At 45.4% G+C, this 258,094-nt stretch overlaps 2 protein-coding genes, 2 long non-coding RNA genes and 2 pseudogenes across 12 annotated transcripts; 2 read left to right on the top strand and 4 right to left on the bottom strand.

The window, feature by feature from the left end:
• The first annotated feature begins 14,684 nt into the window (after window positions 1–14,684).
• RBM47 (RNA binding motif protein 47) lies at window positions 14,685–137,414 on the top strand. Of its 9 annotated transcripts, none has more exons than XM_083165124.1 (8): window positions 14,685–15,209; window positions 73,067–73,250; window positions 119,860–121,025; window positions 123,790–123,864; window positions 126,670–126,879; window positions 129,315–129,496; window positions 131,024–132,778; window positions 133,139–137,414. In XM_083165124.1, the coding sequence occupies exons 3-7, from the start codon at window positions 119,891–119,893 to the stop codon at window positions 131,258–131,260; spliced, it is 1,839 nt and encodes a 612-aa protein (XP_083021250.1). In that variant the 5' UTR covers window positions 14,685–15,209; window positions 73,067–73,250; window positions 119,860–119,890; the 3' UTR covers window positions 131,261–132,778; window positions 133,139–137,414. The 9 variants fall into 9 exon arrangements, with proteins under 9 accessions (XP_083021250.1, XP_083021190.1, XP_083021323.1 ...); XM_083165064.1 differs by having other exon boundaries at window positions 73,067–73,257; XM_083165197.1 differs by lacking the exons at window positions 14,685–15,209; window positions 73,067–73,250 and adding an exon at window positions 84,672–84,816.
• Window positions 137,415–165,807: 28,393 nt separating this feature from the next.
• On the bottom strand, window positions 165,808–165,925 carry LOC146040782 (5S ribosomal RNA; annotated as a pseudogene).
• Window positions 165,926–168,969: 3,044 nt separating this feature from the next.
• Window positions 168,970–169,087, top strand: LOC146040771 (5S ribosomal RNA; annotated as a pseudogene).
• A 13,362-nt stretch (window positions 169,088–182,449) lies between these two features.
• LOC146026072 (uncharacterized) lies at window positions 182,450–184,044 on the bottom strand. Its single transcript, XR_014454348.1, has 2 exons — window positions 183,845–184,044; window positions 182,450–183,771 (listed from the first exon to the last, which is right to left on the bottom strand). It is a non-coding gene; the product is annotated as an uncharacterized LOC146026072 (long non-coding RNA).
• A 12,655-nt stretch (window positions 184,045–196,699) lies between these two features.
• Window positions 196,700–198,329, bottom strand: LOC146026068 (uncharacterized). The gene is made up of 2 exons (XR_014454347.1): window positions 198,095–198,329; window positions 196,700–198,021 (listed from the first exon to the last, which is right to left on the bottom strand). It is a non-coding gene; the product is annotated as an uncharacterized LOC146026068 (long non-coding RNA).
• A 34,629-nt stretch (window positions 198,330–232,958) lies between these two features.
• Window positions 232,959–244,800, bottom strand: CHRNA9 (cholinergic receptor nicotinic alpha 9 subunit). Its single transcript, XM_083155312.1, has 6 exons — window positions 244,600–244,800; window positions 242,617–242,725; window positions 239,154–239,299; window positions 235,119–235,273; window positions 234,219–234,751; window positions 232,959–233,536 (listed from the first exon to the last, which is right to left on the bottom strand). Exons 1-6 carry the CDS (start codon window positions 244,798–244,800, stop codon window positions 232,959–232,961), a joined length of 1,722 nt encoding a protein of 573 aa, XP_083011438.1.
• Window positions 244,801–258,094: the final 13,294 nt, after the last annotated feature.

Raw genomic sequence — 258,094 nt, 5'->3', positions numbered from 1 at the left:
CACGGAAGCTCTTAACCAAGGTGGATCTTTGGAGTTGAGCCTCGTGCCTCGGGACGGCACTTCAGGTGGGTCAAAAAAGAAGAGCAAGCGGCGCAGGCGTAGGGACTCCCGCACCTCCTCCTCATCCTCCGGGCGGTCAGATTCCGCTACGTCCGGGGAGGAGGGAGGACGTAAATCGCGGAGACGTCGGCGTCGCCATGGGCGACGTCGCCGCCATTCAAGCTCCAGTGGCAGTTCAGGGTCCCCCCTGTACCCTAGAGGGCAGGTGGTGCAGTGTGAAAATACCGCGGTGCTTAGGGGCCTGAGACGCAGCGTACAGGAGCGAATTAGGGATGGAAAATATGTAAACTTCTTTAAAATGACGGCCCAAGATGAGAAGGATTACCGCGCAGCAACGCGAAAAGGGGGGATTGGGGAGGAGGCCTTTTGCACCTACCACCGGTGGCAAGCGGGCCTCTTCATGTTTGCCGCCTGTTACTTGGAAACTAGGCCCCAGGAACACATGAATGTGGTGCGTTACATGCACATGATTCATGCTATGTTTCTTACGGATGGGGACTCGACATGGCGATCCTATGACGAGAGTTTCAGAAGGAAACAGTCGGGTTTGGCAATCATGAACCTAGGTTGCAAAGATGTAGAGATCTGGATGGGCCCAAAACCTGCAGCTCCAACCACCGTTGCCCCCACCCCCCCTCCAAAGAAAACCACGGCGCCCTTTCGCGCAGGAGGGGGGGCCGGGGGACCTTCCGCCGGTCGCTGTTATGCATTCAACGGGGCGGGTTGTTCCCTGGGGGCGCGATGCAAGTACAAGCACTGCTGCTCTAAGTGTTGGGGCCCCCACACCGTTAAGGAATGCAAAAAGGAAAGCAGGGAGGCCCACCAGCCGCGCAAGCGGCAGGGGGACACCCTCACTAAGGCCCCTTCCCCAGTTAGGCTCGATCGCATGGCTAGTTGGCTGGCGGCATACCCCCAAAAGGAGGAGGCTTCCTTCTTGCGGTCGGGTTTCGACGTGGGTTTCCGCCTTCCCATTGACGGGGAGGTGTCGACCTCGTCACCCCGAAATTTAAAGTCCGCCATTCAGATGCCCGGGGTGGTCTTGGATAAGGTTGCTAAGGAGGTTTCACTGGGTAGGATGATAGGTCCTTTCCATTCCCCCCCAGTGGCCAATTTAGTGTTGTCACCAGTGGGAGTGGTTCCCAAGAAGGCCCCGGGAAAATATCTGTTCATTCAACACCTGTCCCATCCTGTGGGCAGTTCGGTGAATGACGCCATCCCCGAAGAATTGTGCCGGGTTCGGTACCAATCTTTCGAACAGGCCTTAACGATGGTTCGGGGTTTTGGCCCTGGTGCACTGCTGGCAAAGATTGACATCGAGTCGGCCTTTCGCCTCCTTCCCCTGCACCCGGAATCGTTTCGGTTCATGGGCTTTCGCCTCCCCACAGGTTTTTACGTGGACAGGTGCTTGCCCATGGGCTGCTCGATCTCATGTGCTTTTTTCGAACGCTTCAGTAGCTTCCTGCACTACAGGATCAGGGGAGTCCGGGGTGGCCCACTACCTGGATGATTTCCTGTGCGTGGGCCCCGCGGAATCATCGCGATGCGGAGCTTTGCTCGCATACATGCAGGGCCTGTTTCAACATCTGGGCGTACCAGTGGCAGCTGACAAGACGGAGGGGCCGGTTTCCTGCCTTTCCTTCTTGGGCATCGAGATCGACACCGTCGCCGGATGCTGCAGGCTGCCCCTGGACAAACTGGCCCGTTTGCGGGCGGCGATAGCCCTCGCGCTCTCCACAGGTAAGCTGCAGTTGCGCCAGATGCAATCCTTGTTGGGTCTGCTACATTTTGCGTGCAGGGTGATCCCCATGGGACGAGTTTTCTGTAGAAAACTTGAGAGATCCGTCTCTGGGGTCAGACATCCCTTACACTTCATTCGGCTCTCAGCCGAGCTGAAGAGGGACCTGCGCGTGTGGCTCTCCTTCTTGGAACAGTTTAATGGGGTCCTCATATGGCCTTCCCCCCCCTGCGACAATCACCAACTGCAGTTGTTCACTGATGCCGCGGGAGGGGTGGGTTTTGGAGCCTTTCTGGACGGATCATGGTGCGCCGCACCATGGCCTCCGGAGTGGGTCACAGAGGGCCTCACTAAAAACTTGCTGCTCCTCGAGCTGCTCCCCATAGTGGTTGCTTTGGAGATATGGGGCGATAGGCTTCGCAATGCTAGCATTGTCTTCTGGTACGATAACTTGGGAGTGGTGCACGCGATCAACCGCCAGGGTTCCGCCTCCCTTCCTGTGGTTCGCCTCTTAGCGCGGCTGGTTTTAAGATGTTTGCTGCTGAATGTACACTTCATGGCAAGACATATTCCCGGGGTGGAGAACTCCGTGGCGGACGCCCTGTCCAGGGCTGACTGGGCTAAGTTCCGGGCCCTGGCACCTCATGCTTCTCCCGTTGGTGAATGTTGTCCCTCTTATGTTTGGCAGATGATCAGGCCGGAATGGAGGGGCTAGCCATGCGGGCTATTGCGCCCACGACGCTGCAATGCTATCGGGCAGATTGGCAGGAGTGGGAGCAGTTTCGGCTGTCTGCCCCTCAAGCAGGTAAGACACCTAATGCGGCCATGGTGGCCTTCGTATGGAGCTTATACTCCTTAGGTCGTTCTGTCGCCTCCGTGCGCAGGATACTGGCAGGGGTGTTTTTCTTTTCTGCCTTGCAGGGTAGGGCGGACCCGTCCCGGTCGTTTTTGGTGTCGAGAGCATTACGTGGCTGGCGGAGGGCCTCGCCGGCGCCCCCAGACCGGAGACGCCCGATTGCTATGGCCTTGCTACCAGCTTTGCTGGACGCCCTAGGGGACATTTGTTGGCCTGCCTACGAGGTCCTTTTGTTCCGAACGGCGTTTGCAATGGCGTATCACGGGGCCTTCAGGGTTGGAGAGCTGGTGGCTCCGTCGAAGCGGGCTCCTTGTCACCTGCGACGATCCAAGACAGATCAGGCTGGTAGGGGGAGATGGCTGTCCCTGCTCCCATGTACGGTGGAGGGGGCGTGCCCTGTGGCGCTGGCCACGGCCTTGACGCAGGCACGCCCGAATCTGCCTGGTGCTTGGTTGATGCATGAGGACGGGTCGCCTCTCACCAAATACCAGTTTGGGCACGTCTTGGGACGGGCGCTGGAGGCCATAGGCCTTGATCCGAAGGAATTTGGGTCGCATTCCTTCCGGATTGGGGCTGCTACCTCGGCGGCTGCGGAGGGCCGCTCCGACGCAGAGATTCAATCTCTGGGTCGATGGCGCTCGGCAGCATTCCGAAGGTACATTCGGCCGTCTTTATCTATCACTGATCACTATGGTCGACTGGACGCATAAGCGCTCGCCAACTTCCAGTGGGGGCCTTGAGGTGTGTTTTCGCATTCGCCCGGGGGCACAATTTGGCTATAATTACAATCTGGCATGGCGTACTTGTTAGTTTACTCCGGGCGGTGTGTTTTGTGCCTCAAGAGCTGGTCGGCCACGGTTTTTCCTCCTCCCTATCTTCATAACCTGTTCAGCGTGTGAGTGCAACGATGAGTTTTCCTCCGACTAACTAACCTCTTGTATGCATATTTCAGATCGACGGGACGTTAAGTCCGTGTGGATGTTGGGCCATTCGTTTGTGTACTGGGCCTCGCAGGCGAAAATCGCCTCTGACGTATGCATGTTTCCGCAAGCTGGGGAGGTTAGGTGGTTAGGAGTGAGGGGCATGAGGTGGTGTTCACTGCAGGCCCAAATGATTAGTGCCGTGAAGCAGTTTGGGGTCCCGGAGGTCATTATATTCCACCTAGGCGGGAATGACCTTGGACGGGGATCCGTCCTGGAGCTGCGCTCCATGATTGTCCGGGACCTTCACATCATTGCCCAGGTGTTGCCGTCATGTATGTTGGTGTGGTCCTCCATGATATCCAGGATAGTATGGAGGACAGCGAGATCATGCACCAGCATAGAGCGTTCACGCAAGAAGGTGAACTCTATGGTGGCAAGATACCTGTTAGCTAATGGCGGGGGTGTCATTCGGCACAACGCCATCAGCTTCCAGCGCCCTGAGCTATACAGGAGCGACGGCGTGCATTTGAGCCCAGAGGGTATTCCTCTGTTTTTAGGCAACATTTTTGCCTGGTTAGCGACACGGTGCTGAGCGTTTTATTAGTGGTGGCGGTGGCTGCGGCCTAGGGCCTGGCTGTGGCGGTAAAGAACGGTCATGCTTTAAGAACTCTGTGTGTGTGTAGGTAGTGGGGTACACTCTCCCTCGACAACGATTGTCATGGGCCACGCTTCTGCCCGGGGTATGGCCGTCACCACCAGGCCTGGTGGCTGACCAGGGAGAGTGGTCATCCAGCGTTGTATGTATGATTTAGTGAACTTTAACCCCTCCTTCCTATAATGACCGTTCTTTGGCGCCGCCACCATTCATAGTCTTAGTTTAATTTGTCAAATAAATTTGACATTCTGTTTTTGAACGCCAGCACTTGTGTCGTGTCTTTATTTTAGGTTAAGTTTTTAGATAAGGTTATATAAGTTATATTTAAGTGTATCAACAGACAGGTGGGACCAAAGGGATACCCGATGGTGAGTTTAAGAAACACAGAAGGCTGATTAAGCCTGAAGTGACATAAACCACTAAGGGTTCTCACAGGGTACACTCTGCTGTTGGTCACATGACTATGATAATGAGGATGGGCATAAGGCCTATCAGAACAGGGGGGAGGGTCTAAGCAGGGTAGGAATGATCACGAGCTTAGAGTGATCTGCCCCTGTCCAAGAAGCCCCACCCACCCTTCCCTGTTTTTCTTTTCCTCTTCGGCGGCGGTAAAGAACGGTCATGCTTTAAGAACTCTGTGTGTGTGTAGGTAGTGGGGTACACTCTCCCTCGACAACGATTGTCATGGGCCACGCTTCTGCCCGGGGGATGGCCGTCACCACCAGGCCTGGTGGCTGACCAGGGAGAGTGGTCATTCAGCGTTGTATGTATGATTTAGTGAACTTTAACCCCTCCTTCCTATAATGACCGTTCTTTGGCGCCGCCACCATTCATAGTCTTAGTTTAATTTGTCAAATAAATTTGACATTCTGTTTTTGAAACGCCAGCACTTGTGTCGTGTCTTTATTTTAGGTTAAGTTTTTAGATAAGGTTATATAAGTTATATTTAAGTGTATCAACAGACAGGTGGGACCAAAGGGATACCCGATGGTGAGTTTATAGAGTAAACAATAAGAGTAAAATATAATGGGTTTAATAAGGCTATTGCAAACAGTGATAATGATGATATAAACGGTATATGGCAGGTATGCAAATATAAGGTCAATTGTCCAGAACGTTATTGCAATAGATGATGAAGCTTGGTACTTGAAGAATATTGTAATATAATTGAAGAGTGGAGTTTGAATATAAACTGTAATTAAATACTTGAAGGTTGTAGAAAGAATTGAAGATTTTATGGATTGAAGAACGAATGAAGATTGGGTTGCAGATTGGAAGATTGGATGATTGATTGAAGATTGGATGAATGATTGAAGATTGGATGATTGATTGAAGATTGGATGAATGATTGAAGATTGGATGAATGGATGATTGGAGAATTGGATGGTTACTTGAAGATTGGAGAATTGGATGATTGGTGGATTGGATGGTTGGTTGAAGATTGGAGGATTGAATGATTGAAGGATTGGATGGTTGGGTGAAGATTGGAGGATTGGATAATTGGAGGATTGGATGGTTGGTTGAAGATTGGAGGATTGGTTAATTGGAGGATTGGATGGTTGGTTGAAGATTTGAAGATTGAATGGTTAGTTGAAGATTTGGAGAATTGGATGATTGGAGGATTGGATGATTGTTTGAAGAATAATGATAAATGAAGAATAATGAGTGAAGAAGAGTTTGTCCTTTGCTGTATAAGACCGTGGCTGCTGCCAGAGGTAACCGTGGAAGTAACCATCGGGAATGTAGCAAGGTGAGACCCCTTGGAGAGCCTAACCTTGCATGGTCCACATTGGCGGTAAGCAGAGTCCAATGGTAAGTGAAGCAGTGAACGGTCAGCAGGATCTCTTCAGGGAGAAGCTCGGATCATAGTGGAGACTACAGAGCCAGGAGGGAGCGAATAAGCTCAGGAGCATAGCGAGTACTACAGAGCCAGATGAGAGCAATGATGCTGCGGGGTGGACATCATTGTACTGACTGCCGGACTAGTCTGAGCAGTCAGTACTTACCAGGTGAGCTGTGCCGGGATTGGTCAGGCAATCAGGGAGTGAGGCGGAGCCGTGCAGGAGTGGCTGGGGAAACCAAGAAGATGGCGCCCACCAGAGAGGGCGACAGATTCCAGCCGGCCCTGATGATACGCAGCTGCGCAAGCACCGGCCTTTACACAGACGCCGACCAGGCACAAACACACATGGCGGTATGCTACCCATATCCTGCATGACACTGGAGCACAACACGCCGGTGTCACCACACGGTGACAACGTGGCCACATGTAACCCTGTGAAGCCAGAGACATGAGCAGAGGTGAGCGCCATGGTTTCAGTGTACCCAGAGGGTCCAGGGCTGAGCACTACACAGGGGTTTAGGGAAAACGCCATGGTGGAAGTGACAGGCTGTAGATAGGTGTGTGCTTCTTCCTGGGAGAGACGGAGGGGGAAGTGGAGAGGGGTGTGGGGGGGGGGGGGGGGGGGGGTGGTGTCAGACCAGGGCCCCTCCAGCAAGCCGGCCATGCTTATTATCAGCAACATGTTGCAAATTTTACCAGCTCTGTATACACTTACATCAGCAAGCAATAAAGCAGCAGATGCTTCTATTACTACTGCAAGTACAGTATAAATAAGTAGAAGGTACATTGTGCAGAACCAGAGACGATATGTATCACTACTCATACATATAAAAGGCTAAACTCCTCACCTGAGGTGAAGTACCACCAGGGACCACTAGAGGCCACTTGACGGCCCAAATTACTCCTTAACGAAAGTGAAAGCAAAATTATCTTTTCAAACTTGCTGGATATGGACAGAGGGAGCTGTGAAGACAGAGATTGGAGGTAGGAGCAGATAGATTTTGACAGGCTTTTAACTAATATTTTTTTATAAATATAAAATTGCTGCAGAAATTCAAATGTGATCAGGTTTATGATCTATGCTACCTATTTTGAATTTCAGTTTATACTGATTGCATATGGCTAGTTGCGGTCACTGTAGCTGTCATTTTCACCTGGAGAGATGAATGCATTGGCAGCGCGCAAGCAGTTGCATCCATCTCTGAAATCAGACCCATAGTTTGTCAACTCTTTAATAGTTCACATTTTCACAATATTTTCTGACTACTGTTATCTTACTCATATTAATCATGAGACGGCAGTTTATGTATTGATCCAAGTCAGTGACTTTAGCCCTTGAACATTCCACAGTTATCATTCACTTTTCCATGCAGATGGGAAACATAGGCATGTTATTGGCCAGTTGCAGCAACTGTCCATTCACTGAGACTAAAGAGGCCCCACCCACCATTTCAAATTGTTGCCCTTGTTGTTACTGCCAGCATTTTGACCTGGTTACATTTTGTATTGTGTAATTAATTGGCTGGTGCCAAGTATATTGGGCAGTATTCAATGTAAAAAATTCGACGTGCATGGCGAGAGATTTTTTCTCTCGCCATGCACTCGCCGTGTTCCGGAGAGCTCGCTGCCTCTCCTGCTCGCTCTATTCAATGTGGTTAAGACTCGCCGCCACTCGCGGCAAGTCTTAACCCCTGCAGCGGACGAGCTTCCACGGCAGGGAGCTAGCAGGGAGCCGTGGGACGGTGGCAGCCAGGGAGATTTAAGTCTCTCTGGCTGCCCCAGAACATATGTGGAGGGGAGGTGGGCTCCCCGGGACCCAGGCAGCACAAGCTGCCCCCCTATAGCCAGCGGGGGACCCAGTATTCAATAAAAAAAAAATATTTTTTAAAATTAAATATATATTCATGTGCTATAAGCACATGAATAAAAATAACATGCCCCTTCACAGAAAAAAAATCCTGATTTTTTGACACCACAATTTAAAAAAAAAACCTTTTAGTTTAAAAGTTCACATTCCAGCTCTCCATGAAAAGATGGAGAATTGCTACACGGAGAGAGACGGCGAAAATCACTTAAAAAGACGGCGAATATTTCACATTGAATAGGCTTGCTCGCTTTTGGAGAGCAAAATGCTCCGTCCAAGGCGAAAAAAGCACAAATTCGCCATAAAACAGGGCGAATTTTTCTCATTGAATACTGCCCAATGTCCAGCCTACAAGATTGTGCTTTGGATGAATTATAATTTATATAAATGTGCTGAGATGAAGAAGTTGCCTCTATTGATGATGAAGAAGTTGCCTCTGCACTGCCCCAATTTCCTTGTCAGTTTTAATTGTTTTCCTTCTATGTTTAAATTGTCAATTGTTAATTATTTGTTCTGCTTTCCAACTTTTTCTTTGCAGAAGAGTTGTCCTGTAACTGGGCACCACAGTGGCCACAATGGAGCAAGAGGTAGTTGCAGGGCACTTTCACAAAGGTGAGTTGTCCCTGGCCTTTAAATCTACCTTGAGGTTCGGCCTATCAGCCAATTAACCATGGGTGGGTTCTTCGCATCTCAGGTTGTGTTGGGGATGGGCGCCCAGTTGTTCATTCTACTGAGCTGAACGTTGCAATGATACCTCTCCACTGTGCTAACATCATTATGATTAGGAGGACACCATGTATCTTTCTTAGTGGCATTGCCTTAAGATAGCTCCCTATGTCCATTAACCTGACCTTCTCTCCTACTCACTTTTTGTTTGTTCTAAACCTGAGATCTTGAAGCTCACTGTGTGAGTCTACTCATACATATACTCAGTGCAACTGAACCCCAAATTGTATTGCACTGGGAGAACCATAAACTGCCCTCCTTTAACGATCATCAAGAGGATATGGCAGGTTTATCATATGGAAGACATCACTAGTATTACCCATGGCATGCCTCATAAATGTTCATACCCCTGGATCCATGGGATTGATCACTAATAGGCCACCCCTCCATTATAAGACTGATTAGTTTATTTGTATCGATCACATGTTGGCAGTGATTCCTTCTCTCCCAACACTTCCTCATGTTTCCCTTTCTTTCCACCCTCACCACTATCATCTGTCCTCATACGTCAATAGCTCCCACACATCTGCTGTATGCCGTTTTTTATTTGTTCACATCTACAATATTGTATTGTCCATTCAGACTTCTTAAGTGTTTATGTGATCACTGCTTTTTTTCCTCTTCCTCTCTTCTTTTTTGTTATGTCCTTAATTGCCCTGTTTATAATTTGTTTTAAAACTAATCAACATACTTTTCTACAAGAAACACGTTCTCATCTACGTAGTAAATAGGTCATTTGTCTATTTATTCCATTTGATGGGTTGTTTAACCTTCTCAGTACCAAAGGCACCGTCTCCTTTATCCCATCACCTTCATTCAGAAAATGCTTAACAATAACAGTAATCAGTGCCCACATTCTGAATTGTTCTTTATGTTCTTTAATTACTATATTCGGAATTCTGGTAGTGTGTCCAACATAATGGAGGTGTGTGTGTGTGTGTGTGTGTGTGTGTGTGGGGGGGGGGGGGGATAAGGGAGGATGGTAGAAGAGAAGGAGACAGGACTCAAGAAGCAGATGGAATGAAGCAGGGTACAAGATTGGAAGTGGACAGGAGACCAGTAAAGAAGAGTCAAAAGATATACAGCTTAAAAGAAAAGAAACAAACCATGAGAAAGAGACAACAGGAACAGGTAAGAACAACAATAGTAAATACATAACCTGCTACACATCAATGCAAACAGGAAGAAACCTACCACTGATAGCTTAATAAACTAACAGTAAGCCCATTGCTTCACCTGTAACCCATCTCAAGCAGTATGTCCATCAAAATAAGAATTCCGGTTATCCACATGATAAATACACCATGAATTGCCACACCTCACCCATCAATTTAGCTGCTTATGTGCCATCATATTTAATCATCCCTCTATTATCTTTCATAGTCGTCTAATGGAGAGAGTCTATGGGTCATGTGTTATGATTTTTTTATATTCTAGATATTGTATACTATTTGTCATTCATTTTGGGAGAATGTTTTTTTTTTCTTTTAAGTATTAATGAAGTGAATTAAAAGGGTTAAAATTAGAGGCAGCAGTCTGCATTGTACATTCTGTTCGGATTGAAGTAAAATTGGTGCATTGGCTCCTAATTTCCAATTCCTGGATGAAGTCATGTGGTCGGTGTACAGTCCAATCTTGTGCATCATTTTGTGCATATACTGGACATATAACGCTGTGCATATTTATATGGCAATACTCACCAAATTTGTGTAATTTTAAATTAAAACGTACGGTAATAAAGATGATTTCGTTACTGGAAAAAAAGTTTGATTATTTATTCGGATTTTAAGATTTTATCTGAAAATTCAGTTCTATACTAAAGTGTCCCATGCTCATTATCCATTTGTTGATTCTGCTACCACAACATGGCGATTATTTCATTAAACAACGTGCCCAGGTCACACTGGTTGTCATACTTTTTTCAAATTTATGTAGATGTATTCAAATGTATGTAGATTCATCCCCAGAATGTTTTTAACTTGTAGTAAAATGTAGAAAATCTAGAGATGGGGTTGGTCTAGAAAGAAGTAAAAGGACTGGAGAAGGGGACAGTGGAGACGTGGCCGATAGAAACCAATCAGCTTCTACCTATTATTTTATCGAATATACTTCATTAATGCTACCTCAAAAGCTATGGTTGCTATGGGCAACTTCTCCGCTAGTCCATTTCTCTGCTCTTTTGTCTGCTTGATACATCAACCCCTTAATTCTGTAAGCTTATCAATTTTGTGTACACACACACATCTAATGAATGGTGATTCTATTTCTGACTTTTTATCAAGAATAAATTACGCAAGGTAACACAAGCTATTTTAAAAGCATTTTACAATTGGTTTATTGTGGGCTTTTCATAGGAAAACGCAAGGGGGGGGGGGGGTGTTTCTGGTTGCCCAGAGACCCCCCTCCTCTTGGCCAGTGACTAAAATTATGACATAGCACTGGTATATAATATGATCAATAGAGCTGCCACCACATCATGCAGTGTAAGGGACAGAGCTGCTGCACATGTCCAGTGTACCAGCTTCTTCTACCACATTTACTGTATTGTGGATCTGAGGCCTCAAACATCAATGGACCAGAGAGTAGCTGCCAGGAGGAAGAAACAGGAACCTTACCATGAAGTGGGAGATTGTGAGCTTAGAAAGTGCAGTACTGGTTCTATTATGTTTGTGTATTTATTTATTATAATATGTTTAACCTTTTCCTGACCACTTATCTTATTTAAATGTTTGAAACCGCCTATACTATAGACCATCTGTACTGTTAAATATTAATACTGTATTCCATATAGTATCCAGTGTATAAAAATACCAATTTTCAGGTCGTTTACCACTCCCCCAGACTCCCATATATATAATGCACTGCATAGTAGGAGATTTTGTATTACATTTGGAAACCCCCCTCTAAAAATCCTGTGTTTGCCACTGCTTTTGGGCTATGATCATTTGATAACAATAGAGGTGACAGTTGTGTAATGAATAGAGTTTATCACTGTGAAAAGGTGATTCTATTACCAGTGGAATTACCCTAAAGCATCTTCCCATATTTACTTGCTTTATAACCATATCTATTCTGTTTTAATGGGGTTTAAGAACTTGAAATAATTTTTTAGCTCGATTGCTGTATATACAGCGCAGTATTTTGTAGGTAGATTATATTTAACAAATTTACTTAAATCCTGGTCACCCAGTTTTGGAAATAACAATCACCTAACCCGTAAATCAGTGTATAAAATAAAGGACATTATTCTGGTTGATCCCTGGCGTAATGACACAGGGGAGCAATGTTTCGCGACTGCGCATGTGCATATACTTTTATGCACATATGCAGCCGCTTGGTGCGAGCAAGAGCTGAAAACTGCTTGTTAACCATCCCATTCGCACCTAGCAGTGTGGGCGGGGGGCGTCAGTGAAGGGACGCTGGGTGTTCCCATGCTAATGTACCGATGATGCAGTCGGGTGGAGAGCTAACGTCAGTGATTGACAGGTGCCATCATAACAACTTCTAAAACTAATCTGTAATATCAAAGGGCAATTACTGTACAAAATCTCTACCCATCTGTCATGTGATTAAGCTTTACGTGTATTATTGCTCTGTATGCCGCCATTGCCAGCCCCTGGGTTATCCATAGAAGTACTGTAACGTAATGCCTGAAATCAGGTAAATCTTAAGTGCCGCCAGTATTAATGACAAGTGCATATAAAATATTTTTAAAATAAATGCCTCCTTCATGTGTGCACAGTTTAGCTCGTGTAACTTGGGGCGGATTGGCCATAGACTCTACAAGGAAGATTCCCGGTTGGCCCGAGGGACCATTCAGGCCTCCTGCCAGCCATTGACTTTTGTTTTGGATGATGTAGCCCTATCCAAAGTAGTATACCCGTTCCCATCCTATTTCCCTTTTCCAGTTCATATAGCACCCAATGCTGCAAATTCTCATCTAAATCGGGCGCTCATCTTTATCCATTGTAACATTTGTTAAAGGGATACGAGTGGCTGCTATCCGGGGGGGGGGGGGGTGTAACAATTATTGGGGTGCTTCTGGGCTCCACTGGGGGAGTGGTGTGATATTGTTGATATTCAGGGGATTATGGTAATTAATTTTTTTCAGATTGATAGAGGATAATGGTGTCTCTGTTCAGTCTCAGTGGGTGGAGTTGGGGTATTATATGAAAGGTGGAGGTCTGTGGCTTGTCAATTCAATTTAAAGGTCTGGGGGGGCCACTAGACTGCCAAGCATATTGAAACCATCGGCTTCCACACAGGTGTAGTGTTGTATAAATCTAGCCTACTTTGATGTTGGCTCCACCTACATTTACTTTTGTGCCTCCCACATGAGGCCACTTCTAGAAACTTTTCTAGGGCCACTTTTTGTTCCCAATCTGGCCCTGCTAACTCTTAACATCAGTACAGTACATATAACTGTTCTAATCAGGGCCGGCTCCAGCACCCCGAGTGAAATATCTAAGCCCCCCCCCCCCCCCCTGCTGATTGACTCTCTCTCTCTCAGTCAATCAGCGGCCGGCCTATCTTTTGAATTTTCAAATTCTCCCGCTGCTGTCCGCAGTGTCCGCTCACTTAGTGCTCCCGAACACTGCGGACTGCCTGCTCTGCTGCTACACCCACAGACCCCGGGCGCTTCACGCAGCTCGGACCCCATGCTGCCCAGGTACCACCGTAACCATCCCTGACTGAGGCTGCCCTTAGGAGTCGGCGCCCAGTGCAGCCGCTCCTATGGAGCATCTCTCGAGCCGGCCCTGGTTCAAATGATTGACCTCACACTTACCTTTATGGAAAACTTCACTTGGTGAAGAAGAAACCACTTATTGAAATGTGCATTGTCTGTAAGCTCATATTATTAGCTTTTTTGTTTTTTTATCCTCTTACGCTTTATCCGCTTATTATGTCTATGTGGACAAACCTTATCGTTCTATGCAAGAAACCAAGGAGTGACCGAGAGCAGCATTAAGCTCAATGATACCCTGTAATCAGAATATTATCCTGCAAGTAGGTTTGTTTTAGGTGTCTTCTTGTGTGCTCACCCGCTATGTCACCCAATAACCGACAGTGTTTACTGTAAACTGTGTGTGTTCTACTTAAGTACACCATGAGATTTGTGACTTCATTAACCCGTGACAGATATCTGCATGCCTTTATTGTGTTGGTGAGGTGCGACGGGTGTACAGCACAGAACAGGGCAAGGTTAAAAAGAGGCTTGGCTGCAGCAAAACTGGTTTTGTCTACTGTTCTCTCTCTCTTCTCCTCTCCTCTCTCTCTCTCTCCTGCTCTCTTCACTTCTTTTTCTCTCTCGCTGTCTCTATTTCCTATCTTAATTAAAGTGCTACTATTACACGTGTTTCAAGGTGTTCTCAGTGCAACTGACATATATCAAAAGAAAATTGATCAAACCTTTTAAAAAAAGAAGCGGAGGCGTTGCTCATGGAAACCAATCAGATCCTAGCTACGGTTTATTTAGAACTCTCTATAAAGTGATAGTTAGCACGATTGATTGCTATTGACCGCTGATCTACGCTTGTCAATATTAGAAGGTTTAATCAATTCTGGCTGCACCACCTGTGTAAGCATTACTTAATATGACAGGCTTTCGCGGTCAAGTGTTTAGATGCCGTTTCAGCTCAGATGAACAGATTGTGGGTGTTTGATCGTTCCTGAGATTGGAGAAATGAAACAGGTGTCTGAAAAAAAAAAAAGGACAAAACAAACCTGTCTTTCCTATACGTAGAAGAATCTGCTCTCTCCCAGATTTTCCAAAGTGGGAGTGCCTCTCCCAGCTATTCTGTATCAGTAGTTAAGGAGAACCCAAATGAATACACCGTGCAAAAGACCAGTTTTTCCATTGTAGTAAAGGTATCTGGAGAGGAATGCTGTACTGGCCCATGGCCAGTAAGAGCTCACTGAGCAGGATAAAATTTCAGTTTGGTTGTGCGGGAAGTTGCTTGTGTTAGTTGGGAGTAAGATTCTGGTTTGGTGAGTTTAAGATCAGGGAGTATACCAGTTAGAGACAGGCTTTGCACTGTGAGTGAACAGAGTGAAACTGATAAGACAGCCCCAGTCAACCCTTTGTGCTACGCTGCGAATATTACTTTTTCCTTTATTTAACTTTAAGCAGCGTGGGTATTTGTGTGCCTTGGGAGGGCTCACATACCTTTAATGTTTTGTGTCTAGTCAGGCTTTGCATTAAAAGTATTATGCTTCTGATCCCTTATTTAAAATATTGGAATGTGCAGCTTTTGGGCAGTGAGCATTTGAGATTAGTGGGGACTTGCTAATTGTGACTTTCTCTGCTGTGCATATTTCCCAGTGCTCAGGGAGAAATAAGGGGAAGAGGGCAAAGACTGCAGTGCGAGTTGAGGCTGGGGAGTTCTGTTGCTACTAACGACAGGAGGTGCCCTGCGCTCCTCCTGAGAGTCTAAGGGAAAGTGGGAGATACAGTAGTTTTTGAGTCACACTGAAACGTCTCCTGGCAGTAGTTACACAGAGCGTTACAGGCAAACAGCTTGGGCTGGTGGAGAGAAACCAACAACAGGTACGTTTTGACCTTAAGTTCACTTAGTTATTACAAATTATACCAGTGACCATAATCAGTAACGTGCAGGATGGTGTTACTCTCTTGTCGCTCACTAGGTAGTTAAAATAATACTGGAAGTTAAATATTCTTTTTGGTATTGCCTTGTGACTGTTCAAAATTAACTTGAAGAAAATGTTTTAACTGCAAGGAGTCTAACTATTGATAGATGGTAATATTGTGACCCCCCCCCTACACACACACACACACACACACACACACACACACACACACACACACACACACACACGCACACACACACATGAGCCACAAAATGCCACTATATAATTTCCATATGTTTTGCACTTTTTAATAGCAATGTTCATTAATATTTACGCTGAATTGAAATTGAAATTGATTTTGTCTTTAGAAGAACTGGCATACATATGTTAGATTTTAATATGAGTTTCAGGAATTTTATTATCATACTTGTTTACTCGCCACCTGTTACAATTATTCTTTCGCTGGAAATGTTGGTCCCAGACTTGTCCCTACTTTTTAAGACGTGATCAATGATGAATTAAGACTTCTATTGTTCTGTATACATACTTGTGGGTTATATACAAACGATATAAGGTCATATTTATGTAACAACGCCATATTAAATCCCTGGCTTCATGATAACAGTTATCGCAAAGCATCTGAGCAACAGAACAGAGCTCAGGATACCTAAGCTGATGATTTCATCCCAGAATTAAATATAAAATTATTACCCAATCATGGGCCGGCTTGCTGCTGTCCAGTTCACCACCCGATACGCAATACATGTGCTGATGTCAGGATTCCTAGGCCCTTTAGAACCAACATATGTCCAGATTCTGAATAGTTTGTGGTCCTGCATTGATTCATCTGTCCATCAGCAGATCTGTGGACTGGACATTCCATTACTCTGTTCTTATACGTTATGCCTTTTTTGCTTTATACTCAATGCATCACATTCAGTTGTCACATGGTTATATTTCTAATGCTAGATAGTTTACATTTTGCCATCTGAAGCCTATTGAGGTCATTACAACCCTTCACTACTCATACTGTGTGTGTAGTATCTACCATCTGTTTCTACAACTGTACTCGGTGCACATACAGTATAAACTATACACATGCTTCATATCCGCTGTACAGCTCTGCCTGTAACACTTGCATCTGAGGGGCATTAAATGATGGGGAGATGGGCAGGACAGGTGCATATATTTCACTATGCAGAACAGACAGACGGGTCCTCTAAAGCACCTGTTACTATGCAAAAGAGTAACCTTGTTTGCTCAATGCTTTAAAGCAGGCTTGGGGAACCTTCGGCGCCTCCAGCTGTTTTTGAATTACACATCCCAGCATGCCCACAGTTTTGCTATTTGGCCATGCTAAATCTGTTGCAGGGCATGCTGGGATGTGTAGTCCAACAACTGCTGGAGGGCCAAAGGTTCCCCATGCCTGCTTTAAAGAATCTGTCAGTATGAATTATCAGAGATGAAACACCTCATTATATTATACCCAGTGCCGGTGTAAGGCCGGGGACTACGGCACATGCTCCAGTGCTCACCCGTCCCCCGGGCGCTGTAAGGGAGGGGGGTAATTGCGGAGCACGCTCCAGTGCTCACCCGCCCCCACAGTGTTCGGGGGGTGGGTTTGGGGTTGGCAGGGGGTTGTCGGGTCATTTCCCGGGGGGTGGGGGTGTCAGGTAATACCAGGGGCAGGGAGGCGGCCACAGGGAGGGGGGCAGTTGCGGTGCCACTCACCACTGGTGCCACTCACCTCCACGGGCACCTCTGCCTGCTGCAAACTGGCACCCTCCAGGGGCCGGCACCCTAGGCAAATGCCTAGAGCTGCCTAGTGGTGGCGCCGGCCCTGATTATACCTCATTATATAAATATGTGCTTTCCACATCATTCCTGTTCAAGGCATGTATTGTGACTGTACATGTACATACCTACCAAATGTACCAATTTTCATGGGACTTTCCTGCTTTTTGTTGTTAATTTTTTCAGTCAATATGTATTAAAGCATGGCCAAAATTTGGAGGCGTGGTCTCGCATTCAAGGGGACATGGTCTACAACTGCATCACTGCCATGAGGCCATGCCACATTTTAGCTTCTGTGAGCTGCTGGCCATGCCCCCAGCCCCTCTGTCTCCCTAAATAGACACTATGCACATGCGCACAGCGTCTGTTCACTGCCACTCTGCTCAGTAGCAGAGCAGCGTCGGGCAGGAGTACTTCCAACTGCTCCCCCACCGCGGGCAAATTGGGACATTTGAGAGGTATGACTTAAGTGGGGGTTTATAAAAGTGGAGGTGATGCCCATAGCAGCTACTCAAATTCTAGTTATTATCTTATCCTATTGTATATCATGCGAAACTTCTTCACTCCTGTAAACCTACACTTTAGTTAATGTACACCGTACTCTCTCATTTAAAAAATATTGGGGACTGTATGTGCTTTTATTAGCAATACACTGGATTTTTCAGCAATTCCCACCTATGTCCTGTATAATTCATTACCATGGGATATGGATCTTTATATAACACCTTCTCGTTGTTAGCGCAGTTACTTCCTATTTGTGTATTTGTGCACTGGGGGGGTGACGTCCCCTTTAGCTGTTACAATAGAGGGGAAATCGCCCCCTGCATCTTCTTCACCGGGCCCTGATTGGCTGCCCTAAGCAAGCCCCGGCTCCTGATTTGGAATGCGCTGCAGCGGTGCCAGTGCTCTAGGCATCTCTGGCAGCTGGGTATTTGCAGCCACTCGGGCCCTATTTCTATCTGGGCCCGGGACTCAAGTACCCCTATACCCCCCCTATCGGCGGCCCTGTGGAGGAGGAATGAGGCTAGGATCTTCATCAGAGGAGATCTCCTGGTCTCTTGCTTGGACCTATGGTGGCCAGTATACTTGAACTTCTGTGTCACACAGCCGAGCAATGATGTTACAAATGAACTGATTCTGGGTCCTACATGGGTCCTGCATAAGCCGCAAGCATGTCCAACCTATGGTCCTCCAGCTGTTATGAAACTACACATCCCAGCTTGCCTTGCCATATTTTTAGCATTCCCTAATAGCAAAACTGTGGCAAGGCATGATGGGACTTGTTGTTTCACAACAGCTGGAGGGCCGTAGTTTGGACATGCATGGCATAAGGAGTTGGACAGAGATAAAATACCAGCCAATCAGCTCCTAACTGTGATATCATAGTTGGTGTTTGCAGATTACAACTAGCGCCAATCATGTTGTGATTGGCGCTAACGATAATCTGGATGCATCAAGCAAATAAAGGCATGGGACATATTTTTAATAAAAACAGTTAAGCATGAAGCCCATTGTAAAGGGAACCCAATTATTTACGTGTACCGATACTAGCATAAATGCCTAGCACATCATCAATTTGCAGTTTAATGTACTTATCTCTAAGGTAAAGTAGGTACAGTAGCCTCCAAATAAGGGCTGGCTTAGGAACCACACCCAACTAGCCTTGACTAGAAGCAGCCATTATAACACTTTGAAACAAAACTGAAAGAAATGTACCCCCACACAGTTTTACCAGTACTGCATATGGTACCAGCTGCTTGGCAGTATTAATGCCATGTATGTATACAAAAAAAGTTTTGGTTATCAGCACTAACATTAAAATGAAATAACAAGGTGTTGCCTACACTTGCAGAATGCTCATGAGATTCTTGAATGTTATAAAAATGGCAAAACTAACATAGGTACTGATACTCAGGGACAGATTCATTAAGCCTGGTGAAGTGATAAAGTTGTTGGCAAGCCTGGGTTTGAAAATGACAGTTAGGGGCTGGTTGGCTGCGGCGTTATCACCGGCTACTTTATCACTTCACCAGCCTTAATAAATCTGCCCCTCTTTTTGCTGTGGGATACACAGCAAATGCCCTACCTCTTAATCTCCCTAAATCAGTTTAGTCATCCATTGGAGGCATCTTTTACTGATTTCAATCAATTACAGGGAGTTCTTCTGTTTCTCCTGGTAAGTGATCTAGCATAGTTCTTCAAGAATTATTGTCAGGATCAATACAATAGTATCCTGCTTGTGTTCCCACCCGTGAATGCAAGGCTTCATCATTCTTGGATTTCTATTTAAACAAAGAATGGCTTGAGTCCAAGATGAACGAAACTACAGCTTACTTGCCGAAGCAGAACCAAACGGTAGCAGAGCATGTACTGAGTATGTTTGCTCTGCGCATGCCCGTTGCCCATGGCAATGCAGAGCTGTACGCATGTAAAATGTAGGGCCACAACTAGGAGGGTGATCTACGGGGTTGCCTGCCCTGGGCCAGGGGCGGATTGGGTCTTTATTCTGGCCCAGGAACGGGGGGGCGGCCGTATGTAATGCGTGTGGGGATGTGTGTGTGTGTGGTGGCGGTATGTAACGCGCAGGGGGGTGTGGTAGTATGTAATGCACGCACGGGGGGCTCACCTGCTGCTTCTTTCTGGGAGGTGCTGTGCCGCTTGAAGGCCCTGTGAGGTGCTGTGCGCACATGCGCAGCAGCCTCCTGCAGCCATTTTGGAATTGGGCAAAGTGCTGCGGCCACTGCCCACGGCCCAGCCAGCCCAGGGGGGATCGCGGCTGTCCCCTTTTTAAAGAGTTTTGGGCCGGCCCACCGGGAAATGGCCCAGTTTCCCGGTGGGCCAATCCGCCACTGTCCTAGGCGCTGGATGTGATGCCCATACATCCATGCAAAGAGGGGAGGGAGATGGAGCAGAGACAAATTACTACTTTGTCCCGGGTGGTAAAAATCCTAGTTTCAGTCCTGTAAAGGGCAATATATCTGATACGGATTACTTCCAGATCAGCATCAGCCTTTTTGGGGTAGATTTAAGCTGGCCATACATCAGAAAGATCGATCTTAAGATCGATTGCGCTCATGATTGTGTACAATTTCCCTTGAAATCCCCGGCAGTCCTTGGTGGTTTTTGGACACACAATCTACACACAATCGATCATACAATCAATCATACAATCCATCTACTGCATGATTGTGTACACAAGATGTGCACACAATCTGCATACAATCCATCTTACAATCAGTCATACAATCCATCTGCTGATTGATTGTATGATTATGTACATAAGATGTGCACACAATCTGCATACAATCCATCTTACAATCAGTTGAGATTGTATGATTGGGTACAATATCTTTCTGATGTATGGCCACCTTTACTTTTGAGCTATTTGTCAAATCCCTTTGATCGATCATTTTAAAGCAGCAATAAATATGAATACTAAACCAGCGTGGTTTAGTATTTATATCAGTTGCTGTGTTAAAACTCAGTTAAAAATAGTAAATACTGACCATTGGCCGATGTGCCAAAAAAAACCCGCAGCAATTATACACCTGTGAGTTTTACGTCTGAACAGGCCATTTTACATAGATTCAAAGTCCCAGCGTTCCTAGCTCTCATTTCTAGCTTTGTTTCGCCAGTCTGGAGAGTGCCATTCAATTAGCATTTTGCAGATTTTATAGAATTACTATTATATTTATCCTTTTCTTATATGGCGCCACAAGGGATCCGCAGTGCTGTTACAGAGTACATAAACAAATAGGCAAAACAAAAAACACAATGACAATGTGGGACTAGTATAGGGTACATAAACTTATGCCGTGTACACATGGTACAATCCAGCATGAGATTTTGACTATATAGTCAAAATCGCATGCAGATCGCACAGGTTTTTTACCTTGCGATCCCGATGCACGCTCCCGTGACAGCATAAATCGAAACCCAGATAGACAGGGCAGCAATGACTATATAGTGCAAATCTAAAGCTGATTGTATGTAAAAAGTACAGAGATAGCAAAGATTGTATAGCAGTCAAATCTTAACTCTAATAGCAAGGGAATCTCACCGTGTGTACACATCATTAAGCTGGGTACAGACTGGAGCAGGGATGGGGAACCTTTGGCCCTCCAGCTGTTGTTGAACTAAGCATCTCAGCACGTCCTGCAACAGGTTTAGCAGGGTCAAAACTGTAGCAGGGCGGCATGCTGGAATGTGTAGTTCAACAACAGCTGGATGGCCAAAGGTTCCCTATCCCTGAACTAGATGGTATATCGTCGTCACAGACATCCTCCGTTGGCCCTGTATGCACATGACATGACATCAAAGCGTTATTTGTTGGAATTGACAAGTGTGTATGCACTTTGGTGCCGGCTCCCCCTGCAGCGGATATTGTGCTTGGTACATATCGTATAATGTGTACCAAGCTATAGCGACTTCAGCAAATGATACTGAAATAAGTGTCAGGGTGGCAGAAAATGGAGGGATTTGATGCAGTCAAAGGGAGTATGGAGTAGAGAATATTGGAGTAGGAAAAACACATTGAGGGAAAGCTAGTAATGGTCAGTTCAGTCTACAGCAGCCTGCTGTAGGGATGGCCTTCAGTGCAGTCACCATCGATCGTTACCATCTTTGGCAATGCTGCAACCAGCCATCGATAGTTACAAACTATGTGACGGATGACCGTTGATAGTTTTACCTATCAATGATCATCCATTTCCTTTTGACTGACTGGCCTGTGGGCCAATCAGAATGTGGGGGTAGGCAGTCTGGGGTGAAGCTTTGCTCCATGTCTCGGCACTGTGAAAAACAAAAAAAAAACAAAATATTGGTTTTGTAGTGCCATCGATGGAGGGAAACATCTGTTCTCCCCCATCGATGGCAAAAATATTCGACGGGGCAAAAATATTCGGTCATAAACCATCAATGATTTTGAAACATCGATGGTCAATGGCCATCCATAGCCTGCTGTCAGGGCTGCCGATAGGGGGGTGCTGTGGGTACAGCTGTCCTGGGCCCCGGCCTCTGGAAGGGCCTGTGCAGCTTATTTTGCCCACCGCAACCCCCCCCCCCCCAAACTGCCTCTGCTTTGCTCCTGCGCTGCGCTCGGTGCAGGTCCGCTTCTTCAATGCCGGACGCCGGCAACTAATTAAAATGCACTGGCTTTTGAGACAATCAGAGCTCGTATATCGTTAGCCAATCAGAGCGACTGCCAGTACACAAGCTCCGATTGGCTAACCAGCAAGTGCTGCATTTTAATTGGCTGCTGGCGTGGGGAGATGGGGAGGGGGGGCCTGGACTGGAAATCAGTCCCGGGACCCAAAATTCCTAGTGGCAGCCCTGCCTGCTGTTGTGATCGGAATGGTAACACACACAGTTCAAGTTGTAAGTGTGCCACATTTTCCAGCCAATAGTACTAATTTTTTAGTAATACAACTTTCCTCTGACAGTAAATGGCATTTTTGTATTTTAGAAGGGGGAAGGGGAAGCAGTGATTTAAGACTGTAACATCCTGCATGTACCAGGATGCACTTTGCTGAGTGCAGGTGAAAGACTCTCCTGACATAACCTGTATTGCAAGTACAAGAATACACCGAAATCTACATTGTAGATCTGAGACATTCCTAATTTAGCTTAAAGGTCAAATACTTTATTTTATGTCATTTTATTATTCTAACAATGGGTTTTCTAATGTTGTAAGATGCACTTTATCAAAGTGTGCAGACTCCGGAGGCAGCCATTGGCTGAACTAGTATTCATACAATTAACTATGTCCTTTCATGCTTGGTCACAAGGGCCCTTATTCTGATCGGTGCGGATATTCCCGAATTCTTACGGTGTGGTCCGCACGCCACGGTGTGCTGCCGCGTGCGGCCATCGTCCGTAGAAACGCCCACGTGTCCTCCGCATTCGGACGGACTCACTCTTTAAGAACAGGGCGTGTTTACGGACGAAATACAAACCATACGTGTGCGGGGGAAACACTCCGATTCTGCACGGTATTACAGAGTATGCACGGGAATCCCGCATCCAAACGGATGGCAAGCGGTGCTTCCGCACGGAAGCGGTGTATTTTTTTTTTTTCATTGCTTCACAGTTTCATTGTGTGTGAAATGTCTTTAAATAAATTTCTTTACTTTACCAAAATTGTGTGGTTTAATTAGTACATGTAGAATACACATGTGTATTGATAGGATTAATATTCAGTGATGTCCATTCTTAGCAGTTTAAAAGTGTGGGACAAGTACAGCATATGTGTGTGTTTAGTAAAGGTTCCTTGAAGCAGCAATGGTTTCAATTAAAGCACTGACAAGCGGCCTATTAGTGAGTAATGAGTAAAGGAGACGATTGTATTGGGTTCAGGTGTTAATGCTTGTAGTCATTAGGCGTTCCGTTCGGCTACCGCAAGACCGAGTGGTTTCCGCAAAGCAATACTTGACTTATGGACACCGCACATTTCTATCGGTTTTGGTCGCGTGCATTCGGAGTGCTATCCGAATGTACGCCCCCCAACATAAGTGTACTCCCCCGTGTCCGCCCATGTTTCCTCCCAGTTTTTCCCACTTTGAAACTACGCCCATGTCTCATTCCGCATGACGCCCATAATACGCCCATATTTCAAGAGTGATTGCGGGGCACAGTTTTGTACGGGATTTGCACGAACAGGTACGGAGTCAATGCGTGGCACATGCGCGTGGCGTTCTCCACGCATGCGCAGACGCCGTAAAGACGCTATCCGAAAGTATGCGGAAAAGTACGCATCAATCAGAATAAGGGCCAAGGTGCTCATGAATTACAAGGTTGCGTTCATGAATATTGCCTGAGCCTATACAACAGCCGCTTACTGTTTGTACAGACATCAGGTGCACTTTAATATATTTTTCAGTATAGGGAATCTTTATATTGAGACATTGGGGGTGATTCTGGTTGACACACAACGCTGCGAAGTTTGCAACGATACGTGTTTTTTTAAGCCTGTCCGCAGGGATGTCCGCCCCCCTCATACGCCACTATCCCCGCATGGCTGCGGATGGATGTTTTGCTTAGTCACCCATTCGCAACCTATGGGGCGACACCCATGGTTGCCGACCATTGAATGAAGTGGTGAGTGCAAGCAAAACTAAAATACTCTCAGGTGTCTTAGTTTTGTGGATGTCATGTGGAAGGATAGGACGGGCTGCTGACATTCTGTGATTTCAGCTGCCCGACCCCCACATCATCAGGCATTTGCATGAAAACGGCCAGTGTTCCCAAGGGAGAATTGTCAGGCCCACCGCCCCACGTTCCCCCGCACGGCCCACCGCCCCACGTTCCCCCGCTCGCACACAGCGTATGCACATGCACAGATTAAAAACATTGCGATCCCATGCAAATTCACATGGGAGCACATGAACCATATTCACCCCCATTGTTCAAAAGAAGGCATTGCTCCTTCATGAAGCATGCGTGGCCACACGCCCGGGGACTGCATTACTGCGCAGTACCAGGTTGCTGCTCTGCTAAGTAGAATATCAGTAAGAGTGACATACCTCCCAGCATTCCAGTCTGCAGGGCAGAGGTATTCCCTCAGTTCAGGGCTGTTTTTTCGAAGTCTGGGCAGTTGAAAGGGGCACTTTAAATAATGTACACACCATGACATATGGCTGATAAAGCCTTTAGCAGCACCTTACCTAAAAATATTAATATCCTTTTTTTATATGGCACCAAAATTTATCGTCAGCACCCAATTACAGAGTTCATAAATGAATAAGCAAAACAGGAAACAGTGCCATCGGAGATGGTTTATGAAAATAACTGACCTGACTTTTAGAACTGCCCCTGGTGCCGTGTTTATTACATGCAACATAGGAGAGTATGAAAACCACTGAACTGTATCCACAGAGATCCACCTTACCTCCCCAGGCCTGATCTAGGCTAAACATTATCGCTCAGCTGTCCTGATAACTTCTCGGCAACTTTTAATGATGATTATAACCATAACACATTAGCATAATTTCATGAATAGGTCTTACGGCTTCTTGTAGTGCCAGGCATATACAATACCCCTTTTACACCGATGCAAAAACCCGAGTCAGCAGCGGTGTAAATGGGCTAACTGAACAAAATGGCGGGGCAGTGTAAACGGGTATCCTGTGTCATCCTACCCGGGGTCCCTTTACACCAATGAGGGAGCCCAACCTCCCGGCCGCAGCGTTCTGAAGTCAGTATGGAGGTGGGCAGGAGGCGCACACAGCCTCCACTGCTGTCTGCTGTAATGTGCAGACAGCAGCGGAGCCAGGGAGGAGGTGAATGGATGCCTGTGTGCCGCATCCATTCACCTCGCGGATAGAGGTCTAGGAGTGCACGGAGGCTGTGGGCAGCTCAGCTGCTTACCTTCGTGCTGGGCTTGCCCCCAGTGTGGCGATCGGCGGTCCCGGTGCATCATTCGGTAGTCCTGGCGCTTGGAGATGATGTCATCTCCAAGTACCACCCTCTGCACCCATGGGCAGTGTAAACAGTGAAATATAACCGTGTTCCAAATACGTGGTCGGATCTGGGATTTTGGTGTAAAAATGGTATCCGCTATATACTGGAACAGGAATCTTATGCCTGGCAAATTTATAGTATATCAGGCTGTGGGGTATTTAAATAGAAATACTTCCCTATGCAAATCAATATTGAATTTGGGCATTTCCCAGCTTTAAGATTTTCCTCCTTGTATTTTGAAAAGCCGAATACTTTACCCTTCTGAGTTTGTCTCCATAAGGAACTGGTACGTTTTATAAATATTTCAGAACCTATGAAGAGAAATTCACGGAGAGTGGTTGCTGGTATCACGCAGAGCCTGGTATTGGAAGGAAAAAATAGACTGTCCTGTAGAAACACAGCAGATAAGGTCTTGCTGTGGATTTTGTCCAAATATAAAGAAAAAATATGTTAGTGTTAAACAAGAACAGCTCATGTTTTCCCTTCTTCGTGCACTACAGTATAGTGATGTATGGAAGATGTGGGGTGTAAGTATATGTTCACTAATGTCCTTTATTTACAGTAATAAATATTAAAGTGCATAAAAGAAAAATAGATGGTAAAAAAACAACCGATTTTCACTTTTCAATGCAGTTGCTAAATATAGGAAAAATAGAGACATCTCTAGGGCGAAATCATTAGAAATTGGAACCGCCCAATGTGCTGGCAACTGTCCAATTTTGTGTAATGATTTAGAATTATATATATTGGGCTTGTTTGTGTGATCAGGGAATTGTTTACATGGATTTTGTCCATTTTGCACATTATTCTGGTCCATTCGCTCCCCTGCGTGTTCGTGCAGGGAAGCGATGGTGTGCGTCTGAGCGCGCACATAAACCGTTATGCGCATGTGCATCCGCTTGGTGCAAGCGGCCACGGCGAATTGATTATTCGCCAGCTGCTCGCACACAGCACTGTGGCCGGGGGGGGGGGGCGGCAAGCGGTTGCACCCATGGGAACACCCAGCGGTTCATGGGCGTTGCCGTGAAAATGCTGGGCGCTCCCATGAAAATTCAGCGATGATGCAGGGGGTTTCGGCACAGGGCGCCCGCAGACCTAAGACGCCACAGAGGTGTTTTAGGTCTGTGAGCGCTGTAGAAATCATTCGATGGTTGGTGACCATCTAATGACGTCTTCCCCTCACACAAGCTGTGAATGGGTGTTTATGCAAAACATCCATTCACATGCCTGCAAGGGATTGCGGAGTGCGAGGGGTGGGGGTGGCGGCCGTGCGGGCAGCAGGTGACATTTTGTAGATTCACAAGGCTGCGAGTCAACCAGAATAAGGTCCTTTGTCTCTTTTTCTATGCCCATAAACATACTGGTAGGTTTATTTGTGTCTCAGTGGACTATAGAGGATTTGTGTCACACAGCACTTGCCCACTTTGCTGGGAGGCTCAAATATTTTTTGGCAACCATCTGATGAGTGGGGCACCCTCATACCTAGTGAAATGGGTGGTGCAATGCCACAATTATCTGCAAATTGCATCAACAAAGCCCCCTCCTGTGCTAAGCGCAACTACAAATTCTTTACCCCCTGGCAAAAATACTTTCTGGCACCCCCATAGTAGCTATTCGTTGTAAGGTGATCCCCCACCACTATTAAAAATGTCCCTCCCAAAATGGCCACCGCCTTCTCTAGCATGCTTAATAACTGTCTCCTCTGAGGTGTTGGACATTTTGAGAGAGATATCTCTCCCATGGTGCTGCTCCTCAGACTGACGGCTCCTCTCTGCTGAGTGGTGGTCCAGGACAGTTTTCCTGACAGTATTCCTAGCACTCACAAGCCCACCAGCACCTCCAAGCACCCAACTTGGGGTCTGCTTCTACACCACTGCTTCTGCATAATGCCATACATAGGATAGCGCATCACTTTGGACTTGATATCAATCTTATGCGATTTGGATGCTTTTCACATGATTTATCGCCGAAGTCGCATGAAAAATGACCAAATTGCATGTGAATCGCCTTAGTCTATGGGCACCCGCAAATTTTGGGGAGTTATTTTTTTTTTCTGTGCAGGGTAAATACTGCCCGCTTTATTTTTACACTGAAATTTAGATTTCAGTTTGATCACACCTCACCCAAATCTAAAGGTGCCCACATACGATGTGCTCCGTGCATTTTGAACTACAGATGGAGCCCCTCATGCTTTTCGGGGCTGGCGATAAAATCGACAGCCCCCGCCATCCATTGGAAGGGGGCGCGTGCGCATGAGATGTTCACGCGCCCCGTTACGATGGAGCTCCCTGTCGGTCCCCGACAATCGTCCCCACCTTCCCGCCCCCCCCAACCCTGCCCGCCTTCCTAAAACGGAGACAGGCAGGGTCCTGCCACCCAGCCTGCCGAGTGACTGGGATGCGTGTGCGTCAACTTTTTGTACTTTGCGATGTGATGTGCGTGGGAATGCGCATAGCAAGCCAAAACACACTCTGTCTCTGCCAGGGCCGTCTTTACAATACAGTGGGCCCCTGGGCAAAATAATTTGAGGGGACCACCTCACAACCCCCCCTCACAACCCCACCCCCCTCCTCACAGCCCCCCCTCACAACCCTGCCTCCACCCTCCTGCCTCCACCCACCTATGTGCACAGAAGCAGGGGGCTGGGGGTAGCGATCCAGGCTGCAGGGATCCGGGTAGCGGCGGGTGGCGGGGTCAGTCCAAGCTGTGGTGACTCAGACCTTGATATACCGCTATTTACTGCCGGGCGGGAGTGCTGCAGGTTTTGAAATAACTGGCCGGACAATGATTGGCTGAGCATCCGGCCAATCAGCGTCCGGCCAGTCTTTTCAAAATCAGCAGTGCTTCCCGCTCGGGAAATAGCGCTACATCAAGGTCTGAGCCTGGACGGACGAATGCCGCTGAGAGTCACCACATGGATCCCCTCAACATGCAGCCCGGATCCCCTCCACACGCCGCCCGGATCCCCTCCACACGCCGCCCGGATCCCCTCCACACACCTCCTGGATGTGGGGGACACGCCGCCCGGATCGCAGCATCAAGCTCCTGGCTCTCCCGCTGCCCTGATCCCTGCCGCCCACCGCTGTTCCCCAGGGCAGGGCCATCTTCCCAATGGGAAAAACGTCCCTGGTCTGGGCATATCTGCACTGTGACAGTTGCCCCACCTGCAGTGCAACATGGTTTTGCCCATTTAGAGAACAAATTTGTCCTGCGATCAGAATTAGGCCCATAGAGCAAACACCGTGCATTGTTATGTACTGTAATAATCTCTCTGTTTATACTGTTCACAATGTTTGACCTAGACATTCTCACAGAGCAGGCTGTTCATGTGGTGCCGGGTAATCATGTGACTCATGGTCATAATGTCTCTAGTAAACTGGAAGTACAAACCTCTATGGGGGAAATTTACTAAAGGAAATTTGTAAAAAAAAATAGGTGCATTTGTATCCAGAAATACACTTATTTTTGACATTTACTATCCCGAAAATATGGCAATTCGTAGTCGTATTGATGTGCTATCAATACGAATACGAATTGCCGTATTTTTGGGATAGTAAATGTCAAAAATAAGTGTATTTCTGGATACAAATGCACCTATTTTTTTTTACAAATTTCCTTTAGTAAATTTCCCCCTATGTCTTGTAGACATTTCATATTTGATATTTCAGTGCCCCTCGTTTCACCCCTTGTTTTCTGTATACAGTATATTATTTCCAATATTCTATACAATCTGCTACTATGACTGTCATTCAATTGATCTGAGGTCATTTTCTTGCCGTGGGTGTGCTGCAGTTTATCAGGGATTTTGTTTCATCAGGCGGAGCAAAATACCAGAAAACAGCCCCATTTTTGTACAAAAACTATGCTTTTTCTGACGAAAACCCACAGGTTTCATTGAAACTACTGTATATGTTTTTAGGCAAAGATTTTCTTTTTTTCAGGCGTCCAAATTGGATAGCCCTGAAAAAAAAAATCTGTGAACTGTCTTGAAAATTTGCACCGAATACTTTAGAGGCCAAATTTAATATACCGGCCCACATATTTGATTGGATGTGCCAATATGTTCTACACAAACCAAGAAGCTTCTATGCCATTATCTGTTTTATGACAAACCTGTAACGTGTGCGAGTACCATTGGCGACATATCATAAGAGCGCTGCTACTTGTGCGGATACCCTGAGTATTCCAGGTGCGAGTCTGACCTCTCTGTAATTCTAGCTTCCAATGCTGCTAGCAAGGAAAATAGAACATGAACAAAGACTGAGAGGGAGATTCTCTAACCTTTATCGCAGCTGTTAGCCATCTTTAATGGCACCGTTGTCTCTTCTCCATGGGGGAGATTCTCTAACCTTTATCGCATCGGTGAGCCGTCTTTAACGGCGCCGCTGTCTCATCTCCATATGTTCTGTCCCCCGGCGGTGTAGTGCGCTTCTCTGCACTTCCGCATTCCTGGTCTTTACGTCACAGCCGCGGCTCCCCATTGAACTGCATTGCTTTCCCTCCTATTTCCTATGTTCTAACACCCACGCCGAAGTAAAGTAGGCTGTTCAACTTCACAAGCTTGAGGTAGCGAATTTGAACAGCCTGCTTTACTACGGAGCGGGCGTTAGAGCACAGGGAATAAGCTAGCTCAGGTACATGTTAAAGGAACCATTAAGGGGTTCTTTTTTATGCCGGGAGGTGCACTTATGCCAATCGCCGGTGCACAGTGGATGCGCACACCAGAGCCTGCCAGACTGACGGACAGGCGAGCCCAACTGCACATGAGCATGAAACTTAAACAGCGGGTGCATGCGCACTGGAACCTAACCCGGGGATCGCTTAGGAGTGAAAAATATGGAGAAGTGCTGAACCCTAACGGCGCGCTAAAGTGCCGTAAAACTAGCGAAATAAAAGCAGAATCGCGGCGAATGTTAGAGAATCTCCCCCTGAGAACCTAACAGGCCATTCTGAAAGTGATTTACTGTATGGGAATTAGGCAGGTGTGGCTGCATTCAGAATAGTGGGGATTCCATACTATTTTTATGTACAGTAGTTTACACTTTCACAGATACAGAAATGTCCTTAGGTCACACAAACTCTAATGCATAAATGCGTCATAAGTCAGAGAAAACATAACTAAAATTCAGAATCCAGCTCTGCTCTTACCTGGTTCCAGAGCTCCCAAGAGGGCAGGTCAGCCCCAGATGTTGCCAGCCCCAGATGTTGCCCACTTACCCAGTGGTCCAGGGGATATAATACAAGGATAGTATACAGCAACACCCTCTGTAGTACAGTGCTGCTGATAATGACATTGAGGGTGATTCAGGTCCGGTCGAATGTTAATGCTGTAAACAATTGTGGCGGGCCAATACTGAGCATGTCACAGTAGGGTCCTGCATTGCGTGATGCGATATTGCTGCAAATGTTAGATGATTGACAGTAGTTTGGGGGCAGGGAGAGGGAGACGATGACCTCCGGTTTGTAAAATAGAGGAGGAAGCAGCAGTGACGCTAAATCCGTCCACATCTGAATGATCCTCATTGTGCAATGGGAGTGGGGACATTATGGCGCGTTCATATCACCAGGCCCCATGCACTTCCCAGCTGGTTTCTCTGCAATAATTCTGCTGGAGTGTAATTTATCAGTCTACGAGTTGGTGAAAAGTATCTTAAAGCTGCACCCAGGGCCGCCAAGAGAAATCCTGGGCCCCGGTACAACAACTTCCTGGGGCCCCACGGACGAAACTCCCCACGGACCCATTGTTACACCACTGCTTACAAGGTGGATACAGGGACAAAGATTAACACCGTAATGCCTATTACACATATCACACACCCATTACATATTATACCACATGCCATAATGCTCATTACACGTTATGCCACACACCGTAGTGGGAAGTACACATTATGCCATACATCGTAATACCTATTACATATTTTACCACATGCTATTATGCCCATTACATGTTATTCCACACACCGTAATGCTCCTTGCATATTAGGGGGTTAGCATTCTCGTTGCCATGGGATTAACCTGCTCTGCAAGGGGATCACATCCTCTGCCAGGGGTTAACATGCTCTTTGGCATGGGATTAACCTGCTCTGCCAGGAGGTACATGCTCTGCCAGGGGTTAACATGCTCGTTGCCATGGATTAACATGCTCTGCCATGGGCTACATGCTTTGCCAGGGGTTAACATGCTCGTTGTCATGGAGTTACAGTACATTCTCTGCCAGGGGTTACATGCTGACTTCCAGAGTTGGATCTCAGCCCCAGCAGCATGCAGGGAGGCAGCAGACACAGAGCAACCAGCCACCCACCTTCCATCTTGGAACACAGTGACCTGGACATTGGTGGCACCTGCTGCTGCTGGTGGCGGCTGGGATAGGAATGTGGGGAGTAGGGTGGGCTGCGATTCTGCGGAGTGGGTGGTACTACCATGGAAGGTGGCCTGTCTCTGACCCAGTTCCTCCCAGCACCCAGGGACTACCTACCCTAAGCATCCTCCTGTTGCGGAGCCACGGTAAACTCCTGTCACATGGCTGGCTCTCAGCAGGCCCTGGAGTGCCTCAAAAGGACCTCTGTGATGCTGCTGCCCCCATTCCGGCCCACGTCTGCCCACATCCGCAATCCCAATGCCGCCACTGAACAGCTGACTCTGGCACACTCGGACCCACCAAATAAAAAAAGAACTGTGTGTCCCGACCAGGGCCCCCCTGACAGGCCCGGGCCCGGGTAAAGTGTACCTGCTCCCCCCACCTCTCGGCACCCCTGGCTGCACCTATGGTATATTGTATATCATTGTCAGTGTATTTCCTTATGTGCGGTGCATTCTTCCTGGTGTGCATTATAGGCCAGTCTCCTCTAGAAGTAGAAGTCCTCTGTGTTAAGGTCACCTTGTCACGAACAATGCTTCTGGCAGCATCATTTATTATATTTGGTTTTGCAACATTCGTCCTCTGTCCCATTTTTTTTTTCCTAAGAAAAGTGATGTGTCATAAAAATGACACACAAAAACCATTGTTTTCTAGCTGAGAGGAGGACTTTTTATTTTATTATTAAACTGAGTGGGGAGAGGTGACGTGACAACTCAACGTATGTAGTTGTACTCACGTAGGGGTGGAGACCAGTTAAATATTGTTTTATAATAATGTATTAAAATGAAAGTAACACACATAAGCTAGGTACCCATTTGTACAATCACGCTTTCTATGCAATTTTACGTTAGATTTCACCTGTGTTTGGATGTCCCGATCGCAGTGCCTGATTAAGACGTGATCGCTGCTAATTTGCAGGTTTTTGCCACCTAGCCAGAGTAAAATCCCGCCCCGTGCCACTCTGCCAATTGGTGTGCATGGTTTGCGCAAATTTTGCAGCCGTGCGATCGGCAGCCAGTCCATACACAAGCTGCTCACCATCGAATGATCTGTTCACTGTGTGCAGTGTGTGTGTAGTCCAGGACTTAATCAGTGGCTGCGATAGAAACAGGCTGATCGGTGTCGGAGATGACATCACATGCCTTCCCCTCAAACTCCTGGGCATGCCTGTGTTTTCCCTGACACTCCCAGAAAACGGACAGTTACCACCCCCAAACCCCGGCTTCCTGTCAATCATCCTGCGAACAGCCAGCGTTTAAAAAAGGTAGCAGGATTTTGCTGCTGGATGCCATCCCTTGTGCACACTGTGGCCTAGGTGCATGTGCGGTCTATCGATAATCGCCTGGCCAGTGAATTTGCAGCCATACGATCAGTTATGTATTGTTAGGCGCAGCGGAACCCTTGTGGCGCCATATAAATAAACGATAATAATAATAATCAGGTCTGAATCAGGCTCACAGTGCTGATACACATGTACATACCTATACAATATATTAAATATTGGATGAAAAGATTGTATTACCGTACACCCTGTACAGGTTTCTGACGATGCAGATGCCATAATATTGGTCTGGAAAAGGGATGGACTTACAGGACATACAGTATACAAATATATTGTATGTGAAGAGAACGGAAGCATCACATCACCATTATCTACAGTAGTGCTGAGTGTACTGTAGAGTAGAATAGTGTGTCAGCTCCTTTATCAACAATTTGAACCGTAAAAAAATTCCAGTGCTGGTTGTGTTGTTGCTATGGTGACAGCACTGCAGGAGCAAGATAAGCAAAAAGCAATCAAGGTAGTATGTAGAGGTGAGACACCATTGCTACAGGAGATTCGTGCGAACAATCCAAATGACTTTTTACATATGGTATACATGACACGTGCCTATAAGCAGGTGTACGGAATCATGGGAGCAGCTTCCCGCAGCCTAACCCGCCCTTCTTGCAACCTATCCCTAAAGTTGTCGATGAGAGAAATAGTCTCAACATACAGTAGGTCAACTCAAGCCAGGTTAAGGGACAGATGTATCAAGCTTCAAAACGTGATCAAATGGGGAGTGATAAACAATCAGCCAATCAGCTCCTACCTGCCATGTTACAAGCCGAGTTTGAAAAAGGACAGGTAGGAGATGATTGGCTGGTTGTTTATCACTCTACATTTTTTCACTTTTTGAAACTTGATACATCCGGCCCAATGTGTCTGTTCCTATGCTTTATTGTCATCCCAAATCAGGGTACTATCCTTCAATCCGCTTCTCCCTCCACCTGCCCGCTCGATCCTATCCCCTCCAATATTATCCGTCGTCTCAGTCCATCAGTCTGCTCTCACCTGGCTCACCTCTTTAATCTTTCCCTATCCTCTGGGATCTTCCCTTCCTCCTTCAAACACGCTCTTGTCTCCCCAATTCTCAAAAAAACAAATCTGGACCCCAACTCTCCATCCAACTACAGGCCCATCTCCCTCCTCCCTTTTGCCTCCAAACTCCTAGAACGTCTGACCTATAATCGTCTCCTAAGCCACCTTACTGCTAACTCCATTCTAGAACCCCTCCAATCCGGGTTCCGCCCTTTACATTCCACTGAAAATGCCCTGACCAAAGTCACTAACGATCTACTATCGGCTAAATCCAAAGGCCTCTTCTCTATCCTCATCCAGCTTGATCTGTCGGCTGCCTTTGACACTGTTGACCACCCTCTCCTGCTCAACACCCTCCGCTCCTTTGGCATCACTGGCACGGTCTTCTCCTGGTTTACCTCATACCTCTCCGATCGCTCCTTCTCCGTCTCCACTCCGAGCTCCTCCTCTCCTACTACCCCCCAGCCAGTCGGTGTTCCCCAAGGGTCAGTCCTTGGCCCTCTCCTCTTCTCCCTCTACACCACCTCTCTGGGCACCCTCATCAGCTCCTATGGTTTTCATTACCACCTTTATGCTGATGATACCCTAATCTATCTCTCCTCCCCCGACTTATCCCCATCACTCCTGTCCAAGGTCTCCGAATGCCTCACGGCCATCTCAGCCTGGATGACCCAACGCTTCCTGAAACTAAACATGGCTAAAACTGAACTTCTAATCTTCCATCCCCCGAACATCCCCTCTTCTCCCACTATCTCCATCAGCATTGGTGAAACCGAGATCACGTCTACCGACCAAACGCGCTGCCTCTGTGTCATCATTGACTCCTCCTTCTCTTTCACCCCCCACATTCGTTCTCTCTCACAGTCTTGCCGCTTTCACCTACGCAACATCTCACGCATCAGACCATTCCTCTCCACTGACGCGACCAAAATTCTCATTCACTCTCTTGTCATCTCCCGCCTTGACTACTGCAACATCCTTCTCTCTGGGCTACCTCTCACCCGCCTCGCACCTCTCCAATCCATTCTTAACGCTGCTGCTAGGCTCATCTTCCTCTCCCGCCGCTCTACCTCCGCCTCCCCCCTCTGTTTATCTCTTCACTGGCTCCCCATTCCTTTCCGAGTTCTCTTTAAACTCCTCACCACCACCTACAAGGCTCTCTCCTCCTCCACAGCTCCCTACCTCTCTTCACTGATCTCTATCCACACTCCCTCCCGTCCTCTTCGCTCCATCGCTGACCGCCGACTGACCTCTCACCTAATCACCTCCTCCCACTCCCGTGTCCAAGATTTCTCTCGCGCTGCCCCCCTGCACTGGAACAACCTCCCGCCACCCATCAGGCTATCTGATTCCCTTACCTCCTTCAAGCGCTCCATCAAAACCCACTTTTTTCGACTAGCCTATCTCTCCTCCTAACCTCTTTTGATCCTCCTATCCTGCCTCCGTTCCCCTCCGTTCCTACTTATCCTATTGTATTTCGTTCGTCCACCCACCTATTTTTAGTATGTTAACTCTTATGAGCAGGGCCCTCCTTCCTCACGTACTCACCCTACCTCATTACCTCACCTGTGCTCCTGTCCTGTTCTTCCCTTCCTCTACTTCATCTTCAGTCTCCTTGACAATTTTGACACCTACTTCTGAACTGATGCTGATTTTAGTTCGACCAGCTATACCCCTATTTATACTGTATCTTTCAACACACCCTGTACGTTACCTTGTAATTTGTTTTTTTTTGTTTGCTATGTACGGCGCTGCGGACACTTTGCGGCGCCTTATAAATAAACGTACTACTACTACTACTACTTATGTAGTATCTGGGCTGCCAATTTTCTGATTGTATGCCTTACCTTAAGGCATACAAGCAGATGCGATTTGACGCGATTTTCGGCAAAATCGCATCGAATCGCATGCGATATCGCATGCGATGCAATGTGATTCGATGCGATTTTGTATAGGATTCAATGTTACAAGGTCCTGTTCATTTTCCCACTATCCAAGTGGGCATAGAGTTGATTTTATAAAGAGCCACCGAGCCCGAAGCGTGGCGAGCGGACGCAGATTTCTTAAAAAGTATTCTGTGTCCCCTCGCGGGGCTCGCTACGCTCGCCACGCTTCGGGCAGGTTTATATCCAACTCCATGCCCACTTGGATAGTGGGGAAAGGAAAAGGACCCCTTTTTGGCATGGAATTCTATGTTAAAATGGACTCAGACCATTTTAACATTGAATCCTATGGAAAAATCGGGACCATCGCATTGCATACGATTTGGTCGCATGCGATGCAATGCTACCGATCCGACCCGATTTCTAAATCGGACGCTCAGATACTACATAAGTACCCAAATCAGTAGCAACCTCTACATAGTACAAAATAAATTCCGCCGTTGTGATATATCTTTAACAGTTTAGGCAGCGTAGCCAAGAAAGCTCTCAGACGGCCATTTTTTTTTTCACTACTCAGCTCCCTTTTGTCATAGATATATATTTTTCACCAATAAACCCTCAAGAAAGACATGAATTGTGAAAACATCACTATTGGTTCTTGAGATCACCCTGAAGAAACAGACAACTGGCTACTGGGGACTTTATTTTATACTGTAGCATTAGAGATGTCGGTATGTTTTTACAAGCATACTTAGGAAGCCGTAAAGCAGATTTAACTATGCACACCCAAAAAGACTGTGCTGCTACCAGAATGGTCGAAAGTGCACATACTTTTTCTCCAATTATTCCGATATCTTCAGTTGAAACCTGTTTTCGTCCTTTAAAAAAAGGAGTGAAGGTGTGTTCCCACTATAAGATATCTCATGAATGGGTCAGGAATGAAAGAAGGTTCTGACAATTGTATAGGTGGGTACCCAGCTTAAGGCAAAGAAAGTCCAAAAAGTTGCACGGACATTTTCTCAGCAGACAGTATATTCAGGCTCTAGAAACCACTTATACAGCAGATGGCATGTCCATAAGAATGCGAGCATGTATGTGTATGTTGATTTAAATGTGTCAAATATTTCTTGTATGTAACACAAAAATTCTAAATATGGTATAGAATGATGCAAAAAATAAAAAAAAACAAATGGAAATAGAGCACTTTTAGACTAAAGACACATGATTAACAAACTGGCCTCAATGCCCTTTGTTGTTTTCATCTCAAAGTACAACATGTTCTCCATAATTATGTGATTGTGCCCCTTCCGTCACATGCTTATTTTTCCATGTATGTTCCCCCACCGTGCAGGAAGGCAGGTACTCTTCAGGATAATCACTGAAGCATAGTGAGGAGTAGCAGTAGTTTCAGGTGCAGGGAAACTTACGAGAAAAATCCCCTCAGAGCAGGAACACAGACGGGAGAGGTACGTTAATGCAAAGGGACAGAGGGATATGGAGACAATGGTGACATGGGAAATTAAAGCAAAATGCCGTTTACAATAGCCTAGAAATCCAGTGATATTCATAACACGCTGAAGAATATGACCAATCAGCCTCTTGTACTGTTTTACTTCTGTGGGGTTACTTTGTGCCTTTGGTAGCCCCCCCCCCCCAAGTCAACTTTTTAAATGAATAGTGTGGAACTTATCAGGATTATGGGTTCAAGACCGTGCAGTAGAAATGATTGCATCACTGAGAGACACACGGGGATATGTAACTGGATTTTAAGTTTTAATGTCCTCTTAACCAGTTGCTATGGTTAAGCCCAGAGGATTTGTATTACTTTGTAATGTTTGTTTTTTGGGAGGTGTTATAGACTCTGCTGTTCCTCTGCTGTGTTTGCTATTCACTACCAAACCGATTGTGAGACAGTTGCCATCTGTCCTTCCTTCCGTTCCACAATATTTTGCCTCTATGGCCATAATCTTTGTCCTGATTGTGCATTTCTTGGGGCTAGATTTTCAATTGGGAGTTTGTGGCTAGTGTTTTGTTTATAGGATTGTGTACGGTTATTTCTTGTATTGGTTTACTGACCTTTTGTTTATGAGTTTTTTTGTAACAGTAACAAAGCTGTACCTTAAGGTGTGTACACACAGGGGCGATATGGCTTCCGATGTTCCCGATATAGTGAACATGGAAGCCATATTGCATATTAATTGTCGGCTTTTTAGGGCTAACGAGCCCGATGCGCGGCCGATGCGCACTCCCGAGTGAGTGCAAATCGGCAGCGATATAGTGAGGGTAGGCAAGACTATATAGTGCAGATCTGCACTATATAGTCTAAATTGTCCCTCTGTAGCATGCCGCGCTATGTGAGTCCCAATACCATCTGATCGTATCGGGACTTGCATAGCACGGCATTTCTGCCGTGTGGACACACCATTATTTTATCTGTCTTTGGGTGGAATTCAATTAGGCATTATGTTTTCGATGCAATGGTCTACTGTGCATATATCAGCCAATTACGGTAGTGGTGACATCACAATTTTCCTTCACACACCTAATCGGTGATAGTAAAAACTTGAAATGTCAGCAGGATGTTGGATATTGAATCCCCACTTTGTGGCATATGGGTAGTGACAAGTAATAGTTTCACTTGTTGGATTCCATAGATAATGTACACTGCTCCCGTATACACAGTATTTATCATCGTGGAGCCAGCAAACTGACATAGTGTAGGGCCAGATGCACTAAGGTTCAAAAGTGATAAAATGGAGAGTGATAAATAACAACCAATCAGCTCCTGCCTGACATCTTTCAAACACAGTCTGTGACATGGTAGGTAGGAGCTGATTGGATGGCTGTTTATCACTCTCCATTTTATCATTTTTGAAGCTTAGTGCATCTGGCCCTAGGAGAGGGCAAAACAATTGTAGCATCATCCAACAACTGCCCAGTTTTGTACCTTTGTTTGTGGAATGAAAACATTTATACAATTTCTGTCTAAAATTTTAGTGTGATTTGGCAGAGATATTGTCAACATTTTCTAGAAAGTTTTCCAAATACGCACATGTTTCCCTTATGGGTGATAGCGATACCGGCAAGCCAATTTTGACTACACTGCACACACTATGGCCTATTGTCTAAGTCAAAATAGGTTAGTAGCCAAAATCGGCTTACTCAAAGTTGCCTAATCAAAACCACCCCAATGGAACTGTCTGTACACCCCTTAAGATCCCCTGGGAGAGTAGATAAAGCCTTCCCAAATTGGAAAACATTTCTCTGTTCTTTCTTCTTTATGAAGAGCCCCAAGTCAATCCATCGGGAATTTTTCTAAAGTTTTTTCTTTTTTTAAATCAGTGCAACTAATACATCAGCTACAATCATTCCTGACCAGCCAATCCGCAGATTGGATCCACTAATCGGCTGCCAGCGATGATCTGCATTCCATATTGGAATCAGGGAAATTTTAAATGTTAAAAATGGGCAGATCCCCAATCCTGACTGAATATGTTTGGGAATAGAAAAACAGGATTTGATATATTTCTGTTTATATCTCATAGGCAATATTTATTATATACTCCAGTAATAATGAGAAAGCAGCCAATAAAATTCACTAGGTTCTGGTGACATCATTGGTTCCTAGTGACATCACATACTGTACTGCATTCTAGCGAATTAGGCTTCTTCCATGTGTACGAGCACTGGGTTTAATCATAAGTGATTTCAGTACTTGTTTCCTAGTGGGCGATTCTGCGTAGGGAAATCGCATTGCATCGCATGGGCCATTTTAGTGCCGTGCGATGCGATGCAATTTTTTCATGTAATTTATACACTGCTGTGTTAGCCCCAGAGATCGCATCGCATGCGATTTAATAGGGTGCGATGCCATGCCATTAGCTATACACTTGTATGAAATACAATGAGGTTTTTTTGGCGAGCAGAGCGTATTGCATGTATTCCGCGTCCCCTCGAACTCTTCGGGCTCGGTGGCTCGCTGCACTCGCCACACTATATAAAATCAACTCCACACTGACATGTATAGTGGAGGTATGAAAAGGTCGGGAAGACGTGTTCCACCGCCCCTCGAGGGGCTCGCTGCGCTCGCCATGCTTCGGGGTGGCTTGGATAGTGGGGGGTCAATACAACTGTATAGATAATGGCATGGCATGGCACCCTATAAAATCGCATGCCATCGCATGCCATCGTATGTGATTTTGCGGGAGGTGAGATGCGATCCCCCGGGGCCAACACAGCAGTGAATAAATTACATTAAAAATCGCATTGTATCGCATCGCACGCCACTAAAATGGCCCATGCGATGCGATGCAATTTCACTACGCTAGCGTACGTAGGAAATCTGGGCGCCCTGCTAGGAAACAAGTACCGTGATTTCTAATAAAGGCTTTTTGGACGTTTAGGGAAATATTTCAAAAGCCAGATTTTTTGAGAAATGTAGTTATTTTTGCAGACATTGGGACTGTTTTTAGCTTCCCCTAATATAATTAAAGTGGGTCAAGCACGCACATGTCCTCAGACACCGGCACATCGAAGTGGCAAGTTTGCCGCTTTCGGACAATATCGCTGCTGTAATAACTCTCAGCTGACCCAACTACACTTTCTATATATTTTTTTAAAGCCACAGAATGAAGACATTAAGGGCCAGATGTATCAAGCTTCAAAAAGTGATAAATTGGAGAGTGATAAACAACCAACCAATCTGCTCCTACCTTTCATTTTTGAAACATTGCAGGTAGGAGCTAATTGGCTGGCTGTTTATCACTCTTCATTTTATTACTTTTTGAAGCTTGATACATCTGTCCCTCTGTCTAAATGATCTGGAAATAACACGGAGAACTGTAGCAAGACGAGGACTATAGGTACCTGGGTTCTGCTTAAGCAAAATTGTTTCACAGGTGTCATTTTTCTTTAAATGTGCGAGAGTCTAGTCATGGACTCCGCACAGTGAAACGTTTACTGTGGGAAAGCCCACTTGACAATTCTCAGGCGGTATGAATATCTTTTTGTTTTGGTATTTCTTTAATAGCTAGGTTCTGAGTACACCTAGACCTTGCCAAGATCAGGGGCATCTTCTCCGTATCCTACTCTGCACAATGAGAGCTTTGTGTTCTTAAGATAGGAGGGCTCAGTGACACAGCAGAGTCAATGGAGCGCTAAGATCTCCTTATTAACCCTTCACTTCACTACCTGACTTGTGCCCAGTTTCCAAGCAGTTGCCCATTTTCTCCGATTTCACATCCCCTCAACCCTAATGACCCCATTTAGTGTCACTGGGAGGAATGTGCATGCAGAGTTCAATGCCGAGTCATGAGCTCCCTTAACATTAAGTCATCCTGCAATCCTCAGGATGTGTAATACACAAAACAATGTGGATGGAGTGAATAAAATAAAATAAGCAATTAGCAGCTGTAGCTGTATTACCACTAAGCCACAACCTTGTGACTAAGGGGAACATGTAGGAAGCAATAAAAACAGTGGAAAAGTGGAAACCAATCAGCTTTGTAGTACCATTTATCAAGTGCATTCTATGAAATTATACATAGCAGCTGATTGGTTGCCACAGCAACTTCTCCACTGACTGACTTCTGCACTATTGTCACTGCTTTATACATACACCACTACATTACAAAACAAAAACACCTTCTTGTAAATTTTTATGGGGTGTGTTTCAAAATACAGGGTGTTCTTCTAGATCAACTATAAGTTCCAGCATGCCCTGCAATTCTGCTGCAGGTATTACCGGAGTTCTCCTACAATATCTGGTTACTTACCTGTGTGCCAATCACATGTATGGAAAATAATCTTGTTGGAAATGTAATTTATTTTCTATATTTTTGGCTAGCCGAAAAATCCAGACATGTCTATTTAATGAGGCCGTTTTCAGGGTTTTTTCCACTTATACAGATTCGACTTTAAAGTTGAATCTGCATCTGTGGAAAATAGTCGAAAACGCCCGTGTTATCGACAAAACACGTGGATCGGCAAGCAAGTCGCAGATCCACCTGGTTTCTGACAGTGCTAAATTTTCTGCAGTCCAAAAATTGAATATGTCGGAAACCTCGTAACAGATTGAATACCCCCCTCCCCCATGTTGGTTACAGCAACTTACTGGAATAACACCTGAAATCGGTTTGGGGTGAAAAACTGGAGAATATGCAGAGGGCATAAAATAAGAATGAGCGGGAGGCCACAGGCAACAGATCTGATGGCCACTTGTGGTACTGACATCGTACGGTATGAGTTCCTGGCTCTAGCTAACTGACATACTATGCTTTGCCATTTCAACTTTTGTCTTATATTAGATCCACGTATTGTATTGTCCTAACACAGTGATGGCAAACCTTGACACTCCAGCTGTTGTTGAACTACACATCCCAGCATGCCCTGCTATAGTTTTACTATTTGGCCATGCTAAAACTGATGCAGGGCGTGCTGGGATGTGTAGTTCAACAACAGCTGGAGTGTCACGGTTAGCCATCACTGTTCTAACATGTGGCATGTGTCCGCAGTACATAATAGTTGTGTTGCTTAAACACTCAGTGCCATTTTACATTTACAACAGTGATGCAAAAGGAATGATCTGTAAAATACCATCCATACTGTATCTTAAATATGTTTCTGTTTTTGGTTTAGATGACGTGTAGCACCATAGCTACGGTATTCTGATTTAATCGCTCTCCCGTGCGTTGGCACAGGGAACCGATTGTTTGCGACTGCGCATAGGTTTTTTATGCGCATGTGCAACCGCTGTGTGTGAGCTCCCACAGAGCTCACACACAGAAGTGCGGTCAGGGGGCGTGGAGGGGTATGGGGCGGCGGGCCGGACAATTTGCATACGGGAACGCCCTGTACGGAATTTGCAGCCTTGCGAGTCAACCAGAATATGTGTATACGGGAAGCGGTCATCTATTAGAATGAACTTAGGTCTACAGTCATTAGGTCGACCCCACTAGGTCGACTTGCAGGAAGGTAGACCTGACTTAAGGTCGACATGGGCCAATGTCGACATGACTTAAGGTCGAATTTGCATAAAGGTCGACATGAGGAAGCAGAGCCAGATTAAGGTCTAAATGGGCCTGGAGCTGAAAATGATAAAGGGCCTATTATGCGCAATAATAGGGGTTGCGGCCAGCACCTAATAATGTGGGGGCGTGACCAGTGTTCTGTATGGGTGGTCTGCTCATGGGTGTGTCTCTATTTGTGTAAATACTTTCAACTAATTATATATGCCTGGAAAAGGCAGGGGGCTGGCATAGGAAAAATGCAGGGAGATATATTGGCGGGTGCACTCCAAAGGTGCACCTGCAGTACCCCGATGTCCTAACATACTTGCGGGGTGAGGCGGCACTCCAGTCATAAAAAAAATACTGAAAGCCAAAACTTTGTAGACAACATTTTAGCACCTTTTATGTGGTCACCTAAATTTACCACACCATATACCCATTGTACAAATCATGCAACACAATAGTAACCACATGGAATGAGCCAAAATTCACACCGATTGAGCCAAAATTCACATTATGCCACACAGATTAAGGCAAAATTCACATTTTGCCACATGGATTGAGCCATAATACACACTATACCAGGCATTTCCAAACAGTGGCCCTCCAGCTGTTGTGAATCTACACGTCCCAGCATGCCTTGACATAGTTTTAGCACTCTCTAATAGCAAAACTGTGTAAATGCATGATGGGACTTGTAGTTTCACAACAGCTGGAGGGCCATAGTTTGGACCTGCCTGCACTATACCAAACAGATTGAGCAATAATACACAATATGCTTCATAAATAGGGGTGCCCATTACATGTTAAGCCACACACCATAATCTCCATTCGGTGTATACCAAACACCATAATGCCTATTAAAATGTATTCTACATAAGTGTTGCTTTCCTACATGTTCATTGTCAGGGGTTCCATGTTTATTGCCAGGGGTTACATGCTCATTGCCAGGGGTTCCATGCTCGTTGCCATGTGGAATTACATGCTCATTGCCAAGGGGGAATACATGTTCACGGTAACTGGGGGACAGCCACCGCCGGGCAGAAATGACAACCATTGACAACCAGGCAGAGAGCAGGGGGCTGCCCGGCTGTATTCAGAGCACGGCTATTTGAAATAATACCCCTTTCACACCAGAAAATGCAGGGACTTACCCGGGAATATGGTCCCAGGATCATGCAGGGACATTCCCGGACTGGCCCCTTTTACACCAGCCTAGTCTCTGCATTTTCTGGGGTGAGGGGGAGAGAAAACCACACCCGCCCCCTTTAAACAACCAGCTATATCTTCGGAACCAACTGACCCATTTACATGTAGGCTTTGAATGATTTTCATCCCGTGAAACTGGGCCGTTTGGTTCCAGAGAAATCTGTCCTCAAACAACATGAACAGCCATGAAATTACATTTCAGAAATGAAAAAAAAAAATGGTTTACCCGCAATATCTCAAGAACCAATGAACCCATATGGACCAGGTATCAGATTGAAGGCCCAGCGATTTGGGTTCGACTGAGATCAACCTCGAGCTTCTGTGATGCCGGAGGGGGAACTGGCAGCCATTGGAACCAGGTGGAGGTCAGAATTAGTGGGTCCCATGTTATCCTATGCTCCAGCTTTGCCTGGTGGTATCTCCGGTTCCTGGGGGGCTAGCGACGCAGGGCTGGGCTCGTTGGAAAGCCCTGGCCCTCAGCTACAAAATGGGCTTATTTGGAGAGTGGGCCTGGAGCTGTAGCTCCGTCAGGCCCATTGTTAATCCGGCCCTGTGAGGAAGGTCGACTGGTCATAAGGTCGACATGGGTTTTTCACTGTTTTTTGAGCCGACATGTGCCGACAGGCGGTATTTCATGCCCTACCATCCACTAGGGCGTGGTGGGAGAATAAAATAGTGTGCCGAGCGCAGCGAGGCACCGTGCCCGAAGCATCGCGAGCGAAGCGAGCGATGCGAGGGTCCGATTCTCATTGCCAACTGTGTCCATGTCGACTGTGTCGACATTCGGATAAAAAAACAGTGAAAAACCCATGTCGACCTTATGACCAGTCGACCTTCCTCATGTCGACCTTTATGCAAATTCGACCTTAAGTCATGTCGACCTTGGCCCATGTCGACCTTAAGTCAGGTCGACCTTCCTGCCAGTCGACCTAGTGGGGTCGACCTAATGACTGTAGACCTAAGTTCATTCTGACAGATGTACCGCTTCCGTGTATACACACTCAGTGGGGACAGTTATGCTTTTACCACAGTGCCACATCTGACATTTACAGACTACTCTATCCTGTTAGTAAGCAATATACATGTGCAGTATAACTGACACGTGTAATCCCCAGAACACCAGATTACATGGAAATGCCATGCAGGAGAGAACAGAAATTCCAGGACAGATTACCCTTTAAAGGTTTGATTGTTGATGTCACACAGTGTAACCAGACCACAGCCATCCTTGGGATATTTTACTATCCTTTATGTAGAAGGTAAAATATAGGAGTTACCTTGTCATTGTCCTCTTTGTGAGGTGAAATGTATATTCTAATGCCCCGTGAGAATATACGCAAATAATAAAAAAGGCCAATTTTCTGGATTGAGAATTGGTTTTATACAGTACTCTATCACTTTACAGCCACCCCTGCACAACCACACCAACACAACCGTAACACAGGGTTGCCGACCCTCCCGGAATTTGCGGGAGTCTCCCAAAAATCGGGTCCCCCCTCCCAGCCCCCGGAAGGGTGGGCAACCCTCCCAGAATCAGGGACACCCCCACTGAGCAGCCCCCCCGATCGCGGCACAATCGTGTCATTTTAGCCCCGCCCCCTCCATTGAGATCAGTTATTTTGGCTATTTGTCGTAATGGGGTTGGGGCTTAATGACGTCACCGGTAAGCCCCGCCCCCAAACTCGTAATGAAAGATTCCTCTCCGGGCGAGAGGATTATATGCAAGTCGGCAACCCTGCCGTAACATAAGAACTAAGGAATTAGTATATTTAGAACACTCGCCCTCCACGCTCCTAGAGAATGGTAGGGTATGAAATGCCGCCTGTTTTTGAAAGAAACAAAAATGCAAACTCATGTCAACCTTTTGCCTATCGACCTACTATACTGCAATGCTTGTGTCATCCTTGCAACCCTGTCCACCTAGTTCATGTGTCGATCCTAAGCCCTGTCGAACCAATGTATGTCGACCATTATACTGTTGACCTACCAACCGTATCTCCATTTAACCCATTGCAGTTTGGATGTACTTTTAGCACTATGTTCAGTTGCTATGTAATATGAGGATAAAGCAGTGAGTCACTGTAGCAGCAGGACCCCTGGGCAGAGAAAATGAAATGTGTTATGCAGAGGTTGACAAAGAGAGTGAAATGAAATGATTTTTAATCTTTTGATCCTTGTCACACCACTCCAGTGCTATGCAGTAATACACTAAGGAATTTCCTCAAAGTAAAGTTTAGGGACTTAACTTTTTCACTACCTGGGTGGTCCGCAGCTTATTTTAGCCTTTCCTTTATTCATAACCTTGTAGGCAAATTACAGGGTTATGCATTCATTGTGATTACTCACAGAGCCGGCCCATACCAATTTCATGCCCTAGGCAAGATTTTGGCTGGTGGCCGATAGTACCGTCAGTAGCTCCACCTCTGCCCCAGCACCCCTCTCCCAGCACAGCACCCATCACCCAGCAGCCCAGATCACAGCAGCAGTGCCCCAGAAAATGAAGGAGTTCCCCGTCCTGTGATGTCATCAGGGGCCTCCTTCTCCCCACAGCTATCCCAGCGCTGAGTAAGGCCTGGCTTACTCGCCGCTGCGAACAGACGGGAAAACCATTAGATCAGGGATGGGGAACCTTCGGCCCTCCGGCTGTTGTTGAACTACACATCCCAGCATGCCCTGCTACAGTTTTTCTATTTGGCCATGCTAAAACTGTTGCAGGGAATGCAGGGATGTGTAGTTCAACAACAGCTGGAGGGCCGAAGGTTCCCCATCCCTGCATTAGATGGTAAGTGATTGCGAATAGCTTTCCCATGTGCACTGCTGTGATCGAATTTTCAACCGTGCACATGGGCGGTAATTCGCTTGTGCAGGGCGGCATTTACCTGAAAACTCGCAGCCCAGCGATCAAGTCTGAATCAGGCCTTTTATAAAATTGAGCAGGCCATACCAGTAGGCGTAATTGGAGGTCTATGTACTAAGCCTTGGAGAGTGATAAGGTGGATGGAGATAAAGTACCAACCAACCATCTCCTGCCATCTTGCAAACGCAGCCAGTAGCATGACAGTTGATTGGTTCTTTATCACTGTTTATGTTATCTCTACCCAAAGCTTTAGTACATAGACCCCTCCGCAGTTGCCATAAGGAGCAACAGTGGCTGACATGAGGGATAACCAGTCTGTAGCCTCTTACTAGAAAAGTGGCCAGCTGATGTTCCTTCATGTCACTTTAGCGATGGACACCTTCAGCTCGTCATCAAATGCTGTGCAGACTTGGCATCAAACCAAATGATGCAATGGTTAGTTCCCATCACATCCAAATAGTAGAACCCATAGTAGAACCATCACGAGGAAACCTTCTGCACCATTAAAAGGCAGTGAGCATCGTAAATCCACCATCAAATGGCAAAGCACTAGCTTCGGAGATAACCGATGGTTGAGGACCATCGACTGTTCCGATGTCAGTGCTACACTGGGTGTGTTGACGGCTTTGGTAAGACAGCCAAGCGCCAAACTCCAAGTCTGAGGAGCCAAAGATGCTACACCTTCCTGCCTAGTAAAGAGTGGAGGCCCAAAGCTGAAGTGGGGGATTTCTAGGAAGGGGGGGAGTTAGGGAGCCATAGTTCTAAGTCATACAACATACACATGTATAGACAGTACCTAACAAGCCCTGAGGACGCAACAGACGATGTCCTTGTAGCTTGTTATGTATTGTCTACAAGTGTGTATGACTTGTAACTCTGTGCTGCAGTATTGTGACATCTTACAATTATGAGATGATAATGATCATGATGATGAGTTATTACCAGAAAGGGACAGATTATTCTTGTTTGTGAATGCAGGCGATGGGTCCATATACTGTATGTGAGCCTATGGTAATAGAGGAAGCTGTGGGTGTGCTCACGTGCACACTAATGGTCAGGATGCAGAGAAGGAGGGAGCAGGGAGAATGAGACAGACGCTGTAAAGACATGACGTTTACACAGCTGTAAGTATTGTATGTGGTGACATTGGACAATATAGGAGTTCTGGGGGAATACCGATCTATTCCGTAAAAGCAATAAACTGGACACCTTATGCGGTTGCGGAATTATCTTTTTTATTTAAATTGGGAAATAAAATGGGAAAGACCAAGGCAAATACAAGGGCTTTTCCGGGATGAATCAGAGTTTTAGAATTGTTTGCATACAGGCTACGTGTAACACAGTTCTCAAATTGGAACTTCTCTATTTTACTTACAGTGAGCCTACTTACCTATACCTACTAACCTATTCCTAATTATTTATACCTACTTACCAGTTCCTTACTACCTATCACTACTTACCTGTTTCCTCTCACCTATTCCTTATTACCTATAACTACTTACCTATTCTTACCTTTCTACTTACCTATAATTATTTACCTATTCCCACTTACCTATTACTACTTACTTATTCCCACTTACCTATTCCTATTTTCCTATTCTTAATTACCTATAACTACTTACCATTTCTTTCTTACCTATAAATACTTCCCTATTCCTACTTTCCTATACCAACTTACCTATTCCCAATTACCTCTTCCTACTTACCTATTCCCATTTATCTATTCCCACTTACCTATACCTATAACCTATACCCAATTACCTATTCCCCCTAATGAATTTCTATTTACCAATTCCTACTTACCAATTCCTACTTACCTATTCCTATTTACCTATTCCCACTTACATATACCTACTTACCTATTCCCACTAACCTTTACCTACTTACCTATAGATTATTACTTATTCCTACTTACCTATACTTACTTAGCTAACCCTACCTACATATTCCTACTTACCTATTCCCACTTACCTATTTCTGCTTACCTATTCCTACTTCCTATACTTGCTTACCTAATCCTGCTTAGCTATATTTATGAGATGGCGGCTAATAATTTATTACAAAAATGGCAAACTAAAAAAGGAGCCCTATGGCTGGCAAAAAGCTCTTGGATTTCTGTCAATGGTCGAAAAGGTCCATTTTATTATCCAGGTTAGTTACGTAGCACTTAGTTTGCACTTAAATGACAGCTTTATTTTGAAATGGCAATTTAGTGTCAGCTAGGACACGCCCCTCCCAACTCTTAATATGTCTGATCATTTTAAATCTACCTCACCGGCAGTACAGCATGGTTTTGCCAAGTTTCCGAGATGCATTATGTCTTTTTTTGCTTTTCTGAATCAGCCCCTATGCCTGTCACAAGGACAAGGTAGTAAAAGTCTGAATCAGTGCAAAGTTGAAGCAGTTTCAGCAAAAAAAAAAAAGTATAGGAGGGAGTGTATTTCAGTGAAAATGCTTCCATGCTTACAAAAGAAAACAGGTTTTTCAGAACGCTGGTGAGGTTTCAGTGTTTGCCAAGTGTATTATAAGTTACACAATGTCCATGCATACATAAGGACACGTTGCATTGGAACAACTTGCTTTTCTATTCATTAATGGAAAAAAGAAATGCAATTAAAAAATAAAATAACACCCAACAAATTATCACAGGGTGGGAAAAAAATAATAATAATTATATAATCTATATCTATCTATATATAAAATCTCAAATGCTCTAATATTTACATAAACACATTTATATATATGTACTGGATACAGGAACAGTGGGACTTACCTGTGCGCAACATTTCAATTAATCGGGATTGATAGATAGAGCTACATATGACACAATAAGCAACACTATGTAAGTATTATATCGATCTTATAGCACCCCAAATAGCAGGACAGGAGGTCTTCTGCACCGCATTGATAGTCTGTGATCTCATTGGGGCTGTGCGCATGATAACTGAGAATCACAGCGCTCCTTATATGTTTCAGTGGAATTGGTATGTCCCATGTAAACAGAGCTGATTATGATTTAGTTTGGTTCTCACTCATATCCCACCAACCATCGGTTCCAATAAGATTGGGTTTTGATCACATACTGTACAACAAGCACCCACATTTTGGGGCGCTTGTTGTATGATTTTGTAGTATGTTTTTGTGTAAAAAAAAATTCATTTGATGTTACCCTTATGATATGTTACCAATGCACATCTGAATAATGCACATACATGCAGAAATATTAGAAGTATAAATAATTAGGGATAGGGATAGAGGTGGGAGTAGGGAGGCAAATCCCTGGCCATTTTTTTCAATACTGGGATTCGGGATTGAAAAACTGTCGATTGGCCTCCTGACATAGCAAACTGCTTAGAAGCAGTCCTTCTCCGGGCGGACGTGGGGGAGCAGGTGGGCTGGGGCACCAGACAAAGCCGGGCAGAGGCAGCGCAGAAAGGCAGGGGCAGAGACAACGGAGTGCGCTGGCAGGTGGACGTGGCGGGGGGGGGGCACATGGTGGAGAGAGGGCATGGTTGACCGGCAGACATGGCAGTGGGGGCGGCCGGTGTGTGGCTGCACAGCGTGACAGCATGTTTTTCAGGCAGCACCTGAGCTGAGCGTTGCTCATGCTCAGCACTGCCCAGCAGTGAAGCTTGGGGAGAAGACTGTCACCAGCACTGATATAGACATCATCAAGCTAAATTATGCTATTTGCATATTTAGCCGATTTCCGGGACCCTCACAGCCAATCCAGGAGGGTAGGCAACCCTGATTAATATGATATATGAAACTTGTATATCTGAGTCTCTTGCAATATTAAGCAATATTCAATTACCATAGGTGTATTTGGTACTTGTGTATTATCAGGGCGCCCATTACGTAGTTTACATAGTGGTGTATTCAGAATACCAATACAGCACTATGCTGGCTATGTAAACTATGTAAAAATACACAATGCTTAATATCCCCACTATCCACGTCATACCCCCACTATCCACGTCGGTGTGGAGTTGATTTTATAAAGCGGATGCGCATCCCCTCATGGATCTCGCTGCGCTCGCCACGCTTCGGGCTCGTTGGCTCGCTGCGCTCGCCACAATTTATAAAATCAACTCCACTCCGACATGGATACTTGGGGTATGACGTGGATAGTGGGGGTATGACGTGGATAGTGGGGGTAAAATGGCTGGTCTATACATACCCTCCTCCAGCCCGGGCACCACATCGATCCCCGCTGATTCCCCGCTGACTCACGCTGGGATCCACGGTGACTCCCCGGCAGTCGCATTCAGTCCCCCTGCTCCGGCACTCACCCCGGCGCTGCGCGTAGTGCCGCAGGGGGAGCAGGGAAACCATGTGATGCGCTGCCAGCGGCACTATGCTGAATTACGTACAGCGTCCGCCGCGAGTGGCGGAGGAGGGGGACTGAACGCTGCCGCTGGGGAGTGACCATCGCTGCCTCCGGGGAGTAACTGTCGCTGCCGCCGGGGAGTCATCGGGGATCACCGCCCGGAGAAGAGTAAGTATAAACCACACCACCCTGCTCCCATCTGCAAGTTATTAAGGCTAATAAAAAAGATATCGGATTGCCACATTTAAGTGGCTAGGAGCAGGCCTGCACACTGATTGCACTTATTTTCTCCTACGATTTCAGAGAAAATTGATCGTTTTTAGAGAGAACCCCTATTTTTCAATGATATTTTGGGGGGTGCTGTACCCAACAGTCATAAGCTAAACATTTTATGCGAAGAAGAAAAGAAGGACTGTTCTATGGGACGCACATTAGTACATTTTCAATAAAACTTAACTTTTAATAAATTTATTCTCAAATTCCCTTTTAATATTCTAAGGGAAATAGCAGTGAAATAAAGAAGTTAAAATCACGGACACACACGAGAAACATATAACATACACACATGTATAGTGCTCGAAATGAGTAAAGAGGTGTATTTAAAACCACAACAATGTAGTACTGAAAAATATTGTGTCAATTATAGCACAACCTCTATAGAGTTACAGTTATTATTTGTAGCCTTAATTGGCTTGTATATATGGTGGCTTTTAAGTTAGGGAGATTACAGGAGGATTTATTGATGGACACCTTTCCAAACTTGAAATAAAAGTTTGTGCTTGAGCCGACACACTGGGATATTTTACCAGTATTGCTCTGGTTTCCCAGAGTCGACTCACTGAGAGCCGACACACTGGAATATTTTACCAGTACCGCTCTGGTTTCCCCTTTTGTTGGGGCTCAGCCTCCCACTTATTGAAATAAAAGTTTGTGCTTGAGCCGACACACTGGGATATTTTACCAGTATTGCTCTGGTTTCTCAGAGTCGACACACTGAGAGCCGACACACTGGAATATTTTAGCAGTATCGCTCTGGTTTCCCCTTTGTTGGTTTCTCTAATAAAATAGCCCTGCGGCAATACAATTACAAGCATCATCGCTAGAATGTTATTGGTTGCTATGGGCAACATCTCTCACTTCTAAAAACTCACACATTAGTTAATTTACCCCTCTTAATTTGTATACAAAGTGCTACAATGCAGCGGTCGCAGCTCTTTTCCATGGCTGTGCTTCATATACAGTCTCACACAGAACCGCTCTACAAGTCAAATATCAAACGAAATCAATCAAAGGCAATGCAAATCCGATGCATTTTCCAGCAAATGCGATGCCTAGCGGCATCTTGCGCAGTGTGCCGTATTGAGGCTAGATGTATGACTATGCATCTGTGAAACAGTATAGAACAGGTTTTAAAGCAAACAGACAATCTAATCAGCACCTTACTCGCTCTAGATTTGACTAGATGCTTTATGCCAGAGCTGGTGCAAAACTGCACTGCCACAGAGTAATGTGGACAGAGTGACAAGACAGCAGGCAGTCATCAAACAGTTAATCTGCTAACGCAATAGCCTCACATCCATTTTGGCCCTTATTTTGGTTCACTCTCAAAGGCAAATTCCTTATCAAATGGACAAAACCATGTGCACTGCAGGCGGTGTAGATGTTACTTGTGCAGAGAGAGTTAGATTTGGGTGGTGTTTTACTTCAAAGTGAGATCTATATTGTAGTGTAAAAATAAAGCAGTCAGTATTTTCCCTGCACAGAAACAAAATACTTCACCCAAATCCAAATCTCTCTGCACATTTTACATCTGCCCCCCTGCAGTGCACATGGTTTTGTCCATTTGAAAAGGAACAGGACCTTAAACAGTTGGCCGAGTTCTGTAACATAGCCTAACCTCCTAGTGCTCCTATATAAAAAGTAACCCACATAGGAATAACAGCTATATTAATCCGGCACTCCTTTGCGCTTTCACATGCAAGAGAATTATTTATTTCATATTTTTTATTTCACTTTATATAGAATTTAATTATTGAGAGGGTAATATGGTACACTTTGTAAATTAACATAATAAAATAATTAATTGGATATTAACGTAATTATTAATTACCTATTTAATTGCATAAGCATGTAATAAGAATTTAATATCTTTGAATGGCAGATAATTGGTTTGTTATGTTTATTTTATGAAATATTCACCTTTAGAACATGTGCGCCATTGAAGGTATGCTTAATTGTTGGGAATGTATTAATTAGGAATTTGCAAGTCACAGGTTCCACCACCGCCGCTCTCGGCACACCTTATCGTCCACGTGAATGGTAAATACTGAAAATGGCACAAAAAAATTAAGGAAAATATTTGGAAAAACTCATGTTGACCTTTTAATGTGTTGACTATTGCCATGTTGACCTATTACTTGTGTCAACCTTTTGACAATTTCAAATGATTGACTGTCGACCTAGACATTGTCTGTCATCCATCCAGATACAGGACTTTGTATTTTGAGATGTTGTTCCATGTTGTTGATAAATCAATTTGTTACATATTAAATTGGCAAGGCGACACTGTGTACTTCCATTATTTGCATTTTTATTTGTTACCCTGAAACCTATCCGGCTTGTAACTTTCTCAGACACATACGATATGTTATTTATGCAAACACATTCTAACACTGATATCAGTGGCGTAATTTGAATTTTTGTTCCCCCAAGCCAAAAAATGTCTCTAGCGCCCCCTCAATTTTTAAAAAAAATTAACATCATCTTTCCTACTTGCTCATTGCCAGGGGTTACATGCAGTTACCAGGGGTTATATGCAGTGCACCCAGCCCAGCCTCACACACCAAAACCCCAGCATTGCACCCTCCCAAACCCATACCCCAGCCCTTCACCCTCTCTCAATTTTAGTTTAGAGAATCTCCCCCTATAACTACCTGTAAAGAATACTTTTTTCCACTTAACATTGTGTAGCCACCTCATTCCCTACCACTAACCCTATTTTTCTAGTTAACTAATCCATTATGTCTATTAGCTTCTCCTTTCTTGCCCTCCATGTAGCCTTGTGTCAGAGCAATCCAAAAAGTGAACAGACACCATCCACATGTCTAATGTCAATACACATAGCTGTACGCTTAGAACATACCTCCCAACATGGCATTGTGTCCCTCCTGGAATGGGACATGTTGGGAGGTATGTTAAGGCCCCCATACACTAGGGCGACTTGTCCTTAGGACAAGTCGCCCCCGACTTCCCCCTGAGCTTCCCCGGCTGCTCCCCGGGGGAGCTTGATTAGATTGGCACTTGATGTGCCATTTTTTACATGTGATAAATCGTCTCGATTTATCACATGTAAAAAACCCGGGGAGCAGGGGGGGGGGGGGGGGGGGGGGGGCTACAGAACAGCAGAGGGAGCCGGGAACTTTCAGTGCTAGAAAAAAAAGCCTATACAATGAATGGGCAGCCTGTGATTGGCTGAGCGCTCTCTCAGCCAATTGCTGACTGGCTGAGAGAGCACTCAGCCAATCACAGGCCGCCCATTCATTGTATGGGCTTTTTTTTTTTATTCAGTACTGACAGCTCCCGGCTCCCCCTGCCCGGCTCTATGCCGCCTGTGTCCCCCGCAGCGTCTCCAGCCCCCCCTGCTCCCTCCACCGCCGCGCCGCCCCACTAGGTCCCAGGTCGGGTGGTCGGACGTGCAGCAGGTCCGACCACCCACACAGATCCGATGCGCACGGGACCTCGCATCGGATCTGAGGGGACATCAAAACTAGCCGATTTTGGTCCGATTTCGGCCAGATCCGACTGATCTGGCTGAAATCTGCCCAAAATCGGCTAGTGTATGGGGGCCTTTAGAGCACAAGTGCAGACCAGTCTATGTGTAATATGTATGCAAAATCCTCCTGTATAGTACCAATGCCGCTCTCCCTACCTGCTGCCTCACGTCCTTGACATCCCTGGCCCGCTCACTTCTTGCCTTCAGGCCTCCTTGCCTGCGCCTCATGTTTTTGACATCCCTGGCCCGCTCGCTTCTTGCATTCAGGCTTCCTTGCCTGCGCCTCATGTCATCTGTCTGTCTCCCCCTCCCTCTAGACTGTAAGTTCCTTGGAGCAGGGCCCTCTTCCATCCTATTCTTACAGCACTTTTCTTGCATTTCAATTACAGCTCTCTTACTCACATACCGTCTATACTCGCATCTGTTCTCACCTGTGTTTATTAATTTCCACCACTGACTACGTACCCCTGGTAACATGCAGACTGCTCCTCTGCTACCCTACATCCCAGCTGTATTGTGTACTAAGAATTGTGCTGCTATTGTCACCTGTGCTCTGCTTTAGTTCTTCAGTTACTGTTATGTTTAGTCTTTTGTACCCTGTATTGTTCTAATCTGTGCACGGCGCTGCCAACCACTTGTGCCGCCTTATAAATAAAATGTAATAATTATAATAATCCTGCTATATTCTCATTTGTTAATCATATGCCAGGTGGAATGTAATACCGCCCGAGTTTGGTGGTAGTCCAACTGGCATCCTGCACTGCCGCCGACCTTGGGCGGCATTACATTCCGCCCACCGCGTTAATATTTTCTTACTGTGTGTATACATAATGTTAAATACTCAAAAGCAATTTTACAAACCCAAATAGAGGTGTTATCTGTTGTAATAACTTTATATTATTTTTGATATGTCCTGAGATTTTTCAGTATTTAGCACAAATTCTCTGGTACGGTATACAGTATGTAGGGTATGAAGTGTCTGCACTGCACATTATATTAAACTCACCATCGGTAACCTTTATGCTTACACTTTATACAAACTTATTTAAACCTTAAACATAAACTTATCACTAAAATAACGAGACAGAAACAAGTGCTGGCGTTTCGAATAGAATGTCACATTTATTAATTGACAGCTACATCTGACTATAAATGGTGACGGCACTAAAGAACGGTCATAGAAAAGAGGGGTAAAGATCACACACACCATTCAAACATCGTTGGTGTTCAACTCTCCCATCGCAACCCACCTGGGCGGATGGTGTAGCCCATCCCCTGTCCAGGGGCATGGGCTAACGACATATCGATGTCGGGAGAGCACACCCCACTATCTACATACGATTTCCATATAGACAAGACCGTTCTTTACCGCCGCCTAGAAATAGAAAAATAGGGATTGAAGGGCGGGGAAAGCTGATCCAAAGAGGAAGTTCACCTGACTTCCTGCCTATTCCAAGCACACAATACTGTAGCTCCTCCCCTGATCCCTAATTGGCTATCCTATTCCTGTCAGAACACCCTAGCAACTTGCTACTTAAAGTGCCAGCAACTCAGATCCCTTCGGGGGTTTGTGTCACCTCTTGCTTAAACAGCCCTCGGTTTTCTAGCTGCTGATGAGATCTCCAACCACAAGATCGACCACCCCCAGTGTGATCATGTGGCGTGATTTGCATTGTATGTCCCTTATTGGTAGCTGACAGATTATGCAAGCTGTGATTTGGTAATCCTCTTACTTTATGCTTTTACAAACAATGGTTTGTTTGGGGAAGAACTTAATACAGTCACATGCAATAAGTCCTTAACAATCTTGCTTAACCACCTTATAGATTTGAGAACAAAGATGGCACAAATTGTTTGAATGCTGGCTTCAGTTCAGTACCAGCTGGGCACTGGCTTTATACAGTCTTCTGGGCACTGGCTTTATACAGTCTTCTGCTCCAGCGCTTTGTACTATGCTCCAACGCTATGTACTACTGTATACTCCAGCGCTATGTACTATGTTCCAACACTATGTACTATGCTCCAACGTCATGTACTATGCTCCAACGTCATGTACTATGCTCCAACGCTGTGTACTACTGTATACTCCAGCGCTATGTACTATGCTCCAACACTATGTACTATGCTCCAACGTCATGTACTATGCTCCAACGCTGTGTACTACTGTATACTCCAGCGCTATGTACTATGCTCCAACACTATGTACTATGCTCCAACATCATGTACTATGCTCCAACGCTGTGTACTATGCTCCAATGCTGTGTACTATGCTCCAATGCTGTGTACTATGCTCCAGCGCTATGTACTATGCTCCATATCTATGTACTATGAACCAACGCTATGTACTATGAAACAACACTATGTACTATGCTCCAACGTCATGTACTATGCTCCAACGTCATGTACTATGCTCCAACACTATGTACTATGCTCCAACGTCATGTACTATGCTCCAACGCTGTGTACTATGCTCCAACGCTGTGTACTATGCTCCAATGCTGTGTACTATGCTCCAGCGCTATGTACTATGCTCCATATCTATGTACTATGAACCAACGCTATGTACTATGAAACAACGCTATGTACTATGAACCAACGCTATGTACTACGGTATGAACCAACGCTATGTACTATGCTCCAATGCTATGTATTATGCTCCAATGCTATGTATTATGCTCCAACGCTATGTACTATGCTGCATATCTATGTATTATGAACCAACGCTATGTACTATGAACCAACGCTATGTACTATGCTCCAACGCTATGTATTATGCTCCAACGCTTAGTGTGAATGTCTTCTGCAGGTGGGAATTCAGTGTTGGCACAAACGTGCTTCAGTCATTAAGGAACACCTTTTACTGGAATGGCTGTCATGTACTAAAGGCCAATCTTATGATTACTTTATGACCTAAATTACAAGAAGGTACTGTAATTATAAGTGCCAATGCACACTTCAGTCGTGTCGTGCCACTATTGCTGTTGGTGTAATTGGCCACAAGGTGCAGGCATATGTACAGTGATTTTCACTTTTCAGCAATCTGGTCAAATGTATTTAATTGTGATTGTTCCAAAGACATTGTAGAAGTGGCGACTTTCAGCACTCATGATTTTGTATCATGTTACTGCTGCCAAATGCACTAAGTGGAACTGGCCGGAAGCCGCTGCTTGTACAATAGGTTATAGACTGCTTAACCTCAGCAGATGAAAGAGCCCCAATGGTGGTAAATCTATACAGTCTCTGCTAAAGGGGTAGCATTCTGCTTCCAGCAATACCTTTGGTTGTCCTACCAACCATATCTGCTCGGTTTGGCCTTCCATGCATGTGGTCAAATCCGCTATAAATCCAATTCATGTTTTTATGATCATATCATCAAATCATAGACTGTGTAGCAGGAAATACATTTTCCCCCATCAGAGCCACGTGTTACATTGTCATAAATATTATATCTTGTATTCAATAATCACAAGGCCACCTTTACATTTTAATTGACTGTAAACTGTGTTCATAAATGTATTTTCATACTATTTATTTGACATCATAACCCACATTTTATGTTTCAATACAATGGAAACAAAAGTATTCAGATTTGCAAGGAAACATTTCACATGAATAAGTTTATTAATGATCCAATAAAATGCATGTTAGAGCTGTAAAACTGGTTAATTATAAAGAATGAAGAAGAGGACAGTTAGAGATGTTGCTCAGCTGTATCAACCAATCAACTTCAAACTAGTATTTATCAAGTACACTCTATTAAATAGTAGGTAGAACGGTATAAGCTAATGGGCAACCTTGTGCTTACTTTAAAAGGCTTATTACATCTCCCCCAAAGTCTGTCACTGATGGTGTCATGTGACACGTGCCGAGGTTAACCAGCACTAGGGATGTCCATCAACTGTTCGTGAACATTGACGGGGGCACATTCATATTTTATGCATACAATGTTACTGGCCGCGTATGCGTAAATAAACTCGGCTGCACATGTGCAATACAGGAGGTGGCTTTTTAACATTGGGCCTTCCCCATGGATGGTAAAACTATCGACCAACAACAACTGTAAATGCAAATTATTTTGATTTCATTGACTTTCACGCAATGTATCACATACATTGGAGTAAGGTTGCTAGAAATATTTTACAGGTTACTACATCTGCCTTTATCATCTTGACCGCAATCTATATGTCGCCTCTTGCATTTTTCTGTACATAGAAGCTAACTGCATGACAAGGATTATCTTGCTGTAGTTTTTGCAGTAAAAGTATTGTTCCTTTCCCATGCTTTGCGCAGTCTGGCTAACTTTAATTACTGATGAGTTTTCTTAGCGTGTAGCCTTGTTCCAGTCAATGGATAGACACTGTCTAGTTAGACAGTCAAAAGATCGACCAGTTCAAAAGGATGACATGACAATGGTTGATACATGTTGGTTTTATTTATTTTTTACTTTTACTTGTTTTACCCAGTGGCGTAACTACGAATTGGGCGCCCCCCCCCCCCCCCCCGCAGTTAATGGGGGGCGCCCCCCACCGCACCCCCCGCCCGCAGCCTTACCTGTCTTGCTGGTCCCGTCCCGGCTCCCTTGCTGGCTTCATTCTTCTGCTAGTGAGACGGACCAACACAAAAGACAGCAGACAGTTTCAGAGAACAGTCTGCTATATGGGGCGGACATTTTATTGTGGTCCGTCTCACTAGCAGAAGAATGAAGCCAGCAAGGGAGCCGGGACGGGACCAGTGAAGTCAGGTAAGGCTGCGGGCGGCGGATTGGCGGGCGGCAGATGGGCGGACGGGAGGGGGCTAACTATAGCACCACAGCCCCCCGGCGCCCACACATGCACAGCGCCCCCCCCGCGGCCGCAGGGGCTGCGGTGCTATAGTTACGCCTCTGGTTTTACCATCCACCTGGGGGTACCGGATGGCCTCCCAACAGTCGGGATTCTGATAGTCAGTAGGCCGACATTGGAATCCCGACAGTTAAATGCTCCACAGTCAGGATCCTGACTGACATGGTCTATTCTCCCTCGTGGGGGTCCCATAGAGGGAGAATAGAACCTGTGGTGAGCACAGCGAGCCACGAGACAGCAAGGGACTTTTTCGCAATCACCCCCCTGTTGGGCTACCGTCAGTTGGGATTCTGATGTTGGACTATTGACCATCGGAATCCCGACTTTCGGAGCGATATACCTCACCCCCACCTGGACTACAATTGGGAATATTAACCTCGCCCACTAAGTGGCTAGCGAGCAGCCCGTGAGGGTACACGTTTACACTAATTGTGGCCACATATGATGAAGATACAGAATGATGCCCAAAAACTCCTTGAAAAATGTATATTTTGTGTCAACCATTTTCATGTTGACATTTTGCCCCGGTTGACCTTTTCTACCTATTGCATGTTGACCATATTGGGTCAAACTATTGATTATCTATCTAAAACCTGTAAATCTAGTATAGCACACCCCTTGTGAGTGTGGCTATGTCCTGTGTCCATATATACTGGTTAAAGTGGGGTCCTGCCCCGATGGCCATGATGTTCCTCTAGAACTATGATGTGATCACAGTTTTAAGTGATATGCACCATCTTGTGCATTTGTATTGCTATGTATCACATGGTATGCAGTCACTAGGTTGACAAGAGGAAGGTTAACATGCATCAAGGTCGACATGTCTGAAGGTTGGGATGGGATTGGGTTGACACGTGCATTAGATCGACATGGCTAGGTCGACAGTCAAAAGGTTGACATGGGGAATTGGATTGTTGTAGAGTAACTTTTTGTGTATGTAATCAGAGATTAATGACCTCTGCAAAAATGAAGTGTTGGAATTCTTCAGGTTCCTTCATTAAGATTATATTGGCAAACAATCATTAAAGGCTGGCATGTTCTAAAAGGCCTCATCATCATCTTCATACTTTCTGGTGTCAGCATGGGTAATCCCATTCACAGTAATTGTGGACAATCTTGTTCCATATTTCTATGAAATGGTTGAGACAAAATGATGATGGCAACTAATAACTAACCAATGAAGACTAATAACTAACCAATGATGACTAATAACTAACCAAGGGGCCTATTTATCAACGCATTGTGGATTATAAATCTAGTCGGGTTTGATAAATGGAGCTCAGCTACCAACTGTCATTTTTCAAACACATGACAGGAGCTGATTGGCTGAAGCACCATTTATCATACGCAATGAGTTTTATTATTCACAATGAGCTTTACCATTTTGTGATAAATGAGCATAAATAGTATAGGCATAAAGAGCCTGATTCTTAGCAGCAGTGCCCTTGTGGGCGTGTCCGCAGTGCCCGTGTGGGCGTGTCCGCAGTGCCTGTGTGTGCGTGTCCGCCAAGGATAAAATTAAGTATAGACTTACCTTTATCCACGAAGAGAGGAAAAATCATTTGATGGTGAGTGACAATCAAATGATATTTCCTCAGTGCACCCACATGCGAGCGTGCTATTGTGGCGATTCGCTCGGCGGGGGGGGGGGTGTTTGGCACAGCGGTGTCTTTCTCCAATGGATTTAGGGGCTAATTCAGCAGGGATTACTAAACAGAAAATTAGCCAACTGAAAGATTATCAAATGACTGAACACGCATTTCACATCGCGCATGCACGAGGGGAAATAGCGACTGGAAATGCACGTGGATTGTAAACGCAATGTGGCCACAGCTTGACTGACAGGGAGGAAATCTGCTGTTTTCCGGGTGTGTCTGAAAAAACGCAGACGTGCCCAGGGGTTTTTGAGGAAGGTCTATTGCGTCAGCGATGACAACTCCCAGCATGTCCTAGTCTCAGATCAGTGGAAGCCTCAGACCTACTCACAATTACACAGACAGGAAAATTAATTTGATGCTTCGGGAATTGGGCATGGATTTGCAAATGGATTGCGATTAGTGATCCATTCGCAATTCTTTTCAATTTAGCAAGGGGCAATTATTATTTTTGTCTGGGTGGTGGCTTTCTCTTAGCAGTCCACTGGGTATTCTATGATTAGCAATCAATGCTGAATTAGCCACTCCAGTGGCGTAACTACATTTAATGAGCACCCCTGCCGGGATTTTTGGGCACCCCGCCCCCATAAGTTAACACTCCCCACCCCACCCCAGAAAAGTTATCACCCTCCTTACCCAGTTGCCGCCGGACACGCAGATCTGTCGGGTCCCCGGCTCTCCCGGCTCCTAATAAAAAGTGGCACTCGGAAAATGGCTGCCCCCATAATGCAGACAGTTTTTGAGGATGCTAGAGGGAGGCGGCGGCCTCCTCTAGCAACCTTAAAAACTGTCTGCTGTATGGGGGCAGCCATTTTCCGAGTGTCACTTATTAGCAGCTGTAATCGGGAGAGCGCCTCCCCGCCACCTCGGGGGCTGCGGGACTATAGTTACGCCACTGAGCCCCTCATATTAGAGGTCTCAGGCCATGCTTACTGACAGTAACCAGAAAGGAATGCTCACTGACTGACTGCATCTTCAAGAGACCTCTAAGAACTGAATTCAGTTTATTTAGTACTGATGTGAACAGGTCACTGAGTACTAAGTACCAGAAAATATTTCCTCCCAGTTAAGACCGATGAACATGTAGATTTTAGTTGTGCAAAGTTCTGACTCTGTAAATCATTTTAGTTAACTATAGAACCGCACATATATAATAATTCATATATACATAAACATACATACAGTATATATAAACAAGCTGATACTCGCAGAGGTATCTGTCTAATCGAAAGTCCAAAGTGACCCAAAGTTATACAGCTTGGTGTAAGTCCGTGCCTTGACGTAACAAGACCTTGTATTACTCGCAGGGAATGCCAGATAAATGCCAGATAAATCACAGTCCGACCTTCATATCAGTACCATAAACTGTGATATGATATCATTTTATAGAGACCGCTACATTTCTTTCTTTATATAGCATGTTTACAGCCATAAATAGTTTTATGTGAGGAGGTTCTACAGTACCTACAACTTTTTTATATGCACCTATTAGTCATAAAATTAAAACAAAAAAACCTTCCTAATATAGAATAGGTCTCCTCATGTTGCAGAAACAACTATGACCCATCGAAGCATGGATTCCATATGACTTCTGAAGGTGTCCTGTTGTATCTGAAACCAAGAAGTTAACAACAATTAGTTGTGACTTAGACTTCTGTGGCACTGACTTGTCTTTCCAGCACATCTCACAGATACTTGTTTGGATTGAGAATCTGGAGGCCAGGTTAACACATTGGACTCTTTGCAGGCTTGCCTACCCTCCCGGAATTGCCGGGAGGCGCCTGGAAATTGGGTCCCCCTCCTGGCCCCCCCCTCCCCCCGGAAGGTCAGCAATCCTCATGCTTTTGCCTGACAGCCCCCGCACCCCCCTTTCTTACCGCACTAATTACCGTTTTTCACCGGTCCACGGCAAAGGGCGGGACTAAAATGAAGCAAATGGAGTCATTTCAGTCATCAGCCCGTCCCCGCCCCCTGACCTGAAGATCTGTCTGTCCTCTCCAGGCTTCTCCCGGAGAGGCTTCTCGAAAAGTTGGCAAGTATGACTCTTTGTCATGTTCCTCATACCATTTCTGAGCAAGATTCGCATGATTGGCATGGCCCATTATCTGTCTGAAAGTGGCCGCTGCCATCAGGAAATACTGTCGCCATGAAGGGATGTACTTCGTTTGACTGATTTTTTCTAAGTCCCAAATGCCGCTGATTATATAGCACACATATATATATATATATATATATATATATATATATATATATATGTATAACAGAATAAATGTGCACTGTATTCTATCACCACTGTGTGGCTATGTACATACAGTAACAAATAATAAGTAAAAACAAATTAGCATTTATTAGGAGTCCTCAAAGGGACTGATTGGAGGATCCTAATCTGGTGTGGAAATATTCCAATATTGATACAATTGATGGTAATTTCTGTATTGTATATTCTCAAAATGGAGTTTAAAATCCAACATGTTCCAAACTCAGTAGGAAAATATCATTGCAGGTTAAAACCAGTGAATAAAATCATGCTAGGTGTCTCCTCCAGGGCTTCCTGCCGCTGAAGAATAATGGCACTCCAGAGGCATGAATAGAAAAATCAGAAAAGGAGTGTACTGATATACATCAAGATTTCGGGTTGCAACCCCCTTTGTCAGCAAACAATTCCGACAGCAAAGGTGCATCGGTTACTCACCACCTGTGCGTCTAATCCCCTGGGTGGGTACCTGATGGTCCTCAGGATTGAAGAGGCTGAACGGGAACTGCAAGTTACTAATATAAAAATGATTATGTTTTAAGATGAGCACAGAACCGCTGAGTGAAGCCACTAATGCTAGTTGGCTTGTAAAACGGACGTATAAAAAAAAGATATCCTTAAGTTCTAAAGGAATAGAAGACGCACTGTCGACTCCAATTAAGCAGAGAATAAGGTCTATTGGTGGCTTATGCCTGTCGAGAAGCCCTGAACAAGGTGATCGATGCAGAAAACCCTGGCAGTCAAAATACACTTAAAAATGCAATCGCCAGCAATAGTCAAATATGACCAGCGATAGATACTTTGCCATTGGAGTCAGGTGAGATGCCTGAACCATCTTGTGTTCCTTTAGCTCAGGGGTGGGGAACCTCAGGCCCAGGGGCCATATGCGGCCCCCGTAGCCGGTCTGAGTGGCCCTCGCACCCACCTGGCGGCTTTGCCGAAAGTCAAGTACAGGGGAATTCTCGCGAGAGGTCGGTAGTTCTCACAAGATTCCTCTTAATCAACAGCACCCGGAGACAGTCAGTCCTATTCAGCGGCAGCCGCCGGAGCATGGGACAGCTGCAGAAGTACAATTTGTAAGAGACATTTTTACATTTGGCCCCCGAAGGATTTTTTCCCATACAAACGGCCCTTGGCACAAAAAGGTTCCCCACCCCTGATTTAGCTACTTTCAGCTTAAGAGGCCGGCCACCCGCATGGGTAAACAAAACAGGCGCTGTAAGGCGCAATCCACCGCGGAATCAGGGCCCCAAGAATCCCTGATCTTTAATCTATCAGACCGCACTCTCACTGTGAGAGCTCAGTCCTTAATAAAGGATTGACATTTGTGCCAACCAACACTTTTGATCAGTTCGGCTGGAGATGTGAGCATCAACGCTTTATGAGAAAACTTTGGTTGAAAGAATTCTCCTAACACCAGCCACCTTCTGGTTTGAGCAAGCTGTTACACAGCTTTGTAATATCGACCTCTGAGGCTAAATTTAATCCGGTCTCACTCAATGCTTCCTTAAAGACTTTTGGACGTTTGCTTGATGATTCCATTAACCAATGTTAATCGGTGAAATCTTGAAAAATCTACCATTTGATGAAACAAATTGGCTAGCTGAGGATATCATTATTAGGCCCACCGACAAAGGCTGTGATTCTCAATAAACATTACTTTGGGCACCAGGGCGAGTTGTTGCAGAAGATTTGTGGCTGCTGACTTGGGGAGGTATATATATATATATATATATATATATATATATATATATGTATATAGTGCAGACAAGAATCAGTTGGCGCACAGTTATATGCAATTACCTCTCAAATTGGGACAGTATATACTGTATATATATCAGAGATATATTGGGCAGCACTGATGGTGTAATGGTTAGCATTACTGCCTCACAGGACTGAGGTCATGGAGTTGATCCCACCATGGCCCTAACTGTGTCGAGTTTGTATATTCGCCCCGTGCTTGCGTCTGGCGTGCTTGCGTGGGTTTATCCCACCCTAAAAAAACATACTGGTAGGTTTATTGACTCCCAACAAAAATTAACCCTAGAATGTTTGTGTATGTGTGTCTAAGCCCAGACTATAAAGTTGCATACTAATTTCCCAGATTTGCCTGCTAAGCAATTGGGTCTGATTTGTGTGACATTACAATTTCAGTAAGATGAGTGAGAGCGGGTGCTATAATGGTAATGGGACACTGTAATGTGGCATGTTTTGAACTGGAGGGCACTATAATTTGGAACAACATGTACTGGAGGGCATCTGATCTGCTCATTGTAATGTGGGGTGCACCATAATGCTATATAATGTAATGTAATGTGGTACAATATGAACTGGGGACACTGTAGGTCATAATATGAATTGGGAATACTGTACTGGCAATGTCTACTGGCACGTCTGATATTGTGTTCTGGCAGCTCTACAATGTGATATCATGTAATCTAGGGCACTACTATGGTTCAGTGGTGCAGACTACGCCACTGGTTCATCAGTAACCAGTGCTCTCACACTCACCTGGTCTCACCAAGACTCTGCCTCTGGTCCATCAGTTAGAGTTGTTTTTAGGACTGGATTAAGGTTTGTAGGGTTCTCACATAAAGTCCTGTAAGACAAATCTTTAGTATGCATTCAGTCCTTTATAGTTACCTAAAACAAATCCCCCCCCCCCCCCCCCCCCAAAAAAAAAAACCTGTAGTTTACCAAAACAAGGGAATGGTTTATTATGGTGACCCCAAACAGTTTGTTCCACTTTTATACACCTTTGTAAGATAACTTCAAAATTTGCACCCCCCACTGCCAAAAAACATTCTGGTGCCCCATGGTACCTGCTCATTGTCTAGTGATGCCCCACTCCCACTCTGGCTGCCGCCACAGGTTTGCGGCCCAGATGGGGGCCACTGTTTGCGCCTGCTCCCTTCATTCTATTCAAAATGTCCCTCCCAAAATGGCTGCCACCTCCTCTATCATACTTAATAACTGTATGCTCTGAGGCAGCAGCCACACGGATGCTAGTTTAAGGCACTACTATGGGGAATAATAATAACTAAGGCACATCTTTGGTACATAAAATAAACTAGGGCACTATTATGGGGCAAAAACATCATTACTGCTGCGGAGAGACGTCTCTCAACAAGCATTGGGAGCAAGCCCCATTCGATATGTTGGCATGTGGCCCACAAAGTTCTGGTTATGCCCCTTATTACTTATACACCCAGGGCCGGCTCTACCACTAGGCAGCTTTAGGCAGCTGCCTAGAGTGCCAGGATCTGCGGGGCGCCACGAGTCTGAATGCTGGAATAGAGCCAGTTAACTATGTGAGTGCACCTCGATGCTCAAGTGGAAGAGCAGTGGTCACTCTCGGATCCCACTGTGAACCACACAGGTGCAGCTGTACATGCAGGTGCCCCTTCAGTGCTGTTAAGGTGCCCTTACACTGAGGCGATTTGGTCTGATTTCGGCCAATTGCGACCAATCGGGCCGTTAAATCAGACCAAATCGCCTCTCCCTGACAAACAGTCGGGTCCGATGCGTGGTCCCGTGCGTATAGGACCCGACAAGGCGGTTGGACCGGCTGGCCGTTCGACCACCTGTTCTGGGACCTCCCTCCAGGCGGTGAGGCGGGCGGGAAGCAGGGACGGATGCGATCCATCACAACGGATCACATGCGTCCCTGTCACCGGGAAGGTCCCGGCGGCTTGCAGGGTATCGGGTGTCTGAACACTGCTGCGAGACATCGCAGCAGTGTATGGGCACCTTTAGTCCGGAGGCTAGTGTCTCCATTGCCTCTGGGTGTTATGTGCCTGTGGTCACATCTTGTGCACATTGTATGTATTCCAGTTACAATGCACAGTTCCACGGGTTGTGAGGTTGGCCCCAAATCAGACGTGCTGCACATCTGATCCGACGGCTCTAATTGCGGTGATAAACAGATCATATGTGCTTTTTAATCACATACGATCACTCGTTCGACCACTCCAAGACCTGCATCGGATCAGGTTGTATGCAGGTCCTCCTGATGTATGGCCAGCTTTACACCAGCAATCATTAACTGAAGCCTGGCTTTCTCTTCAGTAATACCTTTGTCTACCACATGGAGTACCTGAGTCTAATTTATTGCATCCAGTTACCTGTATGTGCAATTCTGACTAACAACACTGGAAGGTAACAAAGAGGTTAATTGTAGATATGAAAAAAAATGCTTAAAAGGTGCATTTATTCTTGCGTTACTTCTTATTACATGTGATTATCAATGGCCTTACCAGCTTGCACAAAACAATCAAGTATTTTACGGATTTGATTATTCCAAACATCATTCTTGTTGTTTGACATTTTTGTAGTCTTGACAAAATGTAATCCACAAAAGGAAAGCACGCAGCATTTCACTGATAAAAGCCAGGAAAAAAAATTTGCGGATTCAGCAAACATATTATCAACGTGCTATTTTTACCAAAAGCCCTGCCGACCCAGCTGACTCATATCCATGAGTTCTTTGCGTTGCAATGTGACAAAGGAAAATCACGAATAAATATTTCCTCACTTTAAATAAACACAAAAAGGTAGCTGTGACACCAGCAAAACATCTCATTTACTGGTCTTCAGCCTCATCTCATGTGTACCACTCTTTAGTTTTACATGGTTTTTTAAAGGGGAAAGAGTTTATTTTCAGTTTACTATTCTGTTTATTCATAAAGTTCCTTTGCTTTTCTTTCTATGTATTTTACAGTAAGCAGCGAATTGCTTGGCCTGCTAACTGGAAAACATATCTTGCCTTACTGTAGTCGCGTACCCCGTCTTTATAGCAGTTTGCCGCTTCTTGTGCTGTAGGAGAGATCATGCAGCTACGGAACACCCACATGGGCGTTCCAGCTTTGGCAGTATAATCGCAAGAACGGCCAGCATATCGATCGAACATGCGTACACACTGCACTTTTGTTCCGATATGGGCCCGTCCTGTCGGATGAATATTAAAACGCACTGAACCTTCGACCGACCGAGTATGGACGGACAAGACCGTTTTTGCCCGTTTATCGATCGTACAGAGGGAATCGGGACAGCGTACACACCTATACAATTGAACGCCCGTTCGACCAAGAACGGAAGAACGGCCCAACGATTGTATATATGTGTACCCAGCTTTATCCTGCACACTTCGTAATAAAGTGGACAGATCGGTGGAGATAATTACCATGAATATACAGTCTGTTGGAGTGGACGGGCCTGATGACGCGGTTCTATTTTAATCACGTCATTTTGGCCTGCCCACTATTAACATTTGTGTAAATCGTGTTATTTTAACATGAGAGGGTGTGCCTATTTATATGACTTGTATTGCCCCGCCCCCATCACTGCCTGCAAGCTCCTCCTCTTCATGCGTTTTCTGGAGAAATTTCAAATGTTGGCTAGTACGGTATGTCTATTAACCAAGATATAGTTCCATCTATACCTGAGAGGGCACAAAGAGGCCCAGATAACTGTGACCCAGTTTTAGGTGTTCTTGGAAGGGTAGGATGTGCGCCAACATAATAGTGCAATGCATGCAAAGCTCTTGGAAAACACATTGAATCTCACAGTAGCCTACAGGCATTTTACCCATTTACCCAGGACGTTTGTGTCAAGGAGATCTGACATATTTTAACACTCTGGCCCATATGTAATAATAGTCTGTGGGCTAAAAGAAGCGGAGCAAATCCGCCAATTAAGGCCATAGATTTAAGTGGCAATTTGGCCTTTTTACCATTTACCATTTGGTCTATTACTGGGTCCAAAAAAACAACAGAAGAATGCAAACAAGAATGACAAATATAAACCAGTTTTACTGTTTGATTTTCAGGGCACAATACCTAGAATTCCAGTAATTAGGTCATGACCTATTTACTTTCGTAGTGTGGACTATTGTGTACAATTCACTATTGTGTCAGAAAAGGGTTCTTGGTACCAAATGATGCAGCACGAGGAGAAGGTGCCAACATAGAAGGTATTTACAAAGAGAGATGATGGTACTACTGCCCACTGCCCCACAGGCCAGCAGGAGTTCTAGAGCCTAGAGGGAAAATTTGCATTCTATTTTAAATACGTTTGTTGTTAACAATCTAGACGCTTATTCAGGATTGTGCAAATAGCTGGCCGTGTATGAATGTGTCATAGATGGAACTCTTTGCAACAATATAAATATACTGTTGGCTCTGTGACCTGGCAGCCAGGACAGTTGATATCAGTTTCCATCTCTGAGTGTTATGCTCTCCTTATGAGGCCTAATATTTGCCAACATTTGGGGGCATCCCTGAAAACTAACATTCCATATGGTTGCATATTGTGGTGACTTGGAATTTTTTTTTAGGATCGTGTTTTAAGGACAGGATTACGTAAATGGTGATGGGTGTGGATGAAGGCAGGATTGCATTTTAATGGATTGTCGACACAGGAAATTACATTTTATAGAAAGAAAGGAAGAAAAAAAAGATTTGAACTGGTATTTTGTAACTTGCACTACAGCAGCCCTTTTGCATACTTAAACTGACACAACACATTTAAGTGGGTTAAACGGCATAATCTCAACTTTACAATGATCTCTTATATTAAAGGACAGAATGGGTGTTATTCTGAGTGTGATGGGCTGCCGATGTTGGTCGCAGTTGAACGTTGTTATACACATTCCCGCGCAGCTGCGTTTTCTTCAGCCTACGGACTTGCTAGTTATTGCAAGTGATGCTACCACCCAGAAAAAATATAGACACCCACCAGAGCCATTGCAAAGTCCTCAGCATCTGTGTAGCACCGACGCAGTAACTGGGAACATTGACTCCCTGAGCGAGATTATGGTCATGCAGACTGCAAAACCGTTGCCATATTTCCCTGCGTATGTGATAGCTGCTGAAGGCAGGCACGCACCCCGAAAATGAGCGTGACATGTCTGGGTTCTTGCAGCCACTCCCAGTTACCGCTCTCAAGTGGTTCCTTTAGGGATGGCCATCAGCACATCCCCCATCGATGGTTGCCATCGATGGCTTCTAGAGCAGGAACCATCAATGGCTATAAACCATTCTATCTCACACCATCGATGGTTCCTGCCAACGCTTAGCAGCGCATGCGCAGAGCACCGGGAAGGGTCGCTGCGGGCGGCCTGCTCGGCCGGGATCCGCGCGCATGCGCAGAAGAAACTTTAGCCATCAATCCAGTTTACGTTTCTTTTGCGCATGCGCGCACCTTCCGGCGGGGTGGGCTGCCCGCAGCGATGCCGCTGGACGCATTGACGCTGCACACGCAGTGCGCATGCGCCCACAACTTTTACCATCGGAAGCCATCCATTGATGGCATAAAACTATTGGACCATCCACTATCGATGCCCAAAACATCGAGCACAAGGTCCCAACCATCGATGTTTTGGGAACATCGACAGTCGATGGCCATCCCTAGGTTCCTTCCTGTTAACCACTCTGGGGCAGATGTACAGTATTAAGCCTTAAAAAAGAGATAAACATGATGAAGAGTGATACATGTCCAGCCAATCAGCTCCCAAATGTCATTTTTCAAATAGTCTATAACATGTCACAGTTAGGATCTGATTGACTGGGCATTTATCTCTCTTCATCACCCTCATGTTTATCTTTTTTTAAGGCTAAATACATCTGGCCCACCCCTGTGTGTTTAAATTCTCACTGCAAGCAGTATAGTAAAGTACCTTTGCACGTATGCAGTGTGATCGCAGTGCTTATGCAGTCTACTAGACTACCAGGCTGGAATGCTAATCATATTGACAATTTCTTCAATGTTGACATGATGGGTGGCCACATGGTCAATGTCAATAAAAGATACCACACCACTGGAACTATGATTGATTAAAAAGAGAGGTTTTCTGGAGCATTCAAAGACTTGAAGGCTAAGTGGAATATAACTATAGTTTTACAATTTGATAGGTGGCTGGTAGCAGAACATTTTGAGAAGCTATTGGGCCTGTGTGCAAGGCCTACTGAGCTCCCTGCACCCATTTCCCATAACCAAACTACATAAATCAATATGAAATGAAAGAATATGATAATTACTTGTGCTGTCATTATAGACCTGCAGTCACTGGGTGTGTGACTGTGTTCTACTGCTTGTGCTAAAACTGATTAAGTCCTGCGCATCCAGGAGGCTAGTTACAGAATGGGAGGTCTGGCAAGATACGCCAATGCGGTGGTAACTATATGGAGTCATTTTCTCTGGCTGCGTCACTGCAGCCTTACTCTGCATTTCCCTGGCTGAAGGCAGCAGTGGAAAACAGTGGCTGCAGTGTAGGCGGCTCAGAGGACCATGTGCACTGCAAACCATGCAGCCATTAATATGCCACTAGCAAGCAGCATGGCTTGTACACGGTTCTGAATGGTGGTTACCAAGGATGGGGTCAGGAGTAGGTAAGAGGCAGATATAAAAGGGCAAGATTAAGTCTTTTTTGGTAGGACGTTCGGATGTATGAAGGGTTGGTGTCATTGTAAGTGTCTTAGTAAAAGCAGCCTTTCATTCCAATTCAGACTTGGGGTTAAATAACAGCCTGTTACTTGTAGACATCGGCAAGATCCCAGCAATTATGAGTGCGGCCGATGTTTTAAATTCATCATTGAAAAGGCGAAACCTGGTTGTTCTTGCCTTTTAAATGATTGCTACTTTAAAACATTGGCCAAACTCTCTGAAATCTCACCATTGCCTGCAAGTTATAAGCTAGTTATTACCTTTACCCCTCGGGTTTAAGGAGTACTGTGCCTTTTAAAACGTCTGTCTATATTCACAAAAAATTTTATGTATAGAATTGATAATAACAGTTCCGTCGTTGGCAAATACAGCGTGTCCAGCTCAACTGCAACCTGACATTGTAATTATGGATGTTAAATAGTGCAAAGAAGAAGTGAGGTGTTCCAGCGAGATGTTCCTCCTTTGCTGATCTTACAATTGGACATATTTTTAACCTAACAGAACTGTTTTCATTAGTGTCACTACTGCAAATACCCTGCAATATACAGTAGAGTGTATTATACTTCTAAGGAACGTTTATTTTATTTTTTTGTAGGCATCCCAGGTAGTACAAAGGTCTGTCAAGTAGAACTGTGTGGTGACAGCACCTCCTCAGTCAACGCTAAGCAAACACTGGAATCTGCCGATACCCTGGAGCTCTTGTACACTACAGTTCTGCAGCATTCAGAAAATCAGCAAGGAGCTACCATACCGCAGCCTTGAGTCGTGCTCTCCACCAGGTAACAGGTAGGCTGATCAGCAAATGTCTTCAATTAAGCAAAATGGACCTGTGAAATGTACCTGCTTGTCTTCCTCGTGCACTGGGTTCCTAGAATGTAACATTTGACCCACTTTACAGATTTCTCAGCTGCACAGTATAAAGAGTGGATCATTTATAAAGGCATTTAGTGGTTTAACAAATATCTTTCCAAAAGGCAAATTAGTGGTTTAACCTTTGGATGGTGCCTGTGTTTCTACTAGGTCACCTGAATGGGATTCTGTTTGTTTCATCCTGTAATGTATTTTTGAACTTTGTCAGATGTAGAGAAGTAATTGGAGAGGCTCGGTCACCTGCGAGTACTCTGTAGCTATTTCTAGTCTATCGTTGTGTAGGTGTAGGAATGTTACCGGCTCGTCATTCTAGGTGTAGGTCAGTTTCCAAATCATTATCCAATCCTCACAGTTGTTCTTTACTGACAGACACACCTTTTCTTTATCACCCAACAATAGCTCAAAACATGAATAACCTATTTCTGTATATACCATACAGTATTGCATTTCATGTTCTGTATAACAAGTGCTGCTAAAACATACAATACACTGGCTACTGTTCCTGACCTCCCTTCTGGGAGATGAGCTAGCAAGGTAGGAAGATCAGTGGGTGTGGCTTCATGAGGCATGCGTTTCATCATATGGGACAATAGTGTCATCATCAGGCGCCACTCACCTCAACGAGTGTCAGCGAATTGATGACTCAATTCATGATGACTCAATTTTTTGCCATGTCACCACTCACTTTGTGGCAGGTAAGAGATTTTCGGAGGAATTTCCTCTTTTATCAGTGTTTCTAATACATTCCTGAAGAGTATGCAACTACGAAATACTATTTGTTGAATCGTAGTAGCTAAATACTGTTTCTTAATGTAAGCTGCACCCCAAAAAATAGGTTATTACCATATTGTGTAATTGTGGTTCCCATATGCATCAAAAGTATTATTGATTACTTACAAAAAACTTCATATTTATTATTGTATGATGCTAATATTTGCAATTATGTAGTATATATGTAAAAAATGCATTTGAATAGCAGCCATAGGTAAAGAAATAATATCCTTAAACATTGGTTTATGAACTTTGTGTGACATATAGGGTTGATTTTCCTGGTTTGTTAGGAGACTCAATGACATCATTGTTCTTCGCTGCTGGGGATCTGGATCCTTCAGGTGGATCTGCCTGGTACCTGCTTGCCTCCACTCCCCTTCCTACAATATATATAAATATATTAAAAAGTAACTGTGGGCCACAAAAGCTGACTCTCCATGATTAAATTCAGGTTTGGGAGTGGATAGTGGGGTCATGCTTAGCATTTATCTAGTGCAATACATCCTTCCCCTTCTAGGCCATAGCATAGTTGGTGCACTTCTAAAATGTTAGGCCACCTTCAGCCCCTACCAAAAATAACCCTACCTTAAACTATTTGGGAAAAGGGTATATATCTTGGGAACTCCCATGCAAATCAGAACTGCCAAAATAGGGACAGTTGAGGGGTATGCCAGGTAGTCTCTATTAACACTGAATAACACTTTGCTTTTCTGCGGATCTTCAAGACATACTAACATAAGGAGGAGCTTTCCCCCAAGGGTGTGGTATAGCATGCCGACAGTCTGGATTCCGACAGTCATTAGCCTGGCTGCCCGGACTCAGACAGGGGGGAGCCCAACGAAGCCCCTTTGCGAACTCGCTGCACTCACCATGCTGCAGGCACAGTGGCTCGTACGCTCGCCACCTATTCTATTCTCCCTCTATAGGGGTCGTGGTGGGAGAATAGCCGGTGCCCGTCAGGATCCCGAGTGTCAGGGTTTTAACAGTCAGGATTCCAACATTGGTGTAACTGACTGTCTGTCAGTCATCCGGCTCCCTTCCTCCAACACTACAGTTAAAACTATTAAACTCTGCATTCTCCTAGCTGGGAAGGCACATGGTTTATAACACTAAAGGGGTATACAGCGTTGCGAGGGCAGGGAGATTTTGGCTAAGCCCACGGGCCATTTAGACTAAGGCGGATTTGGCCATAGGACAAATACGGCTTAGACAAGATTGCCTTGCCTGCACTGTCACTTTTTATATGTACCTATAGATTATTCTAAGGTGTACACACAGTAGGGGGTAATTTATAGAGTAATTCTTTGCAAGAGAAGATCCCAATTAACGGGATATATAGATGACCGGCAAACAGAATATAGACTGAGGGAATCGCAAGTATACTTACTTGGACATGCAGCAAACTTATATATGGTTATAACCAGCGGCGGCTGTTACCTCTGCGGGTTAGGGGGGCTGCCGCAATGCGCTCCCTGCCTTCGTTGCTGCAGCCACTGTGCTCATGGTCCCCGACGCTGCCGCCACCAATCCGGCTTCCAGCTGCCGGTCCCAGCCATGGGGCCAGCACATGCACAGTAGCTTCTTCAGTAATGCGCATGTGCTGGCCCCCAGCCTCTATGGGCTGCTTTTGCAGCAGTCCCCAGAGGCATATTCAGGGACCCGGGTCCGGTGCATGCGCAGTATCGTTCTCGTACTGTGAATGCACAAAACACGTTTTTTATGGACTGCTGCTCAGCAGCCCATGTAGAGGTGTCCCGAAGGGACAGAACACCTCCCAATGGGAAGTCACTGCCAGTCACGGTGAAGCCAGAGCAGTCTCCCAGACTGCATCTCGCTTCACTTAGGCAGAGAACAGTGGCAGATTTTAGCTGGGAGGGGCTGCAGCCCTGCAGCCCATAGGTAAAAACCACCACTGGTTATAACTATACCTGGAGAACTTTAGGGTCGCATATATCAGAGTGACTTTCTGCTGTTCTCATGACAACTATCCATTCAATGACATCAATTTTTATACAATTATAGAATAATCCTTCCACCTTGCCACGCATTTAGCCAAGATGTGAATTAATATGTCAGGCCTATTGTATGTTATATTTACATGTTTATAGAATATTCATTTCCAGTAAAAAAAAAATAATGCTTGATTTATGGTAATCTTGAATTTCCAATAACATTGGAATGAATGTAATAACAAAGACGATTGGAGGAATATTCTCACAGATTGTATCTTTTGTGACTTCACCACCTCCAAGGTCCGGTGTGACTGTTCCTGAATATTATTTTTCATCCTTCATGCAATGTTTGCACTGAGGGTGGAACACAGGGGTTGTTTAGTGTCTGGTGAAACATTTACTAGAAGCAATCGACCGTGAGTTTGAAGGGCATTCCATTACCAGACTTGTTTTCTGAAGTAACAGGGTGAGAGGAATAATCATTGCTAGAAAATAGAGTTAAAAAAAAGGCTAAAAAAGACCAGAAAGACACGTCCTTAGTACAACACGGATTCATTACTTTGTTCAGCAAATTCTGTGTCTGTGTTAGAACAAAACATTTAACATGAAGCAGGTGCAAATAGCATTCCCAGCATATCGTGTTTATATAAAACAGAATATTATGAAGTTTTATATCTGAACAATTATAGAGGTTACAGAACATTCCTGGAATGAGGTTATTGTAGCCATATTTGTAAAAGAATAGGATATAATATTTAACACCTTAGCGGCACGCCAACACCCCCCCCCCCCCTTAACATGGTCACAAATATACTGTACGTACAAGGTATTAAAGTTTTCTTAAAGATACATTTAACTGTAAGCTGAAAACTTATTATTGGTTGATGTGGATTTAGATTAAAGAATAAATGTTAATTACCTATGTTCTAGATTTAGTGGATTCCATGTTGCCTTTACAAAGTTTCTGTTTCGGCAGCACGGTTGAGTGATTGTTACTTTGGGGTCATGGTTTTGATTGCAAGCAGGGCCTTATCAATGTGGAATTCATGTGTTTGCATGTTTTGCTCCAGGGTTCCAGAACATCATATACAGTATAATGAATTCGGAGCCTTATAGTGAATTTCCACCAAACTCCACCTTGCGAATGGTTGGCTGACGACTTGCTCGCAGGGGCTTGCAATCACAATTAATGGTTTTCCAGATCCAGTGATTTTTTTGGCCTGATAAATGGTTTCTACAATCTATTTGACTTGCCCACACATTACAGATTTATTTCAGTGATCGGCCGATTTTTCCCACCTAAAGATTGCATCTTCATATCTGGAAAGTGCCCATACATCACCTCAATCGATTGTCATTTCAGCTGTCACTACTTTTCATAATGTAAATAGAAGAAGAAGACGAATTGGGAATGCCCACATATATAAAAAACAACCGCAGATAATACCAGATTATTAAACATGTTTAAAAATCTGATTCAGCAATCGACTGGCGATCCCGATCAATTTTTGATCAGGATCGCCAAAAGGGGGAGCCCACACATTAAAGATTAATTGTGACAATCATCTCCAGATCTGAGGATTGTCACAATTAATTGCTGATGTATGGGGCCCATAACATCCATGTGCAGGACAGGGGGAACCTCCCACATCTTTCGATCATTGAAAGATGTGGAAGGTGCACACATATAAAAGTGACTCTCAAGTCACTTACATATGTGTGTACGCTGAGAAGGAAATGGGCGGGCAGCTGACATCCGGTGATGTCAGCAGCCCCTCCCCCTCACCTGCGTCATGGCCTCATTAGAATGAGAACACCCAGCGTTCTCATGGGAACATCCATGAAACGTATGCTAAAGGGGCCACATGCTGCCCCAGGCCCCGCTCCGACCACCGCCCACTGTCCTTGGTGCGTGCACCCAGCGAACAGTCTGTTCGCCGTGGGTGCACACACCATGCGTATGCACATGTGCAAAAATGCGCATGTGCAGTACAAAAAACATTGGTCCCAGTGCGAACGCAGCCCTGCTGAATAAGGGCCTATGTGTATACAAGTGGTATAGATGTCATCGAGCCTGACTTTCTGGGAAGCAATAAGGTGGAGCTGCTATATCCCAGCGGCAGCAGGCGACACGTAGCAGTCAATAATTGGCTGCAGTAGTGATTGCCCAGTAGCCAGATTAGATGGCTCACACTGAGTTACTGTGGCCACACAGCACCAAGGGCAAAAGCACCGCCAGCCTGCCTGTTCTGATGCCCTCCTCTGATGCTCTTATGATATCTATATATCATATATGTCACCAGCACAGCACTAATTGCACTTTATGGTACTAGTCTTGAGGAAAAGACCTGTAGGTCTTGAAACGTCGACCATGATGTACTGTACCTAACGCCTTTATGGATTAAAACACTTGTTTAAACTCTATTGGAGTCCGTGGAGTGCCGCTTCTCCCTATCTGGACCCAGCCAGGCCAGGAGGTACAGAGATTGTGTATGTATGTATGTGTATATATATATATATATATATATATATATATATATATATATATATATATATACTAGGTGATTCATCGCGCCCTACGGGCGCTCTTCACACCGGCGTAAGGGGCTACGCCCCTTAATTTGTGAACATTTGTATTGTGAGAAATATGGTTAGAATTGTATGAAAGATGCCTGTATTGCAGCTTCTGGCAGTGGGTGAGGGTCCAGCGTGGCAGCACAGGAGTACCGGACGGTGGCCCTGAGTCAGTGTCTCCTCCTACTGGGTGGGAGTTAGGGTGCATGAGAGCAGGAGGCTGGGATATGAGGCATGATAGGGGTATGTGGGCAACACAGCGTCAGCGATTACCCAGTGGTGGAAGTTACGGTTCAGGAGAGCAGGAAGCTGGGTAGTGATAGGGGTGTGTGGGCATACGGGGGACTAAAGAGGGTGGTGGACACTGTGCAGCTTCTGCCAGTGGGTGAGGGTCCAGCGTGGCAGCACAGAAATACAGGAGTCAGTGTCTCCTCCGACTGGGTGGGAGTTAGGGTGCATGAGAGCAGGAGGCTGGGCGGTAAAGCATGATAGGGGAATGTGGGCAACACAGGGTGAGCGGGTCTCCACTGGCGGAAGTTACGGGGCAGGAGAACAGGAGGCAGGGCAGTGTCCTCCCACATTGATGGCAAAAGTATTCAACATCGGCCATAAACCATCGATTATTTGAAAATCATTGATGGTCGATGGGCATCCCTAGAACTGGAGGAGGGTGGGGGACAGTATGCAGCTCCCGGCAGTGGGTGAGCGTCTCCTCCCACTGGGAGGGAGTGAGCGTGCATGAGAGCAGGAGGCTGTATAATAGTGGTATGTGGGCAAGACATTGATAAAAGTTGTGGCGCTGGTGCAGAGGGCAGTGGGGAAACCTGCAGTGCGGCAGCCAGGGCCGGATTTCCCACCTAGGGGCGGTACCTGCTTGTGGTGGTACAGGATCCCCCATTGTCACGGGGGTACGTGAAATGCGGGAGCGGGGGCCACGGTGGTCCGCTGGGGGGTGGAATTGCAGGAAGGGGGTCTGGGGGGTCTGCAAATTGCGGGAGGGGGGGTGGTGTGTGGGGATCCGCGGTTAGCGGGAGGGGGCGGGGGTCCGCAAATCGTGGGCGGGGGCGCGGGGGGGCTTGAATCGTGGGAAGGGGGGTCCGCAAATTGCGGGAGGGGGGTTGTCGGGGTTAGTGAATTGCGGGAGGGGCGCGTGGGGTGCCGTGAGTCAAGGGGGGGGGGGGTGGTGCGGGGGTCCGTGAATCACGGGAGGGGTCATGAATCGCAGGAGGCGGGGGTCGTGGGGGGGCTGCGAATCGCAGGAGGGGGGTGTGGGGGGTTGCCGTGAATTGCATGAGGGGGGCGTGAATCAAGGGAGGGTGGGCGCAGGGGGGTGGTGCGGGGGTCCGTGAATCGCGGGAGGGGGCATGAATCGCGGGAGAGGGGGTCGTGGGGGGTTCCGAATCGCAGGAAGGGGGGTATGGGGGGGTGCCGTGAATTGCGTGAGGGGGGCATGAATCGCGGGAGGGGGGGTCCCCGAATGTGTGAATTACGGGGCGGTCGCAAATCGCGAGAGGTGCCGAGGGGGCCCGCAAATCGCGGGAGGGGGGCGCTACGGGGGGTTTCGTGAATCGCGGGAGGGGGGGTCGTGAGGGATTGCGAATCGCACGAAGGGGGGTGTGGGGGGTGCCGTGAATTGCGTGAGGGGGGCATGAATCGCGGGAGGTGGGGTCCCTGAATGTGTGAATTAGGGGGCGGTCGCAAATCGCGAGAAGTGCCGAGGGGGCCCGCAAATCGCGGGAGGGGGGCGCTACGGGGGGTTCCGTGAATCGCGGGAGGGGGCGGCGCGAATTGCGGGAGGGGGGTCGCAAATCACAGTAGGGGGGGGGGTGCCGTGAATCGCGGGAGGGGGGGTCGCGGGGGGCCCTTTTAATGCCGGGAGGGGGGGTCGCAGGGGTCCCGCGAATCGCGGGAGGGGAGGATGCAGGGGTCCTGCGAATCGCGGGAGGGGGCTCGCGGGAGGGATGGATCGCTGGCGTCCCGCGATTTGCGGGAGGGTCGCGGGGGTCCCGTGTTTCGCGGGAGGGGGTGGTCGCGGAGGTCCAGCGAATCGCGGGAGGGGGTGGTCGGGTCTGGGACGGATATTAGACAGCACTTACATCGACAGCCATTACATCAACACCATTAGTTCGACAGCTCAATAGGTCGACATGGTTTTAGGTCGACATACCATTAGGTCGACATGTCATTATGTCGACAGCTCATTAGGTCGACAGCTCATTAGGTCGACATGTTTTTAGGTCGACACTGCCATTAGGTCGACAGAGTCTATGTCGACAGTCAAAAGGTCGACATGGGTTTTTTCACTGTTTTTTGGCCGAAATGTCGACACAGTCGACATGGACACAGTTTGAAGTGTACCGCAGCCGCTCGCTATGCTTCGGGCACGGTGCCTCGCTGCGCTCGGCACACTATTTTATTCTCCCACCACGCCCTAGTGGATAGTAGGGCATGAAATACCGCCTGTCGGCACATGTCGGATTAATAAACAGTGAAAAAACCCATGTCGACCTTTTGACTGTCGACATAGACACTGTCGACCTAATGGCAGTGTCGACCTAATGAGCTGTCGACCTAATGAGCTGTCGACATAATGACATGTCGACCTAATGGTATGTCGACCTAAAACCATGTCGACCTATTGAGGTGTCAAACTAATGGTGTCGATGTAATGGCTGTCGATGTAAGTGCTGTCTAACAATAGTCCGGATACCGGGCTGGTCGCGGGGGTCCCGCGAATCGCGGGAGGGGGGTCGCGGGGGTCCTGCGAATCGCGGGAGGGGGGGTTCGCGGGGGTCTTGCGAATCACGGGAGGGGGGGGTCGCGGGGGTCCCGCGACTTGCGGGAGGGTGGCGGGAGGGGGGGTGCGGGTCCTGCGAATGGCGGGAGGGGGGGTCACGGGGGTTCCGCAAATCGCGGGAGGGGGGGTCGCGGGGGTCCCGCGAATCGCGGGAGGGGGGTCGCGGGGGTCCCGCGATTCGCGGGAGGGGGGGTCGCGGGGGTCCCGCGATTCGCGGGAGGGGGGGTCCCGCGAATCGCGGGAGGGGGGGTCGCGGGGGGGTCCCGCAAATCGCGGGAGGGGGGGTCGCGGGGGGTCCCGCGAATCGCGGGAGGGGGGTCGCGGGGGTCCTGGCAGAGGGTAGGGATGTGCAGGAGTAATGGTGGATGGTGGCTGTGGAGTAATGGTGGATGGTGGGTGTGTACTGTAGCCCTGGCTGGGCGGGGGGAGGTGATGTCAAGGGGGTGGAACGTCAGACACATGAAAGTGAAACTGTTCTACACAGGAACGTTCTCCACAGGGGTTGAGTGACAGATCTGGCTAAATATATAAGAGATATATATATATATATATGGACCGGGGAACTGGCCTATTTGTACTCCATCACACTTATGGTGTAGGCCGGGGGGTCAACAATGTCTAGGTCGGCAGTCACTAGGTCAACCACTAATGGTCAACAGTGACTAGGTATAGACCTATAAATGGTCGACATACCATAGGTCAATATTGACAGAAGGTCGACACAAGTAAAAGGTCGACATCAACATGGTCGAGCCTGAAAGGGTCGACACACAGTTTCATTTTTGTATTTATGTTGACATGGACACTGTATAAGTGTAACGCGTCTCCTCGCATGGCACGCTGCGCTGAGCACAATATTATATTCTCACTCTGCCCACTTGGATAGTAAAGTATGAACCAAGTCGGTCTAAACAAAAATAAAAAATATGAAAAAGTCGTGTCGACCATTTCAATGTAGACACTTTGTTTGTGTCAACTGTCTGTGTCAACCTTTTGCTTGTGTCAGCATTCTGTTAATGTCAACATAGAGTCGACCATTTCTAGGTGTCAATCTGACCATTAGCGGTCGACCTAGCTATTGTGGCACCGAGGGACCGCATACCCCCCATCACTCGGAAGGGAAGTTTGCACCAAGGAATCTTTCAACAGTTATTTTTATGCTGTCCGGTGGGATACAATCACAGAAGAACCTGTAGATAAATAATACTTTTGATTGTCCATGGTAAGTCCACACAGGCTACAATACATATCTAGTATGGCTTATACCCCTTTTACACCAAGGAATAACCCAGGTTGGACCCAGGTCGGACCCAGGTCAGCTTTGGTGTAAAAGGGGCCAACCCAGGTCCAGTAACACTGGTCTCCTACCCAGGTCCTGACCAGGGTTGAACACTGGTTGGACCTGGGTCGTGGCCGGTGTAAATGGTCCCAATCCAGGTTGGGACATCAAGGTAGTGCTGAAAGGATACCAGAAGTGCTGGATGCCTTTCCACAGTGCGCATCAGTGGCAAAAGACAGCAGTCAGGAAGGATACGGGCAGTGCACACAGAAATCATAATTGGATGCAGTATCATATATGTTATTATTTTTTGGGGGGAGGGGGGGGGGGCTGGGTGGAGCACATGGGAGATTAGGTCTGCTGCTGCAGGGGAAGGGGCTGGGGAGAGCACATGGGTGATGCTGCACTTTTATACCGCTGTGTGTCCTTGAGCACTGAATAAAAAAAAATTTGAAAAATATTTTACAAAATAAACAAACCATCATTTTTCAGTGCTAACTTGTCAGGTCTTTTACTTTTTATTTTAAATCATTGAGGGAAGGTTGGATGGCAGTTTCAGTCCTAAAATGGACATTTTTAATGTCATCCATAGGGAAAAGCAGTGCTGACCCAGGTTCAGTGTAAACGGCGCAGACCTGGGTCCGACCTGGGTCACAGTGCTGTGTAAATGGGGTATGAAGCTGGGTCCAACCCTGGAAACTCTTGTGTTTAAAGACCAGGGTCCGACCAGGGATTTTGGTGTAAAAGGGGTATAAAACAGGCCACACTGATGTACCCAATCTTGGTCTACTGTAATAGAGTGAAAATAAAGGTATTTGCTGAGTGTCACTATTTTCTGCAGTTATGTTGACAGAGGAAAACTATAACAGGAGAAATAATATTTTCATCACTGCTGCTCAAAATGGACTTAAGTTACATAAGTGATGTAGTAGAGGTGGACAGCGACAATCAATGATTGACAAAAACTGATGGTCAGCTACTGACATACGATGCTTGAGGTCCATTGTTTCACGGCACCAGTTCTTTGCATTGATGGTGATGCAGCAAGCTTTTTGTCCCCATGTTGTATGTCCCTTAAACCCGCCCTCCCATGTTCTGTCCTTGGGCCTTACTCTATGATTGGCTGCTGTTAACTGTTGCACATTTTAAGCTTACCAAGGCTTCAAACCATTGATAATTTTCCATTAGTGACTTCTTGCCATCCGTTAAAATTAGCATAATCATTGGTGACAACTTATACCCCTTTCACAACAGAAGCAAATCCCCATGTTAAAGATTTTCAGCCCGGGAATTTGCTGAAAACCCAGGTTTTTCTTTGGCGTGAAAGGGTCAACATGGGTCTTAAATACCGGCACTCCAACCCTGCTCTTGACCAGGGTGAGAGTGCTGGGATTTAGGACCCGTGTTGACCCTTTCACACCACAGGAAAACCCGGGTCTTTCAGTAAATTCTTGGGTTGAAAATCTTTAACCCGATAATATGTGGGTGGTGTAAATTGGGGTCAGGTTGCACCCGGCAAAATGACCCGGCACTCAAAAATGTTGAGTAATTGCCAGGTGGCCAGTGTGAAAGGGGTATTAGTAACATACCAGCCTAGGCTTGGGGGTATAGTCACATCACATGTTGAATATTAATGTCTTACCCACTGTAGAGAGGGTGGTCCCATCAACCTAGGGCCACAGTACTTTTTCCAAAATCCCAATATTATTACGGAGGCCTTGACAGCATTTAAAAAAACAGTAGAAACATCAAAGTCACTTCCAAGTAATAAATGAGCCAGCATAGAATCTATGCTATGAGGATGAAGAGATTGGTTTCTAATTCCAGCTGACAAGGGTTAAACACGTACTGCTGTGAAAGCAGCCAGCTTGTTACTTTTTTTTTTTTGTCTGTATCTCCCAGTGAGTATCTTGTGTTCAAGGCCATGTACAAAACATACTTGCCCTCTTGGCCTCAGGGCTAGTTTCAATTCAACAATTCCTGATTTTGGAAACAATGCGGAGATGCCTGACAGCTTCCCCTTTCTGCAACTGCAAACACATTGTCCTGTCCTTTGCATGAGAACAATATAAACGAAGACCTAAATGCAGGGCAGCCAGCAGGTACGTCTGATAAAACCCTTGTGTACGTCTTGCAACCGACACAGCAATGCCCCTGATCTTATCTAGGCTGATACCTTCACCTGGGATCAGATACTTTAGGCTGGGATACAAAGGGGGATGTGAAATAGAAACTGTGCAGTGCTCTCTGACATGAAGGTGGGAGTTCTCTGCTTTGCTGCATGGGGATCCTTCCTGTGGCTGCTCCTCTTGTACACACACTGCTATAGATCTCATACACATGCTTGTAATAAGGAAGAGAGCACATGAGACAATTATCTTCACCAGGAATGGAGGACAGCGTAGTGTAAGTAGTAGCTTTCATTTGGACATTTCATTATTGCCTTTCATATAAATCCTTCCATGTACATATTCTATTTAGAAAGTATATTTGAACGGGTATGGGTAAAAACCGGACCCGGACAAGACCCCGGAATGCCGGACCGGACACTAAACTCTGCATTCCGGAGCTTGTAGTGTCCTGTCCGGGGGGGTTACCGGTGACAGCTGTCACCAAGGAGAGGAGGAGGGAGAGAAAAAAGCCTCCCTGTATGGTCTGGGCATGTAGCAAAAACCGTAACGAGGCTGTAATCTCCCCTCCGCCATGTCCCTGGTGAAAGCTACCACAGGCATCCCCCCCGACAAGACACCCCCCAGACCGGACACTACAAGCTATGGAATGCTGAGTTTTAAGTCCGATCCGGCATTCCGGGGTCTTGTCTGGGTCCGGTTTTTACTTAGTCCCTATTTGAACATAAACCATACTTGCCTACCTGACTCAGGGAGAAAATGCTCTGTTCCTGGACTTCCCTGGTAATGTATGATTGCCATCACCTGTGGGGAGCTAGGTAATTGATAAGAAAGGTGTCTCACCACAGGTGATAGCAATCATACATTACCAGGGAAGTCCAGGAACCAGAGCATTGTGTCTCTCCTGGAGAGGGTCAGGTAGGCAAGTATGACTAAACTCTTGTTGTATTCTTTATCTTTAACAATTGGAAGGTCAATGTACAGTACAAGGAAAGGTACATCATAAATGCACTCACTTCCTTATATATGTTATTACATTGTTCGTCATGTAAGTATAAATTCATCCTGTCTGCAAGCCATGGTGTTGCATGCTTACTAACAGGCACATTATTATGTTTTGACTCTGCGCTACTGAGCAGGTATACCCGTGTAGGTTACTTGTTACATACATAGGATACAACGTGATACTTCACTTATAGGTAAGAGGTTCCCTAAACATGTACAAATATATCAGGGCCAATATAAAGGACTGTTAGGCACCTTTTTGCTTTGAGGAAGGAACCTAGGACACGTTGGCATGCATTTAGACTAGAGGAGAGAAGATTTCCAACCCTAAAGGTGCCCACAGACGCATCAATTATCGAATGCGTTTTGTACTTTTTAAGCACAAATTGCATCTTATGTACAATTATTGGATGGTGTTTATGGGCTTGTGCGATGCGATAAGCCCGATATTGTATGTCTAAAAAAGTACGTGCTGCACGTACTTTTTAGACTACATCTGAAATTTAACATTACAAACATGGGTTCATCACATGCATCCAAGTGCACATCTCATAGCAAGCTGGAAGAAAAATTGTATAGAACCATTGTACAGACAAAAACGCATAGCACAGTACAATTGTAGCGTCTGTGGGCACCTTTAGGGCGGGTATTCAATCCCAGGTTCCGACTGAAGGGACGTACCAACAGTCGGGGCCCTGACCCAATTCTGGCCTGCTTGCCAGTTTATCGGCAGATGGGATTCAATGTCCCGCCTGCCGATCGCTGAAAAGGGGGCGTGTCTGCAAAAACGGATGTGGATTGTCGAGATCCAGCAGTGATCTCAACAATTCACGGCAGGTTTCGGCAAAACAGGTCTGACTGCTTTTAAAGTCGGGTCCATTCTGAGGAGCTGCCTCTTCAATGCTGATGGAAATAGCATCCGGCATTGACTTCTCCCGTAAGACGAAGAAAACTTTTTTACAGTCTGGTCAGTTAAATTGTGGAACTCTCTCCCTGGAGAGGTGGTGTCGGCAGGCACAATAAATACATTACAAATAAGGTTGGACAAACATCTGTTGATTCAAAATATCCAGGGGTACAATCAATAATCAGAAATTAAATCAGAATAAACCATTTATACACAGGGGTATAACAAATAGACCACACGGCACCCTGTAACCAAAGGTTGAACTTGATGGAGGTAAGTCTTTATTTAGCCTTAACTACTATGTAACTATGTTCCCGCACTAGGATACTGTATAGAATTGTCACCAGTATAAGGAGGAGTCTCAAGTGTCCCCAAAAATACTATAATGCTACTATATTGATAACACTTGGTGCTATCCACTGGTTTAAAATATATTTGTTCTCCTTACCTGTATTAATTTATATATAATAATATCTCACAGCCGTAACTAGGCTGTAATTAGTGCCCGGGGTGACAGAGAAGCCTGGTCCACCCCGTCTCCTGGCAACAGCCACTAGGGGCGGGGCCTCCATATTGAGTGGCGCCACCGGGGCAGCACTAATACACAATACTAATCACGGTGTGCTGGCATGGGTTGTAGGTCAGCTCACAGACAATGTCTAGGTTGGCACCAAAAGGTTGACATGCACAAGTTCGACAGTAATAAAAGGATGATGATAGCAGGTTGACACATGAAAAGGTCAACATATGTTTGTCACATGTTTTTGTCAACACCTGAGCATGTGGACCCACGAATAGGGTAGTGCTGTGATGGGCAAATATTACATTTCCCAGTCGCAGTCAGCATGGACAGTACAGCATGAAAAAGTTCCTGAAATTGAAAACAAATTGTGAAAAACTCATGTCATGTTGACCTTTCGCACGTGTCTGCGTTTTACAATATCGACATTGTGCATATTGACCTTTTTGGTGTTGACATTGTCTGTCAGCATGCAGATACAGCTGGCAGAGACTCAGAGCAGGCAGGTTGTCAGGAACAATACAGGAGGAGTGGCCTATACCGCTCTTGGCTTTATACACTGAAGGCTCTATTTATTAAACAATGAAAATTCCTTTTTCTGTGTTACATTAGTCTGACTTGGCCTAAAGAAAAGTTGGACCTGAATTCCAGGCAGCTCCCCGGGAGGGGTCACACGCAATTAGGCACTTCATGTGCCAAGTTTTGCATGTGCCCAAATCGTATAGAGTATGGGGGCCTTACAGTGGCGTAGTGCCAAATTTTGCGCCCCCCTCCATCCGTCCGTCCATCTCTGTCCATCTCTGTCCCCCTCTCTTACCTGTCCGCGTTCCTAGCCGGGTGTCGGGACCGCAGATCTACTTTGCACTCCTAGCCTCCTCCGGGCTCCAAGTCCTTATGACAAAATGTCCCTCAAAAAATGGCCACCCCCTTACAGCAGACCATTTTGAAGGATTCTAGAGGCCGCTGCTGCCCCCTCTAGCGTCCTAAATACTGTCTGCTGATAGGGGGCGGCCATTTTTTTGAGGGTCCTTTTGTTATAAAGAGCTAGGAGGAGGCTAGGAGCGCCGGGACGCAGACAATGTAGGTCCCGACTCCCGGCTCCCGGCCACCAGGGAAGGTAGACAAGTATGATTATGTCTTTGAAGAAAATTGGGGCACAACAGTGCTTAACATATATAACTTTAACCAATCAAGTCATTTGCAGACTTGTCGCATGTTTACTTTTTGTGGGGGTTTTATGTTTTTTGCTGAGTCTTTTTCCTCTTTTTTGACCTTGTTATCACATGCCGTTTAATAGTAGTTGAGCTTGTTGTTTTGGGTAAGTAAGATTGTAATAGCAAGCCGCAGATAATGTCAATTACAGTATTTTGTTCGACCTTTGTTTCTAAAAGATAACGTGCATAGACTGTTTTAGAGTTGGGAAAAGAATGTTTCCACTGAAGAGGAAGCTGTGTTTGCAAATGAAACTGCTTATTTGTGATATTGAAGTGAATCTCAAAAATAAGGAAGTTCATTTCTACATCTGTACTAGAAATACTGTGTATTCTGTATTCTGTGTATTCTCTCTCTCTCTCTCTCTCTCTCTCTTTCTCTCTCCTCTCTCTGGGACAGCTGCACTAAACTTCAAAAGTGATAAAATGGAGAGTGATAAACGGCCAGCCAATGAGCTCCTACCTGCCATGTCACAGGCTGTGTTTGAAAAATGTCAGGCAGGATTAGATTGGCTGGCTGTTTATCACTCTCCATTTTATCACTTTTGAAGCTTAGTGCATCTAGCCCTAGCTCTGCATAAAGCTGTATAAAGCTGGGTACACACTGCGGAATGAGTCCAATTCAGACCTGATCACTGCTGTGTGAATTGGACAATTATCATTACACTGCACATGTGTCTGGGCTGCCAGCTGACACCTGCCAGCAATGAAATCCTACTTTTTCACTGCAAGCCGTTTGCAAGGTTATTTTTAGGAAGCCTTGATGTGTTAAATGGGTGCTAAATGATCTAGCATCGCTCAGAACGCTCAGCAACTCGCTGCATGTGTAGGCCCCGAATGAAGTAAGAGGGCCCTGCTGGCAGCCTTTATCTATCCATCAAGCATTGGTGTACTATAGAACGATGCAAAGGGAGACATGGGGTGAGATATAATAGGATGAGAAATTCAGAAAGTGAGAGATTTGGTAAGACATCTCCAGTTTTTTTAAAGCAGCAATCATTTACACTGCAAAACCAGTTTGATTTTGAAGTGTAAATGATTGGCGCTTTTAAAAAAACTGGCGATGTCTTACCAAATCTCTCACTTTCTGAATTTCTCATCCTATCAAATCTCACCCAATATTTTCAATCTCTGAGAGAAACATTTATCTGTGGGATATTTTATTGCCAGTTGAGGGATATTTCATTTGGTCATTGTTAGCTTTTGCATGCTGAAGTTGATGTTGCGTATTGCGTATTTGTACCTCTTCAGCTGATGATTTATTGGTCTGATTTGTTATCTTATGGTGATTAAAAGCAATGCAGATTGCCTTTTCAATTGATCCCTTCAATGATCAAAGGTTACGTTGTTTTGAATGCGGGCACCTCCAGACATGTGGCTGTGACTGTGATTTACCACATTATACAGTTAATGTTAGATGTGTGAGATTATCTTACCATTTTAAGATTTACGAGGACAATTCATTTAAAAATAATTTATTTCAAAGAAAATATAAATATTACAAAGTTGGTTTGTTGAAGAGGCTGGCCTGTCATTTGGTGCAGCCAAGTGTAAGGACAGTAATAGTATGGTTGCTAGCACCATGTTTCAATAGCAAATATATAGAGGTGGTGAGTAAAGGCTTGATATATGTGCTTTACTGATTTCTAGCGGACAAATAAAGTAAAAGTCAGTAAAATTGAAAGAATAGGGATGAATTTAAGGTTCATTTTATGTTTATTATATACCATTTCAGTAATGTACATGCACATTGGTCATTTTATAACATAACCTGAGCAGCATTGACAGTGTAATGGTTAGCATTACTGCCTCACAGCACTGAGGTCATGGCTTCGATTCCCACCATGGCTCTAACTGTGCAGAGTTTGTATATTCTCCCCGTGCTTGTGTGGGTTTCCTCCGGGTACTCCGGTTTCCTCCCACAATCCGAAAATATACTGGCAGGTTAATTAGCTCCAAACAAATTAACCCTACAATGCCTGTGTGTGCGTGCGTGTACATGTGGTAGGGAATAGTAAGCTTCACTGGGGCAGGGACTGATGTGATGTTTAACTATACTCTGTAAAGGGCTGCGAAATATGTGTGCGCTATATAACTAACTCGTAATAAATAATATATGGTATATCTGCATATTTATATCAGTTTACACGGAACAATGTTAAAATAGTTTCCTGCTTTTATCAATCACTAACTTTTTAACTAAGCATATTTTATTTCACTCAAGAACTACTATATAAAATGTATTTCTTTCATAGTAAGTATCATTTCATTATAATTTTCCTTGAAACTCTAATATTGCAATACATGGTATTTTATAAGTACAAAATGATCTGTCTGCCCTCCCATTGTAAACTCATTGTTATGTTTCCACGGTCCACTTTCTTGCAGTTCTGAAACTTGCCAGCATTTACATGTTCTAGAGCAGCAATTGTGGATTTGAGATTAGAATGTGAGTAAATGTCAATATTAGTTATGCTATATAGAGATTCCAGGGTTGGGCACATTAATCTGTCACACACCTAAAAATTAATTTACACAGCAAAAAAAGTGAAATCATTAAGATAGATACGCCTTCATTGCTTTCAAATGTGGCTAAATTAACATTAATCTTAATTTCTCTAAATACTGTAACACCACTATCAGAATGCTACTATGTTAGCAGAACACATCTTTTTCTATTTTTATTGCTATGAGTTGACTAATTCCAGATTAACAGATCTGTCAACTATTTAACCACACCCAGAAGTCGATTCAATTACCCGTAAATTAATCTAAATTCTAAATAAAGTAATGTTGCATGCCACACTTATAATCGCTCCGGACTATGTAGGGCTATGTACAAAACCGGGTTAACAGTGAGCCACGGGGGAGGCGATGTTTGGTTGCTGGTGTTTCAACACCATTGTATCGGAAGAACTGTAACGGTAAAGTAAAATGCCAGGATTTATGATATGGACTGGAAGGCCAAATGTGTTAAGGTTGTAAGTGATTGAGCCTGTCTGTCTAGCAGTGGTGGCTCCAGAGGTGTATAGTGTTTGCCCTCTAGGGCTCAAGATGGCCGTCTCCTCAGTTATTATGCCCCTGCTGCAATCCCTAGGTACAATCTGCCAATTGCTGCTGTTTTGCAACACAAGGACCATCACGATCCTTGTTCTGTTATCGCCATCTCAGAATGTCAATAACAGAAGAAAGAAAAACTGGAAAAAAAATGGTGGCTTATTCAAGTATTTTTTCCATTTCTGAATTTTTTTAAGCATTTGTTAAAAAATGTATATATTTCTAAGCTATTATTATTTTTATGCTTGTAGCAGACTGTCCATGTTTAGAACTTCAGTTTCGCAGTGTAGACATGAATCGGTTAGTCTGGTCACACATGTGCTAATTCCTGTTCCTGGCTTGTATTGCCAGTATAGCTGAGTATTGCCCAGATGCCTCAGTGTTATTTTATTTGATTAGTTGTGTGCAATGGGCCTGATTCAGTCCCTGCTTATAACATACTTTGCAATCTCAGTATAGAGTCACGTTTTAACAATACAAGTTATTTCGTTAATTTCATCAATGAAAAGGACAATTTTCAATGGACAATTTTTTTATTTCCATTGATGTGTTATTTTTGAGAATTGCTAAAAAGATTTAGAACAAAAATGAAATAGTCCTGTTCTCACTTTATTTCTACCATCAGGAGTGTCCTCAGCTCTCCTGACAGCTACAAATGACTGTGTTCTCAGTGGTGTATGTGAGGTCATAAGAAGAAGGTTGCGGGCTGGAGCTACAATGATTAGTCAGCTGATCAGTCTCTGGGCTCATTTCCTGCGAGACAGATCCCCTGTGGGTGCATCAGGCACCTTCTCCGTTCTATTCTATAGTAAATGTACTGATATAATAAATGCATTTATCAGTTCACAAATGATAAAATACTGTATTAAATGCATTTAATATATTCAATGTATTTCTACATCTTTTGTATTCTGTATTTCTCTTGCTCCCTCATAATTATAGTTGTTAAGAAGTTTCTCCTTCTTTGGAGATGTTCCTGTTGTTGCAGTATGTGTAGAAGTTTTACGTTTCACAAGACACCTAGGGGTCCACCAGGTGTACAATCAGGGAGACTACCTAAACAATTGATTGCCAGCTTGCTTGATAGGCAGAGCATTGTTCTCTTATATTTATTGCATATCTATTTCTCATTGCAACATTATAGCATTTTGTTTCCTAACTATTTACAAAATCAGCCGCTACTTCTTGTAGTAGACAAATCGACACTGTCCTATTATAATCCTATACACCTACAGAACACTACTGACCAATCTCCCATTTTTGGCTGGATGGATCATAACAGAGTATGGAGGATTTGGGACTTATTCAACCTTATTTCACCTGCCAAAATTTTGGGAGGTATGCTAGGACCATACCTGTTATTATCTGCATAACCAAAAATAGATCTCTAACAAACCAACTTGTGCAATGTCTGTAACGAAACAGCTAATTGTGTACTTGTGCAAGATGAAGTTGATGGCAAGCTTTCATCATGTGTTTTTTTTTTTATTTGTTTACTACGTCTTGAGCAATCAAAAGACATTGCTATCAAGGACATTTAACCATCAACAACTTTGACAAAAAGAAAGAACAGTTAAAGAGTGAAAGCAAGTTTGAACAATTACAATGATTGAAGGTTACATAGATTGGATAGGTGCAGGTGGACACGACTGGCAGTCTCACAGCTCAAGTACTAGGTTGTAGTGTAGGAAGGTAACTTGGGGCATCTCAAAAGAGGATACGTGTTTCATACCACTGAGTGGAATGAAAACATTTGTGGATTTATGTTTTTAGGACTACAGACAGCGAGTCAATATAAAACCCTCCCATATTTTAAAAAATGTCCTCCTTTTGGAAGGATGTTTCCAGCCATTCAATATGAAACAAATGGTAGAGTTTTGCTCTGAATAATTGAATTGTGGGTGGTTTCGAGTGAATCCACTGGTGCAGAATACACTTGCGGGCTACCGCCGAGTCTATAAACATTAGTTTTCTACTATCCTGTAGGATTGCTATGTTAGGGAAAAATATTCCCAAATTCACCCGATCTGCTGTGAACAGCAGAGGACTCAAAAAATACGTGGTAGAGAATCTTCGCACTTGTTTCCAAAATCAAGGCCCTTATTCTGGTTGGTGCGGTAATATCCGCGTGCGTTCGTGCCACCGATGTGTTGTGTCTGCGCATGTGCAGAGGCGTCTCTGCGCATGTGCGAGCGGGGCGTACGGCCAAATCCCGCATAAAATGTGAACACTCCGAACAGGGGGTGGAGAGGGGCGTGAAGGGCTATTTGGGCTCATTACCATATGCATACGCCCCGCGTTTCATGGGCGTTCCCATGCAAACGCTGGGCGTACGTATGGTAATGCGGCCGTGACGCTCGTGTAGGGGGCGGACATATGACATCGACGGATGTCAGCTGCCCGCCCAGATCCCTGCTTTTGCACGGAAAAATGTCTGTGTGGTCTGAGGTTGCGGGAGCTGGTGGACCACTCGGTCCTGCCTTCGATGGTCTGCGACCATCGAATGATGGGGGAGGATCCCTGAGATGGAGGAGGCGTATTCCATGAAAAATACACGTGCGGTCCGTTCGGCCAGCTTTTTACCGCGTACGGACGGAGTTGGCGATCCGTATGGAAGGCGGGGTTTCGCACGCACGGTCCTGGCCGCATATTCGGATCCGGCCGCACCGATCAGAATAAGGGCCCAAGTGATAAGTGGGAAATGCATAAAAGTGGCATTCTGAGCCACCACATTTTGGGCATGTATCGCTATCAGAAATACCCATGACGTATCGCCGATGTGGAGAGAGATATCCATTGTGATATACAGTATAACAACAGTAGAAAAACTAGAGGTAGAAAATCTTCCTTTTTGGGCCATACCTTTATGGATAGATATGACTCGATACCTCTTTATACATAAAGCAAGATATTTACATAGAGCTCCTATGGAAACGGCCATTTTCCAGGATACACCTGGCTTTTATGGGCAACTTTGATGCATCTAAATGAACAGAAGTAGCCAAAATGTACATCTATAGGTGCATTGCTGCAATTAGTATCCTATCTAAAGAAGTCCAAAAAAAGAAAATATCCAAAACTCATGTCAACCTTTTCATGTGTCTACCTTTTTGTTTATGTCAACACTTTCCATGTCAGGCGACCTATGGACCGGATACCTGCATTTATTAAATGTCACACACATGTCCTGTATTCTGTTTCATTACAATGGGAGTCCTATGCAGTCCTACCTTAGTATAGGAGGGGGGGGTGCCATTGCCTGTGATGCCGCCCCCCTCTCAGCTGCTGCTGGTCCCTGCTGCCCCAGCTGGTCCCCGCCATGGTTGTGGGACTGGCGCAGTATCATACTCTGTACTGTGCATGCCCTGTTCCCCAGCTTCTATGGGCTGCTTTGGCTTGATGCACAAGGATCCCAACACATTGATCCCATTGATTACACCCTTCTCTGAGATAACTTAAGACCTGATTCAGACAGGGTTCACTATACTCACAAGATAGCAAAAAGCTCAGCGCCGCCCCGCCGAATGACCGCGCTGCCCGCATCCCCTCGCTAGCATGCGACGGGATGTGTGAGCGAACACATCTACGGCCGAATGGGAGAGAAATCATTCGCTGGTCGCTGACCACTGAATGATTTTTCTCCCCTTCCGGAATAAAAGTCAGTATGAACGGACTCTTTTCTCCACCGCTGATCGCCGAAGACGGGACAGGAGCGGCTGTCATGTGACGTCAGTATCATTATACCTCCGTCTAGACCCCCCCACCATTGAAAATGGGGCCCAATTCGGACTCGTATGAACGGGTGTGAATCGGCCCCTTCATTTCTGTATTCGTACGCTTCTGATACCAGAACATATGTTCGCAGATTTCACTCACCGCTCTCCTTATACCTTGCCTACTTCACTCATGTTCCTGTTTTCCCAGCGCCCTCGTGTTATTATTACCTCTTCCACATACACCTCCCCCAGCACTGACGTCTGGCTTGTCACCTGGCACTTTCCGAAGCACTGACTCTCTGTTTATCCAGGGAGCATGCACACAAAGAGGTCCCATTGTGATTCCTGATTTGTGCATATAGTCTAAGTGGTGTAATATAAACAGATGCAGTGATCTACAACATTCTCTGTTTCCAGACAGCACTGATATGGAAATAGATCTCCACAATAGGGGAGTGGATAATGACTTTGGGAGGTTTTTCCTCTTGCTTGGCTTGTTACAGGTGTTTTCCAGGTCTGCGGCTGCTCAATGGCTGAATACATCTTGTTGTTGATGTAGCTGAGTAGGTTAACAAACCTATTGTTTTGTTTTTATTTACAACTACCTATTGTTAAGCACAGCTATTGCTCGTCTGCACAACGGCGCAATGCCAAATCTGATGTATAGTGCAAAAATGATATTCCATTTGCAGACTGGGATACTAGAAATGAGATAAAGGAATAGATAGGGCAAATTATTAATGGATTTTGCTATGCCTTGGATTCATTTAAAACTGTTGTATTGTCATATTGTGGGTACAATGCTGTGCCATTTTAATGGTAACCAAAAGTACAGCTGTTATGATGAAGAATGCTGACATTGATTAAAAGTATTCAACAATGGAAACCCCCTAAATTTACCCCTGCTACCGTCTGCACACGATTTACAAGACCAAAGGCCTAATTCAGAATGGATTGCCAATGACAGAAAAAGTAGTTGCCCAGAAAGTAAGAATAAATGAACGCCCATTGCAAAATTGCAATATACATTGCAGATACATTTGCAAACAACGAACCATTGAAGAGTTTCTTTTCCATCTGAGTAATAGTCTAGGACAGGCATGTCCAAGCCATGGCCCTCCAGCTGTTGTGAAACTACAGGTCCCAGCATGCCTTGCCACCGTTTTAGCATTCCCTAATAGCAAAATTGTGGCAAGGCATGATAGGATTTGTAGTTTCACAACAGCTGGAGGGCCATCATTTGGACATGCATGGTCTAGGGCTTCCTCTAATCTGCTAAAGAACCAGGCTGAAAGTGGTCATTGCTGACATCAGAGACCCACCCAAATAAAACTCCATGTCTCTGACCCTAAATGCTGGCTTCCTGTCAATCAAACTACGGCTGCTAAGCGAGTTCTATATGTTCTATATGTACAGATATTTATTCACAATTTGCAAACTCGCATGCGCAATGTGAACGCTACTGGATTGCAAATTCTCTAATTAGCAAATCGTGTAGAATTAGGCGCCGGGGGCCAGATGCACTAAGCTTCAAAAGTGATAAAATGGAGAGTGATAAACAGCCAGCCAATCAGCTCCTGTCTGACATTTTTCAAACACAGTCTGTGACATGGCAGGTAGGAGCTGATTGGCTGGCTTTTAATCACTCTCCATTTTATCACTTTTAAAGCTTATTGCATCTGGATCCAAATGTGATCTATAAACATTGTACACTACCAACACATTTGTATCATTACACAGATACATTTTTCACAAGTATAAATTAAGGGGTATGGGATGACCCCATTAAGGTCAACAACTATTGGTCGACAGGCCATAGGTCTAGACATGAAAACGGTCGACAAAGTCAAAAGGACATCACGAGCAATAGGTCAACATGGGTTTTTCACATTTTTGGTGTCTACGTTGACTTACTCCAACCTGGACACCGTATAAGTGTGCCACGTCCGCTTGCATGGCTTGCATAGCAGTGTACAAAAGGAGTAGGGCATCTGTACAGCTGGATACACACCATTTGTACATAATCACAGTGTGCAATTAACATAATTATGTAGACAGACAGGAGAGGCCAAGTTTGGAAACTTTTTAGAAAATAAGTTTTCACTTTGTGGAATCTGCCCCTTACAGTGAAGTAGGGGGGTGGAGAGTGTATGTAATACTGCTTTCAGACCTCAAATGCCGGGTCACACCGGGGATTAGGAAAAGGGTTGGAAGCGACCCAACATTTGCGGTAAATGCGTCACTCAGTGACCCGGCTTATTGCTGGGTCGCTGGCGTCATCCGGGGGGCAGGGTGGAGCATCGGTACGTCAGGCAGGGGATGAGGAGGAGGCAGCACTGAGGTGATGCTGCTGCCTCCTGCATAGAAGTGAACGGGTTACCCGTTCACACTGCCCAGCCGGGTTACCCGTTCACACTGCCCAGCCGGGTTACCCGTGCACACTGCCCAGTTGGGTTACCTGTTCACACTACCCAGCCACTCCAAACCAGGTAGAATCCTTCTTTTTCCCCGACTCGGATTGCCGAGTTGCTGGACCTGGTATTTTTCAAAATGTCCTTTCACACTTCACAGTGATCCAGGTCAACCTGACTACAACCCTGGTCGCATCTGGGTTATTTGTGCGGTGTAAAAGGGGTATTAATGAGAGGGTACAGGACTAGTTTCACCCTGTAAAAACAGTTGTCTGCTCACTGGAATTGACATGGGAGTGCCCAGCATTTTCACGGAGACGCTCATAATGATGTACGCTGGGCGTTCCCATGGGCTCAGCCACTTGCTGGCACGCACTTGCTCACACCAAGTGGCTGCACATGCGCATAAATGTTTATCCACATGCACAGTCGCCCAACATTGCTCACCGTTGTGAATTTGCAATGGTGAGTGTGAATCAGGATGAGGGCCAAGGTGTATTAGACAAATTGGTACATATATCATTTCTGGGGTTTCTACATCTATTGTTCTGTTGTTTCTGTGGAAAGTTATAATATTCTTAAGCCCTGTATACATGGTGAGATATTGGCTAAAAGCTCATTTTGACTAAGCGATTTTGTCTAACTAATTATAATCTATGATCTCGTCACAATTGACTTGACTGCACAGTGTATCTATGCTAAGAGATACTGACTTAACATCGATATCTAAAGGTGCATACACACTATACGATGTATGCACTGAAAGACATTGATGACCAATTTCCCTTGAACTTCACCATTGTCCTGGATGAAAGATCTGGTGCACACTGAACAATGTGACGAAAGACAAAGGGGAAAATTTACAGAGATGGCAACCAATCAGATCCTGTCTACTATCTTCTAGAGGGTGCTTAATAAATAAGAAGTAGATTCTGATTGGTTGCCCATATCAACATCACATGTGAACTCTTATTCCCATCTTAGTAAAGGATCTAGCTACAGTCTGTCGGCTTTTTTTGAAACATATCCAAATTGAGCTGCATGCACAGTTCACAAAAAACCTTGATGAACGATCATTGGGTAAGCGCATCATCGTACGTCGTTCTTAACATACACACTGAAAGATATCCAAATTGAGCTGCATGCAGTTGACAAACAACTTTAATGAACAACTGGCAGATACGCACATCATAGTTCGTTGTTCTTTGCATACACACTGAAAGATAATCTGACCACTATCGTTCAGAAGGGCCAAAATGAACGATATTGGTAAAAAAAAATCATAAAGTGTGTATGCAGGAGAAAAATTGTGAAAGTTACAATCTCCTGCCAAAATCTCACCGTGTGTGCAATGTGTGTGTGTGTAGTAATTGTCTCAGAATCTTCGGTTTCTCAATAATACAGTTATGCTTTTGATTTCATCACTTTACAGTAAATCACAGTATATGGCTGGTTAGTGGTCACATTAAGGAAGCACATTGTTTATACTGCAACACATGTTATTTCCTTCCTGATGCCTTAGCATGTCTTTAATAAAAATTTCTGATACTCGGGGGTGCTGTGAGTTTGGGAACCACTGGCATAGTATATAAAGCATATCTTGTATGTTCATGGATACAATTCAGTTACAATTATATCTCAGTGATGGCTACAATAACTGCTGTAAACCACAAAGCCGTCATGTTCCCTGAAATTTTGGAAACTACCTTCAAATCTGAATGTGAACAGTGGAGCTGAAGGGGAGATTAATATTTTGATATGTCATACACCATAACCGCGGTCTCACCAAACAGCCGAGAAGGCCCGTGCAGCCTATATTTTTTAAAATGTGCATATTATTCAAATTATGCTATGTGTATATATATATATATATATATATATATATATATATACATATATATATATATAGCAGAGGTTTCTTATACAGGACTGTATAAGGAAGAGGCGGCACTCACTTGAATTTGAAAAAGTGCTTTTTAGTTATTCAAATTTACATGCATATGACAACGTTTCAAGACATTTACAGTCTTTTCATCAGGTCATTCAATAGTAGCAATAAAGGTGCAATGTGCAAAAGCAAAAGCAAGTTTTTGCTTTTGCACATTGCACCTTTATTGCTACTATTGAATGACCTGATGAAAAGACTGTAAATGTCTTGAAACGTTGTCATATGCATGTAAATTTGAATAACTAAAAAGCACTTTTTCAAATCCAAGTGAGTACCGCCTCTTCCTTATACAGTCCTGTATAAGAAACCTCTGCTATACTATCTCGGGGAAGGCACCGTGGTAATCACCTATCTGTCCGGAGTGCCGAACAAAGCCTGCAAACTATATATATATATATATATATATATATATATATATAAATCCAGGGTGTCCGGCACGGCCTCCTTCAGCTCAATTGCATGGGTGCCCGCAAGAAGGAAGTAGACAGGCTTGTGTAAAGGATGCGGCACACCATTCACGAAAACAAGTGCTATTTAATGGCACAGAGGGCCCTCTGTGCCATTAAATAGTACTTGTTTTCGTGAATGGTGTGCCGCATCCTTTACACAAGCCTATATATATATATATAAATCCCAAGGGGGTCCGGCACTCCACAGCTCCAATTCCAACGGCGGGTGCCCGCAATACACAGCATGTTATACAATCCAACAAGAAAGCAGCACTCCAGCCAGTCAATTGAGTCTTGAGCCTGAAGACGACACGCTTGTAAAGTTTTTTCAGATGTTTTACTAAAAGTTTTTTTCACATTGACTGGCTGGAGTGCTGCTTTCTTGTTGGATTATATATATATATATATATATATATATATATATATATATATATATATAAAAGACTAACTACTCCTCTAGGTGAGTTGAAGTACCGCCAGTGACCACTCGACAGACCAAATTACTCCTTAACAAAAAGTGAAGCCAATTTTTGTAGGGACCCTGATTTGTTTCAAACTTACTGGAGAGAGGGAGCTGGGAAGACAGAGATTGGAGGTACAGTACAGAGCATTTTCACCGGCTTTTAACTAGTAAATAATAACTTTACAGCAAATTGTTGTGATACTGCTATGTGCATGGATGAGACCGCAATAGGTATATTGGAGAGGTCTTCTAGCCTATAACAGCCACCCCTGTTCACATAGAACTGTATAACTTCACAGGTACATAGGCGGCACTCAGGATATAGCGGCTAATCACAAGCAACAGGAGATCACAGGAGTAGTATGGAGTGTAATACGTATCCAGGAGGTGATATGGAGCAGTACCGGCAATACAGGTAGCACGGTGTAGTCAGATTGCGGAGCAGTACAAGTAGCACAGGATAGCCGGATGTTTATTTAAAAAAAAAAAAAACATTGAGTAATACCCCTTTTAGCCAAAGAAAAGGACCTGGAGATTTGCGGGGTCAACCTGGGATGAAATGAATGTATATTTACTCCATAATACCCCTTTTACGGTGTAATAGGGGTTAACCGTTAACCCATGTCCCTTTACACGGGACTTCTAGCCAGATCCTGACCAGGGTAGAACAGGCAGGACCTGGGTAGTGGGCAGTGTAAACGGGTATGCCGGGTCATCCGACCCAGCTCCCATTTACAACAATGGTGGAAGTCCAACCTCCGGACTGCAGCATCCTGGAGGTTGGGAGGTAGGCGCACACAGCCTCCGCTGCTGTACTGTGCAGACAGCAGGGGAGCCAGAGGGGAGGTGAATGGATGCCTGTGTGCTGTATCCATTCACCTTGTGGACAGGGGCTGGGGGGGGGGGGGGTGCACAGGGGCTGGGGGCAGCCCAGCAGCTTACCTTGGTGCTGGGCTTGCCCCCAGCGTGGCGGTCCAGGGCCCGGCACTGCGATCGGTGGGCCCGGCGCTTGGAGATGATGTAATCTCCAAGCGCCACCCCCGTTTACACTGCAGGTCGGCACCACAGTGTTAACAGTGTAAACCATGTTCCAAATTCTGGGTCCGATCTGAGATTTTGGTGTAAAAGGGGTATTATTTATGCTATCCTCTACTTGATAGATGCCACTTAACCATTGTTATCTACCACCCTTCTAGTTATTTGGGGCTACGACCACTGATGCAGCAATGATTATTAACCATGTACTTGTTTTGTATTACTAGTCACTAGTTTCCTTTAAGCTCACTTATTTATGCACTTTGTTAGGTGCAACTCTTGTGGCACCATATAAATAATAGATGATGATGATGATGATAGTTATAATAGCAGCAATAATAATACTCCTAATACTAATTCTTGCCCAGCAATGGAGGACTGTCTCTCAATTCAGACATTGGACCAACAGAGGCGGATTTGTCACAAGCAACCTATGCACCTGCCCAGCAGGTCCCAAGATATCCTGGTAAAACATTCCCAGAGGAGCATTGTGCAACTACCGCGTGATGTGATGTTATGACATCACATGGAGCTGCCTACACTCCAAAAGTCCCTTTGATGTTATTTGATTCAGATTTGTTTGCAATGCCAATGGTCACGCAGCTGAGTATTTGTCGGTAGACTGTGCACACGGTAGTCTATCCATGCCGTCTGCAATCGGCAGCAAAAATAGTGTTATGGATTGTATGAGTGAGGGCCCCAAACCAGTATTTTGCCTAAAACCCATGAGGTCTAAATCCAGCTCTGAGACCAATTGGTGCAGCTGCTGCACGATTGTATTGATTGAAGCTTCATTTAAATAGGGAGTTGGCCTACTATGGGGTTTATGAACCATTTTACCTCAGTGCACTTCTTTTGAAGTAGACATATTCACATACCTCCAGCGTTCTCCGTCGTCTTGGAAGATCCAGCACAACACTCGACAGCAGCAGTGGTGGACTCCTCTCCTTACTACTTCTGTGCGGGTCACGTGACTTGAGGGCAGCAGAGCACTTCCTCCTTGCTGTTTGTCCCATTGAATGACAGATTGCATGTGCTTAAATGCACATGCAATAAGCTCCCAATCCCAACTGATCAGACATGCAGCATGTCTGATCAGAGGACCAATCTGAACCATCCATTGAACGATTGTGTGCACACAATGTGCACACAATCGGCCTACAATCCTACAATCTCTTGAGATTATATGATTGGGTGCAATGTCTTTCAGGTGTATGGGGACTTAAGATATACAATCTAAAACCTGGCACAATGTCCGATTTATGGAACTACTGTAAATGAAACAATGACAGCACAAATACTTCAATATCCAATTATTTGTGAACACAGATTATCCAACCAGGACAATCTAATCAATTTCTCAAACGTACACACAAAATTGTGTTCCCTACTCATTGCTGCATGTGTTACCCAGTTTCCATAGTCAGTGACAATGTTACAATAATACTTAAGCAGCAGGCTTTGAAATGAGTTGTTGATGACTACACAAGTGTCCCTAACTCTTTTCCTACTGTCCATCATTCACTTTTATTTTTGTTTGGTCACAGCAGGGCTCCCAGCTATTAATTACAGTGCTGGTCACACCTCTTTCCCCTTCTCCCGCTGGTTGGGTGCACTGCCCGCTGAACTGACAAATTGTAGGTTCACGGGGAGAGCTTCAGTTGGTGTTTAGTGGGTTTTTTTTTTTGCCATTTAGTTTTAACTGTTTTGTGTAGGTGTGCTGTTTACTTTGCCTAAGTGCGTCTAAGGACCGCACGGTTGTTATGTACTGATTAGCTTTTACTATTGAGAACTAATGCTCTTTTCCGTCCTCTTGGAGAACAGAGCTGAAGCAGGTTTTCTGTTTACTTTATGTGGTAGCAAATGTTCCTGAGAGGGATTTGAGCTGAGTTCATACCATATGTTACCACAATGTCTGAGAAACAAGTGGATGCTGGAAACATAACACAACTATAAGACATTTGCTAATGCTATTTACAAGGAAGATAGTGGCATGTTTTACAGAATATTTAGATATACCCGTATATAAGATTGACTTTGCATGAATGCTTTATTAAGCACAGCACATAGGAATACAGTATCTAAAATTGGATCCTTCACACACAAACAATGGATGTGGCGCTCTGTAGCCTACACTGATATTCACATACATGCCGCCAATCAGTTCACCAGAACATGCAACATCATTCGGGCATGAGGAACAAAAATGGTCACCGGCCTCCATTGTATGCAAGTGACCGGTTAATTTTAAAATAAATATATGTATATCTGGGCAGGACCAGACTAAGCAGTCAGGTAGTTGTCCCATTGGATGCATATTTCCTCATGGCTCATAACTTTGACTAGCTGGCACCATTATTTTACACACCATAGGGCTGGTTCTGAGTGACACAGATCTCTGTTCTTGGATACATACAGCACATACACAGTTGCATATTAAAAAAAAAATTTGTATGACCATCCTGTGAGGTCAGATGGAACTTGGACAGATCTGTTTTTGTGTGAAATTCAGTATTTCCAGGCATGATCTGAGAGGTGATTATGAATCACCCTGATTTGTGGGAGCGTGTATCAAAAACTGTGCACGTCTGAATTGATATGATAAAATGTGTTACTAACCTAGACTTCTGCATTCATTTTAATACTACATGCACTCGTATTTTGGCTTGTTGCTAATATTAAAAGGTACGTTATTATTGAGCTTAAAATTACATCTCTATGATAAATAGATAGAAAATCTGATACACTGGGGTGTGAATTGGGTGGTCACAGGAGTGTAAAGGGGTAAAGTGGCGTAACTACTGTAAGGCAGCCCCAGCAGCCGCTTGGGGGATCAAGCTGCATCGGGGTCTGTGTGGGTGAAAGCACCAGCTTGACGCACTGACATGATGCTGCCTGAGCACCGGAGGCGAGTCAGCCATGACAGAGATGACAAATCCCCCCACTGATTCAATTGACTGTACACAGAGCCGGCTATTGGCTACTGTGTACAGGATGGGTGTGCTGGGGTGGCCTGGGAGGTGTCTGAGCCAGGGGAAGCAGCAGTGTCTGCTGGGCTCTCTGCCTCTCTCCTGTTTCAGCTTCTCCGTTATGCGCGTGACGTCATCACGTCACACGCTGGGGAAACACGCTGGAGAGGGGTGTACACACGAGCTGGATGATGGCCGATTTTGACTAAGTGGTTTTGCTTAGTCCAAATCGTGATGACACTGCCAGAGATAAGCCATCGGCCTTCCCCAGCAGCAGCCCGCGTGTACAGCCGAATAGACACTGCAGTGTCTAGTCAAAATATTCTTGCCTGCAGTGTCTATTTGGCTGGGCAATAGCATCGCTATCTTCCGCTGTGTACACACTGGGTGATGCACCCAAACCTTCAAAGCGATTTTGATGATGTGGTCGCTTAGAAGTATTGCCCAAAGTGTACATGGCTTTAGTTCTTCCCAGTTGCCCGGAGACAAGTTGGAGTTCTGTGCTCCCTCTCCTTAGAAAAGGAAAACAAATATGGCGTGTATCACTGTGTGTGTGTGTTTGTGTGTGGGTGTGTATATATATACATACATATATAAACATAAACTTACACAATGATATAGATAGAACTCTAAGCCGGTCTACAGCCACCGGAGCCCGCAGTGAACTGGCAGGCCTCCAGCTATGCTGTGTGACAACAGCCCGTGGGTCAGTGTCAGACTTCTAAGAGTCAACCATCTACAGCATGCAGAATCAGCATTCGCTGGTGTGTCCCATCTCACAGTCTAGAAGCATCTTCTGGTGCACCATTTCTTTGTACAGGGTAGGCTGAGCGGTACCAGGTGGGAGTCATCCTGTCCCCTACTGCAGGTGTTAGCAGGGCTCCAGGTCCAGAGCCGATTAACTCCGCACCAGCAGTGGATGCACCCGCAGAGTTCTGTTTGAACTGCAGGGGGCACACTTGGATCCTGATGTAAATGACACAGGTACTGCTGTACATGGAGGTTCCCCGTCAGAGCTTGGGGCCTGTAGGCAGATGTCTCCATTACCTCTGGGAGTCATGAACCTGCGTGGCCTCCCCAACCTTCAAAAGAGCAGCACATTACTGTTACATTCAGTAGTAATTTAAATGAATACATTTGATCGATAAAAAGAGACTCCTATCTGTAATAACATATCAGAAGCCATTTTAACCAAGCATTATAAGATACTGTACAGCGATCCACATGTGGCTTCATAGCTGCGTGTCACCCATCACTTATAAGCCTGAATCTGAGGTGCACATAAACCCCCACATGCAACGCCCATGCTCAGAATATTCTGTTACCCTGGGTGTACACACAAAGGCGCTGTTGGGGACATGACAGATGCTTTCAGGAATTGAGACTTGTGTTACTTGGTGGCTGTGTTCTGTGTGCTAAACAGCCAACCAATCAGCTATTAACAGCCATGTCACAGGTTGGGTTTAAGAAATGATAGGTAGGAGCTGATTGGCTGGTTTATTATCACTCTCCACTTAATCAATTTTTGAAGCTTGATACCTCTGGCCCTCAGTGTCTGTCTCGTGACTTGCACAGTCAGGTGCACGCTAATACACAAGGGGAAGGCTGGATGGAGCATGTGTATATCATCACACACAACAGACGTGACCTCCCCCTCTGAACCAGACCCCATAGGCAAACTAAGTACCAAATGTAGTTTGCCATTTATACAAACTTGTAGCAGGATCCAGTATTCCGCAATATAATACAATATGTGCATTTACTAAAGTACGGTGGAGATGTTGCCAACGGCAACCAATGAGATTCACCTTCTCATTTATCTAGCACCTTCTAGAAGATAATAGCTAGAATCTGACTGCTATGGGAAACATCTTCTCTTATATATACCCTTAAGGGTGTACGCACCAGGTCTACGTGATTTTGACTAGATAGTCAACATATATACCCAAGAAAAAAAAAACTGTGTAGACTTTTTTGTATATTGACTTTTTGCTTGTGTCAGCGTTTTGACCCTGTCGACCTAATGCATGTTGACAATTTCATGTGTCCACCTACTGCCTGTCGATCTAATGACCTTTGACCTAAAACTTGTCAAATTAATTATCCCCCTTTCAGTATTTACTGGAATATTTTGGGGGAAACCACCTTTTTTACAACCTCTGATCTACATCTACTGTACATGAAAAATGAGGGGGTAAAGGATTTGGGGTTCAGTAAGAGGCAGAGGCAAATGCAATAACAGCCCTTGCATACTTTCGGAATGCTGGTATCGTTTCTCTTCCACAGTTCTCTCCATGAAATCTCCATGTACCTCCGAGCACTGCACTGCCAGGCAATAGGACGCTTTATCTTATCTACTAGGTAACACTGACTGTTTGCACAACGCCTTGTGCTAAGGTGAAGTTGTTTGTACTTAAATCACTCCCTGCTGCTGGTTCCTATGCCATGAAAGGGTATATTTATACTAAATTCTGTGCTCGGTAGGGTATTTCGTGGTCCTTGTTTTTATCAAAATAACAAAACAAAACCATTTAGTTGCTCATTTATTTGGAAAAAAAAAAGCTTTTGAGCTGTCCAACATCAGAGAGATACAGATGGTAACCCCGCCCACTCCTCTTTAGCCACGCCCACATGGACTCCTTTCAGGTGCCTGAACAAATACCTTTCAAGGAATGTAAATGGGCCTTTGCTGCTGTCCAATAAACATATGCATGAGCTGCAAATCTTGTGACTGAGGCTGACTCCTGTACCAAAGGTGTTTTGTACTACTGACCTGTCAGCAAGGCTTGAGAGGTATGGAAAGGTTTATACATTATAAGGTGTGTTACTTTATCAAACTGTGTCCTTCGTATTAGCTTTTATTGCATGGAATTCCTTAGTGGTTATGAAAAGAATCTAAAAAAAATGATTTATTTAGGGGTAAACAAGGTTATTTAATACTATTTGTTTCGTTAATTAATATATTTTTAATGTTTACTGTACTTAAGATTAAACAAATGCAAAATATCCTATTGCTACAGTGTGAAAACAGAGGTGATATAGTAATTCTGTTTTATGTAGGGTTCTAGAGAAACTTTATTCTAAGATCCTTATTCCTTGTTACATTGATTGTAGTCCAGCAGTGATTATAAAACCTGGATTATTAGTCATTTAAAGATTGTGAGATGTCACCATTAAGAAATGTTGGTGCTTAAACTTCATTGCTAATATATTAACTGTTTTTCATTGATAAATGTATATAATTCATTCACTATTAAAAAATTTGGTTAATGCCGGTGGAAGGAAGCCACTGAATCTAGATACATTAGTCTCATTGCTATGTAACTTTCTTTGGACTTATATTAGTGTGTGTGTGTGTGTGTGTGTGTGTGTGTATGTATGAATGCACTGTGTGTGTGTGTGTGTGTGTGTGTGTGTGTGTGTGTATGTGTATATATATTATTTATTATTAATTATAATAATAATTTTAAAAACTCTTTGGAAGTTAATTAAATGAACAGTGTTCTATTCCTTTTATTTGTGACTATATAGAAAAGCTTTCTGGAATCGCACACTAATTACCCTAGTTGATCCATTGATGTGTTAACCTGTTAGACAGGTAATATGTTAATTGTCTGAGACAGCTCTGAAATTCAGCTAGTGCTTTCATAACGGGATAGTAATATGTAGTACATAGAGGTATGCATAATATATAATCATTTAGTTTATATCTCATTTTACTATATATATATATATATATATATATATATATATATATATATATGTAAGGAGACCACCACAGTCATTTGGTCAGTACATAGATGGCCACGCAGAGAGGGAATATCTGCCTCTGTACACTGCCTATATGCACAGCAACCTCTGTATACTGTCTATGTGCTCAGCAACATCTGTACACTAACCTCTGTACGCTGCTAATGTGCGCAACAACCTCTGTATACTAACATCTGTATACTGTCTATGTGCGCAGCAACCTCTGTATACTAACCTCTGTATACTGTATATGTGCTCAGCAATCTCTGCACACTAACCTCTGTACACTAACCTCTGTACGCTGCTAATGTGCGCAACAACCTCTGTATACTAACATCTGTATACTGTCTATGTGCGCAGCAACCTCTGTACACTAACCTCTGTACACTAACCTCTATATGCTGCCTAGGTGCACAGCAACCTCTATATACTAACCTCTGTATACTGCCTATGTGCAGCAACCTCTGTATACTAACCTCTGTGTACTGTCTATGTACTCAGCAACCTCTGTATACTGTCTATGTGTGCAGCAACCGCTGTACACTTTGTATGCCCCTATAATGTGATAAAGCAGTTTGGCAGAACAGACTGTGGCAGGTGACGGCACAACCAGGAAAGGTCCTTGGTTCCTGGGGAGTGCCTGGTACATAAAGTACGTTCATGAGACGTGTTTGTCTATGGCGATTGATTTTACATGGTGTTCCACTTTACAACAGATAAGATTACGTGATTGAGAAGGGACAAACCTAATCTGAGGTGGGGTAAATTCTCTAATCTTGTAATTGCTTTCAATTCTGCTTTAATTGGGGTGAATCCGCTCAATGGTAAATTGTTTGGTGTTTGTTTCTATCTCAGTTGCACCAATCCGGGGGGGAGACAGTAGTTTGTGCTGCAGATAGTTTCTTTACCTTTCTTTTAAATGAAGAGGTTAAGCGGGACAATGTATACATTGTTCATCGGCCTAATCCCATTATGTGTCTCCACTGACTCTGCCCTTTAGGACTGTTAGATGTTGTATTCGGGACGTCTGACACTTTCAGCTTCACAGCAGGTTGGACAAATTCATGGTTGTTCTACCTTGTTGGCTGACAGGTCAGGCAGGTACGAGAAGGAGTTGTGTGACCACTATCTCTATCTCCTCTATACTCCTTCCCTCCATCTGATCTGTACTGGCCCCACCTGTTCCGCCATTTCTTCCATGCTGTCCTGTATTTGGGACAGAAGAATCCTCCTGCCCCCTCAGTTCTTTAAAATGATCCGCTCTGTGGACAGTTGCGACATGTAGTTCATTGTTGGGTTTATAGCTGTGTATAGTAAATTGTGTGTTTTATTGTAATTTGTTTCCAAAACTGTACAGTGGTTTGTGTGCTTGTGTCTTATTTAAACACAAACACTCTTTGGCCTTTTAAATGTTGGTGAGTATGGCACTCGTAGTTATATGGCCTGATGTGTTCTGTATTACCATGCAGCCTGTGACCTTTTCCTTGTATTCTATTTATTTTATTTAAGTGAAATTGTAAGTATATGGACTGGTGAGATTGTGTTGGAGTATATTGTGATGTCATTTGTGTCCTGTATAGGATGGAGTGTTACATGGCTGGATCCAGTGAGGGGTGACAGGGGCACTCGCCGTTGGTACTGAAATCGGAGCATGGCATGATTCAGCTGTGTTTTTGTTTAACCCCATTACACAACCGCTGCCATCGCTAATGGCCGAGGTGCTGCTGTAGTCACTGTTAGCCGATCATGGGATTTCACAGTCCCTGATGTGGCCGCAGGGAATTCTGTGACATCCAGGAGCTGAGAGTGTGGCAGCGCCATTTCGCTCAGTCTCAGCTCCTTCCTCAGCGGCATAAGCAGTGTGTGACTGGCTGGCAGCCGGCTTTAGCAGCATGACGTCGGACTGCTCTACCGCTACCCCCTGCAGCATTCAGGTGCCTGGACTACTAATGCTTTTAGTTAAAACAACCTTCTGTTGTTATTATTATTATTAATATTATTTTCAATAATAATAATAATAATAAATATATTATATCCTATATAGTATTAAAACATTCATAGCACTGTGTCTGGTTGCTGTGCTGCAGATGAGGTGACACTGTGTGTGTGTGTTTGTATACTTAAATAGTATATATGTAATATATTCTTTATTTTATGCAAGATATTTGGAACATTATGGAACATTTTGTAAAGTGTGATTTGCATTTTGTTGTTCAAAAAGTACAATATCTTGTTTCTTAAGGTATATTATTATTATTATTATTATTATTATTATTATTATTATTATTAGATATAACTGAAAATAGTAAATAAAGAACATTTATGTAAATACTGATTCGCGATTAGTTCTCCCTCTGGAAAGCCCCAAACCACAATGGAAGAGGTGTCAGTTTTATGACTAAATAATAATGTATTAAACTTACTAGCCTTAATTATTGCACTTACCCCTGTGAAACATTACAGGCATAGGGGGGAATTGACTAAGATGGGCGTTCTATTTCACATAAGATGTTGCTATGGGCAAACAATCAGAATCTACATCTTATTTATTTCTAGAAGATGATAGATAATATCTGATTGGTTGCCTAAAACATGTGAACTAGATCTCCCAACTTAGTAAATTTCCCCCATAGTATTATAGATACTGATTGTATTTCTGTCTGTTTTACATTCAAAATTCACCCTAACAGAGGTAACGGGGGACAGGCCGATCACACTGCAATACCTGACAGATGAAGAGGAGATGGGGTCATTAGGTCAATATTTTTTGTGTCAACCGTTGGCTTGTGTTGACCTTTTGACCTTGTCAAGCTAATGCACGTTGGCCTTTTTGATGTATCGACCTTTTCTCTGTCGACCACTGTCGACCCAACAACCCATACCAGATGAAGCGCTGGATCTTTTTTATAGTCCGTTTGGTATTTGTTCACACTGATTTACATATTAATATGTAGATCTTCATCAATAGAGAACCAAACATCCGTCTGCTGTACAATGCAGAATTACTCTCTGACAGAAACATAAATGGAACCGTTGCTGGAAATGCCATGCTTGCCAGGGTATGCTTAGGCTTGTAGTTCTTCAGCAGCTGGACAGTTACCAAAGCCTATGGTCATGAAACCGATTTTTACCCAGTAGCTGGTGTATAAAGTATATATAAATACTAAATAGATGCTGCTCGATAAATATACAGTATTTATTAATAATAATTAGTGCTGGATAGTGGAGGGGTTTTCTAGTAACACTGCATTGTCAATTAATTAATACTGTTTGCTATCTGTATTTATGGGAAAGACATATGCAAAAATAGAACACGTGGCTCACTTCACAGCACTTCTATTCATAGGACGAGCACGATGCTGAACAGTGAGTGTCTCCATGTAGGGTCATATATCAATGTATTTCTTAAATTGACGGTAATCTTACTTGAGGCAAGCACTATAAGGCCCAGCACACCCTACCATCTACAAAACTCTGGTAATTACCTAGAGCACCCATACATAGGGGTAAGCATATATAAATCGATGTATCCATCCATCCACTTCCTGACAGGAGTATTGGTATCATAAATCTGATTATTCTTATTACTGGCCTAATTTCTCAGTACTCATTTACGAGAACCTCTCATGGGAATAGTGACATGGACAGTATCTCTATGCAGAATTGATTATACAGTTTCAATAGCATTTCAAGTTTTAATAAAACTTAAGTTCTGTGTAATAAGAGCTGGTTTTCATTACTTTTTTTGCCATTGAAGTCTTACTTTTAGACGGACTGGTACTCATAATTCACTTACAATGTGCTTGCATTATGATCGATGATCCCAGTGTCGGATGGTTACCTGTCTTTCAGTTGAGCATTGGGGAAACCCCAGAGTAACCCCCAACGCTAAAAAAAACCAAGCGCTCTTCTCATACCCCTTTTCCACTTGCAGTCCCGGGAATGTGTTCCAGGATGCTTCCCGGGACACTACCCGGGAATGTATCCTTTCACATTGCATTCAGACCCGGGATCGACCCGGGACAGCCCCATTCACACATTCCCGGGTATGACCCGGGAGTGCAAGTGGATCCAATAGACACCGGGGGGCTGCACTCTGCCTGCGCCCTGGACGCACTTCCCCTATGCTGGCCTCGTCCGAGTCGCTGTAGTGGGAGTGGGGGGAGAACTCTCCCGTCACTTCTGTGCGATCTCGGGGAAGTTTTGCTCTCGTCCCCCCCCCCCCGGGGGAGGAAGAGGCGGAGGCCGCCTTCTGTGAGCCATCCGCCGGGTAGGGGTGGTAGGCGAGCGGCTCCAGCGAGTAGTCCCCGGGGAACCTGCTCCTGGCCGGGGTGCAGCGGGTACGCGGGGCAGGGCTGCGGGTGCTCGGGGGAGCCTGCAGCAGGTCGGCAGCTTCTTGCTGGAAGCGGCTTCCCCGATAGCGGTAGCGCAAAGTCCCGTGTAGCCGATCGGGACCATTCACACTGACGGCATCCCGTGTCGATTCCGGGTCCTACCCAGGTCAGGACCTGGGTAGAGATCCCGGAATGCTGAACACGGGAAGACCCTTTCACACTGCACTAAATCCCGGGATGATGCGCGTTCACGTGCAAAAACCCGGGATATTTTTGCAAGTGGAAAAGGGGTATCAATGACCCCTTGGGCCAGATATACCAAGTTTCATAAGCCCCATGCACATTAGGCCACCCTTACCAACACTGATATTGGTGGTGGCGGGGACCCGGCGGCGGGGTGGAGGAAGCATACACATTTGCCAAAGCCAGCGAGGAAGGAAGTTTGGGGCCTTGCTGCAGTTGCCACATGGTTGTCGTTAATTAGGACCTCCCTCGTCTGTACATGCAGGATGAGGGAGGGGGCCGATAACGATGCGTGGTAGAACACTTCATTACCAGTTTTGTGTGTACATGCTACAAAAGACCCTTCTGAGCGATATATTTTACTATCTAGTGTGTGTGGGGCTATAAACTACCAACCAACCAGTTCCTAACTGTCATTTTTTTCAATCACAGCCTGTAACATGGTATTTAGGAGTAGATATGCTGGTACTTTATTCCTCTCCACGTTATCACTCTTCAAGACTTTAGTAAATCTTGTGAGGAGTGAGAAGTGCTTCACTTTTTATATTTCAGTGTGTGGAATAACAGGATTCATGCACCTATGGCAGTGGTAGCCAACTACGGTCCTCAAGAGCTACCAACAGTTCATATTTTCCAGACCACCTAGCTGCTGCACGGGTGCACTCATTACTCACTGACACATTTTAAAAGATCCACAGGTGGAGCTAATTACTTCACTTGTGATTCTCATTCTGTGAGGAGATCTGGAAAACTGTTGGTAGCTCTCGAGGACTGGAGTTGGCTACCCCAGACCTATGGCGTTAGTAAAGGATGCTGAAAATACATCTGTTTTTAAGGAAGCTTAACTATTTCATTGCTGGCATTGCAATGGATTTCTAAACCAATACCTGCCAGTAACACCCTGTTATTAGACCCCTGCAATTTACATTATTCGGAGCATGTGTTAAAAAAACTACTGCATAAGCCTCTGTGGCAGGCAGTGAAAGGGTTATTATTCATGATGGTTTACAGGTCTGTAAGGTAGGTGTCTGTGACGGATCCACCTGCAATGGCCTCGCAGTATTATTCTGCCCTTTAGACAAGTATGATTACATGCTGTAAATTTTTGCCAAATCATACTAAGTGCAAAGATCTTCCTGCTTCGCCCTAAACCCTAGTTAAACATTTCAATATTTTTATTACACTAACCCTGTGCAGAAGTCGCTGAATGTTCTCCGTTCGCTATATTTCTTGACAATCGCTGTAAACCTTTATTTCACAATTCCTATAAAAGGGTTATACAAACAGCGCAGATCAGAGGTCACTCACAAATTGCCGCACTTTGCAGCTGAGTTCTGTCGATGTGACAAAAATACAGATATAAAGATTAAACCCTCCCCCCCCCACATACACACTGGAATCAGCAGCTGGTTAAATGCTTGATTTGTACGAGTCAGTCATTGGTATCTTAGATTAATCAGTAACTTTGCGCTCTACAGAGCAAGGTGTATGATGAAGAGGTTAGATGTGAATGCATGCATGAGAGAAGGGGAAATACAGTACAGGCCTTATTCTTAATAATTATTCTTGTTCTAGGGTACTTAGATGACAATAAATTTACATGGACTCTAAAAGCTGTGGTGCTGAGAGGGGGGGGGGGGGGAGAAGGTACTAATTATCCAGGCCTAGTTCTAATGTAGGGCCTCATTACCTGGCAGCAGCAGCTCTTTTCAAACCAGCTCATGCTGCTGTGTGGTGGGCTGCAGTGTGGCCAGGAAGGTGCTATTTTTTTTCCTGATTTTATTATAAGCGTACATGGCCACGCCTCCCATGATTAGGCCACACCCCTGAAAAGTTCCTGGGCCCTGCCAGACTCTACACTAACCTGACACTAAGGGGGGTATTCAATCCCCGACGGGAGAAATAGCGGCGGGCGCCTATTCAATGCTGTATTGCCCGGCAGCATTGAAGAGGCAGATCAACAGAACGGCCCTGACTTTAAAAGCTGTCGGGCCCGTTTTGTCAATAACGGCCGTGAATTGTCACAATCACAGCCAAATCTCGACAATCCATGGCCGTTTACGTGGACACACCCCCTTTTTGACAGTCACGAAGCGGGACATCCCGCCTGGCAATATGCTGTTGAGCAAAACCAAAACGGGCCAGGGTCACGGCTGTTGGGATGGATCGACAGTCGCGACCCGGGATTGAATACCCCCCTAAGGGCTTAATTCACCGATGTACACAAACTCAATGGTTTGTGTACATCTCCAATGTTTGTAGTACTGTGCAGGCTCTGCTTGGGGCCCAGTAAACATTTCAGAAAATGGGGGATTGTTAGACCCATTTTCTGGTGGTGCTGTGGCCAGTGGCCGCGTCCTCAGGTGTAATTTCACTGGCCCTGGCAGCATGAATACAATGGCCACCCTGAGTAACCCAAGCTTTACTCAGATGATCCATGTTCACGCCAAGTGATGCCTCGTATTGTCAAATAGCTGCTGACCAATCTTTATTGGTTTTTCCAAACCTTTTTATATGGACAACCTACAGGGTGTATGACTGTTCTTACAGGAAGACCACAAATCAGGGTTTTCCAGTTAGGATCAGTCTAGGCTTTTTTATTCACGAAATTAGAATGTAATCTTGGGCTGGGCGGCTTGGGTGGAGTTTGGGGCAGGATTAGTTTTCCTAATCGTATGTGAAATTGCTTCATTAAAATATTTCATTTGCAAGTGAAAAAAACAGATGAAATATAGAAAAAAACGGTGATTTTGCCATTGCAGTGCAATCTACAATTTAATCATGAGATTATTCTATCGCTACCTCCAGAAAAACGTGTGGACCTGTAATTAGGCAATCTACATAGCCATGAGGTATCGCTCTGCTGGTTTTCAATCAGAGTTAGTTTAGGGAAAATCCAGTTTGACCTGGGACATGTTGCCTTAGGGCGAAGAGGATGGAGTATTGCCTTATTGATGGCAGACCTCTTATTTTAAAATAAATCGTTTTATGGGAAAGAAAAGGAAAAAAAAAACTAAAAGCCGTAAAAGAATGACCTTTATGGACCCTAGGCAGATTGCTTTGGACGTGGGCAACAGGGATGGTTTTACAACAAGAGTGACTAACACTTTTAATGCAGCAAATGTACAACATAAGTTTTGTGTTAAGTCCATGAACGAGAAATGTATGTAATTTTCAGAAATCAAATAAACAGTAAGCCACAAATAATATAATAAAAATTTAGGTTTCAAACAAAAAAAATGTATATAGTAAATCGTAACGATATCTGCTGCTCTATATAAGAAACTGTAAATAAATATCATCATAACTAATCATTGGTCTCAAGTCCACCCTCTACTCAACCTGACCTGTAGTCAACATTTTTGTTTCAATATCTTGGTTGTTTACTATTATTAACAATTTCTCAGTAGGCCTCTGGGATTTGATGCCTTCAATCAGAATTATCAGATAAAAAACTGTTTTCTACTTTCAGTAATGGGTACTGACTTGAGGCATCATTACATTGCTATAGTATTTAAAAGATATATATATATTTAATCGCCACATTTTTTATTTTATTTTTTTGGGTAGAGCAATTACTCCACAATGACAGCACCAATTTTGGTGGACCTGATGTTATTTCATACGGTGTGCCATCTCGGTCAGAAATTATAAGAAGAATTTCGATAAAAGGTCAGGTTGTTGAGGAATAATGAGTGCGAGTGCGCGTGTGTGTGTGTGGGGGGGGGGGGGGGCTTTTCCCTTCGTTTTTTTCTGCTTGATTTTGAGCAACACAGGCGACTTGTAACATTTTATCAAAGCATACTTACCTACTCTCCAGAAAGTTACAAAGTCTCTAGCGTGTCAAATTCCCTCATACCTGCTCGCACCTCCCTTCAGCCCCCGTCAAGGGGGTGCTTTGTCATTTTCAGCCATCCCCCTGCCATCCCATGGCGGTAATATCATTATTGTACAGTGAGGGGGCGTGGCCATGATTACTCAAATGTGCCACGTCCCCACCCACTGTCTTCCCCACTGTGTCACGTCCCTCCCCACCCCCTTTGACAAATCTCTCCCTCAATTGCCAATATCTGTGCTGACCTGGCTTCCGCCAGGTGTGGTGGAGGAATATTTTCAGGTGCCTATTTACCAGTCACTCCTTCCCATAAGAAAGTCCTTTCCATACTAAAGTGTTGGTAGGAACCAAAGCTATCTAAAGAAAGGTTTTAGAGAGATTGCTGCATATTAGGTGGCCACATCGGGTTCTTAAAAACAAATAGGCTGTTAAAAAAAGTGTCTTTAACGGGTTCATATGGGGAACATGAATATGCCAGCCACTATATGGTGATAAAAATGTTGGGAGTAACAGTTTAATAACAGCTGGACAAGACGGTCACCATTTCTCAGTAAGAGCACACCCTCTTTCTGCTACTCGGGACACTTGCTACTTGTATAGTACCTGCTTGGTTGGAGGTAATGCCCCATTTTGCATAGTTCTGCAAAACACACTTTAAAAATTATTAAGGCCTAATAAATAAACTTTAGATCTGTCTATGCTTTTGAGCTGGCAAATGGGTTATGTGGTACTCACCATGACAACCTTTTTTGAACAAACAAATGAAACTGTAATTGTGCCCTCAAGCCAGTAGAACCTGTCTGACAACAGTTGGCTTATGATCTAGATTTGCTTTGTGCATTTGTGTAGGAATCTAGATCTTGGAGATTGTAATTGTTCCCCAGTAGCACATAAATGGAAAAACAGAAAACACTGCAGATGAATGAAGACGCAAAATAGAATAATAGTATAATGCAAATCCCTGTATTCACTAACTAGAACATTTTCAAGTTGCCATCCTCTACCATGGTTAATTTGATTCAGAGTGGAAATTGGGTATAGAATATAAGTAGAATAATAAGTATAATATTTGCCCAACACGGATCTCAGAAGATGACTGTACCCTGAACACCTTTTCAAAACAGAAAGTGATCAGATGCTTCAAACTAGATTTACCCAAACAGGAATTATCCAGCAGAACCAACCCAATAATGAAGCATATATATATATATATATATATATATATATATATATATATATATATATATATATATTTTTTTTGCATGTATTCCAATTAGAAGGAATGTTAATGCTAAAATGAAATAATTCACATTGGTATGGAAAATGGCAGTATTTATTTCTTTACTAAGCAATAACTTTGGGAATAAGCATCACACAGTCCTGGTCTGACAATCAATCAGCAATAAACGTGCATTCTTGTTGAATTACATAATATAACACTGTAATAGTATTTTTGACTTGTCAATCACCAGGTCGCTGGCTAGTGTGACTGTCACATTACCACATTCCCTTTGTGTCTTCCCAGCCCATCCCTCAATGGGGCAGAAGTATTAAGCCTAGAGAAGAGATAAAATCAAAGGTGATAATGCACCAACCAGTAATTTTTAAAACCCAGTCTGTAACATGTCCGTTAGGAGCTGATTGGCTGGTGCATTATCACCTTCGATTATATCTCTTCTCCAGGCTTACTACATGTACTCCAATGTTCCCTACAGCTTCAGCTTTGTCTGTGACTCTCCCACAGCACTGCAAAAAAAAGCCGATAGTGTTACCCTTCGCATCGGAGCCCCCACAGCTTAGTACCTGGAAATACGTCAGGGAAAAAAACAAAAAAACTGTGTTTTTACTGCATTTTTACCTTAGTACATTCTGCCCTATGTTTATCATGTCCGGATTGCTTTGATGGGTTTCTTGCAGTACTTTGGGACACAGGAGAAACACCTTGTGCAGAGGATCCAGGTCTCACATAGCAATATACAGAGTACAGCAAAACACCCCCACATTTCTCTGGGTACCAGATGGGGTCCCGACAGTCGGGATCCCATCAGGCATTCACCCGACGTCGGGATCCCGACTGTCAAAACACCGACAGCTGGGTTCCCGACGGCCACCTGCTATTTTCCCTCATCGGGGTCCACGGCACCCATAGAGGGAGAATAGAATAGGTGGCTCGTGTAGCGTAGGGGTCATGGGGGTCCACGGCACCCATAGAGGGAGAATAGAATAGGTGGCTCGCGTAGCGTAGGGGTCATGGATGTCCACGGCACCCATAGAGGGAGAATAGAATAGGTGGCTCGCGTAGCGTAGGGGTCATGGGGGTCCACGACACCCATAGAGGGAGAATAGAATAGGTGGCTCGCTATGCGAGCCACTGTGCCAGCCACGTGGCAAGCGCAGCGAGCCTGCAAGGGGCTTAGTTGCGCTCACCATGCTGTCTGAGTCCGGCCAGTCGGGATCCCGACGTCAGGACCCCTATACAACACCCCATTTCTCTATGGGTTTAAAAGATAATAAACTATTGGCAGTCTTTAATTTAATTTATTCAATTTATTTAATCAAGCGTTATTGGTAAACCCTGATTGCATACATTTTAAAGTATATACAGTAGTAATTGGTATGGAATGTTTATTAGCGCAGTGACATATATATATATAGCACACATTTAAGTCCTTAGCAGCCTATTTACCCCTGGTGCACCCGTGACTAATCTCCAGACATAAATATAGGACACTGCTAGTATTTATTCGGATGGAGCTTTTCCCAATTAACCTGGTGTGTATATATAAACAACTTCATGTATTTTTATATCCCTATTGCATTATTCAGCCGCGTGATTCACGTATAAGCTCTGAATTAATATCTAGTTTAAAAGTTTAGTATTTTCCTATTACAACTGTTGGGTAAAGGTTCTCTGCTTTTTATTGTGCAAGTCCCTGCATGACAAGGAGTGTCTGTCCTCTGACTACCAGATCCTCTGCTGTTTCTTCATATACATTTTCATGTCGTTTAATTTAAGCCAAGTTTTTACATGACTAATTTGTTCTGGGAAGCTGCTGAAAAAGAAGCAAAGGGAACATTTATTTTAAATGTTATTATTCCAGTGCACAGCAGTGTCCTGCGTTATCGCATGTTTTTAATGCTCGGTGTTTTATTCTTTCAATAGGTTTCAGCGAGTACTGCATCAGTTTGGCATAATGACAGCAGAGGATTCCATTGCTATGATGAGTAACGATTCTTCTAACATGTCAGCGTCAAAGATCACAGAAGGAGTGGCTGGTGCGCCAAACGAGGCTGCTCTCATTGCACTTCTGGAACGTACAGGTTATGCCATGGTCCAAGAAAATGGACAGAGGAAATATGGAGGACCACCACCAGGCTGGGAAGGGCTTCATCCTCCGCGCGGCTGTGAAGTGTTTGTCGGCAAAATACCACGCGACGTGTATGAGGATGAGCTAGTTCCCGCATTCGAAAGCGTGGGTAGGATCTACGAGATGCGCCTGATGATGGACTTTGATGGAAAGAACCGAGGCTATGCCTTTGTCATGTACACGCACAAGCATGAGGCCAAGAGGGCAGTTAGAGAACTTAACAACTACGAAATCAGGCCTGGAAGACTTTTAGGGGTTTGCTGCAGTGTAGATAACTGCCGGCTCTTTATTGGGGGGATTCCGAAAATGAAGAAAAGAGAAGAGATTCTGGAAGAAATCTCTAAAGTAACAGAAGGAGTTTTAGACGTCATTGTCTATGCTAGTGCTGCTGATAAGATGAAAAATCGGGGCTTCGCTTTTGTAGAGTATGAAAGCCATCGAGCTGCTGCTATGGCCAGAAGGAAACTGATGCCGGGAAGAATCCAGCTGTGGGGCCACCAGATAGCTGTTGACTGGGCGGAACCGGAGATCGATGTAGATGAAGATGTGATGGAGACTGTCAAAATCCTTTACGTGAGAAATCTGATGATTGAAACGTCTGAGGATGTCATTAAGAAGATCTTTGGCCAGTACAATCCTGGGTGTGTCGAGCGGGTTAAGAAAATACGCGATTATGCTTTTGTGCATTTTACCAGCCGGGATGATGCTGTCCAGGCCATGAGGAACCTCAATGGGACTGAACTGGAAGGCTCTTGTATAGAAGTTACTTTGGCCAAGCCTGTTGATAAGGAACAATACACACGTTACCAGAAAGCTGCTAAAGGAGGAGCCCCTGCAACGGCTGCTCCCGCTGAAGTCACTCAGCCTAGTTATGTTTACTCATGTGATCCTTACACACTGGCGTATTATGGATACCCATACAATGCCCTGATTGGTCCCAACAGAGATTACTTTGTGAAAGGTTGGTAAATGTAACAAATGTGTTCATGTTGTTTTTATTAGAGCATGCGATATCTAGTTCAAGCAGCTAGTTAAATTCCATCGAAAATGTGTGTGTGTGTGTGTGTGTGTGTGTATGTGTGAGTGTTATCATAAATCACTGACAGGCTATTTGTTATCTGGTTGTTTGTTTGTTAAGGCTGCTATTAATGATTTCTACAGTAGTTCTGATCAGTTTGCACACTGTCATGTGACTGCCATGGTAACCATAGTTACATAAAGTAATGAGCTTTGGAACACTCCTTCAAGCTCAGTCTGCTCAATGCAAAATATACTTATCACCCTCCTTCTCCCCCATCTGCCATTACACGACATACTGAGAGAATGTGAATGTGTCTGGTAACCATGTTTGTATATCCTTCAGAAAGAATTTGAAATCGAGATAATGATTTGTAGTAGGACAGCTTAGTAAAATCACTATCTTATGCACGCTTAAAATGTATCTAATTTGCTGTTTAAAGAAATTTAGGATTGCTGCTTTAAGCTCTAAGGGGGTATTGTCGAAAACCTTCAAGAGAGATAAATTGGAGAAGTTGGCCATAGCAACCTATCAGCATCTGTCATTTAGAACCGTCTATAAAATGAGTTATGAGTTGGTTGGCCATATTTACCAACTTTCCTGTATCAGAGGTCGGGACTCAAGTGAAGCTCTGCTAGGGGGCATAACCTAAGGTAAAGGGGGTGTGGCTTTGCTGGAATGTCCGCAATCGTGAAGCCAAACATCCGTTTCACTTTTGTGTGGGCATGGCCATAGCTCTGAGAGCTGTTGGCCATGCCCCCAGCCCCTCTGCATCTGTGAATATATACTGTTGGCATGCGCAAAACAGGACCGGCTATTTTTGTATTTAGCCCCAGTGTTGCAGTTTCTGAAAGTGTAACATTTGGACAACAAAGGGTATTGCCTAAAGCAACCAACTGGATGCATTACTTTTCCAAAGTACTAGCAAAATGACAGAATCTAGGTAGTTGCTGTGGGCAACATCATTCATTTTAAATATGCACCCTGCAGTTGGCAGAGCATTGTGGGAAATGTAGTTTGTCAATAACTGGTTGCGATATGCTGTCAAAACCTGATATGAAGATTCTTTTATGTCTAACAAATCTTTCTCTCTTTCCTACTGCAAATTTATACAGATCATCTCAAATTGTTCTAAAGAGCTTAAATCTTCAGAATGTGTGTCGTCTAGTATATACTTATCAAGCACGCTGTTATGATATGATACACTCATTTTACTGTCATGACCAGTCATTCCATCATTGCCGCCTCTCATTGGTTATGTAGTGCACTGTGACCACAATTTTAGAGCTAAAACAATTCTGAAAATTATATTTTTGGTAGCAAATTATGCATCCCAGCCGAGTCACCCTACCAAATGTTTATTTTTATTTTTAGAACCATTACTTCAGTGTGAGAAGGAATGAGAGTAATGTGGCTACTAATATATATATATATATATATATATATATATATATATATATATATATATATATGTCAAGCAAATACATTTTCTATGGCGCTGATTTAGAGTTGGGCGCAGCTGTGTCTTTGTATACAGCTGCTGTGCGAAAGCTGCAGTGGGCATCTTATGTAAAAAGACACCCACTGCTGGCTTTTGTGATCTGATGCTTTGCCCAAAGATTGGATCATCGGCGCTACCATCAGATGTCTGAATTACCCAGGCTGTCTGGTGGAGCTAGATCTGGGAACGCAGCCATTGTCTCCAACAATCCTAGAAAATAGGGATGACATGCCTCTGTTCTCTGAAATGCTGCCCAGTTCTGCCCCCCACACCAATTATGCTCAGTGTGGCATCTGCACATGTGCAGGTATTAAAATGCCCATACACTGCTGCGATGTCCCGCAGCAGTGTACAGACATCCGATACCCTGTAAGCCGCCCAGGACTTTCCTGGGTGGCAGGGTACGCATGCGATCCATCACAATTTGTTGTGACGGATGGCATGCGTCCCTACTCCCCGCCTGTCTCACTGCCATGAGGGAGGTCCAAGGTCGGGTGGTCGGACGGGCAGCAGGTCCGACCACCCGACACAGGTCAGAGGCGCACAGGACCACGCATCGGACCTGAGGGGACATTAAACTGACCTGATTTGGGCCGATTTGACAGCCCGATTCGTCGGGATCGGCCCAATTCGGGTCAGTGTATGGGGGCCTTTAGAACAACTAAGAGTGGGGGCCCACTGCGTGGTGTCACGAACGGGCGTTACGGCTCAGATGCCTGTGCAGTCTATCAAAAAATAGGCCGCTGTGCGAATTGGCACAGCAGCGATCAGGTCTGAATAGGGCCCATAGTAAGCTGTTACTGTAGTTGCCATTCTTTTACAGCTAATGTTATTTAAGCACCAATGCTTTTGTTCCTTTTATGTGTAGCTTATGTTATTATTGTCACAATGAAACCGATATGTATATATTGTGAAATTTGCACAAAATCCTAGAACAACTGTGTGTTCTTTTGGGTCATTGTCAATGCATAACTAAAGTAAAACCAGATATGACGGCTTCTCAGTGTTTCAGTGTTACCTTCATAAACACTTCGCCATGAAAATTTGTCATGTTCTATTGCAGAACAGGCATAACGCTGGAGTGTGCTGTTTCATCTTGAATAACTTAATTTTGAAGCCAATAAGATTTTGTGTAATATTAACGTAAGATGTAACAGAATTAGTGTCGAATTATATGGCTGGTACGCTTTTTCGTCTTTCCCCCAGCCTCCAATCTGTGGTCACATGGTTCAGAGAAAAATGATCAGAGAATCTTCCAAATGGGATGTCAAGCATCAATCAGTAGGTCTCCCTATATTCTTCAATTATACCTTGGCTAGGCCAACCAATCAGAGCACAAGAAAATACACATGGCTAGATCAGCTTCTTCCTGGTAGAATGTTCACAACGCAAAAGCAAACAGCCAATTGGAATTGCATTATAAGTTCATTCTAAATTAATCTATGTTTCCTGTTTCCTTTTGTGTTGTGGATTGACCAGTCTGCTCCTAGTAAGGCTCCATGTTATTTATATTCACCTCTATGAGGAAAATTGTGTGCATTATAACTTGCGGACCTTGATTTAATTGTGATAGGTGCCTGTTGGCATCTCCTGCTCTTTAGGGAACAGCCCTTCCTGAAATACCTGTGAGTTTGGGAGCCTTTATACCAAGGCCATAGTTTTCTGTGCAAAAGCCCAACTGCCTGGAAGACTAAGGGGGATATTCAATCTCCTGCCACTATTCCCGACTGGGTAAATAGCATCGGCCCTATTCAATGCTGTCTTCCCCGACAGCATTGAACAGGGGATCTCGGCAGAACGTGCCCGACTTCACAAGCAGTCGGGCACGTTCTGCCGAGAACGGATGGGAATTAAGGAGCTCCCGGCCGCAGCTCGCCAATTTCCGGCTGCTTCTGCGTCCCCTTCTCGACGCTGAATCCCACCTGCCAAATCTGTGTCGAACCTGCCGAGAACGGGACAGGGTCAAGGCTGTCGGGCCAACCCGACAGTCGTGACCCTGCATTGAATATCCCCCTAAAGATGAGAGCAGAATTTCTATGAGCTTACTTAGCATGCAAGCCACCTCTGCCATATTATTGGGGTGATGTTTTAAGTAGTGTATAGAGTCGAGAAGCAGAGAAGATACACATAGCAACCAATCAGCTTTGAGGTAGCATTTATCGAGTAAATTATATAAATTGAGCGGTTGATCGGTTGCTGAGGTCAACTGCTCTACTTTTTGTCCACTTTTTACTCTGCTTAGTACATCTACCTCATGTCAATAACATCAAATTAAAGGTCCCATAATATATTTGTGCTGGTCATTTCAAATTCATGGTATTAGTGACATTTCTCAGCGGGTCGTGGGGTCATGTGAATGCCCAGTATCCAATAGGGAGATTTGGTCTCAGTCTCCAGTTTTCCGACCAGGAGAACTGAAAAAAAAAAAAAAATACAGGGATCCAGCAGTGATTATTAAAGGACCTTGAGCTTGAGCTGTTAATATGTTTTAAAATAGGAATACTTGTTTAGAGCTCCAAAACTACTATTCCTTTTGAGTTTACAGTAGTTTTTTAGCCAAGGTGAGCCATTATGCTTGGTTACATGAGGAACACGGTATAAAAGGTTCTGCCTTCCTCATCACGTGTGACCCGAGCTGATAAGAGAACTTAACCAAGGTCACATGAACACTCTAATTACGCTTCGCTATTGGTCACAGTGCACGTCATTTCTCCCTTATCAGTTTATCCTTGCTTGTCACTTGATTTCTGCGTCTGACATGTCAGTAAAACAACTGTGATTTTAGGGGCTTATGCAGATCTACCTCACGCTTCTGTACCGAAGTCATAAATCACATCTCGGCTAAAATACAAGATTTACATGTAAAGACTACTTTATAACATACACACATAAAAGGGTAATCATTAATCTTGCCGGAATGCTAAATATTTGAAGTCATGTGTACCATGGCCTTGCATTGTGTCTACGTTATTCTTACTTACCTCCAAGAATAACCAGTTCCACCAGATTTGCTGGCCGAATCAATATTCATAGGATTGCAGCCTATCAATTATCAGCAGTTCCTGACCTCATGAGGTATGGACCTTCTTATCCACTGGATAGGATTTACTAATATAAATATAGTGGTCATTCACAGCCCCAATGTTACTAGGTAACAGAGATGAGTATTAGAGTATTTCAGATATCTTACATTCTGACAAGATATAATAACGGGTTTTTTAAAATACATTTATTGATTTGTTTAAAAATATCCCAAGACCCCATTCTACTTCACTTGTATTTCAGCTCTTCCTTTATGCTAAATACTGAAGCTGCATTTTCTTTCCGCTGTGTTTCCATTTTGGAAGTGATATGTCTTATAACCTATTTTGACCTAGCACATAACATATTCATAATACTGTATAGACCAGTAGTTCTCAATCTCGGTCTTCGCGAACCCCCCTCCCCCAACGGTTCACGTTTTCCAGGTCACCCTGCAGGTGCACAGATGCACTCATCATCCACCTACACATTTGAAAAGATCCACAGGTGGGTCTTACTAATTACTTCACTTGTGATTCTGTGTGGAGACCTGGAAAACGTGACCTGTTGGGGGGGTCCTGAAGACCGAAGGTTGGGAACCACTGGTATAGACAAAGACGCTAAATGCTAAGCCACAGGTTCTCAAATTCGGTCCTAAGGACCCCACACAGTGCATGTTTTGCAGGTCTCACAGAATCATGAAATAATTAGCTCCGCCTGTGGATCTTTTCAAATGTGTCTGTGAGTAATGAATGCACCTGTGCACCTTCCTGGTGACCTGGAAAACGTGAACTTTGTGGGGTCCTGAGGACCGAGTTTGAGAACCACTGTGCTAAGCCATGGGCATAAAATTCTAAACAGCATGAGAGGCTGCAGCTGATTGGGCATGGAGAAATTGCCCTAATTGGTGGGCTAGACTTAACCACAGACTGCTTGCTTGCTCAGGAGGAGGGTCTGACCACTTCACTGTCCAAAATGGAAGCTCAAATCTTTTGCTCAGAATGTTCTCTATAGACTAGTCATGATCATCTGTGGTTTCTGATTGTATTGTGTTGGTATTACAAGCAGGCAGCATAAGAGGCAGAGGAGGGCGAGGTGCAGCTGGCAACAGAGCTCCCGGCCCCAGGGGCACGTACCTGGGGGGATATTCGGCTGGCCGTGGCATTTATAGCAGATATCATGAAGGGAAGGGTAAACAGCACGAAAAAGGCTTTGAACTTGTACCCAACCTGGAATTACCAGCGGTCAATCCAGTTGCTCTTAAACCTGGTACAGGTTAGTCTTGATCTGACATTTGTAAACTGATCCCTAACTAGTAAATTCATCCATTCAGGCAGACACATTGGAAGACACCTGTGAAAGTGACATAAACATAAACTGAAGTAAAAAGTGGTCTTATAAGATAAGTTGTCTGGCTACGGATCCACTTTTTACCTGTTTGCAGACAGCCCCCACCCAGCATCTGCATTTATGTACCATTGTGTTCTGTTACATAACAGAGAGCATTCCAAGGCGGAGATTTACCAAAGCAGGGAAAAAGTGGAGAGAGATAGAGTACTAATCCAATCAGCTCTTGTCAATTTTCAAACACAGAGGGTATTCAATTAGGTACGAAAAAACAGCAGGATTGAGAAGCTGACGGTTTTCGTGATTTTTTACAGTATCTCCGATTTTTTCTCTCTCTCTCTCAAAAACACACAGGTTCGATGATACATGTGTATTTTTGGTGTAAATAGCCCCATTTTGTCTGAAAATGGGTCTGATTTCGGGGATTCGGTTATGCCTGCCAGAAACGGGGGCTAATTGAATGACTACAGGTAATTGAATACCCCCCCACAACCTGTAACATGGCGGTAAGGAGCTGATTGGTAGTTACTTTATCTCTCTCTATTTTATCTCTCTCCAAGCCTTGATAAAATCTGTCCCTAAGTTTTCTGAATGATTTGCTAAAGATAACAAAGCGATTCCCTCAAAATCCCAAGAACAAATTTATAAGCCAACATCACCAACACCTATAAGCATACCGCCCAACTGTCCTGATTTTCGCAGGACAATCACATTTTTGGGGTGCTGTCCCTCCCGCAGGCAGCAGTGTCCCAATGATCTGCTTAGCTGCTTAAGCAGAGCATTGGTGAATAGCCACTGTGAGCATGGGCACAGTGAGGGTAATTCAGACTCGATTGCTGTTGAGCAAATTAGCTGTCCCCAACTATCAGGTAGACGCCACCCTGCTAGAGTGAAATTCTGCCTTGCAAATGAATGTGTTCACGGTGTGAATAGATGTGTGCGCCTAGCAAAGAATTCTCAGCCAAATGTAAAGGCCCACTACCGAATGGTGATTAAAACAGGCAGGAGCTGACATCAAACACTCTCCCCTAATACTCTTAGGAACGCCTACTTTTCCCTAGGCATGCCTAGTGTTTTTTTCTGGCACCCCTACATTTTTCTTAGCACTCCCACTAAACGGTCGGCGACTACCCAAGATGCCTTCTTCCTGTCAATCACATTGCGGATGGCTAAGGAAGGAAAAAAGCAGCAGGATTTCTTTCCGAGTAGGCGTCGCGCTTGCATCCTACGTCCTGTACACATACCCAGTCTATTGATTATCAGCCCCTGTGCAAATTCGCTCAGCAGCAGTCAGGTCTGAATCAGGCCCAGTGTCTATTTACAGGATAGAAGGACAGGAGGCATGTCAGCAGCTCCTAGAACACTGGGCATACCCCCATATGATGAAAACAGGGCGTTTGTCGCGATCACAGCACTATCCATGAGACCCCTTTTCGAAGCCTGCGAGCTGTAGTTACAGGACCAAAAAGTTGGGTGGTATGCCTAAAGTACAATACATTTCTCATCATAACTGATAGTTAACCACAGATATATTATACATACAGCCAGACACTTAGTTACATATATGGCTATAATGTGCAGAGTCCACAATCGCTTAGCCTTAATATACAGCCATTACCACAACAATCAGACCTTTGTGAAGCAAACCTTTTTCCTTTCATTCTTTAACTTCCACCATGCAGATAATAGCTAAATGCTATTTGTACAGTTTGGCCACTGCTTGTCTACCAGCCACCGATTGTGCACCTAAGAATTGTTGCTGTGCCATTCATGCCCTGAGCCATACTTTGTGTGTCTCTGACCAGCCTGTAGTAGATGGATCCCATTTTTATATATAGACACCACATTGTACTGTAGATAAGAGATTGAAGCAGTTCTATATATATACAGCTGTCTCTGCCACAAATGACTCCACAATCCATACCTAACAATATGCCAACACTGCTACGTAAATCAGCCCAGATTGTGTTTGTTATTAAGAATCTATACACATAGTTCTCTCTGTAACTGAGATTTATCAATCATCTTGTGTTACTTGATTGTTTTCCCCAAATCACTCATTCATGCCTTCTTATCTGCTAAGACTAACACAATGTAACAGTAAAGAAAAATTATTGTAGCTTGTAGAATTGTCATTTTATAAATATATATATATATATATATATATATATATATATATGATAGGGTGTATAGGCATAAGCGACATGTATGTGTGTGAATTGCGGAACAGCATCCAATTTGTTATTATTTTTTGTTTATTACATCACTATTCCCCAATCAATTGATAGGCTATTTCCTCATAACTATTAGTATTTTCAATTCACACCAGTGAGGCGTGTTACTGATCGATTTCTACATTTCAGTGGCCATTCCAACCATTGGCACCCAGTACTCCGTGTTTCAGGCTGCATCGGCTGCTAAGTTGATGGAAGAGGGTAAAATCCATGGGATGGAGCACATGATCAATCCCATGTCTTTGCAGACTGATCACGGGAGTGCCGTTTCTGCAGTCCTTCCATCGGTGTCAACACCTCCACCATTTCAGGTAATGCGTCTGTTGAAGGAATGTGTGAATCCTACTTGTCTACTCTCCTTGATTCTCAGGGAGACTCCTTGAAATATAGCAAACTCCCGGACTCCCACAAGAGTCTAAAATCTCCCCGTTTGTGACTTACCCCCATTACTTAGCTATTTAATCGGGTGTGGATTAATACATCAACAGTGTCTAGGTAGACAGTCATAAAGCCAACACCATCTGGTTGACATGCAGTATGTCAACAGGTACAAAAGATCACCGGATGAAAGGTCAACAGTGTTTAAGGTAAACAGGTACAAAAGGTCAATGTGAAAATGGACAGTACACAAATGGTCAATATGTTTGTGTGTTATTTTTCCCCAAATGTAGTATCTTTCTTATTATCTGACCACCATCAGTAGAAATGTATACGCTTTGGGCATGGGGCTCGCTTTGCTGGGGGCTGGCCACTGGTCACTATTCCCAACAGATGTTCACATGTTCACAGTGGCGTAACTAAAAAATCAGGGCCACAGTTCCAGAAAATGTTGCAGCCGCCACCACCCCGCCATGGAAGGTTATGTCTCCCCCCAACCCCACCTCACCCCGTCACTTGCCCCCGCTGGGTCTGTGGCTGGGACCTGCAGATCTACTTGTCTGCGGTCCCGGTGCTCCTCCTGCTGCCAATGAAAAAAGCCCCTGTACACATGTGCTCCATCAATAACCGAAATGATCCATGGCTTTGGCTAGAATTATGTTTTATTGAATTATTGAATGGTGATTCGAGTTGCAATATTTAGAATATTTAGAATTTTTCAAATTATATTTAATGTTACTTTTTAGTTATAATAGTGCATGGTCCTTTGCGAATAAAGTATACATTGTATCAATTAGATATATAGATTTTTTAACATTTTTACTAAAATAAATAATGTGAAAAAGGGTGTAAGGAAATGGGAGAGCTGATCGCTGGGAAGCTGGGTAAAGAAATACAGCAGAGGCAATTGGGAAAGTCCGGAATCAATTGTTTCCAATGGAGAAGGAAATACGAGAGGAGTATATATGGCTCTGCCCATCCCACAGTCATAGGCAAATTGGCCTCCTTGATTATCAGCTGCGAACAAACTCATTGGTGTATGTGTTTGGGAGCCAGCTACGTTTCCTCCAAAAGTAAAATACAAATACTTATCAATGAGTGATAAAACTCATTGTGAATGATAAAACTTGTTATGCATGATAAATGGTGCTTCAGCCAATCAGTTTCTAAATATCATGTGTTTGAAAAAGGACAGATTTGTTCTAAAATCATTTATCATAAACAAGTTTTATCACTCGCAGTGAGTTTTATCACTCATTGATGAATGAGCCCCTTAAATGGTTTCTATAGTCAGCTCTTAGATATGTGTGTCTGGTTAATGGCCATACTACACTATTAGGCTCTGTTTGGGCTATTTTATCATCTTTTTATTTATTTGGCTGGCTTTTTATTTTTTTAATTTATTTTTTTTATTTTTTTGTATCGTTATAAATTTTAAATTGTGGAATTCTGTCTTCCAGGGCCGTCCAATAACTCCAGTGTACACCATGGCTCCAAATGTGCAAAGGATTCCTGCTGCCGGGATTTATGGTGCAAGCTACGTTCCCATTGCGGCCCCTACTACAGCCACATTAGCCACACTACAGAAGAATGCCGCCGCTGCTGCAGCAATGTATGGGGGATATGCTGGATATATACCTCAAGCTTTTCCTGCAACTTTCCAGGTTCCATTACATGACATCTATCAAACATACTAAGACATCTCAAGAGGGGAGACATTCAAGGAACTCTTTAATATTTATGAAGAAAAAAACCCTAAAAATATATTCTTAGAAGAATATTTTATATATGTGAATTTTTTTCTGCAAAAAAAAAAGGCTATTTTTAAGATATATACATTTGTTCATACATTTCTCCTTGGATTTTTATGCTTTAACCTTGTAGAATTATATTATGTGGTTTGGTTGCTTAGTTTCTTAGTAATATATAAATAGGCGACATATCTGGTATAAAGGTGTGTTTTTGTTTTATTGTTTTTTTTATACATAGAAGTACACACTCTTTACTATGTGGTATAGTGTGTATACTGTTGTATGCTGAATACTTAAATGTGTATGTATGTACAAGTACATACATGAGCAGCTATAGCGTAAAGAGTAAATATTTCATATTTAAGAGGTATATGTAGAGTATATACATTATTTTGGATGGTACCTTATTTATACAGTTATACTGGAACATCATGGGAACAACTAGGAAAGTACGGCTTCTGCTATAATACATTTCAGACACTCTCAATCATATAATGGTAAGAGAAGGATATAAGTGCCCATAGATTATCTTTGTGATGCCAGCAGAATCTGTAGAACAAAATATTAAGCTGCAATGTTTCTTGCATATATATATATATATATATATACATATATGTGTGTGTGTCAGTCACAGAGCACGTTGTCATACTGTACATTGGGGTCTATGCACTAAGCTTTGAGGCCAGACGTACTAAGCTTGAAAAGTGATTTTGTACCAGCCAATCAGCTCCTAACTGCTATGCTACAGGCTGTGGGGCATTAAGCCTGGAAAAGTGATAAAATGGTGAGTGATAAACAGCCAGCCAATCAGCTCCTGACTGACATTTTTCAAACACAGTCTGTGACATGACAGGAAGGAGCTTTTTGGTGGGTTGTTTTGTTAGTTGTTTATCCCTTTTTATTTTAACACTTTTTGAAGCTTAGTGCACCTGGCCCTATATGTTAGTACATATAATCAGTGTTGCTATAATACATCTTCCCCTTAATCTCCGTCCACTTTATCTCTCTCCAGGCTTAGTACATAGACCCCTTAGTGATTTCATGCTGCAGTAGGAGGGAGACTGTTAATTGAGTAGGATTGGACAGACCACTTGGCTGGATAGTGTAGCAGGTGTGCAACATTAGCGGGACACCCCTAAAAATAATCACATGGCTACAATAGCTGGAACACAACACCTGCAATTCTTAGTTGGGGAAATGATTTATATCAGGATACAGCAATAAATGAAGTTACAGACACACTATAGGAGGGGCGATAATATATTGTACACCATAAATATGCAGTAATGACTTCCTGGTAATAAGAGGGAAAATAGTTTAGCTTTTTCCTTGTGTAGAACATTCTATAGACTCTTCTATAGATTTGGGGCCTGTTATATAATGCCAGTCTTATGTTGACCGAGCATGATGGCAGCGGCTATATATAAAGCTAAGTAGTGTTTATGCCTGATGGAAAGCAGTAATGTAGGGTACACACCAGGACGACCTGCTCACGATGCACATCGTGAGCGGGTCGTCAGTGTCTCGTCCGACCCGCTCACGATGACGCGGGAGGGCACGACCCGCTCACGATGTGCACCGTGAGCGGGTCCGATCCGATGGCGACCCGCACCCGGTTGTATGGTCGTCATTGAGATCCTACCTGCAGCAGGTAGGATCTCAATAACGACCGACCGACCCGCGGGACCGCGCATCGGATCGGAATCGCTCCACACCAGCTCAGAAAAGGGCCCAATCAGCACACAATCTGCATCCAATTGATCGGAATCGGATCTAGATTGTGCTGATCGGGCCCTAGTCGTCCTGGTGTGTACCCAGCATAAGACATAGTAGTTATATGGAGAATCCCGTGCCTGAACCAGGGAACGTCTCATAGTAAACACTAGGATATTGATATATTACGTTAGTGTAGGAATCCTGAAATGAATCCCTCCTATAGAGTACAGATTTATTAACCTTGGCGAAGTGATAAAATGGAAGGCGACAATGCAGCAGCCAATCAGCCCATAACTGCCAACTTAGAGACTGGGTTTGAAAAAAAATGGCAGTTATGAGCTGACTGCCTACTGCGTTTTTACCAGCCGGTTTATCACTTCTCCAGGCTTAATACATCTGCCCCATAATGTGTTATACTAAACTGGCACGCAGTGGGTACATTGGCACGGGGCGGACACACTGATACATAGTGGGCACACTGGCACAAAGGAGGTTTGTATTTTCCTACCCCCATCTTGCGGCATCCACCACTCTGTCCCGGTTATAAGGAAGGAAATGGGCAGAACCCTATAAGCAGTCTTCACTGGGAGCTTTAGTGGTCAGTAGAATTTTAAACAAGTTGTTTATTCCATTACTACGGCCCCCTTGAGGTCTAGTAAACTATGGGTGTCAAATCTATAGGCTCTGCAGAAAACTAGTGGAAGCAGCTTAAATGCACCCGTCACTTGGGTTTCACATTGGAAATAATCCGGTTGTGCCTAGTTATTATTTTGTGCTTATATCTGCACACGTGTATTTATAGGTGCATGGTGTATTATAGTTTTTACTTCATGTTAACACATACGTATTTAGCAACATTTACTATGCAGTATACAACTCAGGGGTTGCTTGTTCTTAGCTGTCCGGCTAGCTGTCCCAGGTGTGATGTATGAGGTGTAGGCATAGCACATAAGCGCCCGTTGGCCTAACTTCTGCTTTATCTATTGCTTTTGAGCTTGTGAGTTTATTTAGCAACCTCTTGCTGCTTTGCTGCCAGCAGTTGTATCCTGGGATGTCTCAAAACTGGATTATTTGCATTTTTTAGTCACTTTTTATATCGTTTCTTAAATTGCCTACTGTGGGTGTTGGGGGCTTTTAATGTAACTATGGGCCAGATTCAAGGGTGGATGCAAATGCGGTCTCCACAGATGGCATCTCTGATCTGCCGCTTCCACGCAAAGACATACGGACAGTGGCATCTTTGTTCATTTGAGCAACCTTATATTCAGAATGTCCATCACAAGTAAACCGCTGGATCGCTTACAACTACAAAAAAAGCGTCATGACTACGTTTTTTAAACCACTCCGTATGACCATCCACAAACACTCCATCCCTGACACTCACTTTGCGATTGAATTCTCCCTGCATCCGCCATTGCTAATCAATTGCCAGGCATGTGCAGAGCAGTGCTGCTGCCATGCATGCATACAGGGCTGCCACTAAGAATTTGAGCATACAGGCCCCTCCAGCCCCCCCCCCCCCCATCTCCCCCCCTCCCCATCCTCTCCCCCCTTCACTTACCGCCCAACTCCTGCTGCAGGTCTCAAAGCACAGGCTTCTTCAATGCAGGATGCAGTCTGCCACTCTGATTGGCTAACAGTACACAAGCTCTGATTGGCTCAAAAGCCGATGCAGAGTTTTAATTGGCCACCGGCGTCCTGCATTGAAGAAGCAGGCGGCACATTGGAGGCAGGCGGGGGGGGGGGGTTGCGGTGGGCAAAATGAGCTGCCTGGGCACTTCCAGAGGCCGTGGCCGGGACAGCTGTTCCCACAGCACCCCCCTGTCGGCGGCCCTGCATGCATAGTACCGTAGCTTCGGCATAGACGGCACAGCTTTCACCTTTGAATCAGGCCCTATGACCTTTTGTCTGCCAGAAGGGCGATATCATCAACCAATTGCTGAGCAGTAGGGTTGCTGCACTCTTCTGACTGCGAAGGGCATAAGACATAGAGCTGGCTTGTGTACAGATGTATTTCTTTATAGTTTTATTTTAGATATCATGCATTTATGCCGGTCTCAGAGCTAATACCATTTTATTTTAATGTTCTAAGACAGGTTTTTGTTATGTTAGTAAGTCATTATATTGTTGCAGTGTTTTTGTTTGTTTTTTTCGATGGCCTGTTTAAAGGCTTTTAGAACAATATTTAATATGTTTTAACATTTTGAGTGAATGCCTCAATTTCTGGTATCTAGGTGTTTCACGTGTAACACATCTTGTGCCATATTTCTAGTTTATTGTAAAATGAACTGAATACCATAGAGATACCTTTTTTTTAATGTTTATTTATTTTTCTCCACAAATAGCGCTTTGCTGAATGTTTGTGCTATTGTAGCACATGGCCATACATGTAAACTCTTTAATGACTCCTTAAAGACCTGCGTTAGGTGTCTTAGCTGCAGCAACTCATAAAAGGTGATCAGATGGAATTCTGGCCACCCATGACACTTTAGACCAGGCCTGTCCAACCTTGGCCCTCCAGCTGTTGTGAAACTACACATCCCAGCACACCGTGCAATAGTTTCAGCATTTCCTAATAGCAAAACTGTGGCAATACATGATGGGACTTGTAGTTTCATAACAGCTGGAGGGCCAAGGTTGGACATGCCTGCTTTAGACATCTGCAATATGGATCACATTCATTATTGCTCAGTGTACAGCTGTGTTCTTACTCCTTATGGTAAACTAGGAGCTGAGCAGATTCCAACACTGGAGAATAATCATGCCTGTTATGTGCCTAAACTTTGATAAACTATTTTTTTACAAATATCTTACATTTATCTGTGCCTTTAAAACATAACAACACTCCTACTGGAATCTAGAGGGTATTCCAATGGTAGTTTTTGTTTTTTTATTTGTCATAGGGCACATCAGATGGTGCTGGGAATATAGGAAAACAATTAGCGCACATATATTAGCCCAATTTAATGTGCCGAATAAACCAGAGGCTTTGATATCGCTAAGTAGCGAGATAGTTGTGTGGCATTTTGTGTAGCAGTTTTATTCATAATAATAAGTGAAGAAATGATGTTAGTAACTACCATCTGGGATGGTAACGCAAACTATTTATGGAATTTTGTAACATCATTATTTATTTCTTAAAATGTATTATCTAGCAGATCAGGATACCATTCCAGAGCCTTGTTTGGCAGTGGGCTTATTATCACAGATGAATAAGCACACTTTTGTCCAGTTTGGTAATGAGATTGGTCATTATACGCTGCTCAGATCAACAGTGTGCCTACATAACACAGCAAAATGCATCTAAATTGGACATGCGAAATGCGTCTTTGCTGTGCAGCTGAACAACCATGTACTTTGCTGGGGAAAAAAGATGCAAATTTTGTTTCACATGGTATTTCAATTTTGTTTGCAGTCCAGTGTGTGGTAATGTTCTCTGTTATCAGCCATTTTTCTGGTCAGTACTTCAGTAGCCTTCATGATAGGAAGCCTTTAACGCATAGGAAAAAAAAATCTTCCTCATGAAAGATCTGTGTGTGTGTGTATATGTATATATATATATATATATATATATATATATATATATATATATACTGAATAATGTTTTGCAGGTGGGGGTCGATGGCAACAGAGGTTGTGAGGGCCCCCCTACCCAATCATGCGAGATGGTCTGTGCTTGGAGGTGCTCCTCGGCAGCCACTGTTAATGGACACAATGTGGAGGCCCCTAGTATGTAGGGGTCCCTAATCTGTGGGGGCCCCAGGGACCTGCCCCCGTTGCCTTTGCCCTAATCCAGCACTGCCTACGGACACGTTTGGTTAAAGAGTCTGTGCTTACTGATTTCAGTCAGTGCTAAAAACATTAAGCGGTAACACAGCAAATTATTATAGAAGAATAATAGCAAAAAAAGGTTTAAACAAGGACTGTCATTGCGTTTTATAGGCTTCTGTAATCAGATATAGATTTGGAAGAATATCCTCTAATATAATATGACTGAATGAAATGTGCTAACATGTTGTCCACTGTAAACTCTATGAAATGGATGCCTAAACTAAATATGATTAAAGTGCCTTTTTACTTGCTGTAAAACCATTTCATGTACACTACTGAAGTAAGATGTATTTGTATACATAGATAAACTTGAAGTGTGAGCTTATTTTGCTTTAGAACAAAATGCACACAAGAAGTGGGGAAATATTATGTGCCTTATTTTGTTCCCAGAAAGTGTTGACTTTTAGGAGAATTTTTTTTATTGTATTTTTTTTCCTGCTCTTTTTCAGATACAGGTATTTGTGTTTCCAAAAGCCCTTATGTTCAATGTCAGCTTCTTGCTATTTGCTATGTATTTCTAGTGTGTAGAAAAATAAAGCATTCTTTAAAACGACGTAGTATTCAAATCATGTTTTAGTCACCATGAAACTGTAGCCAGGTTCACAGGAGGCATTTTATATGCTCTACATTTACTGCAGATGCGAGATAACACTACATCTCACTGTAATACACAATGGGCCTGATTCAGACCAGACCGCTAATGTGAGAATTCGCGATGGCAAGAAAATTGCTAAATTGCGAGAAAATTGCAAATGGTTCGCTGATCACAATCCACTCGCAAATCCATACGCAGTTCCCAAACAGTTTTTGCCACCTCTGAAAATGTGTGTAGGTTTCAGGCTTCCACTAATCTGCGACGGAGTCAGGCTGGAAGTGGTCATCGCTGACGTCACATACATGCCTGCGCACGCCAGCTTTTTTCCAAAACACCCAGAAAACTTTAGGTTTCCACCCCAAAATGCCGGCTTCCTGTCAGTCAAATTGCAAGAACAGTGGCCCCCACCCATGTATCTCCTCTCTAACATGCGAGGGGATGTGCTCGCTAACACATCCCCTTGCATGCAGCCAAACAGCAGAGTAACCATTAGGTGATACAGAAAACGATCGGGCGTTCCCCTGCTGCTGCCCGCCCCCAGCCCTCGCTTCCCAGAGCAAACGGCTCGGCGAGTGGGAAATTTGCCAAAGCCATTCGCTCCCAGGGTTTGTACATGAGCATAATCGCGCATGTGCAAACCCCGAACATGGACAGGGACGAACTTGGACCCAAGCGAACGGTCTGGATCAGCCACTAAGTGCATGGAGCCGACAGGCAATCTTGCAGCTCTCTAAAACCAAATAAGTGTTCTTTCACAGCTCCCGCATAGCTGAGTGAGTGCTAGTAATACTCCTAAGGCTGTGACAACATGGCGGTTTAAAATCTGTTCGTCTGACCACCTACCATGCAATTCTGCAGAATATATCAGGCAGCTGACAAAATTATTGCAGTGTATGTTATTCACAATTGACCAGAATGTTGGGTAACAAAAACCATCTCATTGTCACTTGCGTTCGGAAGGCGTGTGTGTACAGTGGGTACAGTTGGTTATCTTCTGACTTTTCTATTTGGCCCCTGTTTTGCCAAATAAACCTCCATGCAGTACTTCTGTGGTTAGGTTGCCCGTGCCGAGCTATAGGATTAAAAAATGCTTCCCTCCTCTGGGGTGCTCGTGGGGCTGTAGATTTGAGAACCAAAAGGCTATCAAAACTTTTCTTGAGTAGATTTTTCCAGTAGGGATAAAGAGAAAAGAGGTAGAGCAGCGCACACGGTATTGAAAAAAATATATGGTACTTGTGTAGTTTCACGGCACCACGTTACGCTACGTTGTCAGCATAGGCCAAACTACATTGTCAGCGTAGGCCAATGACAGCCCAGAGTAGTCAGCGTAGTGTCCCTGCGGCAGCCCTGCGTAGTCATCTTAGTGTCCCCGTCAGGCAGCGTAGTCACCATACTGTCCACGCGAGCACCATCTGCCTAGGACGAAGGAGCGTCTCAGTAATTCATGCGGTAGGGTACGGCAACCCTGCCCGTGTCCGTTTCAGGGAGACAGTCAGGGTTAGGTGTTTGGTAGCGCATGCGCCTCGTGCACAAAGGAGGACGCATTTGCGCACAAATGGCGCAAGTGCATCTCATGCACAATAAAGGACGCATTTGCCAGTGCTCCATGTTACATACTGGCAAATGCCTCCATTTCAAACCCCAACTATCCACGTCAGTACGTGGTACGCGTGCTCCCAACCTGTTCATACCCCCACCATCCATGTTGGCATGGAGTTGATTGTATAAAGTGTGGCGAATGCAGCGAGCCCAAAGCGTGGCGAGGGGATGTGGAAAAGGAGCCTGAAGCGTGGCTAACGCAGCGGGGATATTCATAAAGTAATCCATGTCCCCGCGTGGGGCTCCCTGCGCTCAAAACGCTTCGGGCTCGTTTTTCACGTCCACTCACCTCGCTTCAGGCTCGGTGGCTCGATGTGCTCGCCATACTTTATAATATCAGCTCCACGCCAACGAGGATAGTGGAGGTATGAACAGGTCGGGAGGACACGGGGCTCGCTGTGCTCGCCACGCTTCAGGCTGACGTGGATATTGTGGGTGTTTTATGAACACATTCACACCTGTCATGTCAGGCAGGTTAAAAATGGTCAATGGTTCCCACACAATGTAATAAGCAGTGACACAAAGCTGACTGACTATGCTAACTGCATAAGCTCCTTTAGGCGCGAACATACACACAGTCGCAGACACAAGCTGACTACGCTGACTACTCTGGCTGTGGGAACATGACGCTGATGCTGACAGGTACACTACCCTGACTACTTAAGTGGCGTCGTAAAACTACACAAGTACCAAATATATATATATATACACACACATATACAGGGGCGGATCCAGGATAAAATGACAGGGGGGGCACCATGATAAAAGAGGGTTTAGGTGGGGGAGGGGCGGTGTTAGTGGTGCCAGTGTACATGCTAAGAAAGTGGCAGACAGAGGGTGGGAATGGGATTAAAAATAGGCCCTGGCATTTAAAGTACGCAGGCCCACCATGGCGACAAAAGTGAAGGATGTAATTGTGCGCGCGCCAAAGGCACACTCCGGAATAGGGGGAGTGGCCACTCAACAGTAGTGTCCTTGAGTGTAGTGTACAACACCATATACAACCTCTACACATTATGCAACAAAAAAATAGACCCCATTATACTTGCCCCTTACACATGATGCAAAATGGATTGAGCCAAAATTCAAATAATGCCACATGGATTGTGTCAAAATTCACATAATTCCACACGGATTGAGACAAAATTTACATCATAAAACACGGATTGAGCCAAAATTCACATAATGCCAAAATGGATTGAGCCAAAATTCACATAATGCCACATGGATTGTGTCAAAATTCACATAATGCCACACGAATTGAGCCAAAATTCACAAAATGCCATACGGATTGAGCCAAAATTCACATAATGCCACATGGATTGAGCCAAAATTCACATAATGCCATACGGATTGATGCAGAATTCACATAATGCCACACAGATTAAGCCAAAATTCACAATACGCTTCATAAACAGGGACATTGTCCACCAAAGGCGTGCATTAAACATTTACACCATAATGTCCATTACACGTTAAGTTACACGCCATTATGTCCATTATGTATTATGCCAAACACCATAATGCCTATTAAAAATGATGCTACATAAGTGCTGCTTATCTACATGCTCATTGCCAAGGGTTCCATGCTCATTGCCAGAAGTTCCAATGCTCGTTGCCATGTGGGATTACATGCTCATTGCCAAGGGGGAATACATGCTCGTGGTAAATGGTGGACAGCCGCCAGGCAGAAGTGATAGCCATTGACAGTGGCAGAGTCTGGCTGTATTCAGAGCACTACAGGTCCTGGCTATTTGGAATAATACCCACACCAGAAAAGGCATTTCCAGGTTGGCCCCTTTAACACCAGCCTAGTCCCTGCATTTTCTGGTGTGAGGGGGAGAGAAAACCACCCCTCCCCCCCTTTAACCAGTTATCTCATTTAACCGGCTATATCTTCGGAACTAACTGACCCATTTACATGAGACAAGTATCATATTGAAGAACTTTTGAGTGGGCTTTGAATGATTTTGGTCCAGTGAAACTGGAACGTTTGATTCCAGAGTAATCTGCCCACAAAAAATATGAACAGCCATGAAATTATATTTCAAAAATCGATTTACACGCTATATCTCTGGAACCGATTGACTGATATGGACCATCCTGGTATCATATTGAAGGCCCAGCGATTTGGAATTGAATGACATCAACCATAAGCTCCTGTGATGCCAGGGGGGGAACTGGCAGCCGTCAAAACCGGGTGGGGGTCGGAATTGACGGGTCCCATATTATCCTATGGGGAAAATTTTTTACAGCTTTACCAGGCGATATCTCCGGTTCCCAGGGGGCTATAGACATGGGGCTGGGCTCGTTGGAAAGCTCTGGTCCTCATCCACAAAATGAATGACAGGGGGGGCACGTGCCCGGGTGCCCCCCCCCTGAATCCGCCACTGCACATATATATATATATATATATATATACGTGGAAATAAACAACGGCACTCAGAGGTCTTTTTTCAGGCTTGTATTAGGTGATACAGACTGCTGACGTTTCGGAGCTCTCGCTCCTTTATCAAAGCATGTAGGTGAGACCTACATGCTTTGATAAAGGAGCGAGAGCTCCGAAACGTGAGCAGCCTGTATCACCTAATACAAGCCTGAAAAAAGACCTCTGAGTGCCGTTGTTTATTTCCACGTATATCCATCATCACTGAGGGCACCGGGGCAGCTGCTTACAAGAGGAGAGTGCCAGGCCGCATCCCCAATCTATATATATATATATATAGATCGTAGAGGAAGGCACTCCAATGTTAAAGATATAGTGCTTGCCGGGGTGCTGCACGCAGGGTTGAAGTATAGACAGTGGAATCGTGGCACTCTCTCGGACTTTCAATAATGGACTCAGTACACAAGGTACAATGCCGACGTTTCGGAGTTTATTCCGTTATCAAGGCTGAAGAACTGAAGTTCTTCAGCCTTGATAACGGAATAAACTCCGAAACGTCGGCATTGTACCTTGTGTACTGAGTCCATTATTGAAAGTCCGAGAGAGTGCCACGATTCCACTGTCTATATATATATATATATATATATATAAGGGATTGGGTAACAGGGCGGCACTCCAATCATTTAAACAGTAGAATTCGGTGCCTGGTCCATAATAGTAATACAGTACACTTACCCCCCCACTGCGGAAGGAGTCCAAACCGGCACACGAGTAGTGAAAAAAAAGGATGTGGTTTATTCCATAAGTACAAGAGTTATAACAGCGGTCCCGACAGCTGTTTCAACTGGGTCCTACCAGTCTTCATGATGAAGACTGGTAGGACCCAGTTGAAACAGCTGTCGGGACCGCTGTTATAACTCTTGTACTTATGGAATAAACCACATCCTTTTTTTTCACTACTCGTGTGCCGGTTTGGACTCCTTCCGCAGTGGGGGGGTAAGTGTACTATATATATATATATATATATATATATATATATATATACATATATATATACATATATATGAAAATATATTAATAGATTGGATGATCTTTAACATAAATTTAATGAAACATAATAAAATGCAAATTACATTAAAATGTGTATGGCTCCGCCAAAGATGTCAGAGCAAGACAGAGAGTCTGTTCCTATAATATCCCTGTACAGAGGTGTAGGTTTGTCCCGGGTTTCACCGGGGGCAAGATATATATTGGTGCCCCCCCCCCCCACACACACACACACACACACACAAACCCAACCTTAAATAATATATGAAATACATGTGTTCTATATATATGTGTAGATATATATTTTTAGAGAGAGAGAGAACACATATATTTCAGAACTTTTCAATTAACTGATTTAGCAGGGTAGGAGAGGTGCCCCCTTAGGAGCAGGAGCCCGGAGGCAGATGACTCCATTGCCTCCTAGAGTTCTGCCACTGTCCCTGTAGAATATAGGGAACATAAACAAGGAATAGTTACCACCCTTAATAGGGTATTTGCTTCGTCCACTTGGTGTCCGTGTGGTTGACCCAATGCTCGCAAAAATAACCGGAAATCCACCGGAATGGATTGGCACTCTGGTCTGCAGAGGGACTTAAAAGTGTGCTTTTTTTACAAGTTGGATGTATGGCTTCCAAGTGGTAGTTGGCATCAAATCCTATGTTGAGATGTATTTGTAGTAGGTCCCAAGGGGTTGGTTCGGATGGCAATCCGGGGTTAGCGTGCAGTTTCGTTGCTGTAGGTAGCTTTATCAAAGGTGAGTAGCTGTCTGTCCAGAGGCTGACTATATATACTCAAGTAATACAGGTCACATGACCAATCAACCTCAGCTGAGGTCATCTAATCAAATGTATGTTACAATAAAAAATAAAGAATGAACAGGAGGCAGTATAATTACTTTGCATATAGACACTTTTAGACATAATTTTCTCCATAAACCAGGCATGTCCAAACTGTGTCCCTCCAGCCAGGCCCGCCAACAGAGGGGGGTCTGTGGGGTCTGGAGTCCCAAGCCCTCACAGAGGACCTGGTCCTACAACTATTAACAGCAAATAGTTCCTTAGCAGCTGTCACTGTGGTGTGTCCTTCGGCTCTGCTGCAGCCAGACTTTGCTCTGGGGTCAGACAGCATTGGCTGCTGGGACATGTAGGTTTTTTTTAAGTGTCTGGCAGCAAGGCACTTTAAAAAAATAAAATAAAAACATGTCCCAGCTGTCCGGTCCAGAGTATACCTGGATGACTAATGGATGCTTGAAATAGCTCTCGGTAAGAGCTGCTGCTCAGGAGGTACAGAGTGCTCCATGGAGATGGTGCACTGCCTGTGCGGGAGAGGGAAGGAGGAGGACCCAGCCAGCAATTCACAGGGATCCAAAGAAAACACTGCAGCAAGGATCTCCCTGTCTGCCCCCACTCTCTCTCTCTCTCTCTCTCTCTCTCTCTCTCTCTCTCTCTCTCTCTCTCTCTCTCTCTCTCTCTCACACACACACACTCTCACACACACACACACACACACACAAACATGATACATACGTATATATACCGGGAGCCCTGCCTTTTTTGACAGTCCTGGGCCCCATCATTTCTGATGGCAGCCCTGCCTCCAGCTGTTTTGAAACAACACATCCCAGCATGCCTTGCCATAGTTTTAGCATTCCCTAAAAGCAAAACTGTGGCAAGGCATGATGGGACTTGTAGTTTCACAACAGCTGGAGAGCCATAGTTTGGACATGCCTGCCATAAAAAAATTCACTAGACCATGTTTGGGCCTAAATGTCAAGATTCAAAGGCGTGTTTCTGGCAAAGCAGAGTTCCCGCTCGTCAGCTGATACACCTGATAGGCTGTATTTCCCTAGTTGGTAAAATCATTAGCTTATGGATCAGTACAGAAGTGCCAGCTACAAGTAAGGGGTGTTTTTTTTACATTATTAGTACTAGGGATGTGCACCGGCCACTTTTCGGGTTTTGGGTTCTGATTACCTTGAGGTTTTGGGTTCTAATGGGTTCTAAAGACTGTAGAAGCCAGCTTGTCTGGCTAAAAACAGCATAAACTCACCTGGCTATTGGCAGGAATCCTTAGCTCACACACTGGATCTGGGCCCGGGGGTTCGGCTTATCTTGATTGACGGGCCGGCTGATTTGAATGACGGTCCAGGATAGGCTGCTTGAGGTCAGAGGTGGAGATTGATGGGGTGATGTTCTTGCTTCCAGAAGATTCTGCCTCTTGCTTCAGGAAACGTTGAAGAGGACTGTTGAGTACAACATTTCTTATTTACAACTATCATTGTGATTATATATCTCCTTTTTCTTTCTCTCCTAATCTTTCTTCTCTTACACTATCAACTTAATAAAGCTTAATTTCTTTTCCCTTAATTTCTTTTCCCTATTATCTTTCTTTCTATTCTTAACTTATTACATGTCAGCGAGGCCTAAGAGATCAGTGGGGGCTCCCACTAGATATGCTGGGGCTGGTTTAGTCAGGCCCAGGAACAGGCCTCCAGTGCGCGGTGAGGAGAGGGGCTTATCCCCATCACCGTCGCGGAGAATGGGGGCTGAGGCGGCTGCTGCAGCCCCCAGGAATTATACACAAGTTATCGCCCCTGCAGGGATGCCGCGGGCTGCGGCTACGCCGCCCGCCCGCAGTACTCAAGCGGGTGGGCGGTGAGGAAGACGCAGGGGGATGGCGCCGTCCGGCCGCGGTGCTTGGGAGGGCGGACGCCAGCGGGGTAGGCCGCAAGTAGCTGATTCGCCCGCCCGGGTAGTGCAAGCGGGCGGGCGGCAGAGGGGGAGAGCAGGGTATGTGCAGCGCAGGAGTGCGGATGCACCTCCTGCCGCGCGAGGCTCCGGCGGCGGGCGGATAGCTAGGCCCGCTCCGGAGCGCGCAAGGGATTGTGGGAAACGTAGTTCGCGCCGGGCAGCCGCCGGGAAACAACCTGGTGGTGCTCCGGCGCGCAGCAGTGGGAGGCGGGCTGCTAGGCATAGCAGCCTACCCCCAAATAATGAGGAGCAGATCTCGGTCAGGGCTGGATCTGGACAGCCCAGCCCTGGCCTGGTAGTGTTAATAAGTGAAGGGGGCGGTCAGCCATTAGACCACCAGGGCAGTGCAAATAATAAAAGGAGTAGAAGGAGACAGGCTCCAGTGGCTGGGGGTTCTAGGGATGATGCAGCACACAGCAGTGGGCAGATAGGAGGACAAGAGAGTCAGGTTGCCTCTGGAGCAGATGGTAGGCTGGCTGGGAATGCAGCGCCATCTGGTGGGAGGCGAAGGAACACCATACCTGAGGGCCATTTTATCAATGATATTAGGCTAGGCTGACTGATGCAGAATATGCCATGCTTAGGGCCGCAAAAGGTTTGGGACAGGATTCCAGTGAGGATTCTGATAAATCCTTATCTTCTGGGTCCGAATCTGGCAATGAGTCTGATAGGGACAGCGAGATTGAGGTTCAGGCGAATGGGGCCGGGCATGACATACGGGGCGGCCTGGCAAGTAGGGGAAGCGAGGGCAAGCGTGCGGCCCCTGTACAGACAGGCCATGATAATGGGAGCAATCCCAATAACGACAGGGCCAGGCGTCGCGAGCGTAGAAGGCTGGCAGCCGAAAGGGTGACTGAGGTTAGCAGAATTTCACCAACGGCGGGGTTACAACCCGGCCGCACTTATGCGGACGCGGTAAGGGGAACAAACACAACAGGGAGTATAGTGTCGCTAGACGCATCCGCGCTAACATCAATTTGTGCGGCAGTGGTGTCTGCAGTGGCTCCTCTGATGACCGCCGGTCCAGGTGGGCAGGGGGGCGCTTCTCCTACGGCTACAGTGGCTTCGGTGTCTGACATCATAGCCAGAGCCATAGCGCAAAGCATTGCTGCGGCTAGGGACGAACAAGGGGTTTCCTCGGTTCAGAGGCCATCACCCGCCAATGCGTCTGTTATAGGGGTTGTTACTGAACCTCTATTGGCAGGTCGGGGATCGGAGCAGGAAGTTATGGAAAGGCCGTCAAAAAAGCCGTGGCAGCGATGGAGGAGCAAGACGAAGAGCAGCGGCATCTGATACGGGTGAGTCAACAAATGACCCTGACTGGACAAGTGAGGGTGACGCTGTGTCGACTGGTGATGGGTCAGAGAGCTCCTCTTCGCGAGGGGCGTCTAAACAACTTACTGGTGAGATACCAGTTTCTCATTCATAAACTCTACACTTCGTATGTCGGTCCCAAATGGCGGATCTATGACGAAGAGTTTAGGAGGAAGCAGCATGGCCGAGAGGTGTTTGATTTTGGTAAGAAAGACGTCGAGTTATACGTCAAAGTTGCCGAATCAGCTACACCTCTTAGGGCTGCTGAGAATAAGGGGTGGGTAAGACAGTATGGGAGCAGGCCTTACAATAACATTAATAAGGGAGGTAATACTAAGCCTGGCCATGGTAAGCGCTACTCATTTAATAATGGGCAGTGCAGCCTGGGAAACCGGTGTCGTTTTCGGCACCTTTGTCTCAGATGCGGAGGTCCACACGCAATCAAGGATTGCACAAAACCACCAACTGGGGGGGGAGGTGGGACTCAGTCCACGACAAAACAAAGCCACGGTCCAGCGGCACCTGTCGTTGGATAGAGCCCCAACTCCAATAGTATTGGTCAGGATGTTACCATGGCTGGAACGGTATCCGGACAGAGATGGAGCAAAATTTTTGCAGTCCGGATTTTCAGAAGGTTTCCAATTACCTGTTCCCGCTCCGATTAATGCAGGAACTAGGGGAAACTTACGCTCCGACATGGAATATCCTGACATAATATCACAAAAAAGTTAAAGCCGAGGTAAAACTAGGTTGCATGGCAGGCCCATTTTCAACACCACCAGTGGAGGGACTAATCTTGTCCCCTATTGGGGTGGTTCCCAAGAAGGTTAAAGGGAAATTCAGGCTGATTCAACATCTTTCTTGTCCTAGAGGGTCGTCTGTCAATGACGCCATCGATGTCGATTTGTGCACTGTTAATTATTTTTTATTTGAGGACGCTATAGACATTATTCGAAAGATGAGTCCTGGTGCCCTCATGTGCAAATTGGATGTTGAATCAGCTTTTAGATTATTACCTTTAAATAAGAACGCATTTCAATACATGGGATTTAAATTGAATGGGGGTTTTTACATAGATGAATGTTTGCCCATGGGTTGCTCTATTTCATGCGCTTATTTTGAGAGCTTTAGCACATTTTTGCAGTGGTGCCTACAGGAAGTGACGGGAGCTGACAGCATTACTCATTATTTGGATGACTTTCTTCTAGTGGGTCCTCCAAGTTCTGACCTGTGCTTTAAGTTACTAGAAACAGCGCTGGATTTATTTAGGGATTTCGGGGTTCCCGTGGCAGGGGAAAAAACCGAGGGACCTACTACGAATTTGGTGTACCTTGGAATTGAAATTGATTCCGAGCTGGGTCTGTGTAAACTTCCTCTGGATAAGGTACGCCGCCTACATGACGAAATACTTTATGCCATCGCGGCTGCTAAGTTAACACTTAGACAGGCCCAATCTCTATTGGGCCTGTTTAATTTTGCATGTAGAGTTATACTCATGGGCAAAATATTTTGTAGAAAACTTCAGCGAGCGTTCGTCGGGATTCGCAAACCCCACCATTTTCTACGTCTATCTTCAGAAATGAAGAGGGATTTGAAAGTGTGGGAAATGTTTCTGGATAATTTTAACGGCACATGCATATGGCAAGCTTCAGCCGTTGCAAATGCGGAGTTGGAATTATACACAGATGCTGCAGGATCTTTCAGATTCGGCGCATTCTATGTGGGACGTTGGTGTGCAGATGCCTGGCCCGAATCTTGGGCACGAGACGGCATGACTAGGAATATGCTATTATTGGAAATATTTCCAATAATGGTCGCCTTAGAGCTTTGGGGCGCAGAATTGGGAAACAGGGAGGTTGTCTTTTGGTAGGATAACCTAGGGGTAGTACAATCCATTACGCAACTGAAGTCAACCTCTCTCCAAGTTTTGGGTATTTTAGCATGGATAGTGATGATGTGCTTGGCAAACAACATTACGTTGCGAGGCAAGCACGTCCCAGGCGTGCTTAACGAAGTAGCGGATGAATTGTCCCGTTTCGAATGGGTAAGATTCAGGCAACTTGCGCCTTTAGCACAGAAGCATGGTGAACAGTGTCCATCTTTTTTATGGCAGGTGCCTCTGGAGGGGTAGAGGAGCTGGCCCTGCGGTCGTTAACGCAGGCGACTTTCATAGCTTATCTGGCCTCATGGGAGCGCTGGAGCGAGTTCATGCTTGAACAGGGTGGCACAGGTAAGAGCTCTAAGCGTCTTATTATTGCCTTCGTATGGAGCCTGTACTTGGAGGGTAAGTCCAGAAGTTTTACGGGACGCTCTCTGGCAGGCATATCATTCTTTTACGTCTTGGTGGGAAGAGAGACATCACCAAGTCTTTCATCCTTTCCAGGATGCTAAAAGGACGGGCCAGAACCAGGCCGGTTTTGCTCGACAGGCGACGGCCGATTGATGCCGGCCTGTTGCGTCGAATTTCGAGGTCCCTAAGAGTAATTTGCTCTAACGATTACGGGGTTCGACTTTTCAGGCTGGCCTTTGCCATGGCTTTCCATGGGGCGTTCAGAGTAGGCGAACTGGTGTCCGCAACCAGGGCATCTCCCTCGCCTATGCTGTTCTGCCATGTCGACGTGCACCACGACGGTTTGTGGTGCAAGATACAGCGCTCAAAGACCGATGTAGCAGGCAGGGGTCAGTGGGTCCATTTGGGTCAGAGTGGCGACCGCCGGATCTGTCCGGTGGCGGCGGCTCTGGCTTACGTGGAGTTGCGGCCCCAATTGCCCGGGGCCTGGCTGATGCACATCGACGGGTCCCCCCTTACTAACTCCCAGTTTAGGTCGGTTTTCAGGCGCTGTATATTGCATCAGGGTCTTTCTCCAGCCGACTTTGGGACACACTCTTTCCGTATCGGCGCCGCTTCGGCAGCCGCTGTGGCGGGTTGGTCTCAGGTCGACATACGAGCACTCGGAAGATGGCGGTCTGGTGCATTTAAGCGATACATCAGGCCGACATAGTCCAGTGAGCCCATTTGAGGAGTAGCCGCTCGCCCAAACGCGCTTTAGTGTTTGGGGGGCCTTGAGGAATTTTTTGTGTTATCACCAGTCTCAAATTAGGCTCTAGCCAACTGGTGGAAGATTTGTGTTTTTTGCCTCAAGTCAAATCGGGTGACCCACCCCCCCCCCCCTTTTTCCCATAGAACGTGAAACAACAGATATGATTATACTTAATTCAAGTGGGTCAAATAATCAATTAGTCTTAAATAGATCACCCAAATCACAGTCCTATTAGTTATCAACAATTTAATATAGAACTCCAAAATCACCTTTAAGGGAATCTCCCGGGCCCCCCTTTAAAATTTTGCCAGATGTTGGCCTTCATTTCAATTTTCTAACAGTATCTATCATTTCGACTTACAGGTCAACGCTTGGACACCTATATGATTTGGATGGTGGGGCATTCACTTATGTATTGGTTGTCCCTGTCCCAGGTAACCACGGATACGGAACGTTTCCCGGAAACGCGATTTATCCGTTGGCTGGGGCGTAGAGGTATGAGGTGGTCCGCGTTGAGGGGTCTATTGGATGAGTCGGTTGGGTCATTTGGTTACCCACTTTTTGTCATCATTCACCTGGGGGGCAACGACCTAACGCATAAGTCCGGTCTCAATATACGAATTGAGATTAGGAATTTATTGCTGGATCTGATCAGAGAATGGCGATTTTGCCGTTTCTTTTGGTCAGAGATTATACCTAGAAGGGTTTGGAGAGATGCACTCAATCCGGGTGCCATCGATTTGGTTCGGAGGCGGATAAATTCTGTAGTAGGCAGGGCGATAGTATCGGAGGGCGGAGTGGTCGTCAGGCACGAGGCCATATCCTTTAGAAACGAGACCCTGTACAGGCCGGATGGGGTGCATCTCTCTATAGTCGGCATGGACTTGTTTTCTCAGAATTTGATAGACGCATTGAGAAGTTTAGAGGTTTAGTTGAGGGAAATTTTGTCACTAGGTTGGTGGCGGGTCAGTTCAAGTTTGAACTGATATGGCGGAAAGAACGGTAGTTTAAATTAGAGCTGTATCTACACTTAGCTGGTGGTTGATGTCGAGATGTGGGCATCACCGATCCAGGTGGGCCCACATCTGGACCTTAACGATCATCTACTTCGGATAGGGTAAATTGTTGCGGACATTTGTAAGTTAGGGCAGGTGGCCCAATTTTTTGAGGACTCGGGCAGAGTGGTGAGCTCTGCCTTAGTGATATTGCGAGGTCAGGGGCAGAAGCAGAAGGTCAACCCCCTGACCTTAAGGGCAATTGGCCCCCTTTTTGAAAAGTCCGCTTACAAATTGTGCCGTTGTCTTGGACGCTGGCAGGTGGCCGGTCCTTGGCAATTAAGGGCAGGAGACCCTTAGATCCGGAGTTTGTTATTTTTATTACTTTGTTATTTTCCAGCAATGTTATTTATCTTGCATGCCGTTCTTTGCCCGCCACCTTAGTTAGAGCAGGGACATAAATTTGAGTTAGATTCAAATAGGCCGCCCCTGCTCAAAATAAATAAGCCGTCCCCTTTAAGCCCATTCAGTTGTACGCGTCTTTATTTCTTAGATAAGTAGCGTGAGTGTGGATGAATGCCTATGTCTGTGTGGAGTTTAAGACTGTAGAAGCCAGCTTGTCTGGCTGAAAACAGCATAAACTCACCTGGCTATTGGCAGGAATCCTTAGCTCACACACTGGATCTGGGCCCGGGGGTTCGGCTTATCTTGATTGACGGGCCGGCTGATTTGAATGACGGTCCAGGATAGGCTGCTTGAGGTCAGAGGTGGAGATTGATGGGGTGATGTTCTTGCTTCCAGAAGATTCTGCCTCTTGCTTCAGGAAACGTTGCCCTCCCTCCCGCCCCAATTGTTGGTTAGAATTCGTTTTGAGAAGTCGAGCGCATTTATTCGTTTAGTTGTTGTCGGCTTATTTTTGTCTTGGCGGAAAGAACGGTAGTTTAAATTAGAGCTGTATCTACACTTAGCTGGTGGTTGATGTCGAGATGTGGGCATCACCGATCCAGGTGGGCCCACATCTGGACCTTAACGATCATCTACTTCGGATAGGGTAAATTGTTGCGGACATTTGTAAGTTAGGGCAGGTGGCCCAATTTTTTGAGGACTCGGGCAGAGTGGTGAGCTCTGCCTTAGTGATATTGCGAGGTCAGGGGCAGAAGCAGAAGGTCAACCCCCTGACCTTAAGGGCAATTGGCCCCCTTTTTGAAAAGTCTGCTTACAAATTGTGCCGTTGTCTTGGACGCTGGCAGGTGGCCGGTCCTTGGCAATTAAGGGCAGGAGACCCTTAGATCTGGAGTTTGTTATTTTTATTACTTTGTTATTTTCCAGCAATGTTATTTATCTTGCATGCCGTTCTTTGCCCGCCACCTTAGTTAGAGCAGGGACATAAATTTGAGTTAGATTCAAATAGGCCGCCCCTGCTCAAAATAAATAAGCCGTCCCCTTTAAGCCCATTCAGTTGTACGCGTTTTTATTTCTTAGATAAGTAGCGTGAGTGTGGATGAATGCCTATGTCTGTGTGGAGTTTATGGGTTTTGCCAAAACACCTCCTAAGTGTTTTGTGTTTGGATTTCTTGGGTTTTGGGTTCTGTTTTTTTTTTTGGTTAAAAAAGCAGAAAAACTGCTAAAATCGCAGAATTTATTTTTTTTTTTTTTGCTCCTACGCTATATTAACGGCAATAATATTCATTTCAACTCATTTCAAGTCTATTCTGAACACCTCACACCTCACAATAGGACTGTAGAAGCCAGCTTGTCTGGCTGAAAGCAGCATAAACTCACCTGGCTATTGGCAGGAATCCTTAGCTTGCACACTGGATCTGGGCTCGGGTGTTCGGCTTGCTTGATTGACAGGCGGCTGATTTGCATGTTGATCATGGATAGGCTGTCCTTGAAGTTAGAGGTGGGGATGGATGAGGTGATGATCCTGCTTCCAATCGTTGCCCTCCCTCCCGCCCCAATTGTTAGTTGGAATTTATTTTGTTTTGCTTGGTAAGTTTTCTGTTTAGTCGTTGTCGGCTTATTTGGTATGGCGGAAAGAACGGTAGTTTAAATTAGAGCGGTATTTACATTTAGCTGGTTTGTTGATGTCGAGATTTGGGCATCACCGATCCAGGTGGGCCCACATCTGAACCTTAGCAATCATTTACTTCGGATAGGCTAAATTGTTGCGGACATTTTGTAGGTTAGGGCACGTGGCCCAATTTTTTCTGGCTCGGGCAGAGTGGTGAGCTCTGCCTTAGTGATATGCGAGGTCAGGGGCAGAGGCAGAAGGTCAACCCCCTGACCTTAAGGGCAAGTGGCCCTTTGGGAAAAGTCCACATATAAATTGTGCTGTTGCCATGGACGCTGGCAGGTGGCCGGTCCTGGGCAAAAAAGGGCAGGAGGCCCTTTGATCCGGAGTTTGTTATTTTCATTACTTTGTTATTTTTTACTAGCTATGTGATTTATTGCATACCGCTCTTTGCCCGCCACCTAATGCCCCTTTCAGACCGCACTTTTTTACCGGTATTTTGCCGTTTTTTTACAGTTTCAAAACGGTAATGTGTGCGGTCTGAAAGGTGCAGAGTGATTTTACCGTTTCCAAAATACCGGTTTTTGGAAACGGTAAAAAAGCAGGGTCCTACCCGTTTCAGACCCGTTTTTTTGGTGTCTCAAAGGGTCTGAAACGGTAGTTGTCTCACCTCCTCGTCGTCTTCTTCCTCATTCTGCTCCCCTTTGCACCGCTGTCCTCTCTCCGGTTCCCCTCTGCACCGCTGTCCTCTCTCCTGCTCTCCCCCTTGGCGCATCCCTCCAGTCACAGTCGGTGCTGCTCCCCACAGAATTCGCCTTCATGCCCCCCTCCGACAGAGTCTGTGAGCCCGAGGAGGAGAGTGATTATGAGGAGGAAGCGGTGTCGCAGCCGCTGCCCCAGCTCCCGGACACTTTGCACTCCATGTCACTGGGCAGCGTCACCTGCACTCGGGCACCGCTGCCTGCGTGCACTCATGGGCCAGGGTCAGGTCGCTGGGGGTGCGGGCACATGGGAGACGCTGTTCCAACGCGTCACGCCAGGCAGGGAGATGTGCCAAACCCGCTATCAGTGCACACATCCGGAGCCCTGCACCGCCGCTCCACCTCTCCCGGGCGTGCTCCAGCCAGCAGCAGCCTCCTGAGTACGGCACCTGGGGGCGGTGAGAGCAACAAGCCTCTGCGGGCAGGAGGCGAGCACCTAGCGGGAGGTAAGGAGTGGAGCGGTCCGCTGGGATGGATGGGAAACAGCCACATGAGCGCAGCAGTGCTGCAGTGCCCACTGAGCACACCGTGCTCCAGAGAGACGCTGCCGGTAACCCTTGCCAGTGCTGAGGCTGGTGTAGAGTGTTGGAGGGATAGGGGAACACTGCAAACTGTCACAGAGAACACCGACAGGGAACACTGTTTGGGGAACCCCATATACATACGCTCCTGCACAGGTTCCCTGAAACGGGATTATGTACAAAAAACGCCATTTAAACGGTAATATACCGTTTAATAGATGTGGTGTGAAAGGGGTTGTTAGCTGGCAGACCCGTTTTTTAAAACGTTTTAAAATACAGGGTCAAAGCCAGTTTTGCGGTCTGAAAGCAGCATTAGTTAGAGCAGGGACGTAAATTTCAGTTAGATTCAAATAGGCCGCCCCTGCTCAAAATAAATAAGCCGTCCCCTTAAGCCCATTTCAGTTGTACGCGTCTTTATTTCTTAGATAAGTGGTGTGAGTGTGGATGAATGCCTATGTCTGTGTGGAGTTTATTGTTTTTAGGGCAAAAGGTTGCACCGAGGTAGCTGGATAACTATGCTAAGTCACACAAGTGTGCGGCACAAACACGTGGCTCATATAAGAGTGACACTGCAGCGGTAGATACGGCAGTATTAGGCAGTGGGCCCCAAACCAGACAGTAGATACGGCAGTATTAGGCAGTGGGCCCCAGACCAGACAGGTAGATACGGCAGTATTAGGCAGTGAGCCCCAGACCAGACGGTAGATACGGCAGTATTAGGCATTGATCCCCAAAACAGACGGTAGATATGGCAGTATTAGGCAGTGGGCCACAGACCAGACAGGTAGATACGGCATATTAGGCAGTGAGCCCCAAAACAGATGGTAGATTCGGCAGTTTTAGGCAGTGGTCCCCAGACCAGACAGGTAGATACGGCAGTACTAGGCACCAGACAGGTAGATAAGACAGTACTAGACACAAGACAGGTAGATACATCAGCAATACTAGTATTATGCACCAGCAGAATTTATAATAATTAATTTTATTATTAGGTACTGCTTGGCAGTGACACTCAGTGGCACACGTCAGTGCACCAGCAGCATGGAATTATTTTTTAGAGTCCCACACAGCATAAGTATTATTTTTTAATTAAATTAGATATAGCAGCCTAGTATGTAGTTGTACTACTAGGTAGGTACACTTAGGCAGTAACACCGATAGTGGCAACAGTGGACTGAGTAAATAATACTGGCAACCTCTACTCACAGTATTCAGTGCCGGTAGCACCAGTGAACTATATATAATTCAATTAATTAAGTATTAATAATATAGCAGCCTAGTAGGTAGAGAAAATAAACTACTAGGTAGGTAGGCAGGCAGGCATTAGCACTGCCAGTGGTCACCACAAAAAGTAGTTATATTACATACCACCAGTAGCTTTATGCAGTGCACCAGCAGAATTTATAATAATAAATTTTATTATTAGGTACTGCTTGGCAGTGGCACTCAGTGGCACACGTCAGTGCACCAGCAGCATGGAATTATTTTTTACAGTCCCACACAGCACAAGTATTATTTTTTAATTAAAATAGATATACCTGTAGCAGCCTAGTATGTACTAGGTAGGTACACTAGGTAGGCAGTAGCACTGCCAGTGGCAACAGTGGACTGAGTAACTAAATAATACTGGCAGATTCAGTGCAGGCAGCACCAGTGGACTATATATAATATAATTAATTATTCATATAATATATATTACAGCACAGCACCAGAGGTAGGCCCCAGCACAGAGGAGACAGTAGTACTACAGGTACACAGTTAGACTGTCCTCCTTGCTAGGGAGAGCCCACCCTAAGCAGAGAGGAGAACAGAGTACACAGCAGCACTGAGGGAGACAGCCCCAGCGAATAAAATAATTACAGCACAGCACACCAGAGGTAGACCGCACAGAGGAGACAGTAGTACTACAAGTACACAGTTAGACTACACAGCAGCACTGAGAGACAGCCCCAGCGAATAAAAAATATTGCGTTGAAGGTCAAGCTCAAGTTTAAGCCCCAGCAGCAGCACCAACACACCCTCTCCCAACCCACTACTAGACTGGAGTGAAGATGGTGGGCGCAGCAGCCGCTATTTAAAGCCTTGCGAAAATTTGGCACCGGGAGATGACGTTCTGACCCAAGTCAGGCGGGAATCTCCAAGCGCTGCTCAGAACAGGGCTCGAAGGATGACGTTCGTGGGGGCTCGGATCTCTGGAATCCGAGTCTGCACATCTCTAATTATTACTGCTTTAAACTTAATTCACAGGCTTAATAACCAAAATCATGGGTCAGGGAGTTCCTGGAAAGCGCTCTCTATGACATATTCTGCATAAAGCTCCTAGTTTAACATGAATCGCTAATCAGAGAAATCACAAATCAAGCCGTTATTAAAGGACTGTGCCAGTGCAGCCATCGCATTGTGCATGCATGGATGACAGGGGGAGGAAGTGACTGATGTGAGGGGGAGACAGTGGGTGATGTAGAGGATGATAAGGAGAGGCAGTGAGTGTCAGGGGTAGTGTGACAGGAGAGAGAGATGCTGGGAAAAAGAGGCAGTGGATGACAGGAAAGGGTAGTGGGGAAAGACAGTGATGGGGTGAGACTTACGGAGAGTGGGAAATGACTCTTCCTCATCAGCGCTGGCTGTATGACCAGTGGCAGATTTAAGGGTCAGGCACCAGACACAACAGTTTTCCACCCCACCCCCCTTAAAAGTCGCTCAGTAGCTGTTACAGGCGGTTGTTTGTGAAAATCCCCCTTATGCCTCCCCAGTGCCATAGTCCTGTAGTAGCAGTAGCCTGGTCTATGCCAGGGTCACATCTATGGGTGGTGTGAGAGCTAGTTAGGTAGTAGCAATAGCAGGGTCACATCTAAGGGTGATATCTGTTGCAGTCATGCCAGGGTTACATATATGGGTGTGTGGTTGAGGGGTGGTTTGTTAGCTACTGTAGTAATAGTAGCAGCAGGGTCACATCTAGTAACTACTACCAGGACAGTAGTTGGATAATTAGCCTATGTACTTATTTTCATAACATAACATAACATCAGGCAGACTGCCAATGTGAGGACACCCGGACTCCCAACACTACAGAGATCCACATTAACAACTAGTTTTTTAGCTATATGGCAGCCATTATCAGGGCTAGCCCTGGGCTAGAAGGGGGCGGCAGTGGGCACCACTGTTATTTGTTTCCTCATGACTGTCCCCTTTCATGTTTATGGCACTAAAGAGGAGACAGAAAATTTTTACAAAATTCTCACTGATTCCATAAAGTTTTACATTAACCAGAAGCCATACATAGGATCCATGTGACACAAATGGTTTTAAATTCTTTATTTTTGCCTTGAACTGCTAGAACCAGTTCTTCAAGTGCTTGATATACACAGAGGTGCCTCAGAATTACTGCTGTGAGGGAATGTTTGAATAGGAAGCTATGAATCTGTACAGAGAGGGGTGGTGGAAAAGGAACAAGGATGTATCGTATTCCACTGAAAAGTGTCCAGTTCTGGATAAAACATTAGGCAACCCTTGTGTGCCCATCTGGAACTGGAAGGATGTATCATATTCCACTGAAAAGTCTCCAGTGCTGGATAAAACATTAGGCAACCCTTGTGTGCCCATCTGGAACTGGAAAATTAAGGCATAGAGCAGGGACGTGCAGTCAGGGGAGGCAGGGGAGGCAGAGCCTCACCTGTCATAAATCATAAAAAAAATTACAAAGATGATATTTATAAACATATACTGTTCTAAATATCCTATTTGTAGTTTTAATTTGTATAATTTATGGTTTGAGAGAGGCTGTGTGAGCGTTGGGAAGCAGCGGTAGCTGTGCCTCCAGCTGACAGTTTAAAACTGTCAGCAGCGGGGGGCAGGGCTAAGTTGCAGGCACAAGCAGATGCTGAAAAGCCCATTGAAAAAGTATGGGGAAACGGCACCTACTCCTCTGCCTCAGTGACAGGGACGTGCCTTCAGAGCACGCCCCTGTCACTGAGACAGATGTCATTGGACAGCGGATCAGTCTGTCACACACTGACAGACTGATCCGCTGTCACACGTGGCTGGGTAGGAGGCTGCTGGACCTATTAACGGCAGTCGAGCTAGCCCAGGACCTGGCTGCCAAGATCGCGCTGGTGTTGGCGCTGGTGACCTGGCTGCCAAGATCGCGCTGGTGTTGGCCTGGAGCGGAGCCTGCTTTGCTCGCTCAGCGTCGCCAGCAATAACCTGCAGCCCGGGAGCGCAGGGCGCCCGGGGATCTGGTGCGGGACAGGCTGTGAGGACTGAGCTGTATTGGCTGCAGTGGAACCGAGAGGGGGAGGAGCGGATACAGTTTCCCCGACATGGTACGGTGGCCCAGCTAACCTCCCTTCTCCTACCCCGGCCTCAATCCCACTGGACCCTGCTCTCTTCTGATGCTGCGGCCGTATCCATGGACCACGCTGGGAGGCCTGGCTCCCCTCACTCCTCCAGCTACCGCTCCCGGCTCTCTTCAAGATGACACTGTAGCGGCTGTATATCGGGACCCCGCTGTGAGACCTGGCTCTCCTCCTTCCTCCTGCCGCTGCAGCCTGGGGCGGCTTTATTCATGATCTGCGTCTGTATCATCCCCTCCGCTGGGCCACATGGCTGTACTCCCTCATCCCGCTGCTAATGCCGCTGGAGCCCTGGTAGGCTTAAAAAGTAAGTGATTCAGCCCTATGTCCCCACTGTCACTCTCCCCACTGTCACTCTCCCCCATCCCCCAATCTCACTACACCCGCTGTCACTCCCCCATCTCCCGCTGTCACTTTCCCCACTGTCACCCTCCCCCATCCTCTACTGTCATTCTCCCCATCCCCCCGCTGTCACTCTCCCCACTGTCACTCTCCCCCATCCCCCACTGTCACTCTCCCCACATACCCCTCTGTCACTGTCCATAAAAGCTCCTGCCTCACCTAACACTAACCTCACCGCACGTCACTGGCATAGAGACTAGGGTCATATAGCCAGTGATCTGCAATGTGGTGACTATAGGGATCATTGCTGACCCAATATTAGGACCGGACACAAATACACTGTGCCACAGGTCATAGATTTGTTCCTTGTCCCTTCTCTGAGTGTCCGTTACTTTCTTTTTCTCCCAGACAGGGCTGGGTTAATACTGAGGGCCGATGCACTTAAGATAGGGAGTCCTGCCACGTATCAGATGCACAACTGTGAATTAGAGGAAACTCTCCTCTGGTGTAACTGGTGCTTTCAGAGCCTTCCCAACTGATGGGAATATAAGAGGCTACTAGTGTAGTCCCAGTCCTGTTCTGTGAGGGGGGCCTGCCATCTACACTAGGACACATCTACCAAGTGTAGATGTGTCTATTACCATGGTTAAGGGTGTGAGAGCCGGGCATGGGAACTGGTGGCATTTGCCAGTGGCTGCCTGGTACAATGAATACATTTGTTCTATTTTTCTTTTACTTGAGACAAGGGGCATGTGATGATGTCATACTCCCCACACCGCTGTAAGACAGTGGTGCCAGCTGCAGCGTGTAACAGAGAGGTAGGAATATACTCCTGAGCAAAAGGGTGTAACTGAACGAACAAACCATACACTGGTGGAGAAAGCAAGATGTTTGCTGAAGGATGCAGGCCCACACAAACAGTTTTGGGTAGAAGCCATGTCTACAGCAGGTTATCTTAATAAACATTTTTCCACAGTTGCCTTAAAGGACATAACACCTATTGTGGTGTGGTCAATGAGATAACAAAGGGCCTGATTCAGACCTGATGGCTGGGCTACAAAACTTTGGAGCCCATCGATCAGGTAAATTCCGCCCGTGTGCATGGCTGCAAATATGTTCGCAGCCGTGCACACAGGGAGAAATCCATTGACCATCGATTGGATTTCCCACTGTTGGCAGCACCGAGCAAGCCAGGACTTGCTCGTGCTGTGATGGCCGTGAAGAGAAGTATGTCGCTGATGACGTCAGTGACCTTCCCTTCCAAAAGCCGGGGAACCCCCAGAAAATGCAGGCAGCACGCCCCCAAAATGGCCACCTGCTGTCAATCACACAGTGTGTGGATACCAATCACAGGAGTTCGGAGTCTGTGATCACACAGAGGGCACGCACATGCGCACTGTGGACAGTCTGCCGATGATCGTCGGGGCTGCGGATTCGTAGCCCTGCGATCAGGTTTAAGTGTAAAACATCTCACAGCTTTTGAAAGTGTGTCATGATTGGCTACTGCCATGAAAGTAAAGGCTAAAGATTATAAAATCCAAGCACCAAAAAGTTTATCAAGCATAAAGATTAAATAATCAAAGAAACAGTACTAGTCATAGAAATGGCATAGAATATCTTCTTTACATGAAGAAACGTTATGCGTCATGTGTACATGCCAGTAGCTGCAGATGTACCGTATCTGAATCAGAGGCTACCAGTGTGGAAGCTCAGCCAAGGTTCAGCCAAATAAAGGGTCTTCTGCAAGATCAAATATGGGCAAGTCACCTAAGAGGTATGATGAAGAATGTGCATCTATTGCAATCAGTGAGCCTCAAGATGTCCAGAACCCAAAGTCAAAATCTGAAATTGATGTGTGTGCATGTACGAAAGTCAAATGTACTTTTCAAGATATAATTTGAGGAACACATACAGAATTGTGAAGTTTTTCAACAGTCCTGAGTTTGTGTCAGGCGACTGTGGTAGTTATCCATGCTATCAGTGAGGGGACTCTTGCTGATGTGCCTATGAAAGATAGTCATTGTCTACTGCAAACACTCAAAGTTGCAACTCTTCCAAAGAAGTTTAATTCCTTGTACCAATATGGCCATTGAGTCTGCTACTGAGGCTACCACTAAGCATGTGAGGAGCCATCTTGGGGTTGTGCAAGAGTATCACAGTTAGCTGTATGAGACCCAGTTCCACTCCATATACCAGTGTATATAACAGTGAGTATAGCGATACTTGCTTTATCTTCAATAAAACTATTCCACTAGTCAAGTAACTGGGCTTTATTCAGCCGCAGCTTGCAGTTGCCATAAAAAAAAACACAGAGTCTGCAGATTATATTTTGATGGGACTCGTCTCTATGTCAAAAGGCCCCAACCACTAGCAGCACACTGTCACAATTTACAGGTCTATCAAGAGGTCAAACTGGGGTATTAATAACGTAATGCATGTTCTGATGTCTGGTAAAGGTGATTTTTGGGGTATTCAGACCCCCACACACACACACACACACACATACCCCACCACCACCACCACCCTGTGTGCACCGCTAGACTGCAATGTGTGCCACTCTCATTAGTGTCTAACCCACCCGGCCGGGGCTCCCTCATATGTATTTGGCAGCCTTTCTGCCTCACCCAAATGCACAATTCCCTGTTCTTTCCCTTGGCCCCCCTCCCCTTTTTACTGCTTGATGTTAATGTTTATTTTCTTCATCTAATAATTGCTCTTTTGTGATGTATTATATGCCATTCCTTGACACTATGACTGATATTGTTAATTGCAGTTTGCCACAGTAAACAAAGATTGCATATTAATAAAAAATAATTGTCATTAATGCAGTTTATGACAGCGAATGAACCATTTATTTATTATTAGAAATGTAGAAGTCATGTGAAAGTTAAAGCTGGGAAGAAAAGATCTGCAGTTTAGTTTTAATCAGCCAATTTAGGTCAGTGTGCTCGAGAGACAGGAAAATAGAAAAAGTGTGTGTAAAGGTCCCGTAATTTTCCCAACCTTTGAAGAAGAAAGAAATCTGCAGTGTGTACTTTGTGCCAGCGAGTGTGACAAGCTAGAATGAGTTACACCTCGGCAGGACAAACAGTGCACCAAAAGGGCAGACTACAGGAGTGTACACCCCTCTGTGCAGGAGCTGACATTTATCACAGGTAAAATCTAACACTGTGACCTTCACGTACACTCCAAGGCCTATCCTTGTGTACAGTGAAGGTACATACACTACAATGATTTTGCACAATTTCATTCACTTTCAATGTTTCGGGACGATATATCGCTTGTAAAATGGCAATACGTATATGTGTTTTCCATCCGATCCGGTCCTGTTGTGTGGTAAAGTAGCCTTTAGATCGCTCGTACTGCACCATTGATTGATCGGAATTGCATGGAATCGGATGGAAAGTTTGACTGGCGTTTCCGGTTCCTCTAGTCCTCTAACCCAGCCCATCAGATATATCTTATGGTACAATTGTATACCATAAGATACTGTATATATCATATGATTTATCTCGGCTTGATCAAACCCATGAGATATATCTTATGCAAAAAAGACACCAAAAGTACAAATCAGATGTAATCACCTGGGACGGTCCAGGGGGGTTCAAGGGAAATTACATCCGACTTCAGGGTCAGACATATTGTTGTAGTGTATGGGACTCTTAAGGGTCACATCGGCCAGGTCGTCCTAGTAGTAACAGGGGTACTGTAGGTTTCTGTGACTCTTTTTTCAAGTTATTCCTCTCACCCATTTTCTGCCAGCCTCAAATTCCCCACATCTCCGCATCTCCCCCCTTCCCCTCCCAATGCTTGGCCAAACAGTTGGCGTTCTGGACATCTGACATTCATAAAAAGAAATATACTGATAGAATCAATCAACTGATTGCACACAGGGTGTGCAGACATCACACACCTGCCGCCACACTGCTGGATAAGAGAGAGGTTTAACATATATGGGGGTATTCAATGCAGGGTCATGACTGTCAGGCTGGCCCGACAGCCGTGACTCTGTCCCGTTCTTGGCCAGCTCAATGTCCAGCTGATTCAATGTCCCGCCTGCCGAGCGCCGAGAAAAAAGCATGCAAATGAGCGAAGACATGTGCACTGCAGGTGGGGCAGATGTAACATGTGCAGAGAGATTTAGATTTGGGTGGGGTGACTGAAATCTAAAATGCAGTGATAAAATAAAGCTGTCTAAAGGCACTATGTGATTATGGCCCGATTTCACCCGTTTCGGCGGAATCGGGCCGTGAAATTGCCCCAATTCGCATGTTTAGACATTCTGTCCAACTTGATGTGCGGTCCCGTGTGCATCGGATTGGAGTCAGGCAGTCAGACCGGCTGCACATAAGATTTGCTAAATCTTATGTGCAGCCTCCAGGCGGGGAACACTGTGAGGGGAATGGAGAGACGGACAGGGGAGAGGCAGGCATTAGCAGCGGGGCAGTGGGTGGGGGATGCCGGAGAGCCGGGCAGGATCAGCAGACAAATAGGCAGCGGGCCGGGGATGATGGTGAGCCGGGCAGGGGGAGAGACGGGCAGTAGCAGTGGGGTAGCGGGCGGGAGACGGCGCAGAGCTGGCAGGATCAGCAGACAAATAGGCAGTGGGATAGGAGAGCCGGGCAGGGGGAGAGCCGGGCAGGATCAGCAGACAAATAGGCAGCGGGCCGGGGATGATGGTGAGCCCGGGCAGGGGGAGAGACGGGCAGTAGCAGTGGGGTAGCGGGCGGGAGGCGGCGGAGAGCTGGCAGGATCAGCAGACAAATAGGCAGTGGGACGGGAGAGCCAGGCAGGGAGAGAGCCGGGCAGGATCAGCAGACAAATAGGCAGCGGGCCGGGGATGATGGTGAGCCGGGCAGGGGGAGAGGCAGGCAGTAGCAGTGGGGTATCGGGCGGGAGACGGCGGAGAGCTGGCAGGATCAGCAGACAAATAGGCAGTGGGATGGGAGAGCCGGGCAGGGGGAGAGGCGGGCAGGGTCAGCAGACAAAGAGGCAGCAGGCAGGGAATGCCGGTAGGCTAGGCAGGGGGAGAGGCAGGCAGGGGCAGCAGACTAGGGATGCCGGTGAGTCGGCGAGGGGAACGGAGAGCTGGGCAGGAGAATCAGGGAGCTGCAAGAAAAAAAAAACAATACAAATTAATTGGCAGCCAGTGATTGGCTGGGAGCCAGTATTTAAACAATATAAATGTATTTGCTCCAACACTACATTGGCAGCGGCGGGGACCCAGCCATGGCAGGCAGGTAAAGGATCGACGGCGTGGGGGCGCCGGGGGAGGGGCGCAGAGGCCATGCTGCAGGTACAGAATCGGTAACTAGGACATCCTCCCTCATTAACAATGTACAGGAAAGCACAGGAAATTGTGCATAAAATTACACCTCACCTGATCTTCTACCTGATATTCCAACCACACCGACATTTCATCTATGGGGGTTACATATGCCCAACATGATCCTGAAGGGACACAATGCTCTATTCCTAGACTTCCCTCTTCATTTATGATTGCCATCACCTGTGTTGAGGAAACACCTTTTTTAACCATTAACCTGTTTTAAACAGGTGACAGCAATCTTAAATTAAAAGGGAAGTCCAAATACAGAGCATTGTATCCCTCCTGGAATGGGTCATGTTGGGAGGTATGGGGTTATTCCGACCTGATTTCTGTTGTGCGAATTAACACATTATTGAATGATTGCGTATGCATACAGATTGTATCACGCATGCACGATGCCACACAGCAATAAAATCCAGCCTCTTTTTTGATTGTTAAGGTTGATTGAGAGGAAGAAGTGTAAACTGCCAGGTGGGCCCAAGCGTTTTTGGGAAGGGCATCTGACGCCTGCACGGCCGTTCCAAAAATTGTATGGGTGGGTGTGGTCTCAGGTAAAGTGGGTGTGGCCTAGCACAAGACAGCTACCGGCTCTCTCCGTGCCCTCTCTCTCTCCCTGCATTGAAGAGATGCCGTGCACTTGACAGCAGGACAGTCTCCAAATAGCGGGACTGTCCCGCCATAATTGGCACAGTTGGAAGGTATGGGATGGCGAGTGAGTTGCGAATGGATTTGGAGCTAGCTACTATTCAGCGTGATATTCGCAGCCTTGTATAAGGCGGGACGTCACTCTGGCGGGTGGCGATTACCTTATAGCAGGGCTCTGCAATTTTGCAGAGCAGCGATCAGGTCTGAATTCCCCCTATGTCACAACTACTGTCAGGACTAGTAGGAGACAAGAGATTCTAGTGTGCACATCTTCCTTCTTTCCTTATATATTACAGTGAACCTTGGCACATAGCCATCAGAGCTCGGTGACCTTTCATTCTTTATCATAGTGCTTAGGAAAAGACGAGACCTTTAGACTGCCGCTCCTGCTTGTGGAAGTATGAATGCACATTAATCCATAACTCTGCACACGCTATACTGAAATAAATACATTTGTGGTTTAATGAGGGTTTTCCATTGGTAAACATGTTCCTGACCATCCCCTCTGCCACTCCCTGTTACCCATGTCTCACCTGTCATATCACTGGCTCTCTTCTGTAACCGTTTCAAAGAGTTGGGATGGATCGTCACAAGCAAAGGAATGACAGTAAAGTAACAATTATAAGGATATAATGATTAAAGCAGTCAATAAGGATACCAACATACAACCAGTGTGACTTTTATTGTCAGTGGTACTAGGTTGGTGGTGCTCCCAAAGGTTCAGCAGTAAAGCTGATAGAGAGTAGGGTGTCCGGAGAAGGACAAAGGAAGAACAAAACTAGGTTTTTGGGGCACTCTTCTTCAAATTCTAATGTGTGAAGTAGTAAGATGATTGGCATAAAAAATATAACTTTTATTAGAGTTCACTTAAAAAAGATTAGCGTCAAAAAAGTAAATGAATGCAACATATCAAGTAAATACAATTTTACAATAGTGCATCACAGTATGAGTATACAATATAGTGTCACATAGACTAGGCGAAAATGTTTAACACCGAGGGGACCACCCCCTGTGAGGTTGAAAAAATGTTCAACCCGTGAGAATTCCCTTAATGGGGTAAATGCTGAGGAGGTACACGGAAATGGTGCTTCTAAACTGGTCAGTAGACTGAGTTATGAAAGAATTATAAATAAAGAACAGAAAAATTGGATGGACAGCAAAAATGGACAGAAAAAATGTATAGAATTACTGGATTCATTAAGAACAGGGGAGAGTGGTCATTGGTGTCGTGCCTGATATTCGGGGTGTACCGCTGTTCATACGACACCAGATCTTCCCTATCAGTCGCCCGATTAGGTACTGATCTGGCCAGACACTGTTTAGCTACTGAGATCGGACGAGATCAGGCGGCCCAGTGGTGTATGGTCGTATACTTAGTGTATTAGATATAGCGACACAGGACTGACATTAGGGACCATTAATTGCTTCTGCTTTCCAGAGACACAGAGTGACCACGGTCTGATACTCAAGGTATTGCAGGACGGGTCAAGTGTGCCAAGGGATGAGAGAGCAACGATATAGAAGAGTACAGAGCACTGAATTTATTGCAAGGACCAGACCCTTCTACTACCCTCCATCATATAGAATAAATTGGATGGAGGTTGAGAGTAATAGTCTGGTTATGCTCAATTCAATAAAAGGAGATAAAGAAATTTCCAAAGAAAAAATTGGTATGTGCCCCCTATCTGATTTATCAACTGGTGAGAATGATGGATTGACACTTAACACCAGGTTCGATCCAGGGGTTGTGTGGTACAGTTCTGTGGGATATGTGTCACAGCGGGAGAACAATGATGGTTATTGGTCCCAAGGTGGTCACAAGAAGGTACAGAGCCACCTATAGAGGTTGAAAAGACAGGCAAACATAAATGCTATTAAGTGTATTGGGCCACAAATTATGTGGTTATGCGGATCAGACAGACCTGGAAAACAATTACAGGGTTGAGAGACCGTACAATAAAAATCACTCAATGTATATTTGAAGCGCACATATATTGGATAAAGAGCACTAGATGTATAGGATTGCGATTTGCACAGTAAAGTTGGAGTGACAAGCACAAACAGACTGTCACTAACACATTATACTGGGAATGAACACACTGTAACTAATTGAAGCCAATCCAGTATGCATCTGCCTGATTGGATCTCCAATTCACGTTATTCACGTTGAGACGTCAGTTTTAAACTGCACAATTAAAGAAGTTTGCAACGTAAATCAGGTTATAGTAATAGATCCAAAAACATGGCAAGCCAGCAGTGTATTAGGCAGGGGCAAATGTTAACGATAGTGCATTTAGGACAAACCCTCACAGGCAGATATATGCAGACACAGGTGGTACAGGTTAATATCACAATAAATCGTTCAAGATAATCTGTTCACAGTGATATGTGCACATAGAGCAAATAGGTAGTAAAATGGATAATTCATATGTGGTTCTCTGCGGCGGATATAATGTACGCTACTCCTGTAGAGGGTAATCCTCCCTTGTGCCCCAGTTTTTAATAAATGATTGGTGGAGAGTAGATACAGGCGTCAGTTATAAAGAGAGAAGCAGACTAATGCGTGAGTAAAGCTTACTAAAGCAGTCTAATAGGTAAGCAAAGCAAATAAGGCTGTAGGTGGAAGATCCCACATAAATGAGATAGGGTAGGGTGCCGTGTGGGGTGCCGGTACCTGGCGGGTGATAACCCGCTGATGACAAGGACTCAGTCCGGGTGGGTCCCTGAGTCAGGCTGCGTCTGCCAAGAATTACAGCGTAAATGGCTGTGTTGATGCGGCCAGGTGATCCGCCCGTGGCTTGCGGCGGATAGACAGGCTCCGGGTATCGAGTGACATCAGGGGGTGGTCCTAGGTGCGTCAGTGGACACGTGTTTCGCCGTAGAGGCTTGTTCACCGTGAACAAGCCTCTACGGCGAAAACACGTGTCCACTGACGCACCTAGGACCACCCCCTGATGTCACTCGATACCCGGAGCCTGTCTATCCGCCGCAAGCCACGGGCGGATCACCTGGCCGCATCAACACAGCCATTTACGCTGTAATTCTTGGCAGACGCAGCCTGACTCAGGGACCCACCCGGACTGAGTCCTTGTCATCAGCGGGTTATCACCCGCCAGGTACCGGCACCCCACACGGCACCCTACCCTATCTCATTTATGTGGGATCTTCCACCTACAGCCTTATTTGCTTTGCTTACCTATTAGACTGCTTTAGTAAGCTTTACTCACGCATTAGTCTGCTTCTCTCTTTATAACTGACGCCTGTATCTACTCTCCACCAATCATTTATTAAAAACTGGGGCACAAGGGAGGATTACCCTCTACAGGAGTAGCGTACATTATATCCGCCGCAGAGAACCACATATGAATTATCCATTTTACTACCTATTTGCTCTATGTGCACATATCACTGTGAACAGATTATCTTGAACGATTTATTGTGATATTAACCTGTACCACCTGTGTCTGCATATATCTGCCTGTGAGGGTTTGTCCTAAATGCACTATCGTTAACATTTGCCCCTGCCTAATACACTGCTGGCTTGCCATGTTTTTGGATCTATTACTATAACCTGATTTACGTTGCAAACTTCTTTAATTGTGCAGTTTAAAACTGACGTCTCAACGTGAATAACGTGAATTGGAGATCCAATCAGGCAGATGCATACTGGATTGGCTTCAATTAGTTACAGTGTGTTCATTCCCAGTATAATGTGTTAGTGACAGTCTGTTTGTGCTTGTCACTCCAACTTTACTGTGCAAATCGCAATCCTATACATCTAGTGCTCTTTATCCAATATATGTGCGCTTCAAATATACATTGAGTGATTTTTATTGTACGGTCTCTCAACCCTGTAATTGTTTTCCAGGTCTGTCTGATCCGCATAACCACATAATTTGTGGCCCAATACACTTAATAGCATTTATGTTTGCCTGTCTTTTCAACCTCTATAGGTGGCTCTGTACCTTCTTGTGACCACCTTGGGACCAATAACCATCATTGTTCTCCCGCTGTGACACATATCCCACAGAACTGTACCACACAACCCCTGGATCGAACCTGGTGTTAAGTGTCAATCCATCATTCTCACCAGTTGATAAATCAGATAGGGGGCACATACCAATTTTTTCTTTGGAAATTTCTTTATCTCCTTTTATTGAATTGAGCATAACCAGACTATTACTCTCAACCTCCATCCAATTTATTCTATATGATGGAGGGTAGTAGAAGGGTCTGGTCCTTGCAATAAATTCAGTGCTCTGTACTCTTCTATATCGTTGCTCTCTCATCCCTTGGCACACTTGACCCGTCCTGCAATACCTTGAGTATCAGACCGTGGTCACTCTGTGTCTCTGGAAAGCAGAAGCAATTAATGGTCCCTAATGTCAGTCCTGTGTCGCTATATCTAATACACTAAGTATACGACCATACACCACTGGGCCGCCTGATCTCGTCCGATCTCAGTAGCTAAACAGTGTCTGGCCAGATCAGTACCTAATCGGGCGACTGATAGGGAAGATCTGGTGTCGTATGAACAGCGGTACACCCCGAATATCAGGCACGACACCAATGACCACTCTCCCCTGTTCTTAATGAATCCAGTAATTCTATACATTTTTTCTGTCCATTTTTGCTGTCCATCCAATTTTTCTGTTCTTTATTTATAATTCTTTCATAACTCAGTCTACTGACCAGTTTAGAAGCACCATTTCCGTGTACCTCCTCAGCATTTACCCCATTAAGGGAATTCTCACGGGTTGAACATTTTTTCAACCTCACAGGGGGTGGTCCCCTCGGTGTTAAACATTTTCGCCTAGTCTATGTGACACTATATTGTATACTCATACTGTGATGCACTATTGTAAAATTGTATTTACTTGATATGTTGCATTCATTTACTTTTTTGACGCTAATCTTTTTTAAGTGAACTCTAATAAAAGTTATATTTTTTATGCCAATCATCTTACTACTTCACACATTAGAATTTGAAGAAGAGTGCCCCAAAAACCTAGTTTTGTTCTTCCTTTGTCCTTCTCCGGACACCCTACTCTCTATTCTCTTCTGTAACCATCTGCATCACCTTCTCCCTATCACCTTCTGCTTCTCCATGTCATCCCCGTTTCCCTCTCCTGCCACCCACTGCCTCTTCCAATCATCCTTTTTGTCACCCACTTCCTCCCGCTTGCAACACCCACTCAGTGTCATTCCATTTGAGGCCACACCTCTTGTCATAAGCCCAAACCCATTTTACCAAGAACACGTGTGCCATTGGCATGCAAAAATACCCCCCCTCCCCTCCTTCCCCTGTCATGGCTGCCCCCTGTCATTTTGTTCTAATTACACCCCTGCTCCCAACTCAGAATCAACCTTGCTGTCGAAACCAGACACTTGCTATGTTTATGTCATTAATCTAATTTAAATTTTTAAAGAAATAGATATCGCATGGGAGTATAATTGGTGCCCGTGACCAGTCTTAAAATAGTTTCAATGATTTGTCATAATGTACTGCATCGTATTCAACACGCCGCCCCCAGGTTTTTGAAACTACACATCCAAGCATGCTCTGCCACTGTTTTAGCATGACCTTATAGCAAACCAGGGGCAGGGCATCCTGCAATTTGTAGTTCCACAACAGCTGGAGGGACGCATATGTACCCCTGTTATAGGGGGTTACTGTGTCTCAAAAACTCTTTTATTTCGATTTTGTGGATTTGTTAAAACTAATAGGAGGAAATTTACCACACCTGTGTTTGCACATATTACACATGAGATTGTTAGTAGCTGCACCTGTTCTAATCTCCGGTTCAGTGGTGACCACATAAAGCATCGAATAATCTGTAATCCTTGTACGGCTTTAGTCTCACATTGCATTTTCTGGCAGAACATGACCTATTTCACCCTGCACACAATGACTTTATGTTGTTTCTTCTTCTTTCCCCAATGCACTATCCTGTACAGGTTTCATTGTTTGTATATGAAATAAATATTACATCAGCTTTTACACCGAGCACCAGTAACTGCAACCTTAATGTATCTAGACCTATGTACCAAAGTGAAATGGATCATGTTCGAAGCTCTGCACGTTATAGCTGTGGTGTATACTCTATGTATGATGTTGATGGCCTTATTCGCATGTGCAGGTCTTCACTGTGGGCGCCCTTTCAGTCTTGCATAGTCTCAGAGACACTCGCAGCGGGGGAGGGGGGGGGGGGATTCATTTGCATTTCCTGGGCATATTTCAGGGTTGCCGACTTTCTTATTCTCCTCTCCGGGAGAAGCCCAGAGAGGAGAGTTTCAGTAGCCGCTCAGGGGGCAGGGCTTAAGCGTGACATCACTAAGCCCCGCCCCATGCTGGTAAACCAGCAAATTCAGGGATCTCCGTGGAGGGGGCGGGGCTAAAATTACGCTATTGTGTCATTTTAGCTCCGCCCCCTCCTCTGAGAACTCCCGGATTCAGCGGGGGTCCCCCCTGAATCCGGGAGGGTTGCCCACCCTTCCGGGGGGCTGGGAGGGGGACCCGATTTTCGGGAGACTCCCAGAAATTCCGGGAGGGTCAGCAACCCTGGCATACTTACGAAAACACTGGGTGCGCCTAGGAAACCATTGGTGGCCACCTGCCTTCCTGGACACCGGATGTCAGCTGCCCGCCCTGTTCTCAGAGCATGGTGCCGCTTATCTGTCACCAGAGCGTGACTTAGATTAGCGAGGGTTACAGAAATCATTTCATGGTTGGCGACCATCAAATGATTTCGGGCACCCACGCAAGGCTGCCAATGGATGTTTATGCAAAACCTCCGTTCGCAGCTCTGCAGGAAAAATCAGCAATTAGCGGGGGCGGGTGTTCAGCCACCTGGCGGGCGGTGTTACAAGGCTCACAAAGCAGCAAACTAATGCTGCTTTCAGAGCCAAACAGAATGAGGGCCTTTATTTCAATCGATTGCCATTTTTTTTAATGCTGGATGTAGAGGAGATGGTGCACATTATGCAAATGTTTCCTCCATCCCTGCCATAACTCACCAAACCTCTTCCACTGTGGTGTTCCACACCCGCAACCTCCAATACCGTATGTATCAAATCTCCCCCACCCCGCCAAATCAGAATATCTACTGAGGGGTATTCAATCGTTATTTGGTGCCATTAAGTAATGTTATGGGTATAGCCATACAAAGCAGCTAGACCCCTCAATAATTCTAGTGAAGGTGCTGAAACTACTGTTGAATTGAATTGCTCTGTCAGACCCCATCTAGTGGCAGCTGTGAGGAAAAACAACCTTTATACAGTATACAGTAGATCCTACAGTATATGCACTGAAATTAAATTCCTGGGGGTAATGGAGAATTCATAGATTCATATGCATGCCCGGCTGTGTCTCAGCAGCACGACCTTCCATTACCACCAGGCATTTCATTTTTACCCCATTTGGGGTAATTTACCCCTGTTCCCTGACCACTGCAATAAGCGGCCCACAAATATATTTTTATTAAGTGCTCGATAGGAAAATGAGGTGACATGCAAATGGCCTTTATCACATGTGACAAGTTTGGGGCAAGCATTTTATTACATTTGAATGCCAGGGTGTGATGATAAGGACCCTTATCACCACACCCGTGCATCCAAACCTCAGTGTTTTGGGAAAAACACATTATAAGATACCCAGGCAGCCACGAGGAGGTGCGCAGGGTGACCACGCTCAAAACATTTTGTTCACATTTTATTACATTTGTCAGAATATTCCAAAATTTGCATTATAAAGGTGCACAACAGGGCCTATTAAGACTATCGGACAAGACCGGATGGTCATGACCCCTCTTCATTTCCCTTTTGAGGTCTTCCTATGCCCATAGCAGCTCAGTTACTGCTCAGATGAGCCTTCAGGAGGGTGGATAATCATGAATGGGCTCTTTCCAAAATTTTGCTATGGGGTCAGGTGATGCCAGGTTCCACTTTATCTTCTGCCAATGAAGCTTCATACATATTTGTTGCCTTAATTATGTGTCCATACTTGTTGGAGTTACACCAATATACAGTCATTTTTATCATACATGGGTGACTTGGTCTGGTGCCTCCACCTTATGTTGTTCGGCTCCCTAGCAGCGGTCTCATGAGAAGTCACAACTGAAGCGATCATCAGGAAAGAACAATACAGATAACAATTCCTGCTGACATGAAGAGAGGACAATCACAGAAGGAAATGAGAAAGATAAAGCTACAATATTTATTTAGTTAAGATTTTATGACAATGTAGCAAATTAAACAAAAACAGTTTCCCCCATTGATTCGGAACTTATCCCACAGCAAACGGTCATTTGTTATTCTCATTGACAAAAAAATATATAAATTGGGATAACAAATAGCCATGAATCCGGTGTGAAAGTTGCAGTTTTACAGGTATTTTCCAGCTGTTTGTCTTTGGTAAATTTTGCACTGGTAACTCACCCAGGACCAGATGTACTAAACTTCAAAAAGTGATAAAGTGGGGAGTGATAAACTACCAGACAATCAGCTCCTACATGTCATTTTACAAACCCAGCCTGTAACCCGGAAGTTAGGAGTTGATTGGCTGGTACATTATCACTTTATCACTTTTTCATGCTTATGACCAGATTATTCAAGCTTCAAAAAGTGAGTGATAAACAGCCAGCCAATCAGCTCCTAACTGCCATGTTACAGGCTGGGTTTTATAAATCACAAGTAGGAGCTGATTGCCGTGGCGCAACAACAAATGTGGCTCCTCCCTGCCAAATAAAATTGTGCTGCCCTGGGTCCCTGGTCCCGGCTGCCGGCAGCAAAGGTGCAGTACACCATTGCTAGGCACTACACCTGGGCTGGGCAACAGCGGCCCTCCAGATGTTGATGAACTACACATCCCAGAATGCCTTGCATCAGTTTCAGCATGGCCACATAGCAAACCTAATGCAAAGCATCCTGGGATGTGTAGTTCGTCAACATCTGGAGGGCCGCTGTTGCCCAGCCCTGCACTACACAGTGCGAAGTGCACAGTACTTCAGTGAAGCTACATCGCGCCCTAGACCCCGTCGGAGCTTGCTCCCCCAAGGTGCCGTGGGGTCTGCGGTACCCTAGCTACGCCACTGGCTGATTGGCTGCTTGCTTATCACTTTTTGAAGCTTGATACATCTAGCCCTTAGTACATCTGACTGGCCCCCAATGTGCTTGTTTGATCAATTTTCCCCAGCATGTAGAAGCCAATAAGTTTCTTTGTATATGTAACGTTAGTAAATATATATATATATATATATATATATATATATTTGTTCATGTTAGCCTCTCTCCTATCAAATTAGGACCAACATGCCCCCCTCTGTATGCTTTTGCTATAAACTTCCTTTAAGCTTTGGAAGAAAAGTGGTTCATAAATACAAATATTATTATTACTGCTGCCTTTGAGCAGCATGATCAAGATGGCGCCGCTGATGGCTGCCTAGGAGCTGTGCAGCTCAGTCAAATATATTCCCTGTGTTATAACTGTACTGTCTGCTTGTATTGTTACCTACCTGGCTGTTTCAGCGACCAGTGGCGCCGCTGATGGCTGCCTAGGCACTGTTCAGCTTGGTGGGTATGTGTTCCCTGTGTGATAACTGTACTGTCTCTGCTTAATGTTACCTACCTGGCTGTAGCAGTGACCAGTGGCGCCGCTGATGGCTGCCTAGGCGCTGTGCAACTCGGTGGGCATGTGTTCCCCACATGTAATGTCTTAATGAAATGTATGTAATGCCTCCCCCCCCCCCCTCCCTTCATCCCTGCTTGATGCTGCACTGTAAATCCACAAAAAATTCCTAGTGTGCGCAAGCATACATGGCCAATAAAGTTGATTCTATTCTATTCTATTCTATTAAATGCCACGCTGGCAGCAGATGGGAACTATAGTATTCACATGTCACTCAGACTCCTAATTGTTCCTGGCTGCACTGCTAAGTTCCGCTTCATCTGTTATGTCAACAAAGCAAATGTCGAAAGTTTCATCATAATATAATGTAAGATAACTAAGCCAAAACTTAACATCTACGTTCATTTATTACCTGTCCTTTAGCTACCCAGTATACTGTAGTTAGTATAAACTTTTTGTTCCCATGTTTGAGAGATTCATTTTATTATTATTATTATTATTATTATTATTATTATCATCATTAGAATAAATGGACTGTGCAGGCAAGTCTATCTGGACTATCTCGTCTGTAGAATGTATTTGGCCTTGTGTGCTTACTTCTTCCAATTCTGGCTATATAAACAAAGGCCTTCATTCAGATCTGATCACAGTACAAATTTGTTCTCAAAATAGGCAAAACCATGTGCACTGCAGGTGGGGCAGATGTAACATGTGCAGAGAGAGTTAGATATGTGTGAGTTATTTTGTTTCTGTGCAGGGTAAATACTGGCTGCATTATTTTTACACTGCAATTTAGATTTCAGTTTCAACACACTCCACCCAAATGTAATTCTCTCTATACGTGTTACATCTGCCCCACCTGCAGTGCACATGGTTTTGCCCATTTTGAGAACAAATTTGTACTGCAATCAGATAAGGGCCAAGATCGGAAGCTAAATTGCAAAGTGTGTATGCAAAACAAAATTGATTAACTACACTGTAACCTAACACACGTATGGGGCTATGTATTAAGCCTTGGGTGGAGATAAACTACCAGCCAACCAGCTCCTGACTGCCATGTTACAGGGGCTGCTGGACGGGGTCCCGACAGTCGGGATCCCGACAGTCATTAACCCGACGTCGGGATCCCGACTGTTAAAACACTGACGGCCTGGTTCCCGACGGCCGTCGGCTATTTTCCCTCGTGGGGGTCCACGACCCCCATAGTGGTGAGCGCAGCGAGACCGCAAGGGGCTTTGTTGCGCTGGACACGCTGTTTGAAACCAGGCAGTGGGGATCCCGACGTCGGGATAATGACTGTCGGGATCCCAACTGTCGGTGAATCATACCACACCCGTTACAGGCTATATTTAAAAAATATATTGGTTGGTACTTTATCTCTGTCCTGCAATACAAATGTCCAGAATAAGAGCTGAGCTTAAAGGCCCCCATACACTAGTCCGATTTTGGCCGATTCCGTTTGGACCCATTGGGTCCGATGCAAGGTCCCGTGCACACTGGACTGGAGTTGGAGGTCGGATGGCCCGGGTCTGATGGAGGGGAGTGAGAATATGCTTCTGCTGCAGCTGCCTCTCTCCCCTGCTCAGCACATGCATACCTCCCAACTTTGCATCCTCAGCAGTCGGGACACCCAAAAGCGCGCCACAGGGTCTATTCAAGGTGACAGGGGGGACTCCCAACTCCCCCCCCCCCCCCGCCCCGCCGCAGGACACTGCCGGCCGCGGGAATGTCCCAAAAAATTGGGACATTCCCGCGATAGGCGGGACAGATGGGAGGTATGCACATGGCACTGAGCAGCTGGGGAGGAGGAAGTGGGACCTGGCAGTCCCCCCTTGTGGTGGCCTTATAAGTGGAAGCAGGGTAGGTGTGATGGTGCATTAGTGTATGTAGCATAGATGGGGTGTAGGATGCTTATGTGTGTCACCCCCACCAAAATTATTTTAACACTCCTTAAGGTCCTCTGCTTTGATGTGAATTTGGTTCTGTTTGTTTGTCAGAATCGTTTTAGCATTTTACTTATTTTCAACAATTTAAACACGGAAGAGGATGGCACCTTCTGAGTTTGTTTAGTGATACATGAGAGACTGACAAATGTGAATATTGACCTACAGCAGGTTGTATAGTGTCCCTGCTTACAGACAGAGAGGTGCCGGAATGGTCTATCGGAAACAGAATTGTTCTGTTCTATGTTAATTGCAAATACAACGCTGACAATGGATATACTTTGCTGCTATTGTCTATTGCTAATCTGGACATACACTAGACCAACTCTACCCCTACCATCCAACTAGTTGGCAAGTTGGGACAGATATCTGGTAATGTATGGGACTAAATAACCCCCAACTGGGAAACTGACAAAAATGGTCACTCACACAAGGGGCCTTTTTCTAGTTCACTCTTAGAGGCAAAATCCTTCTCAAATGGACAAAACCATGTGCACTGCAGGGGGGGCAGAGGCAGAGCCGGATTAACAATGGGCCTGATGGAGCTATAGCTCCAGGCCCATTCTCCAAAATAGGCCCATTTTGTAGCTGAGGGTCAGGGCTTTCCAACGAGACCAGCCCTGCGTCGCTAGCCCCCTGGGAACCGGAGATACCGCCAGGAAAACCTGGAACGTTTTCCCCATAAGATAACATGGGACCCGTTAATTCCGACCTCCACCCGGTTCCAACGGCTGCCAGTTTCCCCTACACAGAGCCGGATTAACAATGGGCCTGATGGAGCTACAGCTCCAGGCCCACTCTCTAAATAGGCCCATTTTGTAGCTGAGGGTCAGGGCTTTCCAACGAGACCAGCCCCGAGTCTCTAGCCACCCGGGAACCGGAGATACTGCCAGGCAAAGCTGGAACGTTTTCCCCATAGGATAACATGAGACCCACAAATTCCGACTCCCACCTGGTTCCAACGGCATCACAGAAGCTCAAGGTTGATCTCAGTCTAACCCAAATTGGGCCTTCAATCTGATACCAGGCTGGTCCATATGGGTTCATTGGTTCTAGAGATATTTCGTGTAAACCGATTATTATTTTTTTTTTTTTTTCATTTTTGAAATGTAATTTCATGGTTGTTCATGTTGTTTGAGGACAGATTTCGGTACTCTTTACCTAGAACGGCGCCCATCGCGGTGATCGCGACATCGCGGGCAGTACATAAACGGCCGCGACGCGATGCCCGCGATCACCCGATTTTCCCATAGGGAACAATGTTAAAAAGCATAATTGACCGCGATTTTGCATTCAATGCCTCAATGCCCGCGATTTTACCATAGGAATCAATGTTAAATGGGCTACAGAGCCCAAATAGCCCCAATTAACCCTTAAATGTCACCCCAATTTTTGTACGCCACCCCACGATCCACGCCAACCCGAAGCGTGGCGAGCGCAGCGAGCCCGCGAGGGGCGGCGGTACGCGTCCTCCGACCTTTTCATGCCCTACTATCCACGTCGGCGTGGAGTTGAGAATAGAATAGTGTGGCGAGCGCAGCGAGCCACCGAGCCCGAAGCGTGGCGAGCGCAGCGAGCCCCGCGAGGGGACGCGGATACCTTCACAGTTATACGCGTCCCCTCGCGGACTTCACAGGTGTCCGTGGCGACGCGGACACCTGTGAAGCCCGCGAAGGGACGCGTTTACCTGTGAAGGTATCCGCGTCCCCTCGCGGGGCTCGCTGCGCTCGCCACGCTTCGGGCTCGGTGGCTCGCTGCGCTCGCCACACTATTCTATTCTCAACTCCACGCCGACGTGGATAGTAGGGCATGAAAAGGTCGTAGGACGCGTACCGCCGCCCCTCGCGGGCTCGCTGCGCTCGCCACGCTTCGGGTTGGCGTGGATTGTGGGGTGGCGTACAAAAATTGGGGTGACATTTAAGGGTTAATTGGGGCTATTTGGGCTCTGTAGCCCATTTAACATTGATTCCTATGTGAAAATCGCGGGCATTGAGGCATTTTAAAGTAAAATCGCGGCCAATCAGGCTTTTTAACATTGTTCCCTATGGGAAAATCGCGGTAATCGTGGGTACCCGATTTTGATGTACCCGCGATTTACCCGCGATGCCCGCGATGACCGCGATTTTTTACCCCCGACGCCCGCGATTCTGATCGCGGGCGCCGTTCTAGGTAAAGAGTACCCAGATTTCTCTGGAACCAAATGGCCCAGTTTCACAGGACCAAATTCATTTGAAAATAATTAAAATCCCTCATGTAAATGGGTCAGTTGGTTCCGAAGATATAGCTGGTTGTTTAAAGGGGGGAGGGTAGTTTTCTCTCTTCCTCACGCCAGAAAATGCAGGAACTAGGCTGGTGTAAAAGGGGCCAATCCGGGAATGTCCCTGCATGATCCTGGGTCAATATTCCTGGGTAAATCCCTGCATTTTCTGGTGTGAAAGGGGTATCATATCAAATAGCTGGGACCTACATTGCTCTGAATACAGCCGGGCAGCCCCCTGCTCTCTGTCCGGCTGTCAATGGCTGTCATTTCTGCCTGGCGGCGGCTGTCCCTCAGTTACCACAAGCATGTATTCCCCCTTGGCAATGAGCATGTAATCCCATATGGCAATGAGCATGGAAACTCTGGCAATGAGCATGGAACCCCTGGCAATGAGCATATAGGTAAGCAGCACTTATGTAGCATAATTTTTAATAGGCATTATGGTGTTTGGCTTAATACGTAATGGACATTATGGTGTGTGGCTTAACATGTAATGGATATTATGGTGTAATTTTTAATGCACACCTTTGGCGCGCAATGCCCATTTATGAATCATATTGTGCATTATTGCTCAATCTGTTTAGTATAGTGTGTATGTTGGCTCAATCCATGTGGCAGAATGTGAATTTTGCCTTAATCTGTGTGGCATAATGTGAATTTTGACTCAATCCGTGAACCATAGTGTGAATTTTAGCTCAGTCAGTGTGAATTTTTTTCTCATTCCATGTGGCATAATGTGTAAGAGTATAAAGGGGTGTGTACAGTATAAAGGGGTTATTATTGTGTTGCATGATTTGTCTAAGGGATATATGGGGTCCGGTATGATATGCTGGCGGTCGAAATACCGATGCCGGACTCCCAACCGCCGCAATGCCGACAAGGGGGGGGCTGTGGATCGCTCCCCCTTTCGGGTTCGCTGCACTCACCAAGCAGAGGGCATGGTGCCTTGCTACGCTCGGCACACTATTTTATTCTGACTGGAGTGCCGCCTCACCCCGCAAGTATCTTAGGACATCGGCATCCTGCGGGTGCACCTTTGGATATCTCCCTGCATTTTTCCTATGTCAGACCCGTGCTTTTTCCAGGCATATATAATTAGTTTAAAGTATTTACAAAAATAGAGACACACCCATGAGCAGACCACCCAACCAGAACACTGGTCACGCCCCCCACATTATTATTTGCTGGCCACAACCCCTATTATTGCGCATAATAGGCCCTTGATCATTTTCAGCTCCAGGCCCATTTAGACATTAATCTGGCTCTGAGGGGCAGGGGTGGCCAGAATTTTGTGTCCCGGGATCTACTTTTAGTTCACATATTTAGCGGAGATCTACCAATGGGCCTGATTCGGAGGTGACCATATACTGATATTTAGTTTTGCTATTCCGCATGCATGAAAGTACCGAAAACCCCTTACTGCAGACCCGTACATCTAACTGTATGATGGCGGGCACAGTTGCACATGGCATTGCTGCCAGTAGAGATGGTAACTGTATATTTCTGCAGATATGAATATATAAGAATCAGCAACTGCACACAGTGGCGTAGCTACGTTTTGGGCGCCCCCCCGCTGTTAGGGGGGGGCGCCCATACCCACCCCCGCCGCCGCCCCGTCGAGCAACCCCCCCCACCCCCCCGGCCACCCCATCGCCTATGCTAACCCCCTGCCCCGCAGTCTTACCTATCGCGCTGGTCCCGGCGGCTCCGTCCGTTCATCTGCTGAGGACCACCACAAAATGGCCGCCCCCGTACAGCAGACAGTTTCAGATAACTGTTTGCTATATGGGGGCGGCCATTTTGTTGTGGTCCTCATCAGAAGAACGGAGCCGCCGGGACCAGCAAGATACGTAAGTCTGCGGGGGATTGGGGGGGGGTAACTATAGCACCGCAGCCCCCGGCGCCCCCACATGCACAGCGCCCCCCGCGGTGGTGGAGGCTGCTGTGCTATAGTTACGCCCCTGACTGCACATACATACACAAACATACATACATACATACATATGTTCGCTAGGCTGCTAACATACACAACCTACTGAACAGTCTGTATCACTGGAACCATTACCACAGCCCACAGTTATCACTCCTGAGCTGTCAGCAATCCACGTGGGATCATGCCTATATTATATGCAATTCAGAGTTTAACATCTTCCAAATGTATTGTTTTTTATTTATTTTACTTTCGGTCAGTTATGTAATTATTGTCTGTAATTGGAACCTCTGCAGTGTGAATCCTGTCCTACCCCTTTCACATCACAAAATGCAGGGTCGCACTGGGACTTTGAAATGGTTCAGTCCCTAGACAACCCTGCATTTGGGATGCAGTTAAGATCCCGGCAGTCGGGATCCCTGCGTTCAGAATCCCGACGCCGGAATCCCGACCGCCGAAATCCCGACACATTCTCCCTCCGTGGGTGTCCACGACACCCCTGGAGGGAGAATAAATTAGTGTGCCGAGCGTAGCGAGCCTGTAAAGGGGGGTGATCCCCGTCCCCCCCTTGTCAGGATTTCGGCGGTCTGAACGCCGGGATCCCGACCGCCGGGATTCAATACTGAATCCCTGCATTTTACTGTGTTCACATACCCTCAGCGAACTGCCAATATTGCCGGTTCGCTGACCTCACCCAGGGGCGTGGCAGAGCATCATCGGGGGAGGTGGAGGAGGCAACGCTTAGTGCTGGCGCTGCTCCAAGCACTGCCTCCTCCATTGGTGTGAACGGGAAACAAGTCACTCGACCTTATTAACCTGTTCACACCGCAAAGCAACACGGCAACGAACCAGTAAGAACCCTTCTTTTTTACTGGTTCATATTGCAGTGTTGTTTTGCAGGACCCAGTAACCCCTTTCACATCGCACCAATTACCGGGTCGAACCGGCAAGAAACCGGCATGAACCTGGTAATCACAGTAGGTGCGATGGGAAAGGGGTATAGGTTGCTTTTTATTTTACCCTTGTATGTTCTATTGTCATGTATTGCTAATTGCACATTTTAACCTACGTAGTGCGTCCAAGATGGCCGCCTCGCCTGGGACTCTCCTGTGTAGAAAGAGCCGTGACTGGTTCTGTTAATTATGCAATGATCTCTCCTAATCCCAATGTGCGTAGGAGGAATAATCCTTGGCATCGATAACACAAAATGTCTGTCACACCTTTGTATTTTATTCATTGTTTCTGAATTCTCTGAAAACCTAAACTTCTGTAATATGTTCATGTTATCTGTAACGTGTCCTGTGCCGAACTGGAGAAAAATACTGTAGAAATATAATTCTTCTTCTTCTTCTTCTTCTTCCTTTGTTAAATCTTGTTTTTATTTGTATATATTATTATTATTATTATTTATCAGGAGTTAATAACCCATATATCATATAACCGACTTGCATTATTCACATACAACACATACAAATATAATGTTTCCCTACCAAACCTTGAGCACATATTAGTCGGAGGCATTGATTCATTACTCCATAAGCCCCGCCCATTTGTATGGTCAGCTCAGTGATCGGGGTGTAAACTTACTCCATAAGCCCCGCCCATTTGTATGGTTACCTCAGTGTTCGGGGTATAAACCTACTCCATAAGCCCCGCCCATTTGTATGGTCAGCTCAGTGATCGGGGTGAAAACTTACTCCATACGCCCCTCCCATTTGTATGGTCACCTCAGTGATCAGGGTGTAAGCCTACTCCATAAGCCCCTCCCATTTGTATGGTCACATCAGTGATCAGGGTGTAAGCCTACTCCATACGCCCCTCCCATTTGTATGGTCACCTCAGTGATCAGGGTGTAAGCCTACTCCATACGCCCCTCCCATTTGTATGGTCACCTCAGTGATCAGGGTGTAAGCCTACTCCATACGCCCCTCCCATTTGTATGGTCACCTCAGTGATTAGGGTGTAAGCCTACTCCATACGCCCCTCCCATTTGTATGGTCACCTCAGTGATTAGGGTGTAAGCCTACTCCATTTACTTTCCATTACCACCTCTAATCTCATTTACCCACCAGCCCTCACTGCGACCTCCTGACCTTTTGGAGCATTTATTAATATAAATAAAGACAAATTCACACAAAATATATTTAATAAATAAATTCAAACTTTTATTTTAAGTAAAATGTATATATTATTTTTGCTCTGCATTATAAAATAGGGAATACTGGAACAGGATTGTTCCAGAACTCTTACACACTTGTCCTATAAGAGGAACAAGATGGTGGAAGCCACATGACTCATAGAGAGTCATCCATCAGCACTCAGGAGAGGAAAAACCCCCTGTGGGGGAAACCTCTGGGGACCCATGGCTGACGGACTGCCCGTCCCTCTAGGCATTAAGAGACTTTGCAGAGTTTGCCCAAACCACCCACCCACTAACCTTATATAACCCGTCATCCCTTCTGTCACCCCAAATCTGTATTTTAACTTTTTTCCCAGATGATGAAGAACGCACCCGATGGCACCGGGGGGCACGCGCATGTCCAAAGTAATGGGGGGAGAGACAAGGTAGGGGGGAGAGACAGACAAGGTAAAAGGGGCGAGACAGACAAGGTAGGGGGCGAGAGAGACAAGGTAGGGGGAAAGAGACAAGGTAGCTAGCTACCCATTAGTATTAGGACTCCATGTAAGAATCAGCCAGAACCCCTTTAGGACTCGTCTCTGGTGCTATGAGGGGTTAGGGCTGCAATGATATATATAGGACAGCTCTAACTCTGTTTCCTATGTCCCCACCGGGTCTGATCTCTATACACATACACAGACGGCCGTCATGTATGTGCATTAGTCAGTAACCCATTGCCAACAGGCTGCTGGCAACACAGCAGAGGATGCAGCGGAGGAGGGGACACCGCTGGTCCTCGCTGGAAAGATACTGTGTGTGATGGTAAATACCAGCGGCATATCCTGTGTATCTCACTGACACTAACACAATATGCTGCCAGAATTTAGTATCACTCTTACATGGAGCCCAAACTATGATAAATCTATAACAACAGTATCAGATAATAACAAAGTATTGGGTACAGCACCGTATACATCTCTCCCACCTCTGCACATTAATAAGTAGGGATCCGTACGGGGACTTGATGCAGCATAGTAGGACACATTTGTGCCTTGCGACACGTCCTAACCGCTCCATACAGGGTTTATCCAGCGCCATCCAGACACCGCCCTTAGGTGTCCCAGGCACAGCCCTAGTGGCTGCTTAGTACGGTACTGCCCCCCTAGGTGGGAGATTTGTTATTATCCAATACTGTCCTGTCGGTCAGGTGATCAGTCATATATTACAGTAGTCACGCTCCGAGTCTACCGCCGCATCGTGCTAAACTGCCCTTATCTCTGTCCAGTCACTAACCTTATGTGAGTATGTCCTCCTGCTGGTGAGATGCGCACTGCCCGGAGTTCTGTGAGGTGAATGAGTGAGACAGCCTCAGTATAGCCCTGATTATGACATCACTATGACCTCACAGACCCCACCTGATTGGCCAGTTTGTGGTTTGAGGCCCATTATGACATCACAGCTCCTTTATCTTTTGCATGGCTGACCTGAGGGAAATGTGATTTAACTTCTCACTTTAAATATTACATTCACATCAGAATCTAATGTATTATTTGATGGCAGGATTTCCCTATAAATCTTTGGTAATGTGAGGTTTTATATGAACACAATTTTCACTGTAATTACATTGTATTCTAGCAGGGGTGACCAGAGTTTTGTGTCCCGGGATCATACCTCCCATCATAACCCATTCCAGGAGAGACAAGATGCTCTCTTTCTGGACATTCATATCAGTGGCAGTTGCAGGGCTGCAGCACAGTCCACAATTCAGATAGGGGAGCCCCACCAACTGCCACCTTAAACACCACAGTCTGGACTCACTGGCAGGTGTGGCTCCCCTTATTGAATTTGTGACATTGGTGCAGTCCCACATCTACAACTACCACTGGCAGCAAGTCCAGGAGCAGAGCATTTTGTCCCTCCTGGAATGGGTCATGTTGGGAGGTATGCGGGATCTACTTTTAGTTCACATATTTAGCAGAGATCTACCATTGTCAATGGGCCTGATTCGGAGGTGGCCCATATACTGATATTTAGTTTTGCTATTCCGCATGCATGAAAGTACCGGAAACCCTTACTGCAGACCCGTAAATCTAACTGTACGATGGCGGGCACAGTTGCACACGGCATTGCTGCCAGTAGAGATGGTAACTGTATATTTCTGTAGATATAAATACATAAGAATCAAGAACTGCACAATCAGCGTGAATCTCAGCCAATCAGCGTGCGCCGTGCGGCCAGTGTTTTCAAAACAGAAGCGCTTCCCGCGCCGACGCATATCGCTAGTTATTTCGGTACTCTTTACCTAGAACGGCGCCCACGATTGAAATCGCGGGCATCGCGGGTAAAATCGCGGTAATCGCGGGCATCGCGGGTAAATCGCGGGTACATCAAAATCGGGTACCCGCGATTACCGCGATTTTCCCATAGAGAACAATGTTAAAAAGCCTGATTGACCGCGATTTTAGCGTTAAATGCCTCAATGCCCGCGATTTTCCCATAGGAATCAATGTTAAATGGGCTACAGAGCCCAAATAGCCCCAATTAACCCTTAAATGTCCCCCCAAATTTTTAACGCCACCCCACGATCAACGCCAACCCGAAGCGTGGCGAGCGCAGCGAGCCCGCGAGGGGCGGCGGTACGCGTCCTACGACCTTTTCATGCCCTACTATCCACGTCGGCGTGGAGTTGAGAATAGAATAGTGTGGCGAGCGCAGCGAGCCACCGAGCCCGAAGCGTGGCGAGCGCAGCGAGCCCCGCGAGGGGACGCGGATACCTTCACAGTTATACGCGTCCCCTCGCGGGCTTCACAGGTGTCCGCGTGGCCACGGACACCTGTGAAGCCCGCGAGGGGACGCGCTTACCTGTGAAGGTATCCGCGTCCCCTCGCGGGGCTCGCTGCGCTCGCCACGCTTCGGGCTCGGTGGCTCGCTGCGCTCGCCACACTATTCTATTCTCAACTCCACGCCGACGTGGATAGTAGGGCATGAAAAGGTCGGAGGACGCGTACCGCCGCCCCTCGCGGGCTCGCTGCGCTCGCCACGCTTCGGGTTGGCGTTGATCGTGGGGTGGCGTTAAAAATTTGGGGGGACATTTAAGGGTTAATGGGCTCTGTAGCCCATTTAACATTGATTCCTATGGCCAAATCGGGTGGATTGAGGCATTTAACACTAAAATCGGGTCCATCGCGGCTTTTAACATTGCTTCCTATGGGAAATCGGGAGCATCGCGTCGCGGGCATCGCGGGTACGTTTATGGCCGGCCGCGACGCGACCGACGCGATTTTTCAGGTTTAACATGGTTTTCAATGGGAAAATCGCGGGCATCGCGTCGGTCGCGTCGCGGGCAGGCATAAATGTACCCGCGATGCCCGCGACGGGCGCCGTTCTAGGTAAAGAGTACCGTTATTTCTTATTCACTGAAGGGACCCCCACCGCCGCCAGCTTTATACTCAGCGCCGCAGGTACCCGCGCAGCAAGGACACCACTGCAGGCTCCTGTCAGAAGCCGGCATGGACCCCCTTTGCACGGGGGGCGAGGGGCGAACTGCCGCCCTCCAGTGGCCGACCCTGCATACATACATATACACACACATACATATACATACATACATACATACATACATACATACATACATACATACACACACACATACATACATATACACACACATACATATACATACACACATGCATACATACATACATATATGTATATATATACATACATACATACATACATACATACATACATACATACATACATACATACATACATAGCATCCACCTCTGAACCAGGCTCACAGGCCCTATGCTTCCCACAATAGATTTTGTTTTGCTGACCGCTCTTACACACATAGGGCCACATTCTGCTTGCCTCGCTCGGACACCAATTCATTTGCATAGTGTATCTTAGCCCACTGCGCATGCGTACCATTCGCAAGGCGCATGTGTAGGTTTGGGCAACCGTGCACACTCGCGACCTTACGAGTAGAAATACGCTAGCGAACAAACTCGTGCAGAGTAGTCGTAATGTGGGCGTATGGATTGGCGAGGGCACAACTGGGCGGTAATCGGGGCGTATACTGGGGTGGCGACTACATGTGCTGGGCGGTGGCTTCGCTCCACTGTGAGAGCGCTCGGACTGATTGAGCTTAAAATCATTAGCTCGGTAAAAGTAAAGGCCCCCATACACTATGCGATTTTGGGCCGATTTCATCCGATTTCGGCACTTTGTGCCGATAATCGGGTGAAATCGGCCCAAAATCGTAGGTGTGTGATATCTGATCCGATCCGCGGTCCCGTGCGCATCGGACCGGATCAGGGAGGTCGGACGGTCTGTACATACGATCACGTCCAACCTCCCTGTATGCATATGCCTGCCACCTGACAGGCATATGCATGCAGACACCGGGGGAGCAGTGGGGCGGGCAGCGGGTCCCTGAGTGCCGGCGAGTGCTGCTGACTGACCTGGCCGGGCAGTGTACTTACACATAGCAGCAGCGGTAACGGGACGGGACGCGTAGTGGCGCCGCCCGCCCCCACCACCGCTGCCCGCCCCCACCACCGCCGCCGCTGCCTGCCCCCACCACCGCCGCCACTGCCCGTCCCCACTACTGCCGCTGCCCGCCCCCACTACTCCTCACCGCCCTGCAGCTCCCCGGTTTTTTTTTTACATGGGATAAATCGCATGCGATTTATCCCATGTAAAAATGGCACATCAAGTGCCAAATTGTATGTGAGCCTCCCGGGGAGCTGCCGGGCGGCTTGCAGGTAAATTGGGTCAGACTTGTCCCTAGGACAAGTCGGCCTAATGTATAGGGGCCTTAAGTCTTACGCCTTGCAGGACAGCCAAATCTCTGCCCCACATTCGCAGGGGCGATCAACACGGACAATTGCTAAAATACCTACACACAATAAACACCCATGCAGCATACACGTTTCTCTACTATTAGTTATATAATCACATATATAAGAATGGTAGATGCTATATGTGATTGGATTACTAATAGTATTACTAATACTGGCCATAGTGACCTTCAAATGAAATTATATTGTTATATTTTATTTTGTATTTGAATTGCTTTGATACCTTTATGTTTATTTTTGGATTACATTTGATTTCTATTTTAGCGCAGTCTGTCTTTTTCTCTCTTTGTGATCTTTCTATATGTGGTCCAAGTACCCGCATCTGACTGCTGACTGAACAGAATATTTGTGATTGCTCATAATTTGTTACACTGTGGTCCGACAGCGCACAGCCATTTTCTTCTGTTATAGGATCTATTAGTCAGCCAGCGACTGATAACCAGGACACAAGCACGGAACCACTCTGGTATTGTATCATATTAACGGAGCAGGCGGCAGCTGTACTACAGCAGCATCAGCCTGCAGCCACTGTACCACCCATATCAGACAATTACACCCGACACACTACATTCAGGAGTCAGTCAGGATGTACTTGGTGCTGTTAGGAGCCTCTGTGCTGGTGCAGAGCGGTAAGCCCAGCATATGTGGGTGTGGGGCCATACTGATATATAGCAGCTGCAGAGGGCTCTTCACAGCACTCCGGTGCCGTCATGACATCAGGGGCACTACCGGGAGCTGGCATTCTGAAACGTCAGATGTTCAAGTTCACGTGTATTTTGTTAATTTGGCTGTGATCTACCAGCGGATGCCCCAAGATCTACTGGTAGATCAGGATCTACCTTTTGGCCAGGTCTGCCCTACAGCATCACAGAAACTTGAGGTTGATCTCAGTCGAACCCAAATCGCTGGGCCTTCAATCTGATACCTGGTCCACATGGGTTCATTGGTTCTAGAGATATTCAGAGCCGGATTAACAATGGGCCTGATGGAGCTATAGCTCCAGGCCCATTCTCCAAAATAGGCCCATTTTGTAGCTGAGGGTCAGGGCTTTCCAACGAGACCAGCCCTGCGTCGCTAGCCCCCTGGGAACCGAGATACCGCCAGGAAAACCTGGAACGTTTTCCCCATAAGATAACATGGGACCCGTTAATTCCGACCTCCACCCGGTTCCAACGGCTGCCAGTTTCCCCTACACAGAGCCGGATTAACAATGGGCCTGATGGAGCTACAGCTCCAGGCCCACTCTCTAAATAGGCCCATTTTGTAGCTGAGGGTCAGGGCTTTCCAACGAGACCAGCCCCGAGTCTCTAGCCACCCGGGAACCGGAGATACTGCCAGGCAAAGCTGGAACGTTTTCCCCATAGGATAACATGAGACCCACAAATTCCGACTCCCACCTGGTTCCAACGGCATCACAGAAGCTCAAGGTTGATCTCAGTCTAACCCAAATTGGGCCTTCAATCTGATACCAGGCTGGTCCATATGGGTTCATTGGTTCTAGAGATATTTCGTGTAAACCGATTATTATTATTTTTTTTTTTCATTTTTGAAATGTAATTTCATGGTTGTTCATGTTGTTTGAGGACAGATTTCTCTGGAACCAAATGGCCCAGTTTCACAGGACCAAATTCATTTGAAAATAATTAAAATCCCTCATGTAAATGGGTCAGTTGGTTCCGAAGATATAGCTGGTTGTTTAAAGGGGGGAGGGTAGTTTTCTCTCTTCCTCACGCCAGAAAATGCAGGAACTAGGCTGGTGTAAAAGGGGCCAATCCGGGAATGTCCCTGCATGATCCTGGGTCAATATTCCTGGGTAAATCCCTGCATTTTCTGGTGTGAAAGGGGTATCATATCAAATAGCTGGGACCTACATTGCTCTGAATACAGCCGGGCAGCCCCCTGCTCTCTGTCCGGCTGTCAATGACTGTCATTTCTGCCTGGCGGCGGCTGTCCCTCAGTTACCACAAGCATGTATTCCCCCTTGGCAATGAGCATGTAATCCCATATGGCAATGAGCATGGAAACTCTGGCAATGAGCATGGAACCCCTGGCAATGAGCATATAGGTAAGCAGCACTTATGTAGCATAATTTTTAATAGGCATTATGGTGTTTGGCTTAATACGTAATGGACATTATGGTGTGTGGCTTAACCAGAGCCGGATTAACAATGGGCCTGATGGAGCTACAGCTCCAGGCCCACTCTCTAAATAGGCCCATTTTGTAGCTGAGGGTCAGGGCTTTCCAACGAGACCAGCCCCGAGTCTCTAGCCACCCGGGAACCGGAGATACTGCCAGGCAAAGCTGGAACGTTTTCCCCATAGGATAACATGAGACCCACAAATTCCGACTCCCACCTGGTTCCAACGGCATCACAGAAGCTCAAGGTTGATCTCAGTCTAACCCAAATTGGGCCTTCAATCTGATACCAGGCTGGTCCATATGGGTTCATTGGTTCTAGAGATATTTCGTGTAAACCGATTATTATTTTTTTTTTTTTTCATTTTTGAAATGTAATTTCATGGTTGTTCATGTTGTTTGAGGACAGATTTCTCTGGAACCAAATGGCCCAGTTTCACAGGACCAAATTCATTTGAAAATAATTAAAATCCCTCATGTAAATGGGTCAGTTGGTTCCGAAGATATAGCTGGTTGTTTAAAGGGGGGAGGGTAGTTTTCTCTCTTCCTCACGCCAGAAAATGCAGGAACTAGGCTGGTGTAAAAGGGGCCAATCCGGGAATGTCCCTGCATGATCCTGGGTCAATATTCCTGGGTAAATCCCTGCATTTTCTGGTGTGAAAGGGGTATCATATCAAAGAGCTGGGACCTACATTGCTCTGAATACAGCCGGGCAGCCCCCTGCTCTCTGTCCGGCTGTCAATGGCTGTCATTTCTGCCTGGCGGCGGCTGTCCCTCAGTTACCACAAGCATGTATTTCCCCTTGGCAATGAGCATGTAATCCCATATGGCAATGAGCATGGAAACTCTGGCAATGAGCATGGAACCCCTGGCAATGAGCATATAGGTAAGCAGCACTTATGTAGCATAATTTTTAATAGGCATTATGGTGTTTGGCTTAATACGTAATGGACATTATGGTGTGTGGCTTAACATGTAATGGATATTATGGTGTAATTTTTAATGCACACCTTTGGCGCGCAATGCCCATTTATGAATCATATTGTGCATTATTGCTCAATCTGTTTAGTATAGTGTGTATTTTGGCTCAATCCATGTGGCAGAATGTGAATTTTGCCTTAATCTGTGTGGCATAATGTGAATTTTGACTCAATCCGTGAACCATAGTGTGAATTTTAGCTCAGTCAGTGTGAATTTTTTTCTCATTCCATGTGGCATAATGTGTAAGAGTATAAAGGGGTGTGTACAGTATAAAGGGGTTATTATTGTGTTGCATGATTTGTCTAAGGGATATATGGGGTCCGGTATGATATGCTGGCGGTCGAAATACCGACGCCGGACTCCCAACCGCCGCAATGCCGACAAGGGGGGGGCTGTGGATCGCTCCCCCTTTCGGGTTCGCTGCACTCACCAAGCAGAGGGCATGGTGCCTTGCTACGCTCAGCACACTATTTTATTCTGACTGGAGTGCCGCCTCACCCCGCAAGTATCTTAGGACATCGGCATCCTGCGGGTGCACCTTTGGATATCTCCCTGCATTTTTCCTATGTCAGACCAGTGCTTTTTCCAGGCATATATAATTAGTTTAAAGTATTTACAAAAATAGAGACACACCCATGAGCAGACCACCCAACCAGAACACTGGTCACGCCCCCCACATTATTATTTGCTGGCCACAACCCCTATTATTGCGCATAATAGGCCCTTGATCATTTTCAGCTCCAGGCCCATTTAGACATTAATCTGGCTCTGGAGATATTGCAGGTAAAACTTTTTTTTTTTTTTCATTTCTGAAATGTAATTTCATGGCTGTTCATGTTGTTTGAGGGCAGATTTCTCTGGGACCAAACGGGCCAGTTTCACTGGACCAAAATCATCTGAAGGCTACATGTAAATGGGTCAGTTGGTTCCGAAGATTTAGCTGGTTGTTTAAAGGGGGGCGGGGGTGGTTTTCTCTCCCCCTCACACCAGAAAATGCAGGGACTAGGCTTGTGTAAAAGGGGCCAGTCCGAGAATGTCCCTGCAAGATCCTGGGACCATATTCGCTGCATTTTCTGGTATATAAGGGGTATTATTTCAAATAGCCGGGACATGCAGTGCTCTAAATACAGCCGGGCAGCCCCCTGTTCTCTGCCCGGCTGTTAATGGCTGTCATTTTTGCCTGGCGGCGACTGTCACCCAGTTACCGCGAGCATGTATTCCCCCTTGGCAATGAGCGTGTAATCCCACATGGCAATGAGCATGGAACCCCTGGCAATGAGCATGTAGGTATTCAACACTTATGTAGCATAATTTTTAATAGGCATTATGGTGTTTGGCATAATACGTAATGGAGATTATGGTGTGCGGCTTAACATGTAATGAGCATTATGGTGTAAATTTTTAATGTGCGCCTTTGGCGCGCAATGCCCCTATTTATGAAGCATATTGTGCATTATTGCTCAATCTGTTTGGTATAGTGCAGGCATGTCCAAACTATGGCCCTCCAGCTGTGAAACTACAAGTCCCATCATGCATTGCCACAGTTTTGCAATTAGGGAATGCTAAAACTATGTCAAGGCATGCTGGGACATGTAGTTTCACAACAGCTGGAGGGCCACTGTTTGGACATGCCTGGTATAGTGTGTATTTTGGCTCAATCCATGTGGCAAAATGTGAATTTTGCCTTAATCTGTGTGGCATATCGTGAATTTTTGCTCAATCGGTGTGAATTTTGTCTCATTCCATGTGGCATAATGTGTAAGAAGCAAGTACAGTATAAGGGGTTACTATTGTGTTGCATGATTTGTATAAGGGGTATATGGTGTGGTAAACTTAGGTTACCACATAAAAGGTGCTGACATACTGTCTACCAAGTTTCGGCTTTCAGTATTTTTTTATGACTGGAGTGCCGCCTCACCCCTCAAGTATCTTAGGACATCGGCGTCCTGCGGGTGCACCTTTGGAGTGCACCCGCCAATATATCTCCCTGCATTTTTCTTATGCCAGCCCCCTGCGTTTTCCAGGCATATATAATTATTTGAAAGTATTTACACAAATAGAGACACACCCATGAGCAGACCACCCAACCAGAACACTGGTAACGTCCCCCACATTATTAGATGCTGGCCGCAACCCCTATTATTGCGCATAATAGGCCCTTGATAATTTTCAGTTCCAGGCCCATTTAGACCTTAATCTGGCTCTGGGCTTAACATGTAATGGATATTATGGTGTAATTTTTAATGCACACCTTTGGCGCGCAATGCCCATTTATGAATCATATTGTGCATTATTGCTCAATCTGTTTAGTATAGTGTGTATTTTGGCTCAATCCATGTGGCAGAATGTGAATTTTGCCTTAATCTGTGTGGCATAATGTGAATTTTGACTCAATCCGTGAACCATAGTGTGAATTTTAGCTCAGTCAGTGTGAATTTTTGGTACTTGTTTCCTAGAACGGCCACAATCGTGAGTGATCGTGGCTCTTAATTAAGGGACACGATCCTCACGATGTGGCCGATTTTTTACACTTTTTTGACTTTGATTGACAGAAATCGGGTCAATCGGTCGGTCGCGACCAATTAAAATCGGCCGCGATGCGACCGACCGATTGACCCGATTTTTCCATAGACTTCAATGTTAAAAAATCTTTTAACATTGAAATCGGGAGGATCTTGTCGGTCTTGTGCCATTATAATGGCACAAGATGAGATGGACTTGATTAAGTCCATCTCACATAGGGAAAAATGATAAAAAAGGTGAAATGGGCCAATATGACCCATTTTACATTTTTTATGTGCCCGCCATGACCCCACGATAGACGTCAACCCGAAGCGTGGCGAGCGCAGCGAGCCCGCGAGGGGCGGCGGTGCGCGTCCTCCGACCTTTTCATTCCCCTACTATCCACTAGGGCGTGGAGTGAGAATAGAATAGTGTGGCGAGCGCAGCGAGCCACCGAGCCCGAAGCGTGGCGAGCGCAGCGAGCCCCGCGAGGGGACGCGTATACCGGTGAAGTTATACGCGTCCCCTCGCGGGGCTCGCTGCGCTCGCCACGCTTCGGGCTCGGTGGCTCGCTGCGCTCGCCACACTATTCTATTCTCACTCCACGCCCTAGTGGATAGTAGGGGAATGAAAAGGTCGGAGGACGCGCACCGCCGCCCCTCGCGGGCTCGCTGCGCTCGCCACGCTTCGGGTTGACGTCTATCGTGGGGTCTAGCCCACTTAGTAACATTTGGGGGGGCAATTAAAAATAATCTGGTGAAAAAAATAAAAAAATCGGGTGAAAAATCGGTCGGTCGGATCGGTCGCATCGTATGCGACCAAATCGCATGCGATGCGATCGATCCGATTTTTTATCTTACGACCACAACGATCTAAATCGTTGTGGCCGTGCTAGGAAACAAGTACCGAATTTTTTTCTCATTCCATGTGGCATAATGTGTAAGAGTATAAAGGGGTGTGTACAGTATAAAGGGGTTATTATTGTGTTGCATGATTTGTCTAAGGCAGGGGTGGCCAGAATTTTGTGTCCCGGGATCTACTTTTAGTTCACATATTTAGCGGAGATCTACCAATGGGCCTGATTCGGAGGTGACCATATACTGATATTTAGTTTTGCTATTCCGCATGCATGAAAGTACCGAAAACCCCTTACTGCAGACCCGTACATCTAACTGTATGATGGCGGGCACAGTTGCACATGGCATTGCTGCCAGTAGAGATGGTAACTGTATATTTCTGCAGATATGAATATATAAGAATCAGCAACTGCACACAGTGGCGTAGCTACGTTTTGGGCGCCCCCACCCCCCCGGCTGCCCCATCGCCTATGCTAACCCCCTGCCCCGCAAACTTACCTATCGCGCTGGTCCCGGCGGCTCCGTCCGTTCATCTGCTGAGGACCACCACAAAATGGCCGCCCCCGTACAGCAGACAGTTTCAGATAACTGTTTGCTATATGGGGGCGGCCATTTTGTTGTGGTCCTCATCAGAAGAACGGAGCCGCCGGGACCAGCAAGATACGTAAGTCTGCGGGGGATTGGGGGGGGTAACTATAGCACCGCAGCCCCCGGCGCCCCCACATGCACAGCGCCCCCCCGCGGTGGTGGAGGCTGCTGTGCTATAGTTACGCCCCTGACTGCACATACATACACAAACATACATACATACATACATACATATGTTCGCTAGGCTGCTAACATACACAACCTACTGAACAGTCTGTATCACTGGAACCATTACCACAGCCCACAGTTATCACTCCTGAGCTGTCAGCAATCCACGTGGGATCATGCCTATATTATATGCAATTCAGAGTTTAACATCTTCCAAATGTAACACGGAATTAATATCGTTTTTCTTATTTTTTTTTTTTACTTTCGGTCAGTTATGTAATTATTGTCTGTAATTGGAACCTCTGCAGTGTGAATCCTGTCCTACCCCTTTCACATCACAAAATGCAGGGTCGCACTGGGACTTTGAAATGGTTCAGTCCCTAGACAACCCTGCATTTGGGATGCAGTTAAGATCCCGGCAGTCGGGATCCCGGCGTTCAGAATCCCGACGCCGGAATCCCGACCGCCGAAATCCCGACACATTCTCCCTCCGTGGGTGTCCACGACACCCCTGGAGGGAGAATAAATTAGTGTGCCGAGCGTAGCGAGCCTGTAAAGGGGGGTGATCCCCGTCCCCCCCTTGTCAGGATTTCGGCGGTCTGAACGCCGGGATCCCGACCGCCGGGATTCAATACAGAATCCCTGCATTTTACTGTGTTCACATACCCTCAGCGAACTGCCAATATTGCCGGTTCGCTGACCTCACCCAGGGGCGTGGCAGAGCATCATCGGGGGAGGTGGAGGAGGCAACGCTTAGTGCTGGCGCTGCTCCAAGCACTGCCTCCTCCATTGGTGTGAACGGGAAACAAGTCACTCGACCTTATTAACCTGTTCACACCGCAAAGCAACACGGCAACGAACCAGTAAGAACCCTTCTTTTTTACTGGTTCATATTGCAGTGTTGCTTTGCAGGACCCAGTAACCCCTTTCACATCGCACCAATTACCGGGTCGAACCGGCAAGAAACCGGCATGAACCTGGTAATCACAGTAGGTGCGATGGGAAAGGGGTATAGGTTGCTTTTTATTTTACCCTTGTATGTTCTATTGTCATGTATTGCTAATTGCACATTTTAACCTACGTAGTGCGTCCAAGATGGCCGCCTCGCCTGGGACTCTCCTGTGTAGAAAGAGCCGTGACTGGTTCTGTTAATTATGCAATGATCTCTCCTAATCCCAATGTGCGTAGGAGGAATAATCCTTGGCATCGATAACACAAAATGTCTGTCACACCTTTGTATTTTATTCATTGTTTCTGAATTCTCTGAAAACCTAAACTTCTGTAATATGTTCATGTTATCTGTAACGTGTCCTGTGCCGAACTGGAGAAAAATACTGTAGAAATATAATTCTTCTTCTTCTTCTTCTTCTTCTTCTTCTTCTTCTTCTTCTTCCTTTGTTAAATCTTGTTTTTATTTGTATATATTATTATTATTATTATTTATCAGGAGTTAATAACCCATATATCATATAACCGACTTGCATTATTCACATACAACACATACAAATATAATGTTTCCCTACCAAACCTTGAGCACATATTAGTCGGAGGCATTGATTCATTACTCCATAAGCCCCGCCCATTTGTATGGTCAGCTCAGTGATCGGGGTGTAAACTTACTCCATAAGCCCCGCCCATTTGTATGGTTACCTCAGTGTTCGGGGTATAAACCTACTCCATAAGCCCCGCCCATTTGTATGGTCAGCTCAGTGATCGGGGTGAAAACTTACTCCATACGCCCCTCCCATTTGTATGGTCACCTCAGTGATCAGGGTGTAAGCCTACTCCATAAGCCCCTCCCATTTGTATGGTCACATCAGTGATCAGGGTGTAAGCCTACTCCATACGCCCCTCCCATTTGTATGGTCACCTCAGTGATCAGGGTGTAAGCCTACTCCATACGCCCCTCCCATTTGTATGGTCACCTCAGTGATCAGGGTGTAAGCCTACTCCATACGCCCCTCCCATTTGTATGGTCACCTCAGTGATTAGGGTGTAAGCCTACTCCATACGCCCCTCCCATTTGTATGGTCACCTCAGTGATTAGGGTGTAAGCCTACTCCATTTACTTTCCATTACCACCTCTAATCTCATTTACCCACCAGCCCTCACTGCGACCTCCTGACCTTTTGGAGCATTTATTAATATAAATAAAGACAAATTCACACAAAATATATTTAATAAATAAATTCAAACTTTTATTTTAAGTAAAATGTATATATTATTTTTGCTCTGCATTATAAAATAGGGAATACTGGAACAGGATTGTTCCAGAACTCTTACACACTTGTCCTATAAGAGGAACAAGATGGTGGAAGCCACATGACTCATAGAGAGTCATCCATCAGCACTCAGGAGAGGAAAAACCCCCTGTGGGGGAAACCTCTGGGGACCCATGGCTGACGGACTGCCCGTCCCTCTAGGCATTAAGAGACTTTGCAGAGTTTGCCCAAACCACCCACCCACTAACCTTATATAACCCGTCATCCCTTCTGTCACCCCAAATCTGTATTTTAACTTTTTTCCCAGATGATGAAGAACGCACCCGATGGCACCGGGGGGCACGCGCATGTCCAAAGTAATGGGGGGAGAGACAAGGTAGGGGGGAGAGACAGACAAGGTAAAAGGGGCGAGACAGACAAGGTAGGGGGCGAGAGAGACAAGGTAGGGGGAAAGAGACAAGGTAGCTAGCTACCCATTAGTATTAGGACTCCATGTAAGAATCAGCCAGAACCCCTTTAGGACTCGTCTCTGGTGCTATGAGGGGTTAGGGCTGCAATGATATATATAGGACAGCTCTAACTCTGTTTCCTATGTCCCCACCGGGTCTGATCTCTATACACATACACAGACGGCCGTCATGTATGTGCATTAGTCAGTAACCCATTGCCAACAGGCTGCTGGCAACACAGCAGAGGATGCAGCGGAGGAGGGGACACCGCTGGTCCTCGCTGGAAAGATACTGTGTGTGATGGTAAATACCAGCGGCATATCCTGTGTATCTCACTGACACTAACACAATATGCTGCCAGAATTTAGTATCACTCTTACATGGAGCCCAAACTATGATAAATCTATAACAACAGTATCAGATAATAACAAAGTATTGGGTACAGCACCGTATACATCTCTCCCACCTCTGCACATTAATAAGTAGGGATCCGTACGGGGACTTGATGCAGCATAGTAGGACACATTTGTGCCTTGCGACACGTCCTAACCGCTCCATACAGGGTTTATCCAGCGCCATCCAGACACCGCCCTTAGGTGTCCCAGGCACAGCCCTAGTGGCTGCTTAGTACGGTACTGCCCCCCTAGGTGGGAGATTTGTTATTATCCAATACTGTCCTGTCGGTCAGGTGATCAGTCATATATTACAGTAGTCACGCTCCGAGTCTACCGCCGCATCGTGCTAAACTGCCCTTATCTCTGTCCAGTCACTAACCTTATGTGAGTATGTCCTCCTGCTGGTGAGATGCGCACTGCCCGGAGTTCTGTGAGGTGAATGAGTGAGACAGCCTCAGTATAGCCCTGATTATGACATCACTATGACCTCACAGACCCCACCTGATTGGCCAGTTTGTGGTTTGAGGCCCATTATGACATCACAGCTCCTTTATCTTTTGCATGGCTGACCTGAGGGAAATGTGATTTAACTTCTCACTTTAAATATTACATTCACATCAGAATCTAATGTATTATTTGATGGCAGGATTTCCCTATAAATCTTTGGTAATGTGAGGTTTTATATGAACACAATTTTCACTGTAATTACATTGTATTCTAGCAGGGGTGACCTCCCATCATAAGCCATTCTAGGAGAGACAAGATGCTCTCTTTCTGGACATTCATATCAGTGGCAGTTGCAGGGCTGCAGCACAGTCCACAATTCAGATAGGGGAGCCCCACCAACTGCCACCTTAAACACCACAGTCTGGACTCACTGGCAGGTGTGGCTCCCCTTATTGAATTTGTGACATTGGTGCAGTCCCACATCTACAACTACCACTGGCAGCAAGTCCAGGAGCAGAGCATTTTGTCCCTCCTGGAATGGGTCATGTTGGGAGGTATGCGGGATCTACTTTTAGTTCACATATTTAGCAGAGATCTACCATTGTCAATGGGCCTGATTCGGAGGTGGCCCATATACTGATATTTAGTTTTGCTATTCCGCATGCATGAAAGTACCGGAAACCCTTACTGCAGACCCGTAAATCTAACTGTACGATGGCGGGCACAGTTGCACACGGCATTGCTGCCAGTAGAGATGGTAACTGTATATTTCTGTAGATATAAATACATAAGAATATCAAAGACTAAGCTGTCATCTTCCCACCCTCCTGCATAAAACCTGACCATCTCTCATCCTAACCTACTGTTTATGCCCACTTCTTCCCCTTCTGTGTCACCCCTGTCTGTCTAACCCTCCCCTTTTAGAATGTAAGCTCTCACGGGCAGGGCCCTCTCTCCTCATGTGCCTTTCTTAGAATATATAAACCACTGCCACCCTGATGATTGCTTCAGTGTCCTGTTCCCTGATGCAACTATCCATATTAACCATGTACTTGTCCTAAACTGTCTTGTAATGTAATTTGTTATGTGTTTTTGATTATAACTATGCTCTGTAAAGCGCTGCGGAATCTGTGTGCGCTATATAAGAAACTGTTAATAAATAATAAATAAATAAATAAGAATCAAGAACTGCACAATCAGCGTGAATCTCAGCCAATCAGCGTGCGCCGTGCGGCCAGTGTTTTCAAAACAGAAGCGCTTCCCGCGCCGACGCATATCGCTAGTTATTTCTTATTCACTGAAGGGACCCCCACCGCCGCCAGCTTTATACTCAGCACCGCAGGTACCCGCGCAGCAAGGACACCACTGCAGGCTCCTGTCAGAAGCCGGCATGGACCCCCTTTGCACGGGGGGCGAGGGGCGAACTGCCGCCCTCCAGTGACCGGCCCTGCATACATACATATACACACACATACATATACATACATACATACATACATACATACACACACACATACATACATACATACATATACACACACATACATATACATACACACATGCATACATACATACATATATGTATATATATACATACATACATACATACATACATAGCATCCACCTCTGAACCAGGCTCACAGGCCCTATGCTTCCCACAATAGATTTTGTTTTGCTGACTGCTCTTACACACATAGGGCCACATTCTGCTTGCCTCGCTCGGACACCAATTCATTTGCATAGTGTATCTTAGCCCACTGCGCATGCGTACCATTCGCAAGGCGCATGTGTAGGTTTGGGCAACCGTGCACACTCGCGACCTTACGAGTAGAAATACGCTAGCGAACAAACTCGTGCAGAGTAGTCGTAATGTGGGCGTATGGATTGGCGAGGGCACAACTGGGCGGTAATCGGGGCGTATACTGGGGTGGTGACTACATGTGCTGGGCGGTGGCTTCGCTCCACTGTGAGAGCGCTCGGACTGATTGAGCTTAAAATCATTAGCTCGGTAAAAGTAAAGGCCCCCATACACTATGCGATTTTGGGCCGATTTCATCCGATTTCGGCACTTTGTGCCGATAATCGGATGAAATCGGCCCAAAATCGTAGGTGTGTGATATCTGATCCGATCCGCGGTCCCGTGCGCATCGGACCGGATCAGGGAGGTCGGACGGTCTGTACATACGATCACGTCCAACCTCCCTGTATGCATATGCCTGCCACCTGACAGGCATATGCATGCAGACACCGGGGGAGCAGTGGGGCGGGCAGCGGGTCCCTGAGCGCCGGCGAGTGCTGCTGACTGACCTGGCCGGGCAGTGTACTTACACATAGCAGCAGCGGGGACGGGACACGTAGTGGCCCCGCCCGCCCCCACCACCGCTGCCCGCCCCCACCACCGCCGCCGCTGCCTGCCCCCACCACCGCCGCCTTGCCCGTCCCCACTACTGCCGCTGCCCGCCCCCACTACTCCTCACCGCCCTGCAGCTCCCCGGGTTTTTTTTTACATGGGATAAATCGCATGCGATTTATCCCATGTAAAAATGGCACATCAAGTGCCAAATTGTATGTGAGCCTCCCGGGGAGCTGCCGGGCGGCTTGCAGGTAAATTGGGTCAGACTTGTCCCTAGGACAAGTCGGCCTAATGTATAGGGGCCTTAAGTCTTACGCCTTGCAGGACAGCCAAATCTCTGCCCCACATTCGCAGGGGCGATCAACACGGACAATTGCTAAAATACCTACACACAATATACACCCATGCAGCATACACGTTTCTCTACTATTAGTTATATAATCACATATATAAGAATGGTAGATGCTATATGTGATTGGATTACTAATAGTATTACTAATACTGGCCATAGTGACCTTCAAATGAAATTATATTGTTATATTTTATTTTGTATTTGAATTGCTTTGATACCTTTATGTTTATTTTTGGATTACATTTGATTTCTATTTTAGCGCAGTCTGTCTTTTTCTCTCTTTGTGATCTTTCTATATGTGGTCCAAGTACCTGCATCTGACTGCTGACTGAACAGAATATTTGTGATTGCTCATAATTTGTTACACCGTGGTCCGACAGCGCACAGCCATTTTCTTCTGTTATAGGATCTATTAGTCAGCCAGCGACTGATAACCAGGACACAAGCACGGAACCACTCTGGTATCGTATCATATTAACGGAGCAGGCGGCAGCTGTACTACAGCAGCATCAGCCTGCAGCCACTGTACCACCCATATCAGACAATTACACCCGACACACTACATTCAGGAGTCAGTCAGGATGTACTTGGTGCTGTTAGGAGCCTCTGTGCTGGTGCAGAGCGGTAAGCCCAGCATATGTGGGTGTGGGGCCATACTGATATATAGCAGCTGCAGAGGGCTCTTCACAGCACTCCGGTGCCGTCATGACATCAGGGGCACTACCGGGAGCTGGCATTCTGAAACGTCAGATGTTCAAGTTCACGTGTATTTTGTTAATTTGGCTGTGATCTACCAGCGGATGCCCCAAGATCTACTGGTAGATCAGGATCTACCTTTTGGCCAGGTCTGCCCTACAGCATCACAGAAACTTGAGGTTGATCTCAGTCGAACCCAAATCGCTGGGCCTTCAATCTGATACCTGGTCCACATGGGTTCATTGGTTCTAGAGATATTGCAGGTAAAACTTTTTTTTTTTTTCATTTCTGAAATGTAATTTCATGGCTGTTCATGTTGTTTGAGGGCAGATTTCTCTGGGACCAAACGGGCCAGTTTCACTGGACCAAAATCATCTGAAGGCTACATGTAAATGGGTCAGTTGGTTCCGAAGATTTAGCTGGTTGTTTAAAGGGGGGCGGGGGTGGTTTTCTCTCCCCCTCACACCAGAAAATGCAGGGACTAGGCTTGTGTAAAAGGGACCAGTCCGAGAATGTCCCTGCAAGATCCTGGGACCATATTCGCTGCATTTTCTGGTATATAAGGGGTATTATTTCAAATAGCCGGGACATGCAGTGCTCTAAATACAGCCGGGCAGCCCCCTGTTCTCTGCCCGGCTGTTAATGGCTGTCATTTCTGCCTGGCGGCGACTGTCCCCCAGTTACCGCGAGCATGTATTCCCCCTTGGCAATGAGCATGTAATCCCACATGGCAATGAGCATGGAACCCCTGGCAATGAGCATGTAGGTATTCAACACTTATGTAGCATAATTTTTAATAGGCATTATGGTGTTTGGCATAATACGTAATGGAGATTATGGTGTGCGGCTTAACATGTAATGAGCATTATGGTGTAAATTTTTAATGTGCGCCTTTGGCGCGCAATGCCCCTATTTATGAAGCATATTGTGCATTATTGCTCAATCTGTTTGGTATAGTGCAGGCATGTCCAAACTATGGCCCTCCAGCTGTGAAACTACAAGTCCCATCATGCATTGCCACAGTTTTGCAATTAGGGAATGCTAAAACTATGTCAAGGCATGCTGGGACATGTAGTTTCACAACAGCTGGAGGGCCACTGCTTGGACATGCCTGGTATAGTGTGTATTTTGGCTCAATCCATGTGGCAAAATGTGAATTTTGCCTTAATCTGTGTGGCATATCGTGAATTTTTGCTCAATCGGTGTGAATTTTGTCTCATTCCATGTGGCATAATGTGTAAGAAGCAAGTACAGTATAAGGGGTTACTATTGTGTTGCATGATTTGTATAAGGGGTATATGTAGGGATGCCAATCCCGGGGCATTTTTTCAATCCCGGGATTCGGGATTGAAAAATGCTCAATCCCGGGATTCCCGGGATCCCGGGATTGGCTTCCCTAATAATAAAAAACACCATGGGCGCCCGAGCGCTGGGTGGGTGGGCGGTTGTCAGGGAGCGCTGGGTGCCGGTGAGCGGGCGAGCGCTGGGTGCCGGTGAGCGGGCGGGCGTCAGCGCTGGGTGGGTGGGTGGGCGGGCGAGCGGGCGTCAGCGCTGGGTGCCGGTGAGCGAGCGGGCGGGCGTCAGCGCTGGGTGGGTGGGCGATCGGGCGTTTGGCCGGGAGCGCTGGGCGGGCAGCCGTGGTCGATGTGCGGCTGTGCCCTGCGCAGCGTGACCTCGCAGCGTGACCTCGTCACGCTGCGCACTGCGGGTTATGGGAGAAGCCGGGCAGCGTCTGAGTGCGAAATCCCGGGATTGGAAATTCCAATCCCGGGATTGAAATCCCGGCGTTTTGGGGGCCAAATCCCGGGATCCCGCCGATCCCGGGATTGGCCACCCTAGGTATATGGGAGGTTATTCTGATCGGAGCGGCCAAACGTGCGTACGTTCGCCATTACCGCACGCTAGCCGTACGCGGCCGTTAGGGTTAAGTCCACCCACAAATCAGCCGCTTACGTACGGGCAGAAATACCGTAGAAGGGGAGTGGTGTACAAATGAGCGTACGGCAACGTACGCGGCCGGCCCAGCCCTTACACTCCGACAACTGGCGTACGACTGAGCGTACGGCGCCGTCTACGGCCGTCTCTCCTCCGTCTCCCCACCGACTTCTTGCGGAGATCTGAGCGTACGCCAGTTTGCACGGACGGGTCCCTATTGTTTTCAATGGAAAACTCAGCTTATGTCACCGCTCGTGAGAGTGAGCGTACGTCCGTGCACGCTGGCATACCCTTCACATATATGGACCTGCAAATCTTGCCTCTCAACTACTAATCTGACAATTGATTAATTAATCTATTTGTTATTCACTTATTGTTTTCTATTAACTCAATTGTCTACCTTAATAAAGACCTAATAAAACTACATTTTAACCCACATTACATGTATATTTGTTATGTTCTAATGTGGCATTTTAATCACTATCTATGTGTCCCCATATTGCTGTTACTTTTAAATCAAGTTATGTTGGTGTTTCTGTATATGTATTAAATTATGTACGTAATTACTTTTTCCAAAATGTGTAACATGTATACCTACCCTGATGTTATGTGTGATGTTTTAATCGAACAACATTAAACATTCATGCATTTTCACTATGTGTTATTTTACTCCAAAACACACACATTCACACATCAATCATTACCCCTCACCTCAAATTACAAGTATAACTTACAGTACACATCTGTATGTACCTACCCTTACACGCCCTCTAACATATTTATTATTAAAAACACAGGCAATTTCGAACTGTCATCAAACTTTTATTGGATACAAAAATAAAAAGGGGGGGGGGATAAATAAAAAATTAAAGGCGGGCCTCCAGAAGGCCAAAAAGTAGCTGCAGGTAGACCAGGGTGACCATTATTTCCCGCATGAGGGCTGCCACCTCCTCCTGCTGCTGTTGAGTGTCTGTAATGAAGGGATAAAACAAAAAATTAATATACACAAATGTTTGTTGTATTTGTACATAATAAAAAGTTCAGAGTTATGTGTGAAGGCCACATACATTTAGAAACTACATTGAAGATGGGTCTGCTGTAAACACAGTACTAACAAATAATATGTTAACACGCACATACTGTACATAGTAAATAACATTAATTCAATTACTCCTTCATCAATGAATGTATGCTGTATCCCAATTGGTACTTTGGTTTTGGGGGACTCTCCTCTAACCTCACAATTAGCCTGTGCTATTTAAGGGTTATGACATTGTTGTGGCTTAAGCACTCCTTACTATTTTAAATTTAGGACATTGCTGTACAAATTCTAGGCCTACAGCTATGTTTGTAAAGCATGCATCCGCATGGCCTCACACACTATTACCAAAACAATCTCTACATTTAAGTTGCACCAGTGGCAGATTAAGCCTTTGGGGGGCCCGGGGTACTTTAGAGCGGGGGGCCCCCTTGCACTTGTCATTACTGGCCGCACACTGCATGGGCGAATATTATACTGTCAAAACATAGAGTAAAGGCAGAATAAACTTGGTCAATGGTTACCTGCAGGGGATATATATATATATAGACAGGGGGTTGGCGGCACTCGGAATAATAATAGACACCATATATATATATATATACACACACCACATGAAAAGCCTGTGTTTGTCCCTCTGCCCCTTACTCTGGAGGAGACCTCACAGTCCTAGTGCTGCCTCTGATTAAAAACCCTCCTATGACTAAGCTGCTGCTGCTGTTCTCCATGGACCTGAGAAGTATGTAATGAGCTCCACCAATCAGAGCTCAGCACAAACTTCTCAGCCTCTGTCCTCTGGTGCAAAGTGTCATGGGACTTAGTCAACTCCCAGAAATGCACTGCACACTTGTGCAATCAGTGTGCCTTGCCTCCCGATGCTCAGCACCATAAATCATTGTCACATTGGCAGATAGGTGAAGCTGCAGCACTACCCCACCCATGCACAAAACATTTAGCTAAAAAAAAAAAAACATAACTTAAACATTTTATTTTTAAAAAAAAAAATGACAACCACAGGGGGCCCCTAGCTAGAGGGGGTCCCAGGGGCACTGACCCCTTGCGCCTCCATTATAATCTGGCCCTGTGTTGCACATCATGCTGGGAACTGGAGTTACCCAACACCTGGAGCCACATAACTACCACACCACTAATGTCGGATATCTCATTGGATGTACTGTTATGTCAATTATTCAAGGGGTGAGGCATGGCCACACTCAAAAAAACCACCAAGGGGAGCCTTGTTCCTGGAGAAGGACAGGACACACCTCATGGTCGGCCTGCAGTGATATGTTGCAACTAATGTTGATGTTGGATACACATATGTGGTTGTTGTGATTGTTTATGTGTAGAAATGTGTAGGTCAACATTAGACACATTATTTACTTACGGCTACTTGAGCCATCCTGGGCGCCGCTGGTTGGCTGTGGAGTGGTTGGGGGGGGCAGGAGCAAGGAGGATGGTCCTGGTGTTTGGACCGAGGTAGTGGGTGTGACTGGGGAGTGGAGAGGTTTGGGGGTGGGTGGTGGAGAGGTGTAGGGGGGTTGGAAATGGGGTGGGGAGGGGGGGGTGGGGGTTGTGGAGGGGGTGGGGGTTGGGGAGGGGGAAGGGGATGGGGAAATGGTGTGGGTCCAAACTGCACCCATTGTCTCCAGTGTTGGGGAGGGGGTGTGGGTTGGGGAGGGGGTTGTGGAGGGGGTGGGGGTTGTGGAGGGGGTGGGGGTTGTGGAGGGGGAAGGGGATGGGGAAATGGTGTGGGTCCAAACTGCACCCTGGGTCTCCTCTTGTTCCTCCTCCTCTTCTTCCTCCTCCTCCTCTTCCTCCTCCTCCTCCTCCTCTTCCTCTTCCTCTTCTTCCTCCTCCTCTTCCTCCTCCTCCTCGGCTGCCTGGTCCCGGGCTGCCTGCTCCCGGGCTTGAATGCGTGCCCTTGCCCGTGCTGAAATGTTCATGTTGATGGCATAGAAATCGAAGATTGGGTTTCATAAAAAAGGGGGAAAGAAAAATTCACATTAGTCATGCTCATAACCTTCAAAATTATCATTGCTGTGAAATTTCAGACATTTATCATGCAAACTATTTGATATCCTACACCCAAAAACTGATCAACTACTTAAACCCCCCCCTATACACCCCCTATACACCCATATACCCCCCATATACACCCATATACCCCCCATATACCCCCCATATACCCCCCATATACACCCCATATACACCCCATATACACCCCATATACACCCATATACACCCCCTATACACCCATATACACCCCCATACTCAGGAACATATTTATAAAAAGTACACAAAACATTGCTAAAAAACGCTGACATACTAGTAATCAAAACTTACATCGGGCAATATGGCGGCGAAGGCTGCTGAGTAAAACCGGCTGCCGCCGGCGCAGGTCGGACCAGCGCCGCTCAACCTGCCCCAGGCTTCTGCGGACGCCGGTTGTGGAAAATATCAGGCGGCGGGCAGCATTATACGCCCGCCGCTTGTCCGCATTAGAAACATATGGGCCCCTGGGCCCCAGGTGACGATCCATCACTTCCACCAGGGCCAAAAGCTCTGATGTCGAAAAGGGCCTAGCTCTTGTACAAGTCATATTGGCAATGGCGCAGTTATTAATTGCAGGTACATATATCACTTTTGGTGCTTGCTGATTGGTCGAAAACATTGTTTGTTTGGTATTAACTTTATTAATCCCTCTTACATTAACAAACTGGATGCGAATAGAAACTTACGCGGACCGTTCCGATATACACACACCACAACCAACAGCATGCATTCAATGAAGAGAGAAGTACTGTATTTACAGTGTGCGGAAAATAATAAACGCAACCCTCTACTTATAACTACGCTGCTTAAAGGGGGCACGATACACCGATATGCATGGGGAGGAGTACTGTATATACAGTAGGCGGAAAATAATACACGCAACCCTCTACTTATAACTACACTGCCTAAAGGGCCACAATGCAACATGTTGCTGTATGACAATTTCATACACATTACATATGTAAGGAAAGCATTATAACGTGATGTTTTGAAATGTGACTCACAAAGCATACACAAACTCCAACAGATACCAGCTGACAACACTCATCATTGGAATGACAGGTGCACACATTTCACGATGTAGCCCACAATGCTCCACAACCTGTGTATATACATATACGGGTGATTGATCAGGTGCATTGAGACCTGCGTAATTTAAGCGGCAATTATCGGCGGGAAATATCGGCGTAAATTTGCATCTACCTTGCGGGAAAAAATATACGCCCCCTTGTTCATGGCGGGAAATTAACATATAAATATTCAGTCAGATGCAGGCCACAATTGCTGCAAACATGTCTGACTCTGACGATTCAGCAGCAGAGGACGCTCTGCAGAGAGCACAAGCAGAATCCCTGCTTGAAGCATTACAGAAGAGGGAACAGGAGCGGAGAAGGAGGGCCCAAGAGAGGAGTAGCCTGCAAGATCAAGCGGGCCCCTCAGTAACAGGCCCTGGTGAACCTCCACCAGCTCCACAAGGGCCAAGCAACCAGCCAGAACAAGAGGTTGCATCTCTCCAAACAGGTGTGACCCAGCAGGTGCATGGTGAGAGAACTGGGGCCACCAGAAAACGTGCTGCAACATCGAGGGTGAGGACTGAGCAGGATACCACCACCAGAAAGAGAAACCCTGCATTTGTAGAGGCCGAAATGCGAATTCTAGTGCCCAGGGCACGCGAATGGATTGAGTTGGCAACCAGGAAGCCGGGTGCCAGTGCAAGGAGAAACCTTTGGGAGAAGATCACAGAGGAAGTGAACCAGGTGTCACCAGTGGTCAGAACTTGGGACGCGGTGAAGAAAAGGTTAGTGTGTTTGTCAGGGCAATTTTTCAGCAGTCTCCAGCAGGAACTGAGGCCCTTATTCTAGTTCACTCTTTCTGGCCAAATATTTCTTAGATGGACCAAACCATGTGCACTGCAGGTGAGGCAGGTGTTACTTGTGCAGAGATAATCAGATTTGGGTGGGGTTTTACACCTGCCTCACCTGCAGTGCACATGGTTTTGTCCATCTAAGAAATATTTGGCCAGAAAGAGTGAACTAGAATAAGGGCCTCAGTTCCTGCTGGAGACTGCTGAAAAATTGCCCTGGTCTTTGTCCCCCTGATAATGTCATATGTGTGTACATATGTTACTAGTATGTTTGGAGACTAATAGAAAGGTGTGTTTGTAGATAGTGCTACACTTCAATGTCACATGTGAACACAACCATGTCTAATAACCCACATTGATATATGAAACATGCACCATTGGTGTGATGTGAGGTTATGGGCACAGTTCTGCTCATGTGAAGTATGTGATGGGACAAGAGAAAGTGTGTTTTTGAAAGAGTTGTTGTAACATGTTCCATATGATGCTACTGAAACAAGAATGAGCAAACTGTGCACATGTAGCTGGTGAAAAACTACACATCCCAGTATGCCATTCCATAGTTAAATTACTCCATAATAACCACATTGTCAAGCTATGGTGAAATGTGTAGTTTCACACCAGGTGGAGGTGCCTAATTTGGCCATGGATGATGTCATTTCTGCATAGTGATGTATGTATGTGCATTTAGTGGCCTAATGAATGAGATGTGACACTGAAATGCCTCCTAATTGAGACATGAATGTGTGTGTGGGACACATATGGCAAAAAAACATAAGATCACCCACACTAGCAAATGTCACGTAGCTAGGGGTACCACCTAGTCCCTTTAATTCCGGACACATATTAATTACACAGGTTCTGTGGCTGGCTGACTTCAAGACTCCACTTCACCTAATTTTAAACTGCCACAGAACCTGTGTAAGTAACATGTGTCCGGAATTAAAGGGACTAGGTGGTAACCCTACACGTAGCACAGTGGTGCACATATCTCATGGTGATATTTGTATTTTTAAACTTGTAGGTGGACTGACTTCAAAAGTGCACTGAAGAAGAAGATGACTGACCGGTACAACCACAGCATGTCCACCGGGAGAGGTCCTATGCCTGACCATTTGGAGTATACCCCCCTGGAGCTGGACTCCTGTGACGTGATCGATGTGGCCGAGGTCAGGGGGATCTCCAATATGGACAGTGAGCTCCCGGCGGAGGTCTTTGCTGCTGCTTTTGATGGTAAGTCACAGTAATGCATTGTATTTAGAAAGATATTTTTGATTGCGTATGTGATGGTGACATTGTTTTCAATTCTTATCCTAGAAGAAGCAGAAACACAGTATGTACCGGCAGCATCTTCCTCTGCAGAGCCACAGGTGGAGCAAGTGGTCCAGCCTCCACCAACACGTCGCCCCCAGCCCCAGCCACAGGAAACATGGACTGAGAGCCTGTTGGTGACGCTGGACAGGATCGAGCAGCAAGGGGTGGATGCTGCGATCCGTCAGCAGCAGGTGGCGGATTTTCTGACGGAGTGGAAGGCCACAAACCAGGTGCAGGTTGAGGCCTTGAACCGCATTAATGAAACTCTGGCGGCTGGCATGCTAAGCATTGGCCAACACCTCAGCCGCCAGAATGAACTTCTTGCGGAGCAGCTGTCCACCGCCAGGTCCCTAAGGGACAATCCCCCATCTGCTGCCCCACCCCAAGCTGCTCCCCAACCTTCCACCTCGGCTGACCCTCCTGTGTCGACTAGTGGAAGACGCCGCAAGGCAGCTGAGCCAAAGGCCCCTGTCCCCAAGGCCCCATCTAAAAGGGGCAAAAAAGGGCCCAAATGAGACCTGGTTCACTTCCTCTGTGGTTGGAGGCCAAAGGTTTAAATTGCACTGGACATCCGCTTCCTGAGTTGGCCATCGATCCATTTGCGTGCCATGGGCATGAAAGTTCGTATTTTGACCTCTACAAATGCAGGCTTTTTTTTTTTGGTGGTGTGTATCTTGCTTAGTATTCACCCTGGTTGTTGCAGTACGTATTCTGGTGTCCCCATTTCTTTCACCATTGCATTTGCAGGGTAACACATGTTTGGAGATATGCAACCTCTTGTTCTGGCTGTTTTATTATTTGTGTGTCTATTTTATTTGGTTATTTGATTTCTCACATTAAAGTGTCAAGCTGTGATGCTGAACAGCAAATAAATTTATTTTACAAATTAAATCTAAATTGTGGTATGTGTAATTTCTTGTGTGAAACAAATACTAGATTTATGTGTACTTACTGACCAGGGTATTTTTGAACATTTGTGTAAGCGTGGTCGAAGTTTCCCATGTGTAACCCTCTCCATGGCCATTCCCATGTTCCTATCCAACTTTTCCCTGCTAATTAGTTTGTGTCAGCACATGTGCAGAGCAACTTAATAGGTGAGAAAGCAGTTTGTGTGCAGGTGAGGTAGCTCCTACAGTAGTAGGTAAAAGCAGGTCCAGAACAATGCTTTCCTCATGGAGTGGGTGAGGCAGACAAACAAGGGTGAAAAGGTAAATTTGTGTAGGAATGCATATGTGTCCTCCCTAAAAAAAGATGTGTGAATGGGCCAAACATGATAAATTAGCTTGTGAACAAACATGCCTAACTTTTTAAATATATATGATTTGAGAGTGTCATAAGCAGATGTAGGAATCCTTTGTTAGAGAAATGAGAGTGCAATAATGTGAATGGTGGCATCTTACATCCAGAGTGTAGTCAAATCCAAATCATAGCAGATGAGATAGTGGTACAGGTCATTATTTTGGGTACTATACAAAGATTGTGTGGAAAATAGTGGTCATGGGCTTCAAACATTGCTGAAACATCCTTTGTAGGTGTTAGATGTGGTTTATGTTATTGTATCCTAAATACAAAACCTATGTTAGTATTAGAGTGAACACGTTGACACATGTCGACTTGTGTAGATTGAGTGTGCTACTGCGTAAAGTCTATGAAAGCACGTAGTGGATGTGTCTGTTTAGCAAATACCTACCTTAGCGTATAAAAAGATTCTTACCTTAAATTAAACAAACCTTTAAATGTGGAGAAGTATAAAAACATAAGCTTCCAATGTGTTTGCGTGCTGTGTGTGTGGCTTGCAGGTAGTGAAATCATGCTTTGGACTTAATAGACTGCAGCATTGCTTATTACATTCAGGTGTATGTGTTTGAGTAGTAATCAGCGTAAATTAGCCAACTCAGGCGCACGCTGGCATGCGGTATCTGTAGGGGTGGTTTGAGCTGGCGGTTGGCGGCCGCCTGTTTGGTGTCCGAAATGAACGGTGCCTTAGTCGATCGTGCGGTAGTAGCACCGCTCATTTTTTGTGCACACCCCCGTGTACGCCCATATTTACGCCCATTTTCCCTCATTATTTCGGCCGCTCCCATCAACACGCCCCTATGCCGCCCCATTACCCGTACGCTCGTGTACAGGTTTTTTCGCACGTTGAGAGCCCGGCCGTAAGCGTTTTGGAGTGTTCGCGCCGGCGCATTAGCGTATCTGCACATGCGCAGATCATGAAAAACCCCGGGACGTACGCGTACGGCCCGGCCGCTCCAACCAGAATAAGGCCCATGGTGTGGTAAACTTAGGTTACCACATAAAAGGTGCTGACATACTGTCTACCAAGTTTCGGCTTTCAGTATTTTTTTATGACTGGAGTGCCGCCTCACCCCTCAAGTATCTTAGGACATCGGCGTCCTGCGGGTGCACCTTTGGAGTGCACCCGCCAATATATCTCCCTGCATTTTTCTTATGCCAGCCCCCTGCGTTTTCCAGGCATATATAATTATTTGAAAGTATTTACACAAATAGAGACACACCCATGAGCAGACCACCCAACCAGAACACTGGTAACGTCCCCCACATTATTAGATGCTGGCCGCAACCCCTATTATTGTGCATAATAGGCCCTTGATAATTTTCAGTTCCAGGCCCATTTAGACCTTAATCTGGCTCTGGGCAGAGGTAACATGTGCAGAGAGAGTTAGATTTGGGTGGGGAGTGTACTTCAAAATGAGACCTGTTACATCTGCCCCCCTGCAGTGCATATGGTTTTGCCCATCTGAGAAGGAATTTGCCTCTAATACCCCTTTTACACCGCCGAAAAATCCGGGTCAGCGACGGGTCAGACCCGGATCATCGGCGGTGTAAATAGGGTATATCCGTGTCCATTTACACGGGTCCTCTACCCAGGTCCTGGCGCTTTCTCCCTCCCTGCTCTGCTAAACCTGCCTCAACCCTCACTGTCCCTGCCTCCTGCACACCGCCCGCGGGCGGGCAGCAGTATAAAGATTTGCTCCCTGCACCGCAAGTGCACACAGCCTGCATGCCACCCACAGTGCCTGTCTGAAAGCGGGTGGCAGTATGGAGAAGCTGAGCACTGTCCTTCTCCTGAAACCTGCCCCCTCTTCCTCACAGACATTTGCGCTGAGGCATGTAGCGCTCTCTGTGAATGCCTGGATGACATGTCATGTCCGGATCCGCCCCCTATGGACTAGATGCGATCTAGCCCATAACATATGTGATTCTCGCAGCATGTATGGGCACCTTTAGAGCTTGAAACATTTTGCGGACACAGCACTGAGATGGTGTATGCATACATGTGCATGCAACGGAGATCCTCCATAGGATCGCATGTTGCATACGCTCCCACAATCGGGCTGCAGCTTGTTGCAATGGCAATGTGAAAGGGCACAAAATTTATGGTTTGCAGGAGGGCACCGGACACCCTAGCACCGGCCCTGATGTGTGCCGCTGCTGCTGTACCTTCCCCGGCAGCCGGTCCCTGCGGCGAACGGACATTCATCGGCGGTCCCTCCAGCGCATGGGAACTAGTACTAGTTGTACTAGTTCCCATGCGCCGGTGGGACCCCCGCCACTGACTGTCCATTCGGCGCAGGAACTTCGCGGCTACGGGGGGAGGTACAGCAGCAGCGGCGGCGGCGCACATCATCCCCTCCAACCTCAGGCTGACAGGTACCCCCCCTCCCCTCCCCTCAGCAGCCGCAGGGACCCCCTCCTCCCAGCACCCGGGGACAGCTTCCCCCATCTACCCCCTCAAAAATGTTATTCAAGTAGTAGTAATATATATATATATATATATATATATATATATATGCAAAAGAAAAAGAACAATGCGCTGTAATAACAAGTCCAGAAAAACCTTGCAGTGTCCAACAAATCGTCCAATCCTTCAATTAGGATAGTCTGTAAAGGCACTTAGGATATTGGTCCCAGCTGCTCCGTCTCTCATGGGGCAAATGAACCTGTATCCAGCAGGTAAGAGATTTCTAGAGAAATAAAGACGGGCGCTTCATAGTGCATAAATGTCGTTTTTTTTAAAAATTTATTCAGACATATAAAAACATGAAACATAGGAATGGGTAAACGTACCAACGGTGGCGGTTCTTAATCACCGCGGTCAAACAGCTTATGAGTGGTGCATGCAAGCACCCACAGACTGGAGCCGGTTACCTCCGTTCCCGGACATACAGCAAAACAGCAAGTGGTGGTGTTCTCCTGTGCGTGGCCTAGCACAGGAGAACACCACCACTTGCTGTTTTGCTGTATGTCCGGGAACGGAGGTAACCGGCTCCAGTCTGTGGGTGCTTGCATGCACCACTCATAAGCTGTTTGACCGCGGTGATTAAGAACCGCCACCGTTGGTACGTTTACCCATTCCTATGTTTCATGTTTTTATATGTCTGAATAAATTTAAAAAAAAAACGACATTTATGCACTATGAAGCGCCCGTCTTTATTTCTCTAGATATATATATATATATATTTATATAAATATTATATATATATATATATATATATATATATATATATATATATATATAATATTTATATAAATATATATATATATATATTATATTTATATAAATATATATATATATATTGGAGGCGTGGCCTGGAGGTGCATGGAGTAAGCAGCAGCATGCTGTAGCTCCTACATATATATCCTAATCGCCATCCTGATTCCCTGAAAAGCAAGACATTTACCCCTAACAAAGAGCCTGATATACGGATACCTGGTCTCTGTTTGGTGCTGACGCTGGATGCTGAACGGACGCAGAGTCTGCACCTTTTGCCGGCGTGTGTGGGGGAGCAAGATCCGAGACGGACCCGACTTCCCGCTGACGCGGCGGCTGGGTCACTGGCCGGGCGGACGTACGTGGAGGCGGTGAGGACGGGGCGGTGAACTGGAGCGTCCCTTGCGCCCTCTTCACCCTGAGACCAGTCAAACTCTCCTCCGCTGACCTCTGAAAATCTCCCTGTACGCGGAGTCTGTTACCGTTTGCCGGCGCGTGTGGGGGAGCGAGATCCGAGACGGACCCGACTTCCCGCTGACGCGGCGGATGTGCTACCGGCCGGGCGGACGCACGTGGAGGTGGTGAAGACGGGGCAGTGAACTGGAGTGTCCCCTGTGCCCTCTGCACCCGGAGACCAGCCGTACACCCGGAGACCAGCCGAGCATACACCCGCTGACTCCTGGAGAATTGCCCGCACACCCGCTGGTTGACCACGGTGAGAGGGAGACACAATCTGTGTGACGGGCACTGCTGGTGAGAGACACCCTGGGCAGTGTAATATTGGGCTATATCTGACTACAGTTCTATCTGGGTCGTGTGCCTTGAGCCCTGTGTACAGCTGGCGCAGCTCCTCTCCTGTCCCTTAAAAAGTCCCCGCAAGGCCTGCTATCTATGCCTGCTATCCATGACTGCAGCTGCAGCTAAAACCTCATAGTTATAGTCTGCAGATTATCCACCTAGATCGAGACTGTACTTTTCTCTGAGCAGATATAGTAAGCTCTCCCCAATCCTATAGGTTCCCTCTGGGACCTGGTTTTGAACCCTGAGTACTCCAGACGTGGCTTTCTAAACTAAGCAGTGCTCTTCCCCCATTTCCTCAGCTGGAAATCTAATCCAATAGCCTGCAGAATATTGGCCTCCAGGACGGAACTGTGTTTTATTCTGAATTTGTCACTCAGAGATTTGTATACAATATAAACGCATCTGTTTCCTCCCCCTGCTGTCCCCTGGAAACTCTACCTGCTGACATCAGTTTAGTCTTTAAGAGGCGACAACCGTGAGTGACGCCCAGCGGACTTGGTACTATCTGTTGGTGGGGCCCCTGGCTATAGTTGTGGCTCTTGGATCTCGGAGGTGATTCCCCCGGACTTGGAGAGGCTTCTATGACTTAGTGTCTGATCGTGACATCGGCATATATTGTGAGTAACTCTTATGACCTCTGCTACAAGTCAAGACTTCAGGAGGTGAGATATACTGTATAATTATTGACTGTGAAATATACAAGGCATTAAGGAGAGATCTGGGGAACATTGTGAGAGTGGACCCCCCTTGTGCGGGCGACTGTTAAAGAGAAGCTAAGTTAACTACCCTCTCCCTCCCCCGAACTGACATACATCACCCTCCATTGATACCACCTGAACAAAACATATCCCCCCTTAAACATGGGGAAAACTTCTGCAACTGTAGCAGCGGCAGCAAAATTAGAAAAGTATGCACGTAACACGCAGACCTCTAAAACGGCATCACAAAGTGTACCCAGTTCTCCCTCCTCTCGTACAGAACTGGATACCTCAACCATTGAGCCTGCACAGTCGACACAGCAGATTTTACAGGCCATAAATGCATCTGAGCAAAGGGTAACAGAAAAGATTGGCCAAGTTCAAGCAGAGGTGTCTTTACTGAGACAGGATATGCAAAGCATCAGGGAAAGGGTGCAGGAGACAGAAATCCGCATTTCCCAATTAGAAGATAATACTGTCCCCTTAACTAAAAAGGTGGAGAGTCTCTCCCAGCAAATTGTGAACATCCAGACCAAAATGCTGGATATGGAGGGGAGAGCAAGGCGAAATAACATCCGCATAGTTGGGCTCCCGGAGAGGGTAGAGGGAACAGATGCAGAAAAATTCATTGAACAATGGCTTACGCAAATATTTCCAAAGGATGCGTTCACTCAGCAATTTGCCATAGAAAGAGCGCACAGGATACCGACAAGACCGCTACCCCCAGGAGCTCCACCAAGAACCCTAATAGCTAGGCTATTACACTACAAAGATAGAGACACTACTATGAGATTGGCCCGGGAAAAGGGTGTAATTATGTATGACAGCCAAAAAGTGTCATTTTATCCAGATTTTGCTACAGAAGTGCAAAAAAACAGAGCCAGCTTTATACAAATTAAAAGACGTCTTCGAGACTTGAATATAAAATACTCAATGATATTTCCTGCACGACTGCGTGTAATACATGAGAACGACACGCACTTCTTTACATGCCCTAAAGAAGCCGAAGACTGGCTGGAAAAGAATAAGCACGTCTGACATCCTAATAAAAACTGTTAGAGGGTAAACATTGAATAGAGAGGGAGGGAGGAAGAAGGGGGAAAGGATAGTAAGATTTAATTTCTCCCCTTCCCCCCCCCCCCTCCCTTTTTTTTTTTTTTTTTTTTTTTTTTTTCTTTCTCTTCTTTTTCCGCTGTTGTTTCCCGTATCCTATTTCCCATGCACATGATATAATGGAAATTAGTATGCATTAGGGTTAGGGTCCCATTTCTCCTTTTCCCTCTCCTTCCTGTAATTATTATTATGTATTTTCTCTCCCTTTTTCTTTTTTTTTTTTTTTTTTTTTTTTTTTTCCTTTCTCATCTCCTTCTCTCTCTCTCATAGGATGAATAACAGGGTAAATTAAAAAAAAAAAAAAAAAAAATGTGTGGGAGCCTCCATGTGCTAATATAGCCATGGGAATCAGTAGGTTCCTTTACTTCTGGGGGAAATAGTTTAAAGTGTAGTATGAGGGGCTCCAGGTATACCTTAAGGGCTAAGGCTGTACAGGGTGGGTTAGGGTGGGGGGAGGGGTTGGTGTATGTTGTGTATATGTTTGTAAATGTGTATGTGCGTAAAACAGGTCAACAGAAGGAAACGGCTAAAACAATGTATAATGTAACCAATGTAAAACAAAGTGGTATATACCAGTATATGCTTAGCTATGTATTTTATATGCTAGTGTTCAGTTTAGTGTGTATACCGTGTGTAAAACAGGTTAACAGAAGGAAACGGCTAATACAATGTATAATGTAACCAAGGTAAAACAAAGTGATAGATGCCAATATATACTTAACTATGTATTTAATATGCTAGTACTCAGTTTAACGTGTATACGAGGCTGGACCAGGTGGAAAAGAGGGTATGAATGACCAGCTCGAGGGGATAGGTTTGCTGAGCTGGAACGTCAGGGGACTTAATAATAAAATAAAAAGATCTTTAGTGATGTCCCAGCTCAGGAAATATAAAGCCGACATTGTTTGCCTCTTAGAGACACACTTGTGTGGGGATAAAACAGAGACATTAAAAAAGCCATGGGTGGGCTCAATGTATCACTCTACATTCACCAATAATGCTAGGGGTGTAACAGTGCTAATAAAGAAATCTATAAAATGTCAAATCGAAACCAGCATTATAGACCCCTATGGTAGATTTGTATTGTTGAAGGCCGTTGTAAACCATAGACCCTTAAAGATACTGGCAATTTATATCCCCCCTCCATATAATAACGAGATAATGCGAAAGGTAATGGCATTTATTGCAGAATCCCCTGAAATACCAGTAGTATGTATGGGAGACTATAATAACAGAATGATTAATGAATTAGATAGATGGAAAGCAACTAGAGGTCAAATGCAATTTTCAGGTAAAGCCCAAGTAACTGCGTTTTCTAAATTAATACAAGAGATGGGCCTAATAGATATTTGGAGGGTTAGGAACCCAGAGGTTCTCCAGTTCTCCTGCTATTCCCCCACGCACAATACTTTCTCCAGAATAGATATGTTCCTGATATCCCCTTCCCTTGCCCCTGCGGTAATTAAAGTAGAACATCTATCTAAAGGAATATCGGACCACTCGCCTATACATCTAAGAATTGATTTAAATCAGGATCGAGGCAAAACAGCATGGAAATTAAATCCATACTGGCTAGAGATAATAGACAGAAATAAAGAAATGCAGCAGGAGCTGGAGTATCATGTGGAGGACAATAAAATGCATCATAGTTTGGAAATACGACATGACACTCTGAAAGCAGTACTAAGAGGACTATGTATAAAAAGAATATCAGAAATCAAAATAAACAGTAGAAGAAAAGAGAAGGAGCTAGAGACTAAATTCCATCAGTTAGAAAAGAACTATATTAACTCCAGGTTATTAAGTGCTAAGACAGAGATGATAGATGCAAGAGATGAGTGGGTAGATTTTCTATTTAATAAATCCAAAAGGAAGATACAATTCAGTAGGCATAACCAATACTTTCAATCTGAAATAGGGGGAAATCAGTTGGCATATCTTGCCAAAAATGGAAACAACTGTAATACAATTTCTGGTATTAAAAATCAACAGGGTAAAATATGCTATGCGGGTAAGGAGATAGTGGAGGTGTTCCGCCGGTATTATGCCAATCTGTATGAGTCTGGAGAAAAATGTACGCAAGTGGAACTACAGGAATATCTGAGATACATTTCAGTGCCCTCTTTGACAACGGAGGATGCAGATGCCCTGGAAGTTCCTTATACTAAAGAAGAGGTAGCAGCGGCTATTTCCTCTCTTCCCTCCGCGAAAGCACCGGGGAGAGATGGAATACCTACAGAATTGTATAAAAAATATGCAGATTTTTTTGTGCCTTATTTGACAGACCTATTCAATTCTTTGTTGGAATGGGGCTCTCTTCCCCCCACGATGTTGGAAGCAACAATCATATTGATACTGAAGAAGGAAAAGGACCCACTTTCTCCAGACTCATACAGACCAATTTCACTGCTGAACACAGATGCCAAGATACTCGCGAAAATAATAGCCACAAGATTGAATGGGGTGATTGAGCTGATAGTACATAAAGATCAGGCTGGATTTATGCCAGGCAGAACAACAACTCAAAACCTGCAACGCCTCTATTGCCATCTACAGGGAGATCAGAGGGGGGAGTCCGAGGCCTTGGTGGTGTCCTTGGACGCGGCCAAGGCCTTTGACACCGTGGACTGGGATTACCTGTGGGCAGTCCTACAGAAAATGGGCTTTGGGCCACGATTCATTAAGTGGATCCAGATGTTGTATTCCTCTCCATGTGCAAGGGTGTCAGTAAATGGATACATTTCGGAGGCCCTTGTACTGGAGAGAGGAACTCGACAGGGATGTCCACTATCTCCTGCCCTGTTTGCTATGGCCATTGAGCCATTGGCATGCAAAATACGTTCAGATCCAGATATTAAGGGAATTGCAATAGGTAAAGTGACAGATGTTATAGCATTATATGCAGATGACATGTTAATTTTTCTACAAGAACCAGGGAAGTCTCTGCAAACTATGCTAAATTTAGTGAGTGACTTTGGGAATGTATCAGGATTACAAATAAACTGGGACAAGTCAAGTATGCTCCCGATATCAGGGAAGATACCGAGGGAGTATCGTGACATGTACCAGCTAAAATGGGCCCTAAAATTCAAGTACTTGGGGATTTGGATCACTCCAAATATGCACCAATTCGTTGAGTTAAATGTGCTACCAATTACTACATGGATGAAAGAGAAAACGCATATATGGAAAAAACTCCCAATTACTGTCACAGGACGTATAAATATGTTTAAAATGGCAGTGCAGCCTAAATATTTGTACATGTGGCAAAACTCACCTGTATACATTCCCAAGGCAGTATTCACATCTATAGAAAAAACTATACTGTCCTTTATTTGGAAAGATAAACAAGCCCGGGTTGCAATTAAAACTTTATATAAATCAAAGGAAAACGGAGGATTAGCCCTACCAAACCTTAGAAATTACTATATAGCCGCACAACTGGCACATGCACAGGGATGGGTAAATAATGAACTAGATCCAACTACCCAGGCCCTGTTTGTGGAACAAATGTATCAGTGGGAATCCCCAGTATATTTTTTATTATCTGAACACCCCATGAGTGGAGTTCATCCACTATTGCGACAACTAGCACTAGTCTGGAGGCAGGTACATGGAATCTGGGAATGGACGGGAATAGAAATTCAAAGCCCAATATGGTTTAATAAGAAATATAGCGAGTTGGAAAAAATATCTGTAGATAATATATGGAAAAAAAATGGCATAGTGGAGATAGGACATCTTTATGATAATGGTCTATTTAAGACATTTAACCAATTAAGTATTGAGTTTGGTATACCAAATAATCAATTCTTTAGATACCTTCAGTTGAGACATGCGATACATAAACAATTTGGAGGATATACTTTGGAGACCTCTATATCCCCCATTAAAAAAATGCTACAAACTATGAGTAAGAGGGGGCAGGTGTCTAAATTATATGTTAATATTAACTCAAGCCAATATCCCGAGATATTAGAACGGCTAAAAAACAAATGGGAAATGGATATAGGTCAATTATCAGTGGAAAACTGGAAAAGAATAATAGGCTCAATAAAGTATGCTACATTCAGCATTAGATATCAGCAGATACATTTTTATGTCCTCCACAGGGTATACCGCACTCCAGTGCTAATGCACAGGGCAGGCATAAGGGATAATACCAAATGCCCAAAATGCATGGGGGAAGGAGCAGGATTCTGGCACCTGATATGGGAGTGCCCCCGAGTACAAATTTTCTGGGAAGAAGTGTGGGACGATGTTAAACACACTGTTCCTGATATTGCACAGTTTGGCCCCAGGGCATGCTTATTTGGGTTAGAGTTAGGAGGAAGTAATACTATACAGATATATCAATACATTATAAGCCTGATTACTTTAGCTAAAGTGGTGATAGCGCGCACATGGTTCGCGGTGAAACAACCAGATATAGAAAAATGGAGAGCTCTGGTGAGAGACGTGATTAGACACGAAAAGCAGATGTACTATACTAGGAATGCATCAGCTAAGTTTCACGGTAAATGGGATAGGTGGTGCAATTCAAGATTGCATATTGAAGAGGCAGAAGATCTGTCGAATGATGGGCATTAGTTCATACACCTAAACAGTAAAGGGGAGGGCGGTGGTGGGTAATAAGTAAACAAAATATGAAATCACAAACTTGGATAATTAAGACTTCACACCACTAGAGACATGATTTGAATATTAGATATATATAGATATGTGTAAACACTAATATTAGAATAAAATAAAATAAGTAACACAGATGAACATAATATGATAAAATCCTCACAATTAGGGGTCTTAATTAGAATGGATATATAATAAAATGTTGTATGAATTGATAATTGATGATAAATAGAAAGATAATATCTTCTTTTTTTTTTTTTTTTAGTTATGCGTAAACACTAATATTAGAATAAAATAAAATAAGCAACACAGATGAATAATACGATAGAATCCTCACATATTTTGGGGTTTAATTAGAATGGATATATAATGAACTGTTGTATGAACTGATGCCCAATATGAAAATCAGAAAGATAAAATAAACTGGAAATAGTGATAAGCAAATGAATGTACCAAGAGGGAATACCGGGATTGGGCCGTTTTACATCGTAGAACAACGTTGTAGTTGTTAGAAGACCTGTAATTATGTATTGTGTATATGTTAGTAAGTCATGTTAATGTAATGTATGATAGGGATGCTGTATGTTGTTTTTTTTGTACTGTTATGTCTATTTTTTTATATACAAAATCAAAATAAAGAATATTGAATTAAAAAAAAAAAAAAAAAATATATATATATATATATATTACATTTATATATATAGATATATATATATATATTATATTTATATAAATATAATATATATATTTATAAATATAATATATTTTATACCCACTTGGCAACAAGCAAGCATTTTTAACGACATCCACGAGGAAAGGCAGGGCTGACCCAGGTTAAGTGTAAATGGTGCAGACCCAGGTCTGACCCAGGTCGAAGTGCTGTGTAAATGGGATATAAAGCAGGGTCAGACCCTGGAAACTCCAGCGTTCAAAGACCAGGGTCCGACCAGGGTTTTTGGTGTAAAAGGGGTATAAGAGTGAACTAGAATAAGGCCCAAGTTCACAGGATCTGAGATGATGGCGCCATGTTTTCTCCATACGGAAATGCAGTTGGAGGCTGAAACACGCCCCACACATGGTCATAGGCGTGCGCAGCACATTTTATTAGGGGGTGCACCACCTATTGTGCATGTCTAACAACACCCATTGGGTGCGTCTAACACCACCAATCAGGCGTCTACCATCATCTATTGCTACTCACTACAATATAAAAGTCACTCAGCCACAACATAATCTCCTGCCTAGTTCAGTCAGTTTTTAATCTTCTTATTACTCTCTGTAACAGTTCATGCAAATAGAGTCAAAAACATATATGGATGAAACAGGTATGTAGTGATATGACAATGGTCTAGTACAATTAACAATGCAAAACACACATATAATTGAATGATGGGCGCTTCTTTTAATAGAATACAGTTCTAAAAAGCAAGAGTCTTTGGTAAAAGGTATTACTGGTTGCTAGCGGCAGGGAGGTGTTTATAAGGGCGGGCACAGAATTAGGGGGTGCCTGTGCACCCCTAACTCTCTATGTGCGCACACCTATGCACATGATTGCAACTTACATGCATTTTTGTCGCCACTTTCTGGTAACTTCGCCGAAGGGTTCATGACTGTCAATTTGGGAATAAATTCTCAATGCGAGCGACATCATTATGTCACCTTGGCATGTCAGTCAGCCAATAATCACTCAACTCCATAAATACATCTCTGAATCAGGCCCCCAAGCCTGGTTTCAAAATTCGGGGGACCCCCAGATTTTTTGTCCCCCATATATTTGGAACCAGGACCGGTCCAAGAGTCCGGGGCTGGTTTCAGCAAAACGGGGGACCCCTACGCTTTTTGTCCCCCATATTTTTGGAACCAGGTCCGGCTCAATGAGCCTGGGGCTGGTTATGCTCAGGAGAGGTGACCCCATGCCATTTAAAGAGGGGACCCCACGCCAATTCGACTGCCAGAACCTGGTCTGCATGTGTGGCGATTTTTAGACACAATGGGGCAGATATATTAAGCCTTAACAAGAGATAAATGCGAGGGTGATAAGGAGAGATAAACGTAGAGCCAATCAGCTCCTTACTGACTTTTTTCAAACACAGCCTGTAACATGGCAGTTAGCAGGTGATTGGCTGGATGTTTATCTCTCCTTATCACACTTGCATTTATCTCTTGTTAAGGCTTAATACATCTGCCCCATTTTCCCGAATTCGAATATTATTAAATATGCGATTTGTATACTTTTCAATAGGAAAACATCTGGAGGCGAGTTCCGGCGCACTAAAAATCGCACCTTCAAAAATTTGCAGCAAAAACTTGTTTTATTTGCCGTTTTTTTTTCGCATCACATTAAATATGCGAATTTGGGAAAAAGTGCGATTTCGGACAGTGTTTTTGCATAAAAATCGCACAAATCACATTTTCGCATCTCATTAAAATGTCACCCTGAGTTTGGGTGTGATGTCATGACTTTAAAATGATTGACACTGTTGGTCTAGTGGATTTAGTTTTAGATCAGGAATAATAGCATGGTTGTGTTATACATCTTTCAGCAACAATAAAGGCCCGTTAGGATGGCGGCGGTGCCGGCTCCTCAGGCTTCTCCTCCTCCTCCACCATCTGGCGAGCGATGTGTGACATCACCACGTGGTGGGGCTTACTGTGCAGGCTCCCAGCATTCCTACTGCCCACTGATCTGCTTGTGAATGTCTCCGGGCAGCAGTCGGATCCAGCTGGGCCTGGCGACCGTATGTGCGGTGGGCTGTGGAGGACCCAGGGCCGGATTATAATGGGGGCACAAGGGGTCAGTGCCCCTGGGCCCCCCTCTAGCTAGGGCCCCCTGTGGTTGGCATGTATTTTTTTTTTTAGCTAAAGGTTTTGTGCATGGGATAGGTGGTGCTGCAGCTTCACCTATCTGCCAATGTGACAATGATTAATGGTGCTGAGCATCGGGAGCCAAGTGTGCAGTGCAGAGGCTGAGACATTTGTGCTGAGCTCTGATTGGTGGAGCTCATTACATGCTTCTCAGGCCCATGGATAACAGCAGCAGCAGCCTAGTCATGGGAGGTTTTTTAATCAGAGGCAGCACTGGGACTGTGAGGTCTCCTACAGAGTAAGGTGCAGAGGGACAAACACAGGCTTTTCATGTGGTATGTATGTATGTATGTATGTATGTGTGTGTGTATATATATATATAAATATATATATCTCCCCTGAAGTTACCCATTGACCAAGTTTATACTGCCTTTACTCTGTGTTTTGACAGTGTAATATTCCCCCATGCAGTTTCCGTCTAGTCATGACAAGTGCAAGGGGGCCCCCCTGTCTAAAGTGCCCCGGGCCCCCCCGAAGGCTTAATCTGGCACTGGGTACTGGGATGGCGGCCAGATGACCCGCTGTCAGAGCGGCTGGGCCTGGGACAGTTGTCCCCGTAGAACCCCCTTATGGTGGCCCTGCAGATGTAGCTCCCCTTGTAATGCTGCTAAACACACGTATATGGGCACTCAGGTATTCGCCAGTCATACTACCCATGTGCATGTAACGAATGCTATACAACTGGCATGTATGATGTATTGCTTGTGGTGTAGTAAGGGGGCTTTGGCTTTAGGCTGTCCAGCTGGCATTGTAGCACAATGTATATGAAGTAATGGTTCCATTATAACATTGGCACAGCCATTTGGCAGTCACCTTAAGAACATTACCCGCCACAGTACATCGCATGGAATAAATTAGGTCTTCATTTTATTCCTCGGCTGTCACTTGCAATTCACAGCTGTGCGATCAGGTCTGAATCAGGCCCAATATACCATTGAAATGCATCTACTTTTTTCCTTAGGATTGTGCAGGAGTCATTGCAGCAGCTGGCCACTGGAGGGCAGATTTTAGTCTTTTATTCTTTACTTGTTTTTTAATACAGGTTTTGTGTCCTAGGCCTGTGGTTCCAAAACATTAGGCATCCTAAAGAATCAGAATATTTTTCACAGCATCCCTAGACCAAATGTTTATTTTTGAGAATTAAAAAATATATATGTATATATTAAACTATATAAGAAACTGTGAATAAATAAATAAAAATTAAACAGTCATTTATGTTTACTGTATGTGTCATTCTTAGGTTCAATTATGTGTTAAGGGACAGAAATCCCTTCTGTTTGTCCAGATAAATTCTGATTGGCAGCCACCAGCACTGGTTTTGCTTTTTACTTTGACCATAAATATTTGGGTTGGCCCTGGATCACCAACCCAAGGCCTCCTCTATCCTCCAATTTTTACTCCAGCCTCACTTTTTCAGCTGTCTTATCTGTATCACCTGGGTGCTAAACTTAACTTCACCTGTTTAACATTTTCAAGGTTCAACCATTCCTGTTCCCAAATGTGCTCAGCTACTGCAACCTCCTTCTTTCTGATCTTCATTTCTGGCTCATCCTCCCTCTAAAATCTAAATTCAATGTTGCTGCTCATATCATCTTCCCGACCTATCACTCTGATTCTACAACCCTCTCCACTATTTAACTTCCATTCCCTTACAGAATTCAGTTTAATATCCTCACACTCACTTTCAAAGCATTCAATCATTCCTTCCCTTCCTACATCTCCGTCCTTATCTCAGTTCACACTCACTCTCTTGACTCATCTTCTGTCACTTTGTGTCTACAGGTATTATCTCATCTCGCCTCTGCATCCAATATTTATCTCATGCTAATGCCCACCTCTGGAACTCACTACACCGCTCTATCAGATCTACCAGCCTGTTCTTTAAAACAAGCCTACAAGGAGAGACGTTTCTAGACAATTTGGCTCCTAGTGCAAACAGTTAAAAATGCCCCCCCCCCCCTCCCCCGATAATTTAGCACTTAATAATTACTTTACACCTCACTTTTGCAACCTGCATGTCCAGACATTGGTTACCACAGGAATGGATGCTGTCCTTCCACACTTAGTTGGCTGGCTGGAGGCCTCACAGTGACATATAAACATGAAGGCCCACACAGTGACCCAGTAGGCTGCACAGATCCAATCATGCTCATTGCCAAGGGGGGTTAACTTACATGCTTTTTGCCACAGGGGAGTTAAATGCTTGTTGCCAAGGGGAGTTACATGCTTAATGACAAGTGGGATTACATGCTTGTTGCCACAGGGGAGTGAAATGCTCGTTGCCATGGGGGGGAGTGAAATGTTGCTGCTCGCAGTAATGAGGACAGCCGCCATCAGGGCAGAATTGAAAGCGGTTACAGCCAGGCAGGGAGCTGTATTCAGACTCAGAGCAGGTTTGTGGCTATTTCGCACTGGCTTGCAAGCCAATCAGTAGCTTATCAGGAGCATCAGTGCTGGCTCCTAAATTGGCTGCTGGACTGCAAGCTTTGATTGGCTCACGAGCCAGCGTGAAATTTCAAAATAGCTGCGGACCTGCTCTGAGTCTGAATACAGCTGGGCAGCCCACCTCTCTCTGCCCGGCTGTCACGGCTTTTAATTCTGCCTGAATCACGGCACATCGACGGGAAAATTTATTAGCAAAGGCAAGCAGCCGGCGGGTGAGCTGGAGGAGGACCCAAACCGTCCTCCAGCGGCAATAGCAACAGCAGGATAAGATGGTCAGCACCCCATGCAATTGCACAGCTTGCCCCCCTGTAAAAACGACCCTCCCTATCAGTTATCTAGACACTGTTAACTCATGCCCGCTGTCCTCCCTTATTAGTGGTTATTAATTGTTGCTCCCTTTGGGAGCGATCGGCTGTTGGCATCTGCATTTCAACCCACAGCATTCAGTGTGGTGAGTTGAAATGTGCAAAACTGTAACAGCTTAAGCGCTCAAATGGGATTTTTCCCATTGCGTTCATTAGTTTAGTTGGATTTAGCTACATTATGCAGCTTAACTCTATCCTAATGAATGTGAGAATTGTGATCAGCAGCAACAATTGAATATCTCCCCTGCGATCTCCCGTCACTTATAGGCAGGAAATCGGTCAGTGATAAAGAATTGAATTCCCCCTTAGAATCAATTACCGTAACATCAATTCCTTCTCCTCACAACTCACAAGAATAATCACATTATCACCACAGAGTCCTCTAATCCCCTACAGAATATATAATTTTTGTGCTGTAATGTCACTTCAAAACATTATTAAATCAACTATAAAGGTTAATTCAACACTTTATGTTACTTTTGTACCAAAAACAAGCCTTTATATAATTTATTCCTTCCTCCTGTTTCAGTTTTATCATAAATTCACATCTAGGATGAAGTCTTGATTTAGCATTCGTGGTGTTAATATTACCACTAACACAAAGATCACCACTAGAGGGTGCTGCATACTAGCAGTGACAGCAGAAATACTGGGTGAGATTTAATGAGATGCGATTTTTAGTAAGGTTCCGAAATTATCAAATATTTCCAAATTTGCTTTTTTTTTTGGAAGAATTTGCGGCAAAAAAATGCGATAATGTGCGATTTTTAGTCATGAAAATGTGCGATTTTTAGTCATGAACATGTGCAAATTTGCGGACACGTGCGCTTTGGGAGACATGCTAATGTACGTTTCTGTGTAAAAAACAAAATGGTGTGGGGTCCCCCCTCCTGAGCATAACTAGCCCCAGGCTCATTGAGTCGGACCTGGTTCCAAATACACGGGGGACAAAAAGCGTAGCTGTCCCTGTATTTCTGAAACCAGCCCGGACTCTTGGACTGGTCCTGGTTCCAAAAATATGGGGACAAAAAAACTGAGGGTACCCTGTAGTTTGGAACCAGCACCGGGCTTTAACAGCCCGCGGGGACACTTTTTTTTATATATGGTCCCCCGGGTGTACCATGCTCACCATGGCTGGCCAGCCCTGGACAGGGTACCTGGGGGAGTGTGGACCCCGCAATAAAGGGGCCCCCGCCCAGGCTTCTCCCATCCAGAGCTGAAGCCCGGGGCTGTCCCCGGCATCCCTGACCGGTGGGCGCCAGGCTGATGCGCGTAAAATGTAAAAAAACAAACATTGCTTTTTACAGGTGAACTACAAGTCCCAGCAGGCCTCCCCCGCATGCTGGGACTTGGCGAACCACAAGTTCCAGTATGGAGGCATTAATGGGCCCCCTTGGATTGTAGTCCACCTGTAAAAAATTTGTTCTAGAAAATTGGCAAAACCATGTGCACTGCAGGTGGGGCAGATGTAACATGTGCAGAGAGTTAGATTTGTGTGAGTTATTTTGTTTCTGTGCAGGGTAAATACTGGCTGCATTATTTTTACACTGCAATTTAGATTTCAGTTTCAACACACCCCACCCAAATGCATTTTTGAGAGCAAATTTGTTCTGCGACCAGAAACGACTAAGGGCCATAGTTTGCAAAAATATTTTGGCCTTTATTACTCAATAATTTATATTTTCTTGCACCCCTATATTAGGCATTCAGTTTGACTCTTGTGATGTCTTCATGAAGTTTTTGGGCCTCTGCTTTTAGTTCCTTGCTTGTTTTTTTGTTTGAGATTGGCCATCATTTATCTTCATCCATTCAAGGTTTTGGTCATCTTGCCTTTTTGTGAGGTCTTATACTGAGCCTGGATAGAATGGCGTGGTGGTCATAATATTGCGGCATTGGATGAGGCCAGGAAAGTAGTACATGCACCTGTTAGTAAATGTGCTTTTGCCAATGGTGGTGCAATTGTGCGGCATCTGCTGATTCGGTATTGCTATTTCTTCCAAGACGATGGAAGTCATTTGCCTGAAGAAGGCATGTCTCTGTCTATTCATAAGATGTTTACGTGTTTAGTTAAGTCAGTTTAGGCAGATTTATGGGGGCAGGGCGTCATATTCAGTCACACTTTTTTTTTAAACAACAGCAGATAATTCAGTTCAGGTGTAGATTGTGTAGGGGGCATTACAGTGTGGTGTATAATTTTTACGGACATTACTATAAATAGAAAAATTACAAATAATGGCATGAATTAGGTTTTTTTTTCTGTGATGGCTATTTTGATTGGTTTACGCCACGGGGACAGCACTACACCTTACAGAGTGATGATATTTTGCGGAGTTAAGTTGAATACCTGTAGTTTTATGCTGTATGCTACCATGGGGTGGATGGGGTTGCACTTATTATTGTCTGTCCTTTCTTGTCACAATACAGCCTTTAACATGTTGCTCTTTTCCATAAATCCCTAACTTTTTGGTGCCATTTCCTGTCTCTGTGACATTATTTTCTTAAAGGTTATTAAAATGTATGTGACTTCCAAGACACAGATCAGATTGTAGCAATATAGAGCTTGATTCATGTTTGTAAGTAAAGCAAGTTGTTCAGATGTAGCATATGCAGAAAGATTTAGATTTGGGTGGGGTGCGTTCACACTATCCAAATCTAAAAGTCCCCATACTAGTGAGATCTGGTCCAATTTGACCCGATTCCGACGGATCGGGCCGATAACTCGAACCAAATTTCATGTGTTTGACATCCCCTCCGACCCAATGCGCGGTCCTGTGCTCATCGGATCGGAGTCGGGAGGTTGGGAGAATAATAAATCTTCTGTGCAGCCCGGAGCCGGGAGGGGAGACGCAGAGAGGCGGCGGGCGGGGAACACAGAGGGGTGGCGGGCGGAGGACGCCGCAAGCCAGGAGGGGATGCAGAGAGGCGGGCGGGGGACGCCGCAAGCCAGGAGGGGATGCAGAGAGGCGGGCGGGGGACGCCGCAAGCCAGGTGGGGATGCAGAGAGGCGGGCGGGGGACGCCGCAAGCCAGGAGGGGATGCAGAGAGGCGGGCAGTGGAAGATGTGCGACGGGCGAATAAAAAAAAAAAAAAACATAGAAATGAATGGGCAGCCAGTGATTGGCTGAGACATGGAGGCCTTAACTGGAGGGAGAATAGAATAGCGCCTGAAGCATGGCGAGTGCAGCAAGCCAAGGGAGGGGATGCGGCACACTTTGATGGTGTCCATGTCGACTATGTCGACATTCGGGACAAAAAAAGTGAGAAACCCATGTTGACCTTTTGACTGTCCACCAAGCCATTGTTGACCTAATGCTTGTGTCGACCTTCCATCCATGTCGACCTTAGCCATATTGACCTAAGTGGTCGCCCCACTGCGTGTTGACCTGATAGTGGTTGACCCGTACCCTTACTAAGATTGGAGATCTATTTCAGATGGGATGTTGCTATGGGCAACCAATCTGAATCTACCTGTTTGTTTAGCATCTTTTTGAAGATAATAGATCAGGCATGTCCAAACTGTGGCCCTCCAGCTGTTGCTAAACTACACATCCCAGCATGCCTTGCCATAGCTTTAGCATTCCCTAATAGCAAAACTTTGGCAAGACATGATCTGGGACTTGCAGGTTCACATCAGCTGGAGGGCCATCGTTTGGACATGCCTGTAATAGATAGTATTTGATTGGTTGTCTTAGTAAATAAACCCTGACAAATACAATTTCTCTGAGAGAGAGTCGCAGCCACAGATAACATGGTCCATATTTATTTATTTATTCCCACATATTATCTTACTTCTCGAGTGATTGCTTTAAATATTTAGCACACTGTTACCAGGTTATAAAATGTGATTTGCTGCTCGCACACACTGCAATTGTATTCTGTTACCGTCCGCTCATTGTACCACGCAGCTTGCATTACAGGAGCGGTTCCAAGGCCAGACTCACTCTAACAGGACACTTAACACAAGGAGACAAACCTAGGACGTTTCATCTGAGTTTGTAGAGTCCATGTTTCCAAAGCTGTAAAAATAAGTTCTATGGTGTTTTATATGGCTAGAATAAGGACTGTACTCACACAGCTCTCCCCGAGGCTCTCCTACATGGGTGTGGTATAGCACACCGACAGTCGGGACTCCGACAGTCATTAGCCTGATGGCGGGATCCCAACTGCCCAGACTCAGACAGCGGGGGGAGCGCAATGCAGGTGGGGCAGATGTAACTTGTGCAGAGAGAGTTAGAGTTGGGTGAGTTATTTTGTTTCTACACAACTTTGTTTTTACACTACAATATAGATCTCACTTTGAAGTAAAACCCCACCCAAATGTAACGCTCTCTGCACAAGTAACATCTGCCCCCCCTGCAGTGCACATGGTTTTGTCCATTTGAGAAGGAATTTGCCTTACAATTCCCATGTTATATGTCAACAATGTAACTGAACATTAGACAAACGTTCTTCCAAAATTGGCAACTTAGCAACCCAACTAATGAGCCCTTTCCTAACTTCTCTGCTTAAGTATTTTCATCATTTATAACGTTACTTTTTACGGAGCTTTAGTTAATAGAATCCATTATTATGTCACATCATGTTCTAAAAATGTAATTACAGCATTTTTGAACGCACCTGTCAGAACAGAGCCACTGCTAGTAATATTCCTGTTATTAAGTCCCTTTGATGCCATTATAATTGCATGTAAAGTGTAAACATTTGGCTAGTTGTGAATGAGAATATAGGAATTATTGATTATCTACTGTATCAAAGGCTTCATATGCAGTATAGCAATCCTGTAATGCTTTTATACTGTACATTTTTTATTTTCAATAAGGCATAGTAACATAGTAATAACATAGTAACATAGTAATTAAGGGCGGGATGTATTAATATAAATCGCCGCCCGGCCGCCGCGATGCCAATGCATATGTACTAACATATGCGGCTGGCATCGCGTTGTGGTGACGGAGGCCCCCCGTGATACCTGTAATGTGGTGTGCGGGGTGGGTCTCCGTCACCTCCTGGGCACCTCCTTCTCCCCTCATGCCGGGGACAGCTAAGCAAGGGGAGGAAGGGTTTACCTTCCGGGTCCAGGAGGACCTGATGCAAGGTAAGCCAGAGGGAGATGGGGGTCAGCAGAGGTGGCGTGTTGATGTCGGGCTGGCTATAGGGTATTGCGGCCAAAGGTGGCGATACCCTGCCCTGCGGTAACTTGGCGGCAGAGTTTTAGTAACTATGAAAATGTGGTAAAACGGGGGTTTTACAGCATTTTCAGCTTAGTACATCTCGCCCATAGGCTGAAAAAAGACATTAGTCCATCGAGTTCAACCTATCTAACTTGTAACTACTGACTTGAGTAAGTCATATCTATAGGATTCCCTTAGTGGCCAAAAATGCATCCAGTTTTGATTTAAATTCATTAACAGTAGTTGCTGTAACCACCCCACCGGCAATGAGTTCCAGAATGTTACTGCTCTAATGGTGAAGAATCCTCTTCTTAATTCAGTTCTGAATTTCTTTTCCAGGGCATTACAGGTTTTTTTTTTCTGATATACTTAATATTAATATATATATAAAATGATGACTGTTCCACCACGTTCTCCTCTCACAATTCCACCTCACTCTCTTTGTCCAGAACAAAAATACATTTAAATGTCCCTCCTGCTTTTCTCTTGTATAAAGCTATTTCAATGGACTTACAATGGCCACCCCCATTCATGGCTCTAAAATATTCTCCGTAAATTGTTGCTGTTGCTATTGCATTAGCCTTTAAATAACCAAAAAACACACTGCAAATAGTGTATAGTTATACCCACGTTTAGAGCCATGTATTGTATGAACACTATTTGCTGGTATTGAATGTTAAATTGTGTATTTCTGTGGCCCAGCGATAGTGTCACACAGCCTTAGCAATAATTAAAATGCTCATGAAGAAGACCATGCTGAAGAAGACCCACATGAAGAACCGATCCATCACCTTGGCCACCTTCTTCCACTCAATCCCCTTTGCGCTAATGGATTTCTGTTCCCGGTACCAGTTAGTGATGTACTCAATGTTATTTGCTAGGACTCTATAATGGATGCAGTGGTTGCAGTATGTATGATCTGGAATGTCAACCTGTCCTTTGTTTCCAGCAGTATGACCGTTGAGCTTTGGAAGGTCAAGGTCACAGACAAAGTCATCTCTAGCAGAAAGGGGATACTTCATAGTTGCATAGGCATCTGGATCTTTATCGTACACATCATAGGAATGAACACTGTTCTGTGAAACTGTGTCGCATTCCTCTCGGGAGCTTGTGCAGTTCTCACCAACATCGTACACAAAAAATATCTTGGACATGTAGCCGAGGATGACAATTCTAGCCCAGTGGGGGATGGGCTTGGCTTCTGCTCCACACAGGTGGATGTTCATGATGATGATTGTCAGGGCCGTGGATGCTGTGATCATTGTCATTGTTGCTATGTAATATTTACCTAAATAAGCAAAAAGTGAAGGAAAATTATATATATATAACATATAAATATGCAAAGTATGCAATGTGCATGTAAATATATTATTGAGAAACTGCAAAATTTACCTACCTATCAAGGGCACACTCTCATGTCCAGCACTGACCTATCAAGGGCACACTCTCATGTCCAGCACTTACCTATCAAGGGCACACTCTCATGTCCAGCACTTACCTATCAAGGGCACACTCTCATGTCCAGCACTGACCTATCAAGGGCACACTCTCATGTCCAGCACTTACCTATCAAGGGCACACTCTCATGCCCAGTACCTACCTATCAAGGGCACACTCTCATGCCCAGCACTTACCTATCAAAGGCACACTCTCATGCCCAGTACCTACCTATCAAAGGCGCACTCTCATGCCCAGTACCTACCTATCAAGGGAACACTTATGCCCAGCACTTACCTATCAAGCGCACACTCTCATGCCCAGTACCTACCTATCAAAGGCATACTCTCATGCCCAGCACTTACCTATCAAGGGCACACTCTCAAGTCCAGCACTTACCTATCAAGGGAACACTCATGCCCAGCACTTACCTATCAAGGGCACACTCTCGTGCCCAGCACTTACCTATCAAGGGAACACTCTCATGTCCAGCAGTTACCTATTAAGGGCACACTCTCATGCCCAGCTCTTACCTATCAAGGGCACACTTTCAGAAGGGGGCATGCTTTCTGCTACCATTAGCTGAAAGACCGTGAGAGCCAGGAGGACGGTCACTCCCAGGGAGACTTTTTCCCCTGAGTCTGCAGGAAGGTAGAATCCTAGTGGAGCCAGGAAGGAGATCATCACACAGGGAATTAACAAGTTGAATATATAAAAGGAAGATCTCCTCTTAAGAATCAGTGTGAAGGTGACATCAGGGTAAGGCTCCGAGCAGCAGCCATAGGTAATGACGTTCTTCACGGCTGGCATGCCGTGCATTTCCCATTCCACGTTTTCCACAAAGTCGGACAGGTCCCCAGTGTCCATAGCATTAATAATGTCCACCTGGTTACCATTGTAAGTCCAGGAGCCAAAGGTCAAGTTACATTGCTGATCGTCAAAGGGGAAATAGGAGACATCTACTACGCAGGAGCTCTTGGTGATGGCTGGAGAATCCCATGTGATTTTTCCATCATGACGCAGGACAACGTTTGTATTTACCGGCTCGGAAAATTCATCATCTGCCCTGTTAAATGGAAGTAGAGAAAACCACATGTGTAAATATATGTGCAGATACCCCCACATGGGAGAAGGGTTTGGTAGATAGCATAGTGTGTGCAGGAGATATGTTTAGAGGAATAATATATATAATTACAAGGGTGCAACGGTTGGCCAAGGGTTATATCCTACACAACAGGTAACATCCATATGTTCTGGTAACTTCACTATTGTAAATAATATTTGTATACAAGGAGATGACTCCTAGTGCACTCCTAATGCCTATAACCCTGGTGCACTAGTGACTAATGCCTATATCTCTGGTGCACTAGTGCACATTGCAATAATTTATGCAAACGAGTGAAATCAGTAATACTGTGGTAGTCCCAACCTACTTGTTATACAGAACAATGTCTGGTCTCCATACCATGTTGCTTGGAATGCGGATTGAATCCAGACCATCATACTCATCTTTCTCCCATGTCAGATATGCATCATACCAGCTCTGTCTGATCCACAAGTATGCTGTCAGTATCTGGTTCCTTTCATCCTGGAGGACATATGAATAAGGCACAGGTCAAAAGTCCCTGATTGCCCCAAGTTCCTTAAGTTACTCCTCTTTTACTTATCTATGGACAGGGAAGTCACTAGCTTGGTAAGTATCCAGCATATTATTACATCAGGAGGAAACATTTTTCTCTTAACAAAGCTATGAGATTTTATACATAACAGCAGTGTCAGGGAATGCAGGGCCCGCTATGGTAATACAGTGACCTTGCTTACAGGGTGCCACCAGCCACCAGTGGGGTTTCATTAGCTACCACAGAAGGTTAGCCACTTAGCCAACCATTAACGAGAGGACATTACATATACATAGCATAGCTATTACATTGCATAGCCTGTGTCTCTTTAGAAATACATATGGTGAATACTGCTATATATATATATTGTGTCCTCCCCAGGGATGGATGCCAGGTTGTTTGTCTGACAGTTGTTGTATATAAGCTGTATGGAATCCGGATGATGGTCTTTTGCAAGACCGAAACGTCACGTCACGTCGATGGTACGTCAGCTTTTGCTATTGTGATGGAATAAAATCTAAAATCTGCTTTTAAAAGCAGATATATATATATATATATATATATATATATATATTTATATATACACAGAAGGGGAGGGTTTTACCCCAGTTTGCGCTCATTATAAGTGGAGCAGCACCTCTGAGGGATCCCCTGTTAGATGGGACTCAAGGTGGTTAGAAATGGGTAAATAAAGGGTTCAGAGGGCGCTAAGAATGAACACACAAATATTTTATAAAAATGTAATAAAGAATTGCCCAGCGGGCATAATATACAGAATAAAAAATGGTGTACAATAAACTCAATACAGTATAAAACAGTGCTTTAGATGTTCGATGTTTACATTCGTCAGGTAAGTGTACATGGCCCAACGCGTTTCGTCAACTCAGTGACTTCATCAGGGGCAGTAAAGCCGACATGTCAATCAAGCAGGTTAAACAAGTTTGTCAAAGATATGGGACTTCTTTAAGAGTTTGAGACTGTGGTCCAATAGAGGTAGTTCCAAATGTATTGACAGATAACCGCCAATGGTATTTCCTTAGAAAACCCTTTTGGGTGACTAAAACCAGGCCGATGTTCTGTTAAATTTGCTCAATAATGGCCAAAAAATTATTGCTCAGTGTATAGAAGGTGTGCACTGTGGGAGTCCAAAGCTGGAATGCTTTGGAATGCATTCCAGCTTTGCAAGGCACCGGAGCGCCTCAGGCGGCGGGGTGTGGGGGGGCGCCCAGCGCTCACCTGTCCACCGGGAATGTGTGTATGCAATTCGGCCGCCACCACATCGCTCCATAGGGGGGGTGCCTGGTGATGTGGCGCGGGCCACCGCGTCGCTACATTGGAGAGGGGGGGGTGCCGGGTGATGCGACGAGGGCTATATATGTATATATGTAATAATCGATATAGATATAAAGGGGGAAATTTACTAAAGGAAATGTGTAAAAAATAGGTGTAAAAATAGGTGTATTTGTATCCAGAAATACACTTATTTTTGACATTTACTATCCCGAAAATACGGCAATTCGTATTGATGTGCTATCAATATGAATTGCCGTATTTTCGGGATAGTAAATGTCAAAAATAAGTGTATTTCTGGATACAGATACACCTATTTTTACACCTATTTTTTACACATTTCCTTTAGTAAATTTCCCCCACAGAATATAAATATATATATATATATGTCTAGTGTCCGTTTGTGTGTCTCCGAAACACTGCTATCTGTTGGCACCGAGTGAAACTACATCTCTTTCCCACACATGCACAAACACAGAGGCAATTGCAAGGTAGCAGACTAGCTTTCAAAGTATTAGCTTCAAGCGGGCTTACTAATTATATATATATATATATATATATATATATATATATATATATATATATATATAAAAAGGCATTGTAGGGGCTCTGCACACACTAAATTAACTTATAATAAATAGTGGAGATTTGGTTCATGAATTGATCAATGCATTTAAGCCTGCAGCCCCCTTCAAGGGACCCCACTTTTCTGCAGGTCCTAACACTATCGCTGAAAATGGCTACAATACACATAGCTATCACATCAATTCCAGGCATGCTATCTGGTCTGAAGCTCACAGCACACTTTGCTTTTATAGGTGAGCAGCTACCAACACACCTGTCAACGGCACACCTCTTTGCCCCTGTACTCACTGCACAGATCCCATAGACTACGCCCTTGGCAGATACAGCAACTAGACCCAGTGGACTCCTAATTATAGACAATGCTAAGTATTGAAGCTGTGACCCAGTTGAAAATTCAAACAGGGGAGTCACACCAACTTCCACGAACTGCCATTCCAAACTGGCCTCCCCTATTTGACTTTGAACATCTCTGGAGTCACCGCTGATGCTAAGCCACGCCCTCTCCAATTGACAGCCGCAGGACCTGCATTAATCACTTATTCCCACACCACTGGAGAGGCAGAGCTGTTGGGATTGCTAACTAGTAAGATACATAGAAATTGAAGCAAACAACCATGTTTATCCATGATCTTGCTACACTAGTCCATGGTGTGTGACTAGATGAGATGGCAGAAACTTTAAGTAGTGAGGACCACTGGGGATTTTCCGAATGCCTCTTTGGGCCAATCCAACCCTGTATAACAGTCATTTAGTCCAGTGGTTCCCAAACCTTGAAACTTGGCACACTAGGGTATCAGAAATTGTTTTCATGGTGCCTGAGGCCAATATTTTTGTATTGAGAAATTCAACAAAAATGATAAAAGTAATAAATTGTGCTTACCTGTCATCCATAGGGTCAGTTACATGGTGGGTGGTGGTGGGTGGGGTTGCACAGCCATCTGCCCTGGTTTTGACTATCACATTTACTATAAACAATTTGATTCAGCCCTGCACTGCAAACCTGTGACACCCTTTGTAAGTGTGCCACCAATTGTAACCACAGCACGCTTCGATTTTATGTGTAATACCAAGTAACAGTTGTTACCCAAGAGGTATACGCGTCCCCTCGCGGGGCTCGCTGCGCTCGCCACTTTATATACTCAACTCCACGCCGACGTGGATAGTAGGGGAATTAAAAGGTCGGAGGACGCGCACTGCCGCCGCTCGCCACGCTTCGGGTTCGCGTCAATCGTGGCGTGACGACGGGGCCATATATAATGTGAAATGGGTCATATTGGCCCATTTCACATTGTTTCCTATGTGAGATGGACTTAATCAAGTCCATCTCATCTTGTGCCATTATAATGGCGCAAGACCGACGCGATGCTCCCGATTTCAATGTTAAAAAATATTTTAACATTGAAGCCTATGGAAAAATCGCGGGCATCGCGTCGGTCGCGTCGGGGGCAATGTTAATGGTCGCGACCGACGTGATGCCCGCGATTTTTCCATAGGCTTCAATGTTAAAATATTTTTTAACATTGGGCATCTTGTACCTTAACTTTAAGGTACACGATGCCCGCGATTGTGGCCGTGCTAGGAAACAAGTACCAATCCATCCGCAGACATTGTGTGCGAACACATGCTGGGAATATGTGGTGGACAGGCACCATTCGCAAGGCAGGGTTTGATGGACTTGCAAGGCTGCAAATTTACAGCCTTGTGAATCTACCAGAATAACCCCCCGTGTCTATTCAGCAGTGATGGGTGGCAGCAGAAAAAATATAGATGCCCCATCTACAGCCCCATCACTCTGGGCTCTGACATTTTCCCCTGTGCTACTGAAAAATAGGTTCCGAAACTAAATCCAGGAGACAGGAACGAGATATGGGCACATACAGTAGCACTGGACATACCTGCCTAATCTTCAGGAAATGTAATCAAAAATCCTAAATTTGGAGAAGTTCACCCAGGCTCCTCGAAGAGTATACTCACCACGTCTTTGATCTGAGAAAGAGTAATTTGGAGGGTAACATTTAATGCCCTGTCAGTGTCTTCCACTGGTCTCAGTGCATTCGAATAATCCTCAAACAGTTCTCGGAATAACAGCTGGGCGTATTTCCCCTTTGCTGACTCCACACCTCCAGAGTACATGAAAAACAAAGGAATATATTGTTATACCACCACACAATATATACCCGTAGATACACATGGGTGCTGATTCTGGGTGGGGAAAAATAAATACAAATAAAACAAGTAACTTTGTATCTGGGACAAATCCTTGTTATTGTTTTTACATAGTTACATAGTATTTAAGGCTGAACAAAGACTCACGTCCATCTAGTTCAACCTTGGTGTGACAGATTACGATAATGGCTTGTACCCATGTTGGATGTTTTTAACCAATAGATGTTTGTCCAACTTTATTTTAAACATATTTATTGTGTCAGCCGACACCACATGACCAGGAAGAGAGTTCCATAGTTTGGCTGCCCTTACTGTAAAAAAATGTTTTCTTCTAAGGGTACGAAATCTTCTTTTCTCTAATCTAAACTCATGTCCTAGAGTCCTCCCTAACAGAAAAAAGGACGCCTAACAGTTCCTTATATTGGCCCCTGATTTATTTGTACATGTTAAGCATGTCCCCCCTGAAACGTCTCTTCTCTAGCGTAAAGAATCCCAAATTGTTCAATCTGTCTTCATAGCTTAAATTCTCCATTCCCTTTATTAGCTTTGTTGCTCTTCTTTGGACTTTTTCCAGTTCTGTGATGTCCTACATTAAATAGACACCGTCACTCTCCTATTTAAGGTAGGACTAGTTCATTTTTTATACTGTATCACACCTCGAAAAAGAGGCGGCAAGCCTTGAAACGTCGGGCACATCTATGTGAATACACTTTGGATTTCTTTATCATCAAACCCGTGAGTGCTATTGTCTTCTCTCATGTCTATATATATATATATATATAGATATAAATATATAAACAATATACTGGACTTAATGGCAGTACCACTGGACTGTCACTGGACTTATATAGCAGTACCACTGGACTTAACAGCAGTACAACTGGACTTAACGGCAGTACCACTCGACTTAATGGCAGTTTTCAAAAATCCAGACACGCTCATCTCTAGACTAAACTAGTAAAATAAAGAATATATATTTAAAATGTGCAAAGAACTTTTGGCTGCAGCCAAACACAACACGTGGGAGCATTCACCACTTTACTCCCAGAAAAAATATAAACAATACAAAAAAATAGTGTCTGTTATAGCGCCACCATTAGTTATCACTAGAGACAGGATTATATGCAATATAAAACGCTTGAAATATGCATGCAAATATGCATGAAAAATACTTAAAATATGCATTAAAAGTGTTAAAATATGCTACATAAAATAATAAAAAACAGTAATTTTTAACTTATTTATTTAAAAATCAGCATCCTATTAGTTGCAAATAAACCTCAAAAATAGGCCCACAGCATCTGCAGATGTTTAGTGCTGTACACAGGATTTTTTTTTTCTTCCAGGCTGCTACAGCAGACTGCGGCATCCTAGGCTCTTCTGTTATCAACTACACAGTCCCTCATCTCCAGCGCAGATGGATCAAATGTCAGCATAGCATGTTAAAGCAGCGCAGTGGAAGGCTTTCTCCCTGCGCCGCATACTCACTGTAACCCGGAGTTTCCTCTGTGCCGCGTGATGTCACAACCCTTCTACCCGCCTCCTCTGCTGCAGAAGCCTCTCTCTTGGTGCAAAGTCCCAGGCTAGAGGCAGGCAAAGGTTCAGGAGCTTTGTGGCATAACCCGCCCCAACTGACTTTTATTAAAATAGATTGGCAGTCTAGAGCAATGTCCCCCAGACTGCGCACATATTGGCCCGGCCTGCACACTCTACCACTACCTGGCCAGCACGAGGGCAAATCAGTGCTGTGATTCGTGGGTGGAAAGGTGGTGGGTCCTAAAATATGCACCATCACTAGATTTGAGGTAAAATATGCAATAACAAGTGAGAATGGGCAAAATATGCAAATGCATATAATCCTGTCTCTAGTTATCACCATATAATAAACACTTTCCTTCTCTTTGAAGAGACAGTGGGATTCTTTGTTATTGGTGCTTCTCACTAGAAAAACTCCAAAAGAAAACATATAGGGGGAAATTTACTAAGATATGTATTCTACTTCACATGTGATGTTGCTATGGGCAACCAATCAGAATCTACTTATTTATTTAGCAACCTCTAGAAGATAGTAGAAAGGATCTGATTGGTTGCCCATAGCAACATCACATGTGAAGTAGAATACACATCTTTGTAAATTTCCCCCATATAGTGCAATATTATTGGTCACCAAAGTAATTTTATTGATAAAACAACTCACAATATAAATGAATAAAAATGCATATCACCATGTAGGGTCAGGATCATACAGGCTACAGTTCCGGAAACTGTCCAAATGCCTCCTCCATGTGGGAACACCAGTAAGACCCGTTCTCTCCAGAACAAGAAAACACAGTCTTGAGCGCTTTCGGACCTTGTATCTTTCCTCAGAAGCATGAGCATGCTTCTGAGGAAGGACTACAAGGTTCGAATGCTGACACATCTGTCCATGTGTCAGTATCTGTGTCAGGGTGAGCATATGTCAGTGTGTCAGGATTTGTCTGATTGTCAGTATTTGTGTGTCAGCTTCCACGTATCTGTGAGTCAGCATCATTCTCTGTGTCAGCATCTGCGTGTCAGAGTCTTTATATTCATGTGTCAGCGTCTGCCAGTCTGTCAGCCACATAATATCCTTATGATTTACAGTTTCTGCGGCTGATTAAAATCAGGTAAAAGGATAGGATTGGGATTAGGCTGTGGTTAGGGTTAGGTTAGAGTCAAGGAGCCCACACACGCACCGATCCTGGCGTGCGTTGTGGGCTTAACTAGCACACATAGCATTGCATCGTATGCCTTGTGCATACGATGTGCATGCGATGCGATGCTATGCTAGAAAAAGCTAGTACAAAAAGTATGTGCAGCACATACTTTTTGTACTGTACGATGAGGTGCCGCGGGAGCTCGCACTCCATCGTACAGCATCGCACCGCCGGCAACGGTGCGTGTGTGGGCTCCTTCAGAGTTATTTGAGAACAAAATTGTCAACATGCCGACTGTCAACATTTACATTAATGTGGATACAGTGCCTCTGCAGCGCCCCCTGCATACTCTCCACCCTAAATGCATCTAAGCAGTTATATTCTCACATTCAACCACAGAACTACATTATTACCAGGCTCCCATTACTCTGTATAGTGTTACATTCAGTATGCCTATGAGTACATGCTATCCACAGTTGCTGTTTTTTTTTTATACATTACGCAATTGAGAACTGAGAGCAGATTAAGGAAAAGGTAAATGTTTAAAAAATAAATTAGCTGCTTGTGATAAATACAGGTACTGTAGTTCCTCTCACCTTTCAGATGCAGAATTGCAGAAATAAACCATGTCAAACGGTACAGAGTTGCCGACTGAGTCTTCATTGTGATGTCCTGAGTGACTGGTGGAATGTATCCGCTGACAATCTTAGAGAAACAGGTTCATTCTTACTATACTGGAGTCTTCCCTAGTGCCTGCAATGATGTGGGGATAAACACGGCAGGCACCCAGTGTTCTATAACCAGAGAGAAACTGATACTTCATGGAGCAAACAGCCTACAAAAGGTGATCTGACAGTGCAATGGTTCGGTGACAACTAGCCTACTACCAACCATTGTGTTCTCCTGTTTCACCCGACTCAGTGAGACAGTGTGACACAGGAAAGACCACATGTTTTGTTTTAACTGCTAATAAAGAATGCATTACACTCCATGGCTGAAATGAAGGTTTTCATGCAATTTTAAAGTCGTTCCTGCCGCTAGCTCAGATGTAAGCACATTGGACACACAACAAGTTATCATGATGGTAGTTAAGGAAAGATGCAAGTTAAATATGACTACAATGTTATGCAGATTCCATCCTAATGTCGCTAGAAATACACAATTTGCTGTACTTGTGCCCATCAGACCCATCCTCATACAGCTTCTAGAGTAGTGAATTTTGCCTCCTTGTTTTAATCCTCTGTTTGGGTTTGAACCTGGAACCAGGTTACATCCCAGCTGCTGTTACTGGCACATTTTGGTGTAAACAATATTACCCTTTTGTTAATTATATCTGTGCGGAGGTTTTAACAATGGTCTTTTGATAAGCAGTAACATTATGCATAAGCTATTGGATGTTCTGTTCTCTGTTGTACAATTGAGGCTAGGGATGGCCAATGAAGACTTAACCATAAATGATTTGCATTGATGGTAACATCGGTGCATTAGCAGTGTTGGCATGAAACCATTGACAGGAAACGTGATGTGACACAATGGGTAGTGGGCCAATGAAGGGGATAGGCAGAGTTTTGCAGGTCGTGACACACTAAGTCATTCAAGGGAGGGGGCGGAGTTTTATAGGTCACATCGAGAGCATTGTGTCACCAGCGGAGAACAAAGAAACATCACAGGGCTTTTTGCCTTAGATGGAAGAGAACAATTAGATCTCTGCCTTCAATGGGAAAACCATCAACCATCACTGGTTAACCATTGATGGCTGTTAACAATCGGTTGTTGTTGACCATCCCTAGGTCAGAGTCTTTTATCAATTGGGCCAAATCTTCTTAAACATTGATTCCTACTGGCCTACTTTGAGTAAGCATTTCAAGGAGATTGTGATAACGTTTGTGTGTGTGAGATGCTGAAGAGGGTGTGCACAGCACTGTCTGAGAGTCAGGTCAATCCATATAGAGAACAGCTAGATAATGTCAGCGAGGCACAAATATAATAGGATGCTGTGCTTTGAACCAAGCATTTACGTTTTGGTAACAATGGGCATTTGTGAGTTTTTCCGCCATGGTGCAGATACAGCCGGTAAATCTGCTGATTAGCACATAAACCCACGAGTATGAAACGTTGTACACTAGGCATTGTATAGTCCTCTGTGTGCATATCATAAAGGACTCGGAAGAGCTGCAGAGGCACTTCCAGAATAACAAGTATATAGCAGTGATGCAACTCCTTGCCTTCCTGTGGGTTATGGAACTATAAAGGGTTGAGGGTGGGCAAGTCTAAAGTTATATCTGCATCATGGTTTCCAACCCAATATCTGTAACATTGTTTTTTTAGCGCAATATCTGCATCATCAGTTCCAGCGTGATATCTGCATCATCGGTTCCAGTGGGATATCTGCATCATAGGTTCCAGACCGATATTGGCAGCATCGGTTGCAGCCTGAAATCTGTATCATCAGTTCCATCTGGATATTTGTATGCTTAGTTCCAGCTCAATATCAACATCATTGATTCCAAGCCATTATCTGCTTCATTGATTCCAGCCCGATATCTGCTTCATTGGTTCCAGTCCGATATCTGCTTCACTGTTTCCAGTACGATGTCTGCTTCATTGGTTCCAGTCATCCACCTCATCGGTCTCAGCCGATATCCATTTAAAGACCCATACACACTAAACAAGTCCACGCCAATGCTAATATTGGTGGCATCAGCAAGTGCAATGCTGGGGGGAAAAGGTGCGATGATGGGGGGAGGGGAGTTGGGTGAACGAAGTCGAGGCTGCAGCATGGCTGTCGTTAACGAGGACTGAACATGTTTAGATGAGGGAGGGGGTCATTAACAAAATTGAGTGTACACACTAGGCAATATTGTGAACAATATGACTCAGAAAGCCATTTCTGTGAGATATTGTGAACAATATCGCCTAGTGTGTATGGGGCTTATTAGATCCAGTTTGATAATTGCTGCTTTGACTCCAATATAAATATTTTCACTCCAACATCAGGGAACTCCCACCAACTCCTGTTTCTGTCTGCCTCTGCACCTTCAGCCTCTAGCCAGTCTCCGGTTATACCCATGCGTATGAATTAGCTGTAACCACCCAGCTGCTGGAGGAAGACGGTCCGCACCGAGGACAACGGTCTTAGGCAGGTTTTATTAGGAGTCTTTGATCCACAACTTGGAGTCCTGCAAAGCAACTTGCACGTTGTTCTCTAATTGTGGTCTAAGGGGGTAATTCAGACTTGATTGCAGCAGCCAATTATTGACAGACTTCGCATTCTTACGGCCCATGGTATGCATGCATGAGGCCATCCTGCGATGAAGTCCTGCTACTTTCTCTATACGCATTCCATTCACAAGGTGATTGACAGGAAGTAGGTGTCTGGGGGTGGTACCGGGCATGCCGGGTAGCGCTAGGTATGCCTGAGCGTTTTATGGGGCGGTGGTTGATGTCAGCTCCAAGCCGTATATGCCTTTTTCTATAGATGTAAGATGGTGTGCCTGTTACAAAGGGTTTTGGACATATTCGCTCAGCTGCAAATAGATTCGCAGCCATACACATCCATTTGCACAGCAAGCCTATCAAATCGCAAGGCGGGATTTTACTCTGGCGGGGTGACGGCGTGACGGCTTAACTGAACGCTGGCTGTGTGAATTTGTAGCTGTGAAAACAGGTCGGAATTACCCCTAAGTTGGAACTTGGTGGTGGGAATGAGGGTGCAGAGTTGAGCAGGACAGGGAAGTCCATCTCTGAGTATTTATCATTGCCCCAGCAATTGAACCATCTCTATAACATTTCTGCCAATCCATTGGACTGTGGATAGTGAGTACTGCTGGTGGGATATGAGAGTTCATGCTCACTAGTGAATATCTGGAACTCACCACTCATTAACTGAATGACGTAATAATGTGTCAAGAAGATTTGTTTCTGTGTTAAGCACTTTTATCTCTCCCTACTGTAATGTGTGTGGGTATCTGGGATCTTATTTGATGCCACCTGCTTTGGGAGAGCCTAGCTTCTTTCTGCACTCTCCGCATAGTAAGGGCTGTAGATGTCAGCACAATATAACTACAATCAGTAATATGGTGGTGGTGGTAGTAGTAGTAGTAGTAGTAGTAGTAATACATATGATTAATGATGGGAATATCCTTTAATGAAACAACAGAGGGCAGTGGAATACAGTACGTGGAGGCTCACAGCTGTAATCTAGTCATGTGCAAAATTAACAAATGCTATCAATGTATTCCTCACTTGCTTAGTGTTCGTAGTTCCTAAATACACTACTCAGGTACCACATATAAACACTGCATATAAACTTTTTTTAGGTGAGAAAATGCACGCACAGTGTATTATACAGTACAATGGTGCTTACAATAGAGAAAAGTAGTCTTTGTATATGTTTTGCCATATGTCAGTAACACCATCCCACATGTGGGATATGTGTTGTGTGACTAATGTAGGAAATTAGTATTAGGTAAGGATACACAAACAGACCGAGTAGGAGTGTGCAAGCCTGCAGTTCTCAGTTCCTTTTGCTATTGGTATTCTCTAGTACCTAGAACATCTTCCACACTTGCACAGTACAAGGCAGTGGCGTAACAATGCTGCCGCAGACCCTGCTGCTCTCTCTCTGCACTCCCTCCCTCTCTCTCTCTGTGCACACTCTCTCTGCGTCCTCTCCCTGTCTCTCTTTGTTCTCTTCTCTCCCTCCCTTTCTCTCTCTTTCCCTCCTTGTAGCTATATATATATATATTAGGTGATTCATCGCGCCCTACGGGCGCTCTTCACACCGTCGTAGGGGGCTGCGCCCCATTAAAATGACAACAAAATATTTGTAGGAATTTGTTTGTGTTTTTTTTGTCAGAATGTGTGTAATGCCAATTGGAGTGTGAGTTTGAAAATTGAAAGATGTGATGAAATGACATTGGCAATGGTTTTGTTGTGGGGTGGGGTTATGTAGTGTTATGGATGTTATTGCTGTGCTGTAAGTGTAGGTAGGTGTAAAGTGCATGGGGTGGTATAGTTGTGGCAAGAAAGTGTGTATTTGTGAGCATGAAGGGGTGTTACAATGGAGTGTGAAAAGTACCTTTTATCCGTTGGTGGTATAGTGCTGGCCTGGTGTTGGTAGACATGCATTTTAGAGATGAGTGGCCTGTTGGTGTCCACGGCGGGCAATGGTGGCAGGCATCGGCCACAGTAGTTGTGAGGCAGGAGGGGGTGTCAGGCAGCTGGCTCAGGTGGCCAGTGGTGGCATGCATCGGCCAGAGTATGTTTACGTCAGGAGGGGGTGCCAGGCAGCGGATGCAGGCAGCCGGTGGTGGCAGGCATCAGCCACAGTAGTTGTGAGGCAGGAGGGGGTGTCAGGCAGCTGGCTCAGGTGGCCAGTGGTGGCATGCATCGGCCAGAGTATGTTTGCGTCAGGAGGGGGTGCCAGGCAGCGGGTGCAGGCAGCCAGTGGTGGCAGGCATCAGCCACAGTAGTTGTGAAGGTGGGTGGTGTGCCAGGTGGCATCTGCAGGCTAGCGGGGTGGCAGGCTGCGGGCGCAGGCAGGCTGTGCTGGCAGGAGGGAGTGTGAGGCAGCGGGCGCAGGCTAAAGTCTGCTTGCGGGGCTGAGCGCAGGATTGGCAGCAGGAGGCAGTGGGCGCAGTGTAAAGGCGTCTTGCGTGGCTGCGGGGCGTATGGCTTTCTCGGCACAGTGTGTGTGCGGAGCATGTTCCAGCGAGAGTTTGATTATGACGCAACTGCCCTGAGCGCAGGAGCTGGGGCACAGGGACCGGGACCGTGCTGGTGGTTTTTGGTGCATTGCTTGTTTCAAGGTGTGCGTTATTGCGGGGGTTAGGTGGGCATAGGTGTGTGGCGTGCAGGGTTCTCTTCTTCTCTTATATATTTGGCTACGATTTGCAGGCTGGGTGGTGTGTGACCCCGCCCAGCGTTAGAGCCGCAGATGATTGACAGATGTAGCCAAATATATAAGAGATATATATAGGTACTTGTTTCCTAGAACGGCACCCATCGCATGCCATCGTGTACAATATTTAGTGGTGTGCGATTCGTGTGATGCGATGCTTGTACAATTATATATCGCATAACATCGCATGCCAGCAAATGGGATGCGATGCGATTTTTAATTGTACAAGCACCCATGCCATGAGATGTGATAGGTGCTTACAATGAGATGTAACCCCCAGTATCCACTCCATCCCGAAGCGTGGCGAGCGGTGGCGGTACGCGTCCTCCGACCTTTTCATACCCCCACTATCCACGTCGGCATGGAGTTGACTTTAGATAGTGTGGCGAGCGCAGCGAGCCACCGAGCCCGAAGCATGGCGCTCGTAGCGAGGCCCGCGAGGGGATGTGGAATACATGTAAAGTAATCCGTGTCCCCTTGCGGGGCTCGCTGCGCTCGCCACACTTTGGCTCGTATTCCGCGTCACCTTGCAGGGCTCGCTGCGCTCACCACACTTCGGGCTCATGGCTTGCTGCGCTCGCCACACTATTGAAAATCAACTCCACGCCGACGTGGATAGTGGGGGTATGAAAAGGTTGGAGGATGCGTACCGCCGCCCCTCGCGGCGGTACACATCCTCCGACCTTTTCATACCCCCACTATCCACGTCGGCGTGGAGTTGATTTTCGATAGTGTGGCGAGCGCAGCAAGCCACCGAGCCCGAAGTGTTGTGAGCGCAGCGAGCCCCGTGAGGTGACGGGGAATACGAGCCGATTTAAATTTTTTATTTTTAATAATTTTTCCTTATTCCTATTCTTTCTTTATTTATGTATATGCTTTTGGTGTTACGCTTGTATTTTGCTTATGTACTTGGTTATTTTGTATGTAATGCTTTATTTGTTTTGATTTATATTATTGCACAATCACATCATCTTTGTTTTGAAAGTGTTTAGCTTCCGTACACTAACCCTGCTGCCTGGTAACCAGCGCAATGCTCTGTGCCGCTCATGTGACATTCATCGGCCCTGCCAATGAGTGACGCCGACATTGCACACAGTGTGCACTGGCTGACGCTACTGACAGGTTCTGATGACGTCGGTGTCCTGGCTTGCGAAGCGCGGGAATAGGTTCCTGTGGGAGTGGAGGTATGTATATATTGGCTTTTTGTATTAATGTGTTTTAATCTTGTCCTGAAGAAGAAGCGTATTAAAAAAGCTTTGAAACGTTGGCATCTATGACGTGACTCTGACTCTGTTTGTAGCGTGTGCCGCCACCAGTCGTCTTTGTACTTTGGCCCCTGCATGGGTTCCTTGGGCGAGCACCACATTATACCTACCTGATGGATGTGCTGCTCCAGTCCGAAGTGTATATATAATTTGTATAATGTGTAAGCAGGGCCGGCACCACCACTAGGCAGCTTTAGGCATTTGCCTAGGGCGCCGGCCACTGGAGGTCGGTAGTCGGGAGCAGGGACCCCCCCCCCCTGGATGAAGGTATGGCTACTGTCACTCCCCCCCAGCAACCTCGGAGGCCACCACCACACGCCCCCCACCCCCCACACACCGTGGAATGACTTGTCAGCATCAAGTTGTGTGTAGTGTAAAATCAAAGGTGTTAGATTTTAGGAAACGGATTTTGTAGAGATGGGAAACTCTGTAAGAGAGTGGAGGAACTTGAAAGGAGTGCAGGAGAAGTGGGAAAAATTAAAAAGTGCAATACTAAAAGCAACAAAACGTTGTGTCAAAAGAGTTAGGAAAAACACAAGGAAAAGGAAGCCATTTTGGTTTGCGAAAGATGTAGCAAGTATTGTGAAAGCATAAAAGTTGGCCTATAAGAAATTTAAGTAGACACAGAATAATGAGGACAAAGTGGTGTATCTTGTTAGACAGAAGGAGGCTAAGAAGGGAATCAGATGTGCAAAAGCACAGGCTGAAGAAAAAATGGTCCAGTCAGTGGGTAAAGGGGGGAATTTATTTTTTAGGTATATAAGTGAAGGGAGAAAAAAAAGTGGAGTAATAAGACTAAAGACAGAGAGTGTAAGTCTTCTTGAGGGGGACAATGTAATAGCAGATCATATTAATAATTATTTCTGCTCAGTATTCACCGCTGAAAGAGAGGGGAAGGGGCCACAGTTAAGTTGCAAGTATAGTCAGAAAACTGAGGAAGAAACAAGTACATTTACAGAGGAGAGTCCTCACATAACTCTCAAAACTGAAAGTGGATAAATCAATGGGGCCATATGGGATACATCCAAGGATACTTAAAGAGCTTAAATGGGAGCTGGTAAAACCATTAACAGACTTATTCAACCAGTCACTAGCTACTGGAGTAATCCCAGAGGACTAGAAAACAGCGACAAATATAGTCCCACTGCACAAAAGTGGAAGCAAGGAAGAGGTAAGCAACTATCGACCAGTGAGCCTTACATTATTAGTAGGGAAATTGATGGAAACACTCTTAAAACAAAGAGTTGTAAAATATCTCAAAACCAGCAATTTACAGGATCCGAAACAGCATGGGTTTAATGGGGGAAGATCAAGTAATAGATCAAGTTGGGGCTATAGATGTAGCTTATCTAGACTTTAGTAAGGCTTTTGACACTGTTCCACATGGCAGACTGTTAAACAAACTTGAAAGCTTGGGATTGGATTCTAAGATACTTGAATGGATAAGATCTTGGTTCCAGGACAGAAAACAGAGAGTTGTGGTTGCTGGACAGAAAATAAAGAGTTGTAGTAAACGGACTACAGTCAAAGGGGGGAAAGGTTACAAGTGGAGTACCCCAGGGATCTGTACTTGGACCAGTGCTTTTTAATATCTTTATTGGTGATATTGCAAATGGAATTGAGGGTAAAATGTGCCTTTTTGCAGATGACACAAAGGTATGCAACAGGGTAGAAAAACCAGGAGGGGTAAATTTTACTGATCTAGGTAGATTAGAGGAATGGTCAAGAGCATGGCAACTACAGTTTAATGCCAAAAATCAATGAGACCCAAGGGCAAAATCATGCACTTGGGTCTCAAAAAATCCAAAGACTAAATATAGTATAAATGGCACTATAATGGAAACTACTGAGGAAGAGAGGGATCTAGGTGTCACTATTTCAGGGGACTTAAAGGCAGGTAGGCAATGTAACAAAGCAATGAAGAAGGCAAGTCAGATGCTTGGTTGCATGGGGAGAGGTATCTGCAGTAGAAAGAAAGAAGTAATAATGCCACTGTATAGGTCATTGGTACGACCTCACCTAGAGTATTGTGTTCAGTTCTGGAGGCCATATCTCCAGAAGGATATAAATACATTAGAGACTGTACAAAGAAGGGTAACTAAAATGGTGCATGGCCTACATCACAAAATGTACCAGGAAAGACTCAAATATCTTAATATAGAAGGAAAAGGGGGGACATGATAGAAACTTTCAAATATATCAAGGGCTGCCGTGGATAGTGGGGGTATCAAATGGAGCATTTACCAGTAGCATGGAGCACTGGCAAATGCCAGTCTCCAACAGCTGACTGACTACGCTAACTGCGTACTGCTCAATATAACAGCTGACTGACTACGCTACGCTGTCCGCAGGAACACTACGCTACATCTGACAGGCACGCTGGCTATGCTAAGCGGCCACGTAGTCTAGGGAACTGACTAACAACAGTACAGGGATGCTCATGCGACTACCATGGGAACACTTCGCTATGCTAACCACCTGATTCTGAAAGGTACGCTACACTAACTACGTAAGTGGCGCTGTGAAACTACACAAGTACCAGTCTCTGTCCGCCCTGCAAGCCGCACCCGTGGACTGTCCTGTTTCCTGATCACTTTCCCAAGATAGGGGAGAGTCTGTCTCCGTCACCACTGCGGCATCCTTAAGCCGCCTGGTCCTAGTGTTCCCGCACACGTTTGCCTGCTGAAGGGGGGAATGGAGATCCCACTAATGGGGGTATCACACTGTTTGTTAGTTTGTTTGTTTGTGTGTATGTGTGTGTGTATGTGTGTGTGTGTGTGTGTGTGTGTGTGTGTGTGTGTATGGGGGGATGCATATAATGGGGGTGGTGTATACTGTGTGTGCAGTGGGTAGGTAATGGGGATGTTGTATACTATGTATGTGGGGTATATAATGGGTGGGTGTATGGTGTGTGTGATGGGTATATGGCATTACGGTGTGTGGCGTATATTGTAAGTGGCATTATGGTGTGTGGAATAATGAAAAAGGGGCAATTGAGGGGGTGGTGGGCACCGGAAACTTTTTTGGCAAGGGGGAGCAAATGGTACTTGTGTATTATCTGGGCGCCCGATTTTTTCATCGCATGCCACTACTTAAAGCATGCGATGCGATTTTTCACACATACATGCAATTTTTGCATGTCAAAATAAACTAACTAAGACACTTACATGCATCAATAGAACTATGCCAGGGAGTATTGATCACCACTTATATGTCATGCTTAAGATAATAAGATTCAGTAGCTAATGGGTAAATTCATTCATTATAAACATTTCATTATCAGTTCATGTACAAATCTGTAATAGTTACGAATGGGACAAAAACATGCACTAACGCCATTTAAAAAAAAAATGGTACTTGTGTATTATAGCGGCGCCCCCGATGTTCATCGCGCGATGTTTTCATCGCGTCGCATCGCATAGCATGCGATGCGACGAGATGTTTGCCCCCTATGCGATATAAGCACCATAAAGGGTGCTTTTAAGCACCCTAATGGGTGCTTACAATGTGAAATGCACCCCCACGCCACCCCCCCACTATAAACGTGAACCCGAAGCGTGGCGAGCGGCGGCGGTACGCGTCCTCCGACCTTTTCATACCCCCACTATCTACGTCGGCGTGGAGTTGAGAATAGAAAGTGTGGCGAGCGCAGCGAGCCACCGAGCCCGAAGCGTGGCGAGCGCAGCGAGCCCGCGAGGGGCGGTGGTACGCGTCCTCCGACCTTTTCATACCCCCACTATCCACGTTGGCGTGGAGTTAAGAATAGTAAGTGTGGCGAGCGCAGCGAGCCACCGAGCCCGAAGGTATCGGAGTCCCCACAGGTATCGGAGTCCCCTCGCGGGCTTCACAGGTCCTTCACAGGTATCGGAGTCCCCTCGCGGGCTTCACAGGTATCCGCGTCCCCTCGCGGGGCTCGCTGCGCTCGCCACGCTTCGGGCTCGGTGGCTCGCTACGCTCGCCACACTTTCTATTCTCAACTCCACGCCGATGTGGATAGTGGGGGTATGAAAAGGTCGGAGGACGCGTACCGCCGCCCCTCGCGGGCTCGCTGCACTCGCTACGCTTCGGGTTCACGTTTATAGTGGGGGGGTGGCGTGGGGGTGCATTTCACATTGTAAGCACCCATTAGGGTGCTTATACAATGTTTCATCGCATCGCATCGCATTGTATGGCATTGTATATCGCGTCGCATCGCATACCATCGCATGCCTTATGGTATGCGATGCGATGGGCGTCGCCAAAATACACAAGTACCAAAATTTTTTATTAAGCAGGAATAAAACTTTGCATTTGTATGATGATGAAAGTACAAATAGGAATTAGCAACTTTGACATGTCCCGCAGTGGCTCATGCTCGATTACGGTTGGAGACCACTGCCCTGTAGTACCCACCTCTGAGTCACCCCCTATGACATCCACCCCTGAGTCACCCCCTATAAAGTCCACCTCTGAGCCACCCCCTATAGCATCTACCTCTGAGTCACATCCTATAACGTCCATCTCTGAGCCACCCCCTATGGCATCCACCCCTAAGTCACCCCCTATAACGTCCACCTCTGAGTCACCCCCTATAAAGTCCACCTCTGAGGCACCCCCTATAGCATCCACCTCTGAGTTACATCCTATAACGTCCACCTCTGAGTCACATCCTATAACGTCCACCTCTGAGCCACCCCCTATAGCATCCACCTCTGAGTTGCCCCCTATAACGTCCACCTCTGAGCCACCGCCTATGGCAGTGATTTTCAACCTTTTTACCTTTCGGCACACTAAATAAGATTTTAAAATTGCCAAGGCACACCATGAGATCCGCACAGGTCAAAACACATTGGCCCCCACTGGAAAAAAACAAACCTTTTCGCCCCCATATAAAAACCAATTACACTGGTCACCACAGGTAACAAAAATAAAATACATTGGCCCTTTGCATGAAAAGAAGAGACCAGTAAATAACAGTTGAACTGGTGGTGGCTGTAAACTGGTTTGGGCATCTCTAGATCTGGAGGCACACTTGAGAACAGCTCATGGCACACTAGTGTGCCACGGCACAGTAATTGAAAAACACTGCCCTATGGCATCCACCTCTGAGTCACCATCTATAACGTCCACCTCTGAGTCACCCTCTATGGCATCCACCTCTAAGCCACCCCCTATAACGTCCACCTCTGAGCCACCCCCTATAACGTCCACCTCTGAGCCACCCCCTATGGCAGCGGTGGCCAACCCGCGGCTCGCGAGCCGCAAGCGGCTCGCCGAGCTGTAAACTGCGGCTCCAGCCTCCCGTCTGCAAAGCGGGGTTTTGAATTTAGCGCCAATTCGGCTGCCAAATTCAAAACGCCGCATCGGCGGCCAATAGGAAACGACCGCGGCGAGCCATCAGCGCTCGCCGCACCGTTTCCGCCCTGCCCCCCGGCGTCTGACATCAGACGCCAGCGGGAGGGCGAAAAGTCTTCTCCACGCCGGCGGAGCGCAGGAGCGCTCCTGAAGACGCGAGAAGCCGCCGGAGGATGGCGCAGAAGACGGCGGCGGGGAGAAGAGTTCCGGCGCCGCTGAAGAGGCCAGAAGATGCCGGGATCAAGACAGAAGATCTCCGGCGCCTTCTGCAAGAAAAAAGAAGATGGATCCCGGAGAGGCCAGCGGGGGTGGGAAGCAAAAGAGCTGACGAAGCTCCCCCCAGCAGCCTCTCCCAACACCAGGTAGGGGCCTTTGGCCTCCTACCCTCCATCCACCCTAGACCACCGGGTGTCGGGCACTAGGCCCGTGGGCAAATTCAGGCCCTTCTGGCCTGTGTGCGCATTAGTCGGGCCCTCTTGGCCCGTGGCTCATTTATTTGTTGGGCCCTCCTGGCCCTCTAGGTGGGCCCTTTAGTTAGGAAGCTGGGCCCTCCAGCATAGGTGTTGCACTGTGGGCAACACCTGTGCTGGAGGGCCCAGCTTCCTAACTGTGGGGTCATATGATGTTTGGCACTGTGGGGGGGCATATGTTTGGCACTTTGAGGGGCATGTGATGTTTGGCACTGTGGGGGGCATGTGATGTTTGGCACTTTGAGGGGCATGTGATGTTTGGCACTTTGAGGGGCATGTGATGTTTGGCACTTTGAGGGGCATGTGATGTTTGGCACTGTGGGGGGCATATGATGTTTGGTACTTTGCGGGGCATGTGATGTTTGGCACTTTGAGGGGCATGTGATGTTTGGCACTTTGAGGGGCATATGATGTTTGGCACTTTGAGGGGCATGTGATGTTTGGCACTGTGGGGGGCATGTGATGTTTGGCACTGTGGGGGGCATATGATGTTTGGCACTGTGGGGGGCATATGATGTTTGGCACTGTGGTGGGCATATCTGGCACTGGGGGCATAAAGTTTTGTCATGTGGCCACTCTCCTTGTGTCATATGACCACGCCCCTGACCACTCCCTGATCACGCCCCTTTTTGGCTTGACAACTGATATTTTTCGGCTCTTTACCTCTGACCGGTTGGCCACCCCTGCCCTATGGCATCCACCTCTGAGTCACCCCCTATAGCATCCACCTCTGAGTCAACCACTGTGTCTCTATAAGAGCCTTTCACATTACTCATTTTGTACTTGTTGATATCTCTCACTGTAGTCCCTTGAGAGGTATCTTGCAGCTGTAGTTTGGACAACCAGTTAATTAGTAGCACAGCTGCCTACTAAAGGCTATAGAAAATGATATGGGGAACTACAGAAATAAATAGTTTTCCATAGAATGTAATTTGTTTAAAAAATTCCGACTGTTGTAAAAACAAAAACAAAAAAACTGAAAATAGATACTATTTCTTTCTGTTGTAACATCCATTAAACCTTTTACATACTGGTTTCGCAGCAATAATTAAAATATATATATGGTGCAGCTGCCGGTGACCTGGAAAACATGGACTGTGTGTGTGGTCCTGAGGACTGAGTTTTAGAACCGCTACCCTATATCAAAAGGGTTCAAGATATCAGTTTCCATACGCGTGAATGCTTTGCCACAGATGTTATACACTAATAATAGAAAACATTATCTATCATACACAGCTGCAGGCACAATTCACTGAAATATAACAGACTTCTTGTAAATGTGGAAGACAAATATAATATGAGAGACAAATAAAGCAATTCATATATAAATAGGCTGACCACTATTGGTTGACATGCCTTAGATCAACATCTACAAGCAAAATATCAACATGGTACGGTCGACGTTTTTTTTTTCACGTTTTTTTTCAACAACAAATAAATTGAACTTTTGTATACTTTACCATCCACGTTGACTATAATTGAAAATGGTTAAAACCCAACCCGCAGCTAAGGTGAGGGTACACGATACACTAATTGGGGGGTCCACATGAAGATTGACACCAAAAAAAGTGAAAGACTCTTGTTAATATTTTCATGTGTCGACCATTTTAGTGTCAACCTTTTGCATGTGTCGACCTTTTCCCTATGTTGACCTTGTGCATGTCAACCTAGACACTGTCAACCTTATTTCTGTAACACCATTATCCACAGCAGGGAATGCCAAGGTTGGACGAACAGTGGCTTGTCAATCATTACAGGTGGATTGGCTGTAGACCAGGCATGTCCAAACTATGACCCTCCAGCTGTTGTGAAACTACACATCCCAGCATGCCTTGCCATAGTTTTAGCATTTCCTAGAGGCAAAACTGTGGCAAGGCATGATGGGACTTGTAGTTTCACAACAGCTGGAGGGCCATAGTTTGGACATGTCTGCTGTAGACCTTACAGGGCAGTTTCCCAGGAGGCTGACACACCTGTGAGGCTGCCTGTCAGCCAATGACTCTCTTTTTTTGGTGATGTAGCCCCATCTCAACCCAGTCTCCCACATAAACAACCTTTGCTGGTTTCCAGAGTACCCGATGCTCCAAAAAGTCATCTAAGACAAGTGCTATGTGGGTGTGAACAATTTCTGGGGTGTTTCAGGGATCCACTGGATAGGGGTGGGGGTATTGGGACATTCAGTATCAGTGGGGGGAGGTGAGGTATTATGTAAAATGTCTGTGGTTTGTTACATCAACCTAATGGTATGGGGGCCACTAGACTGCCATGCATATTAAAACCAACAGCTCCCACACAAGGGCCCTCATTCTGGTTCACTCGCAAAGGCAAATTCCTTCTCAAATGGACAAAACCATGTGCACTGCAGGTGGGGCAGATGTAACTTGCGCGGAGAGAGTTGAATGGGGGTTTTACTTCAAAGTGAGATCTATATTGCAGTGTAAAAACAAAGCAGTCAGTATTTTCCCTGCACAGAAACAAAATAACTCACTAAATCTAATTCTCTCTGCACATGTTACATCTGCCCCACCTGCAATTCACATGGTTTTGTCCATTTGAGAAGGAATTTGCCTTTGCAAGTGAACCAGAATAAGGGCCAAGGTGTAGTGATGTATTAATCCCGCCTATTTTGGCATTGGCTCCTCCTACATTAGATTTGTTGCCGACCATATGAGGCCACTGTTCCCAGGGCCACTTTTAATTCCCATTCCGACCCCCTGATTACAGGGACAATACAAAGCCTGGCTTTTATATAGACTTTTCTTATCACAGTGTACAAGCTGTTATATATTCCTTTTAACCACTCAAGATTGTGATAGAAATATTACTAAGAACTCACACAGGGCAGACTTTATCTCTCACTGTAAAAATACTTCATTAAGGGCCAGATGTACTAAGCTTGAAAAGTGATCAAATGGAGAGTGATAAACAGCCAGCCAATCAGCTCCTGTCTGCCATGTCACAGGCTGGGTTTGAAAAATGACAGAAGGGAGCTGATTGGTTGGTTGTTTATCACTCTCCATTTGATCACTTTTCAAGGCTTAGTACATCTCGCCTTAAATATTAACAGTAACCTTTTGACTGTCGACCTTCCCATCGCCGACCT

This window comes from Crinia signifera, chromosome 1 (assembly GCF_055691185.1).
Source record: "Crinia signifera chromosome 1, ASM5569118v1, whole genome shotgun sequence".
NCBI classification, from domain to species: Eukaryota; Metazoa; Chordata; class Amphibia; order Anura; family Myobatrachidae; genus Crinia; species Crinia signifera.
Note: the sequence above shows the minus strand (reverse complement) of the source record. Positions and strands in the feature narration are given on the sequence as shown.

Bases quoted from the DNA above. Each gene is read 5' to 3' on its own strand.
- CHRNA9 (XM_083155312.1), bottom strand. From the start codon at position 244,800: ATGCTGCAGCCTCGACTTCGTTCACCCAACTCCCCTCCCCCCATCATC. The intron at 242,726-244,599 runs GTGAAGCAGATA...TGTTTCTCTAAG, and splicing joins CAGACATCGTACTGGAAACA to ATTGTCAGCGGATACATTCC. The intron at 239,300-242,616 runs GTGAGAGGAACT...TGTACTCTGGAG, and splicing joins TGCAATTCTGCATCTGAAAG to GTGTGGAGTCAGCAAAGGGG.
- RBM47 (XM_083164920.1), top strand. From the start codon at position 85,080: ATGAGACAATTATCTTCACCAGGAATGGAGGACAGCGTAGT. The intron at 85,121-119,859 runs GTAAGTAGTAGC...TTCTTTCAATAG, and splicing joins GGAATGGAGGACAGCGTAGT to GTTTCAGCGAGTACTGCATC. The intron at 129,497-131,023 runs GTAATGCGTCTG...TCTGTCTTCCAG, and splicing joins CAACACCTCCACCATTTCAG to GGCCGTCCAATAACTCCAGT.